Source organism: Ambystoma mexicanum, chromosome 4q (assembly GCF_040938575.1).
Source record: "Ambystoma mexicanum isolate Mex_15411 chromosome 4q, UKY_AmexF1_1, whole genome shotgun sequence".
Taxonomy (NCBI): Eukaryota; Metazoa; Chordata; class Amphibia; order Caudata; family Ambystomatidae; genus Ambystoma; species Ambystoma mexicanum.
This window is the reverse complement of record NC_090928.1, coordinates 353,052,076-353,340,433: the sequence shown is the minus strand read 5'-3', so window position 1 is coordinate 353,340,433 and position 288,358 is coordinate 353,052,076.

Here is a 288,358-nt window from a genome sequence, read left to right as displayed (position 1 = left end):
CTGGATTCATATTGGATCACACATAACAATAATACATTGCATTATTTCAGAATTCAGACCTATTTAGATAATGTGCGCGATAATTTGCGTGGTTGGTTTATTTGTGGCCCCAATATCCAACATCCCTTGTTTTTTATCTAGATTGTTCTTGATCACTAGAGAGACCTCAGGCCTACATTTTAGGGATACCACATTTTCAGTGTTAGTGTTGTGCGCCACCATGGACTATTGTGGTATTTTTGTGGTAATTTCCACTACCTTATATACGGTATGGAACTATGTCCAGAGAGTCTCTCTTCCCGTTGGCTCATGTACCTCCAACAAGCTATGCTACAAACAGTCACTCACAACTGTCCATACTGAATATAATCATGCACACATCTGTTTTAAAATGACAATTGCACTGTTTAAAAATCTACCCACGTTTAAACCTTTTCCCATGCAAAATGAAAGAGAGAAATAATACACACTAGCTATCTGTTTTCAGATATTTTTGTATTATAGAAATTTCCTTTAAACACAGTTTAACCCTTTTTTACAGAAATAAATGAAATGGTACAACATTATGTGTGATAAAATGAACAGAGAACTGCGAGAATATATTCAATTGGTAACATTACATATGCTGATAAGGGACTGGGACTCCCTCGAATACACTGACTGAACAGATTCGCACACTTTCGCACGGCTCCCAAACTTCTGTAATTACCTTATCTGTTCAGCATGAGTTTTCTCCGGCTATTCTCTTTCTGAATTTGGCTCCCTTGAAGATTAACCCCAGTGAAAACAAGCGTCTGTCGTTCTCAAACCGGGGTTATTGCCTGGAATTCTCAGCTTTTGCAGCAGGAATGCTTCAGCCAGGAAACAGGTCCTTCTCCCAGCTCTGCAAGATCTCGATTGTTCTCCCCCTCTCCTCAAGCTTCCCCAGCAAAACCCTAATCACTGCCTCTAGCATGATACTTGCTATGACGCTGCTCCAATCAGAATCAATCATGTCATCTCCTCCCTCACTACACAATGGCTCATTTCTACAGTAAAAATTTGTAACCAACTGATTTCCTGTTCCTTCGAGCTCTTTGCTTCCTGTAGTTATGTGGACAGAGCAGCAGAGAAAAAAAAATGAATGTGCGTTTAAAAGTTCACTTTCAGAGTAGGCCTAATTCTGCAGTGGAGACACATTTTTATTAGTGGGTTATGTTAAATGCAGTTTTATTAGTCAGGTTAGTTATTAATAAGGTTAGTTATTAACTTTCAAATGTGTCTCTTGCACCATAGGCATTTCAGGTGAAAAATAGTGTGCATTTTTGAATGTGCACATGTGCTTTTAACTGTAAAAATAGATTTGCATCTTATATGTAAAAATCGTTTTTGACTGAATAGCCTGTCTTTACTTATATGTCCATGTTACTCTGGCAACACATATAGCAATGCACCACACCCATGTGGTGGTGCTGCATCAAAAAAAAAATGCTACCTGTGCAGTAGTGCTGTACTCTGTGCTGTAACACGCCAAATATCCTTACATACCCTCCTTTTGTTTTTAGAACTTGGCTACGATCCAAGCCAATTCCTAAAAACAACTTGTTCTTTTTTTTCTTTTAAAATGCATGTGTATTGGGATATCTTTCTCTTCCTGACGTAGCTACTAAAATCAGTAACATTTTCATTTTTACTGATAGCACAATCAACCATCCACCCATGATTAGCACCAGGACAGCCAAAACCACTATTGAGCGTTCCCCCCAGGTTCCCCAATTAAATCTTTCCACTTCTATTATCCCCAGATTACTAATTGTAATATTGTTTCTTCTCAAATTCATTTTTATAACATGTCTTTCTTTGTGATTCAATAAATATTCCACATCCGGATCTATTGGAAAAATATCCCTTTGAAAAAAATCGATATTTTCCACTTGGCTTTCCCAAACATCATTTGTTACATGAAACAATGTTAACCCCCCATTTGACACAATTGTATCCTTTGGAACCTGTAAATAAAAAACATTATATTTCACCTGTTTAACCACGTATGTTCCATGGTTTAAATGTACTACCGTCATGTTCTTTAAACAGGTGCTGACCAACCATTTACCTCTGGCCATCTTAGCCTGTGCCATTTCTTCACTCCCCATATTGCTAATAATCACTTCACATCCTTCTTATATACTTGGGTCAGATTTCAAACCACAAATAGCATCTGTGGCATCAGGAACAAACGGTTTACCTGGACACATATAATTTTGTTCTTTAAATTTGACACATGTTTCCAGGTTTGGTATTAAATAAACTTCAGGTTCCCATGACTGAAATGCCACCACTTCTGGAGTCTTAATCTTAATAAATTTGTCCTCTTGCCAAAATCCCACGTTGTGTACCCACTTCGTTTGATAAATAAGTTCAGGGGCTACATATGGGATGCATAGCAAAAATCCGATCTCTAGTCTTTCCAAGTCCACATATAACGGCATTGCATTACCCATTTCGAATGCAATTTTTACCTGTATTATATCAATTTCCCTCCTGGTCAATCTTTCTATCATTTGACGAATAATATCCTGCGAAACAAAATACAAGGGGATATGTCCTTGAATCAATTGTGAAACTGCAGTTTGAACTTCTCTCATATAATTCGTTAATAGTCTATCAACAGGACTCATTATGTTCAATATTTCATTTAAAGTTCTGTCATGCTTAAGTATTATTTTAGTCGCCCGTTGCATTACATCCGCTTGTTCATTTAGGATGATTGCAGTTTCATTTATGAATCTTACTTGTTCATCCAGTCCCCCTCTAATTCCATCTAATGTTTTTTGTATTATTTCTAGGTCAATACTCAGTTGTTGCGCTTTAGTACTCAGTGTTCCTACCGAAATAGAATTGGCTGTTGATATTGGCCCTCATTACGACCCTGGCGGAAAGTGACTGACCGGACCGCCACAGCGTAAATAGCGTTTCCGCCATTGCACGATTGAGCAAAGTGCGGCTCATTCCGACCCATCGGGCACGAGCACCACGCCATGGCGGAAGTGCAAAGTCCGCGATGGCGGAAATGACCCCAAAACGGCCCACACCGCCGCCGTACGGCGCCCTAGGTGCAATACCGCCACCCATCTTAGCGGACACCGCAGTGAGCGCCAACCGGAAAGTACGGTGACCGTAAATATACGGAAACGGAAGTAAAAGCATGGTCCCGGAACGGGAAACATCACGCCGTACACCTATAAAACCACAAAATCCACACAACCATTAAAAATACTACCCTGAGACACATCCCAACCCGTCATCCACCCTAGTGAAACCAAGAAAAATGGGAAAAGTAGCGAAGAAAGCGTGCGACCGCAAGCGGCAGGTCCACTTCTCCCGTGAGGAACTCACCGTACTCACAGAGACCCTCCAGGAGAATGCAGCCGCCGTCTTCTCCACGCAAATGACCAGGACGGCACTTGCGAACAAGAAGGCCATATGGGCCCTGGTGGCACAGCGGGTAAGTGCGGTGGGGACCGCACCCCGCAACCCACAGCAATGCAGAAAGCAATGGGACGACCTGCGGATACGCGTCCGTAGCATACTTTCTGCCAACCGCAACATTGCCACAGCCACCGGGGGAGGATCGGAATCACCCATCAAGTTGACCCCCTGGGAAGAAATCTGTGCCTCCACCATAGGAATGGAGAGCATAGAGGGAGTCGGAGGGATGGAGAAAGGAGTGCAGACATCCGAAGAATCAGGTAGGTGGCCCAAATAAAACAATGCCAAAACCACAATGTCCAATCATGTGAAGTACCACGTGCCCACATAGTGCAACAGTAACACATGTCCAGGAGAACGTCCACATACATAGGCCTGATAGCACACTTCAAAACTCACATCAAATACATAAATAATTAAAAATCCTAAAAACACCCTCTACACGTGCAGCAGGCACACCCTAACTGCAGGCTGCCAAACAACTGCACCCTCACTCCACAAACAAATGAAACCACCTCCAAGGCCCCGACCCAAATCACCCTCAGGTACCACCCCAATGCATGTGATACATTGCCATTCCAATTCCCACAGACCCATTAATAACGCTCGCCCTCCTTTACTCCACCACAGGGTCCGATCCAAACGACGAGCTCCAGGACACCCCTACCAGCACACCTGCAAAGAGGGCCAAGACCAACGGCCAAAGACCCTCCACCTCAGCTGCACGCATCAAGACACGGCAGCAGCACAAATCAAGTGGCAGCACACAGGAGGGAACTCCAACAGGCACCCCAGCAGCCAGCATGCCCACACCACCACCACCACAGGTCCCCCCAATGGATGCCACAGTAGGCACTGCTTCTGGTGGCAGCAGCACCATAGGTGACACTGCATTAATGGCAGCATGCTCCAACACAGAAAACGGGGATGTCAAAGTCAGATCCATCCATGACCTGTCCCAATCCCCCTGTCTGTTCCATCCCGTACACCATGAGGATACCACGCAGGGGCACCCACAAGACGACGACTGGCCATCCCCCACAAGCCCTGTGGCAGGGCAACATGAGGCGAACAGCCACTCTGTGACACCACCGCAAATGGCCATGGCCCAGCAGAGGCAACAGTCCCTCGACCAGTTAATCGTGCAACAGCAGCAACTGGCCACGCTCCTCAAGGACCATGCCGATGAATGTGGGGGCACTAAGGCAGACATAGAAACATCAACTGAGACACTTAGGGCAGAAATGGAGAGAAGTACAGAGACACTAAGGGCACAAATGGAGAGTAGCACCGAGTGCCTGAGAGTCCAAATGGAGAGTAGCACCGAGAGCCTGAGAGTACAAATGGAGAGAAGCACCGAGAGCCTGAGGGGGGAACTGCATGCGACGTCCAAAGACGTATGTGCCGAACTTGCCGCAGTGCGCCGTGTGCTCACTGAGCTCTCACAAACCCTTAGGGACATGCATGGACGTGAGCAGGCAGAGACATCATCCGTTGCAAGTTCCGTCCAGGGCAGCCCCCAACGTAGATCTGGGAGGAACCTGCGCTCCACAGGCAGGGGTGCCCCTGATACCCGCAGAGGGGGCTTGCAATAGCGACTGCCCACTGACAATGAGCATCTTTGGACACTGGTGTTCGGGGGGGAGGTAGGAGGGTGGAGGGGGGGTGTTGGGCTCACTTGGGTGGCGGGTCAATAGGGTGGTTAACATGATATCACATATGCCATAAACAATGCACGATCAACCAATGAGATGTGTGGACATTGATCTTTGTGTACGAGGCCATTATAGGCGTACAGTCCATATTGTGCATGTACCTGACACACACAGTGCCACGAGTCCCGTGTCCATGTATCAGCCACCAGGCGTGAGTGCTAGAAGCATGCATCTATGAGATGCTGACGAATGTCACGGCCCTCCTGTGCCTCGCAGACTCCTTGAGGTGCTGCCACATCCCCACCCTCATCATGACCATCTTCAGGTGCTTGCAGTTCTGCGTCAGGGGGCATGGGCACATTTCTACGTACGCACATGTTGTGTAGCATGACACATGCCATAACCATCTTCGCAACCTTCACATGGCGGTACAGGAGTGCCCCGCCAGACCTGCTGAGGCACCGGAAACGAGTCTTCAGTAGGCCGAATGCCTGTTCTATGACTACACGGGTACGTGAGTGGGCATGGTTGTAGTCCTCCTCATGCTGGTCCCGTGGGTTCCGGACTGGTGTGAGGAGCCATCTCTTCAGTGGATATCCGGCATCACCTGTATGTGGACGATAAACGAATTATGTGGAATGCCATTGCTACGTACGCACCCCCCCCCTTCCTGCCAGGTCATTGCCGCATCACATACCCCACATCATCATGCATGAAATGAGACTCACCGAGTAGCCAGGATCTGTTCCCTGCGTGTCGCTCCATGTAGCGTGGTATTGTAGAGTTCCTCAAGACCATAGAATCATGGGTTGATCCAGGGAATCGGGCACAACAATGTATAATGATCCTGTTGGAGTCACACACCATTTGTACATTCAGAGAATGAAATTGTTTCCGGTTGCGGTACTGGGCCTCCATGGCATGTGGGACGACCAATTCCACATGGGTGCAGTCGATGGCACCAATGCAACCCGGTATGCCGGCAAGTGCATGGAATCCCACTTTTGTGTTGGTAATTTCCTGCTCCGAGCGTGGTAGAGAGATGTAGTCGTCTGCGTGCTGCAGGAGGGCATCGAGCACTTGCAATAGTGTCCGTGACAACAGTGGCTGTGAAATGCCATGCAACTGTCCGACTGTGTGCTGGTAGGTGCCTGTGGCCAGGAAGTGGAGTACAGACACCACCTTCAGTAGGGGTGGGATGGCGGTTGGGCTATCTATCATGCTGACAAGGTCAGCCTGTGTCATGTCCACAATGGCGGTTATGGTGTCCCGGTCCAAACGGTAGAGGGTGTGGATCTGCTCATCAGTGAGGTTGAACGGATGTGCTCGGAGGCGTGGGATTGCGGGCTGCCTGCGTGGTGGTAGTGGCTGTGCTGGCGGCCCATGCTGGCCCTGCCTTGCCCTCCTCCTCCTCCTACGTCTCCGCCGTGCGGCCGGTTGTAGTTGGTGTTCGTCTTCTTCTTGAAGTTGGAGTACTTGCAGTGCTATCAGGTCCCCCAGGGCCAACATAGCTAGTCCTGCCGGTAGCATTTCGGAGTGGGTGTGGTTGTGGGAGGAGACTGGGTGTGCAATTTATGTGTTTTCAGGCTGTATGGCCTCCACCTGTGGTGATTCATTCCACCTGTGCAAGCTGCTCTCCCCTTTGGGCGAGCACGTCCCGCACACAACGCTGCAATTCGACGAATGGCATCTTGCTATTACAATCATGTATTTGTACCCGATGGCAGTGTAACATTGGTTGATATGTTCATTCGGCTATGGTCCCATTGTTTCACATACTATCTTTGCAGTCGCGAACAGACTTGTGAAGGGTCAGTGGAACGTAGTACTCGAGTAACGGTGGACCCTCATGCATCACTGTACCGAGGTTCAACGACGGGCGGGGCGTCCCATTTGTGAGTGAAGGCAGTTGCCATTTTCACACACAGCCGCACTAGATGGATTAATTTGTGATTTCAAGCGGCCACAGATGACTTTTCGACGTGATGTTGCAAATGAGGAATTCGAAGGGCGGCGCTTTCGGTTTTCAGCTAGCGGCGAGGAGATGCCCACAGGTCTGACTGCAAATATAACGTTCTATTGTTCAATGTCCTTGGGACAGGGGCCATGGCGAGGATGCAATGATTGATATGAATAGTTTGGGATGCGCAATGGCGAAGTGGACGATGAGGCCGGACGTTCCCAAATACATGTTACTTCACAACACTGGAATTACGGGCTGGGGCACAGTGGATTTTGCAGGCTGCATAACGCACAGACTCAATGGAAATTTTGACATGTTATGTGAGTATGGAAACAGGCGTTTTCATTACGGGATGAGAGAATGATGAATGGATGCATGGACAGATGATTTGATACAGAGTTTGCCATGTACAGGGCTTCTTGGAATCTGTCCGCCTCCCCTGCGCTATGTGATGCAGGGCTGCCATAGTGGGACCATCGTCTATCTGGCCTTGTTGAGCCCTCCCTGTCTCGACGCGCCTTCAGACACTTGTGTCTATGCATGTTACCAATCCCATCTGATGGATTCTGTTTTAACAGACGCATGCACAGGTACACTCGTTTGTGATGGTGTTTTCACCTCGATATAGATAGTTATGATTCGCAAGTGGTTTTTGGGTGGTGATGATCCTTTGGAGTGGGCTAGCATGCATATGGCTGTGGATTTGGTGTGATCATTGAAGTGAGTAATTCAAATGTAGTTCTGATGGCCATACTATTCTTTTTCATTTCATTTGGTTGACAGGTATCTCCTCCCCTTTTGCCACTGCCATCTGTATGCCACTCCTGCAGATGGATTTTACTCCCGACACCTGCTGCTTCGTGTTAATCAGTGGTGCAGCATTACGATCTTATGGGACGATCGCCAATGGGCCACATGCCCTTACGCAGTACTAGTGGCTAGGAGCAACATTTCGGCCTTTCAGCTGGACTAGTGCCTCCCTATTGGGACGGCCCTGCGGTTCTAGGCGCTTCCATGTTGCCTTTTCGTACGAGAATGTAGCCCCTGTGTACCATGAAGGAACAGGGCGTCACACAAGAAGTAGCTGGTCATTTATTGCGGATGCAGCCCACAATGGTGAAATGTGTTTTGGAGTTCATGGCCTAATGGCTGTATGGGCTTGGTGAATTTGTTTTGCATTACATTTCTATTCTGATATGGACCGTGTAGCGTTCTTCTTTGCAAGTGATGTGGCATATTCCTATTTGGGGAGCGATGTATTGTGAGGAGATCTGCATTGGGTTCCAGCTTCGGAGTATAGTTGCGTGGTACTGTGCTGGGCGCGTTTGCCTACGAAGCCCAGTGAGGTCAGGGATAAGGGCTGCCAATATGACTGTTTTAATGATGTCATGCTCAGGGGCGGGGGATTAGCTTTTGTGTAACAGATGCCGGTCAGCCAGGTGGATTGGTGGGATGATGTGATTTTCGGAATATTGCTGGTCACAGGTGCCTGTGTTTGCGTGCGTTTCTTGGTGGGAGACTGAGGTCATGTCCATTGGGATAGCTTCTGTATTCGTGCCATCTGTGCCCTGCAGCTCCCATTGGCCCCTCTTGAGATTCATTTGTTCGTTGGCAGGCATGGATGACTAGTACATTTCACTGGTTGCATTGTTTGACTTCATTGCACCTACGGGGAGTTGTACAATGTGGCCAGGGAGCGGTGTACAGGCACTCAGTGGGGCCGTTTACGGTTGGTTCGCGATGCCGTACTTCTCACCATGGCGGAATGGTACTTTCCGCCGTGCTTGATGGCGTTAGGTGCATGTCCGCTAGGGTCAGAATTCGCGTACCGTTGCGCCATGGTGGTAATTACGGTTTGGCATGGCGCGCGCACGCGTACTTGGTGCAGTTAGCGTTGGCGTTCACTACGGTGTCGCTAATGGCATCGTACTTTGCGGTGACGGGTCATAATCGCACCGAGCGCTATTCGATGGCGGTATTGCATTTCCGCCATCGTTTTTCGATTTCCGTCAGGGTCGTAATGAGGCCCATTGTGGTACCTATTATGGCTCCAACTATAGACATTACCAATGATATCGCGAGCATCACCGCACCTCTCTTTCCTCTCCTCTTCTTAATGTCTGCTGAATTCACGAATGTTTTTTCCAATTGCATTAATATATCTCTTATTGACTGCTTAGTGTCCTCTTTTCTTATTTCCAGCCACTCTTTAGTCTGTTCAATCTTAATTCCGGTATTGTTCAAATGTTTTTCAATCAAAATCTCAGGATTCAATGGTATGTATATATTTTGGAAAATCATCCTTCTATCACTCATGATGAATCCTGGTGCCTCTTCCACCGCGATACCAGATGCTGGTCCAGGTTCAATGACAACCTGTGCTTCTGAATTCTTGAAGATCCCTCCAAATATCATCATCATTCACCATATCATCGGTATCATCTTCAATGCTGATCGCTTTGCAGCCTTGGTCTTCACCCCTCTTTGGGGCTTTCCCGGAATCCGTCCACGTGGGCTCCAGGACTCCATCGTCTCCCATGGGCTCTGATCCCGGAACCTCCGACCAAATAATGTTAATTTTCTAAATCAAATAGAAAATAAACAAATTAAGTACATAGCACAATACTAACTTCACCCTTTTGCCAAAAATAAAACATGCTTGGTAAAAATATTTCTTTTTTTTTTTCTGAAATTAAACACAAGTTAAAAAGAAAACAAGCACATATAAAACAGCATTCAATATTTAATACTTTTCTCTCTGCACACCAACCATGAGCTTCCATTATATATAATTATTTATTTATTTATTTTATATTATATATTTTTACATATATTACAGTGTTTATGTGCCATTATAACAATCAACTTTTTAACTTCTTTGTCACTGCCTCCTGATTGTACCCATTTATTTTCTCTTTTTGTGTTCAAGGGACTTTATCTGTTTCTACATGCTCAAGCTGCCTGATCTCATGTCTGGGATGGCATGGTTTGATTTGATTTACATGGACGAACTGCTCTATTGCCGTTTCACCTTCATTTTTCAAAATTTTATAAACTACAGGAGAGACCTTGGGCCTCATTAGGACCCTGGCGGAGAGGGTATTACGCCAGCGTAGTGCATGGCGTACCTCTCCGCCATACTACGAGTTCCCGTAGCGCCATGGAGGTTTTCTCCGCCTGGTTTTACCAGCCGGAGAAAACCATGGCGCTACGGGACCTCGTTGTTAATTACGCCACCGTATTTTACGGTGGCGTAATTAACTCCTTCCCCACTCCCATTATACCCTATGGGGCAAAAATGGGAATGGGGAAGGGCAGAATGGGGATTGGGGATTTACCGCTCCGCCGAGGTCGGAATGGGGCGGTAAATCCGCCAACCCCCATGGCGCTATCGGCGGCTTTCCGCCATGCTTCGCGGTGCATTTAGCACCGCGAAGTCCGCCTGGGTCGTAATGAGGCCCCTTATCTATAATTCGAAATGGCCCCTGCCAGGCTGCTAGAAATTTAGAATTTTTCTGTTTACTTTTTCCAAAATGAAACTTGTACACCTAATCCCCTAGACTGTATTCCTTTACTGATGTATTGTTGTCATAATAAGACTTTGCACTGTCAACAGCTCTTTCCAGATTTCTCTGCACAAAAGCAAATGCATGTTGCAAATGCCTCCTCAGTTCATCAATATATTCATGAACTGTGGATGCACTCACAAGTGTCTGCTCATGTGTTCTGTATAGTAGGTGTTGTGGTAACACCATTTTCCTACCTGTCAAGACCTCATGGGGGCTAACACCTGTTGCTTTGGCAGGAGTTGATCTGATTTCCATCAAAACCAACGGTAAACGTAAATCCCAGCTGGAACCTGCTTCTGCCACAAATTTCTTTAAAATATCCACAACAGACCTATTGCTTCTTTCAGGAACCTAACTGTACCTGAAGACGCTGCCCGATATGCGATATGTAGTTTCCTTTTCACACCTAGTATTTGCCATACCTTACTCATTAGAGTACTTGTGAAATGACTTCCTCTGTCTGACTCAATTCTTTGTGGCAACCCAAACCTTGAGAACACATGGTTCACCAGCAATGTGGCTGCTGTTTGCGCACTACAATCTGGTGCAGGAATGCATTCAATCCACTTCGACATCAAACATACCACACTTAAAATATAACGGTTTCCCCTGCTCGACCTTTTTAAAGGACCTACATAGTCTATTTGCAAATCTGACCATGGGAGAGTTAGGCCTCTTTTCATCAATGGTGCTCTATGCATTGGTGAAACAGGTTTAAATTGGGCGCATACTAGACATCCTCTAGTATATAATTCCACATCTTGGGACATATGTGGCCAGTAAGCATAATCTTTTAGTATTTCTAATGTTTTTTGTGAACCTCTATGGCCTGCAGTTATGGCATCATGTGCATGGTGTAGCATTAGCCCTCTGAATGAAAGGGGTACTACCCACTGTATTTGTCCTGTTATGGACTCTCTAATCATGAGTCCATCCTGTAATCTAATTCGTGTTTTGTTCTTTAATAGCACCCTCAACTCTTCTTTTCCCATACAATCATTTTCTGTTAAAGAATTTTGTTCAGGATCTATCAAATGATTATAATAGATTCCCAAAATTCGATCATTCTTTTGTGCCTCAATCAAATCTTGGTCTGGCGTGTCATGACTCCACTGCACCACCGGTTGATTTACCTCCTTTGGTGCTTTAGAAAATGTCACTGCATCAATTTTTATTTCACCCATTAAATAATCAATAGGTAGCAATTCTCCCATCACAGCCCCAATCTTAGCCAGGTGGTCTGCCTTATCATTTCCCTCCTTATCCTCTCCTGGTGTTTTTAAATGCCCACAAATTTTTCTCCAGTATATTGTTAAATTATTCTCTGACACCAATTTGTCTATGGCTTGTATCATTTTTCCATGTTTAAGTGGCTTTGTGTTGTATGTAACCATGTCTCTTGCTTTCCAACCAGGCAAATACTCCACAAAGCTATTCCGTGCATAATCAGAATCAGTCACCAGGACAATTTCTCTGAACTTTTTATCAACTGCAGTAGCAATTGCATTATAAATGGCTGCCAATTCGGCCACCTGACTGCTCCTATCTCCAATCCTCATCCCTATACTGGGGACACCTTCACATTTCAACCAGACATTTCCTATTCCTGCCACTAATTGTTTATTACTGTCATTTTCAATGTGAAAAGCCCAACCATCCACATATACAGTTGGCAAATCCTTGCATGTTTTTTCATCAAAAGCTTTGTGTGGTGATTGTTCAAATTCCTGCAAACTAGTTTCCACTTCCATTTCATTTGGTATTTGTTCAGCTGCGCAGTCATGTAAGTCAGCTAACCCTTGAGCAATTGGGTTCTTTTTATTTTGTCCATATCTCACTTCCACGGGAAATCTTGTAATGCCAGTGTCCATGAAGAGATTCTGGACTGCGCTAGATTACCTGATCTAATTCTTTTACTCTCTAAAATTGCAAAGGTTGATGATTTGTTTCAATAATCACCTTTTCTCCCTGATCAATGGGGCGGAAATGTTGTAGCACCCACACAGTGGTTAATAGGGCCTTTTCGCATTTATTAAATTTCATTTCAACTTGGGAAAATGCCTTACTTGCATAGGCAATGGTTTTGTGATTCAAATCGTGTTTTTGTGATAACACTGCTGACATACAATGTTCAGAAAAACCTATTTCTATAAAGAAATCCCTGTCCTTTATGGGGTATGCTAAACATGGTGCCTTTACAAGACATTCCTTTAATTTAGCCACTGCATCAGACTGCTCTTTTTCCCATTTCCGGGGAGTATTCAGTTTAAGCAGTTTAGTCAATGGTTGAGTGATTTCTGCATAATTTTCAATGAACTTTCTGTTATAGCCTGTCATCCCTAATACACTTTTTACTCCTTTCACATTTTTAGGATCTTTTAACCTTTGTATGGCCTCTATTTTCTTATTTTGTGGATTTAGCCCATGTTCAGTCACTTCATGCCCTAGAAAGTTCACTTTTTTCTTGCACCATTGTGCTTTTTGCAAAGATACTTTGGCGCCTGCTTTCTGCAATTGGCCAAGTACATGTCTTATTTCATCAAAATGGCTTTTCAGGCTTTCATTTTTTATCAGGACATCATCCACATAAACTATTGTTCCTCTTTCCGCTGCATCTGGCATGGCCTTTCTCAAAAATATGCCAAATTCACTCCCACTATTGATGTACCCGAACGGAGCTCTAAGCCAGGCATATTGAGTCCTGTCAAATGTAAAGGAAAATAAATGTTGTATCTCCTGTGCCAATGGCACGCACCAATATCCAGAGGTGAGATCTAATGTGGTAAATACATTTGAACCATGTACCTGAGCTAGGCCCTGATCAATGAATGGCAGTGGACATCTAGATACTGGTACTCTTTTATTTAACTCTCTCAAGTCTGCACATAGCCGCCATTGACCATTTGGCTTTAACACACCTAAAATAGGTGTATTGGATGTGCTATGAATGGGCCTGATGATTCCCCGCGATTCCAAATTTTTAATAATCTCTGCCAATGATTCTAAACATGCCAGCGGTAGTCTATACTGGCGTACAAACACTGGATTTCTGCTACACCCTTCTGGTAGTGTGGTCACATGTAAATCAGTTAAACTACAATCATAAGCATCTTTTGCAAATACATCCTTAAACTCCATAAATATCTCCCTCAGATTGTCCCTATCCTCATTGCTTTCACACGCATCCGCTAAGGAGATCTGCTCTTCTACCATTTTGGAAAATTCTGGAAAATCTTCTGGTAAGGGAATCTCGGCGCTTTCCTCTAACTGTGTGCTGTGTCTTTTTGTAAAACTGCCACTTTTAAATATTTTGGCATATCAGCTTCCACTTCAATGGGCTGATTTTCTGTTTCATTTTCATTTAAATTAAATATTATGCAATCCTCTTGATGGCAGCACACTGTCTCATTTGAATCATAAGGATACACAGAATGAATTTTAAATATTCCTTTGGGCTGAGAGTCCAGGTGTTCTGGGAACTCACCCTTGGCATACATACTTTTCAGGGATATTTCCAATCACCATGTTATTTAAATCTGCCGTATAATGTGATTTTTGTATGGCCATTCCTAATGGGAAGTTTTCCTCTAAATGAATATCCTGACAACCTTTATTATTTACCATAATTTTTACAGATCCTTCACCAATGTGTACCAATGGAATGTATTCATAATACAGGCCTTGCTGTTTTATGGATTCATTCAGGCATACAAATGCATCAGAGCCTTTCATCTGCTGTCCATTTTTGCATTTCAGTGTTATTGCAAACTGTTTTGTAAATGCAGGAATAATAGTATATTTCCTCATTTGTAATTCGATTGCATAAGGAACCAGTTGTGCACAATGATAAGCCCTTCTTTTGTCTTCAAATTCAGGTGCCGGACCACCTAGGCGTGACCATATTTTTTGATTAAGGAAATCTAACACCATACACATTCTGTGCATGATGTCATTGCCCATGTAAAATTCATTTTGTGCTTCACTCACTATCCATACATTATGGTAAATTGTTTTCTGCCCAATGCTAATTTTAAGCATGCATCTGCCTGCAATTCGGTTTTCAAAGTCTGGACTGACCAACCCAGAAACATATTGGTTTTTAATCCTAAATTTCGGGATTTCTTCCCTCTCCATTATTTTTTGCAACAATTTCTCATTAATGAAACTCTTTTCATGTCCAAGCGCTAAAGTGGCTTTTATTGTTTTAAAATAGTCATTTATACCAACATGAACCCATGGTTGCTCATCTTCCATGTGTATTTCTGCCAGAGTGGTAATGTGTTTTTCTGAATCTGTTTTAGGAGCAATATTCTGTTTGCATGTTTTCTCTTTTAAATAAAAACGTAATGTGTGCTCATCTATGGCAGTCTGCCAATTTTTCCTTGGGTCCAAGTATATTTGTACAGGTAGTTTTTCATTGTCGCTCTGTATTTTGTCTTGACACATTAATATAACAGTGACACTAGGTATGCAGCTATTCTGGAGATATACCTCCACAGCATCATTTGTTTTGGCAACAGTGTGACATTCATTTATATTGCTGTTTTGTGATTTTAGTTTCTTAGGCCTCAATGGTTTTTTGGTTAAGGACCACAGCACTCCATTCACCCCATCTATGAGAGGAGACAATCTTTTCAGGCAGGAATTTCACAAATAGATGTGATCAATACCTCTTGTTTCATTCTGTGCTTTCCTATTTTTATGTCAACCTCCGTTACACCTATGATGGGCACCTCCTCCCCATTAAAGTTGTGCACTGGACCTTGATTTTCCTTCACTGTGATCTGACTCTGTGGGGGTCTCCCTTCATTGATACTCTTTACCAGATCCTTGGACATAATTGTGGCCTGTGCGCCAGTGTCAATCATAGCAAAGGTGTGGCATTTTTCTTCTACAGTGATGGATGCATAATATCTGTCCTCAACTTCCTCTAATACACATAAGAAGTGTGAATTCTTACTGATTTCAGGGCTCACCTTTCTTAGGTCTTTTTCACTTTTGGCTAAGCACATTGGTAAATGGAAAGACATTTTTCCCTTCTTTTTTACCCATTTCTGCACGAGAGACTTTATTCATTTCTCCATGATCAGAGGTTTTTTGGAGTGTGGCCACTGTTCGCCCATCCATCTGGGTAACATCAGAGACCACATTACAACCTTCCAACTGAACATGTGTAACAACATCATTCAGCAATTTGTCATTTTTTAATTCTGTGCATTTGTGATCATTTAGTGTGATAGCAGCCCTTTCAGCCTCTTCAAAAATATGTGGCTCAAAGAATTCTTCAGGTGATTGACTTGTACCCTCCTTTTGAGTATTTCCTTTTTCTGTCTATGTTTGGTCATTGTTTTGCTTGCCCAGGGAAGGAGCTATAGCATCCCCACTTACTCCCTGGTCACTGGTATTCCCCATGCATGAGTCATTTTTCTTAAATCTGTCCCTTTGTTCTTTTGGAATTTCTAATGTTTCTTTTTCATTTGTACAAATCTTTACTGTTTTATTTAGCTCTAGGTTAAACCGTATCTCTTTTTTAGAAGTATTTGCACTTTCTGTCACAAGTTCATTTACTGGCACTTTCTTTTTTAATCCATTAGGCATCTCAGAGTCGTTATGCAAAATTATATCAGAGCAATCTGTCATTTTGGCACTGCAGTTATCATGAGTACTTAGTCACTTTTCGGAAGCCCCCTGGTCATTGCTATGGCCATCAGCCCCCTCTTTGGAAGGTTGTTTTTGCGCTGCATAGAGCTTTCCTATTTGCTCAGCTAACATTTTCACTTGGGCCTCAAGGCACTGGAACCTTTCCATCTCTCTAGGATCCTCTTTCTGTGGCCTAGGTCAATATTGGTTGTTTTCCCCTTGATTGGATCTATTCTGATACCTCTCAGGTGATTGATGTCGGTTGGGATGGTTTCTGAACTCTTGATTCATTCGTGGAGGGGAGCGGGTTGCACCCATCCTTTGATTATAGCCCCCTGGTGGGGAATCATTGTACTGACGTGGATTGTAGTTCATGTTTTGCCTCATGTCCTGTCTCTCAGATTGTGGGTACTGGCCCCTATGTTGATTTCCATTATCAGTAAATCGATCCACATATCGGGGTCTATCCTGATTACCATATATCATGGTGTTGGGATCAAATCTGCTCTGTGTCCCCAATGACTGGTAGGGACCATCATTTCTTTGATCTTGATTTTGTCTCTGGTTATTGTTCATACCTGCCATATCAGGCCGATATCCTACCCGGGGTCTGTCCCCTAAATACCTAGGGCTGATGTAGCTCTCTCTATTACTAGGATCATGTGATTGGAACATTGGTACAGGAAATGGCGATCTTTGTTGATTACCCCTTTGTTCAGGTGTCACATTATTTTTAATTTGGCTTTGAGCAGACTCAAGGGACATTTTGGCTGACCTGATTTCCATTACTGCGGCTGAGGGTTCTTTAGATTTAGTTCTAGTATCTTTCATTTTATCACTTTATCTACCCTGACAATAGAGTACCTCATATATTTTTGTGCTTTGATGTACAATCCATTCAAGGGACTTGTCACGGTCAAATTCACGGACCAATTGGGATATGATGTCTTTCTGTAGCCCATAGAAGTATGCAGTTTTAAACTCATTGGAATTTGAGTTAAAAGATACATCAAAGCGAGAAAATGCTCTTTTTAAGTCTTGTAAAAATTGGCGAGGGGATGTATTAGGTCCAGCAGTAATTGTCTAAGCGACTTTCTTTGCCTCCTGCAATGACTGAAAAGGAGAAAAATGACGCCTAATTTATTTTTCAAACTCCAACCAGGTCATATTCTGCTGTTCATTTAATCCCCTTATGATGCTGGCCGTCGGGGCATCTAAAGTTAAATGAAAATATTGTCTGTACTGTTCCTTAGGTATCTGGAGTGCTTTAAAAATGTCATGCACCGATTCTAAGTGATCCTCAATGCAGCATTCACCTCCCTTTTTAAATGGTTTGATCAGGGCTTTAATGGATTTCATTACTTTTATGGGGCTACTTGTTGCAATGCATGGAATTGCACTATTTTGTGATTCAATCCTGTTTTTAGTTGTATGAGATTGGTGGCTGCCCCCAATGGGAGTATCAAATCCCCCAAGGGCCCTGCAACCAAGTTCAGTCACCGGCCCAGTCACTGGAGCACTAGCTCTTTGGGCAGAGCTAGAATTCACCACCACTCCATTGAATGTGGTACCCTTCCGCCTCTCCTGGGACCTGGGAATGCACATTTGCTGTTCTAAGTCCTTACACTTTTTAAGGAGTCTGTTTGCTTCATTTTGCAAATAGTTGTTTTCATCACTCATCTTATTAATCACCTCCTGCATGTCGCACATTTGCATGTGGCATTCATTGAACTCTTTATTTCTCTTGTCTCTTTCTTGAATCATTTTAATCATTTCTTGTTCTGCACTCTGGAGATCACATTCTTTTTCACAATGTTCTTTTTGTAAAATCTGCATTTCTGAAACAACCTAATCTTTATCCTGTCTATTGTAGTCCACTAAGGCTTTTAAGTGTACCAATTCTTGCTCACTATCCTCAAATTGTTTCTTGCTTTTGGATAACTGAGCATCAAAGTCTCTGCATTTTAATTGCATGTCTTTTTGGAATACATCCAATTCTGCACTTAACATTTCCTGATTTTTACTTGCCCCATCTAATTCAGTCTTTAACCTGTTAATTAGCTGGGTATCATTCTCCTACATTCGCAGGGACTTATTCAAAATAAACCATATTTTGCCGCATAGCCGTATTAAACAGTCTTTCTCTGCCCTTTTATCGGCTGCCTTCAATAATCTTGTAAGGCAGACCTGAATTATGCTGCCTTCTGCAAAAATATTGTCTAGTTTTTCTTTCTGCACCTCACCCTGAATGCGGTCACGCCATTCTAAGGTGCCGTTCGACGACCACGTCCCATGTGCAAACAACTTTGCCTCTAAATATTGCACTAGGTCTGAATATGTGGTTTCCCTTTGTGACATTCTGAAATTCATTTTTAATGGCACACTGCTATTATAAAATGGGTTCCCTTTAATGTGCAAATGGCAGTGTGAGACACGCTTGCCACGCCCAGTAGGTACTCTATGATCACTTTCCCGGCCTGCAACGCACCATAAATATGTTGGGTATTTTGTGGATATTTGGGGCTTTGCGGTATTTTCTTCCCGCCAAAATACCTTTAGCAATAATCACTCTCTGTATTCATATTGGATCACACATAACAATAATACATTGCATTATTTCAGAATTCAGACCTATTTAGATAATGTGCGCGATAATTTGCGTGGTTGGTTTATTTGTGGCCCCAATATCCAACATCCCTTGTTTTTTATCTAGATTGTTCTTGATCACTAGAGAGACCTCAGGCCTACATTTTAGGGCTACCACATTTTCAGTGTTAGTGTTGTGCGCCACCATTGGCTATTGTGGTATTTTTGTGGTAATTTCCACTACCTTATATACGGTATGGAACTATGTCCAGAGAGTCTCTCTTCCTGTTGGCTCATGTACCTCCAACAAGCTATGCTACAAACAGTCACTCACAACTGTCCATACTGAATATAATCATGCACACATCTGTTTTAAAATGACAATTGCACTGTTTAAAAATCTACCCACGTTTAAACCGTTTCCCATGCAAAATGAAAGAGAGAAATAATACACACTAGCTATCTGTTTTCAGATATTTTTGTATTATAGAAATTTCCTTTAAACACAGTTTAACCCTTTTTTACAGAAATAAATGAAATGGTACAACATTATTTGTGATAAAATGAACATGCTGATAAGGGACTGGGACTCCCTCGAATACACTGACTGAACAGTTTCGCACACTTTCGCACAGCTCCCACACTTCTGTAATTACCTTATCTGTTCAGCATGAGTTTTCTCCGGCTATTCTCTTTCTGAATTTGGCTCCCTTGAAGATTAACCCCAGTGAAAACAAGTGTCTGTCGTTCTCAAACCGGGGTTATTGCCTGGAATTCTCAGCTTTTGCAGCAGGAATGCTTCAGCCAGGAAACAGGTCCTTCTCCCAGCTCTGCAAGATCTCGATTGTTCTCCCCCTCTCCTCAAGCTTCCCCAGCAAAACTCTAATTACTGCCTCTAGCATGATACTTGCTATGACGCTGCTCCAATCAGAATCAATCATGTCATCTCCTCCCTCACTACACAATGGCTCATTTCTACAGTAAAAATTTGTAACCAACTGATTTCCTGTTCCTTCGAGCTCTTTGCTTCCTGTAGTTATGTGGACAGAGCAGCAGAGAAAAAAAAATGAATGTGCGTTTAAAAGTTCACTTTCAGAGTAGGCCTAATTCTGCAGTGGAGACACATTTTTATTAGTGGGTTATGTTAAATGCAGTATTATTAGTCAGGTTAGTTATTAATAAGGTTAGTTATCAATTTTCAAATGTGTCTCTTCCACCATAGGCATTACAGGTGAAAAATAGTGTGCATTTTTGAATGTGCACATGTGCTTTTAACTGTAAAAATAGATTTGCATCTTATATGTAAAAATCGTTTTTGACTGAATAGCCTGTCTTTACTTATATATCCATGTTACTCTGGCAACACATATAGCAATGCACCACACCCATGTGGTGGTGCTGCATCAACAAAAAAAAATTGCTACCTGTGCAGTAGTGCTGTACTCTGTGCTGTAACACGCCAAATATCCTTACAGGTCGGGCTAATGAACCTGGGACGTTACACCTGTAGCCTGTTAAGGACTCACAGGTGTATAAAAGGTGGAGTTTACAAACAGAAAAGGGAGCAAAAGGCCTGTAGAGTGAGAGAGAAGCAGAAAGGCTAGAACAGCCCACAAGAAACCGGAGGGGAATGGAAGGCAGAGATGATGGAGAAAGGCACAACATAACAGAGTGTCACTGTGTGGCGAGGGAGCCGGTGTCTCCAAGGAGCTAGGGAGCACCAGAGAAGGGATCCATAGAAACAGCCGGTCCCTATGCTGTGGCAGAGATGTGCTTGTTCCCTGACAAAAGCAACAGACTAGGGGTGTCTGCTGGGCAGGCAGCGAGATCCTGATCGTACAAACCAAGAAACTGAGAAAGAACCGTTACGCAACCGGTGATGCCAATGAATGAGAGAAACCTGGTGCGCATTTCAATGGTAGTGAAGCTACATTGTATTGGAGTAGTCGCATGAGGCAGCACATTCTTGAAAGCCACAGATGAAAACCAAATGATGAAATGTACAAATGCAAAGCAAATAAATAACGATTTTTCAGAGTTTTCACATTAAGGAGCTATACGTGTTCAAAAGACTCTGAAGAGTTAAAGGTCAATTCTAAAGCAACCTGAGCTAATGCAACTATAAGAAAGAGTTTGCTGCAATTTCACAGCAGAGGGGAGCAGCAACATGTGAGTAAAATGTTGAATTGGAAGTTTAAGCTGCATTTAAATCTTTCAAAGTTTGAATAACCCAACAACCCTGAGTTACGGGGATAAAGTGCTTGGGCAAGGGCCACTGGTTGGGCAACTTCTAGTGGGTGGACGTTGTAGTCTGTCCACTGCGCCTAGACCAGGGAGCCCCAACAAATGAAAAGTAACTGTAAAAGTAACCTAGAAATCAGAGAGAGCAGAATAATCAAGACTACACGCTTGAGGAAAAAAGTCCTACGCTTCTTGGGAACATTATCTTTGGAACGTTGCTTGTTGTGTACTAGCACCTGCGGCTTGGGGAAGAGCCCTGAGCTCCTTTTGAACATTGTATTGTGAACCAGTGCATGAAGCTTGGGGAAGGGAATCCTGAGCTTCTAAGGAACACTACCTATTGAACATTGTGTTGCAAATACATGCTTAAATCTTGGGGAAGGGAACCCCAAGCTCTTCCAGAACTTTGTTTGGTGAGACAGTATCTGCAGCTTGGGGAAAGAGCCCCAAGCTCCTTTTGAGAACATTGTCTTTGGAACTATATCCTGACTTGGGGAAAGGGGCTAGAGATTTCCCCAGACTTTGATTTGGACACTATACTGAGTTAGACTATCCCTGCATTACATTTAGATATTAAACATGAGGGCAAGCATAGGTTTTGACACAGAAAGACATTTGCTTTGGGCTTCTTGGCATAGAGGTTCCTTGGTTTCATTAGGTGGGCAATCCCACCATAGTTACAGGGCAAGTTAGGCATTACACCCATCCTGATATTTTAATAAAGGTTTTCAAAACCGTTACATCTGTTGTCTGTTTCATCTCTTGACACCATGCCTGTCTCACAGCGGTCCTTCACCCAAGCATTAATGACAGCTACTAATCCTTCTCAGCATTTTCTTTTAATATTGTAGGAACATCCATCCACATAAACTATTGAAATTCCCTGACAGGTGTCCTCGTCATATGATGTATGAGGGGAGGTTATATATGCATACTTATAATTGGTTGTTCAAAATTCCACTTTAGCTATACATTTGTTTTGGACACAGTAAAGTAGATCGGCAAAACCTTGTGCCATGAGACTCTTTTTATTTTGACCATAACTGATATATACATGATAACCCTGCATTGAATGAATCCCGGTAGTATTCCTTAAACGAGACTAATTCCCTTTAATTTTTCTTTCAATCAGAAAATATTGCACAGGTTAATGGGACGTCTCAACTATTATAAGCTCACTTTGAATGCATGGATAATAATTATTCAAAGCCCATACTATTGCCAGTAGGGATTTATTTTGTTCATTACATTTTATCTCAATAGATGATAATGTTTTGCATGCATACAAGATTACTTTATTAAAATGGTCATATGTCTGATATATGCCCACAGTTAAACACATGTGGGGTAAATCAGGTTTCTCGAAAAACTTTGATGCGTAAGGATAAGCTTGGAATGGGGACTTGGATAGACTCCGTTTCAGTTGTTGCACAGCCTTTGTTTAAGAATCTCCCAATTTCCACTTTACCTTTCCCTTCAAAGATGGAGGGGAGTGATCTCTCTGCAATTCTTTTTAATTTATGACTTTAATTAATCAAACCTAGGAGACTTCATAATTCAAGAAGCTGCGTGGGATCCTTCAATTTCAGTAGAAACTTAACTTGATTTTTTCTGTCATAATTTCAAGGCCTAGATGATTTTGGTCCAACTGAAATTTCTGAAGGGATAACTTGGGACCTGGATTTCTCAGTTGAGTCAATACATAGCAGGTCTCCACAGGGGGTTCTTCCACCATTTTCTTTTAATAAACAGGTTATCTACATAGTCTAAATTCCCCCTTTCTACGAACTCAGGCATGGAATTATGTAGGGATTTTTTTAACACATTTCTGCTATTAATATACCGGAAGGAACTTTTGGTCCATGTGTATATGCCCTCACACATAAAGGCACATTTATATGTGGTGTTCACAGAGTACCAAAACCGTACAATACCCATTAGTTAAATAAAGGGCAGTATCTACTTTAGAACCCTGGATCTGTGCAAAACAGTGATCAATATATTAGATGGCCTGCATGTCAGAATTCTGAAGAATCAATTACTGTTGAACTCGTCGTGAAGAAGCGAGTTCTTCCTACCAATGTGATTCTCAGGGGTACAACAGGACAGACTGAGAAACCAATTGGTTGAAAGATGTTATGAATACACTGGAAACCTTGATGGTTGTAGGGAAAAAATGAGTGGTACCAGTTGTATCATACAGCATAAAACAGATACCAAAATTAGCCAAAATACCAACCTGAGGAAGAATGCAGAATAGGTCAAGAAGGTCAATGTCCAAAAATAAAATTCAGTGAAAGAAAGGAGGGAATGTAAGGGTGAGTAGTCTTAGCAGTGTGTGTAACAGGAGTTGTTACCGGAGTGTGCTTTGTCCGTGTAGTTTATAAGAAGGCAGAATCCAAGTCTGTGCAGTGGGGTTCCAGAAGAAGCCTCTCCCGCCGACACGAAGACGCCTAAAGTGCCAAGGCAGTCTCAAGTCCAGCACTATATCCTATACCCGCCGGCACCAGGACGCCTAACACACAATCCTGAGGTAAGCAGTTCTTTCCAGATGACAAGAGTGAAGATCTCCGTGAAGGGTTAGGAAGGAGTCTGAAGGCAGAGTCCAAGAATAGCCGGAAGACACAAAAGTAAGAGGAGTTCAAGGCAAGGAAGCGGTCAGTAATCCAGCCAAAGTCACGATCCCAAATCCAGGCAGAAAATACAAGAATCAATTTGCAAGCCAGTCCAAAACAGTCCGAGGTCGGTACACCAAAAGCAAGCAACAATGCAAGGGCAATCCGAGAGAATAATCAGGAAACAGGCCGTAGTCGAGAAACAAGAAAATCCAACCAGAAAAACGCTGCTGTCGAAATGAAGCAATCAGAAGCGCTGAGCGGAATTGGAGGAGGAGTTAAATACCGGTGTTGCAATATTGCGAACACGTGATCCGGAACGTGAAGAATCACATGGGATACGACGTGTTTGTTGCCCCAGTCACCATGGCAACCCCCAAAAACAGCGCTGGTAACGTTGGCCATGACATGAGCACCTGTACGCGCCGCCTCGAGGGTGAACCGAAGACCTCTGCAACACTCTGCCAGCTGATACTGTCTGCCGCAGCCTGGTGAGAGTCCCGATTGGGACACGTCATGAGTCGGATGCCGTGTTCTGACACTGCGGTAGCGGTCATGTAGTTATGTTTAAGTTGCTAAACCCATAAGAAGAACACTTTTTGGGCGGCTTATAACTTCGCTCCCCCTGGACGAATCCTCACCAAACTTTGCAAAACAAGTGTATGGCCCACTCTGAAATTTTTTGCAAGGGGGGGCACATTTATAGGGGGGTCCCAAAATTTCTTTTTTCCTATAGACTGAATGGAGAAAAACTTTACTCACGCCTACAGCCCAAACCGGTGGACGGATTTTCACAAGATTTTCGACAGGAGTGGTGGCTTGGCTCCGAAAGCGTGCTTTTGTAAATTTGGTGAAAATCCGTCAAGTAGTTTTATTTAAGACAACCAAAATGTAAGTCAAAAAATTAGTGATATCTATGTCCACTCCGCAGACACCTTTCCCTGTTCGCTCCACGGACACAACTCTGATTGGCTTAAAGGGCAATGTGGTGTCTGCGGACATCGGACGCACCCTCTGATTGGATGGAGAAAAGCGTGAAGTGCGTCAGATTTTTGGAAATGCCCGCCATCTTGGATTCGCGGACAGCGTTCAGTGTCCGCGGACATTGCAGTAAAAACATATTAAAAAACACAACATTGCACTTGTCAAATTTATCAAATAATCTCTGGGGAGCTGAGGGGTGATGAGGGTGGGATGGGATATGGCCACAAGAAGCAAAAAATTGGTGCTTTTTTGCTGCAAAAGTCCATGAACAGTTCAGATGTTCACGAACAGTCCTGTGAAGTTCACGGACACCTCTGCATTACAGGGTTGGTGAAACCCAGTTCTTGGATGGGATTAAAGGGGACATGTCCACCTGGGACCGGCTCAGTGGTAAAGTTGTTTGAAATTGTGATAGGTTTGAAAGGAAAGAAAAATGTGCTTGTAGTAATATGGTCTTGGGGTTTTCTCTTTGCCTTCTGCAGGCTGCCATGGAAAGCGAAGAGGGGCCCTGTATGGAACTCCAACTTCCCTTTACATTGTGGCCGTAGGCGTCCCGGTCTAGGAAGGAAAATCCTTTTTTATTGCACCCCAGGTTCCCGCTTTGGGAACCTAGGGTGCTGCCTTCATCCCTCATTACAGGGGCTGGAATGGGGGATCATAGTCCGAAGACCTCGTTATCCACCCTCGCTTGGCTTGGGCTGATAACTTGGTCTACTGGGCCGCTTTCTACCGTTCCAGTCCCTGAATGGGGGATGAACACCACAATATTCCCATTAGCATAACACAAAATGCAAATGGAAACGTTGGAAAATTGTATTGAGTCTATGTACTTTACTGAGAAATGTAAAGTAGATGGAGTCTATACGTGTTTTTTAGTTCTATTTCTTAACTGTGAACGTTGATTCCTAAAGGAACATTTCTTTTGTTGTTCTTGGATGTCATTTTATTTTTTTTTGGCAGCAGAGCTAAGAACGAAAGGTGTTGAGGGAAATGAGCGAAGAGGCACAAAACACAGGTTGACAGGGGAAAATGTTGTGAGTGTGTTATTTCTAAGGTAGGGGGCAGTGTTTCTTATGCTCTTCATTACAGCAGCGGTGGTGGCTCTTGGGGAGGACAGATGGCAATAGCTGATGCCATTTTAAGATAAATAGCAGTTTTGCTAATAGTATGTACTGTGTAGTAGATTGTTAATGGATAATGAGTAGGAATAGGTGTGCAAGGGACATTTTGAAGTTGAAAGTTCCTAGATCAGTAGAAAATGCATTCGGAACTGTCTACGAAGCACAGATCTTATTGTGAAGTGCGGATGGGTTCCCAGACACATCATAACGCTGCATGACAGCATATGGTCATGTGGCACTGTCCAGAAGATCCGCAATGAAGTCAGATGTTTGTAGGCGTCTACGGATGCAAAACTAGTTGAAATAATTGCAAAAAGTGTATAGAAGTGTTAAAAATTATTCTAGAAGGTGGCAAATGGCAGAGTTTTAAGGGGGCACTTTGTAAATTGGACACAAATATTGTTAAATGGGGTAAGAATGATTTAAGTAAGTTGTAGGAAAATAGCATGCACTGATAAAAACCCATAAAATGCAATGAACAAACTTTGTTAAGGGGACATTATGGTTAAGTTCCACTAATAAAAACCTATGAAATTCACGGAAAAATCTTTGTTAAATGGACGTTATGGTTAAGTTGGACTAATAAAAACCTATGAAATTCAATGCAAAAACGTTAAAGGGACGTTATGGTTAAGTTGGCTACTAATAACCTATGAAATTCAGTAGAAAAAGGTTGTTAAAAGGACGTTATGGTTACAAGTAAAATTGAAAAACCCCTGAGCAACCATAACTCGCGCCTCCACCGTGCACTGCTAAGACTAACACCCAGGACTTCAAAGATGACATCACAAATATCATTGATGACATCACTGATGGACACCATGGAAAAGGCCTAGGACTAGGGCACACATTGCTAGGGAGCAACATTTGCATTGACAACATATGCTTTTTTTGGACAAGGTCAATTTTTCCCCTAGTGCAAATTGCAATTGTGCTGCTGCATAGTTTCTGAAATACTGTGCTCCATTCTTGGCTACCAAAGACAAAGCAACCTTTCATTGGATTAAGTGCAATTTTCACTAGGGTAAAAGCTGCCCTACTGCCAAAATCATACTTTCAATGCATGCTTGCACCATGGCATTGTTTGCGGCAGTCGTAGTTCTTTGGCCTGGTGCAAACATATATTGTAAACATATGGTGTTAATTAGAGTAATTTTGCACCAGTGGAAGTGCAATTATCAAAAATTGCTCTAATAGAAAAACAAGTTCTTCCTATACAGTGTTGCAGAAGGGTAAACCTTTCCGTTGTGCCAACGAGCATTGAAAACAGGGACGTCATTTAGGGGTCGCCAGAGGTCACAACTGCGACCTCTGAGGTCTCCCTTGCGACCTCTGTGGTCTCCCTTGCGACCTCTGGGTAAAAAAAAAAATAATAATATTTTTTTTTTTTTGTTTGTTTGTAATGCAACCTCTTGAGCTGTGGCCAGGACCATGTGGCTCTTTACTTCTGGAGTGGCTGGCTTTCTTTTCCAGGCCCCTTAAAAAAAAGAAACATAAGAACAGGAGTGCCACAAGTCTAACACTTTCAGCACTGGCCCTAATTAAGAAAGAATAGGAATTTGGTCATGGACGTCTGCTTGCAGTCACAGTAATTTGGTAATATGGGCCTATACACACTGATCTTAACGATACATATGGCCATCTATTCTTCTATGAAATGTACATCACATTATAGTGATATCGTAACCATATTTTTCATAGTGTACAATGCTATGTGATGCCACTCCCTGTTTTGTCAACGGGTGAAAGGTCGTGTTCCATAGCTTCCCGCGATATCACTTCGGGGTTGGTCAAATTACATCACTTCCTGTGATGTCATCAGGGGCCAAGGGTTATGTGATGTCACTTCCGCTACCCCTGGCATTTTGGTGAAATGACGTCCCTGATTGAAAATAGATGTTTTTTGCACTTTGACAATGTTTTCCATATGGATAATTCCACTTCTCCTGGAAAATGTATTTGATAGGGCTCCCCATCTTATTCTGCTATCGTATTTGGGTATGACTTGTATTAAACTGCACGGATAACATTCTCTGTTTTATTTGCTTAATTTCCAGTTCATTTACCTTTCTTTTTATCTGAATAAACTTCCACTACTGTAATCTTTCACCCTTCATTCCTCTAATTCTTTGTTTATTATTTTCACAAACGTAAAACATGGTTCACAGCATTAAGATTAATTATCTTTTCACTGACTTTTTTATATTCTCACATTCCGTTTTTTTCCCCTGATCCTATCTCTGATTCTACGCTGTCTACCGACTTTTGCTCTGCATCATTTGGCTTCCAGCAGCTTGCTATTCCTCCCTCCCAACTAACCTGGCCTCTATAATTATACGTGTACCATGCTTCAAAGTCCTGTGGCCAGCACTCTGTGCTGTATTCTCCGGCTGCAATTCTATCCTGTCCCTTCTTTCTAAAGTTCATTACTTCAGAAATTGTAGTATTTTCCCTTATTCTGAAACAACCAATACGAGTAGTTCATTCACTCCTACCTACTATTTTTCCACACTTAAGATATGCTTGTTCTCAGGAAACATTCAGCGTCTTGACGCGCGCGCAAAAAAAATATGTTTTGTTCCTTTTTGGTGGTGCATTTAGCGCTCGCCTTTTGCAGATGCATAGGTGATCACCAAACACCTGCGACAAACAATAGTACTCAGCATTAAAATAATTTCTCAAAATAGATGTTTAATGAAATTGTCTTTCATACTAACCTGTTCGTGTGAAGGTATGACTAATTTGACTCTCTTCTAGGACTTTCAACATTTCATTGAGTCTTGTTCCTTCACATAAGAGTCCTCAAATGAAAGGGGTCATTTTAGACCCGAGAAACAGACAACTGTCTCTCTTTGCCATTAAATAGGACACATATATGTAGCTCATCCCAGTGATTGGCGTGGCAGGGAGGCAACCCACGATTCTGATTAGAGTTCACTTGAATGTTAAGTTATCAGTAAGTAATCAAACCGATATTTATACAATCAGAGAATTAATACCTATTACCTAAGGGCAATGGCTGTCGATAATTGCCACTTTGCCACTCTAATGTGTTGTATCCTTACATTACGAGGACAACCACATCAGCACCAATTCTTCTACCATCATCCTTTTACCAGGCAAACCCTGCTTCCATCAGACCACCCTGGAAATCAGCAAAGGATCATAGATCCGCATAAAAAAGCCAGCATAAAACAGAGTAAGCCAATGGGACGAGGTGCCACATTACCAGAAAATCAGATGCAAACAATTGTAGATGTGACTGCAAAAAACGGCAGGTCCCTTAACTCTAGCATCTTAGGAAACATATATTCAACAGGAAAACCAAAGGAAAATAAGAAACACCCACTTTCACCGGTGTTGCATACATGTCCGGAACTTAGATACACAAGACTTCCTTGACAAACGAGTCTGACACGAATCAACAGGGCAGATGAAGTGGCATCAACCCTGTGCTAAATTTGAAGAACTGGTTCGCTTGCCGTTTTCAAGGATGGGCCTCCTTCCATGATAATAGACTAAATAACAAAAGGTGCAATGGGCTATTGGCACTCCTGCCTTCTCTGAGAAGAGGAATAAACTGCTTGCCATTCCCGAATGCACTTGGCATAATGGGCCAGATAGGCCAGGATCCAGTGAGTGGTCTTTGCACAGAGGCCAGTACTCAGAGCATACATTAAGAAAAAAAAGTGGCATTTACAAAGTGGCAGATCCCTAACTGGGTGATGATTGTCATATAACTATATCTTCAGTAGATACAAAGATGCATGGCCATCCAATCCTGCAGCCATTATCAAAACAGTATAACAACTATAAAGCGCTGATGTGTCCTTTCATTATCATTTGGAATCTGGTCTCTACAGACCCTGCATGATTCAGTTAAATAAACGTGTTTCTGTCTTGCCATTAAACACGCATTTAACTAAAGAAAAAAAACGAGGAACGTATTTGCAACGTGCCACGCATAAAATATGCATGCAGTGTCTCGGAAAGCTGCACAATCAGATCTCCTCTTCCTCTGCATATTTGCAGCAATCAAAGGTATTGTGGGAACCTTAATTATCCATTGGCCATTAGGTTCATTAAACAGACGAACGGCTACCTATTTCATTCGTAGTCACGAGGAATGAACACATTTAACATACCCCAAACATGCTATAGTTTGAATTCAAACTCGTTTTCTAAAATCCTACCTATGTATGTTCTAAATCATATTTCATATTACCTACCGTAATGAACGATGGGAAATGAATGTCACGTGCAGCTGAGGACTCTGCCAGTTATCTGCCCATTACCAGAGTTACATTTCGGAGTCACAAAAGTGTCATCTGTAACTAGGCGAGGGATCATGGGCCTAAGGGAAATGATATAATGTATCTATATAGTGCTTCACACCATATTATTTTTGAATTTTATCAAATTTATCAAATGCAGAGTTTTCATGGGCTGAGCGGGCTTTCCTCGGTTGTATGCCATACTGCAGGTTGAAAACAGATGTCAGAGGACAGTGATTAGAGCAATCTCACCATCGTTGGGAGGTGTGCAGGAACAATAGCGGCTTTCCAGCGTAAGCCTATGTAGGCCCAAGTGAAGTAAGAGACTGGGTGAGGGCTCGGGGCTGAACCCTCCATGACAAAGGGATGACAAATATTTGTATCAGGGCTTCATCCGGGGTGTGAATAGTTTAAGGTTTATTTCTGCTGTACAGGAGGCGAGCTGTGCACTTCTTGTATGTGCCCAATAGCATATTGGGAGCAGAGCAGGGAGGAGAGCGGGCTGTTCCTGCTGCAAAGCATGTTTCTTTTGTTATGCTGCTAGAGTAGGGCTGGGCAGCAGAACACCTGGCAGCCCTTGAAGCCTTTCCACGTCGCAGAGCGAAGCAAGGACGAGCATGTGCTGTTCCTGCCGTTCCCGCTGTCCTGCCTGCAGGCTGTTTGTGTTCATCAGCAGTCTTCTTCTCCCCTTTTCTCTGCCGTTTGCTGCTTCCTCTGCCATTTGCCGTTGTTCTGAAACGCGGATCGGCCATAGTCTGAGGAGTCTGAACTGGTCGCATAGCCGCAACAAGGATTAAAGAATAAGGGCCTTGAGGAGACAGAGGAGATGGAGGGTGGCTGCTGCCTTTTCTGTTTTTCTGCCTTTCCTCAGACTGTGTGTATTCTGAAGTTTAGTGAATCTGGATGATTTTGTTCAAGGGGCTTACTAAGCCGGTACTGTCTGACAATGCCTGAGGCAACTTTTACTCCGTGTCAGTCTATTTAGTGAGTGCTGGCCTGGCCTGGAGCTGGTCCGGCCTTTTGTTGTACAGTAACTCTTAGTATGACATTCTCGTTCCACCCCCCGACCCCCACTAGTCTTGTCGTAATAGGGGAGCAGGCGAAGGAGCGAATTGCAAGGTGTAAACGAGGCACAAGCTCCAGCTTGATGTTTGGTGTTTTGATCATGCATCAAGATTATGAAAAGAAAAGCTGCATCTACTGTTTCACTAGTAGAAGGGAAAAGGAAGCTTTTAAAACGTTTTAAACCTATTAAGGATGTCAATAGACTGATAACTGAAATCCAAGATCTATTGGAGCACATCAACGGTATGTTTCTGCCGGTATTGATTCTATCAGCATTGATCTGGCTGCTTGCCCTGCCCTGGCTAAACGGTTGTTAGAACCTAGTGAGCCGGCAGGCCGGAAGAGAGCCAGAGTTAAAGCACACTGCATTGGGAGCCCAGGCTCCTCTAAGCAAACGGAGGCTATCAGCGTGGACATAGACCCTATTAAGAAAGCTCAGTTGAACAATATTAACTTTACCAAAGGCAAACATGTACCTGACCCGCGGGAGGCCTTTCTGGTGGCGAATGAGACAAATAAAGATGGGGGGGATTTATATGTTATTCCAGTGTCTGCACCGCACCAGCAGTGTGTCCATGTAGAGGAGCACTTGCATGTTATCCGCATCCCAGTTTAACCCAAGTGCCTGTTTGTGTGCAAGATGTGCAGGTATTCCAGTCTAAGGTGTTGTCCACCGCTTATCCACAGGATTTGGTTCAAGATAGTGGGAATGCAAAATGAGCTGTTTCTTTGTCCGGGGCTAAGGTGCCTGAACCCAATATTGAGGGATTGGTCTAGATATGGCCCAGGCAGTTTTGTACCAATATATGTGTGACTTGGTCCCTGTCGTTGATCTGGTCCCTGAAAAATATCAGGTGGTTATAGCACCTGATATCCAGCTAAGCAACTGATTTGGGCTATTGGGTGGGATGGTAAGTGAGGAGTATGGCGAGGAACATGGTATGAATCTCATGAACTGTAGAACAAACAGTGAGCAGATTGCTACAACATGTGTCCTCTTTTATTTCCAATAGGGGCTTGTTGACAGAGGACTAGGTACAGAAGGTGAACTAAGAGAAAGGACAACACGCTACCTTTAGATATCCCCACAGAAGGAAACAAAGATGAATCTCAAACCATATGTGTGTACAGGCACACCATCAATCTTTTAACAAATATAAAGAGGTGGAAGGTTCAATTTTAGCAGAAAATATCTCATATGTTTATTTTACATAACTCAATCATAAAACAGATAATCTGGTCTCATTTACAAATCTCAACAGTATTTAAAAATATCAAAGTTAAAAGGAAAAAGAAAAAACAAAAGAGAAGAAACAGTGAAACAACAATGTTGATATTCACATTCATTCACATAATAGTATGTGTCATAGGTTAACCAAATTGGGGGCTTACAATCTAAGCAATTACATATATGCTAGTGCCAAGTCACCCATGTGTTACTAACACCACCTGGGGTTTCTGTTGGTACTCTTGTTCAGAGGAGAATTGCCTAGCATTTCGGTACTGGACTGCCCCAGGCCAGGACAAAGACTGATATGTTTGGGATATTTTCCTCTCTGTGAAAGATAGTGAGCTAAAGACTCTGGGTAAGTCTCTCGTAACCAGGACTAATGTCTGGCAGAGGGACTCCCAGGACCCCCGTTGTTAATTTGCACATTTAAATAACTTTGGGTCTCACCCTAAGTTTTTAGGGGAATCCAGACGTGGACCCCTTGCTCACTATTCTTAGAGAGGCACAGATTCACGCTACTGAGGAGGTCCAACCAGACTGAAACACGTGTCTGGGGTTTCTGTTGGTACTCTTGTTCAGAGTAGAATTGGCTAGCATTTCGGTTGTGGACTGCCCCAGGGCAGGACAAAGACTGATATGTTTGGGATATTTCTTCTCTGTGAAAGATAGTGAGCTAAAGACTCTGGGTAAGTCTCTCGTAACCAGGACTAATGTCTGGCAGAGGAACTCCCAGGACCACCCTTGTTAATTTGCATATTTAAGTAACTTTGGGTCTCACCCTAAGTTACTAGGGGAATCCAGACGTGGACCCCTTGCTCACTATTCTTAGAGAGGCATAGATCCACCCTACTGATGAGGTCCAACCAGACCGAAACACTTGTCTGGGGTTTCTGTTGGTACTCTTGTTCAGAGGAGAATTGCGTAGCATTTCGGTGCTGGACTGCCCCAGGGCAGGACAAAGACTGATATGTTTGGGATATTTCTTCTCTGTGAAAGATAGTGAGCTAAAGACTCTTGGTAAGTCTCTCGTAACCAGGGCTAATGTCTGGCAAAGGGACTCCCAGTACCCCCCTTGTTAATTTGCATATTTAAGTAACTTTGGGTCTCACCCTAAGTTACTAGGGGAATCCAGACGTGGACCCCTTGTTCACTATTCTTAGAGAGGCACAGATCCACCCTACTGATGAGGTCCAACCAGACCGAAACACGTGTCTGGGGTTTCTGTTGGTACTCTTGTTCAGAGTAGAATTGCCTAGCATTTCGGTGCTGGACTGCCCCAGGGCAGGACAAAGACTGATATGTTTGGGATATTTCTTCTCTGTGAAAGATAGTGAGCTAAAGACTCTGGGTAAGTCTCTCGTAACCAGGACTAATGTCTGGCAGAGGGACTCCCAGGATCCCCCTTGTTAATTTGCCTAATGAGACAATACTGCTTTATATAGTGTTTGCCATGACTGTGAGCGTTAGCCGTCAAATTAGGAAAGTGAGTAGTAATATCATACTGCCTCGCACGTGCACTGATCCTTTCCAAATTGGATTACTGTGACATGCTTCTCATGGACACTTCAGCCGCTGATTTGACCAAACTTCAGCTATTACAAAAAATGCTCTGCAACCCGCCCCTGGTCTAATGCGATCGGACCATATCTCCGCTATAAGACTCAAGGTACACTGATTGCCAATAAAAGCAAAGATGGACTTTAAAACCCTGACTCTTGCCCACAAGTGCATCTACAAAGAGGCACCCACTTACCTCAATGACAGTCTATCCCTGAAATGTCTGGCACACTCACTAATGTCTGGACTGGTTATGTGGATACAATGTATCCCTGCAAGACTGCAGAACCACGCCCTGCATTTGGAGCGACCACTATCTGGTATCTGCCAATCTAAAACTGCCTATTTACGTACATCAGCACAATCCCCATATCCAAGTAGTTAATAGAAACTTCAAAAATCTAAACAGGGCACAGATTAAGTCATGCGCTGATGAAATACTGTGTTCCTTTCAGGATCTCGACTCATGCGCAATCCTCTTAGACAAATACAATAAGCACGTTCTTGAGCTGGTGGAGGCAGAGGCCCCTCTCAAATCTAAATTAGCCAGAAAAAACAACAACTGCCAAAAATGGTTTACTAAGGAGCTCCACACTTTAAAAAAGGAAAAACGTACACTGGAGAGGAAATGGATCCTAGAAAAATCAGTGGATAGTAAAAATAATTGGAAAACAAAGGACAAGGAATATAGAGACAAAATAAAGTCAGCTAAGGCTAACTTCTTTAATTCAGAGATTGAACTTGCTGACAACAAGACTAGTAAACTTTTCGACATACTAAAGAGCATTGAAAACCTGCTAGTCTCACACCCCCGTTTACGCCCACAGAGGAGGATTGTAATATTGTCTCTAAGGCTTTTCAAGCTAAAACTGATAAAGCACGACAAAACTTTATCAAGGCTAGAACCTCTGTGAACCAGGAGATACAATCTATAGAAGCAGAGATAACCACAAGAGAACAGATTTTCAAATTTGACCCCATCACTGTAGCAGATTTGTTAGAGGTACTGAACAATATGAAACCCACCACCTGTGCAGAAAATATTCTACCACCTAGCATTATTCTGCAACATAAAGACATTTTTGCCCCCATTCTCCTGAGAATAGTGAATGCCTCGTTCCAGGAGGGTGTAGTGCCAAAGGAACTTAAGAAGGTCACCATCACCCCTCTTGTCAAAAAAGCCGGCCTGGATCCAAAGGACCCTGCTAACCTGCGCCCAATTACAAATTCCAACTTTGTTCTTAAATTACTGGACAAGGTAGCAACGCAGCAACTACAGAAATTTGTAGAGAATCAGGAAGCCTTGCACCAGCAACAATCTGGCTTCAGAGCATCTCATAGCACTGAAACAGCCATGCTGGACCTACAGAATCAGATGTTGAGCTTGCTTGACAAAAATAAGTTAGGGATGCTGATGCTTCTTGATTTAAGCGCTGCCTTCGATCTGGTAGATCATCAACTCCTCATCAAGGCACTCATTGAGAACGTGGGCTGCTCCGAAGGAGCTATTGACTGGTTATTGTCATTTCTATCGAACCGCCAAGCCAGAGTCCACTGGGGCAGCAACTTTTCTGATCCCTGCGATATCCTCTTCGGAGTGCCCCAAGGGGCCAGTTTGTCACCAATGCTGTTCAACATATACATGCGCACTTTGTGCAGCATACTGGTGAATGCAGGCGTGTCGTTTACGAATTACGCAGATGACACTCAACTTATTTTGGAACTGGGGGGCAGCCAGCACGCCGCTGACAACGAAGTGATTGCAAGGGTTTATAAGACAATAGACGATTGGATGCAGGCTAACTGGATGTGCCTGAATGATTCAAAAACCGAACTGATGCTGTTTGGTTCCAGTCGTCAGTTGGCTAATCTAGGGGCAGAGTACAAATCCTTCCAAATTAAGAAAGCCATCATCTCGGTGGCCCCTAAAGTGAAAACCTTGGGCATGATGGTTAACTCTGCGGTAGATTCTCATGCCCAGACCAGCTATCTCCAAAAAAACACGGCTTATTATCTCAGGCTAATGAGATATATCAAGCCCTTCCTAAATGAATGTAACCTGGCGACCATTGCCAGAGCTATTATTTTATCACGGCTCGACTATGGCAATGCACTGCTGTTAGGGGCCTCGTCTAAGGACTTAGCGAGATGTCAGGTGATCCAGAACAGTGCGGTTAGGCTAGTAAAAAATCTGAAGAAGAAAGATCATGTCACCCCCGATAGGATTTCCCTTCATTGGCTAAGAGTAGAGGAACGTATAAAGTTTAAGGCTCTTTCTTTGGTCCACAAGTGCCTCTATGGTAAAGCACCAGAGTATTTGAAAAACAGCCTAGTCCTCTACACACCCAGGAGAAGACTACGATCGGAAGGAAAGTGCCTCATGGTCGTACCCAATTTCAAGTTGAAATCGGGGTTGGGTAGATCTTTTCTGGTACTGGCACCTAAATTGTGGAACAGCCTTCCCGATTCACTGAGGTCAGAAGCAAACCACCTTGTATTTAGGAAACGGATGAAGACACTCCTCTTCAGATAAGATCTCCAACGCTAGTGGCTGTCAGGTCTTCCATGCCAACTGTTTCGCGTCTCTTTATGCCTGCTTTCTTCTCTTCTATGTTGTAATGTTCAAGCGCCCTGATGCCCTCGGGCTACCGGCGCTTTATAAAAATATATACATACATACATACATACTAAGATCTATCACCAGTGTATCCTTGGTCACCCCTCACTACAGCAGCAAAATGGCAGTAAGTGCCAGGTTTGGGGTTACCGGACCATCTCTCTACAACACGCTCCCCACCAGCGTCAGAATTAAAAAATCGTACAGGGTTTTTAAACAACTGATAAAACTGTTGTTTCTTTCCTTGTTTTACTTTATCAAACGCTGTGATACCCCAAAGTTTGGACATTCTATAAATGTCATAAATAAGAACAAATAAATAAAAAATAATTTAGGGAAGAATTACCCCAATAGCTTTATGAAGGGGTCGACAAGTGAAGGCAGTTGGCAGAGGACCGCTGAATTACCAGTGGAAGTCTGTGTTTTCATTCTGCTACTTTGTGAATCTTACCTACGGCGTGGAATAAACAACAAGGTGTCCACTCCTTTAAAGCTGCAGGGGACGCTATGCGAGCGGATGTGCTCCACCCCCTAAGACCTGTTAAAACCACTTTCGCTCCTCAAAGTGGCCGCAAAGTGGTTGACAAGTGAAGGCAGTTGGCAGTTTGCTGTCAGCGGTAACGGCATCCGCAAGATAAGATCTTCCTCCGCTCCACTTACTTCAACGTGCAGGAGGTTTCAATACTAGGATATCCTAAAAACTCAAATAACTGTAAGTACATTGCCATGAGGGATAATGAAACTTTGATTTTTTCTTCCATAAAGGCATGAAGACTCCACCCAGATTGCTGTGGCCCGCAATACGGAAAATTGTACCTAACTAGCACCTTCATCGTCGGGTGAAACTGGGCACTGCTGGGAGACTGTGGGGGTCCACCCTTTGATCCCAGCACAGTGCTTGGAAGGGTGTCTTGCAGAACTTAGACTCTGTTGTGTATAGTACTGAGTTCAATCCTCTTCTCAGATTTCTTTGAAAATACACTGGGTGGAACTAGGTGCTGCTGGGAGCCTGTGGGGTTTTACCCCATGATCCCAGCAGTGAGTCTCGGTCCCCTCAAGGTAGAGATGTGTTATAGAACTCAGTCTCCAGGGTATGCCTAGTCACCACAGCCAAGCATTTTTTGTCGGCTGGAATTGTAGAGGGTGTGGGTTTCTGAACATAATCCCACGTAGTCACTGAGTAAGTGCATCTGAACTTAAAAGGGCTACTTGTGAATCAAGTTACGATCCTCCACTGACTTTGGGCGGGTGCAGAGGGAAAAGATCTTGTTGGCTGACCGAATGTCATGTTGCGCTCCTATAAACTGCACAGTACAGTCTTGGGGGACAAGCTCAATGCACCCGATTATGAAATTCCATCTAAGTGGGGGAATAATGATTAAAAGTCCTGGACATATCACTTTTTAAACCATATCCAGCAGAAGGGGAATGCGTTTTCCCTCCTGAAAGCCTCTTTGTGCAGGATAATCAAGTACTACTAACTGGATCTGGGTCTATTGACTGCAAAACCATTGAAATGAAGGCCCCACTCATGAGTGGGGTGCTGACCTATAATTTGGAATACTCACTGACGGCCACCACGCTTAAATAGCCTATTTCAGAATTCTTTACATCGAAAGAAAGAACTGTCCAGGATAACTGTGTAGTGATGCCAATTGGGAGCCCACTAAATCAAGCAAATAAGGGTGATTCCCCCAACACAACACAGCCTTTGGAATTGTAGCACAGGGCGGTGAAGAGGAAAACAGGGAGGTTCCCGTGCCCCAGACATCCCATGACTCCTCTTTTGATTTAAACACCATATCTGCACTCTGGGAAGTTTCTAAATTGGCGACTGAGACACATGATCTAACTAAAGGCAGGATTGACAGGCTCGCCACAGCCCATAAAATCACACATACAATCCATGTGCCAGCAGTTAAAGCCCCAACACTCATAGCTTTAAACTTTGTTTTGAGTTCACTGGTTAAAGTCGTTGAATCCCTGAAATCAGAGGTATATCAGCAATTGGGTATACTTCTGAAAATTACCAAAGATATGGAAATTAACAAATCATCTCTGGTAGCTTTAAAATCAGAGCGCAATGGCTATTTGGCAAAGACAGTGACAGAAATTCAAATTGAAACAAAAAATCAATCTGAAAAAATGGACCTCCTACAAAGGCATTGTGAGGGGGTCAAGGAGGAACTTGCCCATTTAACTGAAATCTGGCTAAAGATAGCAAAGATAGGAGGGGTCACTCGTGTGGCCAAGGGGAGATGCTCCCACACAGTAACCCTGATCCAAGAATCCAAAGTGATTCCGTTGGATGAAACACCTTTGTCGGCTTCTGCCTTGGAAGTGTTTGTGTGTCTAGCTCAGCTGGTCGACAAACCAGTCATAGCCGCTTTGAATGAAAGCTCTTCTGGTTTAAAGGCGTCATTGAATTTGAAAGAATCTAGTAAGAAACCCATAAAACTCAATGGCAAAGCTAAAAAGAAAAGGAAAAAGCGACTTCTGGAATCTGCCTTGGAGATTCAAGCTGGTCAAGTGGATAAAAAGAAAACAAAACTTCAGAAAAATAAGAAGAACAGGCGTACTGAAACAAATCATTTTATTAAAAAAATAAAATGAGTGGACCTGGATGTAGTGAGTGTATATCCCAAAAAATAAGGTGTCTGCCCCATTGTTGATCACTTGGAAAATATAGAAAAAGGCACTAACAGCTCAGCAAATAACTAAAGAAAGCATCAACATACTGCCTCCAAAAATGACAGTAGGGAGTCAAACTGAGACACAGCAGGAGCTTTTGAAGATTGTTCCAATATTCCTTAGAGGCAAACAAAGTGCAGAATCCCTAAAAGGGAGTGGAAGTGGAGTCTCTTTTGGCCAATGTAATGATCAAATCCCACCTACTCCAAATTCATGCAGCAAATTCCCACTATCTGCACAAGCCAATGGCAATACAAAGCACCTTAGGTGGGGGAAAGATCCCCGACGCCCATACGTTGAACACCCAGACTCAGGATAATAGAACAGATAAAAACTTCAAAATGGTGAGGAATGTGGACATACTCACTGCACCTGTATAGAGGGTCTCTCCGATAAACCAACTCGGACACCAGAAAAAAAACTGCAGGGTCCCATACAAAAGAAGAAATATAACATCTTCATTCTAAGGTCAGATGTGACGAATGTAAGAAGGAGTCCATTGAATAGGAGTACAATCTTATCAATTATGAAAGATATCTGTGACCTACAATTCTTCACCTCATCGGACATTGAATATATCTGATATCCCCACCTTCCCTCGACAGACATGGTAGAACTTGGCCTCAATTCCAGACTGGGTGGGGACATCATATGTAGAGCAGGAGTAGACCTAAAAAGGAGGGGCTATGAATTATCTTTGGACTTACCAGCTACACCAAAGTCAAGCTATGGTCTGGGCCCAAAAGCTGCCCTGGGGCAACCTAAATCCTCCCTTTCACAGAAAGTGGAACTTCCTCAAAACTTTGGGAACTGGTGCCGGGGATTGTTTCCCAAATATTTCTTAAGCTGGGTGTGGCCGAGAGGCAACTCTATTGAAATAGTCCATAGACCTGATAATTTGGAATATGAGGGGTTACAGATCATTTGGATTGGACGGTTTCTCAGACTTCCACCAACTAGAACTAGGTGAGGGGATGGGTCAGCCTTCAGGGGGTCTTTTTGTTGCTTGCAGACAAGATGTTTTTTGTTACATTGGGTTTTTATCGATCACAGAGATGGGCATCCTGGCTGTGAAGGCAGAATCAGGGTTGGCAAGGGGCGATCTGAAATGGTTTATAGTGAACATTTATTGAAATCCGAAGAAGGTGGGTATTTGGGCTTTCACCATCTTTTAGCAGACTTATTCCATCTCTGGACAGGTCTGTTCCCTTGTCATGAACTGTTGGTCATGGGGGATTTCAATTCACAATGCATAAAAAGCATCTCTATTGGGTCCTTGACTTACAAGTGTCCCTCAGATGAAATAGAGTGGTGGGTGGACTTTCTACTGGGCTGGAATCTCCTGATAGCAAATGGTACCATTGAGGGGGACACCACTCTGGCTCCTATCTGGAGGAGGGAGGAAAACTTTTTGATTATTGATCATTTATTTTTGTCTAGAACTTTGTTTGAAAGCTATAATCATTTAATCATAACTGACGGCCAGATGAATGATCATGATATCTTGGAGGCAGTGTTTGTTAAAAAGAAAAAAATACAGGCGGTGCCTGAATGTTTCCCCGTAGAACTGACCATCAATAAGGGGGGAACAGAGTGACATGGTTTAACAATAGCAGACAGGACTTTATGGATTGATTAGGGTGGGCTGTTAACTTTATGTGACAAACAGAATTACAGAAGGTTTGTAATCCCAATACCTTTGTGGATTTCTAATGGGATATCCACTCCGCATTGTGACTTCTCTCCCGATCCCGGTTAATTACTCGCATGATTTTGATACTGAGACCTAGGAGAAAAAAATGGAAATGAGAAGGCTCGTTAAAAAGCTCAACATGGGGTGAAAAGACATAAAGGAATATGGAAGGGAAGTGAAAAACACATATAGAAATTGGACTAGATCCAAACGTATCCAACGTGTCAACTGGAGGGGGAAGTCATGTTCAGGGCTATTTGCCAAAACTATTCTCATAATTTTTGGTCCACATTACCGGCTCGCTGGACAATCTGGCTCGCCTGGTCCAGGAAGGAGTTATCCAGGAGCATGTATGGATCGACCATTTTTTCTAAGATGCACAGTTCACCCTGCACAGATAATTTGAAGATCCAGAATGACACACAGTGGTCGTTGACATTCTCCGAAGAGGAAATAAAAAATCTGATAATGAAAAGTTCCAGATCTAGATCTCCCGGACCCAATGGTCTGAGTAATGCAACCTTAAATCAGATCCTGTCCTCTGGGCTAGAGTCATGGCAGCCTTGTTTAAGGGAATTATCGACTCTAAGAAATTACCCAACTCATGGAGAAGGGCAGTTATTATTCCTATTTTTGAGAGAGGGGATCGTACAGACCCTTCCAATTACCATCCGATTTCACTTTTAGATGCTGATGGGAACATCTTTGCCGTGCTAGTCTTGAGGGATCTTGAAAAATGGGCTAAAACCCAGGGAATTCTCTCTAAACATCAAATTGGGTTTCGTAGAGGCCTTTCCACATCTCTAAACAGTCTTGTCCTGAGTACTGTGTCTTTCGCTAAAGGCGGCCAACCTTTGTTTGGGGCATGGATCAACCTGTCCCAGACATTTGACTACCAGAAAACCTGTTGGCAATTCTGATCGAGCTTCATAAGAACCCAGAGTTCCAAGTTAAATTAAACAGAACTGGGAACTTCTCCAAAGCGATTGTCCCAAAAAGGGGGGGCAACAGGGGTGTCTGGTAGCACCTTTTTTGTGTAACGTTTATCTAGCCGATCTGGTGAAATGGATTCTGAAATCGACTTTGGCAAGCCCTAAATTGGGCAGTATAAAGATTAACTGGCTGGCCTACGCCGATGATGTTGTGCTGCTAGATCGCACCCAAAATCGTCCTGCACAAGCAGCTTTCACCATTACAGAAATATGTGGAGCTAAATGATTTGAAGATTAACCCCAATAAATCTAAAATTATTATCTTCAGACACCCACTGAGGGCCACTAGGTCCTTTAATTGGTGTTTGCATGGTCAATTGGTACCCATTGCTAAAGAGATCACGTATTTGGGATCCATGGTTAGATCTTTTCCAACCAAGGGTCTCACCACGGCCAACCTGGGTGCAAAAGTACTCCAATTGGGATCACAAATGAGAAAAATAAATAAGAAATGCTGTAAATTCTCTGTGATTCTAATTGTTAAGTACTATATTGGCAAAATAATACCAGCCTTAATATATGATTGCGACACAAACCCAAAGTCCCACTGTATAGACTGGCACCGACCTGAGGGTATTCTGTGGAGGAGAGTTTGAGTCTCCCGAACTGTCACCCCTTGCGAACCTGAGATATGAGCTAGGCTTACAATCTTTGAGAGCATGCTTAGAATGGAAATGGATCTCATTCTATATGCTGATATTGGCTCCTCCTCTGCTCTCTCTATATGAAGATGTCTTGGTCACTTTACGGGATGAAGCAAATTCATACCTGAACAATCTGAAAAAGGTCTCTATTAATATTCTAGTAGAATCGGATAGCTTGGAAGACACTCTGATCCAAAATCCTTTGAAAGTAAAAAGAACAAATGAAAAGGATGGATTGGATCAGAAACATAGCAACTATGAAAACATCCAAGATATGTCCTTCCCTGACACCGACTTATAGATCTAGAGGCACAATGCCCACCTATCTAAAGAAATTCCTGGACCCCACTATGAGAGGGGAATTTCTTCAATATTTTTTAAACCTATTGCCCACCCTAGAAATCAAGCACATTAGAGATGCTGTAAAGACACATGTTCCTATCTGCCAAAAATGTGACAGTTTAGAGATCCAAACCCTTAGACACCTGATGAATAAGAGTCATGGGACCATAGCACAAAGAGCACAAAGGCTAGCAAGATTTACACCAGATAGTTGGTGGGTGGAAACTGATTGTTTTTGGAAGAGCCTGGCATTAGGTAACACAGTTGTTCTCACATGCGAAGTGGTGAGGTTATTGAAAGAGTGGAATCTGCTGAGAGTGTATGAATAACTGAGAGATATCATAGGATTAACCACGAATAAGGTTTTTAGCTGGGTAAATCTAGCATTTAATGTAAATATGCAGGGAAATGTAATGTTGCTTTGATAATACAAATAACTTGTCTGTTTTTGTATTTTGTGTTTTCTTCTTTTAATCCTATTTTTAAGTGTAATTACCTATAAGCTGTTTCATTACGTGATGTGAGACTTTGTTTAAATGATTCTATGTAAATGTTCAATCTTTTTGTGAAATGTCGAATTTTAATTTGTTTTGACTAAATCACAATATAAGAATATATATAGCCTTACTGCACAGGTTATATAACATCTGTAGGCAGTATTAATTCAAACAAAGGTTAAAGAGTGCATATATCACCCCCTAGGATTTACACACATATTATTGAGAAGCAAGGTGTCTCACACCATGTTATATATATATATGATAATATATTTGATAAGAGAAAGTAAGCCAAGCCCACTCTGTCTTACATGTTTGCAATGTGAAAACTACAGATGGAGGAGGTGCCTCATGCTGTATTATATGATATGATTGGCTATTTATAACGCACTTAATACTGAGAGGTTTCTAAGTGTGGACCTGGGGATCGAACCTGTTTTGCTCCATGTTGTCTTGCTTCCAAGGCCAGCGTGTTGCCCTGGGCTACGCTCCCCAATTGCCTATCACTACCTCATGTCATTTGTGACAACTGCAGCAGCTGCACTTTGCTCACTCATCTTGTCTTGGAAGCGTTTTTAAAGCGTTACTGAATTCTAGTTTCCAGAGAGCAGGTAGGGAACAAGAGAGGGCCAGAAAACAGAAAATCCAAGTACAAAGGAAAGGTACAGCACAGGGCTCAGACACAGTTATTGGTACATGCAGACCAGTAAAAGTGCAAGCAGGGAGTAACAAGGAGATGCAATATACCTGCAAACATGGGACCCTACCAACGAAAGAAGTGCACAAGATGCAATGCTACTACCAATCTTATACATTCCATACAGGATCCTGCCACTTGAGGGCAGTAAGTGAGGTGGCATGGAATTTATAGGGACATTCAACTGATTTTACATGGCAAAGACACCCATTCAGGTAATTAATTTGATATAGATGCGGCAGGACCATTCTAAGCAAAGTAGTGAATATAAATATCTAAAATAGATCCCACAAAAGGCTAGGAGAGATCACAGGGGGAAAACAAGTAGTCTGGCAAGCAGCCAAAGAGCAAAGCACTTCAGCAGCTGGGTAAGGACTGAAGGCACATAGTTCAACACTTCTCCAAACACAGAAAGACCACATGGAATGTTTGGGGATGGAAGGCTGAAAATGTGTTCAGTCAGGAGGGTAATCTTGTGTGTCAATAAGTATTCATATGCTCTTCCTGGATATCTGAAGGCAATATGTCAAGATTAATATTACTTGTCCATTGGTTCTAGTGTGAGGCTCCTCCACATCTGATACTTGGGCTCTCTATGTCCTCTTTTACACTATTTGCACAATTTAACCAATAAAAGAAGAGGAATATATTCCTATAGATACTAGATTGTAAACTGCTGCCTCTAATTTCTTATACTGAAGGGATGTCTTTGGATGGAAATCATTACAGAGTGACATACATCAGTAGAACTTTCTTTATGGGGAAAATGCTGTTCACGTTTAAATACCCCTTTTTCTCCCATCCAATCTCACTTAATGGGCAACCACAATACTGAAACATACATATTCTGAACAATATCAGAGGGGAACCTGTAAACGTAGACTAACCCATCCTGCCCACCAGACCCATACTGTGAATAGGTGATTGGCCACCTCATTATGAATTGTTTGATAAAGTTTGGATTAGGACTTTTAGCATGCTCTTCCCACCTTCTGTATTAAACAAGGAGAGTATTCATCAAAGTGTCAGTCCTGCAACATATACACATAATCTATATGTAGATGCTGATATGACCATTGGGTCTAGGGATTTCTCCTCTCACTGTTCTCAAAGTGTGCCCTCCTGTTAATTTCTGGCACACAATGCAATTTACAATAAACTGTGCCATATATTCTAATACATTTGGTGAAAACTAATCTTCTGCAATTATAGCAGCAAGGCTCTCTCGAGTCGTATGCGTGGGGTAGAGAAGTTGTTCCAGCACCACCCTACTTAATGCTAGAGGCATAACTGGCCTTCCAGTACTGTCTTATCTCCATATTGCCTCAGGGTGGGATACAGAACATGCCAGCTTCCTGCATATGGCTTGCTCTTCTTGTGGGGATCGACTTTGTAACTCAATTAACTGGACAATAAATAACATATTAATACTCTCCTTTACCATCATACACTATCCTGACATCTGTTTAACACTTTTCACTTAAAAATCAGAAATATTTGGTAAATATGCTGCCTTTTTGGCTTCTAAGTCTGAGGCTTCATTTCCGTTAGCAATCTTGTCTTTTCTTTTTGTGTTCGCTGTGCATTTCATGACAGTGACAGCTGATGGAGTCTTAGGGCCTCATTACACGGACGGTGGTAAGGGTTAACGGTCACCGTTAATGGCAACGGTGACCGTTAACCCTTACCGCCGTACTACGAGGTCCCTTTGCGGGTTGGAGGATTTAACGCCTGCTTCTTGCAGGCGTTAATATCCAACCCGCTAAGGGACCTCGGAGCTAATTACGGCACCGCAAAATTGCGGTGCCGTAATTAGCGCCTTCCCCATTTCCATAGAGCCCTATGGGGCAGAAATGGGAATGGGGAAGGGCAATGGCGGAAAGGGGATTTACCGCCCCTCCAACCTTGGAATGGGGCGGTAAATCCCCTTTCCGCCAAGGCTGTGCCGGTATTTTACCGGCATGGACCAAGGTGCTAATAGCACCTTGGTCCACCGCCTACCGTGTAATGAGGCCCTTAATGTCTCAATAGGAAGGATGGTGTGGATGGAGTGGATGGAGTGGATGGAACGGATGGAGTGGATTGAACAGATGAAGTGGATGGAACGGAATGATGTGGATGGAATGGATGAAGTCGATGGAACGGATGAAGTGGATGGAACGGATGAATGGAATGTATTGGAGTGGATGGAAAAGATAGAATGGATGAAGGCTAGAGTGGATGAAGTGGATGGAAAGGATGGAGTGATGGAACGGATGGGATGGATGGAAAGGATGGAGTGAATGGAAAGGACTGACTGGATGGAATGGATGGAGTAGATGGAACCCATGGAGTGGATGGAACGGATGGAGTAGATGGAGTGGATGGAAAGGATGGAGTGGATGGAAAGGATGAAACGGATGGAACAGATGGAAAAGGTGGATGGAGTAGATGGAAAGGATAAAGTGAATATAGTGGATGGAAAGGACAGAGTAGATGGAGTGGATAGAGTGAATATATCTCTGTATATCCTATGTATGCTATGTATTTGCTATGTACCTGTATCCCCATGTTATCTGTATCACATGTTTACCCTATCCATCTTGCCGCTTTCTATACGTATGCCGCTATGTGCGCCCCCTGTCCTGCTCTCGTGCTTGGTCGCATGCGCTTTACTGATAACCACATCACTCTACGCTTACTCTCTCCTATACACCATCATTCAACTAGAACACAGCTATACTATGACACATTCGGCCTAGCTTTTCTCATACTAACATGACCCCACAAACACTTCATCATCTTAATAAAACACAGCTAGCTGAGCACATACCGCTAGCTTAGGTGTCTCCTCAGGCCTAACGCAGCCAGAACTCAGTCTGGGTGTCCACCCTCCAGACCAAACACATCCAACTGATTTCCACAGCACCACACCTACCGCTAAGAAGCAGCTATCATACAACAACCACACCAGCTGCACAAATATCTGTTGCGCCCACGCACCATACGACACTCTCTCTCTCTACTGACTTGATCTGCAGTTCCCGAGGGCGTTCAACCTACCCACGCTTTGAGGTCATACCAATGATACGTAAGGCGCTATAATAATGCCAAGTAACATAACATAACATAACATAACATGACATAGCATAACAATAAGATTATCCAATAGAGACGCATGTTGCACTGGTGTGCCGTCTGCGCAGAGGGTGCCCCTCCTTTTCCAGCGTGACAAACCTGCATGTACAGTTGACATCACATAGGCGGAGCCATCACTTCCTCATCCTCATATCTTTGAAGTTTGTCAAAAAGCACCACTAATTCTGCAGCCTGTGCCGACCAATTAGAAGGCAATCTCACACATGTTACTAGTTCAAATTCACCCTACCAGTTCAGCTTTACTACTGCTGATCCAGTATGCCTTTCGCCAGTTGTTTGGTCAATTTCTAAAGAACCATCAATAAACAGAATTCCCCCCTCCCCCCACCTCAGGAGCTTTTTCTCTAAAAGGCAATGTCATCATGAAACTCAGTATACATTATTGTGCAATCATGTACATAATCATCCTTCACTACTGGTTCTGCTATGAATGTTGCTGGGTTCACTATTCTACATCAAACAATTTGAATTGGAGCGTTGGAAATAATTACCTCATATCCTGATGCTCATTGTGTAGACACTGTACTTTTTGGTTTCTCTAGAATAGCAAATAATGCATGCTCAACAAATAATGTCACTGAATACCCCATTGTAATACTTGAAGCTTTTTTAATAGCAAATGGAGCAGCAGCTAACGCTTGTTTGCAGGGGTAATGCCCATTCATTACTGGATCTAAGATCCCACTGTAGTAAGCCAATGGTTTGTGTCCATGTTCTAATGTTGCTTTCTGTTTGATGACCGCTGTCATAACGTCTCCATTTGAATGGGAAAATAGGTAAATTTCTTCACGATAATTTGGAATTATTCGCACAGGGGCTGTACTGATCACCCTTTTTAATTCTTCAAATCCTTCAGTCATTCCATCTGTCCATATTATTTTACTATTGTCTACCTGTGCTACTTTAAGTCCTTGTAAAAGTGGTTGAATGTATGTGCTGTAATTGAAAACCTAGGGTCTGCAGTAGTTACATCGGCCTACACATTGTTTCATTTCCCTCACAGTCTTAGGTTCTGAAGTCTTCATAATTGCTTCTGCTCTTTCATGTGGCACTTGTCTCTCTCCTTGAGAGATTAACTGTCCTATATGCAGGAACTCTTCCTGACAATATTGTAATTTTTCTTTGTCTTCTTTGTATCCTTTCTCTGCTAGTATGGTCATGAGTCGAACTGAGTCTTCTCTACATCTTTCTTCCGTGTGACTTCATACTAATATGTCATCCACGTGTTGAATTATTGCACAACTTAATCTGTTTCCTGACATTGCTGCAATTAATAGGCAATTGTTTGACAATGTGCGGACCAATCACTAGTTTACTCTTGTGACTACGCCAAGAAATACGGCTATCAACTAGTTACTAGTGAAGCTCCTACAGCCAATGCACATCTTGTGACACTTACACCAATAGGCAAAGCCTTATGTATTAAATATGTGAGAAGACTGCATAGCCTGTCCATTTGATCCTCGGCGGGATAGACTAAGCACCCTCAATCATACAGACTGTGCCTCATGCACATACAGCCAAAGTTCAGAAAGTAAAAATGCAACGAGTCTGTGAGGTAAATCCATTTGATCCTCAGCTCAGCCTTAGCAGCAGAATATGAGAGGGAAAACCAATGATACACGTTGAGGAGCGACAATGTACCCTCTTTGCACAAACTATCCATGTAAATGGAGGCGAGTCAGCTAGCCTTCCAGGCAATCACGAAACAGGCAAAAAGGTCTATGTTTTTTCTTAAGCGGCCCCAAAGCTTTTCAGTGAAGCAATACAAGATGGCTGTGCTATTTCTGATCATACCCTTATCACAATAAACAATGCAAACACCTCTTTTTTTGATGCCTGTGTAAGCCTGGAAAATTAAATACACACAATTGAAAATCTATGAGACCGACTTAGTGTATCTCCAGATTTATTTAGAACTCAGGTTGACCTTAGTAATGAGATACCAGATGCATTACTTCCAGACTGTGACAGAATGAATCATTCTGTCACAACATAAGATTTTAGCTCTCTTCACTTTCAGGGAAACAAGGTAAAATTTAATGATCAATAGACGGAGCCTCAATATCCATAGCTGCCCTAAATCTGGTTCTGAAATCATTCATACAGTTATATGACACCATGGCCCATTAAGTAAGAATGAATACTCAGTCTCTGAAGAATATAAAGATATTGCCGGTGAATGGGGTACCATCAGAAGCACTGAACAGCAGCAGGAGCTCAGAGACTTTGGGCACATCTGTACCATCTCTGAAACTGACAGAACGAAAAGGAACAGTTCCTACTGAAGTAACTCCAAATCGGACATCAGATAAAACATAAGCAAAAACAGAGCCAAATTTAACGTCGTAGTAAGGGGGGAAAAACCCAAAACATGAAAGGTCGAGCAAACATTTCGAATAAGGTTCTCGTACGTTTCTGTACAATAGTGCATCTGTTGAAAAAGGATACATTGAAAGAAGACCTCACACACGATCATCTGCATATATGTCAAGAGTCAGACAACAGTGGCGGCAGGGGAGAGCAGAATAGGCAGCAAGGAACTGCCCAAAATTAAGGTTCATAAAACAATACAGAAAGAAGTGAATTTTCCCTTAGGTAAGATACAACAGGGACAAAGAACTCTTGACCCAAAGTCCTAAACACTGTTAGTGGATTTATCATGAACTCGATCAGAAGGAAAAATGAGATTTATAAGAACCATTAAAAATACAATGAGTATGAAAAAAACTAGACGTCTGTCACCTCAACAACCTCAAATCTTAGGCAACAGTTCTCAAGAAAGTGATCACTGTAATCACAACTTTGAAAACTACAGGGACGGACAAAGCAACCGAGCAGAATGCCTGATGTTAAATATCAGGCATCAAGTGGAAAACAACACAGGTCTGTTTCAAAAAGCAACTGAGTACTTTCTTATTTTTTAATCAATACGTGAAGTTGATCACAACATTCCTTTGAATAGAAGTAGACTGCTCACGGTGTTGACTTCCATTCCACAACTACAGACCACATCATCAGCAGACATCATGTATGTGCACCTATTCAATTACGACAATGTGGGGAAATGTCCGGCTCATTTACATAAAGACATGGTGGAGAAATTGATAATTGAACAACAGGAAGAAATCCTATTACAGGGCTACGAATGTTACTATGCACGTCAAGCTGAAAAGAGGGCACTTGATCAAGGGAAACCCAGGATTAAAGTAACCTGCCATTTCGACATGGACTACCAACAAGATACTATCGACAATCAGGAAGGGTTGAGTTGGGGTTAGCTTGCCTCCGCCCTGCCAGCCGCAACTCAAAGTAGACCCGTCTTGTTCTGAGACTTGGCATATCCTCAGTTGGAATTCAAGAGGGTATAACTTTTTCCTAAATGACAACATAAATGCAAAGTGGTAAAAAGTTAACATCATTCTTTTACAGGGATCATGGCTGAGGACAATGCCTTTGTGGGATGGTTTTTTGATTATACTAAAACCGGCTAAAAAGGGACCAAGAGGAAGACCAATGGGAGGCCTTTTAACAGTGATAAAGGCAAATAATACCCTGTCCGCAGCTGAAATCATCACACAGTCTGAAGCAATACTGGTCACAGGGATCACGGATATCCTGTGCATCCGCTGATCCTCGTGATCAATATCTACTTCAATCCACTGAACATCACTCATGAGGTGGTCATGAATGAAGTGGAAGATATTTTAGTTTCCTGTTTATCTGAGAACCTGCAAGGTTGCATTGTTATGGTGGGAGATTTTAACTGTCAAAGCTTAGTTGCAGACTTTGATTGGGATGATTGGTTGTATACGAATTGTTCGTTTTACAACTGTTCGAATTACAATTGACCGAATTGGGAAGGTCAATTGTAACATATATGTGGGGGGAAACCCCCCAAAACCCCTATATATATTTATATATATATATATATATATATATATATATATACGGTCAATTGTGAAAAGGTCAATTGTGACCCTTTAAATTCGGTCAATTGTTCATTCAAACAATTGTAAACAAACAATTTGGGTAATACCGGATGATCTACATGGGGACAGGATAATTTTTACTAACAACCCACATGGTAAGGAAAGCTAAATAAGGGAGGATTTGGTCTAGATTTCTCTCAACGTGGGGTTTTACACAAACTAACTTGCTAAACACAGGTCTTCTCAAAGACACACCAAAGTGGTTTATTGTTTTCGCTGCCTATGTTATCGATTTTATCTTTGTAAAAACACTTCGAGCTGGAGTAAATAGGTTGTATGGAAATCATTAAAACCAAAATGAGTGATCATGCAAAGTTGTAAATATCTCTGGTCATAGAGGGGCTTCAGATAGCCAGTGAGCCATTGTCAAATAAATCACTGGTGGTTTCTAACCTTAGAAATAGGGTAGCCCAACGCTGTTATAATCCAAAATAAGCACATTCAGAGCTATTGGAATGGTGGAGTACATTGGGTAGTGGAGAGAAATACAAACAATCTCTCCCCGAAAACTTTCACAAATTAATAGCTAGACTGAAAAAACCAAGAGTAAATAGACCACCTAATAAATTACATATTCCTCTCCACCCCAATAGAGAAAAACATGACAGGGAGATTCAGAAACAAAAACACACAATGTATAAAGATATCAGTAATCTGCTCAACTGTAGAGACCTGACCTGGGCAGAGAAGGCAGACAACAAAACAAAATCTAAAACAAAAACATAGAAATTGGTGCAAACTACATAACACACAAGAATATATTGGTAACAACCAGGAGCTCCTACACAAAAATGTTGACAAGAAAAACACATCACAAGTAACGGGGGTGAGTGAAGGGGTGTGGTTTGAGTTTTTCTCAAAAAATATGATGTTAACAGGGATGGTAAAGATCTATTGAATTTACCTAAATCAACCACCCCTTTTAAATTGATCGTCTTTGATCGAACAGACATTGAGATTGTAATCATTAAATAAAAGAATTCGAGAACCAGCGGTACTGACAGGGTAATGGACAGTTTCTTTAAGGATAATCCGGAACTTTGGGTGGATATTCTGTTTCACCTATTGACTCATGTAACCCAAAAGAACATTCATCCTTCCTCGTGGGCTGATTCAATTCTTGTTCCAATTTTAAAAAAGCAAAACAGAACTGAACCATCCAGTTACAGACCAATTTCATTACTGGATACACCATCAAAAGTCTTTGCAAATATAGTGCTTAAGAAAGTTACGACATGGGCAGAAGAAACTCACTGATTCAGACTGCTACAAATGGGCTGTAGACAGGGTGTGGGCACAATACAAAGTGGTCTTGCCTTGAAGGCATGTCTGTCTGATGTAGGATCGTATAAGCATACCTTATATTTTGTGGTGATTGATCTGTCCTCTGCATTTGATAACATTGACACTGCTAGGTTATGGGTAAAGCTGTCTGAGTGAGGGATATTCCCATCTCTTCTTAGTATGGTGCAGCTGCTATACTCTGACAATGCCAAAAAGGTAAGGCTAAACTTGCCCAGGAAGTTTACGTTGAAAAAATGAGTTTGACAGCAGTGCGTGTTGGCCCCCACCTTATTTAACTTGTACTTAGGAGATCTGTGGCACAGTAATGAGGAGTGGGGAGATTTTGTACAAACATGTGCAGGGCTGAAGCTGAGGTGTATCGCTTTCGCAGATGACATTTTGCTATGGATTACACCCCAGCAGGCCTTTAACAGCAACTTCTGGGGGTTGAAAATCACTCCAAAACAAAATCCCTAGAAATTAACACAGATAAATCATGTGCTATGGTCAGCACGACCAGAAGAAAGAGCAAAGAATACTCATGGAAGTTGAATAATGTTACAATGCAGCGAGTTGTCTCTATTTGCTACTTGGGGTTCGTGTAGGATCAAAGAAAACATCTTGTACTGCATATCAATGTTAAAAGTAACAAAATGTAAATTGTATTGTTCCATTGATTGAGTTCTATGGAGTCAAAGTTTCTCCAATTGTACTGTATGGGTTTAAATTGAAGAACATCAAAGACAGGAAGTACTTTGATGCACTTGAAGGAAACATTTTGAAATGGGTCTTGGGTTTCCCTAATTCTGTTCCAATAAGCATTATCAGATTAGAGTTGGGTCTTGTATCTTGGTGGTCCCAGTATATCAGTAGGAGTATATCCCTGGTTGATGGCTTAGATCGATCAGGCGCACATTCAATTGGGTTTGGTCTTCAGGCTCAAATGATGCAAAACACAAATCCCTTCTTGAACAAGCTGAAGAAAAGATGCGAGAATTTTTGCACCATGTTGGATCTAAATGGAACAGAATCTGAAATTGTCCTTAAGAACAAAATAAAAAAATGGGATAGAGGTACAGACCTGACCGATCTTGCATGACTAAACCTGCGCGCTTGAAAGGATTTACTGTACTTATCTTCAAATCAGCTATAACTGTACCTGGTAAAATGTAAAATGTACATGTCCAAAACATTGTGACTGGTACCTAAAATTCTGGTTAAACTGCCTCCCTACATTGGAAGTCGTAGACCCCAAACTAGGAGTTGTGCGGGAATTGAGTTCCTGTAGAATGTGTGGATCTGACACTAATGTGACATTGTTTTGTTTGGTAATGCTACGTCCTGCTTTTCTTGATCAAAGAGTTTGCAGCTTTGAGTGATTTATTCATTCAACATCAGCAGTCCTCACAGACGATTTGTGGCATAGATTTATGAGAAGTTCTAAACTGTCATTATTGTTAGCATTGGTCAAAATGGTAATTTACATTTACTCAGAAATAAACGAAGTGACGGAACTAGGAATCCGAGATTTAATGAAATTGTGTGAACTTTAATTTTAATTGATTTATTCTAAACAGAACTAAAGACTAAAGACTCAACTGTTAGGTCTAAATGTTAGGTGTATGTTACGTAAACTGTCATGTCTCTTATGTGTTCTTCTATCTCTCTCCTTTAATATGATGTGTGTTGTTTTAAATGAATTTTATGTAGAAACATTTTTCTATGTGATTTGATTAAATGTACTTTGTGTACAGTAAATATACATAATATATATATATATATATACATTCATCGCTGTACCTTTGAAAGGATTTCCTCCTATCCACACTCACACTCCCTATTTGAGGAGTGGGTGTTTGCGGAGCTCATGCTTTCATATTCCATGGCCTGTTGTTTCTGCATTTGCTGGGTCTGTATCTGTTGTATTTGCATAGGTACTTGCTGTGGTTGCCCTTGTGGCGGTTGCATTTGTAATGGAGCTTGGTGTGTTTGCTGTGTTTGCTGTGTTTACGGCACACATGTCTGATTCTGTGTGTGATCTTGGGCATAATACTCCTGTGGTTCTGAATTGTATTGTGGAACATAGTCCATCCTCCCCTATGGAGTTTGCCAGTTTTGATGCATGCCCCCTCTACTTCTTCATGTTCTGGCTATATGTCCCATCCTCTAACAATTCCAACATTTTCAACCAATTATATCATCCTCCTCCCTGAAGGTTTTGAAATCCACCTCGTCCTGGCCTAGGTCTGTTCCCTCTCTATCGTACCAAAAATGTTATCCACTTAATACACACGGTACACTACATTGCTTTGCTGCGCTGGTCTTTTCTCCTGTGTCGTCATACCTTCACCACTCGTCAATACCGCTCCCTCTATGGCTAATTTTAATTTTTTTCTGAACTACCTTCACCTTCTCCAACTTTCTACTCTCAGCTTTCTTCTTTTTTGACTACTGTTACAATCGACAGTGATGTACGATAGTCAACTATCTCTGGCCATGGCTTTGCTTTCATCCCAACCTGTTTATTCATCTGCCGTTGCACTGGCTCAGGCAGTCCCCTGACATAAACTGTGGTAAAATAATGCCACCATTTTATCCCACTGTTCTCTCATCTTGAGACGCCATAGCTCTTGAATATCTTGAATAAATGCAACAGGATATTCATACGCACCCATTTTCATAGACATATTCACACCCATGTCTGATGTATCAGGATATTGTGCTCTGAATACCCGCCATACATCTGCTTTGCAATTTTAAATGGAGTTCCAACGTGTGTCATGTTTTGAGCAGTCACACCCACATGCCCTGCTTGTTTCCATGTCTGCCAACAGGTTTTTGTATGTCACCTATTGCTAACCTCATTCCTGATGTCATTCTTTCTAACTCATTAATCAATTTTCCAGCACCTGAAGTCAAACTGGGTAATTTACATTTCAAAGTATCTTTGTCCATTATTGGCCTCAGTATATACTGTGGTGGTCCTCCTCTTTTCTCTAACAACAGGAATTGCATAAATCGTGATGTGTAATCATACCCACCAACACTTCATGTTTTCCAGGTGGGCTCGTCTCCCCTGTTTGTCTTCGTCCTGGCAGCTACCTGAATCTGCTTGCACAGGCCAGGGATCTATCCCCTGAACTGCATGATCATACTTGTGGTCCCTCAGTGTATGGTGTCGCTTCTGGAGTTTTTTCTTTAGGGTCCTCTAAGTCTGACCATTTTACCCCTTTTTCTACACTTGAGACTTTCGAAAAAGCTCATGTTCCCTCTCTTCACACTTTCTCATTTTCTTCCCTTTCATTGTCTGGCATCATTATGCCCCAGCTTGTATTGATAGATCAGCAAGGAATATCGAGGCTTAGTACCACCAAAAATTGAATCCGCCAGTCACAAAGTCAAAGTTATGAATATAACTTAATTCTGTACTGATTCAAATATCAAAGCAGATAGCTATCTGGCACCCTAGCGCCTTGCAGTGTGTACCAGCAGACACTGTGAGGGGAGTGAGTACTGGTCATCACAAAGCATGCAGTATTTATACACAGTCCTGGTCATAGCCCAGCCCTTCTCCAAACCAATAAGTTACAAATGTGGGTTTGTGCCCAGTTCACATAACCAATATAACAATATTAGTATACACTTTTGACATGTTGTCTATCCTTGAAGATTCAATGGTGATGTTGATTCTCCAGTTTAGGTTGATCCTAGTTTCAAGAAACAAATTCAATAGCTTATTGCTAGGGCACATAGTTTTAGTTTGTCTACCATCCAGTTCTGATGTGTGTATATGGCTGATGCTATTGATGCAGACAACACTATGAATTAAGGTTCACTGTAGCTCCAAGGTTCATTAAGGATACTGGGAAACTTTGTTGTATTCAGCTGTGTAGATCTTTCCTTGTTTCTCAAGCTTTAGGATAAGTCTTGTTCCAAGAAATGCACAAAGGATTTCTTCCAAAACTCACAGCATTAGTTACTTTGCATTGTAAGTCACTGTTTGAGGGAAGATGAGGCTGTAGACATAGATAACACTTAGAATGAGAGTTCATTCTGACTACAAGGTCTCATTGCACAGAACAAATAGTCTGCTTGTGGCAGCTCTAGTGTTGAAAGGTCAGTATGCTATGGCAGCTGAAAACATGGTTAATCATTTCTGAACAGAGAGCAAGAGTCAGAATCAAAATGAAGGATTTTTTCCAAAATGGTGTTGAAGTGTATTCTGTCTAGATGTAGTTAAGCATATGGCCCTCATTACGAGTTCGGCGGTAACCATGCCACTATTGGTGGCATGGCTGCCGCTGAAGTCTGAATGAGGACTTACCGGGCCAATCCGAGTTCGGAAGGCCCAGTAATTCCTCCCTCCGAAGACCCGGACACGATCCTTTCCCATTCCCATTTCAGCTCCCATTACGGGAACTCGTAATGCGGTGGTACGGAGTGAACGGCGCCGGCACCTTTTACGGCGCTGTTCACTCCGTACCGCCAGGGTCGTAATGAGGCCCTATATGTTTAATACTAATGCGAAATGGCTTAGGCCAATGTTTATAACCAGGCAGTATTTATGACAAATATGGTTAAACAAACTCTCCTTTTGGCGTAAGCCAAGAGCATAAGTCAAACATTCTGACCATACGATGACCATGTATCATAATCAGAACACTCTGAGTTGCTGGATTCAAAAACATCAATTGCCATTAACTCTTTAATAGTTATTTCCTGCATAACTAAGGCATTGGTTGTTTTTTTCAGGCATTTGTATGTTAGGTCATAGGTTACCTACTGCTTGTGCACAATATCCTCCTATCATGGAACATATGCCAGGGAGGCATTGTACACAACAACAACAGAACAGGAGTATACCAAGAATCACCATTAAGACTGCAAAGATCTTCCAACCCCATGATCATAACAAGACCCAGGACCAAGTACTAAGATTCCAGTTTCCCTCCAGGACACATACTTCAATACTCAAGGTATGTAGTTTTTGAATTGCCTTGAATATGTTAGGGGAGGAGTCGGGTACAAAAACACAGCATGCCGATCCTACCATTTTGCATACCCCACCAGGATCAGCTAGAATGACGTCTAACACCATTCTATTTTGAAGGACTACTAACCTAATCACCTTTTGCTCTAGTGTCATGTTGTACAAAATATCGGTGGTCCTATTGATGGTCTTTTACAGTACTCTTGCTAGTCTTCTGATATCCTCAGAATTCATTATTTGACCCCAGAATGGCACGATGGATTTTGCTACGTCACCCAAGACTTGTGAAGGTGTATCACCATTCTCAATCCACCTTGGACGAGCTCTAGAAACTTCAAAGGTGGTACCAACATATACTCCTGGCAATAAAATACTCAAGTAACAAGTACCCTGACAATCTCTAGGTAACCATGGGTAAGCCTCATTGCCACAAACAAAATAAACAGGATCTCCTACATACAAGGGTCTCTCCTCACTGGTTAAATTTGCAATGGTAGTACAACCCTCAAATGTACCCATTGGCTGGGAACCCTTTCTCTGTACGCAGAATGAGAAAGTTTCTGGACTATGGTTGATAGTATAAGAGGGAGGCGTGGCATCCAGGTTGCCTACGGGAGCCATTTTGAAAGAGATCAATGATTGAAAAGGTCTAAAAAGTCTATCAGAAGGCCTAATAGAAGCAATATTGAACATACTCCTATTTGCAAAGAGAGAACATCCTAAAGGTGTTAAGACTTGCTTTTCAAATTCATTGAGATTAGTTCCATCAAAATTCCCAGTAATACTATTGTTCCAACGACCAAAGAAGAGTGCTCTAAGTGAGGCATACCAGGCAGTGGTTAAGGGAAGAGGATGAATATACCAGCCCAACCCCTTTTCCCTGTGTTGTGGCAAGTGTGAAGACACCCAGTAATTTGTTCTGTTCAGAATCGCATGGGTCGCATTCATGATCATTTGGAGAGTTTTATTATGATACCCCTGTCTATGTTGTGAGTCTCACGGAGGAAGAGTGTGCAGATGCATGAAGGGTGGAGGCACAGTAGAGATATTTGTAATTGGTAATAAATTATCTAGTGGACACACTTCTTCAAGATACCAGAACCCAAAGGAAGACACACTGACTAAACTAATTGATATTGTGATGATCAAACATTTGGGCCTCAGGGACCATGACCCTTGATGGGTAGATTTGTTCTAAAAGGAGTGGCCACTATTCATCTTTGCACAAACGATTCTTAAAAATGCGGATTTTTTTCTCAGAGTCTGTTAAGAAGCCTCTCTGTTAGACTCTTTCAGTTCATCGGACGGAGGCCCCTGACCATGTGGCCTATTTTGATTGAAGGTAACTTTGCTGGTCCCCGCCTCTTATTTTTTTTTCAGCAGAATAGTGACAAGGGACTGGCTCAACAATGATCTCTCGTAGGCACAGCCAATGCCGTGATGTAAGTCCGGTGTCTCGGACGCAGATCGTACCTTAAGACTCCAGGTACGGTGTGATCTGCGAACAGAGTGTCATCGCTTCCTGAAGACAATGAAGACAATGGAGGAGCAGAAGCAAGATTGCTCAATGGTGAAAAAGAACTTGCAGAAGGAGCAACAATATCCCAAGACCCCACGGGCTCAGGAAGGGTTTCTGTTAACAAAACAGCAGTCTCTCCAGAGTTTCCAGGACACCCTCAGTGTCGGTTAGAGCAAGCTTGTTGTGAGCATCAAGGTCACCAGTTCCCCTCTCCTTGCCTCTGTTGTAAGCCAAAGTAAAGGGAATTCTCTTCACATGAGTCACGTGGATCCAGTTCTTCTTGTCGGTGACTCGGATGGCAGTCTGTGTGACCAAGAGGACTTGATGTGGTACTCTCCAGCAAGGTGCGAGACGGGAGGATCTTTTGAATGCTTTCACAAGCACCCAGTGTCCAGGTCAGAGACAATGACCTGGACCCTCATATTTTACTGGAAGAGTTTTTCACATCTGTTGATGAATAAAATACAAGTTCTGAGTTAACTGGTCACAATAGTCAGAAAGAAGTACATTTGCATTATCTGTTAGCAGTTTAGGTTTTGGTATCTTCCACACATTGGTTGGTCTCCCCATGATTATTTCATAAGGAGAGAGCCCTGTCCTTGATTGTGCTGTTGTCCACATAGATAACAAAACTATCAGTAAAGCGTCCGGCCATTTCAAATTATTATTTTTCAGTATGCGGTTATGGCGTTCTATAAATCCGGCACTCTGAGCGTGTCTGGCTAAATGGAACCGTTTATCGATTTGTAATCCCGCACATACTTGCAGGATAACAGCAGCGATAAAATGTGAACCATTATCTGACCATATGACTCTCAGGAAGCCAAACCTAGGAAAATATTCCTTAAGCATGACTTTTGCTGTCGACATTGCTGTGGCATCTTTTAGAGGAGAAAGTATTTCTTTTCTATCTAATCCCCAAAAATACCATTATTTATATACATATGTTTACAATACAGTACCTCCCCCTATATTCGCTTCTTTTGATGCTCTACTTACGTCCTTGACTCAGATCGAGTCCCTCAGCATAGACTCTTCCCCAATTGACCAGTTTGCCTTCAGTCACCTGCGGGACTGGACAGAAATTTCTTCAAAAGTGCACCTGTCGACCGATTCTTTTCACATGTGTGTATTGGACGCCGTTCTCTAAATGGCGCTCCATGATCTTCTGGCTAATGGTGAAAGAAGCCGTTAGTCCGAGAGTCTAGATCGGGGCACAGATCGACTGGACCAGAACCATCCACACCACAACTAAAATGTGCTCTAGCAACCTGAAGTATCTCATGTGCTCGATGGAATTACCAATATTGATCTCAGACCCAAATACTGGACAGACTCAAAGAATATGACTAAGTACTACTTTATTGTCAGCTCAAATAAAGCAGGGCAATCTGATGAAAAACAAACTGTAGTCTCTGTTCTCGGACATTCAACGATGTCAGACCTGTAGCCCAATCATGACTGGCGAAGACGCAGCACAAACACCGGCTTCCCAATGAGTCTTGGCACCTGGGAACTGAGCTTACCACACGCCACTGCAACCCACTGGGGAAAAAGTATTAGGGTCCATTGGTTGGATGAGTAGAGGGAGTTCATGATAAATGGAAACAGGTTTAGGGAGAGGTAGTGGATAGGTACGGGGGTTAGAATAACATGATCCTCGGCGCCTGCCACTGCAAGTGGTGCTGTGCATCTTCTACTCCTCCCTTTCCCTCATGCACACCACACTCTCTCAGTTTGCCCCAGTACTGTGTGGAAGCTTTTGTACTGGAGCGTCTAACCAGAGAAATGGGATTTAGCCCCTGAAATCCGCATTCTGCACTGACCTTGTTTGGTCCTCAAGCCGCTCTAAGGAGCACTGTGCCCCCTGAATTATGTCAATACAGAGATTACCAATCTTGTGCACTGACTGTGCACCCTTAATTAAGTATGCACCAGCTCCGATACTCATTGCCAACCCCATATTACTGCATGCAGATTTGCCCCCTAGAGCACAAACATAACATTGCCAAAGAACAATCAAAAGAACACTCTTAGCTGTGGGTTTCTCTTTTTCCCCACTGTCTTTCTGGGCAAGTTTGTGTCGAGCTGCACTGTTCTGAGTGTTCTGTGACACTGCTGGAAGATATCAAAACAATAATCAATGCATGGGGTGATAGCGACTACAGTTCTAAATGCTCCTACAGCATTTGTTAGTCTGCTTTTGTGCGATCACTCGATTCCGCTTCGGTGATCGCATTGCCTGTGGTTGCTTTACCTCGAGCACATATGCATTGCCCACATCAAAGCATGTGCGTATTGGGTTTTAGTACATCCGGATGCAAGTGTGTGAACATGCGGTTAGCTTCTGCCCCTCATTTGGAACACACTGTGACTCTGCAGTCCTGGCATCATATTAGGCATTCATGCTGCTTCAGCAGTCTCTGCCATTCACTCGCAGCGCAAATAGCAACATCCCCTTATCTTGCTTATGGGTGCGGGGCTTGGGAGATTACAGGCGGTAGCTTGTGCCCCGCGAAGGCATGCCTGCCGGAGCTCAGAAACACACGTCCTCTTCCTCTCCTGTCCGTAATTGTGAGCACCATCCCATGGGCGCTGCTCGCGCATGCACGGATGGTCAGGCGTGGCGTTCTTCCTTCCAGCAGGCCCGTGTGTCACACGGCCTGTTGGGAAGTGTAGTCTCTGGACAATTCTCTGTTCCTGAGCCCCTTTTCTGAAAAAGGGCTGGAGAATTCGCCTATAGTGCTGTGTTGTGGAACCATACTTAAGGTCAACCCTTTTACAATGCCCCACAACACTGATAACATGCCCAGTAACGTCCCCAGGCTTGACAAAGGGAGTGTAGGTACACCGTTATCTACACCTGGAGCTTAATGAATAGCCCTGGTTTACGACTTTTGAATCACGTGGGAGGAGACCACGATTTTGTCCATTTCAACCTTGTATTTACTGCTGTTTCATTTAATTGTGCTGGGTGTTTTGACCTAAGGATAATTGATCACTCCATCTGCATATGCTTTTCGCAACCTTTACTGTCCAATACTTGGCTCTTGCAGATGTTTTCTTCTTTTCTTAATCTTAGAGAAATATGTCTTACATACATAGTTTATCCTTTTCACCCCCTTTGTGCCTAGTAATTATTCCTTGATTTGGCATCCTTGATCCCAGGAAATTTACTCCTCTTTATTCTTCACTCGAAGCTGGTTTTCTAGTATCTCCTGACTCTGAATCCCTGGTCTGTCTCTGAGGTAGCTTGATTGGTAGCAATACAAGTCCAGAGTCCATCAATTTCTCATGGCCACCTTAGCCACGTTACATTGGCATCTGCGGCAAACTTCTATATGTCTCAGCTACCTTGCGTTTCTGCGTATGTATATTCACTGCATCTCTTCTCACTTATTCCTTTTGTGCATATGATTTCTTCATATTCAATTACATGTTTCTCTTATCATTCCAGTTACATCTTCATTATTTAAGTATTTACATATCGTTTCAGTGCAGCCTTATGTCTTTCATTCATGATGTCACTCTGCCCCATCCAATTCACATATAGCTCTTCGATGTCCAATGGTGTGTGCAGACATCATTCTAATCTTTCAGTGCAAAGGCACATTTGGTACATTTGTCTGACTGCATATCGTCTCTCATAGACTTTGTGCGGTATTGGGACACGTAGGGCTCTTCTCCACTGTTCCAATATGATGGACGTGAGGGGACAGGAGCTAGGGATGACATGTCCTTCTGCTCCTCTACACCTTGCTTGTTCCCAATCATCAGGAAATTCTCACTAAATTAGTGAAAAACTGCATTACCTGCCAAACACACAGTACTGGCTACAAAAATGTATTTGGTCCCATTGCTTAGGAAAGCACAGGTTAGGAACACTACAGAAGTTGTGAAATATATTTATTGTGTTTGGTTTCGGAGAAGGATGTTATCTCTTACCTTACTGACTTTCTGTGGCTTTTGTATGTATTTTAGTGGATTGCTAGTGGTGAAATTGTATGAATTGTACATTTTATTATGTATATGAATTCGACATTTGGTATCGAATCAATGTATTTAATATTGATGTTTTACTGTGTCTGCCACAGGTAAATTTGCTGAATAAAGCAATTATGGACTGACTGGGTACTCGCCACACCTTGAGAATGATACAAGGTTCATGGCCTTGCCCTACTGGGCCATTTTGGGAGTTCCACATTGATTACACTGACATAGGTACTTAATTGTTGTTGTATGTCCGTTTTCTTGGTGGGTTGAGACAGGTCCTTGTGCACATCCCGATGCTAAATGCACTGAGAAACATTTACTGAGAGACGTGTTTCCTCATTGGGGTGTTTGCGATGTGCTGCAGTCCAACAACAGGAGCCATTTATTTTAATGAACTTTATAAGGCGGTGACTGTGTTGCTAGGCAACAAGCATCAGATTTGCACAATTTGCCACCCCCAGGCCAACAGGGTTGAAGAGAGGAACAATGGATTACTGAAGTCCAAGCTCTCTAATATATGTGTTACCCTATAGAGAAACACAGTCTCCCCCTTGTGTTTCGCACACACAGAACTGTAAGGATCATCATTTATCTCCACTTGAGGTGGTAACAGGCAGGCAGATGAATATGCCTCCATCTCCTGTGAGAAAGGCCTCTGATGCACACATGTCAAGACTACCTAACTGCATTGACTAGATCCTTTACATTTATCTATCAACATATAGCACCACAGCGATCTGAAGAACCAATCAGCACTGCATCTACTTCAACATCTTCACAGCCTCTTCAATTGTCACCTGGTGACCGTGTGTTTATGAGGAACTTTGTGCGCAGATGGAGTGAACCAAGATATAACAGAACATTGTCTGTTGTCTATGCCACTCTGTTTGCGGTGAAGGTCTGTGAATTGTGATATTGGTTACACCTTTCTGGGATGGGTGCATGCATCATAATGGGGACAGCAACACAATGTGGGGAATTTATACTAACACATCAATACATGGGACTTTGATAACACAGAACATTGATATAAAAGCATTATCAGATGAAAGCATTTTAAAATGTTTCAATAGACAAACTAGAAAGAAATATGACACGTATAGAGGTTTAGGTTTTGATATGATAGAAGATATGTGCACCACACAGATATGAGTAACAGTTGGTATGCAGTCATGAGCTTGGTGGTAAAAGGGAATTGTTTTATTTGCTCCTTAATACCACACCAAAGGCATTGATATTGTAACGCTCACCTGGTTCCCATGGGGGTGCTGGTCTAGTCTGGATTGCTGTGGCCTCTTCTAGCGTGATGCGCAGGACTCGGAACACCGATTGGACAGGACCTCCAAAACGTGCTTACCTGGCCCATAGGAATATCTTTCTGCAGATGAGAAAGGGGATTAACAGTCTGCAGAATAGTGTGCTATCTCCCCCCTTTCCTCCTTCGTTCCTCTCTAACTTCCTCCAAACCCCGGTTTAAGCTCACCTTATGGTTTGGAAGGATGAACTCTCCATCCAGCTTCTGGTGCAGGGGCGCGCGTTTGTCCAGTTACTTCACTGGTTTTCAGAATGGCGCTGGCAAAATCCACTTGACTTTCCTGAGCGATGCGCCGTAAGTATGAAAGTTCAAAGTTCAAGTGAGGCCCCCTTTATGTTGTCTTTCTAACCTGTGATCTGTCCTTTATTTCAGGTGCAGAATGAAGGCGATGCGTCGAGGGGTTAAACTGCCGAGGTGAGTAGTGATGAGGGCGATCCCTCTAAATGTCCTTATCATTCCCCAGAAATGTCTCTTGTCCTTTATCCATAGGGGCTGGGGTACGGTACCCACCAACGGGGCTGCGCCGACCCGAAATGTGGAAGAAAAGCCGGTAAGTATTATGGCTGTTAATCAGGCTTTCCTTCTGTGTTCCTTCTGCTCACCTTTTGTTTCTTCCTCTCTCCCCTAGGTGCAGAGATTTGGCGTCCGATGCTGACAGCCGTGATGGAGGTGGGAGATGTCTCGAGGACAGGTGAGTGAAGCCTGGCGCTGCAGCGAGCAACGGGATGCTTTTAAATGGAAGTCTTTCTTCAGGGATCCTGGCGAGAAGATTCCGAATGCAGGTAAGAAGTTTGAAATAGTCCTTGGTTTTCACCTTTCTCTTCTCTTCCTTCCTTGCAGGTCTTCCAGGTTCGAGGCGGGCGTGGCTGGAGTCCAGGAGCAGGAGCAGACACGGTGAGCGTTAAGCTGCAGGAAGAAGAACAACGCGAAGCATGAGCTGCTGTCTGGGCGTGGCTTAAATAGCCTCCAAAGAAGTCCCAGGTATGTATCCTTCCCCAACTAGGTATGTATCCTTCCCTGGCCACGCCCGAGTGAAAAAATAGTCCCTATGAAAAAATAGTCCCTTTCAGGTCTCAGGGAGGCCTGAAGCGTGCAGCATGGTCTGCATCAGGTAAGTGCACAAAACACCTCCCTTTATGAGCCTGGCGCCTATGGCGCCAGGACTGATGTCCAACATGAGCCTGGTGCCAAAGGCGCCAGGACTGAGTCCAAAGAGCCCCTATAAGGGAGCGCTGGGCTTTTACCCGAGGGCATGATGCCTGCTTCCTGGGGTGCTGGGCCTGGCATGGTGCTCCGGGGGTAGGCATCATGACAGCACTCCCCCCCAAGGCCCCTCCCAAGGTCGTTTCTTCTGGAGGTTTTGGTTTGTTTGGGAAATTCCGATGGAACCTTTTACCAGCCGAGGTGCATGTACGTGATCACTGGGTTCCCAAGACCTTTCCTGAGGCCCGTACCCTTTCCAATCAATTAGATAGAAAAGTTTTGATTTTGAGATCTTAGAATCCAAAATGTTCTTCACCTCGAATTCAGGCTCCCCATCTATCTGAATCGGTTTTGGTGGCTTTGTTAATCTGGTTCCTGGGTGCACTGGTTTCAAAAGTGACACATGAAAAACGGGGTGAATCCGCATGTTAGCTGGTAGATCGAGCTTCACTGCCACTGGGTTGATTATAGCTTTGATCGAGTAAGGGCCTAAATACCTTGGATTAAAAGTTCGAGGCCCCTTGAGTGAGGTGTTTGGTAGCCAACCATACTTGATCCCCTATTTGGTATGGAGGCGCCTCTCTTCGATGCAGATCCGCATTCTTTTTGTATTTCCCTTTCGCATGTTGCAAATGTGTAGTTGCATCCTTGAAGGCTTGAGTAATCATAGAATGCAAATGGTCCACTGCGGGCATTTCAAGGCTCAGAGGTGAGTCCAAGTCTGAAGTATGAGGGTGATGTCCATATAGGGTATAAAAGGGGCTCTGACCAGTTCCAGAGTGTATCGAGTTATTGTATGCATATTCAGCCACCCATAAAATGTCCTTCCAATTACCCTCCGATTGGTGCAACATACATCGTAGATATTGTTCAAGGGTCTGGTTCGTTCTCTCCGTCTGACCATCGGTCTGTGGGTGGTGGCTGGTCGAGAGTCTTACGTCGATTTGTGCCAGTTGACAACACTTTTTCCAAAAATGAGAAATAAACTGGCTTCCCCGATCGGAGACTAGTATGGAAGGGAATCCAGGCAAACGGATGATATTTTCGAGGAATTCCTTGGCAAGAACAAAGGCTGAAGGTAATCCTTTCAACGGAATAAAGTGGGCCATTTTGGAAAATAAATCCACTACGACCAGAATAGTATTGTAACCATTACAAGAGGGCAGGTCCGTGATAAAATCTAGTGACAGGGTGTGCCAAGGTGCTGGTGGAATGTCTAAGGGCTGAAGAAGACCGGCGGGTCTTGTCTTTTGACCTTTGTTTTGGGCACAAACTCCACAGGACATCACAAAAGATTTAATATCCTTTCGCCAGGAAGGCCACCAGAATTGTCGTTTAACCTTTTCCTCTGTTTTGGCAATGCCAGGATGTCCTTCCATCAGGGTATCATGATGACGGGAAATAACCAGTTCTTGCAATTCCTTTTCTGGCAAAAATAAGCGTCCTTGGAAGTAAGGGAAGCCATCCTTGACTGAAAAGTTTGACCCCCTTTTGATCCAATCCTGCAAGGCTGAAGAGTCCAGGAATTGTTTCACTTGTGCTTGAATGTCTTCAAGGGTTTATAAAGTGGTTATCCCCAAAATTCTTTGTTCGGGAATTATCGGCACAGGTTCTGAGTTTGTGTCTATTTCTTCCATTCCAATTCGGGATAGAGCGTCCTCCTTACCATTCTTATAGCCGGGGCGGTAGGTGATTACAAAATCGAACTCAGCAAAGAACAAAGGCCATCGGAGCTGTCGAGACGATTGAGCCTTGGCAGTTTTTAAATATTGTAAATTTCGGTGATCAGTGATCACGGTGATGGTATGCCGGGCGCCGAGGAGATAATGCCGCCAAGCCTTAAAGGCGGACTTAATGGCTAATAGTTCCTTATCGGTGATCGCATAATTTATCTCCGGCGGCGAGAACTTTCTAGACCAAAATGCTACAGGGTGCAGTTGGTTGGTTTCAGGGTCTCTCTGAGACAGGACAGCTCCCATGGCTAAGCTGCACACGTCGGTTTCAACTATATATGGGAGATCGGGACGCGGGTGCTTCAAAATAGGTGCAGATGTGAACTTAGCTTTCAACTCCTGGAAGGCCTGTTCGGCTTCCTCGGTCCATTCAAAACGTTTATTTTTTCGCAAGAGTGCAGTGATGGGTTGCACCACACGTGAAAACTCCGGGATAAACCTGCGATACAAGTTGGCAAAACCAAGCATGATTTGGACACCTTTCACCGAACTAGGTGATGGCCATTTGAGGATGGCATCCACTTTCCGTGAACCCATTCGGACCCCTTTAGGTGTCAGGATGAATCCGAGAAACTCAACCTCGGTGGTATGGAAAACACATTTTTCCAGCTTGGCAAACAGTTTGTGCTGGCGCAGTTTCTCTAGGACGGCCCTGACCTGCTTGTTTGAAATCCTTGAAAATCACGAAGAATCGGGTCATCTTGAGTTACCAGTGGGACTGACCAATCGGCAGCACAGCCGCTGAGATATGACAACACAAAGGCTACCTTGGTCTGATCATTAGGGAAGGCCCCAGGTCTGCATAGGAAGTGCAAACGACACTGATTCATGAATATGGCGAATCGTTTGGGGTCCCCAGCAAAGCGTTCAGGTGGGGCCAGCGGCATGTTTCCAGGTAGATTAATCTGCACCGGGTTACTGGTAACCACAGGAGCAGGGTTCCCCCCGGAACCGGGTAAAGGAGTTTGTCCAGCTTGACCTTGCAAAAACTGTCTAGCCAGGTCATCAGCTCTATCCTTTATTACAATCACTTCCCTCCTGAGGGCACTAGTCTCTTGACGAGCGGCGTGTACTTCGGCCTGTATTTCCCCCAGAAATTGGTCCAACTGGTCAGTTTCGGAAGTTTCCATAGCGCCTGGGTGGGAATTTGTAGGAAGGCTTTGCGTTCTGTAACGCTCACCTGGTTCCCACGGGGGCGCTGCTCTAGTCTGGATTGCTGTGTCCTCGTCTAGCGTGATGCGCAGGACCCGGAACACCGATTGGACAGGACCTCCAAATCGTGCTTGCCTGGCCCGTAGGAATATCTTTCTGCAGATGAGAAAGGGGATTAACAGTCTGCAGAATAGTGTGCTAGCTCCCCCCTTTTTCCCTTCGTTCCTCTCTAACTTCCTCCAAACCCCGGTTTAGCTCACCTTATGGTTTGGAAGGATGAACTCTCCATCCTGCTTCTGGTGCAGGGGCGCGCGTTCGTCCAGTTACTTCACTGGTTTTCAGAATGGCGTTGGCAAAATCCACTTGACTTTCCTGAGCGATGCGCCGTAAGTATGAAAGTTCAAAGTTCAAGTGAGGCCCCCTTTATGTTGTCTTTCTAACCTGTGATCTGTCCTTTATTTCAGGTGCAGAATGAAGGCGATGCGTCGAGGGGTTAAACTGCCGAGGTGAGTAGTGATGAGGGCGATCCCTCTAAATGTCCTTATCATTCCCCAGAAATGTCTCTTGTCCTTTCCCCATAGGGGCTGGGGTACGGTACCTGCCAATGGGGCTGCGCCGACCCGAAATGTGGAAGAAAAGCCGGTAAGTATTATGGCTGTTAATCAGGCTTTCCTTCTGTGTTCCTTCTGCTCACCTTTTGTTTCTTCCTCTCTCCACTAGGTGCAGAGATGTGGCGTCCGATGCTGACAGCCGCGATGGAGCCGGGAGATGTCTCGGGGACAGGTGAGTGAAGCGTGGCGCTGCAGCGAGCAACGGGATGCTTTTAAATGGAAGTCTTTCTTCAGGGATGCTGGCGAGAAGATTCCAGATGCAGGTAAGAAGTTTGAAATAGTCCTTGGTTTTCATCTTTCTCTTCTCTTCATTCCTTGCAGGTCTTCCAGGTTCGAGGCGGGCGTGGCTGGAGTCCAGGAGCAGGAGCAGACACGGTGAGCGTTAAGCTGCAGGAAGAAGAACAACGCGAAGCATGAGCTGCTGTCTGGGCGTGGCTTAAATAGCCTCCAAAGAAGTCCCAGGTATGTATCCTTCCCCAACTAGGTATGTGTCCTTCCCTGGCCACGCCCGAGTGAAAAAATAGTCCCTATGAAAAAATAATCCCTTTCAGGTCTCAGGGAGGCCTGAAGCGTGCAGCATGGTCTGCATCAGGTAAGTGCACAAAACACCTCCCTTTATGAGCCTGGCGCCTATGGCGCCCGGACTGATGTCCAACATGAGCCTGGCGCCAAAGGCGCCACGACTAAGTCCAAAGAGCCCCTATAAGGGGCCGCTGGGCTTTTACCCGAGGGCATGATGCCTGCTTCCGGGGGTGCTGGGCCTGGCATGGTGCTCCGGGGGTAGGCATCATGACAGATATCACAAGAAGTTCCGTTTTTGGATGCCCAATGTCTTGTCCATCTAGCAATATGTAGATTATGGAGAACATTCCAAGCGTACAGCATACACCTTTTGATGATGGTCCAGATGAACAGCAGTGTGCCTGCAATGCTAGAAGTCTACAGTATTTTCAAAAGGCCAAACATGCAGCTAGAAGGAGTGAGGTTTGTGGCCAATCGGAGGGAATGAACTGTGCTGAGCTGTATGGTAGGAGGACTTAGAGGAGAGAAAGAAAAAAGCGATTCAGAGGGTGAACAAAACATGTACAAAATATTGGGGGAAGCATTTGAAAAAGCTAACATGGATCGAAACAAACGAGAATCCGGTGAAGGTGCAGAAACAGGAAGAATATCCACTGTGCTTCTATAATGCAGGAGATGTCTCTGTGTGTGCCAACAACAAGTGCAATGTGAGAATAAAGATTCCAGATCTCAAGAAAGGAACAGCCGCAGTGATGGACACCTACTGGGTTTTGCAGCCAGCAGCCGTTCCTGCACCTCCCACCATCATGGAGGGGCGTATGCTTGCTGACCATGCTGCACTCAGCTCGTCTCATGATCCCTGAAGCACACCTAATCATGAGACCGTGGGATTGGGTACCCCCATTCCACCACCAGGGCCTCCTGCCTCTTCATCACCACTACAGCCCCCCATTTTTCCGAAAGGTCTAATTTTCTTTTGCCAAATTCAACTCAGTTGCTCAAACAAATACCTGATGAATACAGACTGTACAATAAGGAAGAGACTTCTTTTGTTTCACTGTTATCCCAGGGATACAAGCAATGGCCGATGCTAAATGGCTTCAGAAAGTTAGGTGGGAACTGATACAGCTGGTGAATGATATTGAACAAGGCTTCAATGCAATCAAGGTCCAACTGAGAGGAATCCGGTTGATGACGTTGCAGAACCAGTATGTGCTTGATCTGCTTAAAGACATGGAGGGGGGGGGCATTTGCAAATAAAAATCGGAGAATCCTGCTGCATTTCTGTATAGGGTCACACCAAGCTACCTGGATTTGTAACCTATGTGATCTATGTCACTTATGACACTGTGTACCTTTAAAAGCAATTGCTCATTCTATTTTGATCAAAGTGCTCCGTGGCAGCAGATATCTTTACTGGCACGTACTTGTTTTTTTTAGATGAGACGTTGTTCTCCTTGCAAGAGGCGTGCTGGGCCTTTTTACCTAGTGGTTTGTATTTCTTCTGGTGTGAGCGTTTAGGTGTTACTCTACAAGATGCATGGTGCAAACCCATAGGATATAGGGAAAAACTCTCAAAGTGAGGGCAGCAAGCGAGAGTCCATGAACAGTATGTGTTATGGAGGAGTGGCCCTTGCAGACTTTTATTTTACTGGCGGCCTACAAAAATGCACGTGGTTACATCGTTCAACATGTTTGATAAGTCAAATGATCTGTCTAGCTATCTATTTATATAGCTGACCACCCATACACTCACCCATCCAGCAAACTAGCTTTCTATCAATCTTGAGATACAATTGCTATGAGGTCATGTAATTAAAATTGATCAAATTGCCAGCGGAATGGCAAACAATACTGGGAAGAACATCATTCAGCACATTAGGAAACATACTGATCACCAAGAAGAAACTGATTATTATTCGTTAATATTCCATACTGGTCTGTTGCAATATTTATTAAATAAGACTTCCTAAGGACCCACCTCCAGAACCTCCAGAAGCCACCAAAAGAGCCAAGAAGCAATTAAGTTATGCAGTCAGCACCCCACAAATATATAAACCCAATCGTACAAAACAACTAATGACCAGTGGTTGCTGCAGTTGAATGAACAGAATGCAAAGGCAGTCGGAAACACAAGATTAGGCCAAAGTACGTGTTTGGGTTTCTTTTCTAGCACTTGTGATTAACGCACACACCTTCATCAGCTCCCAAACTTACACAAAGCATAGCATTTCTGTACAATGCTGGAAGCTGGCTAATGAGATATGCCCTTTGCACCATTTGCCAAGGTATGAGTGCTGCCGAGTTTGCAGAACCTACAATGGGCAATGTGACTTGGCCATCATTTTTGAGAGGGTAAAATGTCAGCTTCTGTTTAAAAGTCGCCTCCATGAAAGTATTTTCAGATGCATTTCGGCATAGGTTTTCGAAGGATCACAATTTCTTTTTTTGTCTTTTTTTAATTGTGAGTTTATTACAAACCTTTTACACACGAATCATCTCATTTCGAAATTCCAACTAAAAACCTTTCTTCATCAGTCTTTGCTTCTTACAAAATGTTAAGCATTCAGTACTAGAGAGCACGCTATTCAATTAGTTGTCTGTGTCGCTTTGTTTAATATTTTATCTAAAAAATGCACTACTGTACAGACTACGGCTGGTCTTTCACCCCTAAGGAACAAGTTCCACCATTCACATGCTGGTAGGGCGCTTGCTTTCTTAACATGTTCCAGAAGAAATAACGACCTAAGCCGTTATAAGATGTTTGAAAGTTTCAGTATTCTCTGCCATTTTGCAAAATTGACACACCGCATCAGTAGTATCGTGTTGTTTCTGCGCACATCGCCGCTCTTTTGTTGAATAGAGATGTAATCCTATGCGCAAAAAATGACATTTAAGCTTGGCAACAATGGCACCCGGCTGCAGTCATCATGCTGACGGTGGTTATATAAATATCTGAATAGAAAGGAGATAAATGAAGGCTGAGTAATACAGCGAATTGACAAAGGAATCCACACGCTCGTCTATTATACATGTGCTTCTTTGCTAATGCGCCGTGCTCATATTAAAATGCCAGGAAAGAAAACACTGCACCTCTGATCATTGAGCAGAGTGTCTAAAATGAACAAGGCATTATAATGTGAGCACCTGGATGGATGCAATAATTCCACTGGCACAATAAATATATTCCGAGTCGTGAAATTACTACTCAGTTACAAGGCCCGTTGCAGTGCGAAAAAGCGTTGGGTTGGCAGATTATCTTTAATAATAAGTGGGGAAAAAAAAACATGTTTTTTGTACCACAAGATTTCAACTGTACAGGCAGATGAATAGATGTGTTGGAAGTTTAATGGCTTGATTTACAAAAAACACTTTTGAATGGGAAACCCCATTGAGAAAGGCTTTGCAATCAGGCCCTAAATATATTCCATTGATCAGTGTGTGTTTATGTGTGAGTTTTTATTTTTTTTGTCGGTGGCATGTTTTCAAGTACATCATAATCAATCTCACTTGCAAAGCATACATCTCCTACAATTTGTCAGCCTTGCTGCCAAAGGCATTTCCATTTGGAGCAATCTTCAGAGGGAAAACATTGCACATCTGGCTGTGCTGCTGTGCAACAACTTTTTGGTGCCACGGATTTGCACAGTAATCTATTGTACTTATTTGTATTTTCATTGCTCTTTTTGATGGACTAAATTACAACATTCGTGTTTCGAAGTGTATGAGTTGCGAAGTGGAGGGGCTACAGGAAGACATGATGAGGGTAGGGCAATGCACTAGAGCAATCATTGTAAAGTACGAGACACGACGCATTCTAAGTTAACAATATACGAGATCATTAATAACCATGCAGGTGGGAGGGAGAGTACCAGTCACGATCAGAAATACAACATCAGCTGATGTATGTTCTTGGTTTAACCCTGCAAAGTCCGGATAACACACATTTTGGGGATTCACTTAAGCAACGGCCTTTCGGGTTCATACATAAGCACTTTTGTCACAGCACTTGGCTCCATGACTAGCACAACCCACTATTATGGTCTCCCTAATGTTACAACCTAAGTAACAAGGTGTGAGCCCTAGTAACAAGCAGTAGTGTTACAGGATGAGGTAAGACATTTGAAAGGGCTCAAGGGTTTTCAGGGATGGATTCTTTTTAACATGAATATTTGTCAAGCATGAGTGTGGGTATTGATTGCTTCCATTATTGGTGATTGGGCAGTTCATTCCAACCTGTAGGAGAGCCTTTGTAAGTCTGTGCCAGTTTGAGTGAGCTAAAGGTTGAACTGGTCTTGTGTTATTAGAAATTAGCAATAGATGAATCACTTCCATGGTGTCACTTTAAGGCACATAGCTTGTAAGATTCATGACGTCATCACTATGTGGCCTAACAAAATTAATAACATATTCAATACCTCTGTTATTTAGGGACAGATTTATATTCCTAAAGTCCTAGTTGCAAGACAGTTTACGTCTAAACAAGATGTCCTAATACCATTTAAGCTGAAGTCAGTGTTGACACAAAAATGCTCACATTCATATTATGAAACCTCACGTGTGCCTTCTTCTGAATGATCCGTAGGAAAGAAAACCTATAATGATGAAATTTGAGCAATTGTGACTTTGTTTCCACTTGTCAAATATGACTGTTATGATTTAACGTAGTTGAATACAATAATAATCATAATAATCATTATTATTATTATCATTACCATTGTATACAAGCACTGGACTGTTGAAAGTACTAAACTTGAGATAACATAATGATGTAGCATCCTTTGGTAGGTCACGAACTGTGGTCAACATCATCTTTGCTGAAATAACCTTCACTGTCAGATATGATTAGTTTGGTGCAGTGTGAGAATCATTACCACATGCATAGTTTATTTTCTTCCAAACTCACACGTCAGTTATCTTCTAAATATTTACAGGTTGGTTGCATATGTGTTCGCATTCGAACTTCTTATCAACTGCAGAATCGATTCTGTGTCACCTGTCATTTCACTGGTAATTGGAGGTTTTTCTCCATCATCCATGTCCAACGGGTGATGCACTTGATGGTCATCGTGTTTCCAGACAATGACCTGGTAGTTTAGCCTTTTGATTGCAGGCATTCAACCTGTTCTTGTAGGTGGCAACTTTTGGAAGCATATCTGTTATTTAGAAACGATACGGCAGGGCAACTCTGCAAGTTTAGTTGGTCCTGTGCTGAGTCGACATGTCAGATGAATGCTTCACATGTATCCAGTTCCTCCTCAAGAAGTGTTCTTGAGTAACTAGGGAAGTAAGTGCCAGAAGGCAGCCTTTGGAGTCTGTAGTGGATGTTTTCCAGTATAAAATGTTGCCTTTCCCTTACAAAGTACGTGGGAAATCAGATGCAAGTTTTCAGGAAGCCTGGAATAAGCATATTGGTAGGAATATCGCTGTGATTGAAATGTTGTGTTTTGAAGGACGGTCAAAGTAAGACTCGGCTGGTAGGTTTGCCGACCTTCTTAAGGCAAGAATGAGTACATCTGTTTCCAATGCAGATGTATAGAGACGTAAAGCTCCATGTTTTGTGACATTTATATCATCTTTGGTTCTACCTCTTCTTGGGCACGACTAAGACAGCCCAAACAACAACATGCGCTGGCCAGTTTCGTAGACCACACCACTTCCATAGTATATGATGTTAACTTGGAATTGTTTAAGCTTTTTTGAGGTAGGTAAGCAGTTATTCATCTTCATTGTTAATCTGTGAAAGTATCTACTTCATAGTAAAAATAGCTGTTATTCCAAGTTAATTTTGTCAGGGGACTTTAACATCTGGTGTAATGATACTAATGATTCTGATTTTAAAAATCTTAAAGATACTCTTGATTCCCATCATCTCCATATCCCCTCTAATCTCCCCAGATACAGACATGGTCACTGTCTGGCTGCTGTATTTTTCAGAGGTCTCGGCCTATGCTATCTTGATAATATTCCAGTTAGCTGGAATGTTAGCATGGTTAACAATTATACTGTTGGGAAATCAAAAGTATAACTGTTCTAGAATTACATTGTCGAAAAAAAGATCTCAACCATATTTCTGATACTATATTACTCTTTGATGTATCGATATCATTAAAGGAATTAACCTGCATAAACTTATATACAAATCGAATGCAGCAACTACAAGCACATTGTGACACTATAGCCTCCTTTAAAAAAGTAAAAACATTGCAAAGAAGAAACAACCAATGGTTTAGTGAAAATTTGAAATCTTTTAAGGTTCTGTACCAGAGAACTAAGAAAAATGGCTTAGGACCAGAGCTGAAGCTAACCTTGTTATAGCTAAGCTTGCATTATAAATGTATAAGAGTGAGATCATATTGGCTAAATCTTTCTGCCTTCAAAAGCAGATAAATCTGGCTGATAATAGGCCAAAAGCCTTTTTTAGGGCGAGTAGTAATTTTTTTTAATCCTACTTGTCCAAATACTAGTCTATCGAAATGTCAAAACATGATTTTAATGTTTTTTCCTGGATAGATTCGGCCAGATTATATCCATTATGGATTCTAATACAGTAACTGGTTCTACTTAGGTCATTATTAGCCATGTGAGGGATGTAGGGGTGACTGCATCTGAATTGACCTTTTTAATGGTGACAAAAGAAAATATGGAGAAGCTTATTGCCAATCTTAAACCAACTAATTATCTCTACAACCCTATTCCAGCCTTTCTGGCCAAACAACATCCGCCAGTCTTCAGAAAACCCATTCAAGTTTTAGTGAATGCTTCACTGACTCAAGGTTTTGTACCACTGGAACTAAAGAACCCGTTCCTCATCCCACTGCTAAAAAAGCCCCCATTGAACCACACAATTCTTTCAAAATATCGGCCAATCGCTGGTCTTCTTTAGCCAGCCAACATTTCGGAGAAGGGTTTGACCTCACAGTTGCAGAGGCATTTGGAAAAAAGTAACATTCTGGATGGTTTCCAATCGGGGTTCATGCCTAGCCATGGCACTGAGACAGCCTTTTTGGCTGTCTGGTATGATATCCTCGAGGCTTCTGACGAAAGTAGAATCAGCATGCTCGTCATGCTGGACCTGTCATCAGCCTTTGATACAGTGGATTTTGCCATACTTGAATCCAGGTTGATGTCCCTGGTAAATGTATCCAAGGAAGCCATTGAATGGTTTGATTAATTTCTCACTGGCGATTTCAACAGGTTTGGATGCTCCCTTTTTTTATCAGAAGCATTACCAACTACCTGTGGAGTGCTGCAGGGGTCATCTCACATCTACTCTTTAATATTTACATCTGCTCACTGCTTAAAATGTTTACACAATTTGACTTACAGTATCATTCATATGTAGATGACACGCAGATCTACATTCGTCCAAAGCAGCCTTTGGAGGCAGTGGAACGATTTGTGAAGTGCACCGAACAGATACAACTATGGATGTTGGAAAATCGACTTCAGCTGAATCCCTCGAAAACCAAGATTACTGTCTTTGGCCCCAGGAAGAAGCAGCCCAGGGTGAAACCCTCAGTTCCTTGTCCTATCTTATATGGGACTGCAACCAATTATACACCGTCTTTAAACATTCTGCCCTGTATTTGGCAGTAAAGTCTATGTTGCAATTCACAAATTAATAATATTCTTAAATCTTTCTATTACCAATTGAAACTCCTAAAACCTGTGCTTCCAAAGATCTCTGCGAAGTACTGTCCCATTATAGAAGGTAACCTTACAAATTCTAAATTGGACTACTGCAATGCTCTGTTATCAGGAATACCAAAATATCAACTAGAGCACCTACAGGTGGGTCAAAATTCAGTAGTTTGTTTGATCTTTTCATTTCTACAGAAAACATCTATTTCAGAATATCATTGGCTACCTGTCCAACAGTGGATAGAGTTTAAAATCGTATGCCTTGTTATTAAGTGCATTCATGGGCTTGCTACCACCTATCTGACATCTAAAATTGTATCCTACTGTCCCACGGGCATGCTGCGTTCTAAAGAACATGGTCTATCGCCCCAGGTAGTTATTACTTTTTCGAGAACAACTACCCGGGGAGATAGACGGTTTGCTTATGCGGGCCCTCATGCCTGGAATTCCCTTCCAATATATTTGTGGCAAATGAAATCACTACCTATGTTCCGAAAGCAACTGAAAACGTATCTGTTTAAATGATTTCTGTGGCTAGTCTGTAGCAGATACCTTCTTTATTAATATTGATTTTCATCTGCGCCTAGATTCAGTTTGTTACCCGGTTCCCCTTTCGGACATGCGTTTTAGAAATATTAAAATCAAATCAGCTATATTAGTGTTTTCCATGATTTTGTAGAGGGTTGACCCAATTCCCTAGATCCCCTTCTGCTTTTCATACTCTTGATTGGGTTTTCATGAATGATTAAACAATGCCTGTGCATTTTAGAATGCCCTTTGACTTGTTCAAACTTGTACCTCTGCAATGCCATCGACAAGTCCAACAAATAAGATCATTTCATCAGAGTATTGGTAATTGCTGTTGTTGGGAGATGTGTATTTGATTTTTTTGCTTCTGCTTTGTACTGGTGGTGGTGGTAGTGGGATTGTCTTAAGGATTTCACTCAGCTTGTTTTTTTGCTGGCAAAGATCCATCACCATTAAACAGTGAGCAAAGTACAGAAAGGAATTCATAGAGCCCTCATTTCTCACATAAACTGCTTGATACTGAGATCTCCTTGTAACAAGCAGTCAGTCAAATAGTGATCTGTCTGCTCTTATCTCGGTAACAGTACCAGCCACTTATATTTGTATTGCTTCAACACAGGTTTGGTTTGTTCTTTGCAATACGATCACATACATTCATGGTGCTAGTTTGAGAGATGCGTCTCTGAGTTTTGAACTCATCATAAAATCTAATATCAAGAGCATGAAGTTGACCAACCTGTTCTATAACACTCTCACTAAACATTGCCTTGGTTAAAATGTTGAAAAGACAAACAAATTCTCTTGCATAATTTCAAAATAAAACTTTATAAAGGGATTATTTTGTCATCTCTGAGTTCTATACACCATTTAGGGTTAATTTAGACAAACAATAATTCAACATTCAATTTGTATAAGTTCATAACCAACATATATAACATAAAGTAAACTGTTTTTACAGTATATGGTACAAATAGTAACTGTTTTTTATAGTCCAGACAACCAAAATCTTCCATTTGTAATTCATGTGGCTTATAGTAGACAATTTGTACTTGATTTTAACTCATAGTCCAACGTTCACAAAAATATGTGATATGTTAGATGCGTCTTAGTAGACAGAGCCAAAGTCTTCAAAGTACAGTATGCTTTAGCGCGTTTCGGGGCGAATAGTGCCCCTTCTTCAGAAGATTTCTACTAGACTTGTTTTTTCTTCAGTTTATCTGCATCAACAGTAAAAAATATATTGTTATTTTAATCATCATGATATATCGTAATACCTGTCTGTCATGACTGGATATTTTCTTATATATAATCACCTGTTAGTGTCTTAGTATGCTCTCAATTTGAATGATCTCAATTTGAAATTCAAGTTCCATCCTGATTAGTATGTTCTTATCAATCCTAAAAAATAGTAAAAAAAGGGGCCATAAGTCCCTAGCGTAGTGAGAAGTAAGGGTATTAGATATAAACAACCACGTTAGTATTCTCAAACATGTCAATTAGAAAAAGGGTATTAGTAATTACCTGATCTGCAGGTCGTAGTCAGTATTTTGGATAATCTCCCACTTTATTTAAGCTCTCTAATCCTGTAGTGGGTCTTAGCAGCACAATCCCGAGTAACATGGGCCCTGTAGACGGAAAGCGGTTCCTCAGAGGTTATTCTTACCAGTTAGAAAAAACGCTATTGAATCATTCTATGTGGTGAGTATAAGGTTCTAACACAGCTTACCTGAAAAGGGGACGCCCTTGTGCATGTATCCTGTGGTGCTGCTCATACGAACGGCAACTGAGAAAAATGGGCGTCGTAATGTTTATATTGTGTAATGACGTCAATGCGTAACAACGTCGTGACATCACAATGTTTACTTTTGACGCGATATAATGTGCGGTATTTATAAACCAGGGTAGAGTCTAAAAGACTAAGTTGGAACCTCTATTTTTAAACATATCTAATGGTGGGTAATGTAGGTCTATTGAGCTGTTACATGGATCTAAAAAGCATGACATTTAAAATTATCACAGTCTCGTGATTAGAGGAAAAATCGAGCATGCTCACAGTCTATCTGTTGTTAAAAATAAATGTACATCCTCTGTCAATTAATTACAATCGGGCAGCATCTATATGGGTGTGTATATTTATTTCATCATTTCAAGTAGAAAATAGAAACTCAAGATCTATCAAGCATTGATAGTGTTGAGAACACAAACAATCTAATGACCTAGCTGTTTTTGCAACTTCAGTAACTATTCCTTAGATGGTAAAGGAGCAGTGAATGTATATTTTACTGTTAGATATTGTTGTACGTCAAATTAAAAATCTGTGTTAGTACAGCTAGTTATGCATACCTTAATCACAAAAAAAACAAAAAATTCAAAAGTCTAACAATAAGCTTATAGGGAGACTTATAAGAAAACACCCAAATTATATTCTCTGTTAATTCCATTGGGGGAAAGACTGTTTAGTTTTTCAATCCAGTATAATTCTCTCTGACCCATGCGTCTGCCATGGCCCCCCCCTCTAGGTAATTTTTTCACTTCCTCCAGAATAATCACGTTAAATTGGGCTATTGTATGTTTATTCTGAGAAAAGTGTCTAGCAACAGGAGATTTGATACTGTTGGTACGGATATTGCTCTTATGTTCATTCCATCTTTCTTTAGCTTTCCTGATAGTTTGACCCACGTAAAAGATACCGCAGGGGAAACTGAGACCGTAGATGACTGATTTGGTGTTGCATGTGGTGTAATGATTCAATCAAATTTTTTGACCACTGTTGGGGTGCCTTACATAGCTACCCTTCATCACATTGTTACAATTGCCACAATTTAAGCACGGGAATGTGCCTGTCTTTCTCTTCTTCAAAGTCTGTTGTCTGTTTTGTTTGATTTTTTCTGCTTTCACCAGTTCGTCGTTGAAATTTCTTCCCCTCTTGTATGCAATTAGGGGAGGTTTTGGGAATAGTCTGTCCAGTTGTGGATCCATTTTGATAATATTGTTCTTGATGATCCTAGTAATGTGATGACTTTGGGCAGAATATCTCAAAGTATGGAGAAATGGAATATCCTTAGATTTGTTCTTATTAATGAGGAGATCCTTTCTTTTGAGTCTATCGACTTTGTCTTTAGCCTTTTCGATGATGTCGCTAGGGTAACCTCTTTGTCTATATTTCTCAGACAGCAGTTGATTTTCTTGTTGTAGTGTTGTGGTGTCTGACGTTATTCTTTTAAGCCGTAAGAATTGGCTATAAGGTAAATTATTCCTTAAGTGGTCAGGATGATGGCTCAAGTAATGTAATGAGTTGTTCACATCTGTCGGTTTCTGATAAACATTTGTAATTATTCCTCCATCTGGTCCAATCCACAGTTCAGCGTCTAGAAAGTGTAGTTTGGGTTCTCCCACCTCTATTGTAAATTTAATCTGATTGTGAAGGTGATTAATGAAATCCAAAAAAGCTTGTAAATCATCTTTTGATCCTCTCCAGACGACAAAAATGTGGTCTATGTAACGTTTCCATTTTATTAGGTGCTGTTGCCATTGATGTACATTGAGTATATGTTTGCTCTCTAAATGAAACATGAACAAATTAGCATACGCCGGGACCATTGTGGAGTCCATAGACGTGCCTGATGCTTGTAGATAAAATTGTGATTTGTTTCTGAAATAATTATTGACCAATATAATCTTACTGAGTTCCAGAATGAAAGTTTTGTTGGCTTCACAAATATTATTCAGCAATGCCCACTCTAGTGCTTCCAATCCGTCCTGATGCGGAATTGATGTATAAAGACTTTGTACATCGAAGGAGACTAGTATGTCGTCCGCCTTGATGGTTGTGAGTGTAGCAAGATGGTTAAGAAAATCCGTAGTGTCCTTCAGATAGGTACTAGTACTCTGGACTATGGGTTGCAAGGCTTTATCCACATAGGTTGCAAGGGGGTTAAAAATGCTATTAGTTCCCGCTACAATGGGTCTCATTGGTGGAGACTGTAATACCTTATGTATTTTAGGGAGTCGGTAAAAGACAGGAGTGATTGGATGCTCATTAGTTAAACATTTTCTGGTTTTCTCTGAGATGCATTCATTTTCCAATGCTTGATCCAGTACAGTTTTCAACATAGCTGTGATGTCTTTAATAGGATCCTGGTCAATTTTAACGTATGTGTCTTGATCTGCCAATAGTTCGTTAATTTTAGTATCGTAGTAGGTGGTATCCATAATGACTATCGCACCTCCCTTGTCAGCCGGTTTTAGAGTCAGGCTACGATCATCTGCTAGTTCTTTAATGATTATACTTTGACGTCTCCTGATATTGTAGTACTTGGATTTTGTAAAGTTCACCCTTCTGAAGTCCTTTAACACTTGTTCTTCAAATATCTTGATGGTCAAGTTATTGATTTGTGGGTCAAAACAACTCTTTGGTTTGATTTCCAAATATTTATGTTCCTTCTGTGAATACTCCATTCCTGTCTGTGTATCGAAAAATACCTTAAGTCTCATTTTCCGTGCAAGTCTATGCAAATTATTTTTTTCTTCCAACAGATTCGAATTTTGAGTGGGTACAAAAGATAAACCAAGATTTAGTGTGTCTATTTGGTCGCTTGTCAGATTTTTCTTTGAAATATTGATGATTAGCTGTTCGTTTTTTGTCTTGGTCTTAGGTTTCTTGAGGCCTCTTCTCTTTGCCTTTTTTCTAAAAAAGGAATCGGTGGAGTGTTTGATGTAGTAGCTTCTTGAGATGTGTGTATTATAGTAGTAGTAGGTTGACTTGTTCTTGTGTTGGTGGTTTCCTCTCCACTGGTTGGTATCTCACTGCTGGGATCGCTTGTTCCTGGTTCGGACGGGAGTGTTCCACAAAGGCTGTGGACACCTGCTGTTTTCACATAGTTTGGTACAACCCAGTGTCAGGGTTGATATTCTCCCCTGCACCCCGCTAAGTATCTTAATACTTTTACTCAAATTTAAATAAAAGGTAGGCAAAATTGTTTTAGCTTGGTTAAAATGTTGACATTTTAAGTTTAATATTAAAATTTTATAGTGTAACCTATTTCAGCTCAATAAGCAATTTGTTTATGGCAATAGCGTCCCCTTTTCCTTTTGTTTGGCATTGTAATGAGGTTTTTGTAATTCAACTCCGCGTCCACTTCAATGCCTACTGGTTGTTCAGATATATGGTCCAATAATGGTGCTGTAAAAAAGAGCGTGCAAGTGCCCTAGGAGTCTGCATTATGCCTGCTAAACCTCCAGTAAACTTCAATGTTTTGTTTTGATGTTAAATGGTGGCATTGGTTTAAAGAGCGCAGAATAGTGTTATTTATCGTCACAACCGATTTATGTTTTTCAAACTTTTCCCATATTGCAAGCCCTGACTCCTTGAAAGCGCTCATCATTGCGTGATAGTATGTCATCATCCCAAAGTAAATATGAAAATGCAATGCAAATCAAAACCCAATGATTTTTTCAACTGATGAAATGTGTGCAATCCATTCACCACATATATAACAGACCTTGGTATTTGCAACAGCAACCCTATTATCTCCATGTAATTCCACATCATTTCACATGTTTGTTAAGGTTATACTTGAACATCATCATACTCCTTCATTTTTCTGACATACTATATTTCTCCATGGTTAATAGCAGGTCTTGACTGTTGCGGTCTTTGAAACATTTGGTTTGTAGTTTTTCTACCTTATTATGAATTTCTGCACATGGGTGATTTCTTAACAACTCTTCAAGATATCAAACATAAAGTGCAACACATTTGTGTTTGAATGCTTTTTTAGCATGTCCAATATGTTTGCCATGATGATTTGTTCTACAGCTCTCACTTTACCAGACAACCCATATACAAGGAATACCGAATGCATCAATAAATGAGCCAGTAGCATGAACTAGTGTGATGCACCTGCAGTTCACTGTGCAATGAGATCATTTGTTCACAAAAACACTGTTCACGCAATATTATTTAGTGCACAGGACAGAAGGGACCGCTTCTAATGCCACATTATGTTTTAATTCTATTCTGCATACATGTGTTGTTACATTATCCAGCTATGTCAAGATAGCCAACTGAATTTAACAATCGGTTGGGATAGCTGGTATAATTAGCAGACCACATGTACCTTATTTTCCATGTCACATTAAAACCTCATTAGCTAAATCTGTCTCAAGTTGAAGAACTTCATTATAGTAGATTGAGGAATGCAAGCCATTAATATGCTGTGTCAAGAATTTGCTGCACATTTTGAAATGTATTATGACAATAGCAGCCTGAATTGGAGTTCACAGGCGCAACTTAACTTTAGTGAAGTCAAGGTACCATAGGAGGCTTGATTTTCTGCAAGGCGCTCATACATATGTGTTTGTGACAAAATAGCACCCTTCTGTTTCAAATGTGCATTTGAAACCTGCAAGCTACCATACATTCTTGTGTAGTCTCTGTCCTATTTGAAGAAGTATGCCACTACTTGTGGTAATGAATGTATTTGCAACTTTGTTCTGCATGATGTGACCAGTGAATTTCCAGTAACCCTCTGCTAGGTAGTTTTCTGTAATAAATATGCATCCCTATAAAGAGCCTTCATATTTGAATGTGTGTTGGAAACACAGCATCATTAACTGACTGCAAATAAATACACTGTGATAGGTTCTTGGAGATGAGATTGCTGAATACTACATCCATGTCATAACATACATTTTGAAGAAGTGTTTTCAGGGATTTACTCAATATCAGTAACATATTACATTGTTGGGTTGCTCTGCATTTGTCTTTGTGTCAACTTTACCATCCAAAGTGCCTCTACTAACCAATCAGTACATTTTACTGAGCTTGTGCATTCTGACACATTTAGTGGTGTTGCCAGAGGTTTTTCTGCACTTGGCCATTTTTAGTATAGCTTTCCTTTTTTAATGTACTCTGCTATATGTTTGAGCATCAATTCGAGTGATGTACCCACTCATCTTTAGTTTCCATAGACCTTTGTCAATCAATTGAACAGAATCATGCATCCTCTGACCTGCATCATCCCTACAAACATCACACAATGAATGCCTACTAGGTGAGGGTCTATCACAATGGAAAAGGGCATTTGTCTTATTGCATTGAAATACTTTCGAATCGTGTACATGGAAGTGCCTTTGACAAAGTCAAAGTGCACACATCTCATTCCTTCCGTGATTCAACTGAGAGAAGGTCTGGCAGGATGAGTCTTGAAATACTCCCAAACCACACAAGAAATACACTTCTTTGAACATACCTGGTCCCAAATTAACAGGGTTTCTGGAGATGAATCTTTCAATATGCATCAGGTTTAGAGATGCAAACCCCGCAGCAGATTCCAGATTGTCTTTGTGGGATTCACTGAACAATGTGCTATGGGGAAACACTTGCACATCCAAAGAGACATATTAGTCAACATTTGTGGATTCATTAAGGTAAAACCCTAACTTCTGTCAAATCGCCACCCAACAGCAGTGTTATGAAGTAGAATGGTTGCAGCATTTACATAGAGAAATATGTCCTCTCCTATCCCCAAAGGAAAAACACATTTTGTACAGGCGGGACATTAGTCTCTTGTTAACATCAGAACACCAAAACAAACTTCTGAGCAGTGGGACAGCCAGTAGAAAAGGCAGGAACAGCTCACAACCACCTAGTGCACTCAACACCAACTGAATGAAATCCAAGATCTCAGAAAGCCTTCGAAAGTCCTCCTTCACCAGTAGATTTAATTTAAGGATGCTAAGACCAAAGGAGGGAACAATATGCATTTAAATGGCATCAAAGCACTGAAATGCCAAACACTCTCCCGATGAACCATCACTTTGATGAATTGGGAACTGCATAGTTTGAAAAAACGTTGTTTAATTGGTTATGTATTAGGTTGAATGGGAAACCACTTGGGGTAAACCAAAGGGCACCCACTTGGAGAAGTGGTAATCCAACTTTGATTTTAGATTACATCTTTGCATCCACCAATATTATAGAAAAGAAGAATATCCTTAAACTAGATCCAAATAAAGATAGTGTTCATTCTTTTATCAGCTGGCACTAAAACTCACAAATCCGGGAGACCATACATGTTTAAAGGTAAAATCTTCCCAGGGTAATAGGAAATTAAATAGATTAAGCTAGAAACCTCACAATATGAAGGACATTATGGTAATTATGTGAGTTAATGTTGGACAACATGATCATAGCAGGTATTGAAAAAATACCCTGGCAAGATCCAGCAATGTTTTCAGAGTGTGTGACTAAATTAACAAATACGTAACATAATAATGACCACTTGCGCCACAACCTTAGATTATATTCTATATTCTATTACAAAACATACTGATACGTTTTCAGTATTTATATTGTGTACCTATTGCCAGCACATGTTTTGACAGAATTGCTAATGTCTCCTTCATGGCTTCAATACCAATAAACACATACATATTTAAGCAAGACAATACAAAAATACATTTTTGTCATGAAACACAAAATATACGTTTTTACATATCCACAAAAATAAACAATAGACTTAGCTATATAAAACACAACATGAACCAGATTCGGGAACAAAGATGTGTTTTAAGGAAAGAAAAACAAATAAGCAAAGTATTTGTTACTATCATCCTGATATTAACAATTCATTAAACACTCATAAAGCACTTGAGATTCTAGTGCTCAAACGTTTAACACCATGCCCCTCTGAGGGTATTTGATTAATGAGAATGCAAATGTACAGGATTGCATGGTAGAAGTTGATGGAATGTAAGACTACATATTTTCAATAAAGCAGTTAGTGAAACACCAACACCGTTTTAGCATGCACCCACCAACAAGGTACTAGTGCAATTACGAAGCCAAATGTTGGACCCTTTAAATCAAGTATCATCTACTAGAACCATTAGTTATTTAAAAATGATGTAGGAAGAACTGTTTGTCCTACAGTGCTGTTCTATTAATTTGCCTTTCACTGGAGGCACTCTTATAAAAGGATCAAGTTTTATTCTAGGAGAAATACCTCAAAGGTGCATGTTAATGTCATTTTGCAATGGACAGCATTTTAGGGTTATTGAATGGAACATGATTATATTCATGATAATAAGAGCTATTGCAAGTAAATAGCGTAACGTTTATTTTTATCTTATCTATGTCCCGCAATACTGTGCGTGATCGGTTTGTTGTCATATGTAAATAGGCCATGATGACAAGGGCTCAGCATCTGATGTCATGACAAATATAAATATGGCAGAAAAACAAAGTTTCAGTGGATGTTGCCACACGGAAAGCTGTGTTTCACCTATTAAGTTTGAGGGGCCTAAGAAACCCTCTCGAATGGAAGACTAAACTGATCATCTTTATTAGAAGCAACTGAGAAAAAATTCATTTTCACCTGACGTTTTGGTATTCATGTCTGTGATCATTGAATTATTAATAACCCAGGAGAATTGAATTTGTAGTTCAACAGTAACAATTGATGCAATTGTTGACTACACCTTCATGTAGGAGCTAAGGAGTTTGCCCACTAGCACGGGTGATCTGGTGAAGGGCATTCATACTTTTTTGTTGAGGTTTTTGCACTTGAGCAGTTAAACATCTTTGTTTTTAGGTATTTTGTGAGCGGGGATTGAACCCTGAAGAATGGAAATTGTAAGATAAAAGCCACAATAAATACCACTATTGTATTATTTTTGGCTCTGTGTTGAAGGTATAGTGGTTTTACGTACCATCACATGGGATGTGGTGAATCACTTTTGTTGTGAAATGGAATGGAGAGCATGTATTTGTTTGCTTTTAGCGGTTCAAGTACTTTAGAAACCTCATTTGTTTTTTGAAGTAAACTAGTGGAGCGAGATAAACTGATTCATATCTTGGTTGACACGCAACCATTATGAGCAAATTCTAGTAAAACTGTAATTATCAATGTGTAATTGATTACCAATCATATATTTCTATCTCTAAACTACAGTAATAAACGTTTTTGAAACAGTGATTTGGTAGCAAACACCAAAGGGTGATTAACTATGGGCTTAATTTAATTACTTTGGGCCTGTGTCACTTCTTAGGACCAATGCTAGCCAGCTACCTATAACTACCATATTTAATTGTAAAGAGAATAACTTTCTAAGAATATGATAGATAGCTCAAAGAGGTATTAGCCCACATACCACATTTCTAAATTAACAAATACAATTAGAATTAAGAAGACTTATGTTGTCTTGTTGAAAGAGAGAAATAGGACCAAGTTCTCATATTCTGTTATGCAACAAGGAAAGACAACTAAGAGAATAGATTTAAGATGCCTGAAAGATCCTAAAGGCAAAGATTTTAACAATAACATTATCACAACTAAGTCAGTTAAACACAAATATAAAAGCTGAATCAAAATATACAAAATTATCTCTGCAGATAGAAGGGTTTTTTAAATATGGGAAATCAAGAAAAAAGATAACACATAATATTGCAACATGCTTGAGGGGGAGGAAGTTTCACAGAATCTGCTTCAAATTAACCCAGTAGCAGAAGAGGAGTGATGTTATTATGTTGTTCCTTGAAAACTAATAAAGAACATTTTAAGACTGATTCCTTGATTAGCTGGAGAGAAAACATAAAATATGCAATTGTGGACCTAATAATCACTATTAACCATTGAGGGTGCCTGGACTGGACGCCCTAGGAAATGTGTTCATAAAAGCAGACTCTGATTTTAGGAAATATCTTTTAAATACATCTTTTTGCAAAATGAGTAATTACATATTTGTTCCCCTGTTCATAGGACACTGTACACTTAGTACCTATTTATAAAAAAGGAAGTTGAACTAATCCTAAAAACTATCTTCCGTTGCACTCCCTGTAGTGGTGAGCAACGTCTTTGCAGTAGGGCTTACTATGCCAATTAGAGGATTGGGAGATGCAATCTGGACACATTACTAAATTCCCGACCAGTTTTTGAAATGGCATAGGGACACATATTAATGATAATGCTAAAGGAACTGACATTTAACCTTAGTCAGTCTTCAATATATGACACGTATACTAGTTTTTCAGCGACTATTGAAAAAGTCAACAGAAATCTTCTATGGTAAAATCCCTCATAAATGATGTATTGATCAGGCTCTCCTGTAATGAATCATGTATTTTCATCCAGGGTACACAGTTAAGGGAAGCCTTGATATGCAGGGACTTATTGCTAAGAACTTTCCAATTACAAAAGGTGTAAAACAGGTTTGCAAGCTAGCGGTGTGCCTTTTCAGTCTATACATCTCCATTATGAGAGAAGCTATATTGATGGAAAGACCTTTCCTCTTAAATTAGCACACTTAAGCTTGTTGTGCATTGCCTATGAAGATGATGTATTGCTATGTGATGTGATTCACCGGCCATCAGTGCTCACTAAATAAGTCAATAGGAGACACATGTCACAATGCTTTAGGCCTAAACATTGAAAAGACAAACATTATGACATTGTCCAATAAGAGAATCAATATCACTTTACAAGGAAATTTGGCAATTCTAATATGGAAGAGGTATCAGAAGTACATTTACTTGCCTAATAATGAATCTGTGATGAATTGAATGAATCTCCTGATGACCACTGCTATGGTATTAGTTGCTAAACTTAAAACAAACAATAATTTATATGGGTGCATTAGCATGTTACTATTCAGTTGGATATATATAGAGTAAATTGAGCACATGGTATTGCATGAGGTGAAAGTGAGAATTTAATATTACTGGAAACGTCTAGAGAAACTTGAAGGGTCCTCTTAGAGATTGCTGCTAAATTTACAGTGAAGCTCCCAGGAGAGAATTGGACTTACAAGCATCAGTGTAGGGAGTTACCTGCTATGATACTACTTAAACAATACTATTTTGAATGCTTTGTTCTCAAAAAAGGAAAAAGAGTGGTGGTAATTCTGTTACTGCCCATTCTTTGGGAGGTAATGGAATCGCCTCAATTTTTTCTGCAACAGCGAATCATAACTTTTGCGGTAAAGTGGAGGATTTACCTTCACCAAAAAGCTCTAGGGGAATTTTCCACTAGAAATTGGCTGATTTTTCAGCAGTAATTCTACCGTGGTAAAAGAACCAAAAATCTCCATGGAGTTCTATGGACTACAAAATGGGGAATTACAACCACTTTTAATCCTGTGGTAATATTGTGGTGTAATGTAATTTTAAATTCAAATTCCAAATGTACTAATTTTAAAGTTACAAAACCTTGTCTAACAGTCATTGGCTGATCGGATGAAAGAGACATCTGCTGATTGCATTCCTCTCTTCCAAACTGATAGGATATGTCTTTAGTCCCACCCAGGAAAAGTATGTCATGTCCAGCCTGAAGTAAGACTTTCACACTCCCAAATAGTGTGAGAGTCTAATTTGTAAAGGTGTCCTGAAACTGCAAATAGACCAATAATGCATCTTCAGCAGGATCTGGGAAGGCAAAATAACAAAAGGCAGAGTTTCTTTGTTCACTAGGAAGAAGTTAGTTTGCATAGTTTAGACAGCCACACAGAAATGAGCAAGGAATTATTCTTTCTGCATGTTTACTCTACCCCAAAACCCCACTATTACATAGGTATACCCTTAATTTGGAATTCATCATCGGTGAATTATAGGGGAGATCTTACAAATCATCACTATCCTGATAGATTGTTCTTCTATGAATGGAGTGGGAATGATGGATAACTGAATGAGCCCTTATGTCAGGGTAATCAAAGCAGATCAAAAATATTTGATTGCACTCTAAAGCTATGTCCTGAGGCTCAAAAAGAACACCAGCTGAAGTAGCATGAAGTAGCATGAAGCTTTCCTGCTTTAAGGACATTTTATTAAAGGACACCTAAGTACGCAGAGTGGAAACAGTTTTCCTGCAGATACATATTCACACTTCTTTGTGAAATGCAGTAAAGAGTTCCCGCTTCGTAGAATGTTCTTAATAGACCACCATCACTCTTTTTCATTCAGAGGTGTGCCATCTAGCATTGATAATTGACCGGAGCATAATATGAAGCATTCAAGACAATGTTGAGACACCAATTGTCTGCCAGTGTTCCAACATATGTGCCCCACACATTACACATTAAACTGTTTTCAGTGCACTGATCCCTGCTACATAACACCAATTCAGCCAGGAAAGCCAGTTGAGACATATGGTTCAAGGCTATCTGTGCCAACTGAGCCTCTTCAAGCAGACTCATTTCGTTAAAGTTCCTGGATGAAATGTTCCCTTCTTTTGACTGTGAGACACATGTCGAGACAATCCATTCATGCTTACTCAAACCCCCACCTTCTGCCCCTAAACATCCATTGAGCCATATTTATAAAGGGTTGTATTTGTAAATTATCTAACTTAATGAGTGATTTCATGAGTGGTGTGTCGAATGTCCTGTTGAGTAGCATGAAGTGATTGAGGATGCCGCACAGACCAGGAAGTCTATGGAAAGGGCAGATGTGGACAGTGATGAAGTGGTGGAGGGGGAAATGTATCAGCTAAAGTATGATGTTGGCACACCTGGAAGGAAGTGGACTTGGAGAACACAGAGAGCAATGGTTCTGTAGATGGATGTACATGAGTGGTGTATGGCATGTAACTTGACTTGGTTCACAATTTCTGGTGAAATGTCTTAGATAAATGCATGGGAATGCATAGGTAAGGAATGTGCATATCATGTACAGTTGGGGATGGTTCAATTATTAGGTATAATTACATATTTGCGGGCTTGCTAGGGTTTATGTTGCCAATGCAACATGGACATTTTGGACTTGGGTGCAGTGTGGACTTATAGGATCTAGGATATTTAACAATTGCCTGGAAGGCACTGTTGCATATAGTGCAATGTGTCATGATATTTAGCACGGTATGGGGTTGAGGGAGAGGATGGATTAAACACAATTGTCAGATGCCATTTTAGAATTGCACCTGCAACTATGCACTTTGTTAAAATATTAACATTTCTTAAACTGTGGGTCAGGGTGCATAATCTAAGGCACGTCCACATGTATGTGCGTGAGTGGAGTATGGATGTACAGATGCATGATTATTATGCCACATGAGTGTACATGCGCAAGAGGTATTGTATGTAATGACATATGGAGTAGTGAGCAGCACAAGTGCGTGTGCCCCCAACAAGTATTGGTTGTATTGATTTGTGGGTTATTGAGGCACTCTGTATGTCTGACAAGTGTGACAACATGAGTTGTTGAGGCACTGTGTGTGTCTAACAAGCATTGGATATATTGAAGAATGGGCAATAGAGGCATTGTGTGTGTGTAGAACAAGTTTGGATGTTTTCTTTAAAGTGGCACCACAAAGATGTGTATGGCAAGTTTGGATGTATTGCTTACAGTGGCTGCATGAAGACACACAGTGTATGCAGTGTTTGGATGTATTGCTTGAAGAGGCAGCACCGAGACACATAGTGTATGCCAAGTTATACACTGAGTTCTTTGTAGAAGGTCTTTATTGCTTAAAGAAGCAGAAGAGAGGTGTATATGCCAGGTGTTGATGTTTTGAGTGGCAGCACTCAAATGTGAATGCCAAGTTTGGATGTATTGCAAATAGTAGCAGCACAGAGATACGTAGTATAGTTGTTATGGAAGTATCATTAGAGTGGTATGGTAGTGCCAATTTGGGAAGCACATGTTATAGATGTATTTCTTAAGAGTTATGGTGTTGCCTGATGTATGTGTTATATGTTTTTTTGGTTGTGGCATGTAGCGGTGGTGTGTTATGCTCACATTGAAATAACAGAGGTTAATGTGTGATATCAAGAATGCTGTGTTGAATGCCCCGTTGAGTAGAATGAATCCCTCCCCTGCATTTCAGACTGTCAGTTGCAAGGCTGTAGCCTGGGTGGTGGGCACCAGTGGACATGTAACGTAAGAAGGTGTATATTAAACATACATTCATGGGAACTTACCTGCAGCCTCCTCAACATCACTTTATAAAATACAAACTTGCTTCAATGCTTGAATTCCAATTAGATATAAACTGTTAAACCCATCCCTGTAAAAACAGACAGTTAATGCAGGACAGGAATGTTAAAGCACTTTAGATACTTTGTCATGGAGGAAACAGGCAAGACATGCACCAGTGTTAATCAAAAGGATATGTCTTAGTGGAAACATGTACACAAGGGCGTACCGAGTCTCTAGGGCCCCAAAAGGTGGACCGGGGAACAGGGTAGCTTAAAAGTACCTGATTCCAATGTCAGGTTGTTCAACAATATTGATTGACCTCTCAGCAATGGGTTCATCTTGTGGTGCATGGAATTGGCCCTTACAAAATCAATGTTTACATTTCAGGACCAATTCTACTTACAAATCTAAGGCACTGCAATGGGGGCAGTATTGGCCCCCTATCTGGTCAATCTATTCATCAACATGTTTGAAAAACTTGTCATCAATGAGGCCTCTTATCCATATAAGTCAAATATTTGCCTTGGCAACTGTATATTGATGACATCTTGTTTGCATGGCCTGGATATATGGAATAGGCTTTGCATTGTGTGGAATCGATTAACACACAACATAGATATTTGAAATTCTCTCATATGATGAGTCCTTTTGAGGTAAACTTTTTAGATATCACCATTTACAGCATGGATGACACTCTTTTGGTTAGGCTGTTTTACACAATTACAACTAAGAATGCATTGTTCCACCATAAGAGTCACCACGCTGAACACATCAAAATGAATATCCCATGTGGATAATTCCTATAGCTGAGGAGAGACAGCAGTACCAGACGGTCCTACAGCTCTGAAGCACTGTATTTATCTGATAAGCTTGCCAGAGTACAGTACCCTAAGCGACTGGTAAAGGATTCTATGAAACAGGCATATAACAATAATCGTGAAGCTCTATTGGAAGAGAGCAGGCATAATTTGTGAGTTGAGGATGAATTGTTTTTTGTCAATACTTTCACTAATTTATTGTATACAATTAAGACCATAATCAAAGGAAATGGGAGAAGCTGCTTCAATAAATATTTGGCAGCACCAGATTTTGTGTTAAAAAAAAGGTTCCCGTATGAGGGACTTGAACATTCACACTGATATATAAAGTAGGGCTCTGGGCCCATGCACCATTCCAGCAATTGGGGGTTTGGAGCCTATTATTGGGCATCATCACTGTGGTTCTTGTGTTGTTTGTGATTCAACTTCCAGTACACTAACTGGGTTGGGGGTTTGGGTCTACCTAAACTTTGTCAACTGGAAGAGTTCACAAATTGCAACACCACCAACATTGTATATATGATTATGATTCCATGTGGACTTAGGTACATTAGGAAGACCAACCGCAATAGCAAGACCCATATCATCGAACTTAAAAGTTGTGTCAAGAATGGTATCAAAAATGCCCCATTAGTCAAACATTTCCAGAAGCCGGAAAACACTTTTATGGACATACAATTGGTTATTTTGATAAAGTCAAAGACACACGCCAAGAGGTGAACAATCGCAACCTGCTTTGGCAAGAACAGAAACTTATATTCATGACAAAGAGCAATCTAATTGGGCTGAATGAGAGAATTGAATGGCACGACACTCAGTAGACATATTCATCTGAGGGTTGAATTGAGTTTCCATCCACTTGATTCATTCTTTGGCATGTTTGAACTGTTGATTTAAAATAAATTTGCTCTATGGCTCCTTTGCATTTTAACAGCGCTTGGTTGGCTTTCCCATGAACTAACAGGACTAGGCATTGATTTCTATGGTTGTTGTGTATTCCCAGTTGTATGCCTTTTCTTGGCACTGCGAGGATGTGCCCGGTTGTTTTTTGGTAATAGTTATGCAACACAGTTCTAGGAGTGTTTCCAAGCAGCAAGCACAATGGAAGCAAGTTTAGTCCATTTATTGTCTAGACTTTTTGGTTTCATTTGTTTTTGGGCATTTTGCCTCTGTTTATAATGATTTAAAGGTATAGTGTCTCTGGTGAGACCTGCCTTCATGAGGCGCACATATCTATGCACATGATCACACAACACCATATGGCTGACAGTAACCTGCTATAAGGCCTGTAAGTTCGAGCCTGTTTACATTGGCGGTTATTCGAATCAGTGGAATTGGATTCGGAGGCATCAAGAACAAAGATGTCTCGCTTATTGGTGTGTTCCTTGTTGATGAGTTTTTTGCAATTTATTTGAGTGCAGGAGCTAATATTCATAGGTTTTGCCACCCTTGTAGCATCCAGAGTTTGTTTACACTGAGCTAAGTTGTTTTGCCCCCCAAGTACTTTTGGATAAGCAGAGGTTGTTGTGAATTCTAGACTTTGGAAACAAGGTGTTTAGTCGGCTTAATGGTTAAGCTGTGAATTGTGAGAAAAATTCAAGATAGAACAAAGGGATAGTCTCTTATTATCAGGTGTGTATTTCCTTGATTTAGATAGTGGGCCTCATTACGAATGTGGCAGAAAGGCAGGTTATTACCTCTCCACCAGATTACGAGTTCTGCTTGCTGGTGCCGTACTGCACGCATGGTCTGACCAGGCGTGCCGACCGGCACCCGCAAGCAGAACTCGTACATGTACATGTTTGCCTGTGTTGGTACCATTTGCAATGAAAGCTGGTTCTATGTGTGTTGTGTAGGTGTGTTCTAAAATTCAATGAATATGTGCCAGTGATTACAATTGCATCTGGGAGAGAGTTTTATTTGTTTTTAATATGTGTGTTTCATTGTTTGCCTCTTTAGATTCTATCTTTATATGTGGATGCTCTATTGAATATATCACTGTAATTTAATTCTTGAAGAGTGGTCCTGCTTGAGGCAACCAAATTTTGTGTTACTACAGAATTCATTCATACACCAACACGAAAACGTCCAGTTATGTGAGGGTTCCCTCTACCTGAAGTAGAAAAAAGCACAGCGCAATACATAAACCCCAGAGGAATGTCCATCCATTTATAGGCATGTGGACAGAAACATGTTGGGTGGGGGATAATATTGTGGTTATGCATAAAGTACTGATGGTATGTTTGTGCATTCAATATTAGTCAGATTAGACAGATGTCTCCACTGAAGTTAATTATGTTGAGTTTGCATTTGTTCTCCTGCTACTGATGTTTGGACACCTGCATTGTTGTGTCATTGCTAGGAGGATGTTTGTCTTTGTATATTTTATACTTTTTTAATGTGACTAATAAAATGTGATTTAGTCTTGTTTTTGCATATCTCGCCTTTCAAATGTTTCCCTTTTCATGTTGATGTAAACTATGTTGAATCAGGCTTTGAAGTACTGTAGCTGGGCATCAAACCAGGTTTGGGTAGGGCACGTTGTATTGGTCTAATGAGCATACTGGCATTGAATAAGGATGATGCTGGTACTCACTGCGGTTTGCAGGCATCATTTGTGCCAAGAAATATGAATGGATTACCAGGGTTTGTTTGAAGGTGGAGTCTGTTCAGGACATTGATAACCACTGATTCAGTTTAACAAGTGACGCAATGCTCCAACAGTTTGACGTGTGATCCATGGTTCAAAGCTGTGATTCTGATATCAGGTGTTATGTTCAAAGAGGCAATGGGATTTTGCAGCTGCAATTTAGTTGTTTGAATATAGCATGCAACATGCTCTGCTTAGTGTAAAGTAGCAGCATGCTGTTTGAAGGTGCAGTCACTGTGGTTCAGGTTTGAGTGAGAGCCAAAACCAGCACCAGCGTGTTTTGTTTGCTGGAAGGTGTTGAACATGGTTTGAAAATGGCTTGAATATGTTCAAAAGGGGAAACAAGGAATCTGGCTGTTCTGGCTCCCACAGTGCAGTGAAACCCACTTCAAGCGGCTCCAGGACAGGAAGAGTCTTGTACAGTTTCTGCTCTCCCCACCTCAGTATGTTTGCAAGCAGAGTAGTAGGTATTGGTCCTCAGCACGGGTCACCCCCAAAGTGCCCTTGGAATGGATAAGGGGCAGGGGTTGCTTCTGCCTTAGGGCAATCCTTCACCTCAATGACGTTTGAAAGATAATCTCTCCCAAATGAGGTCCAAATTAATTTGTTCTGATGTCCTTGACAGTCTATAGGTTAACCAGTGATGAAATGGGGACTACCCCCTCTTTTACAGGGAAACACCAACAGTGGTCCAATATCGGTCCTTGTGACATGTGCCCCTTGTCATCTGATGTCAGACACAGAGTGCCTTGTTTCAAGGGAATTGAAGGGAACAGGAAGAGGAGAAAATCCACAGAAAAGTAAAATGGAACAATCCATCTTCTAACCCAATTTTGCTCTCTGATTGTCCTAACACCACCGTTCTCAAGCCTAGAGCATGAATGGATCTCTGCGGTGCAATCCCCTAGTGTGAGGTAGATCCCTGTTATGGTATCTGCTCTTTGAAATCAGACTCTCTGTTTATCTGCAGCTGGGTCCCAGACTGACTCGGAGAGTCAACCGAGGCATGCTGTTCCATTTTCAGTATTGAAGACCGTAGTCGGCTAACAAATGGGGAAATTTCCCCGATCTAGAGATCCTATCATGAAATATAGCTGAACTAAAATCAAAACTTTCAGATCCAGAACGGAATTCTTTTTTGCATCAATTCCAGATAATATGCATTCAAGAAGCATGGTTGGTAGAACACATAATAAAACCAGAATTTCAAATGTTTTCAAACCAGCAGCCCCAGCTGATAGAGGTAGATCTTGTGGTGGTATGACAATATCAGTGAATACCTACTTGTCAAGTCCATATAGAAGAGGTGAACACTATCTGTAGAGATATGCAATGCCTTAAGTACACTTGTCCTGCCTCTACTCTCTATCGCTAATTAACATATATGTACACACTGGTAAGAATGGCAACGTGACTCTAGTTCTCAATGATATAGAAGATCTAATGTCCGAGTATGAATCACTGTGCCCCATGTATCACCTGATGCAGAACATTGTTTTGGGTGACATCAATAGTCAAATGGAACCAATATTAAACCTCGCTAGTCTGACTGATGAGGGCATCCCTGCCTTATACTGCCCACCATCCAAGTGTGCTTAGTATCAGGCTAAAGATATTGCTGCCACTCTTTTTACGGATGGTATGCAGACTTGTTATCGATGCTTGTTTGGCTACCGACTAGAAGCGCACACTTTCAGAAGAGGTCCCCAGTAAAGCTGTATTGATTACATTCTTGTGGATTTGAGGATTTGGAAGGTAGGGAAATCACTTCACATCATTACCCGAGTAGAGAGTGATCACAGCCCCCTTTGTTTGAAATTAGCGGGCGAGACATTTTATAACCACCCAGATACCTCAGAAGACCATAATAGTGATATCATACTCTGCAGTGGTCAAAGGTACATTAGATGAGCAGACTGTGACTACAAAAGCAATGCTTCATTGATTCTCGAAACTGCCCTACCTACCTTTGAATTAGTTTTAACTGGAGAGCACATAATGCCAAATATGGTTGAAGCATTTTAACCAACTGTAATAATTAAACTTTCTCCAATAGTTAACAAACTTGCCGCGTGATTAAGAATAGAATGCATTTGCATAATTGTATGACTCGGAGTGTCACCTGGCTAAAAGTAATTTACTTAAAGCAGTAAAAGCCAAGAGCCTCACTAACCAGATCCCTATATTAAGAAGATTGTATTGGCTAGCTGGGAACTCATAAAAAATGCACCCAAGAATAATTACACCCATTCCTTTTGTAATATTGTCGACATACTTACAGAATCCCAACACAAAGTTGAAGTAGAGTCCTATATTGCAACTGCTATCTGGTACCACCATTTTAGTTCCAGATTTGCCACCCACTCTAAGGTCACAAAGAAATGGTAAATCTGCTGAAGTTGATAGGATTTCTATCGACCTCTACAAATAAAATGAAAACATTTAGGTGCCTATTCCCAATGATCTATTCAACCTTCTGAATATGAAAGGGTGCGTTGTCTCTAGTTGGAACCAGGCATAGATAGGGCCAATATACAAAAAAAGGTGGCAGACAATTACTAGGGGATTGGCCTGATAAACAGTCTTTCTAAAGTCTGTGGACAAATTATACTCTTGCACTTTGAGAATAGGGTGACTGAATAGAACATCATCTTTGACCTTCAGGCATTACGCACGATAGAAAAGGCCTTTTATGTATACTCTTTCATCAGTAAATATGTTTTTTTATGAGGATAGTCTTTTTTAGTCTGTTGAATTTAAAGCAGCATTTGATTCCATTGGTCAAACTATTATATGGAATACCCTAGTAGATCTTGCAGTTCCTCCCATCTTATACGATATAATAATGTTTATGGTAACACCTTTGATACAGTTAAATGGGGGCAGGGTGGAGAACGAACAAATCCATTCCCTGTCACAAGCGGGGTACACCAGGGCTGCATGCTCTCCACCCCTGTGGTTTTTATTAAGTATGAATTAAGAATTAAAAACTCAAACTGCGATGTTCACAAATTGCCAAACTGAAAATAAGCTTTCTAATACATGCTGATGATATGGTTTTAAAATTAAAGACAGAAATTGGCATTATAAAAAAGCTTGCTCTTTTAATAGAGTTCTGCGAAGAAAGAAAACTTTTAATAAACTGTTCTAAAACCATGGTGATTGTATGCCATGTGTTATCCAAATTCTCTACTAACATTACTATTGAAGAAGAAGGACTTCAGCATATGATGTTCTATGACTACCTGTGTGTGAGATTTCACGGCATTACAAATTGGTCCCGCCAACTGAATGAAAGTGAGTTTATTCTTCACAGACAAACAGCTGTTATTCATACACTAAACACACAAAAACAGGATATAAACTACCATTAATCATCTTAGATGTCTACACAGCCCAGGCAGGGTCCGGTGCCTTGTATGCAGTGAAATCTGGGGACATGACGTTACCCCCTCCTTGTCTATTATAAAAACCACATTCATAAAGAAAACCCTTAACCTCCCGGACAGTACCCCTACCATATCACTAATGTTGGAAGATGGCTTCACAACAATTTGCTTTTTGACACTCTTGAGGCCCCTCCCTTTCTGGCTAGACCTAAATTCCTCAGCTAACCTGATTTTATGTAATGAGATGTTTACAGATGTAGTTGAATTGGTAAATTGTCAATTTTGGACATTTTAGACATCTGTATAATATACTGCAAAGTATAGGGATGCTGCACCACTTAATTGAAAATGGCTTTATCATGGAAGAGTGTAAAAGGTAATCTAAGCTTGAGATCTTGTGCCTGGAGACTTGGATTTTGAAATCTATCAATCTGACAAATTGCTTGTGCTCCTTGATATTTAAAACCAACCTGGACCAGGAACCATATCTCAAATCCATGTGCCCAAGCTCATATAGAACCCTGTACATCAAATTCAGACTTAACATCTTTTCCTTTTCAGCATTTAGCTATAAATGCAGGGGCTCTACTTTCCATTGCCCATTCTACACCATGGAAACTGAATCTGATATGCAATTCTTCCTAATTTTCCAGGCGTACGCTAACTTTAGACACCTTCTATTTTAGCCTCGTACACCTTATGCAAATCCACTACTACGAGGATGTTGTCTTTTCCGGGTTTACCTTTACGCATAGAGCCTGGTGCACCCAATCAAAATACATTCCGTGAATAATGGTTGGATGGGAGAGCTCTGTATGATTGTAGCTATGCAAAGAGATGTAACCTTAGAACCTGTTGCACATTGCGCTTATTTACACAATGTTTGTGCGTTATGTACTGCACTTTTTTAAAGAAAGAACATTTTGTTTTATAAGTAGTTATGTATGTATTGAATCTTTGCACACAAAAAATGTATCTTGTGTCACATTTGTGGTATTAGGTATGCATCATTTTATAGGCTTTGCCCAAAATAAAGTTGATTGATTGGTTGAATAAAGTCAGCAGGTGCTTGACCTCCACATTGCCTCCCATAGCTGTCTGAGCTCACAGAAATGGCAATGGCATGCTACAATCAGATGTGGCTCTAATAATTATCTGCACTACCAACCAAATATATATGGCTTGTATTTCAAGATTACTAAGTGGGTAGTTTGTCATAACTGTGATAGTTTTGGAACAGTGGTGGAGACTTAAATACAACCTTTGCATTATGTTGTCTTGGCTATCAAAGCAGCCGTCAAAGTACCAGTGATCTCTGAACCTACTCTCTGCTACTGGAGAGCAGCGGCTGCAGTTCAGGATAATTAGTAGTTGTATGCTTGTTTTATTTAATTAAAATATATATCTTAATTGGATCTTGATTGAACATTCTTTTATTTTTAAACGGCTGCATTATTGTTGTTTGTGTTGCTAATGTCTCACATTCTCACCCCTTCTAAGAGCATAGCCTTCCCATGACCCACGTTACCACAAAAGGGCAAGGAGTTGTCCCTTTTGCCCTATGCCTGTTTTACCTTTATGATTTGGATCAATGTTGGTTTGTGGAAGTGTGAGCGTTGTCTGGGGGCTCGAGTATCTATTCAACCCTGTACTCCTGCAGATCAGATGCCATTTCGTCGCAATGTACCCATTTTATTTGTATGTTATATGTATTCCAGAATTCTGTAGCAATTATGGAATCATATAAACCGACTTGGTATGCAATGGGTGCTATTAAATTAGGCCACAGCAGTGAATGTCATTACGATACATTTATTCCAACGGGTGTTTGTTAGTTGTCTCGACAGACATTTTTTAATTATCGAATGTTGGCCACCTATCTTACCTTATGTTGATTTTAGGTTATAAAGAACAGTGAATTTATCTTTGTTCCCATGCCAATGCTATCTGGTTAGCGAACCTGTCATATACAATGCACGTGCGATAAGTGACTGACACGTTAATGATCAAGTGAAGTAAAACAATGTCAAATATGACTAATGTGTCAAGATTATTGCTTTTGAAAACTCTCCTGTCACGCGCTCCAATGCCATCTTTCTCGAAAGTCTCCGGGGCCGGAGATTTGCTCTCTTGGCTGGCATATGCTATGCTTAGTCTGCATTTCTTATAGAGGTGCGGAGCACACAACTTTATTAGATCTTGAAAGTATTTTACGGGCTGGAACTGCGAGGTGATTTAAAAGCTGCTGTGAACATTTCATTGGTGCGTTTTGGTTCTCTTTTTCGAACAGCAATAAAATACAACACGATTGTTTAAACAGAGTTTTAAATATTAATATCTGTACTTTTTCCCACTTCGCTGAATATCACCATGTGTCGCTTTTTATTATTGCAAACTGAAGAAAAGTGCAATTCATGGACATGGAGGCGTCAGTGTGGGTATCACATCATAACGTCACTGTTGATGTGGGTTACAGACACTGGAGCATGAGCATCTTGTTTAGTGAAGGTGTAATGCATGTATTTGTTGGCAACTAATATCTTATTTATGTTACTATTTCAGCAATAATCCCCGAGGAGAGGGGGCATTACCACTTCAGGTAATGCCTCGGGGGCCCATAGTTTCAGGCCAGAGCAAAGCGAGGGCCTTATCGAAAGCCCTGGGGATTTACCTGAAATGGTAATGCCCCCCTGCTAGGGGCTTATTGCTTTAGCACCCTGGCCATAAGACCAGGGTACGTAACACATTTTTTTTTTTTCTGTTCCGAAACTCTCTGGCATTTCCGAACAGAAAACTAAAATGTAAAAAATGGCCCCCGGGAAAGGGAAAACAAAGTCTGTTTTCCCTTTCCATGGTGCACATTAAAAAAAAGTAAACAAAAAAAATGGCCACCATGGAAAGGAAGAAGGGTCTAAGTGTTTTCCCATCTTCCTTTCCATGACAACTTGTCGCACATCAGAAGCAGGCACGCAGGGGACAGAAGGGTTCCCAGCAAGTCCACTCCTGAAATGGACTTTAAAAGAAGGTAAGGATGGGGGGAGGAGGCAGGAGGAGGAGGACCACACTTACCTCGTTCCCCGATGGGGGAATATGGCAGCCTCCAGCCAGGAGGCGGCTTGGAGTGGGGGATTACTGCTGGTACTTCCCCCATTCTGATCCTTCTCATTGGCTGAGAGGCTGGCCCAACCCCCCTCTTGCAGGCTACTAATTCCTAGTGGTGTTTGGTGAAGTGCACCATTAATTTAACAATATTTGTATTTATTTAAAACAATGTTCATAAACATACTTTTGAAACAAAGAAACCCACCATGGTGGTCTTTGCAAACAGTTTCAGTCAAAAGTAACAGTGTGCTAACTTAACTTTTTTGTCTAGAAATGGAATATATTTGTTCAATATTTAACTATGTTTTGACATTGTTAGGAAGTCCAAAGCAAAGTGTTGGTAGTGGCAAGCCGTAAGAGAGGATGACTGACTTTGTGGAGATAAATTCTGCATTGTGTCCTATGTTTACGAGCTACATGATTCTCGTTCAAAGTTTTGCAATGGATTACGTAAAAGTCCACCAGCATTTGATGCTTAAACGGTATATGTCTAATTTGGGTTGGCCAAGAATTCCCCACCAATATACTTGTTAAAAAGGCATGACTTAACCTTCCAGATACCATAGAACCACTTCTCTAATAACCCCAGGGCCATGCAGAGAGACCCATGGGCAAGGCACATTTTTGAGACAAAAACTCTGTGCCGAACGAAAAAAGCAGTTGGAATATTTTAGAAGGATTATGCTTCTGAGATAACAGAAGTGAAGCACAAGTGATGAGGAGTTGCTGCACATCTTCCTTGCAATCACCACAGGTTTTTCCCGAGTAATGGTGCCACATGGTTTCAGTATCTGTAGTCGTCTTACTAAGAGTTATTTGAAGTGCAACTTTGGATCCAGCCCCTATTACCTTTCTTGTTCTATTCCTTCATTTGCTGGAGATGAAAGTCAATCACTAACCAGATCAATCACCTTGTGACAAAAAAGATGGCGTACTGTGGCCTACTCATCCTAATTTGTTGCCCAAGGTCACTCCAAATCAAAGTGTACAGTTATTTCAAACCAATGTATATTTATTTTTGTAGGTTTTGAAAACCTCTTGGAAGCTGACCTTGGAACTGATTTGAATGTTTTGAAAGACTAAGCATGGATTTTGGGAAGTTGGATTGTAGTGTATCGGAAGAGTGGCATTTTAAAGGGTTACATTTGTAAAGATATAGTGGTTTAGTTAAAGCCTTTTCATGTAGAGTCATTTTATCTCTATATTTGCATATCTATATCTATATTGATTACTCGTTAACATTGCATTATGATTTTATGTTGACATTTTCAAACGTTAGATGGTGTGTGATTTTCTTTATTATGCCATGTATTTGTTTCGCATTACCATTTGTGGAACTATTTTTATTTCTTCAAGTACTTTTTAAGGAGAGGTGGTTTTAACATTTGTAAGGCATTGTACATATACCAGGATATTTTGAAATGTGAACTTTAGTATGTGTTTGATGTTGATTTTGTTTGTGAATGCATTACAAATGGAGGGCAGTCTGTGAATTGTGGTTTTGAAACACTGAAACATATGTTACACCAGTTTCAACAGAAATAGGCTGAATGACATTTATTTGTAATTTTGAATGTCTTAGGTATATTTTTAATCATATTGATAGGCTAGATAAGGGAAGATGTTCATTGGGTCCCAGTGTCTTTTTTTTTTTTGCTAATACAAACTCCTTTCCTAGTTTCCTGTGAATAATTTATATGAACATGTTTTTGAAATATCCTTTCAAAGACAGATATGGTTCTTCAGTAGGAAAACAGAAGACAAAAGATCTCTGTGTAGCTAGATTATTGTTTGGTTAATGTGATTTTTATTAGCAGATATATCACATTGTATGCATTTTTGTACTTGTTTGATTTATTGTTATATTTGTTTTTACATAGTGTTCCTGAGACACACCTTAAGTGCTGGGCTAATTTCCATTCTGCTTTCAGTAGTAGAGCATTTCCATAAGAGCTTCTCTTGATAACTAAAGGTTGTTTATGAAGATTGCAGTGCACTTGGAGCAGCACTTTGAAAGAATTGTGGCACTTCTATATTTGGCATACGCATGGCAGATTAATGTAGTCTGAAGCAGCAGTGTGGCAATTATGCTGGTGAAGTGTGGTTGGATTTTATGAAGGGATAGGATTTTAATATGTTGAATGGACATATCAAAGGTGATTTCTCTGGCAATTTCACCAGGTGTATGCTGAATAAGCAAGCTACTTTGGGCAATTTTTTTGTCTCCCCCCAATTTCTACAGATATTGGTTGGTATAAGTGTGGAATGGAACAAGTGGAGTGACCACGCAACTGTGGAAATTATAATTAATAGTTCCTCTAGAGTCACTAAAGCTAACCTCGGAAAAATAGAAAGAAATCAGGCAGGGAATCAGATTGTTTGGTCTGCTTATAATATTGAGAACACGCCAAGAACCATTTATACTCATGGCCCATTTACTCTTGCTATATTTGGTAGTAATTATCTCGAGGAAATGGAGCAGTGGATTGTGGAGTTCTCAACTATACACACTACATCCAACATGCCATTGGTCGAACGTACAGGAAAACCCCAGCACTTTGATAGAAAGGTGCAGGACAGAAAGCGATGCCATAGGCAGGAGAGTAGACAGATTAATCGTGAAGTTACCAATGTTAAGGAACGCCTTATTCTGATTAGCGTGGCTAAAAATGCCTGTTGAAATTGGATTATGGATTGGAGACACTCAAAACAGATGGCAGAATGGCAGTGTATGATAGCATGTTACTTACACATAGGGACACTAGAAGTATTTGGCAGATTCTGGGTGAAGCAAAAGGTAGCAGTACCAGAGGAATGATTAACACCATACAGAAAGAAGTTTGGGTCAATAATTTGGGTGTGCGTAATAATCTAATGGAGGCCCAGAGATACCTTGGAACCCACAACAAGTTAGTAACCTAAATTCATCAATATGATGAAGTAGATATTAAATGTTGTATCCAAAGATTAACACCCTCAAGGGCTCCTGACCTTGATGGGCTTTCCAATGTGGTAATTAAGCAGGACCCGGATATTTGGGCGGCTGTATAGAAAATCATATCTATTAAAGTATTAAGTGAAGCACACATTCTTAGGTCCTGACAAACTTCTATTTTATCCCGGTTCTAAAAAAAGATTCACCCTTGGTACTGTCTAATTGTTAGATTCCATTGGAAAGATATTTTCATCCCTTGTTATGAAGGAGCTACAACTCTGGGCTGATACCCAGGGTTTGTTTGACAGGTTTCAAAGGGGCTTCCACCTGGGATATTCATCTTCCCATAGCCTTTGGGTTCTGGATTACCTAACATTGAGAGCGAACAAGCAGGGCGCACCTGGACTATATGCATTGTTCTTTGATTTTCTCAAAGCTTTTGATTTGGTATATAGGCACTTACTGGTGGCCAAAATGGAAAATAAGAACTGTGCCCCTAGGTTACTTTATTTTCTAAAGTTATTTCATTTGCAAAACACTGCAGTCATTCGGCTGAATGCCGATGGCATGGTTTCTAAGCCTATCAAAATAGGTAGAGTGGTTAAACAGGGTTGTTTGTTTGCTCCGTTTCTTTTCAGCTTCTACCTTTCTGACCTATCACAAACTGTCATCTGTTAACTGCATTCCTCCTCACCTGGGTAAAGCTCACTGGCAAGTCCTGGCACATGCAGACAATCTCGTTGTGTTGGATCACTCATTTGCTGGTTTAAAGCAGGCGGCACACAAATTATGTCAATAGGCTGGGGAAAACAGCTTGTGCATAAATAATAGTAAGACCAAGCTGATGCTATTTACTACCACGATAGTCTGTCGCCCTGAGTTAAGACCTGGTGGCAAGGCTATTGAATATGTGCCAGCATTCAAATACCTTCGAGTTGAGATCTCCAATAAAAAAAGGTTATGTACGATGCAAAGAGGCATGCATTAGGAGAGCAGCCCAATTTACTCCCTTGATATATAAGTTTGTGGTTTGCACAGGGGGCTTTACAGTAGAGGGAGCTAGACATCTCTACATTCAGAGCCTGGCTCCATCTATAATATATGGGCTGGAAAGCCTTTCCCTGCATGACCTCGGGGGCTCCAAATGATTGAGGGTAATCATTGAAGGAAGATTTGGGGCTCCCTCAATGCACTGCTATGGATATCATTAAGCTTGAAATGGGACTCCTCTAATAGGAAACAATCGTATTCAAGAACCGGGTGGTGCTGTATGTTTTTACTGAAACCTGTGTACAGTCGCATTTAATATATAACCTGAGATCCCCTTCTTCAGATGTGAAGAACAACCAGGTTTTCGAGCATTAACGTCTTGGTACTATTTGAGTTACTCAGTTGGTCTCCGGATTGGGGAAAGGGCTTGCGCGGTTTGGTCTAAGAAGTTCATAGGAAGATTGAACTTTCAGACTGGGGAGGAATTTTACCTACTCATTATCTACTTTGAGGTCCTATGGTTTTATAGCTGAAATACTGTATGCCTACAGGTGACCCCAAAGGTATCTTACTATCTGTCTTTCTAAGCATCTTGGTAGGTTCCTACTCCTACTGTGCCTGAACAGTTTACCAATTTTAGAGTCTTTGGGTATAACTTTGAACATACCTAGGGACCTACGTACCTGCCAACTATTTAAAAATCTTTTAGCCGTTGAAACACAAAAACATGTGCTAACAGATTGTCCAGTAATGGGTCCTGACTATATTAAGTACTTGGGGAGTACGTTTCTGAGCTCTACACCATTACTACGGATGGTTTCTGGAGAAGATGTTTCAATACACAAAACAAAAAGCTGTAGAATGATATTGACAGACTGTGGTTGATAGCTTGCAAGGTGCTATTAGTGGGATCGACTAGATGGGAAAGTTGAGTTCAAGCGGTATTGGTTGCATTGAGTCTTGTTGTTGAATGGTGTGATGGCATTGGAGAATTAGGAGTGAAAGCAGTATTTTACTAAATAAGTGATGTGTAATATCTGTTGGGACATTTCTTCTCCTGTGATTTTAGTGATTTTATGTATGTTTTGTTTTGTGGATAAATTTGATGTGATTATATGAAAGATTGTATATGATATGTGATATATTCTGATATTTTTGATATATTGAAATATTTTAATATATTTTGAACATTTTTGTGTAAGGTTTTACACTGAAACACTAAATAAATAAATAAATAAATAAATAAATAAATAAATAAATATGTTTGTCATTGTCAACGAAAAGTGGGCCTTACTTTCAGGAATAGTAAGTAAACTAACAATATACAGGTGGCAAATCATTTTTGCTGATCATGCCATACTTCATAAAGTATATGTGTTAAATAAGTGCACCAAAGCACTTTTCTTGTGGTTCTTAGATATGTTGTTTAATAGCAGGATTTGTAGCTTCTTTTTCATCTTGCTTATATAAAATAAAAATATACAGTAATTTTATGAAGGACATATGTCACATTTTGTTCCCTTTAATACGTATTCTGTGATGTTCACCACGCTTACTTGAAATAACTATTTCAGCAATATTAGCCAAATAGGGTGAGCATTACTGGGCCAGGTAAGGCACCGAGCCAGGCAGAAGCCTAAGCGAAGCCAGGGCTTTACCGTTTGCCTGGGCATTAACATTCTTGGTAATGAGCCCCAGCAAGGGTAATATTGATATTAATATCCCGGCACAATATACCGGATACTAATAGTTTTTTTTTAAATGTTTAAGTTGACAAAGGGCGCAGTCGTTTCTCAACATAAACACAAATGTCTGCCATGGGTCCAGTGAAGCAACTAGGTAGTCCCTTCTCCCTTTCCATGGTGGACATTGTCATGTCGGTGATGCTCCAGGAAAACTAGTGTCCCCAGCGAAGGAGAAGGACAGAGAAGCAAAAGTAAGTGGGTTGGGTGTAGGGGAGAGGAGACGTGGGAAAAGGGTGTGGGGGAAGTGAGGCGGGGGAGTGCACACTTAACGGTGATCCAGCGGAAGAAGATGGTGGCTGGGAGGCCTAAACCATGCCCCCCAATGCTTCTTAATATTTGAAATAACTGTATACAGTTATTGCATATCAGATATACAATATAATTAATCCCTTCTTAGAATGCTGCAATTTCTCGTGGTAAATTCTATCTCACCACATCTCCACATTCACTTCAATCAAAGCATTGTTATCCATTTGTGGACCTCTGGATTTTTGTACTATAAATTCATTGATTCATCAGCATTAATGATGCTGGGTAGAGAACATGGGAGGTGAAATTCTGAAGGGTCACATAATGAATACCTGTATCCCACAGCAATAGTATTCATGCTCTTTAGTCAATATAGCCACATATCCTGATACTCATTGTCAATTTGTAATCGTCCCATTGTTAGGGTTGATTGTGTGCATCTGTCCCAGTCAGTCAGCGTAGCGGAGTTAATGGTGTCAGTTTTTTGGTGTTATATATTATTTTTTAAGCCTACTTGGTTGTGGGCCGTGTGCTTAGGGGGTGATACACATTAAGGAAAATAAGCTGTGATGTGAATGGAAGGCATAAAATACTTTGGCAAGGATTTCACTTCTTCTATTTACGTTACAGGCTCATAGAACATGAGGTCCATAGTGTTTTTTAGGCATGTGGACAACATACAAAATGCATCCAGGCTGTACTTGTGGGGATTTCCTATTTGTAAAAGATCAAAAATGTGAAGCAAACTACTGTTGTGTCCATTTTAACAATGTGGTGGTTTGGGACATTAAAATGTCCATACACTCAAGAATGCAGCACCCACTTAGGTACAGCGCGGGTTACACACATAGGCATTCATGTAGGTATGTGTTCTGTGATGGTTGTAATTGAAGTGATGGTGGATGTATCAGTTGTCTAGGTGAGTTTTGCAGGGTGTGATGAACTCCATGGCCTGACACTTGGAACCGACAGTGGGGAAAAGAAAGCTTGAAAACGAAGTACCTTCGGCATGATCCTCGGCCTGGGCTGTGGTGTGGGTCAGTTGTCCTGGCATGGCTGAATATGACACAGTCATGTGGCAGATGCTGACCACAGGGAGCTTAAATATGGTGATCTCCATTAAAGGTTAAAAGCCAGGCATTTCATTAACCACAGTAATAGCAAATTGCCATCCTTTGTGGTTATGAACTATGAGAATCTAAACAGTAGTATTGTGAAGCCAAGTCACTATTATTATTATTATTATTATTATTATTATTATTATTATTATTATTATTATTATTATTATTATTAATTTCTTATATATCGCCACACGCCCATAGGCCTCAGGGTGCACACTCACCATTAAACAGAAACAGACATTACAGAAGAGATAGAGACAAGAATCTGGGGTAAAGCTGTCAATAGAATGCTAGTTTAACCTGGTTCAAATTTAACAGCTATGCTCCAGTCAGGCCCATTATCACATTGGTACAACTGTGCTTGCCGGATTGCCTGTAGGGCATGGTAGAATCATTGACAGCAAGTGTACCTACTGAAAAAGGACCCCAACCACGAGGACAGAAGACATATCTGTAGCTTAAAACTTGTGGCATCTTGCTCAACAAGAAAGAGTCTCATCCAGACGTGTTACTTCATATCCAACAGATGAAAGCGTGTTCTAAAATAACTGCTATGCCAATGTAAAGTCAAAAATAGCAGCCAAGCTTAGTAAAGTTTTGGGGCACGTTTTCACGCATTACACACATGTGAAGTGAACACATTTGAAATAACTGTCCTTTTAATATACACAAGTAGGTATTCACGCTCACAGGTGATTCCAGTCCCTGTTAGGCTGCCCCGTGGAAGGGAACAACTAAATATAAAAGTTGCTTATTCCAGGGTAGGAGGGATGGTGTTTGTAAACTGAGCAAATGCAGATTTGGAGATTGCTGAAGCTTAAGAAAGAGAGTGGAGGCAGGAGGCTATTGAGAGAAGAACAGAAAGTAAGAAAGGAGGTTGCAGAATGTGGCAACGATAAAGGAGTTTGTGGAAAGCAAGAAGTAAATGGAAAGTCAGGAAGAAATAGAGAATCAGTAGAGATGGCCGAGAAGAAGGATTAACAGAGGAGCACCAAAACTAGCAAGGTGGCAGTTGGGGAAGAGACAGAAGAAGAAGCAGGAAGGGATATGTTGAAACCAAATACAAAAGTATGAAAAACGGTGGGGAGAAGTAAAACGTGTAGGAGCAAGTTGATGCTTGGGGTTAGAGGAGGTACCAGAAGGGTGACAGAGAAGTATATTAAATATTTTGGAGATGGGAAGAAAGAGGAGGAATGAAATGGACAGCCATGAAAGTTTTTCATTAGAAGCAGGAAGAACAGGGACATTATATTCCTGACAGTGGAGAGTGAAGGATGGTTGAAAGTATACACAGATATTGCAACATTGCAAAAGCACAGGAGAAGTTGAAGTAAGAAATCCATAGAGGAGAGATGAACGGAGGAATAGCGATAATGTCCTTAGGCTTGATAACCTATTAAAGCATCAACAAGGTAGATATGCACGTTGCTATTGAGAGCTAGAGCTGGAACCCCACTGTGGATGTCCCTAAATGGCCAGACACCCATTGACAGTTTGTGGGCTTTGTGTAATGATTTGGACCTACTTACATCTGCAACCTATGCCTAGTGTGCAGGATATTCCTGAGCCCTGAAACCCATACAGAAGGGTCTCCCAGAAACCCAGTATGGAGAATCAGGCACCTGTCTTAACAAACCAAGCAAGAATTTTGGGACACTCAGGGGGTCATTACGAGGTTGGAAGTAAGTAACAGTCCTTATCGGTATGGGCAAATACTGTGTCTGTGTAGTAAAGAGCCCGCTAATAGAGGGCTATTAGCAGTTTGCGTGCACAAGCTTTGCGCCATGCCGGTAACAACATTACTGGCATGCTGCTAAAGTCCAAAAAAATGGCCCTTAGCGGAATCATGGAAATCGCAGACAGCACTACCGACATCAATGGATACGGCCTTAGCGGGCACCACTAACAGCGGTGACCGCTATTAGCGGTGCCCGTAAATAAGTGGAACCGGAAGTAGCGTCATCGCACAGGAACGGGAAAGAGCACGGCGGCCATCTTGAAAAACACAATCCATTGCCATCCTCACCACACAGGATCTGGATCCTTTTTCTGACTACAGAAATCAACCCACAGCACCAGCATCATGCCCAAGGCAGTAAAGAAAGGCGCTTCCCGGCAGCGCAAAGAGCTCTTCAATGAGGATGAGCTCACTATGCTGGCCGAGACACTTGCAGACAATGCAGAGGTTGTTTTGGCAAACAGCCTCAAGAGGGATGTACAAATAAAAAGAAAGAGATCTGGCAACTTGTTGCCCGGAAAGTCAGCACCGTAGGCAACACCCCCGCTCACCATCAAGGATGTCCACAAGCGCTGGGACGACCTGTGCCTGAGAGTGAGGAACATTCTGTCCGCCCATGGTTTCTGGTGGTGGTCCTAGCTCACCCATAAGGCTAAGCCGGTGGGAGGAGATCTGCGCCAGCAATATATACATAGAGGCCATAGAAGGTATGGGCGAGATGGATCGTGGTGCCGCCTCATCGGCGGAAGGAGGTGAGTGTCCTAAGAAAACACTGTGATGTTAAGTATGATGATAGTCCACCAATTTGTCTGTCCAAAGGGGCAATGCATGGCCCAATACATACACATTGACACATCCCTGCCTAGATGCCGTCCGCAGCACAGACAACACAAATATGAAAATGGCATAAATTACACTGCACGCAGCCCACAACAGAAATGCATGTCACATAGCATACGCCCGCCCTAACATGAGTGACCCCGACGGATGCCTGCATGCTCCACCCATATAGTAAGCAACGTGATCATCAAAACTCCACTGCCTAATCCCTTCTAATGTGTAGAAGAGCAATAATACAAATGTATGCATGATGCTTGTCAAACCATCACTCATGCCATCCCTCTCTTGGTCCCCCACAGGCTCAGATCCTGACAGCGAGGCCCAGGACTCACCCCCACAGGCGACTACACCCAGAAGAGGGCCAGACTTGACAGCAACAGGCCTTCCACTTCGAAAGGCGCAGACAAGCCACGACAGGCACTGAAGTCAAAAACAGCTCAGGATGCCATGGCACTGGTGCCGCTAAGGCCCATTACCTCAGTCCCCACAACACCTGTGACACCTGCACAGGAGACCGTGGTAGATGGGGCACAATCAGCAGAGAACAGCTCTGTTGGGGAGGCGGCAGCTACGGCACCCCAGACAGATGATGATGTGCAGGGCCAGGTGTGTGTACCTGTCGAGGACGACTCCTCAGACCGTCCTGCAACACCCAGTCCCGCCCCATCAACCCAGGTCACACCTGTCTACTCCTACCACAACACCACACCAGGGCAATCTGGAGGGGAGGACGTACAAGGGAGCATGAGTCCCACAGAGGACCCACATGGATTTGGGGATGTCACACATGCACCCTCTACCTCCACTAGTGTACAGGCGGGGGTGCAGTAGATAGGACACGCAGCACAGTGCCAGGAGGAGCTCACAGCCCTAGTGAGGAGTTTGTCGCAGACAGTGCCCAGGCAAGTCAGAAGGGGCGCAATAACACTGGTTCCCTGAGGCAGGCCATTGAGGCAAGCAACACTAGAATCTGTGAGAAGGTGTCTGCACTGAGGCAGGTACTCACCTGCATTGCGGATTGCATTGAGACTGAGCGTCCGGCCCCCAGACTGGAGCAAGCGGCCACACCTTCTTTATCAAGCTCCACCCAAACCAGCCCCCTACGCAGGTCAGCGCGCACCTTGCGCCGATCAGACATGCCGCCACCAGGTGCAGCATATGGAAGGATGTAGATGGGGAAGCCTGATGAAGGCAATGGACGCAGACACATGAAGCATTTTCTTGGACACCATGTGTGGGGGAGTTGTGGGGGCGAGGGGAAAGAGGGAGAGGGTGTGTGGGGGAGTTGTGAGGGAGGTGGAGGGGGTAGAGGGTGTGTGGGGGAGTTGTGGGGCGAGAGGGTGTGTGGGGGAGTTGTGGGGGGAGGTGGAAGGCGGAGAGGGTGTGTGTGTGAGGTGGAGGGTTTGAGCACTTAATTCTATTGGACATTTTAATACACCCGTTGTGTAAAAAAAATCTTGAGTGGGCATTCCTTATTGCATATGTGTCATTTATTGATATACAGTGCATAGTGTACATGTACTCCCACACCCAGTGCCCTCTGTCCCACTTTCATGTCACCCTCTGCACCCATGTGTGTTAGAAATATTGCGCAATCACTGACTGATGCACAGCACGACCCTCCTGTGCATCGGCACCTCGATGATGTGCGCCGACATCTTCTTCATCCCCTTCATTATCACCAGGTGGTTGCAGTTCAATGCCAGGGGGCAGGGGCACGTTCCGTCGGATACACATGTTGTGCAGCATGACCCATGCCATGATGATCTTGGCCACCTTCTCATGCCTGTAGAGGAGTGCCCCACCCAACCGGCTAAGGCAGCAAAACCGTGCCTTCAACAGGCCAAAGGTCTGCTCGATGACCACACGGGTACGGGTATGGGAACGATTGTAGTCCTCCTCGGGCCTGTACTGCGGATTTCGGACAGGGAAGAGGAGCCACGGCTTCATCGGATAGCCACTATCACCTGCATGAGAGGAAATAAAAGGTATATGTTAGTCGATTCATGATGGAAAGCTGTACTGTCACACATGCCTGTAGAGAATTGATGGTCACACGCACATGTCCCTGGTTGTATGTACACATTTCTCATGCCCTCAATGTGTTCTGTGCCATGGACATATGGTGTGGGTTGCATCTTCAAGATGATACACAGTGTACACTGCCTTGATGTTGCTCATGCATTATTTGCCATTCATTGCTGATTATTCCCAAGGTGACATGCTGCACTTCTGTGGTGTTGGCGGCCCTGTGACAGGCAGTGGATTCCCTTTGTGGTTTTGTTCAGTGCACCCCCATGGATGCTTGTCCTGTGTGGTGATTTGCTGAAGACAGCTACATAGTGAATATTCACAGCATGTTGATGGATTGTGTTACAGAGGGGGAGCTACGAGGGTGGTGGTGCACGTGTTGTGGGCTGTGGGGTGGTTTTAAGTTTGGCATGTTGTGATAGGTGTGCAGCTTACTTCATTGCTATGGGATTTGGTTGTCATGTTCAGTTTGGGATGGTTTGGGGTACAGTGTTTTGTGATGTGCACATCGTGCTGTCACAACAACAATGCTACCACAGTGGTGTGTGCATCTATCCCCCCATTTCACTGCCATGTGCCTGTCATGCAACTTAGCAAGCAGCCAGGCACGTCGTCCTGCATGTTGCTCCATATAGTGTGGTAGCCTGGAGTTCCTGCAGGACCATTGAGTCATGAGTAGATCTGGGATATCGGGCACAACAATGTGTGATGATCTTTCTGGCGTCACATACCATCTGCACATTGATGGCGTGGTATTGCTTGCGGTTGCGGTACACCACCTCCATGGCATGCGGGACCACCAACTCCATGTGGGTGCAGTTGTGGGCACCTATACAATTTGGCATGCCAGCCACTGCATGGAAGCCAACTTTTGTATCAAAAATCTCCTGAGGAGTCTGTGGTAGGGATATCTAGTCCCTTGTGTGCTTCAGGAGGGTATCCAGCACTTGGTTCAGCATGCGAGAAAATAAGGGTTGTGATATGCCATGCATGTGCCCCACTGTGTGCTGGTAGGTGCCTGTGGCAAGGAAGTGGAGCACCGACACTACTTTCAGTAGAGGGGGGGTGGTGGTGCATATTTCAATGAGGCCTACAATTTCGTTGTGTATCATGTCCACGATGCTGGTGATGGTGTCCCGGTCCAGACGGTACAGGGTGTGGATCTGCTCAGGGGTTAGGTTCATTAACTGGCTCTGATGTGAGGGATTGGGGGCTGCCTGCGTGGTACCACTGGCTGCACTGGTGGGGCAGGCTGGGCCTGTCTCACCCTCCTTCTCCTCCTGTGTCTCCTCTATGGTGCCTGCTGTTGTTGTTGTTGTTGCTGGTGTAGCAATGCAAGCATTTCCTCCAGCCCCTGTATTGCTACTACTAGTGGAATCATTTTGGTGTGGGAAGTGGTGTGGTGTGTGCTCTTTTTGTGCTGGTCCAGACTCCATTGCCTCCACCTGTGCTGATTGTGTGCACCTGTGGCAGTTGGGAACACTGCACATAACAGTTTACGGGTGCTTTGCGATGCTGGTATCCCCTATTAGCGCCTTCATGATGCCGGCCCTTGCTGCCGCCCTTAGCGGGCCCCGCTAAGGGACCAAGGAGCTAATAATGGGCCCGCTATTTTAGCTCACTACACCTTTTCACAGAAGAGACATGCCCATTTGGACATCAGTCTGGTCCCACCAAAAAGGACAGTCCAGCCCCAAAATGCTAGGCAATTCTCTGATGAACATGAGTACCAATAGCAACCCTAGATACATGTCAGCATTGTTGGGGCTCATCAGTGATGTGCAGATGTGCCTCTCTAAGGCACAGCGACCAAAAGCTCTACATCTGGATTACCCCTGGTGACTTAGGGTGAAACCCAAAGTATTACACAATTAACAGAAGTAAGGAGGTGGAGAGTGAGTAAAAGGATTAGTTTTTTTTTCTGTTTTTTGCTAAATGCATCTCCAAGAGTGTGTAATGCATCTCCAAGAGTGTGTACTGTTTCCAAACTGTTATGCATTCCCTGCTCTCTGTAGTTGTTATGTTCTTTTTTTTATAAAACTGCAATTCCACACTCGTATTCCAGTCAAACTGATCCTTCACTCAATGAAGTTTGAAATGTTCCTTTTTCATTCGTTTTGAAAATAATCTGTACTGTGGCTTTCTGTTACTAATCATTTCATTCTGCAACTTTGTTGACAAAGCAGCCTGCGGGAGTCAGAAAGCTAATGCTTTATTTCCATCTTTAAATAGAAATTTAAGTTAGTTCAGTAAAAAGTATCAACACCTTCATCTCCCATGAGAGAAGTCTTGTTAAACAAAATCCCCACAGTTAACAGATGCAGGCAGACAATTGCATTCAGAGTCTGTAAAAGAGTGTACAACACATATACCTTCTTCATGTGGTTAGCAAGATTTTTAGTACCCTCATCTAGGGAGAACCTAAACATGCCAGTGGGGATGCGGAGTTTGTGGCTAGAGTGTGTGTTTGATCACACACACACACGTTGATCTATGAATCAAGAATGCTAGGAGGAGTATGTGTAGTAAATTGAAAGCATCAATGTTGTGTTTTGCATCAACCACATCCACTGATGACTCTGAAAATAATGACAATGATGAGCAACATATGGATAAAACCAGGCAACAACACATCATTCTGGAAATCGGTCTTAACGGGGAGGAGGGAAATACCACAGCTGCAGACTTAGGTGAGGATTACAATTCTCATAATTATTCTTTCTACAGAGTCTTTCAAACACAGCCTTGCAGTTCTGAATAGGAAACATGTCTTCCCGCTACAACACATCCTCCCCAGGACCGCCTTTATCAGTGAATGAGCATAACATATGGTCCACAAGAAAATCCACACTGTGGAACTTCTTCATATAGGACAAAGCAAACCAACATCTCATAGTCTGCACTCTCTCCCTTTAAGGAAACTGTGTGTTCGTGAAAGTCTGTGACTTATTTGGAAACCACATGTTTGTGGTGTCACATGATGTAACACTATGCACATGATTGAGAGCAATCCAGACGTACTCTACTGTGGTTTTCTCCATAGCAGCCAAAACTGTCACCCCTTAAAATGGTTGTTGTTCCATATTTCTAATGATCCACTGCTGGTTACTGGAATTATATGAAATGCTATTAGGGTTTGTGCGACCACTGTTTTGCTCTTGAGGCCTACTTCTCTAATGCCAAAGGGTCAGGCAGGCAATGCAAAATTAGAGATTCCCCATTAAATGAGAGATACAAACATGAGACGTTGTTGTGGTTTTCTTTGTTGAATGAGAGCCGCAAACTTAAACAAGATCAAAAAGTCGGATTATTAGTTGGGTTTGCCCTGTTAAACAAGAGCCATCAACATGACCTTGTCGGACTTCTATCTTTAATAAGACTGGCCAACATGAGAGTTATTTCTGCATGCCCTGCTACAAGGTAAACCTGAAATATGCATGTTTGAGTGCCTGCCTAAGTTTGCATAGCACTGAAGCACCTATGATATTTAGGTTGAGCGCTTCCAAGCCTGTTATCAGAAAACTAGTCAGTCATATGTCGTTGGCGACATTATATCATTTTTAATTCACAGAGTTTCAACTGCAATTATTCGCCATCATGCATGTTCACGTTGTATTGCATAAACAGCTGCTTCACAAAACACACTGTCAGCTCCATCAATGACAAGATGGCACATTTGCAAAACGAACAAACATCATGTTCAAGTAGTCTTTAATGACTGTCTGGTGTTGTGATGATCCATTTTTGGATTTTCTAATTTAGCCCAGTTAATATCAGCAAAAGATTGAATGTCGTAAAACATTTCCTTAAGTAATCAATATTTGAAATACACATTATGCTTTATTCCATCCACAGCAGATGGATAAAACAAGCGCCTCTTTTATATCTGGCAGTGTTTTGCATGCCCTGGAAGAAAACTGCAAATATCAAGGAACAGGCAGCATGAGATCATCTGGATTTCTTTCTTGAGGGGGACATTATATCAGACAAACATAATACAGAGAATTGTGTTACAATACATTGGGCCCTATTACGAGGTGGGCAGTAAGGGTTAACAGGCACCGGTAAGGAGACCGGTGCCGTCAAACCCTTACCACTCTATTCCGAGGTCCCTTAGCGGGAGCCGCTAAGGGACCAGGGAGCTAATAACGGGCCTGCTAATAGCGGGCCCGTTATTAGCCCGTTATTCCCATTCGAGCCCTATGGCGGCTCGAATGGGAATGGGGAATGGTTCTCGGAATGGGGACTTACCGGGTCCTCCAAGGTTGGAATGACCGGGTAAGTCCCTATTTTGAGAACCCGGAATGCGGTAAGGGGGTAGCCATGGTGCTAATAGCACCATGGCAACCTCCTACCTCGTAATGAGGCCCATTGATTGTCTATGAATTATTTTTCAACTCTGCAAACAGATTTTCCACTAGTCGATTTAATTCTAAACAAATAGGTTGTGAAACACTTCTCTCCATTTGGGTACTATTCCCAATCAAGATTGGACAGCTGCGAAAGTAAAGTGTTGGTCTCTGATATGTGATCACAATGCACTTGTTAAGTGTGATTCCTTTGTAGGGCTGACATAGGGCCTCATTACACGGTAGGCGGTAAAAACGGAATTTACCGGCATGGCGCTATTAGCGTGTCCGCCCTCGCAGGCGACCTTAATAGCGCCCCATTCCGAGTACGCGGACACGCGCATAGTGCCATGCCTGTAAATGACACTACCGGCATGCCGCAAAAGTCCCCCAAGAGCACCTTACCGGCATTGACCAAAGTGCTGATAGCACCTCCGCCCTCACGCTACATGGAAATAGCGGTAACCGCTTATAGTGCTTACCGCCATTAGCGGTCACCGCTATTAGCGGTCACCGTAAAAAAGCGGAACCAGAAATAGCGTCATCGAACAGGAAAGAGCTTGGCGGCCATCTTTAAAAACACAATCCATTGCCATCCTCTGCACCCAGGTTCTGCAGCAACAACACAGCTGGAAAAACTTCTTCCCACGACATCAAAGAATGCCCAAGGCCCTAAAGAAAGGTGATGCGCGCCAGCGCAAATAACGCTTCTCCGACGAGGTGTTGACAATGCTAGCAGACACACTAGCTGAAAACGCAGATGTAGTGTTTGCAAGCGACATGCGCCATCCCGCACTGCTGAGAAAAAAGGAGATCTGGGCAGAGGTGGTGCGGAAAGTCAGTGCGGTGGGCACCACCCCCCGCACCGTAAAGGACGTGTGCAAGCGGTGGGACGATCTGCGCCTCCGTGTACGCAGTATACTATTGGCCAACAGGAGTCTGGCCATGGGCACAGGAGGCGGAGGAGGATCCCCGATGAAGATGCAGGAGTGGGAGGAGACATGTGCCAGCATCATTGGCATTGAATGCATCGAGGGAGTGGGCCAAATGGAGCGCGGTGTGGCAACAACGTCAGGTGGAGGTGAGTGTCCACGCAAAACACTGCAAAGCAAAGCATGAGGTCCTCCCCCAAATGTGACTTGGGAATTATCTAATGGATGGGGGCATCACACACACATGTATAGAACCCTGCACATATGCCGTGCACATCCCCACACAACCACATGCATGCAGCACCTCACATACGTGTCACCCTGACTCATGTCTGGATGACCCACCCATCTGGCCAACAACTGCATGTCCAAATCCATAGAACTGCAGCAACAACAACATATGCATGATGCACGTTGACCCATCACTGATGCTATCCCTGTCTTGCTCCCCCACAGGCTCACAATCTGACAGTGAGGAGCTGGACTCTGCAACGCAGGCCCCACCACCCAAAAAGCAGGCCAAGGGCAAGGATGCAGGCACCAGGCCTAGTACATCGAGGGGCACTGGGAAATCTGGCGTGGCCCAGCGGTCCAAAGCCACACACGCACTGACTACACCAAGGGTTGATATCACATCATACACTGTGGTAGCACCCACACCACCCACCCCCACCACTCAGGAGCCAGTGCCAGAAGGCACGCTGTCCGCAGCCAATAGCTCCGTCGGGGAAGCAGCTACCACGGCACCCATGAGTGATGTGGAGAACCCATGTCTGACACTGGAAGTGCAGCGTACACCCAGTCCCCAGCTGTCTTCACACCACAGCCCATGCAACACACCAAATGGCAGCATCCATGAGGTGTATGCCGGAGACTCACTGGCAGGGTTATTGAGTCCCGTGGCAAGCTCACCTGATGGCGGCCACATGCAGTAAGCTGCGCCGAGGAGAAACAGGGGCAGGGCCACAGACGAGAGCATAAGCCTAATACGACAGCGCCAGGAGGAACTCAATGCCCTGGTTGGCCGGCAAGTGAGCGAGGCTGCCTTGTCCAGGGAGGAGATTCGGGAGTTTTCGAGGGACATGAAAGCCGCCATGGACAGCAACACGACGCGCTTATGTAATGAGATGGCCGCTGTGAGGCAGGTCCTAACCCGCATTGCTGAGGCGATGGAGAGCATGCGTCACACACAGGGACCTGATCAACCAGGCACCTCCTCGTCTGCCAGCTCCGACCGAACAAGCACCCTGCACAGGTCCAGCCGGTCCTTGCGGCGGCCAGACTCACAACCCCCAATGGTGGTAGTGGAGGAGGGAAGTAGGGCCAGCCTGTCACTGTTGACACTTGCAGACTAATGCAGCACTGATGTGCACACCATGTTTGTGGGAGCTGTAGAGGAGGGGGGTGAGGGTTTTTGGGGGAGTTGTGGGGGGAAGGGGGGAGGGTGTTTGGGGGAGTTGTGGGGGGAGGGGGCGAGGGGGCAAGGGTGTTTGGGGGAGTTGTGGGGGGGGAGGGAGAGGATGTTTGGGGTGGAGGGTCCATGCACTTTTGAATCACATAATGCTCAATACACACGTTATGGCATGGATAATCACATGACTGGACATTGATTATTGTGTATGTGTGCTTTATTGGTGAAGGGTGCACAGTGTCAATCTCCTCCCAATACCCAGTTCCCTGAGCTCCACGTCAATTGCACCCTCCTAATCCATGTGTATCAGAAACAATGGTCTATCAGGTGCTGGCGCACAGCACGTCCCTCCTGGGCATCGCCACCTGCATGACCTGCAGCCCCCTAGCCTCCATCCTCATCCCCGTCATCATCCTCAGCAGGTGGTTGCAGTTCAATGTCAGGGGGCATTGGCACATTCCGTCTGATACACATATTGTGCAGCATGACACATGCCATGGTGATCTTGGCCACCTTCTCATGCCCGTACAGGAGAGCCCCGCCCGACCTGCTGAGGCACCGGAAGCGTGCCTTCAAAAGGTCAAATGTCTGCTCAATTACCACGCCATTACGCGGGTACTGGTATGTGCACGATTGTAGTCCTCTTCGTGCCTGTTCTGTGGGTTCCGTACAGGGGTAAGGAGCCACCTCTTCAGGGGATAACCGGCATCACCTGCATGGGTGCAACAATGGGTATGTGTAAGTGTTTACATCAAGTGGAACCTGTACATATCACACAAACAATCATAGCATTGTGAATGACATCCACTGATCCAAGCACGCATGGCAATCAGGGTAACTGCAATGTGGGAAGGTGAGGTAGTCCTTGTAAGTGGACATGCACCATGCATGCATACGGCAGAGATTGCCATGTCCTGGCTGAGTTTAAGTCATTCATTTTTCCCGGCCCTGGCAACGTTTGTACCACACTGCTACTATACTACCATTCCTCATTTGAAGTCACCATGCTGTTTAATGGCAATTCAGTAGTGTTGTACGGGTGTGGCTCACTTCAATCGCTACAGGAGATCCATTTGTATTCACTCATGGGCGCGGATCATTTCTGATGTTGTTCAGCGTACATTTCTGCTGTGATTTTTCCATGCATGTTGATGATTTGTGTTATGGGGCAAATGGTGTGTTGTGCGGTGTGCATGTGGTTGGAAATGGCATGTTTAGCGTAATGGATTGATATCTTTGTCCGGCAAATCACAACTTGCATGTGGTTTTGTGTCTGGTGCATTGTGGGCTGCCTCACTGGACAGTGATGCTAATATGTATGTCCATTCCTCTCCTGACACCAGTTCACACCCAGTTGGAGGATGCATCTCCCCCCCCCAATCACACCCAGTTGGAGTATGCAACCCTCCCCCCTCACACCCAGTTGGAGTATGCATCCCCCCCCCCCCAATCACACCCAGTTGGAGTATGCATCCCCCCCAATCACACCCAGTTGGATATGCATCTCCCCCCCCCAATCACACCCAGTTGGAGTATGCATCTCCCCCCCCAATCACACCCAGTTGGAGTATGCATCCCCCCCAATCACACCCAGTTGGATATGCATCTCCCCCCCAATCACACCCAGTTGGAGTATGCATCTCCCCCCCCAATCACACCCAGTTGGAGTATGCATCTCCCCCCCTCACACCCAGTTGGAGTATGCATCTCCCCCCCACTCACACCCAGTTGGAGTATGCACCCCCCCACACTCACAATCCACATCACACTGCCATGTGGTTGGCCTGCTACTCACCAAGTAGCCACGAACGTTGTCCAGCATGTCGCTCCATGTATCGTGGTATTGTCGAGTTCAGCAGGACCATTGAATCATGGGTTGATCCGGGATATCGGGCACAACAATGTGTGATGATCTTGTTGGAGTCACATACCATTTGGACGTTGATGGAGTGGTATTGCTTTCTGTTACGGTAGACTACCTCATTGGCATGTGGGACTACCAGTTCAACATGGGTACAGTCGATGGCCCCGATGCAACTTGGGATGCCTGCCAATGAATGGAAGCCAACTTTGGTGTTGGAGATCTCCTGGGCAGTCCGTGGCATGGCTATGCGTTGACTTGTGTGCTTTAGGAGGGCATCGAGCACCTGGTTCAGCGTGCGTGAGAATACTGGTTGTGATATGCCATGCCTCTGACCTACCGTATGCTGGTAGGTGCCTGTGGCCAAGAAGTGGAGCACAGTTACCACCTTCAGTAGAGGGGGGATGGCAGTACGGATGTCTATGAGACTCACAACGTCGTCGTATATCATGTCTACAATGGTGGTGATGGTATCCTGGTCCAGACGGTACAGGGTGTGTATCTGCTCAGGGGTTAGGTTGAATGGACTGGCTCTGATCCTGGGAATTGGTGGCTGCCTCTGTGGTATTACTGGGTACACTGGTGGTGCTTGCTGCGCCTGTCTTGCCCTCCTCCTCCTCCTCCGGCGTCTCCTCTGTGCTGCCTGTTGTTGTAGCTGCTGCACTGCAATCATGTCCACCAGCCCATGTAATGCTGCTAGTATTGCATCCATCTTGGTGTGGAAATGGGTGTGGGAAGGGGTGTGGTGTGCTTTTTTGTGCTGCCAGTCTCCATTGCCTCCACCTGTGCTGATTTTGTCAACCTGTGGCAGGTGGGAACACTGCTCAGGTCTTTTAACGGGTGGTTCGCGATGCCAGTATTAGCGCCTTGCCGGTAAGGGGTTTTTGGGTCTTCGCCATGCCAGTATTGCCATGTCCGCATGCCTTGTGATGGCGTGCTATTAGCGCTATGGCGCTATTTCCGGACTGAGGGGTCACGCGCCCACGAACTTGCCGCTAATAGTACCACCGTACTTAGCGGTGCCGCTAATAGCGGTTTGTTCGGGTCGTAATTGAGGAGGGGTTTTAACGATACCGGTAATCCCTTACCGGTACCGGTAAATCCCTACCGCCTACCGTGTTATGAGGCCCATAGACTTTCATCTTTCTGAGGCTAACCGATTTGCTATCATTAACGAGGTCAAAATAGTCATGTTATTATAATTCTTGGAAGTTTAATGGTTTTTGCATAAAGCACTGCATAAGGACACAACACTATTATTATTATTATCCCTCCAATTCCGAGAGTAGGCACTCTTCCTATTCCACTTATTTCTGATAATTCTGGCAAGAGGGTGAGATGGTTCTGGAGAATACGTCATTCATAGGCATTTTCTATGCTATGGGGCTCTGATCCCTCAGGCTTTTGGTTAACAGTAATTATGGGCAGTACTTGTCTGCATGCCAAACAGGCAGACCCTCAATGACTACCCAAATTGCACCATACCTGCAGTGCTATGCCACTCTAAAAAGCGGCTGTTGTGGAAGTGACAACAAAGTCATGTTGGTGGATGGTGTCCCTGTCAAAGCCTGTGCTTTGCCTTGTATAGTGTCAGACCAGGCCTACATGATGTAGGCACTGAGGGCTGTCTGTCCATTTTCCCCAAAAATAAGTAGGTGTATCCCACTGAGCGGAACCTGCAGATACTCCCTCTGTTGGATTACTATTTGGCAAGGATGTAGAAGACATGACTTTTTTTATTTCTATGAATTAATAAAATGATGCAGTAAATTCGATCTCTGAAAAGTTAATCAGCAGATCAGATTCCCCTTTCATATGCTCCATGCCAAAAGCATAGTGTACACTTGTGTACTGCTGCATCCAGTAGCCTTATTGGAGCACCTGACCTACAGTGGCATACAGCAGGTTCAGATCACAGGTGCCTTCTTGGCAGATGAAGTGACAGCTATAGTCACTGCAGCACAGTGACGCATGCTGACTCCTGCACTCCCAAACCAGGCTGGAGCACCCTTCCTTCAGGAACAGTACTCACAATAAACAGATATTACCTGCTGACCCAGCAGAGACTATGAATCCCCTGTCGCAATTAGGCGAATCACACATCATCCCTGAACCACGAGAGAAGAGAGGTTCTACCTCTTTTCTTGTGAACAGAGTCAATTTGTCTTTCACAGCAAAGTTAAATGTGTGGGTGGTGTCCCTTCAAATAGAGCTTTATGAATAATCCCGGAAACTGCAATATACTCACGGATGAAACAATTTTCCAGTTAACAGTTTGACGTGACCTAATGCACAGAAGAGCCTGAAAAGCAGAGACAAATCAATACTACTCCTTAAGCAATTTTGAACAAGTCACTGACATTCACCATTCCTGCATCTGCAGGAGGACAAGAAAACCACTCTTGGTTTGTACAAAAATAGAACTATTCTATTTACAAGCTTCACAAACCAGAAGCTCAATTGTTTTGAAGAATTCCCACCAAAACAGAACCCACTGAATGGATTTAGCACAATTCATCACATCATAAAATGATTCACAATATATGTATGCACTTCACCTATAGTCAATGACAATACCTTTAAAGAAACAAGCATTGCCTTGTATGTTTTTTATTTACATCTCAATGGTGTGTAAGGAGATTCACTTTGCTTCCAAAAGGTTCTAAATTATACTATACCAATTTAAGGCACCAGAATGGATCTGAATATAAGAAAGCAAGGCATAGAGCATAAAATCACACATCAATATATCCAAATCAACATCAGCATATAATATAACATACATTCAAAAACATGGCATTCAAAATAACATCAGAAGACCCTGGGCCTCATTACGACCCAGGCGGTCCGGAAATAACGGTGGCGGTAAACCTGCCGCCACCGTTGTTTCCAGACCGCCTGAGTCCGACCCCTGCAGGCGGGAGGTGATGTTCCCGCCAGGTCTGACCTGGCGGGTTTAACACCGCCCGCCTGCAGGCGGACGAGGAAACACCGGCAGCATTACGAGATGCTGCCGGTGTTTCCATGATCTCCATTCCCATCGAGTCCCATAGGACTCAATGGGAACGGGGATTAACACCATTCCGCCTCCGTGATTCCCAGAAAACCGGGGTTGTAATGCCCCGGTAATTCCGGGAATCACGGAGGCGGAATGGTAATACGAGTCCGGCGGTAACCAGGCGGTTTTACTACCGCGGTTACCGCCAGACTCGTAATGAGGCCCCCTGTCTCTCTCTGCATCCAGCATCCACACCAGGCCTTGGGAATGAATGTTTGTATAAGCTCTCAACCTGAAAAATGTCCTTCATACCTAACATCACATTAGGTCACCCATCTGACCAGACACGTCCCTCCTCACAGCTCAAAGTTCTGATTCGAGATTCCCCCAGCACTACTTCTCTATATATGTGTTGAGATGCACATACACCATCCCAGCAAGGAAAACAGGTTCAGGTTGAGGAAAACCTATTAGAGCGGACCACTTAGAGCAGAGTGAAGGGTGTGCCACAGACAACCTATACATTGTTTTAGTTAGGTCTGATACATTTAGCAAAAACAGAAATAACAACAAATGTAATAATGTTGCAGTTGCAGAAGTCATAGATATGGTAATATTATTGGCCCAGTGTTTAGTTGGTGTACTCTAGTGACTTTGGTACTGTAATGTGTGGGAAGGATGGAAATAAGGGGAAGATGGAAATCAGCAAGGTAGTGTGGTAACAGAGAGGCTTGTGTGTTAACTTGACAGAATTGATGCCATTTTAGAAGTTCAGGCCTGGTACATGATGAACAGAAGAGAACACAAGCCTTGGTTTGGAGCTGTGGTTCTATTAGTTCAGCTCCAAAGACAAATCTACTTTCCCATCCTCCAGGAGAGATTGCGAGGTCGGAGGCACCCAGGGTGTGCAGATAAGACCTAATTGTATCGAGCTGCAGGTCCTGAATGTGATGGAAATGGAATGCTAGTTGATAGAAGAGCAAGAAGAGATATGCCTTTGAAGGACACATTTATGAGACTAGGGCATGAGACTCTATGATGCCAATCAACCAGGCAAAGATTTAGAATGCTATTGCCCTCACCAAGGGTGGACACCCCATATGAATTACACCTATACACACAACTTAAGCAAACAAATACTCAAAATTCTTTACATCCTCCCTGGGCACCTGCAGTAGGGAGGAGATAACGAGGGAGCCATGTCTGGAACTTCTTGTGATTTGGGACAAGAGAAGCAGAGGTGATGCCAATAAATGTAGTACAGGTTTGGGGAAGCAGCAACACTGTGCCTAGGTTAATGAGAACGCCTATTGTCTCATCAAAAGCAGGGTTGGACTCTCCAAGGCTCTATGATCACATGAGGGTGCACATCACCTGAAGATCCCAAATTTATGAGCTTAACGAAACATACCCACCAATCACACAATTGAGTTTAGCAGTGATGATGTAGGGGACTTCGTGTCTAAGGGAATGGGGGCAGCATAGATGTGGCCAATCGGTCAAGGGACTATAAGGTGGGATTAGCATGATCTATACGTGGTAGCCAATGAGGGTGGTGGGATTACGGTGTGCTCGTTTTTATGCATAGTAATGTTAATTTGCTGCTCCTCTACTATAAAAAGGTGTAACATCTTGAGATAGGAGAAGCTCTGTATCAGGTTGGCTCTACTGAACCATCTGAGACCCTTCTTTGCAGGTAATAAACCATGTTTTCCATGCAAAAAGGTGCAGTGATTATTTTGGTCTTTTCGATTGATTTATTCTCTGGTTTTGGGTCTGCCATTCTTTCAATTTGGTGACCCTGATGTAATCCCAAACTCTGTGAGGTTGAGGCGTCCTGGCCACACATTTGAGGTGCTGCACCCATCTACAGTGACCAGTGTCCCATGCACAACATGAAGAGAGGTTTACAGGCACTGAGTTGCAGATGCCCTGACTGCTCTTTAGAATGGGGCACTGCTCCTAGACTGTGCAGACCATTGACCTGACCCAATATCGGATGAATTTGGGAGAACGTATAAATGTAAGTTCACCTCTGCGGGAGAAAACAATGAGGGCAGAGTGGGTATGCATGGAGGGATTTGGTGGTGAATGGATGGATATGAAATGTATGCACATTGCAGTACTAGGGTACTAAGCAGATGATGTTTGGGGAAATATTGGATATCCAGGGGTACAGATGGGTGATGAGAATCATGATGAAACACTTCTATGATTGTCAGGCTAGAGTATGGGCTGCTTTAAGAAATACATGTGCTGATACAATGGACATACATTTGATTATGGCATGCACTGTTAAGGATGATGAAGACCCGGCACATTACATGTTACAGATTCAGGAGATGTGGAGAGCAGAGACTGGAGAATCATGGGATAAAAAGATGGCATTCTTTTATCACATACTGAAGAAAAGACTCCCGAAAGAGGTGCACAAGGCTCTGGATAAAGTAGTAAGGATTGAGGAAAAAGATTGGGCAGAGATCGGGCAATTATAGTTCACTGTTGCAAATGGCAGCAGGAAAAGGAAAGGGACGCAGCAGATACAGCACAGAAGGCAGTAACAGTGGTGAAGTTAGTACAAAGGAAATTGGAAAAATTAAGTATAGATGTAGCAGTGATTACAGGTGCAGCCATACAGTAGGTAGAAGAGAGAGTGGCCCCAGTAGAAGGGATAATGGCACCAGAGTGGATTGAAAGAGGATACCAAGGGTATCTGTACAATAGAGGATATCAGAGCAGATATCAGGGTGGTTATTAAGGAGGTTACCCAGGAGATTTTCAGAAGGGAATTCAAGGGGTCCGGGGAGTTAGAGTAGGAGGATGTATTGGGATGGGGCCGAGATTTGGTGGGTTAGGCCTGTGTTGGTCATGTGGGAAGATGGGTCATTTTGAGTGAGTGCATAAGAGTAGACAAGCTTATGCATATAATCCTGGAGAATATCCTATTGGACCGGCAGCACCAGTTATATACCAGCAGCAGTATGTGCAATGCCTCGGAACATTCTGTATGGCGTGAGGTCAGTGTAAGTAGCTCAGCAGGTGCAACAGCCCCAGTATCAATATCAAGAACCTGTACCTCAGCAGATACAACCTCCAGCACCTAATAATGCACCAGAGTTTGCGCATCAGAAGACACAACAGCCAGCCCCTCAAGTTTCGGACAAAAATGTTTTGCCTCATGGCAAATTGACAACATACACATGAGCAAGTGTGTTGGGCGGTAACCCCTTCGTATTCCCAGGGTCGAACACATTTCCTGATTAGGACAGACCACAGAGAGCCTTGACATGCCCAGTCTTGTCAGTCACCGCTGACCCGGAAGAGGATCCCTTGGTAGGTGTTCCTTTTTATGGTTGACAGAGGTGCAACAAAATCAAGCATATAGATATGATATGATATTTTATTTGTATTGCGCTCGTAAACAAGTGTTTCAGAGCGCGAGGAAGGGCGCTTGCCCGTATCAAGTAAAGCCATCAACACACAGGGATTCTGTGGGGTAATTCCATTCACCGAAAATGTACACATCAAGGTAGGTAACCAAGAGATACCAGCTCCACTATTGTTCTCAAAGGTGACACCACTAAATCTGTTGGGAAGAGATTTGTTAAGCAAACTGAATATGACAATTTTGTTCTCAGAAGAAGGGGCAGTGTGTTCAAACCAGGAATGTATTATGTTGGGGTTTTGGTGATCAAAAGAGCATTGGTCAGTGATGCCACCACTAGGGGAGTACCAGTGCACCCAGATTCGTTAATGTGGAGTAACAGCATTGTTGAGTTGGGTGCCAGGAGTTCAAAGTAAGCCATGGAGGTGCAATCCAAATTTTGGTTTAGGCCAGCTATGCCCCAGGACGATGTCCCAGGTAATATCATCATGCTAGATCTGGAGTGGAGGGGTGTTCATTGTGGATCAAAGTGCTCATAGGGACAGATAAAGAGGGATGTGACTGGAAAACTGTTTTGTGTACTGACCCTGTTCGGGCCACTGAGTGGGGTAACGGATGGGCAGTTATTTGAATATGCTGAAGGTGTGGAGGTGAGGAGTGGTGTTACCCAAAGTGCAACAGTATTTATTGTCAAGGGAAGCAGATGAGGGAATACAAGAGACAATTGTTGCGTTGTGGGGCAGGGCATTATAGTACCCTCTGAACCCCCGTGTAACACGGTGATCTACCCTTTGAAAACAGGCAGAGTTCCCACTTGTACGAAACCCCACTACGATTCTCTGGAACATGGCCATGTAAACAAAACATTTTACTGCCATTGATTTTAAAGAATCCAATTCTTTGCTATCTAATTGCATCTTGATTCTTAATGCCTTATCACATTTATTTAGTATGGGCAGCAATTTCAAAACACCAGACTTTCACATGGGTACTGTGAGTCCCAGAGTATTTTTAACATTGTATTAAGCATGGGGTTGGGTAATATACATGTACCACCACAATCATTCAGTATGTAGTTGATCTTTTACTATGTAGCACCACGGAAGAGTTGTGCAGAGCAGACTTCATCACACTATTGACATTGCTTGCAGACTAAGCTTACAAGGTAGACAAGGAGAAAATACAATATTATCAGAAGGAAGTTTGGTTTTTGGGTCAAATAATATCCTCATCAGGGGAAAATTGACTCCTTAAAGAGCTGCAGCAGTGCAGAATACACCACAGCCTACTACAGTTAAAGAGATACAGCAATTCCTGGTTTGTGTAACTACTTTAGAGCTTGGATTTCTTACTATTCTAGTTACTCAAAACCTCTCTTGCATGGACTTAAAGAAGCCCTGAAAAGGAAGGGATCACTTGCATGGACAGGGGATATGATGATCTGTTTTGGAGAGTTGAAAAATGATATAAGTAATGCCCCAGTACTAGCCTGCCCGGATTACAAGAAGAAATGTTATCTATTTTCACATTCAAATGGACAATTGATGACCGTTGTATTGGCTCAACAATCATCCATGGGGCACAAGCCCCTAGCATATTACAGTGGTAATTTAGATTCAATAATGCAGGGTTAATTCCCTTGTGAACAGTAATTGGCCGCATCGGTATTTGCTATTGACAAAAGTTTGAACATAAATATATTATATATGATATTTTCTTTATATTGCGCCCACACACAAATGTTTCAAGGCACGACAAGGCACGGGAGGGGTACAAGGGAGGACAAAACAACAATCTTACTAGGCCCAGTGAGATTGACAATGCACAAGTGCAGGGGAGAGGTAAGGGGGAGAGTGCAGGGGACAGGGGAGGATTGATTGATATTTTATTTCTATCGTGCTTGTGCACAAGTGTTTCAGAGCGCGACAAGGCGAGGGAGGGGAACAGGGGAGAACAGTACAGCGATCTTACTAGGCCCAGTGACATTGAGAATGTGCAAGTGCATGAGAGAGGAGGAGGGGAAAAGTGCATGGAAGGGGAAGAGGTGGAAAGTGTGAAGCAGAGGAGAAAAAGATAAATTACAATAAATAAATAATAAAGGAGTAGAAAGTGCTGAACATGTGATCAAAACAACAACAGGAAATGTGGCCAGTAACTGGCAAGTGCAAGAATTAAGCGCAGAGAACAGGTTTCAATAAGTGCAGTTAAGGGGGGTGTAGGGTTGCAGATCCAGACCCAATTGCAAGGGTTGCCAAGAGGCAATGCAGGTATGCTGCTGGTTGAGCAGGGAGCTGGGCACGAAATCAGTGGCCAGGTGCCCAATACAGAAACAGACAGAGATCAGCAGGGGAGAGGAAGAGAGCAGGCAGAAGCAAAGAGGAAGGTCTTGGGGTGCTTACAGAACTGAAGATGGTTCTCCTCGAAGTTCAGAGAGGCAGGAAGGCTGTTCCAGAGGGAAGCCCCAGCCGAAGAAAGAGATCTAACACCAAAGTGTTGCTTGGAGAAGTGACTGAACCTGAGGTAGTTGGAGTTGGAGGAGCAGAGAGCTTGAGTAGGAAGGTATTTTTGAAGGGAGAATTGAAAGTATTGCGGACCCAGGCCTTAGAAGGCCTTGTGGACAGTGCAAAGGGTCATCCTTGCAACCACTGGTAGACAATGAAGAGATTTCAGGACTGGAGAGATACGATCCCTGGGTTTGAGGCCAAGGACAAGTCTTGCAGTCCTTTTCTGGATGAGTTGCAAAGGGTGGAGAGTAGGAGTAGGCAGATTTTGAAAGAGACTGTTGCAGTAGTCCAGCCTAGAGAGAACCAGAGCTGTAGAGACAGTGAGCTTCTGGGGGAAGGAGAGGAAAGGAAGAATACCTCTGAGGAGGTGCCGTTGGTAGTTTGACTTCTTAGAGACGTTGAAGTTGAAGATGACCCTGAGGTTCTTAGCCTCACAGGTGGGAGCAGGGAGAGAGCCAAGGGAGGCTAGCCAGAGAGTGACAGGAAATGAAGGTGCAGGAGAGCAGCTGAGGAGGATCTCTGTGTTACTGGCATTAAGGCAGAGGTCAGTGGCGGCATCCCACTCCTGGATTGCAGACATACAGTCAGAGATGAGAGAGGGAGAAGAGGTGGCAGAGGGGAGCCTTAAAACAAGCTGAGTGTCATACGCATAGCACTGAAAATTGGAGCAGAGAGCAGCAATACCGTGAGCGAGGGGTGCTAAGTATTCGTTGAAAAGCCAGGGACAGAGGTTAGACCCCTGGGGAACACCACAAGTGGAGAGTGAGATAGAGGAAAGGAAGGACCCAAGTTGGACCTGGGAGGGACGGTTGGAGAGGAAAGAGGTCAGCCAGGCCAAGGCCTGATCAGTGATACAGAGGTTATCACAGAGGCGTTATCACAGAGGCGGTTGAGCAGAATGGCATGGTTGACCGTGTTAAAGGCAGAAGAGAGATCGAGAAAGATGAGGACAGAGGGGAGATTAGACTCAAGGTCGGAGAGCAGGTCTTCACGGATGTTCAGGAGAGCAGTTTCCGTGCTTCTGGCTGCTCTGAAGCCAGACTGATGGTCATGGAGACAACCAACAGAATCAATGTGAATATTTAGCTGGGAGATGACTAGCTTTTCCATGAGTTTTACCAGGAAAGGAGTGATAGAGATTGGGTGAAAGTTAGCAGGGCAGGAGGGCCGGCTGTGGATTTCATAAGAAGAGGGTGCACAAGAGAGTGATTCAGAGGGGAGGGAAAGGCTCCAGTGGCAAAGGAGTGGTTGCAGAAGTAGGCCAGGGCAAGAGCAAAGGTGTCATATGGTCCTTGATGGTTTTGGATGAACAGGGAAGAACCTGTTTTGATGTGACTTTCATAGATTGGTCTAGAAATCTTGTCCAGGTAGAACAGAGGAAAGGAAGAGAAAGAGAGAGGAAAGGCGGCTGCACAGGGGCCAGCGGTAGCAGTGGGAGAAGCAGAAAGAGGAGGAGCGGACGAGAGAGTGGATAGGATGTCCTGAGTTTTAGAGATGAAATTAGAAGCCAGGGCAGAGGCCCTGGGAGGGGACAGGAGAAGTAGAATTGACTAGCTCCTTGCAGATTTTAAAGAGTTTCTGTCAAGTTGTTTAGTTGTTAGATGCTGCAGAGACATGGGTTCGGATTTGGGCTCTCTTCTTAGTGCAGACAAAGAGCTGGTACTGACTTTGGAGCAGGCAGCAGGCCAGTTTGTCAGAGGATGCACAAAATGCCCGCCATTTCCTCTGAGCCACCCTACACTTGCATTTAAGGGTGATGTGGTCAGAATCGTACCAAAAGTTGCAATTGGCTTTGGGCTTCAAGCAGATCCTCATGACAGCGGCAAGAACACCAAGAGTATCAGAGATAACATTTTGGAGCTTGGAAAGGGCAGTATCAGGATGAGAGTCAGCCAGAGGTGGACGAGGGGGAGAGAAAGTGGCAGCGAAAGCCTCAACTGGCACACACTTCATGGGCCGGATACCCGGGAAGGTAGGTGGCAGTGCTGGAGCTGGCTTGGCCTGTGGGGTATAGAGGCAAGGATGGGAGGAAAGGTGAAAGTGATTGCTCCATGATGAAGAGTGGTGAGAGGGTTAGTGTGTGGGAGGTCAGAGGAGATGAGAATATCAAAAGTGTGTCCTGCAGAATGAATCAGGCCAGAGAGAAGAATAAAAAGAGAGAGAGAGTCGCAGAGGTCGCAAAAGAGTCCAGAGGAGGGACAGGAAACATCCAGGTGGATGTTGAGGTCTCCAGGGAGGAGGAGTTGAGTAGTCAAGGCCAGGAGGGAGGAGGAGAGGTCAGCCCACTCAGAAATGAAAGAGGTAGTCTGATCAGGTGGCCGATAGATAGTAGAAATGGTGAGAGAGTGGCCAAGATAGAGAGAAAGTGTGAAGACAAGGCATTCAAAGGAGGCATAGGTCTGCATAGGAATCACAGAGGCAGTAATCCACTCCAGGAAGATCAAGGCTACTGCCCCACCAGGACAGTTAGATCTGGGCTCAGAGAGGATCTTGTAGCCATCAAGGAGGAGAGTGTCAAAACTCGTGACCGAGCTGACCGTGAACCATGTCTCGTGAGAACGAGGACATTTAGTTTGAGTTCTTCCAGGAGACGGCAGATGTCAAAGGAGTGTTTGACAGATGAGCAAGAGTTGTGAGTGGCAATATGTAGAATGTTGCCAACCCTGAAAGACTTCCGGGGAGAGGTACAGATCAGAGGTACACCCTGCGAAGGTGTAGAAGCAGCCAGAGTGGGGGCAGAAGAGAGAGAAAGGAGGAGAGGGCAAGGTAGCCAAGTATATTATATGATATGAAATTATATGATATGATATGGCATTTATAACGTGCCCATACACAAGTGTTTCAAGGCGCGATGAGGCAAGGGAGTGGAACAGAGGGAAGACAGAGACAACGATCTTACTAGGCCAGGTGACATTGAGGTTGCGCTAGTGCTGGGGATGGGGGAAGGGGAAAAGTGTGTGGGGGAAGAGGGAGGGGAAGTGCAGTACATAGGATAAACAGTAAATAAATAAGAACAATAATTATAAATAAGAAGTGCCACCAGCTGGTGGCAGGTGCAAGGGTAAGTGCAGGCCTCAGGGAACGCAAAAACGAAATGTGCAAAAAAAGCTATTTGGAGGAGGAAAAATGTTCAATGTACATAAGTCTAGAGGTGGGGATTTTGAAAGAGGACACGTTGTGAAGTTTAGGAGTTGGGGTGGTCTGGAGAGCCAGTTGCAGTTTGGAGGACATTTTCACATTATCAAGGAAATACCGGGGGATCTCATGAGATTACTGCGGTAACAACAGAAGACGTGCTTGGAAAAGAAAATGGGTCACACGAAGCAAAGATAGAAAGGGAGTAATGAGATGGGGCCAGGTAGATAAATGTCAACTGGGGTGGGTGCGGCGACATAGGAAAAAAAAAGGAGGTGCATGGAGAGCACATGTGAGGATTTCTTAATTTCTGAGAGTTACTGCAGTAATTTGCGCACAATTACTGCACTAATTATCAGGGGATTGGAAACTGAGGAAGCTCATAAATTGACATCTGTTGTGATGACATCACCATGTGGCGGTAACACTACTTCCGTTTGACAGTATTTTGGTGGTAATTCAGCCAAACTACCCCCAATCTCGGAATGAACCCTTATGTAGAGAAAATAGTCTTCGATGTGAAGGATTCAAATGTTGACCTCCTCACTCAGGAAGTAAACGTATCTATACTGACCATCGCCAAGTTGGCCTTTAATTCTAGATAGCTAGAAGATAAGGATGTCGTGAGTTGGTTTAGAAATGTCCGCTATTACATTTGTATTTTGTTCTGGCCTTCTTAAAGAATTTACACTTGATAGCTTGCCTGCTCTTTTAGTGGCCATCCATAGCTTAATTTTGTCCTAGCCCTTCAATAATGATGTGGATATAATTGTATTTAAAGGAGATATACATATGATTAATGCATTAGTATCCACTGCAACACAGATATTATTACAACAGTGACATATATCCTGCATGTGGCTATAGATGGGCACTGGAAAACAAAAGTCTTTTGGGCACATGTCAAGTTTCCTCTCATGTCATTGTTGTGTTCACTCGCATTACTGCACTACTCCATTTTAGATACTGGCAACTTATGAGAGGAGCCAGATCTGTGTTCCTGCCGCTGGTGTATGTCATATTAGTCCTGCTGAATTATTCAGCATAACGTTCCTTCATCAGGACAAATCCAACATATTACCAACATGGTGGTTCAGATTCACATCAATGTTCCCTAATTGATGTCTTTATATTCATCTGGTCACATTTCGCATCCATTGATGTAGAAGGCCACAACAAAGGTCATGTTCTCGATAGAAATCAGCAAAACAAATATGGTTACACGTGTCAGCAACTGCAAAATTATGTTCACCGATTTCAGTGGCAACACATGCCTTTTATAAATATAAAATATAAAATTAAAAATACTGACATAACATTCCCCAATTTCATTGGAAATGCAAGTCTTTAATATGTGTGTCCTTGCACATACTTAAATAACTATCTCCCGGTAGCCAGCTGGAAGCATTATTTCACGATTGATAAACGACATTGTTAGGTACAGCATTTATAATTTATCAGAGTAAATATGACAGTTTGAACCTTTGTCTTGCAAGAAAGTACAAACTGTACTTGAAGAACGTGAGAACACAACTCCAAAGAAACCTCCCTTTTGTGTGTAACATCAAGCCATGTTTTAGGCCAGCGATATGTGCCTCCTCTTTCACTTTCTATCCTTCTATGAACTCTCGACAAACCTACCAATTCCTTTATCTAAACACAGGCAAACATTGCTAAATTGTACACATCTTAATTTGTAAAGTATTGTAAATGCTCATATGCAGTGCTGTTTTATTTTTTATCCTAGTTTAATTACATAAAATCGTAAGCATTAAAAAACAAACAAAAAAAACGTTTGATTGGATGTTGCCGAGAAAAGATGAAACGAAATAAAAGAAAAATGTATTTGAAATACTTCAGCAAATACACTATACTATAACAGGAACAGGAAACGTTAAACCAAAGGCCGTCTTCATGACAGATTGCCTACTTGCAAGTTATAGCAGCTACGAGGCAGTTTAGAGACAAACTTTTTACACACTTCAGCACATATTCCAGCTTCAATGCCTACCACATGAATTATGCCATAATGGCACCTAGGGTAGCTATTTTTTTTTTTTAGCTGAAGGACTTAAAATGTTATATGGGTGCTTGTTGGCAGAACAGCAGAGCAGAAGAAATGTAAAAATGTTATGTGTGATATATTGGGCATTATGGCCTACGCTCCCAGAGCAGGAGGGAAGATTTAAAATGTGTAGGTACTTTAAAGGTGATTGAGTCCAATTTATGTTCATTTAAAGCCCCTTTTATTTTGTTCTTTGGAGTGGAAAGCCTTGACTCTCATACGTGCCTACTATTCGTATTGCTCTATGAATTATGCATTGCTGACTGATAACACACATACCCCATACATTTCCCGACTCCACCCTATTGTGGACAATTGATGTTGTGCTCGTTTTTAATGAATTTTGGAAAGCACAGAGCATCAAGAAATGACACTATTACCCTAAAAGAAGGCACAGAATGACAACTGGGAAGGATGATGAAGGGATGTGGCTGGCTAATTAAATAAAATATACAACTATCTAAAAGCAATCCATGGGAAGTAAGAATGGCAGTACACGGAGGGCCATTCATTTACGACGAGAATCCAGCACATTGCAAACTCTAGGATGCAGAAAAGGAAATTAGTGGCCTCGCAACAAAACATACATTTAAAAAAACATGTCTGGCAAGTTTCACTGGCTTCATTTGTAAGAACATAAGGGCCAGGGCCCAAATATTTTCTGGCCTCCTCGTGACACGGCGGGTGGGCAGTTCCCCACCATTGCTGCCACCGCCCACAGCTCCTCCCCACAGTGTCAACATATTCAGGGTTACACTGCAGCTCACACCTGTTCATTGGGGTTGATGGATGCTCTGGCTATCATCACTTTCTAATCAATACGAGGCTGAGCCCTGGGAAACACCCCCACAAATTAAGCACTGAGACACAGAAGTACAAGAACATAAAGCTCCTGTCTGTTGTTTAACAGCCATCAAAGCAACATAACATCCCCTCACTCCTATCCCACTGCACCGCCTGGCATTCCAGCATTCCTGCTGCTCTAGGAGTGGGGATAACACACCGCTCTGCCAGTTCACTTCAAGGAGCCTGTGAAAAAAACATCTTTCCCCCTGGCCTGCAGTGCCTCTGTTACCCTGGGGTTTGCACACAGCTCTGATGCTCTCCCCTCCTAAGGGCGGCAGGCAGTGATTTCAGAAGTGGAACCCATATCAGCTCTGTAAATGAATTATATTCCTTCCTGGCACACAGGGTTCACCTCTTTTCAGGCCCTAGTTCCTACAAAAGTCTGAAGCTCAATGCTGACTAGCAAGCCCTCCTATTCTAGCATTCTGGCCCATTCACAGGTCTGCCAGTGCAACTGCAACGTGCAGTGCCCATGGGTGTATTTTTAGGGGGGGACAGAGGTGTTGGCCCCCCCTACCCAACTTTCATGGCACACCATTTTGTCCCCATTCGTTTGACTGGGGCACCTTTTCTTCAGATGTCATGTCCCCCCAACATTTTCAGCAAAGTTACTCCACTGGCAGTGCCATGCATGGGACCTTAATACTGTAGTTCTGACGATGTTGTTATGCAACTCTTATGAAGCCCCCCATTTCATAGGCCAGATTCTAATTTTATTGTAGCAGCGATTGGGTATGCTTAACGATTCTGCATGCAGTCGTCTGTTTCAGTACCGGAGGTCATTGCAAACATTCTAACAAACTACCTGACCTCTTCATGTAGCATCCAAAACAATTCCATGACTACTTCCGCGATACATAAATGTTCAAATGACCTGATCCTTCATTATGCACTTAGTGAATCATGACACTTCCTCTTCCCAAGATATGATTATCAAGTGCACGTGTGTATGCCCCAAGGTTCTTTGATTCTAACATACACCACAGGACACACTATGGTTCTCCAAGGCGAACATAGCACATCTCTGAATGCATCTGTGCTTACAGCTCCCCCAAACCCATTCCAGACAAGCATGCTCAGACTTGTGAACCTCACTCCTGTATTCTTTGCAAACCATCTAAACTAAAATGCTGTGCCAGATGACCTCAGTCCTGGCCTGCAAAGTACAACTCTGTCAGTGTACACACTGCTCTTGATTAAGGGTAATACTTGTCAAACTAAAATGCTCAGCCAATGGATCTCAATCCTGATCTGCACAATATCTGACATGGGTCTCGGGAGGATAGCTCAGCGGCTACACGCTCGCCTTGGAAGCAATACGACACGGAGCAACACAGGTTTGATCCCCGGGTCCGCACTTAGAAACCTCTGGGTATTAAGCGTGTTATAAATAACAATCATATCATTTATTTATTTATTCACATTTGTTAAGCGCACAGCAGCCCGTAGGCATTGTGGCACTGGTTACAGTCGTGTTTAAATCTTAGTTACAGTAGACACGTAAACACATACAGCAGGAAGTGGCATTGGTTACAAAAGGTGCAGAAGGCAAGTAGTAAGCAAGTACAGACAATGAACTATCAGCTAATTGATAGGAAATATTGTCACTCATTTCGCTCTCACCTTGAGCCAAGTGACTAACTGACTGTCACTGCACCTCTGGGTAAGGAATCTGGTCTACAACTCCGAAAAGCATGCTGTTTTGAGGTACCGCTGGGCTGCATTTGGGATTGAGGCTGAAAGGAGGAATTGCAGCAGGAAACACAGACATTTTAAATGCAAGAACAAGAAAGTCACTGGAATCTTCTAAAACCAGTCCGCATTCCCGCGGTCCATTAAAGCCACAGACACTGGGCCTCATTACACGGAAGGCGGTAGGGGATTACCGGCACCGGTAAGGGCACCGGTGCCGGTAATCCCCACCGCCCTACTACGAGGTCCCTCAGCGGGTCCCGTCCTTAATGTGTGGTCAGACCACACGTTAAGGACAGGACCCGCTAAGGGACTTCAGTGCAAATAACGGTACCGCAAATTGCGGTACCGTTATTTGCTCCTTCCCCATTCCCCTTGAGCCCTATATTCTGTTTCTGCAAGGTTGTGGGTTGGGTTACTATGTCCATAACATCCTTTTAGGTTTGGCACTGCAGTCATTGCTGGTAGGTTCACCATACCAGGCACTAAATGAAGGCCATGTTCGAAATGCAGCGACTGGAGGACATGAGGGCTGAAGGCACACCATAGGCACAGTGCGCCTGCCCACTCAAGTGGGCTCACTGTGCCTGGTGCATGAGTGCCTTTGCCTATGGATGCTGCAGGTAGGTAAGAATGAGCAGGATGGTTTGGGCAAATTTCCACCCAGAAGAAAAACCAATGTGAATTTTGTAGGATTAGGAGGAAACTAAAACACACTGAAAGCCCCACATGCATTTACTAGGGGGATCAGGAGACCAAATCACCAAGATCCCCACATGCTTTTTCTGGACATAGGAACAGGCCAAAGTACCCTATGTGCATTTTTTAGGTGGAGTGATCCAAATAAATGAAAATCACAGTTGCATTTACTAGGCATAGATGAGCAAAGCACGATAAACTCATCTGCTTTTTGCAGTTGGAGGAGATTGTGAAAGCACGGAGAACCCTTTGTGAATTTACTAAACACTGGAGAAAGCCAAATCACTTAGAACCATACCTACATTTACTAAGGCTAGGGAAAGGCCAACACACATTTTGTAAGCATAGAAGAAGGCCAAAGAACATCAATCCCCATGCGATTTTGTAGGCCGAGGAGATGGTCAAAGCAAGAGAACCACACTGGCATTTAGCAGTTATAATATCAGGGCTCTGAGAACCCCACATACATTTACTAGGCACAGGTGAAGACCAAAACACTAAGAACCCCACATGCATTTACTAGGAAGAAGGCCAAATAACTAGTAAACCCACATGTATTTTGTAGGCATGGAAGAAAGCCAATGGACTGAGAAGCCAACATACTTTTTGTAGGCAGAGGAGAAGGCCAACACACTGCCAATGCCACATGCATTTCACAGGCATCAGAGTAGGCCAACACACTAAGATCCACTTAATAATAGCAAAGAGAAGCCCATATTCATTTTGCTTTGTAAAATCTTTAAAAGTTCATCCATAGTGAAAAGCCCAACATTTTACACATTTTAAATACATTGTGTCATCAAATGATGTACAGACTGTTAGGTAAGAATTGATGTAGTAACACTGTGTGAGACTACACATTACTTAACGGCTTTGTATTAGGTAACCCTCCTTTTGGTATAGCCATGTTCTACATAAGTTGGTAGTGTGACTGAGCAGCCAGGATTATCTCAAGAGTGGTAAATGTGATCCGTAGAGCTGTAGCAACTAAATTCACAAATACAAGTAGCCAAGTAACACTTACACTCAAGGTTTCAGTTATAGATAGTTATTTATTTATTAACATCAATTTTTAAATAAGTGTTCTTTAAAAAGGGCAAGATATGTAGCAATCACATATACTTTAAAATACTTTTCCAGAATCAGAACCAGTTTAGTGGATACTCCTTAGGGATGCTTTTTACACACTTTCTACACCCAGAGGTGACTTCATTCACAAGGACAGTAATGGCATTTACATATCACTAGTTATACTATGCAGATTCTGAGACTGCATAAAGGAAAGGTTAAAGGAAGGAAAAAGATTAAACAGGTTCTCAGGGCATGTGAGCACACTTAAATCTTCCAATGAAGTCTAGACAAGCTTTTCCCAGAAATAACAGTCTAAAACAAGTTGCCTCCTCTGAGGTATAGAAATATCAAAGTCAATGGAATAGAAGAGTTTGCAGGGAGCCAGGACAGCCAAAGTCAATTGGAGCACAGACTATGGAGCAGAGTCACTTCTTAGATAATAAAAGTCCTGCATACGTTAGAGTGTTTTGTAGAAATCACTTGTAGGGTCACAAGCAGTTACACTTGTGAAACGTAGAGTTGGAATCAACTGTAAGGTAAGCCAATGCAGGTCTCAAATGAGAAAGGTACAGCTCAGAAAGGCACTGAGGTAAGTTCCCCAAGTCTAAAGAGTACCTCTGGTTTGAAGAAGAGTGGTCCAGCTGTATTCTGTCCTGTTGCAGCGATGCAGATCCTGGGTACCTGAGCCTCAGCAATGGGGACAAGAGGGAGGATGTCTGGAGGACTCTTGCAGCAGCAATTCGGGGGCTGTCAACAGCTAAGGTCTCTTTTTGGATCAGCAATACTTTGTGGTTTCAGCACGCGGTAAACAGCATCTCTGCAGATCTTGGATAACGGTTGGGCTTCATTCACTCCTTAAGTCCTGCACTCTGGTGAGGGGTCTCGAGCTCTGGTTGTCCTTCTTCTGGAGGGTCCTTAGGAAACTCCTGAAGAGCCTGGGCAGATTGTAGACATTGCACTTGACTATGGATTTCTCAACCACTGGCACACGGTTTTTTCAGCAGCAAAGAAGTACAGCCAATCAGGGAAGATGGTCCAGTAGTTGGTCCAACTAACCTAAGGGAAGATGTCCTCCCTTCCAGAGCTTCTCTTGTCGATCAGAAAAAGGAGTTTCAGCACAGCAGCAGGGCTTCACCGGGCAATTCAAAGGTCCAGGAGGATACAGCAAGCTTTGTTCATGGTTTCTTCAGTGGGTGCTTCTCCTGGTGGTCGACTGACTCTAGTCCCAAAACCCTCGCCTTTTAAGCAGGTTTCTCCCATTCATGCACAGCCTAGGCTGTCACTCAAACAGCAGGGTGGCTGTTCCGAAAGGACAACCAGCCAGCCAATCAGGAATGGTTTCATCTGTGCATTCCTAGATACAAAGGACAAGGGAGTTTCGGGAACCTCTCTCACATCCTGCCTTTCCAGACATAACAGAGCCAGAGGTGGGTTTCAGGACTGTAACCAGCCAAAGGCAAAATGAACAAAGGACTCAAACCTGGCTTGGTGTGCAGAGTAAAACCCAAGTATGTAGCGGTTTTGCATTGTCATAAGTCTCAATTCACGCAACTCAACCTTGATCATGTTGAACCCATTCTCTGTGTCATTCACGAGCTGGACCAGCTCCCAGGGCAAAATCTGCAGCCATCATGCAAAAAATGATTCTGCTGAGCTGAAGAGTTGTTACTCCTGTGGTATTTCAGCAAGCAATGCAGAGGAGTCTTTGGATATGTAATTCAATCTTTTCTTCCTCTTTAGTTGTTGTAGCTGTTATTTTCCTGGTAGGATGCAGAGCTCTTGTGTGGGCAATGGATTCTTTTCTTCTTTTTCGAATGCGGGGGGGTGCCTAGTTGACTCCTCAGCAGGCTGTGCTCCCCCCTTCAGGCATTCTTCTGGGATTTCTAGTAGCACTGAGTGCAGGTGTCTAGCGAACAATAGCCCCTCTGTGATGGTGGAATGTGCAAGTAAGCTTGTTGGCCACATACGCAGTAGTAATCCATCACAGCTGCCATTCCCATCTTCATGTCTGGGATCAGGAGAATCTTATTGCAAATGTTTGTTCAAGCCGGCAAAGACCGTACGTACCCTTTCTGTGGAAACACAGTTTGAATGCTTCTTCCCTGTGCACTCACACCGGCTTTTACATTTTTGCAATCCATGTCAGCACTGTGATATGCTCTGTCCATAGCGGTGGACAGAAATTGTCCACCTGCGCTATCACTTCCTTGTCATATTTTACCAGTCCTTCAGCCAGGCAACGTAGTGTGGTGTCCTGGCATTTGTTATTGACATATCTATGCCCTTTCACCATCAAATAGGGTAGCTCCACACACTTGATGTTTTTTGGATTGTTGTTGCCCTTCACAAGATCTGGCCCACTATTTGCAGTTGCACACTGTGTGCCTGGAACGTTCATTTTATTCTGCATAGCACAAGATGAACTAGGCATCGTGCCTCTATAATGGGAATTGCTTGTGGTACTAATGCCTTGGGAGCTGCTGATGCATGTGGAATGAGTGAACACACATATCAGCTTTCATTCACAAGGTTTCTTCCCACGCGTCTCATGTCAGTATACCAACTGTAGGTAAACTCGAGCGGGGGGCGTATATCCTCAATCACATCCAAACCCAGCCCATGATATGTATCATACTTCTTGTGTACTTCCCTTTTCATTATTCTATACACAATCTCAGGGGTGCCGGCCTTAACATTGCTATCAAAAATGTCATCATATTGTTTTGAATTATTAAACAGTCCTTGAATTGCTGGAAACAAACTCTTTACTGTTACCATCATTGCCAATTGTGCTGGCATGCTTGATGCTGTGTTCTTCATGCTATAAACATCTCGAATACTTGCATCAACACTATTGCTACTCCTATATGTATTTCCATTTTCATTGTTAACATTCATGTTGCTACTAATATATGTAAATCCACTATTAGTATTAACATGTATATGTACTGTCCCATTTAAGTATACAGTCCCCTTCTCCCCTTTATATGAGCTCCCGTTATAACATACTCTCCCCAATAAAGCCCCAACAATCTCATCAATATCATAAAAGAAACCTGTAATAATGGTCATTCCACAGTAATAGGCATAGGAATGTATATTTAAAAAAAAAAAAAAAATCTTTCAAAATTGTTTTAGTTGGAGTACAGCTATCAACATACAACATCAAAATAAAACATGTCTACTTTAAACAATTCGTATTGATGAAAAATGTTAAATCACATAATAATCAAATCAATAATTTTTTCCTTCACACATTGAACTTTCAACATACAACGTGGTTGCATGACTCAAATCAATATATGAAACACATACGCAGTAGTAATCCATCACAGCTGCCATTCCCATCTTCATGTCTGGGATCAGGAGAGTCTTATTGCAAATGTTTGTTCAAGCCGGCAAAGACCGTACGTACCCTTTCTGTGGAAACTGGATGGAAAATCCTAGAGTGATACCGTGCTTAGCATAGCAGGATTTTTTGCACCAAGGTTTCTAAAGATCTACATTTTTCAGGTACCTTATAGTTGCTATGTTTAGTGATATTCCTTGAGCATTAAAGATTAATTCCCACATTGTCTGTTCTGATAATACACAATACTCAAAGAGTATTTTATAGAAATGGTCAAGTCTCTATTATTATTTTAAGCTAGGGCCTTCAACAAGAAGATGTTTCATAGTCACAATATGTTCAGAGGTTTTGCAGAATCTGCACGATTGAGTATATGCTGTTTTTCCCATTGAGGCTAGCACTGACCTTGTTGGCCATAAATTAAACCTCAATCTCATTATCTCTGATCTATACAGCAAATCCAGAAATGTTGTTAAGTATAATCGTATGGTGTTCAATGTTTTTAGTATGAAAGCTCCCATCTTGAAAATGTTATATTGTTGCCTTTTGGTCCATGTGTTTACTCAATCAGCAGTCCACCACTTCTGTTTAGCTTTTGTAGGGTTGGTTATTAACATGTCTATATCTATGCCTGCTTTGTTCATAGACTCCTGACAGGCAGCACTGCAAGATGCAAGAGATGTAGGGGGTAATTCATAGAATTTAGCGCACAAGAGGCGCACGCGGCTGGCACACAGTGTGCGCGTGCGAATATCTGCGCCAGCCGCGTGTGCTAAAATCCATTTCCGCGCACAGTGTATTCATGGATTTTAGCTACCAAAATCAGCCGTGGCGCACACTGGCGCAGCGACCCTGCAGCAGCGCCAGTTACGCCCCCAAGAACGCCCCTCATGCAGGGAAAAGCCATCAAAATCCCCAATCCAGTGCAAAGGGCTGCACTAACCCTGTACCAGTATACATGGCCGCCACACAACACAGAGCAAGCGGGGAACGTGTATTACTGGGGTGCGCGGGAAGTTTCACACGCGATTGGCCCTGTGCGAGTGGGGTACATGTATTACTGGGGTTTGCGGGAAGTTTCACACGCGATTGGTCATGTGCGAGTGGGGTACGTGTATTACTGGGGTTCGCGGGAAGTTTCATACGCGATTGGCCCTGTGCGAGTGGCGTACGTGTATTACTTGGGTTCGCAGGAAGTTTCACACGCGATAGGCCCTGTGCGAGTGGGGTGCGTGTATTACTGGGGTTCACGGGAAGTTTCACACGCGAAAGGGCCTGTGCGAGTGGGGTACGTGTATTACTGGGGTTCGCGGGAAGTTTCACATGCGATAGGCCCTGTGCGAGTGGGGTACGTGTATTACTGGGGTTCGTGGGAAGTTTCACACGCGAATGGGCCTGTGCGAGTGGGGTACGTGTATTACTGGGGTTCGTGGGAAGTTTCACACGCGATAGGCCCTGTGCGAGTGGGGTACGTGTATTAGTGGGGTTCGCAGGAAGTTTCACACGTGAAAGGGCCTGTGCGAGTGGGGTACGTGTATTACTGGGGTTCGCGGGAAGTTTCACACGCGATTGGCCCTGTGCGAGTGGGGTACGTGTATTACTGGGGTTCGCGGGAAGTTTCACACGCGATTGGCCCTGTGCGAGTGGGGTACATGTATTCCTGGGGTTCGCGGGAAGTTTCACATGCGATTGGCCCTGTGCGAGTGGGGTACATGTATTACTGGGGTTCGCGGGAAGTTTCACACGCGAAAGGGCCTGTGTGAGTGGGGTACGTGTATTACTGGGGTTCGCGGGAAGTTTCATACGCGAAAGGGCCTGTGCGAGTGGGGTACGTGTATTACCGGGATTCGCGGGAAGTTTCACATGCGATTGGCCCTGTACGAGTGGGGTACGTGTATTACTGGGGTTCGAGGGAAGTTTCACACGCGATTGGCCATGTGCGAGTGGGGTACGTGTATTACTGGGGTTCGCGGGAAGTTTCACATGCGATTTCACTGTCAGAGCGGGTACGTGCATCTAGTGGGGTGCACAGGGAGTCCCACGCGTGAATTGGCAGTGTGGGTCCTCCCTGGTGTGCCCTCCACCCCATCCACGGTCCCTGCAGGCAACCCACAACACAGGGGACTACCCTGCACCCCTGGGCATGCCCCCCAGCCATGCACACATGTCACCTTCCACTAGTGATCACCAACTCATGTCCCCATGCACCCCCACCCCCCAGCAGTGAGGGGCACCTTCCAGCAGACCCCCAATCATGTCCCACTCATGTCCCCCTGCACCCCCACCCCCCAGCAGTGAGGGGCACCTGCCAGCAGGCCCCCACTCATGTCCCACTCAGGTCCCCCTGCACCCCCACCCCCCAGCAGTGAGGGGCACCTGCCAGCAGGCTCCCACTCATGTCCCACTCATGTCCCCCTGCACCCCCACCCCCCAGCAGTGAGGGGCACCTGCCAGCAGGCCCCCACTCATGTCCCACTCATGTCCCCCTGGACCCCCACCCCCCAGCAGTGAGGGGCACCTGCCAGCAGGCCCCCACTCATGTCCCACTCTTGTCCCCCTGCACCCCTATCACCCAGCAGTAAGGGGCACCTGCCAGCAGGCCCCCACTCATGTCCCACTCATGTCCCCCTGCACCCCCACCCCCCAGCAGTGAGGGGCACCTGCCAGCAGGCCCCCACTCATGTCCCACTCATGTCCCCCTGGACCCCCACCCCCCAGCAGTGCGGGGCACATGCCATCAGACCCCCACTTATGTCCCCCCTACACAAAATAAAGAAGCACAATCATGGGCCACTTCTACACCAAAAAACCACATCACGCCACCCAATTCTTGAGACGCAATGATTTCCCAATCCACCGCACACTGACATGCCTATCTCAAGACACAAACCAAAAGTCAATTATGTACATCAACACATGTCCGTCACACAGATACACTAGTTGGCATTGATTGTGTAAACACACATTTTCAAATGCATCAACCCAATGAGCGAATCCCACACATGGAAATAAAATATGAATATGTATTATGTACAAAAATAAATAAATGAAATGAAATCATACAAAAATAGCAAACATGAAATTAAAAGCATGTGCAAAAGATGAGTGAATAAAATTATAAACAATCCAAATAAATTTGAAAGTAAAACAGTCCAAACTCTCCCTCCACCAATGCAAATCCAAAGGAAAGGTAAAAAAAAAAATCCATTGCTTCATGTTCATAATGAAAAAGAAAATTCAAATTATTCCATAGTCCAACTATTTACAATACATTGTCCCAAAAAAAAATCCATTGCTCCATGTCCATAATGAAAAAAAATATTCTAATTAATCCATGACCAAACTATTCACAATCAATTGTCCAAAAGAAAAATCCATGAATCCATGTGCAAAATCCAAAAAATAAATCAAATCAATCCATTGTCCAACTATGTAAAGGGTCCATGAGCCCAACCAAACAAATGAAACCTACCTAAGAAACTACATAAAAATAAAACTATATACAAATGTGTGTGGCATGGTCCATTGACCACAAATAAAAGGAAAAGGAAATCTAACTCTAAAAACTATTTACAATGGCAGCGGGCTAGTCCGACGGCTCACTTCCCGATTTCCCGGGCCAGGGCATCATCGAACTACTGCTCGATGTCCCAGTGGCAGTCCTCTCCCATGGCCCCGAGGGTTCGCAGGGACGATGACATGTGGACCTCCAGGTCCCTGCGAATTGCCTCGAGGCACTCGGCCCGCCTCAGAGCCCTACGCATGGAGTTCTCAGCCCTGACCATTGTGAGCCGTGCCTCATCTGCCCGCTGCCGCTCTGCATCTATAGCATGGCCTAACCGCTGCCACACGGTCCTGGGTCCTCCTGCCCTCTGGCCGATGCCTGCCCCACCGATGTTGAATGCCCTGAGCCATCATGGCTCCCACCTTGTTGCTGCTGCTGCTGTGCCTCTGCCTGTGCCCTGGCTTTTGCTGCCTGCACATCCTCCTCCGGCTGGGGTGCAGTTGTTGAGGTGGCTACCCCTGCTGGACGTCTGACTCCCGACTGTGGCAGGGATGTGTCCTCCACCAGCCTGCCCGCAGGGTCAGAGGCAGCTCTGGCACACATTCCGTCCCTGCCCCTGCACTGCACCACTAGCACCAGTGGAATCCCCACCCGTGTCTGTCCCTTGCACGGCTTCCTCCACCACCGAACGCCCCACCAACCTGGATGATTCCGTGCCATCTTCCTCCGTCGGACCCTGTGCGGTCTCAGCGGCCCCTTCTGCTGCCGAGGAGTCCAACTCTGACCTCCGCCTCTTGGACCTACCCTCGGCAGCTGCAGCCTGGGATGCAGCACCAGACTCCTCACTCCCTGACGAGATGACAACCTGGGAGGGGAGCCGGGCCTTGCGTCTCCAGCTGGCGGTGAGGGTCCTGGACCTGAAGTCCTCCCAGCGCTTCTTGACATGATATAAGTCGCGGACTGCCACCCCCTCCGCGTTGATGGCAGTCACAATGTCCATCCAGATCCTGGTCCGTTCTTCATTGTCGGCGTGCGAACTTCCAAAGAGGGCATCATACTGCCCCAGGACTTGCTCCACCAGGAAACCAACTTCCCTGGCACTGAAGCTTGTGGCCCTCTGCCTCTCTGGCTGGGGGTTGCAAGTGCTGCCAGATGGTGTTGTGCTGGACATGGCAACCCCAGAGGCAGGAGTGGGTGGGCAACTGGGTCCTGGAGCTGGGCTGTGGAGCGATGGAATACAATTCGGGAGTCTTCAGTTCCAGCAGGGGTGGTCACAGCAACTGCAACCCTGGCTGACATGCAGGCAGCAAATGGCAGGGCACGTGGGCAGCAGGCAGTCAGGCAGCAGCAGATTGCAGGTGGGATCTTCCGTGTGTTTTTGCGTGGCCAGCTTGATATGGAGTGATTTGGCACGTGAAAAAATTGCACGTCAGTGTGTAATTGGAGGAAAGCGCGTCAGCACACGTACGCGTTTTCATTGGACCAAAGGCCCTTAGCGTGTAAGCGCTTCTCTGACATTACGCGCGTGGGCGTTTCCTGGGCGTTTCCCTCATGACGTGGGCATAGTGGTTCAGCGCACGTGAAAAAACTGCATGTCCGCGTGTGAATGCGTGTAATCCAAGGAAAGGGCCTACGCGCGTAAGTGACGTGACGCGCGCAGGCGTTTCCCTCAGCACGGGTTAAAGGTGAGCGGGGCCAGCAGTTCACTGTAAGTGCCTTTCGTGGAGATCGACGTGTGTAGCTGCTTCGTGTTGTTTCGCACGCCATCACATCTTCACAGCGATCGAGGACGTATCTCTTCTTTTGGCGGGGGTATTGGCTACGTGTGTTTTTCATTATCACGCTAGTCAGACGGTGAGTCGGGCACCCGTTTTCGAGGTCATAGTAACCTGCGTGTCCCAAGTGTACGCGTTTTTTGTGTTACTGGGTGCCACCGCGTACTGCGGGAGGTTGATTACACGCACGTAGGCTGCAGGGTTGCGTGCATGGTTTTACTGCAGTTTTGGGGTGCCTGAGCGTAGTGTGACCCGTCACCACATCACTGGGGTCACATACAGCCTTGCAGGTGCAGGGGGGCTGTTAACATCTTGCATCCCATCCCCTTCACCCCAATTGCCCACGTCAATTGTGGTGTACACCTCCCATTAACACTACTCCATCTGTGCCGGCACTACTCCATCTGTGCCATGGTTGGGAGGCCACCAAAGGTGAGGGGTGCCTCAGCTGGGCGTACTCCTCGTGGCGGGATTGGTCAGGGACGTGGTCGGGGTGACCAGAGAGTCAGGGGTCTCCAAGGTGTCAAGGGTGGCCGCAGAGGGGGAAGAGGCAGGGGTGCGCCACTTGAGCATGATGTTGTGCCATGTGTCGGTGCAGTCATGCCACCACCCCCTGTGGTTCTGGGTGATGCAGCTTCTGCATCTGGCACTGGCGCCCGTGTGACCTGGCAGTCCGTTTCATTGACTGCCAAGGGCCCAAGGGTAGTGGTAGCTGCAGGTGCAGCTGTGGACACCACCACCCAGGCTCAGGGTCTGCCAGCGCAGGCAGCGTTGGCAATTGAAGAGCCCTTGGAAGATTTCCAACAGGACCACAGGGAAACCGTAGGGGTACGCAGGGCTTCCCTGACCAAGACACGTGTCCCTGGGGCAGTAATGTCATCTGCTGCCCCGAACAGCTGGGTGTTGGCAAGTGCAGGGGCAGATGCAGCCAGCAACACTCCGGTTGTGAGTCTGCCAACCAGGACAGTTGCGGTAAATGACCCTGCCACAGCGGATGTTGATGCGCAGGGTCCATTAGAGGGCACCCAGCTGCCACTGACACAAGTCAGACCTTTGGTCGTGCCTCCACCTGCCACTCCCTTGGCTCAATCCACCAGTCCCACTGGCCATAATGATCAGGGCGGCATCAGCCAGCCAGGGTCTGCGCCACAATCGAAGAGGAGGAAGGTTGCACCTGCAGCACAGGCTGGGACCCCACACACAGCCACGACCTCCTGCACGTCGAGGAAGAAGCCTTTCTGCAACCATGAACTGGACTTCATCGTGGGCTACTTGCAGAAACACAGCCGTGACATGCTAGTAGGTGCTAATTGTCAGACTACGGCTGCCCACCGTGCTAACCACTGGAAGCAAGTTGCGGAACATGTGAGTGCATTCGGCCATGAGTGCAAAAAGCGTTTGAATGACCTCAAACGCAGCGCTAAGGCTAAGCGTGCCTCAAATTACAACTTGACTCTGGTGACTGGCAGTGGGCCTGCACCGGAGGATGAAGACCTAACTCCGCATGAGTCACTCGTTGCAGAGTTCATACCATCTGAATTGGTCGAAGGAGTGGGAGAGATGCCGGACTTTGATGCCCAGTCCGATGAGTGTTGATGCGTGTTTGTCGAGGACGTGTGTGTTTTAATTGTGTGATGTGTTGTGCATGACTGCCACTACATGTCACGTGTACATGGTTATGATGTGTGAGTAATGCAATGCTTCCCTGATGCATGTCTACTCTGCTGGATGGTGGACATGTGGAGCAGACAGGGACTGTCCACATCACCACTTTTGCACCGTAGTCACATGCTGGTTACCAGTATGCCCCTCCGGTCCATGTTCCAGCTCACTGGCACTTCTGCATGTAGCGTGGGGTGAGCTTCCTCTCAGCACAGGAACTATGCATAGCATGACTGACGTGCATGTGTCCTCTGCCTGCAAGGGGGTAGGCAATGTAGGCATGCTCATTTGCCCCTCAACCCCCTGCTCTGCACCCCAATTCCATCTTAGCACTGGTCTGCTACAATATTGCCGTTGGTTACTTCCCTGGTCATGCCTCCTGTGTACATTCTAACATCCAGCGGCCAATCTGCCAGACATATCCATTGTGGTACATCCTTAGTACTTGATGCAGGGTGTCTCACTTGGACTGTGCAGAGGTCAGATGCCCCGCAGGGACATGAGTGCCCATTCATGCTCCATGTGCATTCCACGCATGCCCATATGTGTCCATGACTGGATGATCACTGTTACACAAGTCCATGATGACCCAAATTGCATGGCATTTCATCTGCCTTCCCGTGTCAACTGTGGCTCAGTACTGCGTTGCACACATGCCCACATGTTTAGGGTCTGACAATCTGTGAGGGTCACAGGCCTCAGCCTGTTTAATGGCCAATGACTCTGTCCAACAGGTGTAGTGTCTTCTTCACACGTGGGTGGACTCCAGAGGTTTCATCATGTGTCCTGCTTACTGTCCCATCATCATTTGCAGTGTTGTCACTTGACTCACATGAAGCTGTTGATGCTGGTCAACACTGTCTGTCAATACACAGGTCTATGGTCAGCCTTTTGATACCATGCTAGGCATCCCTGCTTTTGCACTTGGGTGGAGGGGTGCTTTGCTTGTAGATATGCTACCCATTGTATGCACATTGCACGTGATGCCTGAAGTTGACCTAGCACTGCCTTCACATTTTCTGACACACTCCATGGAGTCCTTGTACATGTAGGTAGTGAGTAACATACATATTTGCTGCACTGCATGGATCCACTTTAATGCAGACTGCCACCTTTCAACAGGTCTGATCACAGAAGCAATGCCAGGTTCTATTTTGTGTGTCACATGTCTGCCTGATGTGTTTGTTGTCGGTGTGTGTGTGTGTTGTGTGCTTCGAACATGTTTAGTGACCTTTTTTCTCTCTATTTTTCAGATGATAACGCAATGGAGCCGCAGGATGGTGTTGTTATGCCAGGCACAGGGTTGTTATCACTACATCAACCCAGCACAAGTGGGGGTAGTGGGGTGGTAGGCCACGAAAACCCCCAAGTGCTACAGTCCATCTTGTCTCTGGCTGCCTATGAGTCCAGCCCTGAAGAACACTCTGACGACCATGTCGAGTTGGATGAGCATCAGGTCCATATGTCAGGGGTGAGTGATTCTGATGTGGACACTCCTCTGTGTGCGACAACTGCACTGAGGGGTCAGACAGTCTTGGAACCTCCGCCCATGGTGGATCGGGATGCAGGGTCACCTTTACACCAGTCACTGATGTGCCTGGGACATCACGTCGACGGGGGCATGTAGTCGTGCAGCCGCGGGCGGTGCCAATACAACGAGGACACACGGTCCTTGGGTTCCGCAGGGGTCAAGCCTAGCAACGTCGTTGCCGCGCGCAGCCACAGTATACTAAGTGGGAGCAAGACGTGACTGCCAATTCTGAACGGCAGATGGCAGCAATGGAGAACATCGCTGAGAGCATGGAGCGTGTGGCCCAATCTGTGCTCCCCCCTGCTAGGCAGGTGCTTCTCCAGCAGCAGGCGGCACGGTCCACGGCCCGCTTGCTCAGGCTGGGCATGGCGGCCTCAGACACGGCACGCCAGGCTGAAATGTCTCTGCGTCAAGCAATTGCTGCTCACGCAGAGGCACACATGAAAGGCCCTGAGGGAGGAGCATGCTTCCCTCAGATCCACTCTGGGTGTCCTTCTGATGTCCCTGAGGGAACGGGCAGAGGAGAGGTTTGCACAGCTTGAGCGTACCATCTCGGCTGAGCTACATGCTTGCCGGGAGGTACAGCGGTTGTCCAGCCAGGCCTTGCAGGAAGAACTCTGCGTTACACCTGCTACCTTGGAAGAGGAAGCACGTGTATCACGGGAGGTTCTGCATGCAGACCTACATGTCATCGCCACACAGAACCAGGCTCACCCGTCCGGCAGACCTGCTGCCGACGAGGGGCAAGCTGCGGCTAGGCGTGGTCATGCTCCTGTGCCACGTCCTTCTTTCCAGGAAGAGCCAGACTCGGACGACAATCTATCTCCCAAATAGGTTGGGCTGTGCCCGCGTTGAGCCCATGGAGGTTTTTTTTTCCTCAGCATCATCGCATGTGGGTGTTGAGCAGCACCCTGTACCTCCCCCCTCCTGGGTGTCTCCCCCCCGGGTCGTATGTGGCCATTTTTGATTTTTCTTTTAGTTTAGTTAGTTAAGTTTCTGTTTGATAGTTAGTTTAAATAGGTAAAGTAGGTTTTTCATAGTTAGTGTAATTTGTTAATATAGTTTAAAATTGCTAGTCTATTGTGCTTTCATGTGACGGTGTGGTGCTTTGTGGCTTTTGAAAGCATCCACTGTCTGTTCCAGCGGGGCCCTTCAAGCTTGTCTTGTGTATGGGTTTGCTGCTTGGGGTCCTTGACTCACATATGCCACTCCTGCTTCCCTTATCCATGGGCTCGCAAGGATGGTTCGGTGCAACAGCCTATTACACAAGGGCAATGGATTGTCATATCTGTGGCATGTCTGCTGCTGTGGAACTTGTGTTAACACCCCTAGTGGGGATGATTGGGGTGTAATTGACCACTGTTCTTCTTTTGCTAGATGGGGTGTTTAATGATTCATGCGTACATTCATTGCTAGGCATTGTGTAGTATGTTTCTTATCTTTAATGAATATGTGCTTGTTGAAAATCATGCCGTAGATAGTGTGTTCCACACTGTTGCTGTGAAAGACGGACTGATGGTGTGATTTCTGATGTACGTCTCTGACATGGTCCACTCATGTAATGCCTGAAGAGACACACACAGATGTATATTAAGAATTAATCATGTGTTTCATGGACTTTCTGCAGGGGGATGAGCCTCAAGACCACCTTTGCCAGCAGACATGGGCCATTGGACGTCTGGAATATGGACACGTTTGGTGGTGCCGACATGCGCATGTGTGCGCAAGCAGAGGCACAGGGATTGCGATCATACATCCAATAAACGATGATGTGTTTCAAGGGACTCCAGGCAAGGTGAGCAGCACAGGGGGGTCACAACACAGCAAACCTTCCACCTGGCCAGTTGAACATGCATGCTTAGTAGCAGCACTGACGGTGAGCTTGGACAAATATTGCTGTTGAAGCGCACAATACAGCTCAGATGTGTTGGTGGACTGATGGCTATTTGATGGGAAAGCTGTCTTGGGCACCTGCATGGGCAGTGGCACATACCCTCCGTTCCACCATGGTCCATTGAGGCACTTGTATTAGCCATGTAGCATTGCAAGACATGGAATGAAGCAGCTCACAGGGACAGACAGCAAAGGACAGACTCAGGTGCAGTGCATTTCATTTCCAGGTAGAATTTGATACATGCACTGGCTACTTTATTTTGGTCATGGTGGTACAGGACTTGTTCTGAAGTCAGACCTTGCTATATGCGTCTGTCTGCTTACCCAGGTAACATTGCATGTTGTGTGAATCGTGACACATTGGTGTTCCATTTGCCACGCACCCACCGGTGCCTGACTTAATGCATTGACTGTGTATGAACCATCACAGGGGTAATGTTACGTATGGGTATGAAGCATCCACACAAGAGTGTCTGTTTGTAGAGTATTGTGTTACTTTGGGGCATATTTGGTGGTGTGTTTTGGACATGCAGAGATTATTAACTGTGGCTCTCTTTGCAGCATTGAACTGCTCCTGTTACCGGACCGGAGAGTGCGCAGGCAGGAGGCCAGCACTCACCCCAGAGATAAGTTTTTCTTTGACTTCCATTTGAGTAATTTGCTGCTATGTGTATGTGAACAAGTTTGGTCTATTTGTGTATGTGTTAATGTGTGTACTACATTTTGGTGCATTCCCTACTTTCCTGTGTCAATCATACTCCTCTCTCCTGCCCCTCATTCTGGCTATCCAGTATGCCAATGCCTGTGCCGACTGCATATCCCTGACCCTCCTTCCCCACTGGGTTTCAGAGGCCTGTGTGAGTTAGACCTTGCAGGCACCCAGACCACAGTGGTGGTGGTTGTTTTGTGCCACTCCTCCGCTGTACACGGGAGCTGTGACAGTAGACAACCGTTCGTGTTGCATCATTCTATGTTATGTACCACACATGGTTCAGATCCTGTTGTGACATTGTTTTACTGTGCTACCTTGGTTGTTAACATCATTGTGGTAGTACTTGGCCTTTGTGGCGTACTGCTACTTGAAGTCATCTACTGGAGGCTGTTCTGGTTTGTTTTACTGCCTGCAGGGTATTTGCTTGGTTTCTGTGTTGTCCTGCTTTGAGTTCTCTTGGATTTTGGGCTTTTGCAAATCTAGGTGGACTCTGAGGGTGCTGGCAACTTTTTACACACAAGGTGGGATATGGTGACAAAGGGGAAGGGTGATCCTGTGGCCAGGTGGAATTCAAGGTTGTCGAATGAATAACCCATATGCAGTTGTTCAGTGGGTCATGGTGATTTGTGAGGGAGGGGGGGGTGTTTTGTTGTTGATAGTTGCCTTGCCCTGCAGTGTGATGGGCACCCTGAAATTGTAATTGTGCTTTACTATGTACATGATGTATTCTGCTCATAAATGCCTTTTCATGTGTTGTGTTTACCTTTCAGGTGTGAGGGGATAGTTGTGGTTTGACATGCTGGGGTATACACATGGTGAATGTTCACATGTGATGTGTAGAGGACAGTGATGGTCACTTGATTTCACATGCATATGTTGAGTACATGTCCCTACTGACCCACACACTCGCACTATGATCCACTACATGTACACCCACCCTTACATGTCCACGTGTACACTCTGTTTGCCTTCTGGTGCCCACTGTGTCCCTGCAGCAAATGTTCTATGACCATTTGTGGATCCTGTACATGCCTAATTTTGTTATTTTATGTAGTTTGTCGCTTAGATGTGATGCTCAGGGTGTGCATCACACACAATGGCTGTTCACTGTGCTGTGCACTGAGCAGTGTGTTCCAAGAGGGGGACATGGCACACAGTAGCTGCAGTGTTAATTATGCAATGCACATTGTGCATGTGGACAGGCATTCATTGTTATCTTTCAAATACGACTTTTGGAATGCATTTGTGTATGACTTATTTTGGGTGGGAGGTTGTTGGTCAGTCATTTCATCTGATTCCATGTCAGGCATCATTGTCTGATGCCCATTTACATTTTTCACATGGCAATGTGTACCTTATTGATACTGTGTTGGTGTATGGCTATTGCTTGCCATGTCATGTTGTGGTTTGGGAGGGTTTGAGTGACATACCAGTGATAGTCATGGCCTGTTTTGCAGGTCTGTATGATTGACACCTTGCATGTGTGCCTTTTGGTCACACAGGATTGCTTGTGTTTAAGTAGCTAGGGATGCACACAATGTGGTAATTCCATGGCAACAATCTCAGGGTGGTAAGGTTGTGACAGTTGACTGTCTCTTTGTCATCATCGATTGTCACCTGGTATGTGCCAGGCCTGTGTGCACTCCGCAGGGTTGGGAGTTTAGGTGAAAAATCTGGCCACAAGCTGGGACAGGGCTTCCTCGCCACGTGCCCTATCCCCTCCCATGGGCAGCGCCTGTGCCTGTGGTTGGGGATGTGGGGGCACCACCATGTCCACCGGTACGCCCTGCCGTGTTGCAACATTGTGCAGGACACATGCTGCCACAATGATCCTGCACACTACTGGGGGTGCATAGATTAGCTGCCCACCAGAGCGGTCAAGGGAGCGGAAGCGTGACTTGAGCACTCCGAATGTGCGCTCCACTATGGCCCTGGTTGCAATATGGGCCGCGTTGTATCTTACCTGGGGTGGTGTGGTGGGGTTCCGGATTGGCGTCATCATGTGGTTGCTCAGAGGGTAGGCACTTTCCCCTGGAGAGGTGATAATGGTTGTGATTATTGGGGTTTGTGTATTTGTGTGTGTGTGACATGCATGCATGTGCACAGGCATTTGTACTCACCTAGGAGCCATGTGTCACCATGCTGCCCAGCTTCCAGGGCCTGGCTCAGGGCGGACATTCTGTATATGAAACTGTCATGGGTCGAGCCGGGGTAGTTTGCATAGACAGAGGTGATGATTCCCTTTGCATCGCATACCACCTGTACGTTGATGGAATGCCAGTGCTTGCGGTTTCGGTAGATGTGCTCAGTGGCCCTAGGTGGACGTAGGGCCACATGGGTGCAATCTATGGCACCAAGCGCTTTGGGGAAGTGTGCCACCCTGAAAAAGTCCTTTCTGCGGGTGTTCTGGACATGTATATGTGCCTGCGGACTGAGGGGCGCGCTGTCATGACTGCCAATACCTGGTGTAGGCAGTGTGACTGCGTGGCCTGTGAGAAAAAATGCGTACCCTGGCTATTCTCCTCCTCCTGCGGTGTCCCACGATCAGTGCTGCGACAAATGGGGCATTCATCGTAGATGTATATACGTGTTTGTTGTTTGCGTGCACTTTTATGCTGTGCGTAGGGACGCTTCCGCCTGCCTTCGTGTGGCGGACGCGTTGACGCCTGTGTGTGTCTTTTGCCGTGCGCGGGTTTCCCGTATTCAAATCCATGAATACGGGTTGTTTGCGTGCGTGTGGCTGGTCCGTGTAGTTCCCTGCAGTACTTTCCCAGTTACGCCTTCTTTTTCACACGTTGTTCCCCATTCTGCGTGTTACGCCCACTGTTCCGCCTACTTTTGTTGTGTGCGCTGCACTACGTGCGCTTTTGCTGTGCGCGAAGCGCATGCCGTTTGATGACGTGTGTGCCCGCGTGTGCCATGCACGGATTTGGCGCACAACCAGTGGGAAAGTAGCGCAGCGCCTTCCTTGAATTGCACGCGTGCGCGTGCACTTGCTTTCTCACGCTTGCGCCTTGTTGCGCCTTCTTGCGCCTGCTTGCGCTGGGATTTTCGGCGCACGTTTGTTCCATGAATCGGCCCCTTAGTTGGCTCCATGCAAGAGTCTATAGCCGTAAGTAAATAATCGGGTAGCACTCTTTAGATTTGCATTTTGCATATAGGGCCATGGTGTTCCAATCAACTATCGCCTTGAACGATTAAGGAGAGTAAGCCCAGTTCCTATCTCACTATCTGAATAGGTAAGGATTTTGGGATAGGCTATATCGCTTTCCAGAATAAACCTTCAAGTAAATTCCAGTCTGGTTGGCTCTCCGCCAGCCTCATATGTCCCCAATATGTCACCACAGGGACAACCTTTGCCTTCTAAAAATTCACCACAGGAACATATGAGAATTTCCTGTATCTCGATAGTATAATTCTAGCCTGTGAGTTCAGAAGCTGTATTTTGTGTCTTATATCGTTTCTGTAGGCAATTTCATTTTTAGCATCACAAACAACTATTCCCAAATACCTATACTCATGGATTATGACTACTTGCTTCCCACTTGCATTCAACTTGTATGATTGTCACAGATTGTTTCTGTTGCATTGCCATTTCATTACATTCGATTTGGTGACATTGATAGACAATTTGTTGGTTTCTGCATATTTTGTTAAATGTGACACTTGCCTCTGAAGGCCAATGGGAGTGCGGCCAATGATGACGAGGTTGTCCTCATAAAATAGGTAAGGTGTTATGCCTTTGCCTAATTTTGGCAGAAATGAGTATGACTTATGAACTAATGCGGTCACCTCTCTTATGTCTGTTCACCTCTCTGCATGGCCACTCTCGGCCCTCTTCCTGCTCCTACCTGTGAGGCTAAAAACCTCAGGGCATCTTCGGCTCCACACTCTCCTTCTCTCCTCACATCTCTGACGTCTCTAAGAAGTCACACTACGATCTGCACCTTTCCTCTCCTTCCTCCAGAAGCTCACTGTCTCCAGAGCTCTGGTTATCTCTAGGCTGGATTACTGCAACAGCCTCTTTCTAAATCTGCCTGCTTCTACTCTCTGTCCTCTACAACTCATCCAGAACAGGACTGCAAGACTTGTCCTTGGCCTCAAAACCAGGGATCGTATCTCTCCAGGACTGAAATCTCTTCACAGGCTCCCAGTGGCTGCCAGGATTAAGTTCAAAACCCTCTGCATTGTCCACAAGGCCTTCTGGGGCCTGGGGCCTCAATACGTTTAACTCTCTCCTCCTAAATATCTTCCTCCTCAAGCTCTTCACTCATCCGCCTCCAACTCCCTCAGGGTCAGTTGCTTCTCCAAGCAATGAGTTGGTGGTAGATCTCTCCCCTCGGATGAGGCCTCCTTCAGGAACAGCCTCCCTGTCTCCCTGAAACTTGAGGAGAACCATCTCCATTTCCGGAAGCACCTCAAAACATTCCTCTGCGCTTCTGCCTTCTCTCCTCCTCTCCTCCTCTCCTCTGCTGAATTCCTGGCTGAAATGTACTGGCTACCTGGCCACCCTCTGATCTCAGGCCCAGGTCGCCTCCCCTGCTAGTTACACTCCTGCACTGCCTCCTTGGCAACCCCTGCACGTGGGGACGGTTCTCTGTACCCCTACAGCCCCCCACTAGCATTTGACTCCTGATGTCTTCCACTTACCCTTGCACTTGCCACCAGTTGGCCCTACTTCTCATATTGTTATTTATTCTATTTTTCCCATCTACTGCACTGTCCCCACCCCCTCCCACTCTGCGCTTTTCCTCTCCCCCTTCCTCTGCACTTGCGGAATCTGAATGACATTTGGCCTAGTATGATTGTTGTCTCTGTCTTCCCTCTGTTCCCCCCTTCCTTGCCACATCACGCCTTGAAACACTTGTGTATAGGCGTGTTATAAATGCCTTATCATATCGTTATGCAGAAATTGAACAATGATGCAGTGAATAGGCAGCCTTGTTGCAGGCCGCCATAGGTGGCTATTGGTTGCGTGAGAAGACCTTGTTGTTTTTTTTTTACCTGGATTGTGGTGTCACAGTAGAACTGTTGGATTGTTTGCAGTATATCGGAAGGGAAACCAGCATTACTCAATTGTTTCCATAGAATTTTCCTAGACACCAAATCAAAGGCAACTTTAAAGTCTATAAATGCCAAATACAATAGATCGTTGTGTTGTTTTGCCTGATTTTTAAGATCAGACAAGATGGTTAAATTGATCGAAATTCCAAGACCAGGAACAAAGCCAGATTTGTGGGGATCTCTCATCTTTGTTTTAAGAGTCCACTTATTTAGGTTGCGTGAGATTAGTCTGATGTATAATTTCCCTGGTATGTCAAGTAAAGCAAGAGGTTGATCATTTGAAGGCAAACTTCTATCTCCTTTTTTGAAAATGGGGACTATTATTTCCAAATTTTAGGTATCCACCCAGTTCTTCTAATTCTGCTAAACATTAAGTGTAAAATGTTACTCCATGCATCTGGGTTTGCTTTTAAAGTTGTGTTTGATAAAACATTTGGTCCAGGGGCCCAAGAGGTACTTAGCTTGTTAATAAGTAACTTCATGTCCAAACGATCGAACTCTAAGGTGTTCCTATCATATCTTAGAGAGGTGGTAATGGCAATGTGTACATTATCAGCAACTATTTTCTGGTAGTATGATAACCAATCCGTTTCAGAAATTGAATTTAACATGCCGGTTTCATTGCTTTTTGCAGGAACGGAATTCAACATTTTCCAAATCATCTTGCTATATTTTGAAGCTAGTGCAGTTAGCAAACATTAATTCACTGCTTGAGATTTCAGCATCTTATGTTGGGCCACAACATTTTTGATAGCATGCTTTCTGACAATATTTGTGTTTTCTTTTTCAATTGTCTCTTTTCTTTTCAATTCATTTTTAGCTAAGTAGATAATGTGATCAGGAGCATGTTTGTTTTTGTACTGCATATGCATTTCTTTATTTGCCGTAACTGTAAATGTTTGGAGTACAAGTATAATCAAGTGTCTCTTTATTTAGGACACAAGTATCCTCTATATCCAGTATGTTTATGAGCGATACAAGTGAGGCAGCGGTCCATTTGAACCAAATGTGGCCTTGTTTCAGAGAAAGTTGAAGTCTGTAACACATGGAGGTAGGTAATGGCGCTTTATCCATAACAGTTTTAAGGATATTATGATCACTCGAAGCAGTATAGATTATTTCGAATTGTCTGACTTGGTTCATTGCTGATTCTGAAATGAATGCGTAACTGATTATCACAGACAAGTGCTCCCTATGCCACCTTGTATTAGCGGGAATATCAGAATAAAAATTGCCATCCAGCATTGATAAGTTATGCACCTCCATCAAGTCAAGCCATCTTTTGGTTTTTAATTTAATTTTGCCAATCTCATGCTCAAAACATGACATATTTAAGTCGCCAACAATAAGGATTGTATAGCATTCTTGTTCATTTGTGACCAAATCAAGTAGTTCAGTGACATAATTGAGGAATTCATTATTGCCATGGGACGTCCGCTTGCTTGCTTCATTGCCGAGACACAGGATATCTCGTAATTACGCCAAATCTGTGTGTTTTAATCCATGTTTCCTGTAATGCTAAAATGTCATATTTTGGTAAGTGATGCAAGTCCTTAATGTTCACGAGATGAGCATGTCCTCTCGTGTTCCACACGCAAGCGTGAGTGTGGAACCAAAGGAGGTCTGACCCCACTGGTGATTTATACCAGCTGGCTCTCTTAAGATTTTTCTGAGCCAGGCCCATGACGTCAATGCAGTGTTTTTAACGGGCCTGTCTTCTGAATTATGTGATTGGGCTATTGGGTGAGTTATACCAGTCACACTCCTTTTATTATGTGATTGATTTGGTCTATTACCTTTAAAGCTCACAGTTCTATGCGTTGTGCCTATTTCATGTAGCAACAGGAAATTGTTAGAGGGAAGGTGTGATACTGGCACGGACAATAAAACGCCCTTTTTGTCAAGTTCGAGTCTCTCATCCCATATTCATTCTCTTACTATCTGAGAAGGAGTTTTCAAAAGTACAGTGTCTATTTTTTTTTAACCAATCTATTGAATGACCTCAATATCCCCAGAGGCAACTTTCCTTCTTTAACCTGTGAATTTGTTTAAATACCGTAAGGATTGTGGCCCTACATGGGATATGGGTCATTTTGCTTCCTGTCTTCCATCTGCAATGAGAGATAAACATCTTTACCCATAGGATTCCTACTAATTGCAGGGAGATGAGGTAAGGCGACCTTCTTTGATGCTTTATTCTCGTGCATATTTCAAGAGACTTTAATGGGGGTTTTAAGAGAATTATCTACATGGGCTGGTCAGGGCTTCGGGGGTGAGGCTAAAACATTGTCAAGTTCAACCACTATATCAGGTTACATGGTTATAGGGTCACTTGGTTCCCATTTACCTTGATTACGTAGAATTAATCTTTTTTGTTCTAAAGAGCAAAACTCATCCTTATTTTTGAGGTCATGCTCCGTAGTTTTCAAGGGCAGGGCAACCTCAGAGCATTACTCCCTAGTGCTCAGTGACTCACTGCAATCATGTAATGACGTGACAGAATACATCAAACTCTAGACAATTTTTATGGTCAGACACTTCAAGAATTTCAGGAATTTTACCTGTGTCATCTTGTTGAGGCGAATGTTGTTCTAATATACAGGGTTCACTCAGAATGGTTGATTGTTTTTTAGTCATTTTCTTTTGTGATTTTGCGGAATTGGAGTGGTTAGCGCATTTATGAATGTTTTGGTGTGGGTTTTGGGTATTGGGTATTTTATCATGCAATTGTGGATTGCGAGATTTTTTCTTTTGGTTTTTAGTTCTTTTTGCTATTTTTAGTGCATTGGACTGTCTCGTTTTACCTTTTTTCCTCCTACTTATGTGTTGAAATACGTCAAAAACCTGGTCTTGGGTACAGTCATCTAATTTGGTAAGTAGCTTAGATGCAACAGATATGTCAGCAACAAGCACTGCATCCAAATCGTGGTTCACAACATTTAATCCATCGACCGGTACAATGTCATTCACATCCTTATTAAGTGAACCCACTCTAGGGTCATCCAATTACAATGCACGAGTTTAAATTAGAGGCACATTGAGTAGGATTTTTTTGAGTGGGGTTTTGTGCAGTTTCCAATAACTCATTCAGTTTTTCGTCTAATTTCCAAGACTTGTTTAAATCAAAAAGCAAGTCTAATTTATCTTCAATTTTTAATAAGCCATGTTGTTGGTTATCAACTTTTTTTTATTGCTTTGTGTAACATAATGAGTGTATATAGACTGTTGTTTAATGCAATGAGAATCGGCTCATGGGTTGGAATTTGAGGAGGAGAGAACCCAAAGAAAAGAAGAGGCAGGGTTTTACAAATGATAAGCTGTTTGCCACAGAAGAGTTTAAAATGGAGTTAGGGGATTCTGGGTATAATATGGGAGATTGGGACACATCCAAGTCGCGGGGTACCATGTCCTCACTTATTTGGGTCGCTTGTATTGTAAATATAGCTGAATGAGGCATTGGGACAGAGAACTTCTGCTGCTTAGCAGCTACGTCCACAATGCTCACAGGTTTGGGTATGGTGGCACATACAACACAGTCTTTTGGTAAACGTTCAACTAGTGGCCCAGCTAATTGTTTGCTGGAAGTGTTAGGATTTGAGCACCTGATCGCATAGTTTGAGATTTTACAGTTTGAGAATAAGGCTGTGGAATGTTCAGGGAGTCCACCCTATGGACTTACACAGACTGGTTTGCGGATAGATCATCACACTTCAACTTATCAGGTGCCGTTTCATCAGGTACTATCGTTCTGTCCATTTCTCCAGTAGGCGGAAGCTGGGGGGAGAAGATCGGCGTCCAATATGGAAGTGGCAATAACAGGCACATTTGAGTTGTGGTTGTGCGCACTTTGAGGTTTTGGTATCGATATTGATGTATTTAGGTTGCTTGATGCAGATAACGGTGCGTAGTACAAACAGATGTCAGGGCCAACATATTTGGAGCGGGTCAGCTTTTGTGAACAAGTAAACATTCCCTGTCTTCTATTCTGGTCGGACTGAGCAATACTTGACATTTTGTCTTTGGGGGCTACATACATAGTCGTAGGGATAGAGACAGGGATATCAAATTTCAACGTATACAATGCCATTAGCAAATAGACAGGAGATATCCAAGGCTTACCAGCAAACAACAGCAGTTAAGTACCTCAAAATTACAGGACAACAAACAGGAGGGAAGGTGTGCTGGCTGGCTGTTCAACTGGTCAGCGGTGCAGCCGAACAGCACTCCATGAATGCACTCACGTGAGTGCACACGTGATTGTGCACGGGTGACTGATCTTGTAGGCATGTTGTGAAGGGGGTGTGGCCAGCACCAGACAGGTTATTTTTGGGAGAAGGTTTGTGTGTGTTCCACACGTTACACAGATATCAGCTGAATAGTAGCAGGAGCAGTCAGACAGACAGCTGAACAGCACTCCACGAAAACACATATATTATAATTTGTGCATCTAAACTTTGGATCCCTACTTAACAAACATTGGTGAGGTTCATCATCTTCTCTCCTGAAATTGAAGCAAAATGCACAGAACTACAAAAAAAAGAGATGTACACAACATACCATTACAGAGAGAGAGAGAGAGAGAGAGAGAGAGAAAGAGAGACAGAGAGAGAGAGAGAGAGAAGCTCTCAAAAAAAGAAAAATACAGAGCAAGTAGCTGAGTTTTGGCCCATTAGAGGAGTGTGGCACTGCACACTTGCAATGCCTGCACAGGTCGGTGAGGTAGATAGGGTGCAGGGACTACTGCCACTTATTGAAGATAACTGAAGTGGCAACATGCTGTCTGGAGGTGCACTGCTGACATCCGGGAGGTGGAAAAACCACCTCGTAGGGTCCGTGGAATCGAGGATTGTTCCACCTATGCATGAAATTGTGAATGTACACAAGTTGACTAGGCAGCCATGGTGGTGTGGTCATGCACTCAGGATCTGTCATCATTGTGGTTGCTACGTCCAGTGTGTCTGCTGCCTCATTTCTGGGAGGTGCAATCTGTCGGGACACATTTAATTGCCCGCATTAGTGTGGTCAAATAATCTTTGAACTGATGACCTAACACTGCTGCTGCCCTATGTGCGTCTGAAGCTCTTTTTACAGGAGATATAGGGGTGTGCATACGCTGACCAGTGACCACCTTATGAGGTGACAAATGGTGGTCTTTGCTGGGCTGTGTGTGTACACTAAAGAGGGCCATGGGCAAGCAGTGTACCCAGTTATTTTTCAACATGGCACGCAGTTTGGACAGTTTGGTTTTTAGGAGCCTGTTGACCCTCTCCACAATGCTGTTGGCCTGTGGGCCGTAAATTGAACACGTCTGGTGCCTAATGCCAAGTAGTGCTGTGACATGCTGAAACAATGCATTGAAAAAATGCATGCCATTGTCTGACCTTAAAACCTTGTACACACCCCATTGAGGAAAAACCTTGCATACCAAGAATCTAGCAGCACATTTGGCATCTGAATAAGCACAAGGCCCTGCTTCCACCCACCTTGAAAAAGGACAAACCACTACTATGAGATACCTGGAGCCATTGCAACGCTCTTCCATGTCGGGATAATATATGTGTAATTGATGGCAATGTGCCCCGTAATGTCCCTAGTGTCATCCCTGTACTGAAACTTTGGCATGTGGTGCAATATACAACTATATCTGTGATGTTCTCCTGAATGTTTGGTATGAACCAGTCTTCCTGTATATGTGCGGTGATGTGCCGCTTCAAACTGTGGGATGGGTAGTGTAACTGTTTAAATGCTACTGCTAGCAGTTCCTGGGGCATTACTGTTTTCTCTGAGATCTCTTGTGTCCACAATAAGTCTGTTGGGGATTGTTTGCATCCCCTTCATAGTCCCATATATGTCTCCCTTTCTGGTGCCCTTCCCTGTGTCTCAATTGTCTTAGACATAGGCATTGTTGTATAAGGTACTGGACGTTCAGTTGCTGGTAGGGTAGTCATGATGTAGGCCGCAGGCATTTTATTTGGCAGATACACCACCATTGTGGCTGCCTCATCGGCGGCTGCATTCCCCATTGATATTTTGTCTGTCTCATTAGTGTGGGTGGCGCACTTGATGGCTACCACAACAGATGGCTGGGAGTTCTGTGACTTGTACAGAATAATGCATGGGAAATATTTTCATACCCACAATCTCGTACTCTCCTTCCTCATGTCATACTACTACTACCCCTGTATGTCTCTATCCACTCTCTTGGTCAATTGTGGATGACCCATCAACAATCAATACCTCACTGTTCATCTAATCACAATCTTTCACTGTGGGGATGTCATCCTCCTCCCCCTCATATATGGGTCAGTCGTGCAGTGGGCATATCTGTTAGGAAGGTGGCAAGATTCACTGTTTTGCATCTAATAACATGAATGTGGGGCTTTGAAATAATAATCTCATACACCAAACACCTTTGCATAGTCAGGGTGGATTTTGACCTTTCCAAGTTGGCAAATTGAGAGTGTTCCACATATAATGTAACTGGGCACCCCGTTACAATAGTAGAACTGTTTTATATTGAAAATGCAGCAGCTGCTAATGCCTGTCACACGCAAACTGCCCTTGCATCACTGAATCCAGTGGGCCGCTGTAATAGGCCAATGGTTTATGGCCCATAGTGCTCTTCTGTGTCAACAGTACGGTCATGAGCTGGCCATATGAATGAGATAACAAGTAAAATTCCTGTGTGTAGTCTGCGCTGGCCAGTACGGGTGCTGAACAAATAGCATCTTTTAGATCCTCAAACTGTTTGATCATATCTGCAGTCCACTGTAGATTATGATAAATTGTTTTTTGTGCTTCCTTAACGCCCTGAGGAAGTGGTCTTGTGTATGCTGCATAATCTAAAATCCATGCCCTACAGTAGTTGCACAGCCCCCAAAACCACTGTATTTCTTTAACTGAGGCACGTCTGGGGGTGGCGTGTACTGAAATTGCCCTATCTGGCAGTATTCTTGTACCATTCGCTGATATGAACTGCCCCAGATAGAGCACCTCCTGTTGCTAGTATTGCAACTTAGCCTTGCTGTCCTTGTACCCGTTATTGGTCAACAATTGTAGGAGTATAATGGAATCCCTTCGGCAGCGCTGCTCACTGTCACAACACACCAGCATATCGTCCACATACTGGATAATAGTGCTAGGTACCTGAATGTTCCCTAAATCAGCGTGCAGTATTGTGTTAAAGATGCTCAGGCTCTCACAGTACCCCTGAGGTAACCTAGTGTGTTTGAAATGCATTAGGCCCTATATACATGCCATAAAGTACCTTGACTCAGGATGGAGTGGAATCGAGAAAAATGCATTTTTCAAGTCCACTACAGTGAAGCATGTGGCTTTTTTGTGGATACTGCAGGATTGTGAAGGACCATAAATTCTTTCTGTACCACATCATTGAGGGGGTGTAAGTCCTGAATCATTTGCCAACTGCCCCCTGTAAATTGACAGGGTATATGGCTGTGTTACAAGGAGACGTGGATGGCATGGTGTTCCCCTAGTCCAGTAGGGCCGGTATTGTATTTCTGATACCCTCCTCTGCCTCCCTTGATAACAGATATTGTTTTACCCCGGGTAGCACAGGACCTGGCTTCAGTTTTATATGCACAGGGGTCATGCCTTTTAGTAGTCCCACATCGTGTGCATTTGTAGTCCACAAATGCGTAGGCACGTGTTGTAGGTCTTCATCAAGAAATATAGGTGGAGCTAGTATTGCCATCAGTGGCCACTGCACCCTTCGGTACTGTAACGTTTTGTTGCAGGGGATACAAATCTCTAATAGTATCTGCCCATTTTTGTCATTGTTCTCAAACAGCTTGTCATCCGTCACTTTCTTTAACTGTACTGTTGGATCTATACAGACCAGTGTGTGCCACTCACTACCATCCTTATCTATTCCAAGCACGGCAACCCTCTTATCAGAGACCAACAATCCCTGTAAATCCAGTGACAATATTGTCCCCGCCACCACCTCAGGTGACACAACTGATCGAAAGATGAAATCTGTGGGCACTTGCCAATACTGCTTATCAATCTGAGGCACCACCTCCAAGAGCACAGTAATACCGTAATTGAACATGTCCAGGTCCGCAGGGGTCCCGCAAACCACCAACTCACTTGTCATTGTGTGCATTATCAGCATCGCCCATATTGTGCATATCCCAGGTGTGGAGCAAACTATACAGTGATCTGTGAATTATATTGTCATGTTTAGTTTGCTGAGCAGATCCCTGACCTGCAAATTCACCGGGGAACTTTCATAATATGTTAAGGGAGCCCACACCACTTTCCCTCCCACCTTTACATCCAACTCTGCAGTGTATCGAACCGTGGAAATAGCCCCAGAGAATCCCTGCGCGGCAAGATAGTTGCCTGATAATGGGAAATTCCAATCCATGATGCATGATTTTGTTGAGTCCACCATAAATAAGAACTGCTCGTTTCTTATCTACTTCCCCACCAAGGGTTCCTCTTCAGGGTGGATGGTTGTTGACAAGACCGGACATGCAAGTGATCTCTGTGAGCTGTTCTAATCGCGATATGTGTTCATTCTGGAGAACGAGAAGGGGTTACCCCATCACTATTGCTCCTCCAAAGGGGGTGGTGGTCCCGTTCAGTATTCTATGGGCCGGGGCGACACCACCCTGCTGTTGCTGTGGCGGGTGCTGCACTTACATGTCAGATGCTTGAGACTGCTAGTTATATGTTTGGTGTTGCTTCTGTAGATACCCTTGATTCTGATACCCTTGACCTTGTTATAGATACCATAGCTCTTCGGCCCTTCGCCCTGCTGCTATGACCCATAATTATACCCCAGTACGGACCTGCTCCTGCATTCCCTTGCAAAATGCCCCACCTCAAACAATTCCAACATTGTGATGGTCCAAACCCACCCCCTCTGGGTACAAATCCCTTCCACTTGCTCCTTGAAAGCTGCCTAATCCTTGCTGCTGCGGTCCTCTTTGCTGCCACTGTGGGCCCAGATACTGTTGCCCCCCTCCCCTTGTCCTCCTTCAGATCAGAATGCAGCAATAGTGGCGATCACAACCTGTTGGCTGCCCACTGTCCCAAGATCGGAAGATCTATGGTGCTCTCACCTTGTACTTCTTTTTTGTGAAACTACTTGATTTGTAGTGGGTGAATGTGCAGAAGTTGCCTGAACCAGTGTGTTTCTTTGGAGGTTGTGGGAAAGCTCAAGGGCAGCCACACAAAATGGGCTGTCCAACTATATTCTAAACGCTGAGTCGAAACCTGGACTAAATTTCTATATCTTCTCATTATGAACATCATTGAGATGAGGCAATGCTGGAATTCCACCGTAATAATACCCATCCATAAAACAGGCGATCGAGTGGATCATAACTACCGCCCGATCACCCTCCTTGATACGGATAGTAAGATTTTTTCTGGCAAAGTCCTGCTTGAACTGGAAAGTTGGTCTGAGAGTAAGGTTATCCTCGACAAAGCCCAGATTGGTTTCAGGAGAGGAATGTCAACAACCCTAAATGGGCTAATAGTGAACGTGCTGAGGGATAACATGTGGCAGGCTGGTGACCCTCCCCCCTACGTCGCCTTAATAGACCTTAGTAAAGCCTTTGACACCATGAACAGAAATCGGCTTTGGGTAAAATTGAAGCCTGGGGTATCCCGCTGGGATTACTGGCAATCTTGATACAGTTGCTACAGAACACCAGTGTCCAGGTTAGGTTGGATGCACTAGGACACCTGACAAGGCCAACATGTACGGAGAGGTGAGTGAGGCAGGGATGAATACTTGCACCCTGCCTCTTTAATCTATAACTGGCTGATTTGAATGGTGCAATATGTAAACAAATAAACATGCATTTGCAAGCCCTAGAACTGGTATGCGTAAGATTAGTATGCAGTGATTTTAGCAAAGAAAATCTTATAGCGAAAAAAAATGGATTTTCTGTTTTAAATGCATATGGGGATGAGGTAAGGGGTTAAACGGGTGGGGAGGGGGTTGGGTTGGGTTTACAAGCATACCCCCAAAATAATATAAATAAAAATAATTCAATATTTTTAATTATAACATTTTCGTTATTACAGACTTTTCTGTAATTTATTTGTTGAAATCACATGTAACCGTTAGATCAGCTGAGTAGCTATGCTGATGACAACCTGCTCCTATATTTCACCCCCCCCCCAGGAATACAGCAACTGTTGGGGACGATAAATGAGAATGCTTCTGAAAATGAATTGGGGATTAACTCAGATTAGACCAATATAATTAGGTTTGGCACCAGGGAGAAAAAAACGTCCTGTGTCTAGGTGGTTTATGCAGTCTAAACCCATTGAATCAGTGTTGGAAGCCATCTATCTGGGCTTCAGACTGGCAGCATATCCTAATGTGAGGTTGGAGGACAGACTGAAAGTGAAGATAGATCAAATGGCTGCCCAGATGAAGAACAGAAAGGGCAACTTTTGCAGATTCTCGCTGATTCCTTTGATTAGGTTTTACAAGAGCTGAGTAATCCCTACTTTGACATATGGTATGGATATTGAATCACATTTTAATTGGTAAGACCTGGACGGGAGGCTATGGAAAAGGTTTTGGTTCTACCTCTGTCCTTACCAATAGCCTCACTCAATTACGAATTAGATCTAAGCTCACTTAGGGTAAGTATGGAGTGGAGACTGCTGAAATCATACAGCCAAATCAAGATACCTCAGGAATACTCCTTGTATGTGGACATCCATCTAGATGAAACAAGACAATCAAACCCTGCTATGAAGAATCTGATCAAGAATGTAACCACTATCCTTGTAAATATAACAAGAACGATGGAGGACTTATTGGAAAATCTGACTAATACTAAGAGTATGTTAAAATAGAGGGACTGTATTAGAACAATTGAAGCAATGCCACGGCTAAGGCTTCATGGTTACCTCTCAATTCTGGATAAACCCATCGGGGTCCTGCCTAAGTAACTGAATAGGTTGCCATATAGTGGAGGAAGAAATACACTACTGAGGTTTTGGTTAAACGTATTGCCTACAGTGGAAACTCTGTCCAGTAGGGGTGGGGTAGGGCCAGCAAGGGATTTGTGTCCTGTGTGTAAAATTGAAACTCGCTAGTGTTTGTGCCACATTATGATTGAGTGCCAAGGGAAACAAGAGATAATGACATCTTCATTTTGTCATTTTGTTAGTGAACAGAGGTGGCTGCAGACAACAGACATTTGGTATTGCCTGTCCTCAGGGCATGAGACTGTCTATCAATTGAACTTGTAATGGTATTGAAACTGCTTGATTTGTATAATGAATACCCCTGAGGACTGGCTGGTTGGACTTAGCGATTAATACATCTTTTGTTGCAAATGTGATATGTTTTTAGGATACAATTTGAAATTTCATGTATTTTGGAATATGTGAAAACTCAAATGATTGACTATGACACATTAATATAACAACATGCATGTGTAGGTTAAGCTGATTGTGGTCATAATTTGCAATTCAAAACTAAATTCACAAAAAATGTAAATGCAACTTACTATCATAAAATATTTGTAAACTGTACCTAATTCAGAAATCATGCACACCAATACCCAACATAGTGTTCAACAGAATGTAACTGGCACGGGGGTAACTTCCATGTCATGGCAACATTTGTTTTCACCACAAACAATTCTTACTGTTCACTTTGCACTTAATTATATATACTTGCAATCAATTTCACACCTCATAGACACTTCATAGACACTTAAGTTACAACTGAACTTTGCATGTGTAAACCTACAAAGTTCAGTTGTAATTTATGTATATTCAGAAAGGTTTTGAAGGCAAATGTAAAGTTTTGTGAATACCGAAAAATGTAGACTTGTGGGTGATTGTGTATCACCTTCCATTCAGAAACCATGTTGATGCACCCACAATGCTCTAACTACCCATGGGCAGCCACTTTTGTTGGTCTCTGAGTGAGCCAATAGAAACATTAAAACAAATAATAATAAAGACTGAGTTACTACTTTTTCCAAGAGAATGGCAAAATTGCTCTTCAAAACAGCGTTGGCACTCACCCCCTAAGTGTTTAAAGCGAGACTTAAGGCTCTTCAAGGTGAGTTATTGTTGCCTCAAAAAAAGATACCATCCCTAAAAGCAGAAAACTGGTTGCACAAAAAAGGAAATGCTGTACTGTTTCCTGGGCCATTCCATGCAACTACAGAGTATCATGAGCATCACACCATGCCCAGCTCCTGAAACTGCATTTAATGGAAGATTACCAAGGCAATATTAACATAAAGCAAGCAAATCTTTGGATACCGAATGTTGTCCAGATAGGAATCACGGAATCAATGGCCTTCACAGACTTTGTACTGGATTGGTTAATCTCTTTCCTTTTAAATCGACCCTCCCAAGTGCAACTTGGCCCTTTTCTCTCCTCTACCTCACTGTCTACTTGTGGAGTCCCAAAGGGCTCTATCCTCTTGCTGTTGTTTTTCAATATTTAGCTTGCCCCTCTCGCCTACTTGTTCTCCACTTGTCTCTCCTCATTTCCAGTGCTACGCTGATGACACACAGCTCTCTTTCAAGCTTCCTCTACCTCCTCTCCCAGGGATGTCATTTCACCAAAATGCCAGCGGTAGCAGAAGTGACATCACACAACCCTTGACCCCTGATGACATCTCAGGACGTGATGTCATTTGACCCCACCCCGAAGTGATATCGCGGGAAGCGATGGAACACAACCTTTCACCCATTGACAAAACAGGACGTGGCATCACATAGCATTGTACACTACGAAAAATATGGTTACGATATCACTATAATGTGATGTACATTTCATACAAGAATGGATCTCCATATGTATCGTTAAGATCAGTGTGTATAGGCCCATATTGCTAAATTACTGTGAATGCAAGCAGACGTCCATGACCAAATGATATTGATGTGTTACTTTGTAGCACTTACACTTAGTGGTTTACATAGAAAAAATATGCACCCAATTTCACCCAACTTGTGTAGGTACTAATTTATCCACCTCTGAAGGATGAAAGGCTGAGTTGAGGAGTTTAAGAACTGACTAAATCAGTGACTCACCCCCTGAAGTGTGCCTGAAATAAACCTTTAATGAGTCTAGCAATTATTGTATAGAATTCTAGAAAGATACATTATTTGGTATTCCTATTCTTTCTTATTTAGGGTCAGTGCTGAAAGTGTTACATTTGTGGCACTCCTGTTCTTATTTTTCTTCTTTTTTTTAAGGGGTCTAAACAAGAAAGCCAGCCACTCCAGAAGTAAAGAGCCACATGGTGCTGGCCACAGCCCAAGAGCCTGCAAACATTTTTATTTTTTATTTTTAGAGGTCACAGTTGCGACCTCCGGCGACCCCTGAATGATGTCCCTGTCCTCTCCTTCCTCTCTCATTGCTGACTATCTGACTGTTATTCAGGCATGGGGTGGTGCTAACAATCTCTGCCTTAAGACCATTAAGACTAAGATCCTTCTCATTTGGACTCCTACCTCATCCTTCTCCAGTACTCTCTGGCTGTCCTCCTTGGGCCCCCTCCCCTAACCCTTGTGTGAGGCAAAAAATGAGGGTGTCATATTTCACTCCTCTCTCTCCTTCTCTCCTCGCATCGCAGACCTTGCCAAGAAGGCCCACTTTCCGCTTCACCTCTTCAGAGGCATTCTCACTTTCCTCACTGTCCTCCAGATACTCAATGTCTCCAGAGCTCTGGTTCACTCCAGGTTGGATTACTGTAATAGCCTCTTTCTTAATCTGTCATTGTCCTCCTTCTTCCCTCTTCAACTAATCTAGAATAGGACTGCAAGATTTATCCTTGGCCTCAAGCCCAGAGACCACATCTCTCCAGCCCTAAAAGCTGTCCACTGGCTCCCAGTGGTTGCAAGGATCAAATATTCAAGTCCTCTTCATCATCCACAAGGCTTTCTGGCGCCTGAGACATCACTACATCCAATTGTCTCTCCCTAAATACTGCCATTCTAGAGTCATTTGGTACTCTATCTCCAACTCTCTTCAGATCAGATGTTTCTCCAAGCAGAGAGTGTGGGGTAGAGCTCTTTCTTTGGCAGGCACTTCCCTCTGGAATGGTCTCCTGCACCTCTCTGACTTGAGGCGGATCTCCTTAAGTCCCAGAAACATCTCACAACTTTCTGTTCCTCCTCCTCCTTCCCTCTCCCCCTCCCTTGCTAATCTCTAACTGCCACTGTGACTGGTTTCCTGTGTCCCTCATGCGTCTTACTGTGGTTAGGTCCACCTTCAAGAAGTCTTCCTCTGCACCCCTACCAGCACTTGCCTTTGGGCACCCTTCCTTTTCTAGCCTACTGAGTCTGGTCTACCCCCACCCTCACACTAGTTGACCCCTACCCATGTTCCCTTGGCACTTGCCCAGCCTCTGGATGCCCCTCCTCCTGAACTTATTCCTCTTCTCCCTATCCCATCCCTCCCTCCTGTATGCTCCCTCTCTCTGCATTTCTTGTTACTGAACTTGCAGGATCCGAATGTCACAAGGCTTAGTAGGAACTGTTGTTGTCTACTCTGAACCCTATTTGTCTTGTGGTGCATGGAAAGACTTTTTTATGTATAGGTGTCATACAAATGTTCAAGAAATAAAAATAAAAAGGGAATCCAAACATTACAACTCTTCAGATCATGATACATACTCAATTTCAGGCTAGGAGGTGCTAAGTCAGGTTTTGAAAAAATCACTGCCTACCCATATACTTCCTTGAAATCCTTAGTAAAAGACAGAGGGATTAATTCTGGGATTTCCCAAAAATTCGCTAAATTCAGCAAACTCAACAAACCTCTGACATGCTTCTACAGTGGAAGAGAAGTGACACTTCGCAGACCTGAAAAATCTCTAAGATTTTTTATACTTGCTGTGGGACATTTTGCAGCTGTAATTCTGAGCTCAAAATAGGGCTAATCTGAACTCCTTACTTAGCATTTTCAGGACAGGTTATTCATGAATTAGAATTTCAGGAGAATGCTTGAGAATATGCAAGAGATTTCCAACAAATGTTTTTCCGCAAATTATAGGGGAATAGTCTTTAGTATTTCCTCAGTCCTCTCTAGCATATAGAATGCTGGAAACAGGCTAGACTCTTTATTATGGTTTTATAAGCACTCAGAGTGGGCAATAAAATAAAGGGACACTCAAATCAGGTTGGAATCAGAAATAAGCATAATAAATCAGTCATGGAGTTAAGTCCACTGACACAAGTGGACAGTAGAAAGTCTTAAGTCAGAATGTTGGATTGTAATTGGTTATTTATAACACGCTTAATACCCAGAGGTTTCTAAGCAGGGACCCGGGGATTGCACCTGTGTTGCTCTGCTTCGTCTTGTTTCCAAGGCGAGCGTGTTGTCCCTGAGCTATACTCCTGAGACATGATGTCAATACCAGTTTACCCTGGATTCCTTTTCTAGATAATTAATTAGGCTTACATAAGATTCTCGCCCAGTTTTTTCAGGAACCTTAATGAATCTTTACAGTGGAAATAAGGGGTTCCTCCTTCACCTCTTGGGGTTTAACCTTCTATATTTGTAGGTGGTCTGCTGGGGATGGGATCCAGATGTAAAAAACGTTGATAAATCAGTTATTTCAACTTTCACAAGAAATGTATCTGGTTCAAATAGTCTCTGCCCAGGTCTGTCCTTGGTATCACTCACAGAATCTGGCACAAAGCATCTTTAGTGAAATCTGGTCCTGTTGGCCAAGTGACTTGTCATCATGTGTCAACGGTTGGGTAGTGCTGCTCAGATTTATCAGGTACAGTTTTTGCAGCTCTACGTTCCTCAGAAAAAGGTTCTTTAGAATCTTCCATGGGGAAGACAGGCCAAGGGGTTGAATAGGTACCTGTTTGGATGCTAGTTCACGCCCCTGCCTTAAGGTCCTCAACCTACAAGCTCCCAATCCAATTGTGCTCCCCTTCCCATGAAACAGGTCCTCACTAATGTCTATTCGGCTGACACAGTACGTCATTACTGGCCCTCAAGCTTCAAATCCATTGACATTCTGCCAAATGATTTTTTCTTCTCCCACTTCTCCCATCAACAAATAGGCTTGTGTTGTCCTACTCTCTGTCTGGTATATCCCGATGTCTCAGGACCTTCCACCTAACCCCCCTCACTCTTTCTTTCTCTTCTTTCTGCTCCCTTACAACTGCCAATCCTTTCTACTTCTCGTTGTTCCTCTCTTCTGGTAACTTTCTACTTTCGCCTTTTTTCACCTCCCCCAACCTCTTCTGCTTTCTTTTTTTCTCTTGCTCTTTAACTCCTTCACATTATCTTGTTGTTTCCTCTCCAGGTTCTCGAAAGCCTCTACACTTCAGACTTATCCTGCTCCTCCAACGCCTCCTGTTCCTCCATCTCCTTTTATACCCTCACTCCACCATCATGACTAATTCCTCCTGCACCACCAAAGCCTACTGCACCTCAAATTCCTTTGTTCCTCTACTGCACACCCAACAGCACTTTTATCACTAGTTGATTTTTTATTTCAGTTTCTTTCCTTCACATGGATGGGCTTTTGGTAACACTTGCAGTTGGGCATGGTAAAGATTGCTTATTCAGGGATTATGTTGGGCTGCCCGGGTTTCACATGCCCAGGTGTACCACATTTATATTCATCAGCTGTTTCCCTTAATGCCAAGTGTCCCTCAAAAAGGCCTTTTAACCATCCTGGTGTTGGCAGAATGCACACATTGGATTCCACGAGTGGAGGTGACATGACGCACATTTGCTCTGTAGCCTGCTTCTCCATCATAGCAGTGAGTGTAATGTGTTTTGCTTTGGTAAGCTTAGGGGTCATGTCAAACCTGGCCAAGCACCACATATCCAGTTTTCCAGGTCCAGGAGATTTCAATCCAATATTCAGAGTGTTTCTTAAATAGCAAATCATAGCAGCATGCATGAGGCATATGCTGGTTTCCCGTCCCAGGTGTTGTGGGAGAGGTTAGGGAATCTTCCTTATTCCGTTTCCCGTCCCAGGTGTTGTGGGAGAGGTTAGGGAATCTTCCTTATTCCACCCCCAGGCCCAACATCATGTAAAAGGTGATTGGGCCTGGCCTTCTGAGTCATTTCCACATACAGCTGAAATGCTGATTGGGAGATATTAACACAGGAGACAAGGGCCAGTGAGCTAGGTAGAATCTCTTGTGAAGAGACCTATTCAGTTCTCAAAACGTCCCTCTGATCTGTATACTAGTGGTGGAACAGAGCACTGTGATGCCTTAATTGCTGATGCCTTAGTTGAAGTTGTGTTTTTTGGAATCAATTATAAGATGACACTCCTGCAGTGTGGCCCTTGACCTGGACAACTGTAGAAAAATAATAGGTAATCATAGGTAATTATCTTGGAACAGTACTCAGGACAATGGAGAGGGATATTATCCCTTCACCCCTATTTGGATGGAGGGCTGTAATGACTCCAAGTTGGAGTGATCCAAACCATCCAGTCTTAGGCTTGAGAGCAGTCGCCCCATCATTCCCAATTAATCAAACTGGAATAAACCCAGGTAACAAGAGGAAACTCCATGTTCGTGAGACTGCAGACTACCAACATCTGGTTACCAGATTGATGTATTCTATGAATGTAAGGAATTCCCATCTGGCAAGGGTGTAGAAACGTTTGCTTTTTAAATTTGTTCTTAATAAATAAAATTAGGAGGTTACATTCATCCCCGAAAGGGTAATCTGCTGGCTGGATTCCCATTTCATCAGTTTTGAGCCGAACGCATAGTGTACACCTGGGCACTGCTGATTCAGTGTCCTGATTCCAGCACCTGCCCTACAGTGGCACAGAGCAGGTTTGGGCCCCAGGTGCCCTTTTGACAGCTTAAGTGACAGCCAAAATCAATACAGACAAGGGGTGGCATTTAAGATATGCACCGAGTTACAAATTGTTATGATTATGAGTAGCCTATGATGTTGGCAGGATACACTCTACATATAAGCCATGTCTGAGATAGGGCATGGTGCTGTGGAATGGTATGTATATTCTGTCAAGGCAGGCTGGCCCTGACAAGTGACAAGTTTCTGAATGGCCATGCCTAGTTTGTGTTATCTCTTTGTGAGGGTAGGTAAGACCCTCCCTTAGACATAACCACTCAACAGGAAGCCGGTTTAGGCCCAGGAATCAAAGGAACACATCCATTCAAAATATGTAGCCTCACGCCAGGGTGCTGCATACCAGAGAAGCGAAGGGGGCAACATTAGTGTAGACAGGAACATCTCATTACAGTAGGGGGAAGGTTCCACCATCTTGTTTCTCTCTGCTTCTGTTAGGCAGAATTCTATTCAGTACCCTTTGGGAACACCACAAACAATTAAGACTACAAGTGACAGTACAAATTCACCTTTGGTACAAGCCTGTTCTACACAGTAAAGTGGTAGCGATGGTTGGGCAGCCAGATTTATCTCAAGAGTAAGTGAGCAGTACCAATAGTTACACAAAGGACAGCAATTACGATGATTCAAACAAACACTGACTCAAGATTTCTGAGTAAAAGAATATACATTTATTTAGACATCAGTTATAAAACATTTCACTATTATCAAGCAGTTGAAAAATCACAATCTTAATACACTACACCACACCCAATAGATTCTGGAGAAGTTAGTCTCCGGTTCACCTGGTCCAAAGTCAATGGACCAAAGTCTTTGCAGATGATCTCACAGTTCAGGGTAGTTTAGCGGTTAAGTCTTTGCCAACGGTTCAGAATGAAGTTGGTCGGATGAAAAGTTACTTTAAAGAATAACGAAGGACAAGCCCTCGGATTGGCGAAAGATTTCACACATTTTCACTGTGGCTGGACAAAAGAAACAACCACGTTAGCACAGTACCTTTAGATTAGAATAATGCTGTAGCTGAGGCAGACGTTCCTGGCAGGTCCTGCAGGCTCACGGTTCCTGAAGCGACTGTCGGACTGACAGGAAGGAGGATGACTGGAGGGTCCTCACTGGCCAGGGAAGGAATCAGCAGCGGAGCAAAGCGACAAATAAAAGGTGCGCTCCTTAAAACCCTAGCAGGGTCCAATCCTCCTGGCTATCCGGTTCACTGTAGCTGTGCACAGCAAATTCGACCAGAGGAGGGAGGCTTGGCTTGCAGTTTGGCTTGCAGTTTGGCAAACTGGTTGTTCCCACCAGCTCAAGGGGAGAAGGTACCTTGCAGATCTACTCTGTCGTCGAAGTTTGGAGATTTGTACCCACAGCAGGGCTTCACCGGGAGGTTCAGTCATGGTAGCGGTCCTCTTCTGTCAGATTCTCTTCGGTTCACTCGATCCAGTGGCGACTCTGTCTTCTCAGTCCCAGAGACCTGCTTCTTATGCAGTTTTCCTCCGTTCACACAGCCTGGCTGTCAATCACACAGCAGGGTGGCTGTCCTGGCGAGATCGTCACCTAGCCAATCAAACAGGAGTGTGACTTGGGTTACCAAGGGTACCCATGGCAGGGGTCCTAAAACCCCTCCCTCACATCCTGCCTACCCAGACTTTCAGATGCCTAAGGAGGGCTTCTGTGCAGAAGCCAGCCAAAGGTTGGTGAACAAAGGGACCAAACCTGGTTTGGCACGCAGAGTAAAACACGAGAAAGACCTTTACAAAAAGAAATGGCGAATAACCCACAGCCGGAACTGTATAAAAGTAAATATGGTCCAGCGGGTTTAAGTTCGAGGCTACTAAGATAGCCTAAAACAATACCAAGGCTATATAAAATAACCGCGGTAGGAAAAATAGGGTAGTTAGCACTGCCACCAGACAAGTCTTAATAAAAAGGGAACGAAACAATGTTCCATGAGAAACAGACAATAAGGGATACGTATTAACCCTTTCCAGTACTGTATGTAAGATAGTATTTACTGGGTCTGTGGTTTTAAAAAGACTAATAAAGTCAATGGCAACTTTACGTGTTCTTGGAGACAGTAGTCAGTCCCAGAAAATGGAGTCTGAGTTTGGGAAGTCTAAAAAGGACAAGTAAATAGCTTGATGTCTAGATACAGCATGAATGGCAAATCCCCTAGAAATGCTACCTAGCTCACCAAAGCTGAGAAAACAGAACTAAAATACCTCTGGGATGACATATCATCTGACAAAACACTATCACAAAAATGGTACCGCTTCGGTTTAAAAAAGCTCTAAGGTAATGTGGGTGCTACAAAGCTGCAGACCATTTAACAGGTACAACCTTATATGGCAAATCTGAACACATCGTCTTGCTGAACCTTGGACAAGCTTCATCCTAAAAAAGAGTACTAAAATCCCACCCAAAGATTGGAAAAATAGCCACAAATGATCCCAACAGCCAGGATATTTTAAAAAATAATTTAATTGACACACACTACCCAAACAGAAATACTGCTTTGGAAAACATAGGTCTGCAGGACATTGCCCACAACTACACCTATAAAAAGGGAGCCTAGTGAAACTCACCAAACCCAGTCTAATTAATCATATAAAGTTATCATTTAAATCTTCACAACTTGGAGAACTGTATTGCATGACCCTACTCCAATTTGTTAAAGCTTTGAGAAAAGAAAATAGAATTTTTAGGTGACTATGACTCATTTGAAGCTGCATTCAAAGCAAATGAAAGCAGTACAACAAATGGCAATTATAAACAATACACACACATGTTGGACAATGAACACCAACAAGAGGGCAAAATGAAAGTTTAACTAGACAAAGACACTCCTGAGGGCAGTCAACCTTCCCTTACAGGAAGCCAATAACCACTTGGAGAACCAATGATTCTAAATGAAGCAGAAATAGTCATGAATGAGGTAGAAAATGCCATGTATAAATATAAACAATCTGAGGAAGACTTGTCAGTACTCGAATCATAGCTAAATGATGAAAAACTCACCATCTATCTAGAAGTCACTGAAGAAATTGAACATGGGTTTAAACATGAAACTAAAACCTGTAGCTGTAAAAATTATAAACTTCTGCCCCTGTATGTAAGTGGTGAAGATGGGTTTGGTAAAACATTCTTAATTAAAATAATCAGCACATTTCTGCAAAACTTAACAAACATCCTTTTGTCTGTAGGAACAGCCCCCGCAGGCTTAGCTGCCTACAATATAGGAGGTGTAACTTTACAGTGGCTACTGCTTCTACCGGTAGAACACCAAAACAAATTAGAATACTACTACAAATTATCAGCAGAAGCTGCAACTGAAGTATGCAGAATTCTAAAACAAATGGAAGTGCTTGCAATAGAAAAAGTAAGCATGGTTTCCTCTCAGAATGCAAGAATGCAAGAAGTCCTAAAAACAACTACGAGTAATTGTTTGGAGGAAAACATGTTATTGTTTTTGGAGACCTGCTACAGTCAACACCAGTGAAAGGTCAAACTATTTTGAAAACATTAGGACACAAACAATGCTGCAATATCATTAGCAGCATTGGAAATCTAAATCTCTGGCAACATATTCACTACAAAGAACTAACTCAAAACATGTGTCAGTCTGCAGACCTCACGTATGCTAACATTTTAAAAAGCATGAGAACGGGTCTACTTACTGTAAGGCAGGCATGGCATCACACGTACGACAGTGACACAAGAGGTACAATTTGTAAAACCTTTATTCAATTTTTGGTGATTGGAAGAACTCCTGTTTTTCCCTATAGCTATGATGGCAGTAGTCTCTACCATCAAATAATAAAGAAAACATAGACCTAGTCAGTCTATCTCAATTGAAAGATGGCCCATACTAACAACATCTAATGCCTGTCCCATCTCTTATACAAAAAGTGTGTAAAGGGGAATATGTATGCAAAGAAAAATCAGTGTTAGAACATAAAAAATCAATGTGGCTGAGTCAGCTTTTATCCCCATGTTGAACATCATGGAAAAAGGCAGCTCCTGTAACAGGATGACACACTCTGGCTCAGGTTCTGAAAACAAAATCAGTTCAAAACGTAGATCAAGGCCAGACTGGCCTTTCACGTTAAAGTCACATATTGCAGCTTTTAAAAGTATTTTCACAGTTCAAAAAAAGTTCGCACAAGCTTCCTCGGTCGGGCTTGGACCTCTCAAAGCAAAATGTTCATGCAGGTCTCCCTTGGTCGGGCTCGTACCTTTCAACTACAGCACTTGCAGGGGTTCCCTTACCCAAGCTTAATTCACATTCTTTATGTGTCCCTTCCCTAACTTATCACACTTCTGGTCTTCCTCAGTTGGGATGGGACCTTTCACGGATATCAAAGACTTTCGAATGTGCCAGGCATGTATCATACACCTCCTCAGGACCTCTTTGACTTTCCCTTCAGCTCACACTATTGTGATATTTGTCTACTGAGTGAGGAACTTCTTGAGTGGGGATCTCATAAGGTGTACTCTCGCGACCCGTATGTTAGTGCTATTAAGGTTGGCAATGGTTTTCTTATTTTATTATTTTATTCTTGTGTCGCAAGGATGTAGGTCAACACGGAGACATAGAGTCCCTCAGCTCCGTTTGTGAAGTAAGCAGTAGTTTGTTTTGTGCCTACACCTCTTTGCGCCAAATTTCTGATGTAAATGAATAAAAGCACGTAGTCAAGCTTCTTCAAGTATATTTTCTTAATTTATTTGATATATGTTCTGCCCATATGGATGACACGTGTTTCGGCGTTTCATTGGCGCCTTTTTCAAATCCGGGCCTTATTGAATGTAATGCGAATCTCCCTTTCCTTGTTTCCGGGAATTAGTTTTTAGTTGAAGTGTATCACGGTAGTTCCAGGGTTAAATCCCACCTACAAAATTCTCTTGCTCATGCCTCAAGCATCGGGGGTCCTGTTTTGGTTCTGGCAAATCCTTGTTCATAAAGAGTTGTGATATTTGCCCCAGTGTCTCACGGTCTGGGTAGTTGATGTCATCAATGACATTTGTGATGTCATCGTTGATGTCCTGGGTATAAGTCTTAGCAGTGCACAGAGGTGGCACAAGTTATGGTTGCTTAGTGTACCATAACTGGTGAATTTTGAGGATTTTTCGGTGTCACTTGTAACCACAATATCCCTATAGCAAAGTATTTTCACTGAATTGCATGGGTTTTTGTTTGTGCCCCTTTAGTCTACAACAATTTCCTAATATTATACACCGCCCCAATATGTCAGCTATGGAGTCTGCAGACAGTGCGGTAGTCCGCGGACGTCGGGCAGCATATATAAGGCTTGGAATTATAGGTGAGACCCAAAAAACATGTACCCATCAACCAACAAACAAAGATACATACAAAACAACTCATGTTTACAACATGCAAATATACATTTTTGTGCAAATACGTTAAAAAATGCTATTTGTTTTTATTTGGCACACATTACAATGGAATACACCAATCACAAACCATCACTGAACACTTCATATAATCTCCTCACTACAACTCTGCACACAGATTGAGAAACAGCAGGTGCTTATTGGACAACACATTCTCACTAAATAGTAAGTGCATTGTATGTATTTCTCTATTATTAGCTTTCATCATATAAACATCTGTAATAGGACAGAATCCCTTTTTTCTCACAGAAATGGCAAGCACACTTGAATGGTTAGAGAAGAACTTCCCAAAAGAAGAAATGAGCGACGATAACATATCCAATGGTATACAATAGATATTTTAAGGTTAACAAATAATGGTACCCTTTCAATTTCCTAAAGCACATTTCAGAATGTTGCATTTCACTGCAATCATAATACTGAAAAAATCCCAAAAATATTAAATAAATATATATAGGGTAGTGGGGTAAGGGGTTAAAATGGGTCGGGATGGAGTTGGGGTATGGTTACAAGGATAGGAAAACATGGTTTGGGGGACCCCCAAAATGAAAAATAAATAAAATTAAAATTTTATATTTTTTCAGTATTTTGGTTGTGGTGAAATGTACCACTCTGAAATTTGTTTCGATAATATCATATATAACCCAAATAATGTATTTTGTACACACCGTACTAAAATAATAATTTCTATTTTTCTTACAGTACATAGTTTTCATGAAGAAACCACACCCCAGTTTAATTATACACAATCCCAAGAATCAAAAACAAAAGCCCTAACACCGACTGTAAATAATCAACTCATTAATTTGTCCATCAAATTAGATGAACTTAGTAATGCTTTCAAAGAACTCCTACAGTATGTGAAAAAGCATGTGAATACAAATGTTCCCTATAACTGTCCTTCTTGCACCCCAGAAATCATCCCCAGCAAATTCTACATATTTTAATGAAAGATGCTTTGATGAAACCTCACTCCCTTCCTCCCCACATAATTATTGTACAACAGTTACTGATTCTCCCATTTATGTTTCCCATTCCTATACACCATCTCTTTCTTGAATAATTATATTTTGGTAGTATACATGTTGTGTTTATTTTTGTGAGATATTTCCTATTTTTTTAGTCTCCCATTATGAGTCTGCGGACACTATGACTTCCCGCAGCGTCTGCACTCAAAATGGAGGTGCTCCCGGACAAGAGCGAAGCCTGGACATGTCTGTTTTCGTGTGACACACTTTTAATTATTCCGTGGACACCTTGTCTGTCCTAAGGACATCCAGCGCATGTACTCTGAAATTCCCACCTGAAAGTGTCCGCGGACGGACATGAGGGTTGCATACGGCCATGGACATCATCATGTAACTACACCCGTGTGGCATGATGGTGATGTCAACGAACAGTGTCCGTGGCTGTGAAAAGTTTGAAAGTGCTTTTTCTTAGCAATGTAGGGTGTTACAGTCAGAAACATTACCCTTGTACAGCTCCCAGACACATTCTACATTGATCTAGCAACTTTTTAATACTTTTCAAGGCCTATTTCCGAATCGTTAGTCCACAGACAGTACGACTTTTTGCAGACGGTTCATCACAAGCAACCCACCCATTACTATTCCTCATTCTCACATTTCTTTTGCATTGTTGACCGTGGCATCTATTGTGGTCATTGCTTCTTCCAGCCACCCCTACCAACAACACCACCCCCATCATCATCTGGAGGGCCTGGAGAGGGGAACAAGTGCAGTGATACAGAAGAGGAGTATCAAGAAGAAGAAAAGGATGAATTGGAGGAAGTCCCTGTCACCAGTACCCAGAGTAAGTCCCGACTGTGACTTTTTTTTACAACCACTGGAAATGTCCCAAAGGCTCATGCAAGCAAGGTTTGATGCACTTAGTGCAAAGTTGTACTCAGTCACGGGGAAACCTGGCTTGTATTCCTACTGGACTATTTCCATGAGGCACCACACCAAATCGACCCATGCGACTGCTCTGAGAAAAGCGATACCTTTCTCAAGTAAGAGCAGGTTGTCTTCCTTCACTCCATCATCTTCATCTGCTCCAGTCACCACAAATGATACTTCTTTGGGGCAGAGGAGTCCAGCGGTACTTCACAGGTACTTCACAGGCTATACAGAACGCTGTTGACCCTTACTTTTCGATGGTCACCCTGCTAGGTAAGTACTGTGAAGCACAGATCTGTAGGGGGAGCAGTTTTGGCGTGTTTTTGAGGCTGCCGTGAAGGAGCATGAGCAACACTGCCACCTACCTTATTAAGGCCTTCCCAGTATCTTCCTCTCTCCACCTGCACTGTTGTCCCTGAGGTTTGTGCCCCTTCGCTCCCTTCCCTCCCCTACCTTGCCTCTCCTGGAAAAAAGGCAAAACATTTCAAAATTGAAAAAACACAAAGAAAAACATTCCTTAGGAGCCAACTTTTATAGTTAAAATAGAGAAGTGAGAAAAAAAGTAAAGTAAAGTAAAATAATTTCTTCCCACTTTCACAAAAAATGCTTCAAAGCATTTTTAAAGTTTTCCACAAAAATCTGATTACCCACATCAGTTAGATGGACTCTATCTCACTGAAAAAATGTTGGCCATATAAAATGTAATGTCATTATAAAATGATGTGATCCCAACATCTCAAACAAAAGCACACCCAGCTTTATTGTTGCTGTGCCTCGCTTTTTCCATTTGCGGACTAAATGATCTAGAAGGCATTCACATCTGTCTCTCGCCAAAGTGCACATTTTTTATTTTAACATTAGGGACTATTTCCTTCAACTTTCCCAATGTCTCCTACATTGCAAACTGCAATGTAATTCCAGTGACGTTCCACAAACTGTTCCCTCCACAATGAACAATAATAATGTCTGGATGTTTCAATTCAACCATACTTGAACACAATGGGAGCAAGTCCACCCACTTCATGGCTCGCACTCCATACCAGAACACTTCCAATTCAGGGAACCCAAGATGTTTGGCTATTCCACAATGCTCAGCATAGACCTTCAACGAATGAACCCAAGAGTCCCCCAAAATCCAAACTCTCTGCCTGCTGAAAGACATTGCCATGGTCATTTTCAATCCTATCACAACTCCTACTAACAGACCTCCCGCTACACTCTCTTCCTGTACACCACAACCAGGAAACCTGATTGGCTGATCCTCTGATGTTTGTGGATACCCATGACTTGTGCGTGGTCTCTGCAGTCCCCTTTCCATGCCAGGAAACATTAAAAGACCAGAATGTGCCATGTGACATCCGTAGACTACTGCGGTATCTGCAGTATTCCACGGACACCGCAGTCATTCAAAGGGGTGGGTGGGAAAATTAAACACAATTGAAGTTATTTAATCTTTAGAGGTGGCTCTGAAAATAACCTTTTTTGGGGGGTGTTTGGTAACAAACTCCTTTAGTTGCTTTTATGTACAGTAGTAATGTAAGCTCTACACCTTCCTTTACAAATTTCTTACAGAAACATTTTCAATGCATTCCTAACATTGTAAAGGAAAATAGTATTTCCGACATTTGTGAAGTGAACTCTATATTGCCATAATCAAAAGAAGACATTCATGTAGTACTGTCACACAACCAAGTCCCACAGCATTACATTCCACAGCATTCAAGCCCACAACACTACAATTCCCAGAATGCCCCACCAGTTCCTTCAACTACGCCCACCTGTATTTCATGTCCCGAACCCTCACATCAGCAGGGGGAGGTTCGCTGATGCTCCAGGGCGTTCCAGCAGGCCCAGAGTTGCAACAACCGGCTGCGCCCATTCCTTCATTGGCAGCTTCCATGGCGCATTTCACTGTGCACGAAACAGGGTAGCGTTGCCATGATACGACGCACCAATCCTTGTCACATGACACAGGGATTCAGATCAAGTGTCCGTATTTCCATGGCAACCCGCTTAAAACAGTGAGGATTACACCTTTCCCGTGCTTCACAGCTGTGTTTCTGGCGTGTCTGGTGTTCGGATTCACATTTGCCTTTTGAACTTTTTCCTTGACCTCAGATTACGTACTAGGACTGTCTTTGGATTGCCCTTGGTTTTGGTCTTTGCATTTCCCGGAATCTTTTGACCTCTGCTCTGCATTACGGACTTCTATTTGGATTACGTTTTGGTGACGACGACTTGGCTCACTTGGTTCAGCTCCAGAATTCACATCAATCTTCAAGATCAGTGTGGAACTCACTCAATAATCCACCAAGTGAACTGCTCAATTTGCCTTCTCCCAGGGGCTTCCAGTGAGAGTACTGTACCACCACCTCCCACTGCTTTCTCACTGAGGGTACAGTTTACGCTTTCAGGGGGAGTTATTCTTTCCTTACCATACACTACTCCCTTCCAGGATATTACTCTTAGGTAAGATTCCCGAATTTTGCCTCCCTGTACCAAATTGACCTGTACTGTCTGCCATTTGTCTGTTACTTACCTGCTTATTTCCTTTGCAGCTCTCGGGGTTTCCTACATTCCTGTACCTGCCACATCTGATCATAGAGACTGAACAGCAAGTTGCTTTACCTCTCTGTTCGGTACTTAGAGGCGGAGGTCCTATATTCTGCACAACGCTCAAGTCTTGATAAGTACATCAAAAAGCAGATACAACTTTATTGACACGCTGCATTGATTCTTCAAATTGTGGACTGAAAATGTTTGTTGGATATCTCCATGTTTGCCTCTGATTTATTTCAGGAAAAAAATATCTTAGCAGGAGGAAACAGTTGCATTAGGCATTTAAAGAAATACATCAGGGCAACCTGCAAAGACACTGCAGTAACAAACCCCAAACTGTCCCCTCCACAATGGACAATCACAATGTCTGGACATTTAAAGTGAGCCATACTCTCACAGAATGAAAACAAGCTTGCCCAGTTTAAGCCACAAATTGCATCACCATAAAACTTCCACTTCTGCCAATCCAATATTTCAAAGGATGCCATGATTATCAGTATACACTTTCAATGACGAATTAAAGAGTCCCCCAGAATCCACAGTGTCTGCCTTCTCAGACACATGGACATAGCCATTGTCAATGCTTTCACAACTCCTGCAAACACAACTCCTGCAACCCTCTCTTCCTGTACACCACAACCAGCAAACCTGATTGGCTAATCCCCACAGTCCCCTTCCCATGCCAGGCATCCACAATAGACCCAGATGTGGCACAAGCACAGTGTCCACAGATCCCGTAACACAGGGGCAGTCCTTTTACCCTTTCCACTTTAATGTTCTCAAGACTCCCTCATTGGCTGCTTTCAATCAGTCACACATCCATCCACCAATCACATCCAAACCCTCTACATTTAACACTGTCATCTCACTTCAACACTTCAGATATACCCTTGAACTCTCAGAGTGCATATCTCCTGTTAATGAAAGGCATTTGCATCAAAAACTACTGCAACTGTCCAAGATTTCTATTTCCAGATTCAGCAAGATCTGCATCTAACAAAACATAGTACAGATATGCTTATATTTAAAAAAATGTTTTCTTCAACTCTTTCACAAATATATATATATTCAATGAAAAAACTTTGTTAAAGGGACGTTATGGTTACAAGTAAAACTGAAAAACCTCAGACATTTGTTAGTTATGGTAAACTAAGCAACCATATCTCGTGCCACCACCGTGCACTGCTAAGACTAACACCCAAGACATCAAAGATGACATCACATTGATCACCCCCCACCAGTGTAACCCGCTGAATGAAGCTCAGAGTGGTGCTCGTTTCAGCGGCATCTCAGTATTATGGGCCCACTAAATCACAGAAAATCAGCAACCAGCAGACCTGCTTCAGAGTAGGTAATAGACAAAATACAATAAGTCAATTAGAGAAATGCACTTGTCAACAAATTCCAAAGTGTGAGGAATACATACAGTGTATCCACACTTCCTATTAAAGATAGGTACAAGATAACGACAAGCAGGCGATGCACAGTTAGTACCTATGATAGTACTCTAAACTAGTTGGAGAACTGTTCAAACGGTGAAGGGCTATAGTCTCTAAGGTGGAGGAGACTCCAAAGCCAATACAGGGCCATAAAAGGGAAAAAGGGAGGAAAACAAGATTAATCCCTACCGGCATAAAATAACAGTTGCAGGTGGAATCTAAAACTGGGGGAGAAACATAGTCATTGTCGGCAGCATGCACCATAGAGGTGCAATAATGAAATGTTTGCCATGTTGGATAGTAAAATGATGAATGCTTTAGTGTCAGAGATTTGCATACTGTGAAACGTGTAATAAGTAGCTAACAACGCACACAAATAAGCCCATATACAGGGAAAGTAAAGTAGGCAAAAATCTGCAATATTATGAGAAAGTGTTCATAACCTAACTGGTTATCTTCATGCCCACAAATGATTGCTGTGTTTCAGGCCCGCTTCTTCCTTTATGTATATGTATCATATGTATCATATGCTGTGACTGAACCCTTAGGAAAGTAGTGTAGGAACATATGAGAAGAGTAAGGTCTGCAAACATAGTACCTTTTCAATGTTTACTTCCTGACTGTCAATGAAGAAAACCACCTGCCCTACATATGGTAAGACAACATATTGGAAATGAAAGCAAGGCAGTACAAGCGGCAACCCTTCCACAACAGCATGCGGGCATAGGAAAGGAAAGAAACTCTGTGCATAGGGAAATGGACAGCATGGAATTCAAAGTGGAGAAATTGGTGAGCAATTGTGCCGCTTTAAAGCTTATGTACAAGGATATCATTTGGACAAAATAACACAGCACTGGCACACCTGCATGTGTACTCCTTCCCAATGTTGGAGCCCCATTCCCTCAAAAACTGTTTCATGGGAGACATTACAGTAATACATCAACCTCTTCCTCCCCTCACAACCAAATTGCGCAAATCCCCATTTCCCCACAATAAGTACTTCTGCTACCACTTCCTTTCCAAATGGGGTGTATGCATGTGTACAAGGAAACAATAATAATGACAATGTTGCTGACTGTTTGTTTGGTAATTTCTTTTGTACCTGAAATGGGGTTCTGACTCAGCGGCACACAGCCCTGGTTGCAATGACCACAAGTAGGAAAAAAGTAGCTGTCCTACGTACACTGCAGTTGTCCAGACAATGGAGGTATCTGTCCACCCATGTCCTACAAGTAGCTATGAAGATAAACATCCCACTTGCTGTACCTTATAAATACCCAGCATCTTCCTAAATTGTTGGTGCATGTGTGACACAGATTTAGTCAGTAGAGAAAAAGCAATGGTGTGCATAGGACACCCATGCACGTATGCACAACTTATTCTACCCAAAACGCGTGCAGCAGACAGCCGTCCCAAAGGAGAACTGTGGTGACATCACCAATGTACCGCACCCACTCTGGGCGTGAGCCCTTATTTTGGGGACAGGAGCCAGACCCTCGAACAGCAGGAAAGTGCAGGGTTGAGCAAACATATGGAGTGTTTTTCAGAAAGTACACACTTACAGACACACCACAATGAGCAGTTTCACATATATGTATGTTTGGAACAATGTAGGCCTGCTTTCAGGGTGAGACTTGTCCACGGAAACCCTACAAAAGGGCACACCCCAGAGGTGCTGAGCAATCAGTTTGCAGCTTTGCTGAACAAAGTAGCAGTCCACATAGGTTTGCCCTGTAAGTAATGCTGCACCAAATCCGATGTGCTACAGTGTGTCTGCAACTAATAACAACCATGTTAGTCCGGCTGAGTACGCACAGTAATGGACAAAATTATGAACGGATCTTGCTGTGCCACACGCAACCGCTGCTGCAATATTCCCCATTGTCTCAATTGCATGGGTAGCTAGCGGCAAAGAGGAGTAAACACTCCTGCGTTACCCAAGGACAGTGAGGGCTGTCTCCCAATGAAGCAGAAACATTCCTTCTTCCCTTTCCAGTTTCTTCCATAAATGTTATTGCGCAATCCCTGTTGCTCCACAATCCCATTTCCATTGCCGCCACACTGAAAATCCCCAGACGTCGCTTTCGTGCTGCATGCGATTGTGGGCGCACAACATGCAACCAGGGTAGGGGAAGTTTGTTATAAGGGGCGGCTTTTTAAAAATAGCTTTTTTTTAAAATGCTTCTAGAGGAACACCTTTTTTCATTTTTTATTTAATTTTGTGTTTTCTGTGCAGAAACTCTTCACGTATTTTGTAGACGGACAAACAAAACAGGATTACCAATGGGTGACAAAGAAATTCCATCTGGTTGGGAAAATTACGCATTTCCACAACTAATGAGGTCATTGTTGCAGAAGAACATCCCAGCAGCGGACAAAAAAGTATTCATGCTTCTGTTGATGAGACACCTTCCTGTATCTGGCTCGGAACGACATCCATTAGCAGTGGCCCACACTCTTTGTGGTGTTAAGGATGAGAACACCGCCTTGGCAGTGGGAAAAAGCCTCTTCAATAGATTTAGCAACCGCTTTGGTTGACGGAACAAGCCTAAACAAGACATGTAACCCATATGTATACCGCCCTAGTGGATGACGATAACATTTCCTCTAACGAAAGTGGCCAGGTCTTTGCAAAGTGCATCCATGTCAGCAAAACTGTGCTTGTAGACACCGTTCCACAATGCAACCACTCCCTCCAACCCGAAATTGCCATCAAAGTTTCTTTCAAGGGCATACTTGTGCAGATCGAGTAGAACGGCATAACCTATAGGCAACACAATGGGTTTCGCCATGTCAGCCAGCCTCACTATGCAGAGTATAATGTACAGAAGTTTGAACGCCCCTTCCTGTGAAACGCACCAACAGTACCTGATTGGATAATCCTGAAAGTACCATGTGCATTGGACAGCAATGTAAAAAGCGCAGCTTGTGGCATGTGCAGAGCCCAAAGTGCTGTGAGGGATGCACCCCAGTAAAGCAGAAGCAGTCCTTGTACCCTTTCCACTACCTTTCATTCTGCACCACCTCATTGGGTCCGGGTAAATGGGCACCCACAATTCCACCAATGCCATCCGAGACCTTACCATCTAACACTGTCTGTGCTGCACAACACTTCATAGGTACCGTTAGAAAATCAGCCTGCTAGTTTACTGTCACTTGCCAGCACATCCACTACAAATTTTAGTAATAGATTGCAAAATGTGTGCATCCACATTCATCCACTTCCGCACCCACTACCACAAATGTAAGGTACCAAAAGGTTTTCTGCACTGTGCATATTACTGTGTTATAAGTGCCTTTGTGCACGTTATCTGCCACTGAGCGGCCATTACTTTCTTTAAAAGCATACTGTTTTTTGCCCAATCTCCGACCATAAAGTGTCACGTTAGTGATATGTGCTTGCAACGTTCTCATTGACCGATATCATACAGTGTAAAATTGACACAGAAACTCCCTGCTTTCCTTCTGACAATGCTACAAAATGTTTTCCCCACTAACCCATCGCCTACATAAATTGGAAAAAATTGCATCAATAGCAGCATTGAATGTATAGTACCAAGGAAAAGCAACTTTTCAATAGATCATTCTCTGTACAGCTGTACTTCTGTGTAGGCTGCACTATTACAGCAGGCTCTTTTTAAATCTGCCCCCTTCTACTCTTTGCCTTCTGCAATGCATCCACAAGAGGAGTGCACGACTTGGGATGGTTTCTCTCCTGCACTGAAATGTCGCCAATAGCTCCCAGTGGCTGCGATGAATAAAGTGAGAAGACTCTGCATTATGCAGAAGGCCTTCTGGCCCCTCGGACCACAATACCTTCAAATCTAACTCCCTATATATATGCATGCGCAAGCTCTTCCCTCATCTGTCCCCAACTCCATCAGTGTCATGCGCTTCTGCAAAAAAACTGTTGCTGGTAGAAGTGCTTTTTCGCCTTGGGCCTCCATCTGCAACAGGCTCCCTACCTCCCTGACACTTTAGGGTAATCATTGCCGGTTCCGGAAGCACCTCCAAGTCTTTCTCTTCGCATCTGCTGTTTCTGCTCATCTCCCCGGGTAACTGCATGACATAAACTTAATCTGCACTACTTACCTGATGACTCTGTGATGTTGGACCCATGTCACCTCCCCCAGCCAGGCTAACACCTACACTAGCGTTCTAGCAAACCCTGCACTTGAGGACTGTTTCCTGTATGCCTAACAGTGCATCCGCCACCTCGTCTGTACACTTATCTGCGTACTTGGCACAATTGGCCTGCATTTTTACTTATTGTCATTTGTTCTTCTTCCCATGTACTGTAACTTCCCCTCCCTCCACCCATGCACTTGGGCGATCTAAGTCACACCTGGCCTACTAGGTTCTTTGTCTCTGTCTCCCCTCTGTTTGCCCTCCTTTGCCTTGTTGTGCTTTGCTAGACATGTGTGTAGGCACATTCCAAATGCCGTAGCATGCAATCGCACATCATATGATATCATACACACAATGCATGCAAAACAGTAGGATTCCTACCACTTAAGTGTACACTCCAAAGTTGTTTTTTGTTTTCTGCACTGCCCCACTTACTGCACACTTTTCAAAAAATGTAAAACAGGAAACAGTGGGTGTTAGGGAGAATTCTCTGTTTAGGCTGAATTTCCTAACCTAGTGAGTCCCCCAGCAGCTTTGCTGGATTTCTGGAGTTTGTTTTTTTTCCATCCTGCCAAGAGTGAGACTCTTTTCTCCCACTCTTGGACGTGTATGTGTGTAATTCCTTTGAAATGTCAATGTGTTCGATGGGCTATGGGGTCTTTTACTCCATAGGGTCTCATATGTTGTGCCGTAACACGGGGGCGTCCAAGCGGATCCCCCACCATAGACTCCATACCCGGGGACTGACTACTGTCTCCCCGGGCATGTAAAGTCACCATTGGCTTTACTAGACCTAAATTTACTAACAGAACTAGTACAAACCATCTTATTGTGGACGTACTAGTAGGGGTAATTCGATTACTCCTGGATCTGTTACTCGAGGGGGCACTGTCCCGCCCCCCCTCGTCGAGTTTTGGCTGGTGGCAGTGGAAACTACTTGTTATGTTCGTCCCCGAACATAACCCAATGGGATTCGTCCCATTGTTGGAGATTGATACTTTTTCTCATTAATCTCTAACGTACCACCGATCTACTTATCTTAAATAGGTTTATCGAGTGGTATTTTCTGCCAGAACTCGGTTTGTAAAATGGCGTCTGTGTTCGTCTCTGTGACTCCTAAACCAAAGGTCGAGCCCTTTGTTCCACTTTTGGTGGGCTCTGTACAGAGACCCTCCAAAGTGGTGCCATTCTGTCTGGGTTACCACAGGGGTGTTGGAGGGGGTTTAGGCACCCTGGACCGAGTTGCCTTGCCAACTCCGGTCGCACTCTGGAGTGATTGGCCCAGTGATTGAGCGGGAAGGCTCACCACCTAGCATGTGTTGATTGACAGCTAGGCTGAATGAATGGGGGTTTTCTGCATAAAAGCAGGGCTTTTGGGACTGGATCTTCAGAAGTCGCCACAGGACCTAAAAATCCGACGAGGGTAACGCTGAGCCGACCTGCACGACGACACCTCCGGTGGAGCCCTGCGGAACCGACTCACCACTTCCTGACAACAGAGGAGATCTCCCTGCCGGAGAGTCTCTTCCCCTGACTGGTTGGAACAACCAGTCCCCTTTGCTTTTTATTCGCCTCAGGATGCAGTGGTCGAATTGCCCGTGCAGAAACACCTCGGCAACCGGATAGCCACTACCCCTGAACCGCGACCAAAAGGTGGTGTCTTGTGACGGAGCACTCCGCGGCTGGTCTCTTCCCTGGTGGTGCACCGGACTTCATTTTCTTCGACGACGAGATCATCTCTACTCTTGGCAAAGAACCAACGTGCATCCACCACCAGGAACAATTGCCCCCGCCGGAGCTGCCCTCCACAACAAGGTACTGTGTCCGCCCGGCTTCCCTTTCGATCGGTTCGAGTGAGGTGTCTTAATCCTCTCCGTTCCGTAGGGTCGCCCCCAAGCTTTTCTCATTCGTTGTTCTGAACTGGTTCTATCCACCGATAACAATTTGCAATACAGACTTGAATGCATCTCCACTAGAAACTTTTTGGGACATCGCGCCTTGCCTCTCTCCGAGTGGGCCTGGCCTCTGAACTTTACGATCTATTGTGATTCTTGCCTTCCTGCCTTGCATTGTATCCGCTTGGATCGAACTGTGTTGATTACGTACCCTGCCTATCTTTTTCTCTCCCGTCCTAACTAATATTCGAGTGTCATCTGGGTTGAGGTATACACCTCTGTCTGAAAATAAGTGGTAGCAGTAGAACCTAGAGTTGTCGATATTGCTAGGGGGATTGATCGTCTACTTAGTAGAGTAATTGTGTTTGATTTGTTTGCCGTGATTTGCCTTAGTGTTTTTCATAGACATTTTGTTATAAATAAATACCTTAATATCTTTACACTAAGCCTCGTTGCGTGTTTGCTTGTCTTGCTGTGAAGAATTGCCCTATGTTGTATACTCCACATACTGCTCAACTTTTCTTGAGAGAAGTCTGACTGCTCAGCCACAGCTACCACGTGAATCTGTGTGGTGCAGACTGCTACCAAGTGGGTTCACCGCCAACGCCTGTAGTCCTAAATCTTTTGCAGTGGTCCCAGAGGGAACTGCACAGGTTTCCGCCTAACACTGGTGTACAGCGGTGGGATTTGTATCGAGTATACAGTTTAGAGTGCTTTTCGACACTGTAGGATAACTAACCACAAAACTTTGCACAAAAAGCAACGTTCAAAAAACATGTCTACGATGGAAACTTACAGTCAAGAGTCTTTGTCAAGTGAAAATACTGAGAGTCTGCGAGCTCTCTGTAGGCAAGAGAATCTTCCTGTAAGAGGCAAGAAGTTAGAACTAATCGAGAGATTGCTGGCGAACCAAAGTCTGGGTACTGGTTCAGAGGAACCAATCTCTCCAGCAACTATAGAAAACAGTAATGGTGTTGATCTGAATCGTGATTCTGATGATAGCGATGAAGAGGCTGACGAGGACGGAGAGGCTAACGAAACTGTCTCCCCTGCTCCTCTACCTGCCTTACCAGCTGTGCCTACGGGGCCCATACCAGGTCCCACAAGTAACCCTGCTTATTTTGAACTTGAAAAAATGAAGCTCGAACTAGAATATAAACGGTTCTTGGCTCAATCTGAACGAAACCAAGAGCTCGAGTTCAGATGGATGAATGCCCAGGCTGAGCAGAAGCAAGCTGAGTTAAGACTCAAGGAAATAGAACTTAATCACGAGTTAGAGATGAAAAAGTTGTCTATGGAAAATGCTTCTCTCTCCTCTGGTTCCTCTAGGAGCTCCAGTCCCAAAAGACCCCGGATGCCGAAGGAATTAGTGGGTATGTATGAACCGAGATTGGATGTGTTGGATTGGTTGAAACTGTTTGAATACAATCATGGGCTCCAGGACATCACAGGGAATGCTTTGCTCCCCTGGTTGTTCTCTAGGCTCCCTCCTGTTGCGACTGATGTGGTAATGGAGTTGGGGGAGGCGGATAAGACGGATTACGAAAGTGTGAAACTAGCTTTAATAGCTAGATTTGGGAAGACCCCTTCCCAGTATCTTAAGAGGTTTAGAACCCTCAAAAAGCATGATGGTACCCCTTGGGCTACCTGGGTGAGTGAAGGGTTGAAAAACTTAGAGGGATGGATTAAGGGTTACAAAGTGAACACTTATGAGGGTATGAGAAATCTTTTTATGTTGGAGTCTATTTATGATGCCTGTTCTCCTGAGCTCAGACAGCACTTGGCTGATTCGAAGGAATTGGATTCCAGGGAGCTAGCCAAGGCTGCTGACTTGTGGGTTGCCAACAGGGCTACTCATAAGGATTCTGGGGCAACTCAGAAAAAGGATGAGGGAAAACAGCCTAAACAAGACTCAAAAGAGAATTCGAATAACTCACATTCCAAAGAGGGCCCCAAACAAAACCAGAAGGGTAAGCCACCGGGAAAACCACAGCAGAATAGTGTGTCTTCTGGTGCCAAACCGGAAGGAGGTCAGAACAAGCCATCATTCCAGAAAGCATTCGGAAAATGCTTTGTTTGTGGCTCGACTCATCACGTGAAAGGAGATCCCAGATGTAAGGGTAAACCTTCAGGGGTCCAGCTTGTCTCCTCAGCCTTCGCTCCAGAGGAGGAAGTCCAAATGGCAAGTGGAAACTTTCTACTGCTAGCTGACGAACCCATTGGAGTCTCAGCCAGCGTTTCTTTAGTATCTCTGGGGTTGTGGGAACAACAGAATTTAGATGTCTATAATTCTATCCCCGATAATACTAAAGAGTATTATAAGGACAATGTCCAGGTGAATGGTCAGGAGACTCCTGCCATTAGGGACACTGGGGCCAGCATAACTGTGGTGGATAAATCGTTTTTTCAGGCTGAGGATGTTGCTAAGGCACCCAAACGCCTCACCAAGTTAGCTGGAGGGCCTGTGCAGATGCTTCCCCAATTACCAGTTCTCATCCAGTGTAACGACATGACTGTGAAGATACCTGTCTGCATACAGAGTGAGGTACCAGGACGCGTACTGTTGGGTAACGATTTGAAAACTCTCGGAGTTGTATCGCATACTCCCAGACCTCCTAGTAAAGGGTTACAGGAGCTAACCAGACCCGCAAGAGAGAGGACCATGCGCGGAACTCTCCAGGAGATGATGAAGAAAGATATCACTCCTGCGCCACTGGAATTGTCGGCCGCTGTCTCCAAGAAATCAGAAGCGAAAGGGAAACCTAAGACTTCTATCCCGAAACCAGCAGCCAGCATTCCAGTGCAGCCAATACGGACTTCCCCGCGGTTGTCCAAAGTTACACCCGTAACTCCACCTCCAGCCGAAGCTGAGAGGGAGGTACAACCCTGTGTGGTAGAATTAGACTCTGAGGAAGAGCTAATGGAAGGCCAGGAACTCATTGGAGATCTCGATCCTGTTGACCATCCTGAGCTGCAGTCTTTACTGGCAGAAGGTGGACCCAACAGGGCAGACTTCAGTAAGGGACAGAGAGAATGTCCAACTCTGGAAGGTCTTCGCCACCAGGCAGAAGCTCAGGCTGAAAGGCAAGAGCCTGGGAAATACAGGTTGCACTGGGAAGATGGCCTCTTCTACAGTGAACCGACCGAGTCTGCACCTGGAGACTACAAACGACTTGTAGTACCCCAAGAGAACAGACCACAGTTCTTGCAGTTAGCCCACAAGATTCTTTTGGCTGGTCACTTGAGTTTCAAGAAGACTAAGGAAAGGCTCTTGCTCTAATTCTATTGGCCAAAGATGGGGGCCGAAGTAGAAAAACACTGCAGGAGCTGCCACACCTGCCAGATCTCTGGTAAGGTTGGATCCAAGAATGTGGCACCGTTAGTGCCTCTCCCAGTTGTGGGAGTCCCATTTGAGAGAGTGGGGATTGACATTGTTGGTCCCCTTGATCCTCCAACTTCCTCAGGCAACAGGTTTATACTTGTTGTAGTAGACCATGCTACTAAGTATCCTGAGGCAATTCCTATGAGGACTGTTACAGCTCCGGCTGTGGCTAAGGCCCTCCTTGGTATTTTTACTAGGGTCGGATTTCCTAAGGAAGTAATCTCTGACAGGGGGTCAAACTTTATGTCCCACTACATGAAAGCCATGTGGAAAACCTGTGGAGTTACTTACAAGTTCTCAACAGCTTACCACCCACAAAACCAATGGGTTGGTAGAACGGTTCAACCGAACCATGAAGAGCATGATAGGTGCTTTAGAGGAACCCCTTAAGCGTAAGTAAGACCTTCTACTGCCATGCCTTCTCTTTGCTTATAGAGAAGTCCCTCAGGAAGGAGTAGGTTACTCTCCCTTCGAACTGCTCTATGGTCATCCCGTCAGAGGTCCATTGGCCCTGATTAAGGAGGGGTTGGAGAGTGCTTCTTCCCCCAAGCCAGTCAGAGTGACTGACTACGTGATAGGTCTCCGGAGGAGAATGTCGCACATGATGACGGAAGCAAGCGATAACTTGAAAGCTGGACAAGCATTGGTCAAGCACTGGCACGATCAAAAGGCTAACATGGTTGAGTTCGCTCAAGACCAGCTCGTTCTCGTTATGATCCCAACAAGGCAGAGGGCCTTGCAAGATAAGTGGATGGGACCCTACCGAGTAGTGGGTAAACTCGGAGAGGTTAACTATCTGGTGGACTTGGGCAATCCCAAGGAGGCTCCGACAGTCTTTCACACCAACCGACTTAAAGCGTATGTCTCGCGACCTGATGTAGGAGCATTGCTTCTAGCGTCATCCGAGGAAGAAGAAGAGAGTGAAGCTCTTCCGAATCTCCTCAGAGGCTTACCTTTAGATGAAAAAATTGAAGGAGTGAATCTCTCCTACAATCTGACACCCGAGCAACAAGAAGAGTGCAAATCTATGTTGAATCAGTTTGCCTCCCTGTTCTCGCTTTCACCAGGCTTGACCCCTTGGGGCCAGCACGACATACTCACTGGTGACTGTCTGCCAGTCAAAAGCAGAGGATACCGCATGTCAGACAACGTACGAACCCACATCAAAGGTGAGGTCAGCAAGATGCTCGATCTCGGGGTAATAGACCCCTCTACTAGTCCATGGTCTAGCTCAGTTGTGTTAGTACCAAGAGCCGGATCTAAAGAGCTTAGATTCTGCGTGGACTATAGAGCTCTGAATGCAGTCACCAAGACTGATGCCCACCCTTTGCCAAGAACAGATGAGTTGGTGGATAAACTTGGCGCCGCCAAGTTCCTCAGCACATTTGACTTGACGTCAGGCTATTGGCAAATAGCCCTGACAGACCATGCCAAGGAGAAAACTGCATTTTCTACCCCCGTTGGCTTATACCAGTTTAAGGTAATGCCTTTCGGACTGAAGAATGCACCTGCTACGTTTCAACGGATGGTAAACCAGGTTCTAAATGGGATGGAAGACTTCTGCATGGCATACTTTGATGACATCGCATTGTTCAGCAATTCCTGGGAAGAACATGTAACCCACCTGAGAGATGTTTTGCAGGCTCTTGGACGAGCCAAGCTGACCATAAAGGCAAGCAAATGCCAAATTGGACAGAGTAAGGTAGTCTATCTTGGGCATGAGGTAGGCGGTGGAGAAATAAGGCCTTTGCTCAGTAAGATTGAAGCTGTGCAAAATTGGACAACACCGACTACTCAAACCCAGGTGAGAGCCTTCCTAGGCCTCACAGGGTATTACAGGAATTTCATAGAGAACTATGGGACCATAGCTTCTCCACTGAATGTCATCTCCTCGCCCAAATTCCCTAAAAAGTTTAAATGGAACGAGGAGTGCAATCAGGCTTTTGAAAAAATGAGAAAGGCTCTTTGCCAAGCCCCAGTACTCAGAGCTCCTGATTACCGCCAACACTTCATTGTGCAGACAGATGCTTCAAATGTAGGAATAGGTGCCGTACTCAGTCAACTGGATGGAAAAGGTAGGGAGCACCCCGTTTGCTTCATCAGCCGCAAGCTGAACGATCCTGAAACAAGGTGGGCAACAATCGAAAGAGAGTGCTTTGCTATCGTGTGGGCTCTGAAGAAGTTTAGGTCGTACTTGTATGGTTCTACTTTCGTCATTCAGACTGACCACCAACCCTTGAGATGGTTCATGCAAATGAAAGGGGAAAACCCAAAACTACTGAGATGGTCGATCTGCCTGCAAGGGTTTGATTTCACCATTGAGCATAGGTCAGGGTGTCACCACCAAAATGCTGATGGTCTCTCTAGGATGTATGTCATCGACTAGAGGTATGAGATTCATCCAGGAGTGGATTAAATCCTCCTGTCCCTTAGTCTGGGGGGGGCGAGTGTTAGGGTGAATTCTCTGTTTAGGCTGAATTTCCTAACCTAGTGAGTCCCCCAGCAGCTTTGCTGGATTTCTGGAGTTTGTTTTTTTCCATCCTGCCAAGAGTGAGACTCTTTTCTCCCACTCTTGGACGTGTATGTGTGTAATTCCTTTGAAATGTCAATGTGTTCGATGGGCTATGGGGTCTTTTACTCCATAGGGTCTCATATGTTTTTCTATGTGTGTTACACCGCACCCTACGTGCCGTAACACGGGGCAGACTGCTACTGAATGCTGCTTGCAGAGTGGCAAACAAAACAGCATTACCTATGGAGTTGAAACAAATTCCATTTCCTTGGACCCACTGCAAATCTTGCTCCTTAATGCTGTCATAGTCGGTGCTGAACATCCCAGCATTGCACATAAAGGTACACATGCTTCTGTTTATAAAACATCTCCCGACCTCTGGCTGTGGGCAAATTACACCCTAATGTGCAACACGTGCAATTAACTACACCATGTGCTCGTGAATGCATTGCACCTCACTTTGGTTGTTCCACCAAGTGTAAAATACTCTCTGTACCCATTATTCAAAGGTCACCATCCTCGGAGAGAAACAGAGGCAACTCTAAATGGCTGCAGTATAGTGTGCTGCCTGTCGTCACGGGATAGGCTCTTGGGTGCATAACCAACGGTCTACGGCCCTTGGCCATGTACCCAATACTGTAGGCCTTACCTAAACCCAGCACAACATAATAGCCTCATGAAAGAGAACATTTCCCACATACCACAATCCACAAATGTAACACATGTTGGGTGGTGCAAAGGGCAACTAATGACAACCGCAAATAGTGCCATGTGGCTGCCCTAATGTCCAAGGTGGTGGCATAATGGGTACCATATGGTACCGGATGCATATCAGGTCACGTGTGCTGTTCAACCACATCTACAACGTCACCACCATCGGAAACAAGCACACTTAAAAATACATTTCTGCGTTATGGTGGCATGCTATTGAGCAGGCCTAGCCTCTTCGGTGACTGGCCTATGGACTACGGGCTTTTGCCATATACCCAAAGGTTTAGCCCTTGGCCACACCCAGCTCAAAATAACAGTTATGCAGGTGAACAAGTGGCCAGGTACATGCAGGTCACCCCTAGGCGCTTCTAAGCATCCTCTACTTCACCACTTCTCCCAGAGGACACACTGAAGAAGTTGTCGCTCCATCAGGTCCATGCATATACACAGTGTAAGAATTGCATCCAATACCCACAGCCATAAAAGCAAGATTGTAGCACACGCAACTCACCGTACTGCAGTGTACGTTGAAAGTTTAATGTGTTCTCCATTGTTCTCCCCTTCTGCCATTTCTCTACCACAGGGCCTCAGCACACACTGCAAACCCTAGTACAACCTATGTTTTACTTCTCATGTCATATGTAATTCAGGCCCCATCTGCAAATGCGCCTGCCAACTTTCACCCTGGTCACATATTTACATACATGGCTCAATTACATTGCATTGCCTGTGTAGAACGGTATGTGAGTGGCTGTGTACATTGCCCATATTGCAACTTTCTGATGCTGATGACTTCCTTTCTTGCCGCAATGTGGTAAAACACTTCCTCAAGCTAGGATCTTATGAAAGCCTACCCATAGCAAACGCACATGGTGACATGTGGCCCCCTATTGTGCAACAGGGGCAATGATGTACACCATATGGTAATGTACACATAGCAGCTCATGTCTGCTGTTCCACCAAGAGACAATGTCCTTCGCAACCATTGTGTGCTACTCACCAACTCTAAATGCATGCACAGTAACAACTGCATTGCTGCATTATATTGTGGAGGCTGTGATGAAGGCCTAGGTTGTTGGGTGCATGGCCTTCGGCCACACTCACCACAACATAACAGAGCCATGCTGGCGACCAGGTACGCATGTTCCAGAAATCACAAAGGCACCATACGCACCAGCACTTCCAGTGTACGTTGCAAGTTTCATGTGAACTCCAATTTACTCCCCTTCTGCCATTGCTCTACCATCACTGGCCGCTAGGGCCTCACCACTCACAGCAGACCCTAGTACAACCCATGTTTTACTTCTCATGTCAAATGTAATGCATGTCCCATCTGCAAGTGTGCCTGCCAAGTTTCACCCTGGCCACATCTTTGCATACAAGGCTTAACGACTTTGCATTGCCTGTGCTGAACGGTATATGAGTGGCTGTGTACATTGTCCAAATTGCAGCTTTCTGATGCTGATCACTTCCTTTCATGGTGCAAACACTTCCTCAAGCAAAGGTCTTATAAGGGCCAAACCATTGCAAACACACATGGTGACATGTGGCTCCCTATTGTGCAACAAGGGTAATTATGTGCACCATATGGGAATGAACGCATAGGAGCTCACTTCTGCTGTTCCACCATGTGCACCTCTTCCATATGTACACTATTCCGTTAATACACCCATTGGGGACACTGCATGACTGGTCAATGCACCATCTCCACACATACACTGACAGCTGTAGGTTGTTCCACCAATCACCACACACGTGCAACCACCATTGTGTGCACTGCAGCCAAATTGTACAAAATAAGCAACAATGTGGCACCTACTCCAGCCATTGGACATAGCTTTTCAACCAGTGCACATAATTATCTGTGCTAGGGCTGCAGCCATGCATCCAAAGGGCTACAGACTTACCTCACACAGCAATCCATAGTACACACTAGGTTTAAATCCTCATGTGTCCTGGAATGCAATCCGATTTTGCAAATGTGCCTGCCACCACTCATGACAGAAAGACATTGCTGCTGTAGCTCGCATGCCATAACGCAGGCTGCCTACAATGACCACGCCAGATAGTTGCCTGTTGAGGTATCCGCACATTGCCGTAGCATGCATGGATACGCTGGCAGACCTATGTCTTCTTGTATAATGATATATATTACGTGAAGATCTTCTCACTCACGCACAATTCCATCCCTTCTTCCCACCACCAGATGCCGTACACTATGTTTTTCAGATCCTTTTGCCACCGTATTGTCCTCTGTCCTACTGCCATCATGGTACATTTTTCACACATCCCGTCACCGCACACTGCAGTTCAATCAAAGTTTTGACCACGCTGCAAACACGGAAATGGGACGCCGGAGCAGAGCCAGATATCCCAACATAACCCAAGATAACCTATTCCAATCTTCAGCTGCTTATGTAGTCATACATTTTTCTCTACATTCTGTGATTTGTACTCCAACTTTCACAATGGGAAAGGTGGAACTACAAGTCCAAGAACGCAAACAAAAATCTAGGACTACTTAAACGCCTACAGATTAGAATGGATCATTTTGGCAAGTATGCATATACGCCTAACATATTAAACTTCCTCACACCAACTGCCATTTAAAAGTGTACTACAAATCTTTGCCAACAACTTTTCTTCTCTTTTAGAAAACATTACACAGCTTCTACAAATACACATATGCATCTCTTAACTTTCACCAAAACAAAATATTTTAACCGTTCAACCATTTTAGTGACAATTTTCCCTACTACTCCTCATTCCTTCATGAATATAAACCTTGTTTACTAAAAGTACTTCGCAATTACCACATATCCCCTCTAACTTTCTTTTACAATTACAGGAAAGATGCACATTACCGAAGACAACACCCAAAAAATGAATACCCTCTGAATCCAACTAAGTAACTACATTAATGCACCATGTAATTACAGCAGCACAGTTCCACTATATATTACCGCCGACTACGCTCTTTAAACCAACATTTCTTTCACTCTATCCCATTATATTCCACCATTCACACACTTACTATTCCAATCTACAAACCTCCATTCCAACACCCATGCAGTAGCTCAAAACAGCACAATCACCCTACAGACTTCACCACATCACCACTGCCTTACTCACTAACCCAACACCATCACACCTTTGCAGACTCTTAATCTTACAACTTTCCCAATCACACCTAATATACCATCGCACAATCAAACAGCAATCTATTAATCTCCACAATCACACCCACAAACCCATCAACCATACATGAATATACATCGCACAACTTTCCAATACAAAATTTCTCTTTTCCAAACAGACAAACAAAATGCCTACTAAAAAGCAACTCTGTAGAAAAGAAAAGAAAGTAGAGCATATAAGACTATACACCATATAGTCATCCACCTCTAAAACAATTCATAGAAAACATTAAAACAAAAGAGCCAGTAATCTCACAAAAAACTAAAAGTAAAGAATTATGTACAATGAAAAGGAGACCTACTAAAAAACCTAACGCTCTATGTACCAGTGTTCTTCACAATCTTATAAAAACAGCTAAAAAGTCACAATCTACCTTTAAATACTGCTGCAGGAGAGGAACACTGCAAGCTCAGATTGACAGTGCGTTTCTACTTAAGAGAAAATGGTTTGTATTGATTTTAAACAGAATGAAGCCACAAACTAAAATAATCCATACATTACAAAAACTACTTCTAAACATGTGCAGTGTCAATATACAAACCTTTTCAAACTTCTGTAATGGTGAATAGATTCACACAAGCAGCACAGAACCTTATTAGGCTGTAGGCCATTCACCCAAGACTCTAGGCCCTGGCCACAACCACCGCAGCATAACAGACCCATAGAATCAAACATCCATCAAATATCCACAAATCTACAGTTTGTGTACTGTTTGATTTGTATAGTTTGTATGTTAAGGTTTGGCTACGTCATGTAATTAAGATTGTAGAGTTTGGTAACAAGCACTGCAATATAACATATCTATGGAAGTAAACATTTTGAATTGTGGTGTATGTTAGATGTTTACTTCAATGGTTGTGTTATGGAGCAGTATTTGTGAGTTGAATTGTAATATACTTACTGTTTGATTTTTTTGTGATTGGATATATTTTTTCATGACTTGGGTAACTGGAGCAGATATTCTTTTTCAATTACTGTGATAAAAGAAAAGATCATGTTAGTGTAGGTAGTTTATAATGAGTTATTGCATTGCACAATAGACATTTTTGCATTATTCCGACCCTCATATTTAGTAGTTTACAAACCAGTGTACTGTGCAATTTGCTCAGTTTCTGTGTTTGTTTCTTAAATCATTGGGTCTGTGGGAAAAAAAAAATCCATGCTGGATTTGTTATGGTACAATACATTTCTTTCTTTCTTTTCAGTGTTTATTTGTTGTTTCTGGCTAATGTTCTATCTGTTGGCTTGTTGCAGATTGTTAGATACCTGTTGGCTTATTCTAACTGGTTATAGTTTTTTATTTATATTTTCAAATTGCTCATTTACTTGTTGGGTTGTTGAAGATTTTCGTGGCAGTAAGATACCTGTTGGCGTATTCTAACTGTTTATTTCTTCTTGATTTATCTGTTTGGTTGTTGCAGAATCGCAGGGCAGTTAGATATCTGTTGGCGTATTGTAATTGGTTATAGTTTTTTATTTATATTTTCAAGTTAGTTATCTATCTTTTGGGTCATTGTAGATTTTTGGGGCAGTTAGATACCTGTTGGCATATTCTGACTGTTTATTTCTTCTTATATTTTAGTGGTGTTGATTTATCTGTTTGGTTGTTGCAAAATCTTGGGGCCGTTTTATACCTGTTGGCATATTATAACTGTTTATTTCTTCTTATAATTTAGTGGTATTGATTTATCTGTTTGGTTGTTGCAGATTCTTGGGGCAATTAGATACCTGTTGGGGTATTCTAACTGTTTATAGTTTTCTAATTGAAGTTTCATTATTGTTTATATACAGATTAGTTATTACATTTTAGTTTTAAGAATATTAAATAAGCATTTATAAGATTTGCTGGTAATCTCTGCTTTAGAATAATGGTATTATCATTACATTCGAACCATCCACAATTCTTTTTTATATATGCAGTGTAGTGACCTGCATTGGTTGTGGCTCCTGTGTAGTAGATTATACCTATTGTTATGAAGGTTTTCTTACCAAGTGATACTTGACCATGTGTGAATCCAGTCAGCTTGCAGTTGTTTTTGGTACCATCTGCATTGTAACGTAGAAGCATTAATATAACGTATTTACTATGTGTTTGTACTTGTAATGTGGAGCGATTATCTGAATTGCAGGTAGTACATAATCTGCCATGGTTTACATTTTGTACAAGTTGATGAAATGGAACGGATTCACAGTTAGGTATGGATACATACATGAAGCGTTCATCAGGGATTTGTTCCTGTGCCATATTGCTGCAGAGTGTGCATGTATGTTGCCACATGTGTGCAATCTGGAAGATTTCATTTATAGGTATGTTTTTGTTTTCCAGTACTTGTAGTAAGTACATTAGAAATTATTGTGTATCTTCTTGTATGTTTATAGTTAATTTCACCATTCCAGCACAGTAGTCCAATTCTTGTCTTATTCCATGAACACTGTATGTGTTGTCAGGATTGTTGCTTGCATTTCTATGAAGGACTAACATTTGCAAACACAATTGGTCTGTATTGTGTAAGTAAATGTTGTCAACAATTGGTGGCAATTGGAATAGAATATTTATTGCTACATTTGCATAGCAATTTACACCAGTTTTATTGAAAATTTGAATGGACCAGATAGTTCTGTGTCCAAGTCATTTCTTCGGAGTGTGTGTTGCTTCTTTGAAGAAGTACCTTTGTTACTTTGTGTAGTAGTTTCTTCTTTGGTTGTGGTATTGATGAAGTATTAGCTTCTTTTACTCTCTTTGAAGGATTTGCAATGAGATCCTGTTGCATTTTCTGTTTGAAGACGTTTTCTTTTACAACATTTTGCTTTTTGTGGAACAGGATAGCTTTTTAGATGGGGAGTGTATAGTGAACGTAGTCTATTGTATTCTAAAATGCATGGAATATCAGCGTTTACTTTACTTGTATCAAAGTTGATTAGAACTAGACCGTTAAGCGTGATAGTGCTACGTAGCTCATGCCTTCTTTAAAGACTGTGTTCCCAATATCTTTCAATGCTTTATGTAGGGTAATACCTTGTGATTTATGAATGGTGACTGCGTATGCTAGAGTTAGAGAACATTTTCTCTGCGTACATACATGTCTTTGAAAAGAAGGAATCGAGCTGCTGAGCATCCTATCCTTTATACTTCTGATAGTTTGTCAAAGGATATATTGACAAACTGAATGTTGTTGTCACGTGGGTATGTTTGAAAGCCAACAACTGTACCAAGTGCTCCATTAACTAGTCCTTGCTCCACGTCAAGGTTACGTTTAAGCATTACTCTACAGTTTAAAGATAATTTGAATATTTTCTCCAAACCATCTGTGTTGGAGATAGAGTTTTCTAAGGTATTTAGGGGCTGATTCATGGAACAAATGTGCGCCGAAAATCCCAACGCAAGCTGGCGCAAGCATGAAAAAGCAATCGCGTGTGCGATTCAAGTAAGGGCCTGGGCGTGTTTTCCCCTGGATGTGTGCCAAATCCGTGCATGGCGCACACGGGCGCACACCTCATTGCAACATCCCGAACGCCATGCGCGACGTGCACAAGGAAAGTGCACAATGTTGGCACACACATCAAAAAGGGGGCGGGACACGGGGCGTAACACGCAGAATGGGGAACAACGCGTGATAAAGAAGGCGTAAATGGGGAAGTACTGCAGGGAAATAGACGGAACGTCCACACACATGCGAACAACGCGTATTCATGGAAGCGAATATGGGAAACACGCGCACACTAAAAAACGCGCACAGGCGTCAACACGTCCGCCACAGGAAGGCAGGCGTAAGCATCCCGGGGCACAGTATAAAAGTGCTTGCAAACAACAGACACGTATATACAGCTACGATGAATGCACCATTTGTCGCAGCACTGATCGTGGGACACCGCAGCAGGAGGAGAATAGCCAGGGCCTGCATTTTTTCCCCCTGGACCAGGCTTTTTGGGATGCCTGACGACCAGGTTTATGGCAGGTATAGGTTTCCATCACGTATCATCCTAGACCTGGTCAGGGAGTGGGAAGATGACCTTACATCCCCCACCCTGTGCTCCCAAGCATTGAGCCCCTTGGAGAAGGTGTTCAATGTCCTGCATTTTTTTGCCACTGGGTCATTTCAGCGGACTATTGCCATAGTGGGGGGGGGTCTCACAGGCCACGCAGTCACGCTGCCTACACCAGGTGTTGGCAATCATGACTTTGCGCCCCTCAGTCCGCAGGCACATATACATGCCGAGAACATCCGCAGAAAGGCAGGCCATGGTCCAGGACCTTTACAGGGTGGCACACTTCCCCAAAGTGCTCAGTGCCATAGATTGCACCCATGTGGCCCTACGTCCACGTAGGGCCATTGAGCAGATCTATTGAAACCACAAGCGCTGGCATTCCATCAATGTGCAGGTCGTATGCGATGCAAAGGGAATCATCACCTCTGTCTATGCAAACTACCCTGGCTCCACCAATGACAGTTTCACATGCAGAATGTCTGCCCTGAGCCGGGCCCTGGAAGCTGGGCAGCATGGTGACACATGGCTCCTAGGTGAGTACAAATGCCCGTGCACATGCATGCATGTCACACACAGACAAATACACAAACCCTAATAATCACAACCATTATCACCACCCCAGGGGACAGAGCCTACCCTCTGAGCAACCACATGATGACGCCAATCCAGAACCCCACCACACCACCCCAGGTAAGATACAACGATGCCCATATTGCAACCAGGGGCATAGTGGAGCGCACATTCAGAGTGCTCAAGTCACGTTTCCGCTCACTTGACCACTCTGGCAGCCAGCTACTATATGCGACCCCAGTAGTGTGCAGGATCATTGTGGCAGCATGTGTCCTGCACAATGTTGCAACACGGCAGGGTGTACCGGTGGACATGGTGGTGCCCCCACATCCCCAACCACAGGCACAGGCACTGCTCATGGGAGGGGATAGGGCACGTGGCGAGGCAGCCCGGACCCAGCTTGTGGCCACATTTTTCACCTAAACTCCCACCCCTGCGGAGTGCACACAGGCCTGGCCCATGCCAGGTGACAATCGATGATGACAAAGAGACAGTCAACTGTCACAACCTTAACACCCTGAGAATGTTGCCATGGAAGTGCTACATTGTGTGCATCCTCAGCTACTTAAACCTAAACAATCCTGTGTGACCAAAAGGAACACATGCAAGGTGTGTATCACACACCCCTGCAAAACAGCCCATGACAATCCCTGGTATGTCACCCAAACCCTCCCAACCCCCATCATCTTGTCTGCCACACCATGACATGGGAAGCAATACCAAAAGGCCAACACATGACCAATAAGATCCGAAGTGACATGTGATAAATGGAAAGTGGATCCAGACAATGACGCCTGACATGGAATCACATGTAATGACTGACCAACAACCTCCCACACATACCAAGTCACACACAAATGCATTTCACCAGTCGTAGCATGAACATAACACTGAATGCCTGTTCATATGCACATTGGGCAAAGCAAAATCCCTACTCCTGAACCCGTGTGATGTGTGTGTCTCCTGCAACACACTGCTCAGCACACAGCACAGTGAGCAGCCATTGTGTCTGAGATACACCTTGAGCATCACATGAAAAGGACAAGTTTATAAAAATAACCAATTGTTGCATGTACAGGATCCCCAAATGGCCATAGATCATGTGCTGCCGGGACACAGCGGGCCCCAGAAGGCAATCTGTGTGCACCAGTGGCCATGGAAGGGTGGTTGTACATGTGGTGGATCATCGTGTGACTGTGTGTGTCAATAAGGACATGCACTCAATACATGCATGTGAATTCAAGTGATCCTCAGTGTCCTGTACACATCACATGTTATCATTGCCCATGTGTACACCCCAGCATGTCAAGCACACCAATCCCCTCACACCTGAAAAGTAAAGACAACACAGGAACAGGCATTGACCAGAAGAAAACATCATGTACATGGTACCCCACAATTACAATGTCAGAGTGCCCAAAACACTGTAGCCGAAGCCAACTGTCCAACAACAAAAGGCCTTCCCTCCTTCACACATCACCATGACCTACTGAACAACTGTGTCTGGGGTATGTAGCCTTCTTCCTTCAAGTATACCTGGCCACAACATCACCCTACCCCTTGGTCTCCATGTTCCACCTTGTGTATAAATAGGGTCCAGCCCCCTCAGAGGCCCCCTTGACTGGCAAAAAAAACAAATTCCAGAGAACTCCAAGGAGCCAAACCCACACACCATGGAAAAAGCCTGTAGGCAACCAAAAACCCTGGAAAAGTCTCCAGTAGATGACTTGAAGTAGCAGAAAATGTCCAAGCACATGTCCAAGCACAATGATAAAACAACTAAGGTAGCACAGTTCAACAATGCCACAACAGGATGGGTACCATGTTCGGTACAAAATATACAATGATGATGCACCAACTGATGGGTAGTGTCAGAGCTCCGGTGTCCAGGCACAGGAGTGGTACAAACCAACCACCCACTCTGTGGTGTGGGCGCCTGCAAGGTCAAACTTACACAGGCCTCTGAGACCCCGGTGGGGAAGGAGGGTCAGGGATATGTTGTTTGGACAGGCATTGGTATTCAGGATAACCAGAAAGAGGGGCAGGAGAGGGGAGTAGGATTGTCAAGGGAAAGTAGGGAAAATACAAAAGACAGCTATTCACAATAACACATACTAAATCAGACAAAACATGTTCATCATGCACATTGTATCAAATGAGTCAAATGCAAGCCAAAGAGAGACTTATCTCTGAGGTGAGTGCTGGCCTTGCCTGCACACTCTCAGGTCTGGTAACAGGAGCAGTTCAATGCTGCAAAGAGAGTGTGAGTTACTAATCTGTGTGTGTCTACAACACACACACGCAACACCATAAATGCCCCCAAAGTAAGTAAGTGACTCCTCCACAAACAAACACTCTTGTCTGCTGCTTTGTACCCATACGTTAGCTTGCCCCTGTGACGGTCCATACACTGTCAATGCAGTAAAGCAGGTGCACGTGGGCGCACGGCAAATGGAAGACCAATGCGTCAAGAATCACACATCATACAATGGTCCATGGGTGAGCAGCTAGACGCGTATAGAGAGGTGCGACTCCAGTATAAGTTGTGTACTGGCATCCACAGATTAAAATAGGTAGTGCACGTGTCAATTAGCACACGTAAATGATATTCACTGCACACAAGTCTGTGCCTCGATGGGTGTCCCTGTGCACTGCTTCATTTACTGGCTAGGAACGCTACTGCGCCAATGACTCTGCTTCTATGGAGCAGGGTGGACCGGAGGATATGTGCGACAGCCCCTGCGTGTGCCTCTTACAACTTGGTAAGCAACTTGCCATTTGTCCCCCAACGCATTTTAGCTGTACTGTGTGCTTCAACAACAATATCTGTCCTAGCTCCCCATCAGTGGCAATACTTAGCATGCATGTGCAAGTGGCCTGGTGGAAGCTTGGCTATGGTCTGGCCCCCTTGTGATGCTCACCTTGCCTGGAGCTCCTGGAAACACGTCTGCTTCTGTTAGCCATCTGAACACAAGCCCTGTGGCACTGCTTGCGCACACATGTGCATGTCTGCCCCACCGAACGTGGCCAGCTGTATGTCATACAATGGCTCATGTCTGCTGGAAAAGGTGGTCTGGAGGATCATTGTCCTGCAGAAAGGGCACAAAACATATACTTAATGCAGGAAAGTTCCCTGAGTGTGTCTCTTCATGCTGGTTGTGACTGGGCCATGTCAGACACCTACATCAGAATTCCTCCCACCATCAGTGTGACTGACAGGCAAAGGGTGCCGGCCACTGTCTACAGCATGAAGTGCATGAAGCACATGTACAGGAAATAAAATAACATACAGCACAATGTATATCAATTAATGGACACATCAATCATGTACCCACCCAATTCTAATGCAGACATGCCGTGGATAAAACCCCCACAATCCCCACTTGGGGTGTTAACACAAGTAGTACAGCAGCAGACAGGCCACAGATATGACAGTCCAAAGCCCTTGTGTAAATGACTATAACACCGAACCATCCTTGCGAGCCCATGGATAAGGGAAGCAGGAGTGGCCTATGTGAGTCAGGACCCAAAGTTGCAAACACATAAACGAGACAAGCTTGAAGGGCCCAGCTGGAACAGACAGTGGATGCTTTCAAAAGCTACAATGCACCACACTGTTACATGAATGCACAATAGACAAGCAATTTTAAACTATATCAACTAATTACACTAACTATAAAAAAAAAACTACATTACCTAATTAAACTAACTATCAAAAACAATGTTAACTAACTAAACTAAAATGAAAAATCAAAAATGGCCACATATGACCCGGGGTGGGGGCCGAGGCACACAGGAGTGGGAGGTACAGGGTGCAGCTCAACACCCACATGCGATGATGTTGAGTAAAAAATAAAACCTCGATGGGCTCAATGCCTGCACAGCCCGGCCTGTGTGGGAGATATCTCGTCATCCGAGCCAGCCTCTTCCTGAAAAGGTAGACGTGGCACAGGAGCCTGACCACACCTAGGAGCAGCTTGCCCCTCGTCGGCAGCAAATCTGCCGGACGGGTGAGCCTGGTTCTGTGCGGCGATGACACGTAGGTCGGCATGCAGAACCTCTCGTGATACGCGTGCTTCCTCTTGCAAGGTAGCACCTTTAACATGGAGTTCTTCCTGCGTGGCCTGGCTGGACAACTGATGCACCTCCAGCACGTAGCTCAGCCGAGATGGTACACTCAAGCTGCGCAAACCTCTCCTCTGACCGCTCACTCTGGAACATCAAGAGGACACCCAGAGTGGATCTGAGGGATTCATACTCAGTCCTCAGGGCCTCCATGTGTGTTAGGGAGAATTCTCTGTTTAGGCTGAATTTCCTAACCTAGTGAGTCCCCCAGCAGCTTTGCTGGATTTTTTGTGGTTTATTTTTTTCTCCTGCCAAGAGTCAGACTCTTTTACCCTCACTCTTGGGCATGATTTGAGTGTGTTTCTTTGAATCTAGATGTGTTTAATGGGCTATGGGGTCTTTTACTCCATGGGGTTTCATGTGTTTTTGTGATGTGTGTTACACAGCACCCTCCGTGCAGTAACACAGGGGTGTCATAGTGACCCCCCAGTATAGACTCCATACCCTGGGACTGACTACTGTCTCCCAGGGCATGTAAAATCACCATTGACTTTACTAGTCTTAAATTCTGAACAGAACCAGTACAAACCATCATATTATGGACGTACTGGCTGGGGCAATTCGATTGCCCCAGGGTCTGTTAGTCGAGGGGGCACGTCTCCGTCCCCCCTGATCGAGTTTTGGCTGGTGGCAGTGGATACTACTTTTTATATTCAACCGCAAATATTTTCCTATGGGATTTCCCATTGTTTTAGGCTACTATCTTTATTTAATTATTTACGGTAGCCTCGAACATACCGCCGGTTTATTTAATTAATATTAATTCTCCGGTTGGTATTTTTTGCCAAAACTTGATTCTAAAATGGCGTTTGTGTTCTCTTCTGTGACTCCAACGCAAGTCGAGCCCTTTGTTCCACTTTTTGGCGGGCTTCTCCACAGAAGCCCTCCAAAGTGGTGCCACTATGTCTGGGGTACTTAGGAGGGGTGGAGGGGAATTTAGGCACCCTGGACTGAGTTGCCTAGGCAACTCAAGTCGCACTCCGTCCTGATTGGCCCAAGTGGTGAGCCGGCCGGCTCACCACTTAGCATGTTTGAGTGACAGCTAGGCTGAGTGAATCGGGGTTTGCTGCATAAAAGCAGGGCTTTGGGGACTGGAACTTGAGAAGTCACCACAGGACCTAAGAATCTGACGAGGGAGAAGCTGAGCCGACCTGCCACGACACCACGACCGGTGGAGCCCTGCTGGACCGTCTCACCACTTTTTCCCAACGACAGAGGAGATCTCCCGCCGGAGAGTCTTCTTCCTTTGACTGGTGGGGATAACCAGTTTCACCGTCTTTTCGTTTTCCCGACGTATCTCGTGGCCGCCTTGCCCGTGCCAAGCACCCCGGCAACCGGGATACCACGTTTTACCACGACCGCGAGACAAAGGTACCACCTTTAACCGGAAAACTCCGCGGCTGGTTTCTGCCCTGGTAGTGCAACGACCTTCATCTTTCCTCCAAGTCGAGATCTTCTCTTCCCCTGGACGACGACTCAACTTGCACCCACTACCAGGAACAACTGCAACCGCTGGAGGATCCTTCCCACTTAAGGTACCGTGTCCCGCCGGGCTTCCCTTGCAACCGACTGTACGGGGTAGATTTAGCCCCCGGCTTTCGAACCTGGGTTAGCCTGGGACACCCTGGCTAAACTTTTCTAAGCCTCTCTAAACTCTTTTCTGAACCCTCTGCAAGACTTTCTAAGCCTAGTATAACTGTGTGATCTTGGGCGCATTTGTGCTCTGCTCTCTCTAAGAGTGGGCCCAGCCTTTGGACTTTGGCTCACCAGTGACTTTTTGCTCTCTGCCTTGCTAATAGTGTTCCTGAATCGTAGAGTGGTGTAACCCTTCATATTCTGTCTTTTTCCCTCCCTTTTCCACAAACTTATTAGAGTGCAATCTAGTCAAGCGCTCACCTCTGTATGAAAATAAGTGGTGTTTTACTGTGATTTTTCTAATAGGGAAAAAGGGGTATATATTTCCTAATAGTAATTGGCCCTCATTACGACCCTTGCGGAAATCAACCGACCGGACCGCCATAGCGTAAATAGCGTTTCCGCCATTGCACGATGGAGCAAAGTGCGGCTCATTCCGACCCATCGGGCACGAGCACCACGCCATGGCGGAAGTGCAAAGTCTGCGATGGCGGAAATGACCCTAAAACGGCCCACACCGCCGCCGTACGGCGCCCTAGGTGCAATACCGCCACCCATCTCAGCGGACACCGCAGTGAGCGCCAACCGGAAAGTACGGTGACCGTAAATATACGGAAACGGAAGTAAAAGCATGGTCCCGGAACGGGAAACATCCCGCCATACACCTATAAAACCACAAATTCCACACAACCATCAAAAATACTACCCCGAGACACATCCCAACCCGTCATCCACCCTAGTGAAACCAAGAAAAATGGGAAAAGTAGCGAAGAAAGCGTGCGACCGCAAGCGGCAGGTCCACTTCTCCCGTGAGGAACTCACCGTGCTCACAGAGACCCTCCAGGAGAATGCTGCCGCCGTCTTCTCCACGCAAATGACCAGGACGGCACTTGCGAACAAGAAGGCCATATGGGCCCTGGTGGCACAGCGGGTAAGTGCGGTGGGGACCGCACCCCGCAACCCACAGCAATGCAGAAAGCGATGGGACGACCTGCGGATACGCGTCCGTAGCATACTTTCTGCCAACCGCAACATTGCCACAGCTACCGGGGGAGGATCGGAATCACCCATCAAGTTGACCCCCTGGGAAGAAATCTGTGCCTCCACCATTGGAATGGAGAGCATAGAGGGAGTCGGTGGGATGGAGAAAGGAGTGCAGACATCCGAAGATTCAGGTAGGTGTCCCAAATAAAACAATGCCAAAACCACAATGTCCAATCATGTGAAGTACCACGTGCCCACATAGTGCAACAGGAACACATGTCCAGGAGAACGTCCACATACATAGGCCTGATAGCACACTTTAAAACTCACATCAAATACATAAATAATTAAAAATCCTAAAAACACCCTCTACACGTGCAGCAGGCACACCCTAACTGCAGGCTGCCAAACAACTGCACCCTCACTCCACACACAAATGAAACCACCTCCAAGGCCCTGACCCAAATCACCCTCAGGTACCACCCCAATGCATGTGATACATTGCCATTCCAATTCCCACAGACCCATTAATAACGCTCGCCCTCCTTTACTCCACCACAGGGTCCGATCCAAACGACGAGCTCCAGGACACCCCTACCAGCACACCTGCAAAGAGGGCCAAGACCAACGGCCAAAGACCCTCCACCTCCGCTGCACGCATCAAGACACGGCAGCAGCACAAATCAAGTGGCAGCACAGAGGAGGGAACTCCAACAGGCACCCCAGCAGCCAGCATGCCCACAACAACACCACCACAGGTCCCCCCAATGGATGCCACAGTAGGCACTGCCTCTGGTGGCAGCAGCACCATAGGTGACACTGCATTAATGGCAGCATGCTCCGACACAGAAAACGGGGATGTCGAAGTTAGATCCATCCATGACCTGTCTCAATCCCCCTGTCTGTACCATCCCGTACACCATGAGGATACCACGCAGGGGCACCCACAAGACGACGACTGGCCATCCCCCACAAGCCCTGTGGCAAGGCAACATGAGGTGACCAGCCACTCTGTGACACCACCGCAAATGGCCATGGCCCAGCAGAGGCAACAGTCCCTCGACCAGGTAATCGTGCAACAGCAGCAACTGGCCACGCTCCTCAAGGACCATGCCGATGAATGTGGGGGCACTAAGGCAGACATAGAAACATCAACTGAGACACTTAGGGCAGAAATGGAGAGAAGTACAGAGACACTAAGGGCACAAATGGAGAGTAGCACCGAGAGCCTGAGAGTAGAAATGGAGAGAAGCACCGAGAGCCTGAGAGTACAAATGGAGAGAAGCACCGAGAGCCTGAGGGGGGAACTGCATGCGACGTCCAAAGACGTATGTGCCGAACTTGCCGCAGTGCGCCGTGTGCTCACTGAGCTCTCACAAACCCTTAGGGACATGCATGGACGTGAGCAGGCAGAGACATCATCCGTTGCAAGTTCCGTCCAGGGCAGCCCCCAACGTAGATCTGGGAGGAACCTGCGCTCCACAGGCAGGGGTGCCCCTGATACCCGCAGAGGGGGCTTGCAATAGCGACTGCCCACTGACAATGAGCATCTTTGGACACTGGTGTTCGGGGGGGAGGTAGGAGGGTGGAGGGGGTGTGTTGGGCTCACTTGGGTGGCGGGTCGATAGGGTGTTTAACATGATATCACATATGCCATAAACAATGCACGATCATCCAATGAGATGTGTGGACATTGATCTTTGTGTACGAGGCCATTATAGGCGTACAGTCCATATTGTGCATGTTCCAGACACACACAGTGCCACGAGTCCCGTGTCCATGTATCAGCCACCAGGCGTGAGTGCTAGAAGCATGCATCTATGAGATGCTGACGAATGTCACGGCCCTCCTGTGCCTCGCAGACTCCTTGAGGTGCTGCCACATCCCCACCCTCATCATGACCATCATCAGGTGCTTGCAGTTCTGCGTCAGGGGGCATGGGCACATTTCTACGTACGCACATGTTGTGGAGCATGACACATGCCATGACCATCTTTGCAACCTTCACATGGCGGTACAGGAGTGCCCCGCCAGACCTGCTGAGGCAGCGGAAACGAGTCTTCAGTAGGCCGAATGCCTGTTCTATGACTACACGGGTACGTGAGTGGGCATGGTTGTAGTCCTCCTCATGCTGGTCCCGTGGGTTCCGGACTGGTGTGAGGAGCCATCTCTTCAGTGGATACCCGGCATCACCTGTATGTGGACAATAAAGGAATTTTGAGGAATGCCATTGCTACGTACGCACCCCCCCCCTTCCTGCCAGGTCATTGCCGCATCACATACCCCACATCATCATGCATGAAATGAGACTCACCGAGTAGCCAGGATCTGTTCCCTGCGTGTCGCTCCATGTAGCGTGGTATTGTAGAGTTCCTCAAGACCATAGAATCATGGGTTGATCCAGGAAATCGGGCACAACAATGTGTAATGATCCTGTTGGAGTCACACACCATTTGTACATTCAGAGAATGAAATTGTTTTCGGTTGCGGTACTGGGCCTCCATGGCATGTGGGACGACCAATTCCACATGGGTGCAGTCGATGGCACCAATGCAACCCGGTATGCCGGCAAGTGCATGGAATCCCACTTTTGTGTTGGTAATTTCCTGCTCCGAGCGTGGTAGAGAGATGTAGTCGTCTGCGTGCTGCAGGAGGGCATCGAGCACTTGCAATAGTGTCCGTGAGAACAGTGGCTGTGATATGCCATGCAACTGTCCGACTGTGTGCTGGTAGGTGCCTGTGGCCAGGAAGTGGAGTACAGACACCACCTTCAGTAGGGGTGGGATGGCGGTTGGGCTATCTATCATGCTGACAAGGTCAGCCTGTGTCATGTCCACAATGGCGGTTATGGTGTCCCGGTCCAAACGGTAGAGGGTGTGGATCTGCTCATCAGTGAGGTTGAACGGATGTGCTCGGAGGCGTGGGATTGCAGGCTGCCTGCGTGGTGGTAGTGGCTGTGCTGGCGGCCCTTGCTGGCCCTGCCTTGCCCTCCTCCTCCTCCTGCGTCTCCGCCGTGCGGCCGGTTGTAGTTGGTGTTCGTCTTCTTCTTGAAGTTGGAGTACTTGCAGTGCTATCAGGTCCCCCAGGGCCAACATAGCTAGTCCTGCCGGTAGCATTTCGGAGTGGGTGTGGTTGTGGGAGGAGACTGGGTGTGCAATTTATGTGTTTTCAGGCTGTATGGCCTCCACCTGTGGTGATTCATTCCACCTGTGCAAGCTGCTCTCCCCTTTGGGCGAGCACGTCCCGCACACAACGCTGCAATTCGACGAATGGCATCTTGCTATTACAATCATGTATTTGTACCCGATGGCAGTGTAACATTGGTTGATATGTTCATTCGGCTATGGTCCCATTGTTTCACATGCTATCTTTGCAGTCTCGAACAGACTTGTGAAGGGTCAGTGGAACGTAGTACTCGAGTAACGGTGGACCCTCATGCAACACTGTACCGAGGTTCACCGACGGGCGGGGCGTCCCATTTGTGAGTGAAGGCAGTTGCCATTTTCACACACAGCCGCACTAGATGGATTAATTTGTGAATTCAAGCGGCCACAGATGCCTTTTCGACGTGATGTTGCAAATGAGGAATTCGAAGGGCGGCGCTTTCGGTTTTCAGCTAGCGGCGAGGAGATGCCCACAGGTCTGACTGCAAATATAACGTACTATTGTTCAATGTCCTTGGGACAGGGGCCATGGCGAGGATGCAATGATTGATATGAATAGTTTGGGATGCGCAATAGCGACGTGGGCGATGAGGCCGGACGTTCCCAAATACATGTTACTTCACAACACTGGAATTACGGGCTGGGGCACAGTGGATTTTGCAGGCTGCATAACGCACAGACTCAATGGAAATTTCACATGTTATGTGAGTATGGAAACAGGCGTTTTCATTACGGGATGAGGGAATGATGTATGGATGCATGGACAGATGATTTGATACAGAGTTTGCCATGTACAGGGCTTCTTGGAATCTATCCGCCTCCCCTGCGCTATGTGATGCAGGGCTGCCATAGTGGGACCATCGTCTATCTGGCCTTGTTGAGCCCTCCCTGTCTCGACGCGCCTTCAGACACTTGTGTCTATGCACGTTACCAATCCCATCTGATGGATTCTGTTTTGACAGACGCATGCACAGGTACACTCGTTTGTGATAGTGTTTTCACCTCGATATAGATAGTTATGATTCGCAAGTGGTTTTTGGGTGGTGATGATCCTTTGGAGTGGGCTAGCATGCATATGGCTGTGGATTTGGTGTGATCATTGAAGTGAGTAATTCAGATGTAGTTCTGATGGCCATACTATTCTTTTTCATTTCATTTGGTTGACAGGTATCTCCTCCCCTTTTGCCACTGCCATCTGTATGCCACTCCTGCAGATGGATTTTACTCCCGACACCTGCTGCTTCGTGTTAATCAGTGGAGCAGCATTACGATCTTATGGGACGATCGCCAATGGGCCACATGCCCTTACGCAGTACTAGTGGCTAGGAACAACATTTCGGCCTTTCAGCTGGACTAGTGCCTCCCTATTGGGACGGCCCTGCGGTTCTAGGCGCTTCCATGTTGCCTTTTCGTACGAGAATGTAGCCCCTGTGTACCATGAAGGAACAGGGCGTCACACAAGAAGTAGCTGGTCATTTATTGCGGATGCAGCCCACAATGGTGAAATGTATTTTGGAGGTCATGGCCTAATGGCTGTATGGGCTTGGAGAATTTGTTGTGCATTAAATTTCTATTCTGATATGAACCGTGTAGCGTTCTTCTTTGCAAGTGATGTGGCATATTACTATTTGGGGAGCGATGTATTGTGAGGAGATCTGCATTGGGTTCCAGCTTCGGGGTATAGTTGCGTGGTACTGTGCTGGGCGCGTTTGCCTACGAAGCCCAGTGAGGTCAGGGATAAGGGCTGCCATTATGACTGTTTTGATGATGTCATGCTCAGGGGCGGGGGATTAGCTTTTGTGTGACAGATGCCGGTCAGCCAGTTGGATTGGTGGAATGATGTGATTATCGGAATATTGCTGGTCACAGGTGCCTGTGTTTGCGTGCGTTTCTTGGTGGGAGACTGGGGTCATGTCCATTTGTATAGCTTCTGTATTCGTGCCATCTGTGCCCTGCAGCTCCCATTGGGCCCTCTTGGAATTCATTTGTTCGTTGGCAGGCATGGATGACTAGTGCATTTCACTGGTTGCATTGTGTGACTTCATTGCACCTACGGGGGGTTGTACAATGTGGCCAGGGAGCGGTGTACAGGCACTCAGTAGGGCCGTTTACGGTTGGTTCGCGATGCCGTACTTCTCACCATGGCGGAATGGTACTTTCCGCCGTGCTTGATGGCGTTAGGTGCATGTCCGCTAGGGTCAGAATTCGCGTACCGTTGCGCCATGGTGGTAATTACGGTTTGGCATGGCGCGCGCGCACGTACTTGGTGCAGTTAGCGTTGGCGTTCACTACGGTGTCGCTAATGGCATCGTACTTTGCGGTGACGGGTCATGATCGCACCGAGCGCTATTCGATGGCGGTATTGCATTTCCGCCATCGTTTTTCGATTTCCGCCAGGGTCGTAATGAGGCCCATTGTGTTTAGAATATTTTACAATCAGAGTGCTGGAGTGTTTCAACTGTGTGTTTTTAAATAAATAATTATATACTTTGATACCAAAGCTCTGGTCAGTGTTTGCTTGTATTATTGTATCTGAGTGCCTATTGAGTATACTTTGCATACTGCCTAACTCTTCTTGAGGGAAGTCTGACTGCTCAGTCACAGCTACCAGGTAAATCTGGGTTGTACAGACTGCTACCAAGTGGGTTTACTGCCAACACCTGTAGTCTTAAATCTTTTGCAGTGGTCCCTAAGGGATCTGCACAGGTTTCTGCCTAACAATGTGTGCCTCTGCGTGAGCAGCAATTTCTTGACGCAAAGACAACATTTCAGCCTGGCGTGCCCTCTCTGAGGCCGCCATGCCCAGCCTCAGCGAGCGGGCCATGGACTGTGCCATCCCACTGCTGGAGAAGCATCTGCTTAGCAGGGGGGAGCACGGATTGGCCACACGCTCCATGCTCACAGCGATGTTTTCTATAGCTACCCCCTGGCATTCTGAATCGGCAGTCATGCCTTGCTCTTACTCAGTATACCTCGGTGGCGTGCGGCCACCGCGTTGCTGGGCTTGACACCTGCAGGTCCCAAGGCACCGCCCGTGGCTGCAGGACTACAGGCCCCCGTCGACTTGATGTCCCAGGCACATCAGTGACTGGTGTGGAGGGTGACCCTGCGTCCCGATCCACCACAGGCGGAGGTCCCACCACCGTCTGGCTCCTCAGTGCAGGTGTCGCGGACAGAGGAGCGTCCACCCTAGAATCACTCACCCCAGACGAATGGACCCGAAAACACATCCAACTCGACATTGCGTCAGAGTGATCGTCCGGGCGTGACTCTTTGCCTGCCACAGACAAGATGGTCTGTAACACATGTGGGTTTTCGTGGTCTACCACCCCATGACCCCCACTTGTGCAGGGTTGCTGGTGTGATAGCAAACCTGTGTCTGACATGACAACACCATCCTCTGGCTCCATTGCGTCATCATCTGGAAAGTGGAGAAAATTTACATTAGTACACATGTCAGAAGCACATAACACACACACAGACATCACACAGACTGACAACACATGACACACACATGTCACACACAAATGTGAACCTGGCATACATGCAATGCCACTTTGACATAGCATAAGGGACTGGGCATGTAGAACGGTGTAACAAAGCTCAGAAGTGGGTTGATGCAGTGCATGACATGTGTATGTTATCCACTATCTACATGAACACAAGTACATCATGATGTGTATCAATTGACTTGAAGGCAGTGCAAGGGCAAGTCCAGGCATCATGTGCAATGTGCATGCAATGTGTTGCATGGCTACGAGCAAACCCCCCCTCCAAGTGAAAATTTAGGGATGCATTGCATGGCAATGAAAGGGTGACCAGAGACCTGTGCATTGGCAGACAGTGCTGTTTCACATCAATTGCATCATCTGAGTCAAATGACAACACAGCAGATGCTGATGGGACAGAAAGCAGGACATATGATGACCCCTCAGTAGTACAGACATGTGTGCAGAAGCCCCTACACCAGTTGAACAAAGTCAGTGGGCCTGAAACGGGGGGAGACCTGTGCCCTGCACAAACTGTGACACCTTAAACATGTGTGTGGTGCAGGACTGAGCCAGAGTGGGCATGGAATGGATGATCAAAAGCAAAGAAATGTAGGTCATCGTGGACACGTACTACAATGATCATCCAGTCAAGGACACATAGGGGCATGCATGGAAGACACATGGAGCATGAATGGGAACTCATGTCCCTGCAGAGCATCTGCCATCTGCACAGTCCAAGTGAGACAACCTGCATGAAGTGCAGAGGATGTATACCACTGCATGTGTCTGGCAGGTTGGCTGGTGGAAGTTTGCATGTACACAGGAGTCTTGAACAGGCCATTGCAGTACGCCAACGTGATGCACACCTGTGCAATGTTGAGATTGGGGCGCAGGGTTGGTGGAGGGGCAAGGGAGCATGCCTACGTGGAGTACGCAAATGCATGCAGAGGACACATGCACGTCAGTCATGCAATGACATTGTTCCAGTGCTGAGAGGAAACACACCCCAGGCTACATGCAGAAGGGCCATTGAACTGGAAAATGGACTGTAGCGGCAGCTGACTGACTAGCATGTGATTAGGGTGCAAGTGTGGTGGTGAGGACAGTCCCCGTCTTCTCTATATGTCCAGTATCCTGCACAGCAGGCACGTATCATAGAAGCATTGCATTACTTGCACATGAGAACCATGTACACCTGACATGCTGTGGCAGTTAAGCACAACACATCACACTAGCAAAACACACATGTCGCCGACCAACAGGCAACAACACTCACTGGACGGGGCATCAAAGTCTGGCATCTTTCCCACTCCTTCGACCAATTCTGTTGGTATAAACTCCGCAACGAGTGTCTCGTGCGGAGTGAGGTCTTCCTCCTTAGGTGCTGGCCCACCGCCAGTCACCAAAGTCATGTTGTAATTTGAGGCACGCTTTGCCTTAGTGCTGCATTTGAGGTCATTCCAACGCTTTTTGCACTCTTGCGCTTTGCGCACCTCATGGCTGAATGCACTCACATCATCCGCAACTTGCTTCTAGTGGGTATTACGATGGGCAGCCGTAGTTTGACAATTCGGCGCCACTAGCATGTCACGGTTGTGTTCCTGCATGTAGTCCACGAGGAAGTCCAGTTCCTGCTTGCAGAAAGGCTTCTTCCTCGACATGCTGGAGGCCGTAGCTATGTCTGGGGTCACAGCCTCTACTGCTGGTGCAACCTTCCTCCTCTTGGATGCTGGTCCGGACCCTGGCTGGCAAATGCCACCCTGATCAGTATGTGCAGTGGCGCTGGTGGAATGAGCCGAGGGAGTGGCAGGTGGAACGTAGAGTGAACCCCTGACTTGCGTCAGTGGCTGCTGGGTGCCCTGGAATGGACCCTGCGCAGCAACATCCGCTGTGCCAGGGTCATTGACCGGGACTGTCCTGGTTGGTAGACTCACAACCGGGGCCGTGTCGGCTGCATCTGCCACTGCACTTGCCAACACCCGGCTGGTTGGGGCAGCAGATGACATTGCGGCCCCAGGGATACGTGCCTCGGTCAGGGCAGCCCTGTGTGCACCTACGGTGTGCCTCCTGACCACCTGGGATTCTTCCATGGACTATGCGCTGGCAGACCCTGAGCCTGGGTGGCGGTGTCCACAGCTGCACCTGCAGCTACCACTACCCTTAGGCCTGTGGCAGTCGATGAAACAGACTGCTGGGTCATATGGGCGCCAGTGTCAGATGCAAGAAATGCATCTTGTGGAGCCGCAGGGGGTGGTGGCATGACTGCACCAACATGTGGCACAACATTATGCCGAGCTGCCGCACCCCTGCCTTTTCCCCCTCTGCAGCCACCCTGGACACCCTGGAGTCCCCCTACTCCCTGGTCACCCCGGCCACGTCCCTCACCATGCCTACCACGTGGAGTATGCCCAGCTGAGGCACCCCTCACCTTACATGGCCTCCCAACCATGGCACAGATGGAGTAGTGCCGGCACAGATGGAGTAGTGCCAATGGGAGGTGTACACGACAATTGTCCTGGGCAATTGGGGTGAAGGGGGTGGGATACAAGATGTTAACAGCACCCCTGCACCTGCAAGGCTGTATGTGACCCCGGTGATGAAGTGACGGGTCACGCAATGCTCAGGCACCCCAAAACTGCTGTAAAACCGTGCATGCAACCCCCGGTAGCCCACGTGTATGGCATTAACCTACCGCAGTACATAGTGGCACCCAGGGACACGAAAAACACATACGCGTATGACCTCAAAAACAGGTACGCGATACACAGGGGCACCCACAGTGGGAAAAATAGCATGCGTGACTCACTGTCAGACTAGCGTGATAATGAAAATCACGCGTAGCCAATACCCCCGCCAAAAGAATAGATATGTCCTTGATCCACTGTGAAGTTGTGATGGTGCGTGAAACAACACGAAGTAGCAACACACACGTCGGTCTCCACGAAAGGCATGTAGAGCGAACTGCTGGGACATGCTCACCTTTAACCCGTGCTGAGGGACACACGCGCGTGTCACTTCTCTTAAGCGCTTAGGCCCATTCGTCAGATCACACTCATTCACACGCGGACGTGTCTTTTTTTCATGTGCTGATTCACTACGCACCCGCAGAATGCCCACGTGCGTAACATCACAAGGGCCTTTCCTCGAATTACACGCTGACGTGCAGTTTTTTCACGTGCCAAATCACTCCGTATCAAGCTGTCCACGCGACAAAACATGGAAGACCACGCTCCTGCCCAGAAGGCCATTTTCCTGCCCCCCAGATCCCCGAGCAGCCTCCCACGAGCCATCTGCTGCTGCCTGCCTGCCTGCTGCCACCATGCCCTGCCATTTGGTGCCTGCACATCTGCCATCTGCAGGGGTCCAGTTGCAGTGACCACCCCTGCTGGAACAGAAGACTACTGACTGGTGTTCCATCACTCCACAGCCCAGCCCCAGGACCCAGTTGCCCACCTGCACCTGCCTCGGGGGTTGCCATGACTGACACAACACCTTCTGGCACCAGTGGCAACCCCCAGCCAGAGAGGCAGAGGGCTGCCAGCTTCACTTCTGAAGAAGTTGGCATCCTGGTGGAGCAAGTCCTGGGGCAGTATGATGCCCTCTTCATACCATTGCACGCCGACAAGGAAGGACAGAGGTGGATCTGGATGGGCATAGTGGGTGCCATCAACGCAGAGGGTGTGGAACCCCATGACCTGAAACACGTCCAGATGCGCTGGGAGGACTACAAGTCCAGGACCCTCAAGAAAGCCCAGCGCCTCTTCGAGGCAGAGGATGCAGTGGGGCGCCGGGGCCAGCATACCAACCAGCAGATGAGGGTCCTGGAGTGCATTCACCCAGTGGTTCGCACCAGATCCTCAGGATGCATGCCCGTCTGGAGTCGAGCGGTAAGTGGCCATGCATTTCTGTGTGAAACAGGGCATGTTGCAGTGTGCTGGTAGTCAGCTACTTGCCTGGTTGTGTGACATTGGCCATGTATGGATGTGTGTGTGCAGCGACATCATGGTGCTGCATGTGAGACCAGTCATGCGTGAACCACATGGATGGTGCATGTGTCAGAATTCTACATGCGGGGGAACATGCAGAATGCACACATGAATGCATTCCTGTCTCTGTTGTTGGACATGGATGGGGTGTGAGAGATGGGTGCTGCTGTCAAGGACATGTATGGTGTACATGCCTATGTGTCTGAGTAGCGTGTGTGTGACTTGTAAACGCCATGGATGCATGACACATGTCCATGACTATGTTGCGATTCACTGAGGCAGCCTAGTCATCCTTGTCTCCACTGTTTCTGGGGTGTACGAGGCCAGATGGATGAAACTACGGTGATGTGTGTGCATGTGATCAGTATGAGCCATGATGCATGTGAGTTTCGAACCATCATCGTATGTTTCAACAGTTCTTTGGACATGAATGCAAATGTTCTTTGCATGTGCCATGCCTGTTACTGCATATGTGTTGCTTGCACTGAACCATGTGTTGCGGAGGTACATGATGGAAGTGACGTTTGACAGTGCCACTCATGTGCTATTGCTTCCTGTCTAGGGGACTATTGTACAGTACCCTGATGCTTATGTTCTATGTCTCCCTCTACACAGCGGCGAGTGAGGAAGAGGGCGGAGATGGCGCTGTGGAGCAAAGCGGCAGGGATGCCTCAACCAGCCGGCGACGCAAGGCCCAGTCACCTTCCCAGGAATTACCATCATCCGGGAGCAAGGGGACTGGTGTCGTGTCTGCCACTACGGCTGCAGCGGAAGGGGTGGGTGAGTCCCCACAGGGGCTTGCGACGGTGGAAGACAGTGTGGAGCCATCCAGGTTGGTGGTTTCCACAGAGAAGGAGGAGGCTGCTACTGAGCCGCACATGGGGCCTGGTCGGGGTGGTACCACTGGTGCAAGTGGTGCAGTCAGGGGCAGGGGTAGGAGGCAGCACAGGTCACCGTGGAGGCGCCTGTTCATGTCACTGTCCCTGACACTGTGACTGCACCACCATGCACCAGCAGGGATGGCCCATCTAAGGCCCGTCTGGAGGTAGGTGGGAGGTCCACGTCATCTGACACTCCTCTACCTGCGGACGAGGGGACCCGTGACCGTATGCAGAACATCCTGATTGGTGTCGCGTTGCGCACGTGTGACATTCGTGATGACGTGCGTGCTTCGTGGAGGGAGCACACACGTCATCAAGAAGAGCTGCGTGACAACGTGGCCCAGTTGGAGGGTCCTTGGTCGGGGGTTTCATACGTGTGTCAAGCACTCTGGTGGCCCTCTCCTCCTCTGTGGAGACTATGCGCCAGTCGTTCTCCTGCCATCTTCAGGCCCAGATGCCACCAGGGCCCCCTGTGGACCTGACCTGACCAACGCAGCCAGCTCGTTGGAGATCCCATCCCTGCCACAGTCGCGAGTCCGAGGTCCAGCAGGGGTGGGCACCCCAGCAACTGGACCCCAGCAGTTGGAGGATGTGCCGGGAGCATCGGGCAGGGCACGTGTACGACGGCATCAGTGAATTCCATCAGCCTAGATGCCGTCGTGCTGGCAGAGGCAGTTGTGTCGGAGGCCGCCGCAGGTTCAACGTAGGAGGCATCATGGCTCGGGGCCAACAACATCAGAAGGGCAGGCATCGGCCGGAGGGCAGGAGGACCCTGGAATGGGAGTGTCTTCCGTGTGGCAGCGGTTGGGCCAGCGGATAGATGCGGAGCAGCAGTGAGCGCAGGAGGCACAGCTCACTATGTTCAGGGTGAAGAACTCCAAGCGCAGGGTGCTGAGGCGGGCTGAGCACCTCGAGGGAATTCGCAGGGAGTTGGGGGATGGACATGGCGTTATCCCTGCGAGACATCAGGGCCAGGGAACAGGCCCACCTCCAGGACGTTGAACAGGAGTTCGATGATGCCCTGGTCCGGGAAATCAACTAGTGAGCTGTAGAACTTGCCCGACGCCATTGTATATAGTTAGTTAGTGTTAGGTTTCATTTATGTTTTTCTTTCATTTGGGGCGCTTGGACTTTGTCCCACCTTCTTGTAGATTGTTCTTTAATAGGTAGTCTTTTTGGTAGGTTTCATTTCAATAGTTGGGCTCATGGACCCTGGATTTGTTATTTGTATATAGTTGAACATTGTATTTATCATAATTTTTTGTTTTATTTCACCATGGAGCAATGGATTTTACTTATTTCTTTCCCTTTGAATTTGCTTTGTTGGATGGAGACTTTGGACACATTTTCATTTGGATTTATTTGGATTCTGATTTCATATATTTTTTTCATTTTGGGACATGCTGCATTTTAATTCTTATTTCCATTATTGTGTGTTTTCACTTAATTCCCTTCATTTTGTGTTCAATGCATTTTTGTTTCATACTTCAATGCGTAGTATTCCCTCATTGGTTTCATGCGTGTCATGATGTGGGTTTTCACATTCACTGGCACCCATTGTGTGAGTGTGAAGGACATGTGTTGATGTACATACTTGCCATTTGGGTTGTATCATGTAATGGGCATTTCAATGTGGGGTGGATGTAATACTTGGTTGGTTCTTTCGGCAGGGGTGGCGTGCGGTGGGATTTGGGTGCCATAAGGGCCATGATTGTGGATCATGATGATGTGTTGGGAGGGCATGAGTCAAGGCCTGCTAGCAGGTGCCTGTCACTGTTGGGTGGGAGGGGATTCAGGGGGACATGAGCCGGGGGCCTGCTGGCAGGTGCCCGTCACTGCTGGGTGGGTGGGGTTGCAGGGGGACATGAGTCGGTGCTCACTGTGGTGACATGTGGGCTGGCTGGGGGCCATGCCCAGGGTGGATGGGCTACCTACGGGGCATGGCCAGGGTGGATGGGCTGCCTGCGGGGCATGGCCAGTGGTGCAGGGTAGTCCCCTGTGGTGTGGGCTGCCTGCAGGGCATGGGGAGTGGGGAGAGGGCACACCTGGGAGGACCCACACCTCCAATTCACGTGTGAAACTCCCAGCGCACCCCTCAGAATACACATATCCCGCTCGCCCAGCGAAATTGCATGTGAAACTCCCTGCACACACCCAGAAATACACGTACCCCGCTCGCCCAGTGAAATTACGTGTGAAACTCCCCCCGAACCCCCAGAAGTAAACGTACCCCACTCGCCCAGCAAATTCATGTGTGCAACTCCCAGCTCACCCCCAGAAATAAACGTACCCTGTTTGCCCAGCAAAACCGCGTGTGAAACTCCCCGTGCACCCCCAGAAATACATGTGCCCCACTCGCCCAGCAAAATCGCGTGTGAAACTTCATGCACACACCCAGAAATAAACGTACCCCACTCGCCCAGCGAATTCACGTGTGAAACTCCCCGCTCACCCCCAGAAATAAACGTACCCTGTTCGCCCAGCAAAACCGCTTGTGAAACTCCCCGTGCACCCCCAGAAATACATGTGCCCCACTCGCCCAGCAAAATCGCGTGTGAAACTCCATGCACACCCCTCAGAATACACGTACCCCATTCGCCCAGCAAAATCGAGTGTGAGACTCCCTGCGCACCCCCAGAAATACACATACCCCACTCGCCCAGCGAAATAGCGTGTGAAACTCCCAGCGCACCCCCAGAAATACATGTGCCCCGCTCGCCCAGCAAAATCGCGTGTGATACTCCCCGTGCACCCCCAGAAATACACGTACCCCGCTCACCCAGCGAAATCTCGTGTGAAACTCCCCGCGCACCCCTAGAAATACACGTACCACGCTCGGCCAGCGAAATTGCGTGTGAAACTCCCCGCGCAACCCCAGAAATACACATACCCTGCTCGCCCAGTGAAATTGCGTGTGAAACTCTGTTAGGCAGAAACCTGTGCAGTTCCCTCTGGGACCACTGCAAAAGATTTAGGACTACAGGTGTTTGACAGTAAACCCACTTGGTAGCAGTCTGTACCACAAAGATTCACTTGGTAGCTGTGGCTGAGCAGTCAGACTTCCCTCAAGAAGAGATAGGCAGTATACAGAGTATTCACAATAGGTCAAGAGCACACAATAGAACAAGTAAACACTGACCAGGGCTTGGTGTAAAAGAGATATAATTATTTATTTAAAACCACATCTAGAAAAACACACAGGCACTAATAATAAGCAATTCAGAAACACGGTCACTAAAAGATATACACTCCCTTAAAAAGAATATTAGACAAGTCTTAAGTAAAGCCCCACTTATTTTCAGACAGCGGTGAGCGCTTAACGTAGATGGCACTCTAATAGTTCATTTTAAAAAGTGAGAGAAAAGCAGAGAACAAATTGAAACAGATCCCAACACTTTTTCAAGAACACAACAAGGGAGAAAGGCAAAGTAAAACCGTGTAGTTAGAGTTCAAGAAGCCGGATCCACCTTCGGAGGATCGAAACGAAATGTGTCCAAGGTCACATGGTTGCAGTGCACAAATGTCTTGTAAAGGTTCAAAAAGGAGTTGGACAGCAGAAATGGACCAGTTAGAGCAGTAGTCTTCAAACTTTTTTGGCCAGGGCCCCCCTGAGCAAAATTTGGGCAGGTCGGGACCCCCCAGAAATGCCAAATGGACAGTATATATTGCGCGCCGTCACCTGCTCCCATCAAACTCGCTGGGCTCCCTCATCCCACTCCTACCCAGTCGCTGGTCTCTCCCCACCCCATCACACACCCAGGGCTCTCCCCACTCTGCTCCCATCACTATCCCATGGTTCCCGCCCATTGTGCTCCCACCATAGTCCCTCGGTTCCCCCATCCCGTTCCCAACACAGTCTGAGGGCCAGTGGCGGCTGGTGAATCTTTTTTAAGTGGAGGGGCATTAAGGGGAGGTTCGGGGGGGTTTCCCCCTGTGAATTTTTTTTTAAATAATAGGTTAATATGTTGCATTGTAGAGCATACTTTTAACAAAAAATGGGTAAATAGCCAAACAGTTTGCAATTGTTGCTGGGAGTCCAGGGGGCAGGCATTGATATTTTATTTCTATCGCGCTCGTACACAAGTGTTTCAGAGCGTGACAAGGCAAGGGAGGGGAACAGAGGAGAATAAAACAGCGATCTTACTAGGCCCAGTGACATTGAGAACGCGCAAGTGTGAGGGGAAAAGTGCATGGAAGGGGGGAGAAGTGGAAAGTGCGAAGCAGAGGAGAAACAGATAAATAACAATAAATAAATAATAAAGGCAACAAACAGTGGTAGTGCAGCCAGCAATTTGCAAGTGCTACGTTTAAGGCAGCAGACAGGGTAGGTCTGATAAGTGCAGGAAGAAAGATGGTTCTCCTCAAGTTTTAGAGTGGCAGGGCGCTGTTCCAGAGGGAGGCCCCAGCCGAAGACGGAGATCTACCCCCAGCTCGTTTCTTTGATAAACGACTGACCCTGAGGGAGTTGGAGGTAGAGGAGTGAAGAGCTCGAGAGGGGAGGTATTTGCGGAGGAATAGCTGAAGGTATTTTGGACCGAGGCCCCAGAAAGCCTTGTGGACAAGGCAGAGGGTTTTGAATGATAGATGTCCGGTAAAAAGATACCATCCCTGTCCCCTGGGCCCCACTGGTCCTAACACAATGAACATGATTATGTGTATATGCAAGGCGCTGCACATTCATACAGCAATCACTCTATCATTCACATGAGCATCCATCACCATACACTCACTCATAACGCATCCATACACATGTTTAAATAAAAACAATGAACATAAACGTACCTTCTGCATTGGCCTGTGTGTGGGTGCTGCTCCAGCTGCTCTGTCCGTATGTGCGAGGAGGCGCAGGAGCTCCCCCTCGGACATACAGACATGCAGTGCCCCAGCCAGCATTTCCAATGAGCTATGCAATGCTGGCGAAGCAAAACGCCCCAGCACTTGCATGGCTCAGTGAGCATGTGCGGCTGGGGAACTAAACTGAACTGTCAAAGGGAAACAGTGTTTCCCTTTGACAGTTCAGCCAGCCCAGGAGCACTCCATTAGCTGGATAAAGCAGCTGAGGGAGTGCTCACTGTTTCACTGGGCTGGCTCCTTAGCTCCTCCATAATGGGTGAGGGGCCACTATGCAGTTAGTAATGTTGACCATTGTTGCTGAATATATCACAATTTACTTACATTTTAACACAAAGCACCCCTTTGGGTACTATTGAAACAGTGGGCTTCATAACTACTCTGGCGGTAGCTGTGCCGGTAAAACCGGCACGGCTGCCACTGGAGTTGCATCCGGGTCTGGCACCCGCGAATGGGCAATTACTAGGTCATGCCGAGTTAGGCGGACATGATAATTGCCCTTTCGAAGGTGCCGGTAGATCCCCATTCCCATTTGAGCCCCATATGGCTCAAATGGGAAGGGGGAGCTCGGATGCACCGGCACCGTTAATAACGGTGCCGGTGCATCCGACGAGCTGAGGTCAGACCTGGCGGGGGCTGTCAAGCACCCACGAGCACAACTCTTACTATGGCGGAACGGTAGCAACGGTGCCGGTAGCTTACCAGCACCGTTGTTACTGGTCCGCCATAGTAGTAATGAGGCCCAGTCTGTGACTAAAGGAATGAATATCCATTTACAACTGTGGGCCACTTTTTCATTGTTGCCTGAGACAGTTTCATGCTTCAGCCCGCCCATGTGGGCCACCCCTGCCCATTTCTTCCAATCTAAAAAAAAAAAAAAAAAAAAAAAAAAAATATTTTTTCATGCTGAGCTCTCAGGGCCCCCCTGGGATGCACCCGCGGACCCCTAGGGGGTCGCGACCCACAGTTTGAATACCACTGAGTTAGAGGGTCAAGACAGCCAGCCCATTCCAGAAGGTTGAGTTATTATTACCTTGTAGCAATCTTTAGAAAGGGAGGCCTGGCGGACACGGTACCTTAAAGTGGTGAGAGCGCTCCAGCGGGGGCAGTTGTTCCTGGCAGCGGGTGCAAGTCGGTGCTTCGTCCGGGGGAGGAGAGGATCTCATCGTGGAGGAAGACAGGAGTCCATTGCACTGCCAGGGAAGAAACCAGCCGCAGAGTTTCTCAGGTATAAGGTGCGGTCCGGTGATTTGCGGTTCAGTGGTGAGTGGCTATCCGGCTGCCAGGGTGCTTGGCACGGGCAGTTCGACCACAAACCGGGCTGGGGTGCGAAGAAAGAAAGGAAATCTGTTTGTGCCCACCAGTCAGGGGAAGACGCCTCTCCAGCCGGGAGATCTTCTCTGTCGTCGAGAAGTGGTGAGTCGGTTCTGCAGGGCTCCACCGGTGGTTTCGTTGTGGTAGGTCGGCTCAGCTTCTCCCTCATCAGATTCTCAGGTCCTGTGGCGACTTCTGAAGTTCCAGTCCCCAAAGCCCTGCTTTTATGCAGAAAACCCCCATTCACTCAGCCTAGCTGTCACTCAAACATGCTAAGTGGTGAGCCGGCCGGCTCACCACTTGGGCCAATCACACAAGAGTGCGATTTAGGTTACCAAGGTAACTCAGTCCAGGGTGCCTAAACCCCCTCCCACACCCCCTGTGGTACCCAGACAGAGTGGCACCACTTTTGGAGGGTTCTGTGGAGAAGCCCGCCAAAAAGTGGAACAAAGGTCTTGACTTGGGTTGGAGTCACAGAAGAGAAAACAAACGCCATTTTAGAATCGAGTCTTGGCAAAAAATACCAATCCGACAATTAATATGAATTAAATAAACCAGCGGTATGTTCGAGGCTGTGAGAATTAAACAATTAAATTTGGTACCCTCGAACAATGGGAAAATCCCATAGGAAAATATTCGTGGTCGAATATAAAAAGTAGTTTCCACTACCACCAGCCAAAACTCGATCAGGGGGGACGGAGATGTGCCCCCTCGACTAACAGACCCGGGGCAATCGAATTGCCCCGACCAGTACGTCCACAATATGATGGTTTGTACAGGTTTCTGTTAATAATTTGGGACTAGTAAAGCCAATGGTGACTTTACATGCCCTGGGAGACAGTAGTCAGTCTCAGGGTATGGAGTCTATGGTAGGGGGTCACTATGACACCCCTGTGTTACTGCACGGAGGGTGCTGTGTAACACACATAGTAAAAACACATGAGACCCTATGGAGTAAAGGACCCCATAGCCCATAAAACACATACGCAGTCAAAGAAACACCATAAATCATGTCCAAGAGTGGGAGAAAAAGAGTCTCACTCTTGGCAGGAGGAAAAATCAAACTCCAGAAATCCAGCAAAGCTGCTGGGGGACTCACTAGGTTAGGAAATTCAGCCTAAAGAGAGAATTCTCCCTAACACTCGCCCCCCCCATGCTAAGGGACAGGAGGATTTAATCCACCCTGGATGAACCTCATACCTCTAGTCAATGACATACACCCTAGAGAGTCCATCAGCATTTTGATGGTGACACCATGACCTCTGCTCAATGGCGAAATCAAACCCTTGAAGGCAGATTGACCATCTCAATAGTTTTGGATTTTCCCCTTTCATTTGCATTAACCATCTCAAGGATTGGTGGTCAGTCTGAATGACAAAAGTAGACCCATACAAGTATGGTCTAAACTTCTTCAGTGCCCATACAATAGCAAAGCATTCTCTTTCGATTGTTGCCCACCTTGTCTCAGGATCCTTCAGCTTTCGGCTGATGAAGCAAATGGGATGCTCCCTATCTTTCCCATCCAGTTGACTGAGGACTGCACCTATTCCTACATTTGAAGCATCTGTTTGCACAATGAAAATTTGGTGGTAGTCAGGAGCTCTGAGTACTGGGGCTTGGCAAAGAGCCTTTTTCATGGTTTCAAAGGCCTGATTGCATTCCTCATTCCATCTAACCTTTTTAGGGAATTTAGGAGAGGAGATGACATTCAGTGGAGAAGCTATGGACCCATAGTTCTCAATGAAATTCCTGTAATACCCAGTGAGACCTAAGAAGGCTCTCACTTGGGTCTGAGTAGTAGGTGTTGTCCAATTTTGCACAGCTTCAATCGTACTGGGCAAAGGCCTTATTTCTCCACCTCCTACCTCATGTCCAAGGTAGACCACTTTACTCTGTCCAATCTGGCATTTACTTGCCTTTATGGTCAGATTGGCCTTTCCAAGAGCCTGCAAAACATATCTTAGATGGTCCACGTGTTCCTCCCAGGAATTGCTGAACACTGCTATATCATCCAAGTATGCCATGCAGAAGTCCTCCATCCCATTCAGAACCTGGTTTAACATCCTTTGAAATGTAGCAGGTGCATTTTTCAATCCAAAAGGCATAACCTTAAATTGGTATAAGCCAACTGGGGTAGAAAATGCAGTTTTCTCCTTGGCATGGTCTGTCAGGGCTATTTGCCAATAGCCTGACGTCAAGTCAAATGTGCTGAGGAACTTGGCTGCACCAAGTCTATCCACCAACTCATCTGTCCTTGGCAAAGGGTGGGCATCAGTCTTGGTGACTGCATTAAGAGCTCTGTAGTCCACATAGAATCTAAGTTCTTTAGATCCTGCCTTTGGTACTAACACAACTGGGCTAGACCATGGACTACTAGAGGGCTCTATTACCCCGAGATCAAGCATCTTGTTGACCTCACCTTTGATGTGGGTTCTTACATTTTCTGACATCCGATATCCTCTGATTTTGACTGGCAGACAGTCACCAGTGAGTATGTCATGCTGTCCCCAAGGGGTCAAGCCTGGTGAAAGTGAGAACAGGGAGGCAAACTGATTCAACATAGATTTGCACTCTTCCTGTTGCTCAGGTGTCAGATTTGAAGAGAGATTTACTCCTTCATTTTTTTTGTCCAAAGGTAAGCCTCTGAGGAGATCAGGAAGAGCTTCACTCTCTTCTTCTTCCTCTGATGATGCTAGAAGCAAAGCTCGTACATCAGGTCTGGAGACATATGCTTTTAGTCTGTTGGTGTGGAAGACTGTTGGAGCCTCCTTGGGGTTGCCCAAGTCCACCAGATAGTTGACCTCTCCAAGTTTACCCACAACTTTGAAGGGTCCCATCCATTTGTCTTGCAAGGCCCTCTGCCTGTGGGAATCGTAACGAGAACTAGCTGGTCTTGAGTAAACTCAACCATGTTAGCCTTTTGGTCATGCCAGTGCTTGACCAATGCTTGTCCAGCTTTCAAGTTATAACTTGCTTCTGCCATCATTTGTGACATTCTCCTGCTGAGACCTATCACATAGTCAGTCACTCGGACTGGCTTGGGGGAAGGAGCACTCTCCAGCCCCTCCTTGATCAGGGCCAATGGACCTCTGACCAGATGACCATAGAGAAGTTCAAAGGGAGAATAACCTACTCCCTCCTGAGGGACTTCCCTATAAGCAAAGAGAAGGCATGGCAGTAGGAGGTCCCACTTTCTTTTAAGGGGGTCCTCTAAAGCACCTATCATGCTCTTCATGGTTCTGTTGAACCTTTCAACCAGCCCATTTGTCTGAGGGTGGTATGCGGTTGAGAATTTGTCAGTAACTCCGCAGGTTTTCCACATGGCTTTCATGTAGTGGGACATAAAATTGGATCCCCTGTCAGAGATTACTTCCTTAGGAAACCCAACCCTGGTAAAAATACCAAGGAGGGCCTTAGCCACAACCGGGGCTGTAACAGTCCTCATAGGAATTGCCTCAGGGTACCTAGTAGCATGGTTTACTACAACAAGTATAAACCTGTTGCCTGACTGAGGAAGTTGGAGGATCAAGGGGACCAACAATGTCAATCCCTACTCTCTCAAATGGGACTCCCACAACTGGGAGAGGCACTAAAGGTACCACATTCTTGGAGCCAACCTTACCAGAAGTCTGGCAGGTGTGGCAGCTCCTGCAGTATTTATCTACTTTGGCCCCCATCTTTGGCCAATAGAAGTCGAGTGAGAGCCTTTCCTTGGTCTTCTTGAAACCCAAGTGACCGCCAAAGGAATCTCATGGGCTAACTGCAAGAACTGTGGTCTGTTCTCTTGGGGTACTACACGTTGTTTGTGGTCCCCAGGTGCAGACTCGGTTGGTTCACCTGTAGAAGAGGCCATCTTCCCAGTGTAACCTATATTTTCCAGGCTCTTGCCCTTCAGCCTGAGCATCTGCCTGGTGGCAAAGACCTTCCAGAGTTGGACATTCTCTCTGTCCCTTACTGAAGTCTGCCCTGTTGGGTCCACCTTCTGCCAGTAAAGACTGCAGCTCAGGATGGTCAACAGGATCCAGATCTCCAATGAGTTCCTGGCCTTCCACTAGCTCTTCTTCAGAGTCTAGTTCAACCACACAGGGTTGTACCTCCCTCTCAGCCTCAGCTGGAGGGGGAGTTGCGGGTGTAACTTTGGACAACGTTAGGGGAAGTCCTTGTTGGCTGCACTGGAGTGCTGACTGCTGGTTTCTGGTTAGAAGTCTTATGTTTCCCCTTTGCTTCTAGTTTCTTAGAGACAGCAGCTGACATCTCTAGTGGAGCAGGAGTGATCTCTTTCTTCATCATCTCCTTGGGAGTACCTCTCATGGGTCTCTCCCTTGCAGGTCTGGTGAGTTCCTGTAACCTTTTACTAGGAGGTCTGGGGGTATGTGACACTACTCCAAGAGTTTTCAAGTTATTACCCAGCAGAACCCTTCCTGGCACCTCACTTTGTATGCTGACAAGTATCTTCACAGTCATGCCATTACACTGGATGAGAACTGGTAATTGGGGAAGCATCTGCACAGGCCCTCCAGCTAACTTGGTGAGGCGTTTGGGTGCCTTAGCAACATCGTCAGCCTGAAAAAACGATTTGTCCACCACAGTTATGCTGGCCCCAGTGTCCCTGATGGCAGGAGTCTCCTGACCATTCACCTGGACACTGTCCTTATAATACTCTTTAGTATTATCTGGGATAGAATTGTAGACATCTAAGTTCTGTTGTTCCCACAGGCCCAGAGACACTAAAGAAACACTGGCTGATTCTCCAATGGGTTCATCAGCCAGTAATAGAAAGTTTCCACTTGCCATTTGGACTTCCTTCTCTGGAGTGAAGGCTAAGGAGACAAGCTGGACCCCTGAAAGTTTACCCTTACATCTGGGATCTCCTTTCACATGGTCAGTAGAGCCACAAACAAAGCATTTACCAAATGCTTTCTGGAATGGTGTCTTGTTCTGACCTCCTTCTGTTTTGGCACCAGGAGGTACGCTAGCCTGATTTGGTTTTCCTGGTGGCATCCCCTTTTGGTTCTGTTTGGGGCCCTCTTTGGAATTGGAATTATTGGAATTCATGTTGGAGTCTTTTTCGGCTGATTCCCCTCATCCTTTTTCGGAGTAGCCCCAGAATCCTTGTGAGTGGCCCTGTTGGCATCCCTCAAGTCAGCAGCCTTAGCTAACTTCCTGGATTCTAATTCCTTTGAATCAGCCAAGTGCTGTCTGAGCTCAGGAGAGCAGGCATCATAAATTGACTCCAACATTACAAGATTCTTCATTCCTTCATAAGTGTTAACTTTGTAAGCCTTAATCCATCCCTCTAAGTTTTTCAAACTTTCACTCACCCGGGTAGCCCAAGGGGTACCATCATGCTTTTTGAGGATCCTAAACCTCTTAAGGTACTGGGAAGGGGTCTTCCCAAATCTAGCTATCAAAGCTAGCTTCACACATTCATAATCCTTCTTATCCACCTCCCCCAACTCCATTACCACATCAGTTGCAACAGGGGGAAGCCTAGAGAACAACCAGGGAAGTAACTCATTCCCTGTGATGTCCTGGAGCCCATGATTATACTCAAACATTTTCAACCAATCCAACACATCCAATCTAGGTTCATACATACCCACTAATTTCTTAGGCATCCAGGGTCTTTTGGGACTGGAACTCCTAGAAGAACCAGAGGAGAGAGAAGCATTTTCCACAGGCAACATTTTCATTTCTAACTCATGATTAAGCTCTATTTCTCTGAGTCTTAACTCAGCTTGCTTCTGCTCAGCCTGGGCATTCATTCTTCTGAACTCTAGCTCTTGGTTTCTTTCATATTGAGCTAAAAAACGTGTGTACTCTAATTCAAGCTTCGTTTTTTCAAGTTCAAAATAAGCAGGGTTACATGTGGGACCTGGTACAGTAGGTAAGGCAGACAGAGGCTCAGAGTGGCTAACTTCATTAGGTTCACTTTCTTCTTCTGACTCATTCTCAAGACTTTGATTCAGATCAATACCATCACTGTTTTCTACATTTGCTGGGTGGGTAGATTCCTCTGTACCACCCAGACTTTGGTTTTTTTAACAATCTTTCTATAAATTCCATTTTCTTGCCCTTCTCAGAGAGATTCTTATGTCTACACAATACTTTTAAGCAATCAGCAGTTTTGGCAGACAATGATTCTAGGGTATAACTCTCCATAGCAGACATAGTTAGAAAATCAGCTTCTTAGTGCTAAACTCTGTGGTTAGTTGTCCTAAAGTGTTCAACAAGCACTCTAAAGTGTATACTCAATACAAATCCCACCACTGTACACCAGTGTTAGGCAGAAACCTGTGCAGTTCCTTCTGGGACCACTGCAAAAGATTTAGGACTACAGGTGTTTGCCAGTAAACCCACTTGGTAGCAGTCTGTACCACACATATTCACTTGGTAGCTGTGAGTGAGCAGTCAGACTTCCCTCAGGAAGAGTTAGGCAGTATACAGAGTATTCACAATAGGTCAAGAGCACACAATAGAACAAGTAAACATTGACCAGGGTTTGGTGTAAAAGAGATATAATTATTTATTTAAAACCACATCTAGAAAAACACACAGGCACTAATAATAAGCAATTCAGAAACACGGTCACTAAAAGATATACACTCCCTTAAAATAATATTAGACAAGTCTTAAGTAAAGCCCCACTTATTTTCAGACAGCGGTGAGCGCTGAACGTAGATGGCACTCTAATAGTTCGTTTTAAAAAGGGAGAGAAAAGCAGAGAACAAATTGAAACAGATTCCAACACTTTTTCAAGAACACAACAAGGGAGAAAGGCAAAGTAAAACCAGGTAGTTAGAGTTCAAGAAGCCGGATCCACCTTCGGAGGATCCAAACGAAATATGTCCAAGGTCACACGGTTGCAGTGCACAAAGGTCTTGTAAAGGTTCAAAAAGGAGTTGGACCACAGAAAGGGACCAGTTAGAGGGTCAAGGCGGCCAGCCCAGTCCAGAAGGTTAAGGAGTTATTATTACCTTGTAGCAATCTTTAGAAAGGGAGGCCTGGCGGACACGGTACCTTAAAGTGGTGAGAGCGCTCCAGCGGGGGCAGTTGTTCCTTGCAGCGGGTGCAAGTCGGTGCTTCGTCCAGGGGAGGAGAGGATCTCGTCGTGGAGGAAGACAGGAGTCCGTTGCACTGCCAGGGAAAAAAACAGCCGCAGAGTTTCTCAGGTATAAGGCGCGGTCCGGTGATTCGCGGTTCAGTGGTGAGTGGCTATCCGGCTGCCGGAGTGCTTGGCATGGGCAGTTCAACCACAAACCGGGCTGGGGTGCAAAGAAAGAAAGGAAAACTGTTTGTGCCCACCAGTCAGGGGAAGAAGCCTCTCCAGCCGGGAGATCTTCTCTGTCGTCGGGAAGTGGTAAGTCGGTTCTGCAGGGCTCCACCGGTGGAGTCCTCGTGGTAGGTTGGCTCAGCTTCTCGCTCATCGGATTCTCAGGTCCTGTGGCGACTTCTGAAGTTCCAGTCCCCAAAGCCCTGCTTTTATGCAGAAAACCCCCATTCACTCAGCCTAGCTGTCACTCAAACATGCTAAGTGGTGAGCTGGCCGGCTCACCACTTGGGCCAATCACACAAGAGTGCGACTTGAGTTACCAAGGTAACTCAGCCCAGGGTGCCTAGACCCCCTCCCACACCCCCTGTGGTACCCAGACAGAGTGACACCACTTTTGGAGGCTTCTGTGGAGAAGCCCGCCAAAAAGTGGAACAAAGGGCTTGACTTGGGTTGGAGTCACAGAAGAGAACACAAACGCCATTTTAGAATTTAGTCTTGGCAAAAAATACCAACCAGAGAATTAATAGTAATTAAATAAACCGGCGGTATGTTTGAAGCTATGAGAATTAAATAATTACATTTGGTAACCTCGAACAATGGGAAAATCCCATAGGAAAATATTTGCGGTCGAATATAAAAAGTAGTTTCCACTGCCACCAGCCAAAACTCAATCAGGGGGGACGGAGACGTGCCCCTTCGACTAACATACCCCGGGGCAATCGAATTGCCCGACCAGTACGTCCACAATATGATGGTTTGTACAGGTTTCTGTTAATAATTTGGGACTAGTAAAGCCAATGGTGACTTTACATGCCCTGGGAGACAGTAGTCAGTTCCAGGGTATGTAGTCTATGGTGGGGGGGTCACTATGACAACCCTGTGTTACTGCACAGAGGGTGCTGTGTAACACACATAGTAAAAACACGTGAGACCCTATGGAGTAAAGGACCCCATAGCCCATAAAACACATAAGCAGTCAAAGGAACACCATAAATCATGTCCAAGAGTGGGAGAAAAAGAGTCTCACTCTTGGCAGGAGGAAAAAACAAACTCCAGAAATCAAGCAAAGCTGCTGGGGGACTCACTAGGTTAGGAAATTCAGCCTAAAGAGAGAATTCTCCCTAACAAACTCCCCGCGCACCCCAGGAATGCACGCATGCAGCCCATCCACCCTCAACATTCCCCACAGGCAGCCCATCACCCCAGTGCATGCCCCACTGGCTGCCCACACCACAGGGTGGAGTTTTACAAGTGATTTCACTAACGCGCACAGAGTTTTACACGCGATTTCGTTAGTGCGAGAGGGGTATGTGTATTCTGAGGGGTGCGCTGGGAGTTTGCCACGCGTTTTTGTGGTTGGGGGGCTGTATGCTGGTCCACTGGCCTTTGCGCCATGTACTGGATTTGTGATCTATTCATGGTGCACGGGGCGGGGTTGGGGGCGTAACTGGCGTGGCTGCAGGGTTGCTGCGCCACTCTGTGCCACGGCTGGTTTTGGATGTTAAAATCCATGAATTCGCTGTGCGCTGAAATGGGTTTTGGCGCACGCGGCTAGCGCAGACTTTCTCACGCGCACACTGTGCGCCAGCCGTGTGTGCCACTTGTGCACCGAATTCTATGAATTACACCCTAAGTCTTGTTGTGGCTGTTGACACATGGGTAGTGTCATATTATGCACATCCAGTTTGTCTGTGGAGCAAATTTCAGTTATTAGTTGCATTTCTTTTTTCAACATTGTTTCATTAAATTTGGAACAGCTTGCAAGAGTTGGCATCAAGAACATACAAGACATACAATTGACATTATGTGTGCTAATTGTTCCATGACATCAGTAGCACATGAGTTATGGCCATAGAGTGCATGGATGTACCAGGTTTTTAATATTGCTTGTGATTCTTGAGATAGGACACCAACTCTAATACTTTTTAAAATGCTGGCGTATGTGAGGTCTGCAGACTGGCACATGTTTTCTGTTAATTCTCTGTATTGGAAATGTTTTCAAAGGTTGATATTTCCTATGCTGCCAACAGTTTTATGGCAGAGTTTGTGTCCTAAGGTTTTAAAAATAGGTTCACCTTTCACTGGTGTCAATTAAAGAAGATCGCCAAAAACAATAATGTGTTTTCCTCCAAAGAGCTCTTCTTAGTTTGTTTTGAGTACTTCTTGTAATCTGAGGTGAATCAAAGCCAACATTAGGCTGGAGACCATGCTCACTTCATCTATTAGTAGCATTTCCATTTGTTTTAACACTCTGCGTAGTTCCATTGCAGCTTCTGTAGAAAGTTTGTAATATTCTAATTTGTTCCGATGTTCTACTTGAAGGAGTAGTAATCGGTGTAAAGTGACAATAGCTATGTTGTAGGCAGCTAAACCTGTGGGGCAGTTACAACAGCTGACAGTTTGTTGTTTGTCAATTTTTGAAGGAACTTGCTGATGATTTTGATTAAGAAAGTTTTGCCTGAACCAGCTTCACCACTGACGTATAGCAGTATAAGTTTGTAATTTTGACAGGTACATTCTTTATTTACATGTTGTACAGCATGTGCAATTTCTTGTGTTACTTCTTGAAAAAAACTACGCTGATCATTGTTCAGTTTTGATTGCAGTACACTTAAGTCTTCTGTATATTCTTCATAGTAACACATGGGGCCTCATTACAGGGATGGCGGTAAGGGTTTACCGGTACCGGTTTTTACCGGTACCAGTAAATCCTTACCGCCTTACTACGAGGTCCCTTTGCGGGTTGTGGAATTTAACGCCTGCTTTTTGCAGGCATTAAAAACCAACCCGCAAAGGGACCCAGGGAGCTAATTACGGTACCGCAATTTGCGGTACCGTAATTAGCGCCTTCCCCATTCTCATTATGCCCTATGGGGCAAAAATGGGAATGGGGAAGGGCAATGGTGGAAGGGGAAATTACCGCCCCGCCAACCTTGGAATGGGGCGGTAATTCCCCTTTCCGCCAAGGCGGTGCCGGTATTTTACCGGCATGAACCATGGCGCTAATAGCGCCATGGTTCTCCGCCATCCGTGTAATGAGGCCCATGGTGTTTTCTACTTCTGTCATAGCTAATTCTGCCTCATTTGCTATTAGTGGCTGTCCCAGTGGTTCTTGGCTTCCTGTTACAGAAGGTTGACTACTGTCGGGAGTGTCCTTATCTAGTTGGGCCTGGAGTTCTTCGTGTTGCTGTTCATTGTGCAACATTGTTTTGTACTGTATAAAGTTTATATCAGTTATAGTGCTTTCATTTGCTTTGAAAGCGTCTTCATAGGAGTCATAGACATCTAGTAACTCTTCTTCTTTTCTCCATGGTTTAAAAAGTTGTACCAGGGACATGTGATATAGTTCTTTATGTTGAGGTGTTTTTAAAGACAATTTAATATGATTAATTAAGATTTGTTTGGTAAGTTTCACTAAACTGCCTTCACAATTTGTCACTCTGTATCTACCTTTGTTTTCATCTGGTTTTATATTATTTTTGTATGCAAAGTTTTGGGCTTTGTGGTATAGACACATGGGGCCTCATTACACGGAAGGCGGTAAGGGTTAACGGTCACCGGTAATGTTACCGGTAACCGTTAACCCTTACCGCCTTACTACGAGGTCCCTTTGCGGGTAGGTATTTTAACGCCTGCTGTTTAGCAGGAGTTAAAAACCAACCCGCAAAGGGACCAGGGTGCTAATTACGGTACCGCAATTTGCGGCACCGTAATTAGTGCCTTCCCCATTCCCATAGAGCCCTATGGGGCAAAAATGGGAATGGGGAAGGGCAATGGGGGAAGGGGGAATTACCGCCCCACCAACCTTGGAAAAGGGTGGTAATTCCCCTTTCCACCAAGGCGGTGCCGGTATTTTACCGGCATGGACCAAGGTGCTAATAGCACCTTGGTCCCCCGCCTACCGTGTAATGAGGCCCAAGGTTTCCAAAGTGATACTCCTGTTTGGGTAGTATGTGTCTAGTAAATTGTTTCTCAACATGTCTTGGCTGTTGGGATCATTTTTAGCTATTGTTTCTATGTCCTCATATGATTTTAGAACTCTTTTTTCTAGATTTAGCAGGACCAAGACTTAGCCATACTTTATTTTCAGATTTTCCATACAAAGCAGTAAAGGTTAACCCGCCTGCAGCTTCATAGGAGCCACATTCGCTATGAGAGAGCATGTTTATGCATAAGCTGTACAATTTCTGAGATAGTGTTTTGTCTGATGATAGGTCATCCCAGAGGTCTAGAAGCTCTTTTTTTTCTGCTTTGGTTAAGTAGGCTGTAACATATCGTGCAACTGCAGTGGAATTGTCTGCAATGTACTGCACATCTATGTTTGCATTCCATAAGAAGGCAATGATTTCATTGTAATCATTGATAGATTTTGCTTCTTCTGCTCTTTTTATGTAATATGTGTTCTTAGGTGATTTACCTTTAACACTATGGGCCTCATTACATGGATGGCGGTAAGGATTTACTGGTACCGGTATTTTACCGGTACCGGTAAATCCTTACCGCCTTACTACGAGGTCCCTTTGCGGGTTGGGGAATTTAACGCCTGCTTTTTGCAGGTGTTAAAAACCAACCCGCAAAGGGACCCAGGGAGCTAATTACGGTACCGCAATTTGCGGTACCGTAATTAGCGCCTTCCCCATTCACATTATGCCCTATGGGGCAAAAATGGGAATGGGGAAGGGCAATGGTGGAAGGGGGAATTAACGCCCCGCCAACCTTGGAATGGGGCGGTAATTCCCCTTTCCGCCAAGGCGGTGCCGGTATTTTACCGGCATGAACCATGGCGCTAATAGCGCCATGGTTCTCCGCCATCCGTGTAAGGAGGCCCTATGTCTAACTGAAGACATGAAGTTGTTTACTTGACATGTTGCTGTAACTGGTCTAGGGAAACCAAAGCGGCATTTGGTGTAGTATTTCCCTTTGCTTTTGTATTTGCGATAACAATATTTCCCACATTTGTGTCTTTGAAATTGTAAAATTTGTACATGAAGATCACTATTTGTTGCTTCTGATGGAATTAAACAAGTGACATATTTTTTGATAAACTGTAAAACAGTGGCATCACTGTCTTGACCAAATTCAGGAGCATCTTTAATGCATAAAAGCATGTGGATATGTGGTGCTCCTCTGGCTTGGTATTCCTTTCTCCAAAAGAAGTGTTGCACCTCTCTGAGGGGAGGAACAGTTTTATTACAAATAAAGTGTAGCATAGCAATGAAGTGAAGATGGAAATATCTTGAAACATTAAGAGGATCGAGAGAGAAAAGTTCTCCAGGTGTTAGTATATCTATGTTTGTTTTGTTTTTGTTTGATATGCGTAGGAAATCATGTAAATCTTCCCATGCATATTCTGCACAACTTAATATAACAAACAAAGTCGGTGGCCCAAGGTTTCTTATCATACAACGTACATCTACGTGACGTCGGAACCAGTACTCTTTAGTACCACGCATGTTTGCTAACAGATTTGTAATGCTTGATTGTAAAAGCTCATCTTTTTCTTGCACTTTTTGTATTAATTGCATAGCTGGCATATTTTGAAAATGGGTACCTGATTTCAATGTGTGTGCAACTCCGTAGCATAGAGTTGCTAGTTCACTTTCAAAGAGTAGGTGGAATATGTATTCCACATTTTGTCTAAATCTGGGATCTTCAGAATAAATTCATAACAAGCGGTATTATGATGCTGATATCTGATTGGGTCTATCATTGTACCTTCCTCCTTTCCCAGTAGGAAAGAGTAGAGGAAAAACACGTGCTTCTATATTTTTTCCCATATGCTGATTGGTCATCCTTTAGTTTGTCGCATTTGGTACGTTTCTAGTGCATCATCTATGGTGTCTTTAGAGTATAATGGATGAATTGTATAATAGTCTAAAATATTGGATACTGTAGCAGGATCTAGAAGTTCAAATTGACCAGTTTCTGGTGACTCTTGAATTATTTCAGTGGTTTCCCTCAGGTTTTCTTCAATATTATTTTATTTGTAGTATTCATTATTGTCTTTTAGATATTGTAAGGCTTGTCTAACTTTATGTAAGTCTACAAGTTGTTGCCAAATTCTTTTGTCTTTTGTAGGTACACCATTTACTAAGACAATTAAAGATTGCTCTATTGGACATTGCACTCCTAGAGTGTGTACATGTTCTTTTAGATCTAATGGTAAATACACTACTATGCCATAAATGCCTTTCACTAATTCTGAGGGAGGTAATTTTGCTGTTTTTGGTTGAAAGCGTATTATTGCTTGAAATGGATGCACTGTTTGAATTATGATGGTCTCATATACATTGAGGTGTTACAAGGGTTTTGGTAGTGGGAATACTTCCAAGTTATTTGTGATAGCATGTGAAGGAGTTTGGTTGTTGTCAAGTTGTGTAGTGCAGTAACTGCAAAGTATTAAAGGGTCATTTATTTCGTATTTGTTTTCTGCTATAAGGTAGAGAGTTAATTCAAACCATTTGGAATCTTCATTGTCTTCCATTTTGGATGTTATATCTACAGTTTTTGTGCTACTTTCATAAAAAGTTCTGCGGCAACACACACACACATGGTTTGGTACTTCAGCGGATGTACTTTTACATTTTAGTATTTCTTTTTTGTATGTGTGTAGTGGAAGGTTTCCATTTGTAGAATTGTTCCTAGTCTGTAGTAAAGCTATTGCATTTTGTAAGCAGCTTTCAGTTCCAAAATATTTTCTCTGGATATGCTCTATTTCTTTGAGTAGGTCTTTGGCTGTACCATGTAGAAGATTGTTATTTAAATTGTCTAAGGCTAAAGCTGGACTTTTAGCATACTACAGTTTATGGACTAGATTTCTTATAGTTGAATGATGTGTTGATATCATTTTGATATGATGGAAGGTGTTTTTGCAATTAGGTCCTGAAATGCAGGCTAATGAATGTTCTTGTCGTCCTGTGTGTTTACTCACTGGACTGGTATCCATATTTTGTAGAAGTTTCATCTTGAATTTGTCTTTGCCTTTTACATATTGATTGAGGAACTGGTGTAAAGATTTGTACAATTTCTTGTCAATGTTAGACATTGACGTGCACGGCCATTTGTACAGTGGAGTTGTGGTTCAGTCTGATGGAGAGGTGATACTGAATTTTCTGGGGATATTTTTGTGAGCAGCGTTTCTTGTTCCATAATGGTATTATTAAGGTTTTCATCCCCTCGTCTGCTGCTTTGTATGGCAATTGTGTTTGTTTGCTTTTGTTTGTATGCTTATTCATTGAAATATGGTTATGTGCTCGTGGTGTGACTCCATTCACCTCCACAGATATTTAAGAAGTTATTTTTGTTGACATTCCGTTTATTGAGTAGTGTTTTTAGTAATTTGGTAGTTAGTTTTGTAAGTGGTTTCATTCTGTTTAACACTAAAAGTAATAACTTCCTTTTGAGACGGATAGCACTGTCTATGAGAGCTTCTAAGATTAATTTTCTACGGTAGGTTTTAAGGGTTGTGCATGATTTCTCTCCTGTTTTTATAAGATTCTGAAGGACTCTGTGGCGGAACATTTTTTGTAAAATGCTTTTTTTGGTATGGTTAATTGCTGAATTCTTAATAATCACTTTCTGTTTTGTTTTACATTTTTTAAGAGGAGGCAAAGATTTTGTACTAGAAGGTTGTTTTGTTTCGTTTAATGACTCGATTAGATCTTTTGTTTGAACTTTTTGTACAAATTCTGCTAGAGATAGATGCTTATTTTGGACACTTTTATTTAAATTTGCTCTACTCTGTGTTGCTTTCTACGGACTTGCTTTTTGGTAGGCATTTTGGGGTCTGTTGAAAAAAAAGAAGGTATGGGTTGGACTGTTCTGCTACGTATGTGTGCTGTGTGCATTAGTGTCTGAGTGTGATGGTAAGGATATGTGGTGGTGAGTGATTGTGCATTGGGCAGTTACAACTAGTTGGGAAGTGTACTATAAAATATAGCGCCTTGAAGTTTATAGCACCTCACTGAATTTGATCGCATTCTGTCGCCAGCAATAATGTGGCACACATATATAGTCATCTTTATGTTGGCAGTATAACAAGTGAATATGTGGCTGGAGGCATGCAAGGTATGGAATTCATAATGCAGCCAAAGCCCAATATAAAACTACAGAGAGTAAATGTGCATCATTTTTCTTTCTTTCTACAGAGAGTAAAGGTGCATCATTTTTTTTCCTTTCTCTGGATTCCCTTATGCATAGAGGACTACATTATTGAATATTATTTATATAACTGACTAATTTAATTAACAAGTACTAATCAATAATGCTAACTCATTAACATTATAATGTAGTCCCATGTACAAAGTGAGGTGAAAATACATATTTTGAAATTCGTTTTAAATATGCACTGGATTTTTCTCTCTTCTATTTCTCTTGCTGTGTTGAATGCAGAAAGCAGGAAGGCAGCAGGAAATCGAAAAAGATACAGTTATTATAATCTGAAGCTACTATTGTTTGGGACATGAGGGTGTTAACAAAATACATGTTCTGCTACTATGATTGGAAGGAAGTGTATCTGCAGTTATGCCACGTAGGTAGAATGGGACAGTGCAGAGTTTTGCTGGGGAAAGTATGACAGAAAAAGTTCAGATCGCTTTTGCTGGGCTCCAGAAACGGATGATCATGGTGTCTTAACATTGGCTTGAGAACCCTATGTTCTCGGCACACACACTTTAGACACTGAGATTATGAAGGCAACCCCTGCCGACCGGGCCGCTCTTCTGAAGGAAATCACCTGGGGAGAAAACCACAAATCTTTTGGTAAGCAGCCAAGTTCGAAGTATGGTTATTTGTATGCGATTGCTTGGCAAATGTGTTCTAAAAATGCTAGGCAGTTAGGATAGCAAAGCAAAAGAAATCCCATGCATTTAATTTGTCATATGATAATGTTGCAAAGTGAATGTTGCTCTGATTTTGTTTTGTTTCTTTTCTTGTTTTTTTTTTATTACAGAGAACAACACGATGTAATTGGTGAGATGTTATTTTCAATTGCAATTGTTTCTAATACACACAATATAAAAGCAGAACGTGTAGAGAGTTTTTGTTTTTCTCTTGTCTTGGTGCCTTCGGAATAACATTTTATGACACTGGGAAGATTTTTAGGTATTACATTTGTCATGTTTCCCATGCAGATGGAATAATTGAATTAGCGGTTATAAATAGATGTATGCATGTGTTCACCCAGTGCTTGGTGTCTGGGTGAAATCTAATACAAAATATAGATTACTGGGGATCTATGAACGAGTAATGAATCAGTAATGAGGCCTATGGAAGCATAATTCACTGATGTAGATAAATCAGTGATAACACCACAGGTTATTGATGACGCTCTATGTGTAATTGTCGTGTTTCTGAATGTAGGTAAAAGGCTCTCTATAGATCACAAGAATATTATAAGAATAAGGAAGGTTTTGTGTATGTTGGGGCCATAAATAGAACAGGAAAGTTATGCTCACCACTAGAAATTACCACCAATAGTGTATATTACTAAAGTATCTAATATAGTGTAACAAGACATGGTCTCTGAAAAGAGGTAAGGCCAAACCCAATCTAAATGCAAAGATAAGTCATCACCAAATTACTATATATTTTTTTTTGGCGGTAAGAAAATACCGCAAGACCCCAAATCTACACAAAATATCCTACATATAAATCGTGCATTGCAGGATGGGAAAGTGATCATAGAGCACCTACTGGGCGTGGCAAGTGTGTCTCACACTACCGTCCGTGCATTAGAGGGAACCCATTTCATAATAGCAGTGTGACACTTAAAGTGAATTTCAGAATGTCTCAAACAGAAGCCACATTCTCAGAACTAGTGCAATATCTGGAGGCAAAGTTATATGCACACGGGACATGATCATCAAATAATGCCATAGAATGACATGACCGCATTTATGGTGAAGTACAGAAAGAACCATTTGACAGCATTTTTGCAGAAGGCAGCATAATTCAGGTCTGCCTTCTGATATTATTAAATGCAGCTGATAAACATGCAGAGAAAGATTGTCTGATACGGCTATGCGCCAAGACATGGTTTATTTTGAATAGGTCCCTGCGAATGCAAGAAAATGATACTAAGATGATAAACAGGTTAAAAGCTGATCTAGATGGGGCAAGTAAGAATGAGGACATGTTAAGAGCAGAATTGGAGCTATGTCAAAAAAACATGCAGTTAAAATGTAGGGATCTTGATACTCAATTGTCTAAAAGCAGGAAACAGTTTGAGGATAGTGAACAAGAACTGGTACATTTAAAAGCGTCGGTAGACCATATTAGACAAGACAAAGATTAGGTTGTTTTGGAAATACAGATTTTACAAAAAGAACATTATGAAAAAGAAAGTGATCTTCAAAATGTTGAACATGAAATTGTTAAAGTATTTCAAGAAAGAGACAAGAGAAACAAAGAATTCAATGAATGCCAAATGCAAATGTGCGATATGCAGGAGGTAATTAATAAAATGAGTGATGAAAACAACTATTTGAAAAAAGAGGCAGACATGCTCCTTAAGAAGTGTAAGGATTTGGAACAGCAAATGTGCATTTCCAGGTCCCAGGATAGACAGCAGGGCACCACATTCAATGGAATTGAGGTGAATCCTATTTCTACCCAAAGAGCTGGTGCCCCAGTGAGTTGGTCGGTGACTGAACTTGGTTGCAGCGCCCTTGGGGGATTTGATACACCCATTGGGGGCCGCCACCAATCCCATACACTTGAAACCAGGGTTGAATCACCAAGTAGTGCAATTCCGTGCATTGCGACGAGTAGCCCCATAAAGATAATGAAATCCATCAAAGCTCTGATCAAACCATTTAAAAAGGGAGGGGAGTGCTGGATAGAGAATCACTTAGAAGTGGTGCATGACATATTTAAAGCCCTCCAGATACCTAAGGAACAATACAGACAGTATTTTCATTTAAGTCTAGATACTCCCACAGCCAGTATCATAAGGGGATTAAATGAACAGCAGAATATGACATGGGCTGAGTTTGAAAAAGAGATTAGATGTCATTTGTCTCCTTTCCAGTTATTACAGGAGGCAAAGAAAGTTGCTTGCACGATTACTGCTGGGCCTAATACATCACCTCGCCAATTTTTACAAGACTTAAAAAGAGCTTTTTCTCGCTTTGATGTATCTTTTGACTCAAATTCCAATGAGTTTAAAACTGCATACTTCTATGGGCTACAGAAAGACATCATATACCAATTGGTCCGTGAATTTGACCGTGACAAGTCCCTTGAATGGATTGTACATCAAAGCACAAAAATATATGAGGTACTCTATTGTCAGGGTAGAGAAAGTGATAAAATGAAAGATACTAGACCTAAATCTAAAGAACCCTCAGCCACAGTAATGGAAATCAGGTCAGCCAAAATGTCCCTTGAGTCTGCTCAATGCCAAGGTAAAAATAATGTGACACCTGAACAAAGGGGTAATCAACAAAGATCGCCATTTCCTGTACCAATGTTCCAATCACATGATCCTAGTAATAGAGAGAGCTACATCAGCCCTAGGTATTTAGGGGAGAGACCCCGGGTAGGATATCGGCCTGATATGGCAGGTATGAACAATAACCAGAGACAAAATCAAGATCAAAGAAATGATGGTCCCTACCAGTCATTGGGGACACAGAGCAGATTTTATCCCAACACCATGATATATGGTAATCATCAGGATAGACCCCAATATGTGGATTGATATACTGATAATGGGAATCAACATAGAGGTCAGTACCCACAACATGAGAGACAGGACATGAGGCAGAATATGAATTACGCTCCACGTCAATACAATGATTCACCACCACCAGGGGACTACAACCAAAGGATGGGAGCATCTCACTCCCCTCCACATATGAATCAAGAGTTCAGAAGCAATCCCAATAGAAATCATTCTCCTGAGAGATATCAGAATATATTCAATCAGGGGTAAAACAATCAATATCGACCTAGGCCACAAAGAGAGGATTTTAAAGAAATGGAAGGATTCCAGTGTCTCAAGGCCCAAGTGGAAAAGTTGGCTGAGCAAATAGAAAGCTCTGTACAGCACAAAAAGAGTCATCAAAGGAGGGGGCAGAAGGCCATACCACTGACTGGGTGGTTTCTGATAAGTGACTAAGTATTAATGATACCTGCAATGCCGAGAAATCAGATTGCCCTGACGTGATTTTGCATCATGACACTCGGATGTCTGAAGATTCAAAGGTAAAGATACTGGTAAATTAACATGTGACAGAAAGTGCAAATACTTTTATGAAATAATTTAACCTAGAGCTAAATCAAATGTGGGAGATTTGTACAAATGAAACAGGAAAACCTGAAATTCCAAAAGAACAAAGAGACAGATTTAAGAAAAATGACTCATGTATGGGGAATACCAGTGAACGGGGAGTAAGTGGGGATGCTATAACTCCTTCCCTGGGCAATCAAAACAATAACCAAACACGGGCAGAAAAAATAAATGCTCAAAAGGAAGGTACAGTTCAATCACCCGAAGAATTCTTTGAACCACATATTTTTGAAGAAGTTAAAAGGACTGGTACCATACTAAATGATTACAAATGCACAGGGTTAGACAATAATAAATTGCCAAGTGATGTTGTTACACATGTTCAGTTGGAGGATTGTAATGTGACCTCTGATGATCCCTGGATGGATGGGCGAACGGTGGCCACACTCCAAAAAACCTTTGAACATGGGGAAATTAACAAAGTCATTCAGAAATGGACAGAAAGGAGAAAAAATGTCTTTCCATTTACCAATGTGCTTAGCCAAAAGTGAAAAAGGCCTGAGAAAGGTGAATCCTGAAATCAGTAAGAATATGCACTTCTTATGTGTGTTATTGGAAGTTGAAGACAGTTATTATGCTCCCATCACTGTAGAAGAGAAATGCAATACGTTTGCAATGATTGACACTGGCGCACAGGCCACAATAATGTCCAAAGAATTGGTAAAAAGTATTGATAAGGGGAGATCTCCACAGAATCAGATCACAGTGAGGCAAAATGAAGGTCCTGTGCATAATCTTAACAGGGAGGAGGTGCCTATTATAGATGTTACAGAGGTTGACATAAAGATAGGAAAACACAGAATGAAACAGGAGGTATTGATCACATCTATTTGTGAAATTCCCTTTCTGATGGGGACAGATTGCCTGACAAGATTGTCTCCTCTCATAGATGGGGTGAATGGAGTACTGTGGTCATTAACAAAAAAAAAACGTTAAGGCCTAAGAAACTAAAATCACAAAACAGCAATATAAATGAATGTCACACCTTTGCCAAAACAAATGTTGCAGTGGAGGTATACCTCCGGAATAGCTGTATACCTAGCGTTACTGTCATTTTGATGTGCCAAGATAAAATGCAATGTGAAAGTGAGAAACAATCTGTACAAATATATTTAGAACCTAGGAAAAAATGGCAAACTGCAATATATGAGCACACATTACGTTTTTATTTAAAAGAGAAGACATGCAAACAGAATACTACTCCTAAAACAGACACAGAAAAACACATCATCACTCTTGCTGAAATACACATGGAAGATGAGCAACCATGGGTTCACATTGTTATAAATGACTATTCTAAAATAATAAAAGCCACCTTAGCGCTTGAACAGGAAAGAAGCTTTATTAATGAGAAAATGTTGCAAAAAATAATGGAGAGGGAGGAGATCCCAAAATTTAGAATTAAAAACTAATATGTCTCTGGTTTGGACAGTCCAGACTTTGGAAACCAAATTGCGGGCAGATGCATGCTGAAGATTAGTATTGTACAGAAAACAATTCACCATAATGTCTGTATAGTGAGTGGGACGCAAAATGACTTTTACATGGGCAATGATATCATGCACAGAATCTGTATAGTGTTAGATTTCCTTAATCAAAAAATATGACCACGCCTAGGTGGGCCTGCACCTGAATTTGAAGACAAAAGAAGGGCTTATCATTGCGCACAACTGGTCCCATGTGCAATTGAATAACAGCTGAGGAAGGATACTATTATCCCTGCATTCACCAAGCAGTTTGCAATAACGCAAACATGGACAGCATATGGAAGATTCTGATGCATTTGTGTGCTTGAATGAATCCATAAAACAGCAAGGCCTGGATTATGAATACATTCCATTGGTAGATGTTGGTGAAGGGTCTGTAAAAATGATGGTGAATAATAGAGGATGTCAAGATATTCATTTAGAGGAAAATTCTTCATTAGGAATGGCCATACAAAAATCACATTGTACTGCAGATCTTAATAACATGGTGATTGGAAATATCCCTGAAAGGTATGTGGATGCGAGGTGTGTGTTGCCAGAATACCTAGATTCTCAGCCCAAAGGAATCTTTAAAATTCAATCTGTGTACCCTTATGATTCAAATGAGCGTTGTCATCAAAAGGATTATATGACATTTGACTTAAATGAAAAGTGGAAGCTGATATACAAAAATATTTAAAAGTGGCAACTTTACAGAGAGACACAGACACACAGTTGGAAGAAAGCAGAGATTCCTCCACTGGAAGATTTCTTGAAATTTTCAAAAATGGTAGAGGAGCAGATTTTATCAGCAGATGCATGCGATAGCGATGAAGATAAAAATGAATTGAGAAAAATATTTATGGAGTTTAAAGATGTCTTTGCTAAAGATGCTTATGATCGCAGCCTGACTAATATACATGTTACCACAGTACCGGAAGGGTGTAGTAGAAGCCCAGTATTTGTGCGCCAGTATAGATTACCACTGGCATGTTTAGAGTCACTAGCAGAAATAATTAGAATTTAGAGTCTCAGGGAATTATCAGACCTATTCAAAGCACATCCAACACACCTAGTTTAGGTGTGTTAAAGCCAAATGGTCAATGGCGTCTATGTGCAGATTTGAGAGAATTAAATAAAAGAGTGCCAGTGTCCAATGGCCACTACCATTCATTGATCAAGGCCTGGCTCAGGTGCATGGCTCAAAAGTGTTTACTACATTAGATCTCACATCTGGATATTGGTGCGTGCCATTGGCAGAGGAGATTCAGAATTTATTTTCATTTTCATTTGATAAGACCCAATACGCATGGGTTAGAGTTCCATTCGGGTACGTCAATATTGGGAGTGAATTTGGAATATTTTTAAGAAAGGCCATGCCTGATGCAGTGGAAAGAGGAACCATAGGTTACGTGGATGATGTCCTGATATAAAATGAAAGCTTGAAAAGCCATTTTGATTAAATAAGACATGTTCTTGGACAATTGCAAAAGGCAGGTGCCAAAGTATCTTTACAAAAAGCACAATGGTGCAAGAAAAAAGTGAATTTTCTAGGCCATGAAGTGACTGAACATGGACTAAACCCCAAAATAAAGAAGGTAGAGACCATACAAAAGCTAAAAGATCCTAAAAGTGTGAAAGGGTTAAAAAGTTTATTAGGGGCTATAACAGAAAGTTTATTGAAAATTATGCTGAAATTACTCAACCATTGACTAAACTACTAAAGTTGAATACACCCTGCAAATGGGAAAAAGAACAGTCTGAGGCAGTGGCTAAATTAAAGGAATGTCTTGTAAAGGCACAATGTTTAGAATACCCCATAAAGGATAGGGATTTCTTTATAGAAATAAGTTTATCTGAACATTGTATGTCAGCAGTGTTATCACAGAAACATGATTTGAATCACAAAACCATTGCTTATGCAGGTAAGGCATTTTCCCAAGTTGAAATTAAATTCAGTGAATGTGAAAAGGCCCTTTTGACCACTTTGTGGGTGCTACCGCATTTCCGCCCCATTGTTCAGGGAGAAAAGGTAATTATTGAGACAAATCATCATCCTTTGCAGTTTTTAGAGAGTAAAAGAATTAGGTCAGGTAACCTAGCACATTCCAGAATCACTTCATGGACACTGGCATTGCAAGGCTTTCCTGTAGAAGTGAGATATGGCCAAAATAAAAAGAGCCCAGTCGTTCAAGGTTTGGCAGATCTACACGACTGTGCAGCTGAACATGTATCAAATGAAGAAGAAGTGGAATCTAGTTTACAGGAGTTTGGGCAACCACCGCACAAAGCTTTTGATGAAAAGACATGCAAGGATTTGCCAACTGTATATGTTGACGGTTGTGCTTTTCACATTGAAAATGACAGTAATAAACAATTGGTGTCAGGAATAGGTTGAAATGTGAAGGCATTGCCAGTATAGGGATGAAAATTGGGGCTAGGAGCAGTCAAGTAGCGGAATTGGCAACCATTTATAAAGCAATTACTACTGCAGTTGATAATAAATTTAGTGAAATTGTCCTGGTGACTGATTCCGATTATGCACAAAATAGCTTTGTGGAATATTTGCCTGGCTGGAAGGTAAGAGGCATGATTATGTACAATAAAAAGCCCCTTAAACATGGAAAAATGATACAAGCCATAGACAAATTGGTGCCAGAGAATGATTTGACAATATACTGGAGGAAAATACGTGGACATTTAAAAGCTCCAGGAGAGCTCGAATGTATTTATTTATTTTATTTGTTTATTTATTTGTATTTGATGAAATTGAACAATACTACCCATGCTGAACACTAAAAAAGAAACATTATTTGGTGGGAACAAAGTCTCAAGGCCCATCACAAACGGCATCATACTTTAAGTAGATTTAAATTTTTGACAATGAAAACAAAGGAACATTAATATCATACATGTTGTGCTATTTGTTAATATAGATATCTTTTACTTATCCCACTGAGTACTGCATCCTTGTTTGCAACACCAATTCTGTGTAACAATGAGGGTTAATGGCTGGAAGGTTATGAATTAATAAAAATGGGCAATTGCTCCATGTGACAACCCAGACATCACATCACTTTTCAGCCTGAACGCCAATTACAGAAAGAGGAAGATGTTGTGCAAATCAGGCTTAGTTCTATCCAAAAGGGACAGTCCAGCCCACACTGCTAGGCTAGGTCATATCCCCTCTGTACGGGACTGCAAGCAACCCCAGATATGTTGGGGTCTCATCGGGCATCATTGGCAGGGTGTAGTTTGAGTCCCTAGGCACAGCATGCTCGCGCATATACCGACTCCACTTGGCGTGTCAAATGCATGGCTGAAGGTTTTTCAAGTCTATCATATTTAGCGTTCAAGGGGGGGTGATTAAGATATGACATAGAAGGCAAAGTCACAGGTTAATATATCAATTGTTGGCCATCACATCTTCCAAGGAACCTCCATGTTTTAAAACGTATCTATTTCTATTTTTAAATATCGCCACAGTAACTCTGCATCCCTGTTTTTGTTACAGCTGGTAATCAAAAATTGCTCGACTGAATTGATATGGCACGCATACGTAAACAGCCCCAGCTCAATTGCTTTTCTTATTCCAGACAGACTTATACGTTTCAACAATAGAGTGGGGTTAAAGACAAATTGCCCAAAGCCGTGACTGTCCTACAATGCTCTATTGATGCAGGAGCCAGCATTATTTAGGCAGATTTGTAAGAGATGCAAGTGGTGCAAATTTCATATAGGCCAGGAATTTCACCAACAACTCAGACTCCTGTAGAAAGTAGATGTCAGTGTGCAATTAACGCTGTTGTGTACTTCAGCATGGGCATATACCTTAGCAATGATGTGAGACAATGATGAGAATTCGTACAAACCAAAGAAAGGATAGCTTGATATGGTTACATAGCATTACATAGCATAGCATAGGCATAGTGTAGATGTAGTATAAGAGATTAACACATTAACACTAAGTGCTAACCTACTATACATTAACCTCGAACCCACTAATATAAGTAATCATTAGAAATCGTGCAAACTGAGGGTGCAAACTTAAGTTGCAAACTCTGTGATGTAAATTTTACTGCAGGCACAGACTCTGCAATGTTGTTTAAAAATAAAATGCAGAAATTAAAACTGCTTTTGTGATGGGGACATGCGCTGAGGAATTTGAAGAATCATTCTACCCAAAGCAGCCATTGTTTATGCTGCTAACGCAGGAAGCCAGAATTAAAATGTTACTTGTCGATTCCGGGCCCATTGAACCAATGGTGTATGACTGATGGGATGACAATCACTGCCAGGAGATGGAAGATCATCAACCCGTCTGTAGGAAGATATAGCTTAAATGGGTTGGCAGAGAGTGTTTTTAAAAAGGTGCAGCTCGAAAAGGAGGAGCAGAGTGAGAAAAGAAAAAATGAAATCTAGAGAGCCTTTCACTTGGGGTACTATTCTGAGCCAAACTGCCTGTGTGCATAGCTATGAGTAAGGGAGAGCTTCAGTGATTCACTAGGCAGATGGAAGAGAGGGAGTGAGAGAGAGCTTGTGTGCTTCCAGGAGAGGTTGCTGTCAGTCGGCAAAAGCAAAGGGCTTCTAAAATGTATGGTAGGCAGGAAGTGACAAATGAAGAGAATTCTCCATACTGTAGATACATTTGAACTGATTAGCAGAAAGCCAAATATTAGACTTCAGGAAAGCCCCTTTCTTCTTCAATCATTGGAGTACAAATGTGCTTTCCTATGCAAAACTAGCTGCCTGAAGAAAAGAAGCAAGTTACTGCTTGCAAAACTGTAAGAGCAACATTTATATTTCAAGGTATTTATTATAATTTAAAAAAAAAACTGTGTACTGCACCAATTGTAGAAGGATGCTATACGTTGCTGAGTGTGGAGGAGGAATATTCACTTTGGGTGAGAAAAGTCAGGAACTGGCTCTGAAACTGCTATGGGCATAAATGTGTTGCATCATTTCTGACAGATTGTGAAACCAGCAAGTTCATATTAATGGCAATGTATTTCTTTTTTCTCAGCTCGCCTTTAATGTTACAATGATTGCACATCATGCTGTGTGTTTTTATTCTGATCTGCAGAAAATCGATAAAGTGCCTTATAAAAAAATAAAGGCTGTGCATGACTGATTTAAGTTTGGCATATCTATTTGGTAATGTGTAGATAAATTAATTTGGTACAACCATAACTGCAAAAACAGGATGAGAGTTAGAGTGCCCTACATAACACTAGGCCTGGTGCTGTCCCTTCATCACTACCGCGAATAAGAGATACATTATGCAGTGAGCTGAGCTCCACGTTAGGAATTGGAGAAAGACATAAGGCAGTGCGTGAAACTGAGGGCTAGAGATAAAATATCTGACAGATTAAAAGAAAAATGTGACCATTCTGCTTTTGACCTTTGTAAACCACCCATTCAAAACACAAGCCAGAAAAATGTAAGACATGGTTTTGGGTATCAGCTTTACCCAGGTGAGCTGCAGTAATAAGGGCTAAGTCCATTAACGTAGGCAAAACATTTCTGGGAACCATTAATTAGAGACATGGTTTGCCATCCAGCTTTTTTGGGATCTAATTGATCAAAAAGTTTTTGTTTTTCAATGAACAACACCCTATTTTACATCATGACTTTTTCAAAGGTTTTACACTGGTTGAATGCATGCTTAAGGAGGTCTTCTTATGGAGCCATAGCAAAGGCAGGAAAGGCGGGAAAGGTGGGAAAGAGTTCTTTTTTGGTTGACTTCTCCATCACCGGGCTTTAATTTGTTGTCATGATGTGTACATTGCTACCATATGGAGTACCATATTTACTTACATTATAATTGTTCCACATTCAAATTAGCACGTGGAGATGGTTATTGATCTCCTTGTTCCCAATCTGGGGCCAGATCATGAAATATTTGCACATGTGCAAAAACCGTGGAGCAAATTCATTTATCATCAATGTTGCTGCTCTGATATAAGTGAATGGAGCAAATAGGTTTAGCCTCAAATGGTATTATCAACAAAAAAAAAATCCACTGGAGGAAAATTTAAGCAAGCTTATTTATTTACTATATTTGCTGGGAAACATGAAAAGAAATGTAGTAGACTCTTTTTGTTGTATGTTATGCAGCAAATACAGTGCACAGTCTAATTATTGGGTTCCATAGTGCAAGGTTTTTAGATGGAGTGTGACAAAATCTGTTTGCCCCATTTTTCATTAACAACGCAAACGCATTTACTAACTTTCTAGCACCAGTGCAATGATATATAATCTGGGCCTAGCTTAATTTATGAGAACAACTTTTTATTTTTTGTAATTTTTCAAAATAAAACCACATCGGATTTACTAACCTAGTTGCGTATTTACTTTACCCAGCATTAAAGTAAAATGATTTACTTCACTGCCAGAGCTCCAAAAGATGCATTGCTACTACCAGTATCTGCTATTTGCTGCATAGACCCCAGCAGGGGCAATTATTGCTTTGGTTAATGACTCCTCACCTCACCTCAGTCGGTATTGGCCGAGTCATCAAGAATGCCATTAAGACCTATATTGAAACGAGCAATATATCCCCAAAAACAACGAATAAAGACATGCAAAAGTACTGTAATAACCTCTACTGATAATACAAGATCCATTTGAATGCATAGCCATTGCTGTTCTGTTATGTTACAACGTTTATTCTTCATGGCAGTAATCTCAGAGTACCTAATATTTCCCAAAGGTTGTTGTATGTTGCAATGTGAACTAGTTTCTGGTAGAAAAGCCTCTGCAGGAGATTAGACAGATATCGAACATTGGATATTGGCATGACCTAGCATGAATGGTTTGGCTCATAAATGCATATTTAAGAAGAGGTTGGATGAAAGATAATTTGGAAGCTGGCAATATGGTTCCTTGATCTATGGAGATGTTGTGATGATAGCTGTGTTGATGTTATGCAGGCAGGTGCCTTCGAGGAAGCTTTCTTTGGTATGATATCTGAACAATGTCTAGCATTCTGGTTTTGATGAGGCAGAAAGTAAAAATGGTGTAGGTGCTGCCATGGCCTGTGGATTAGAAATATGTGTCTCTGCTCCTGCAACATAGTGCTTGTCTCAGTGCATTACCGGGGAGGCCTGATGCAGCAATGGAGGCTATCAGGGAGCAGCAATTAAAATGCATTCAAAATAGTGCAAAGGAATTAAGGTGAAAGGGCCCGGAGTGAGTTCTTTAAGGCTCTGACTATCATGGTACTTTACGTTCTTCAATGGAAGCCAGGGAGGCATTGGACCTGCCTTTGGGGAAGCCTCTGCAAACTTTGGACACTCAGGACATCATCACAATGCATAGGCACTGAACCCAGATGTCACTAGTGGCATCACTGGAAGAAACTGGCAACACAAAAGACTGCTTTGCAAATGTATAATACCTGCTTCAAAGTGTCCCTCTGGGGCACTTAACTGGTCCTTGTCAGCGTGCTTTCTCTTTTCCTCTCATTTTCGATCAGCTCGTCTTTTTGTACCAGTGTATATTATTGTCAAATGTCCTTCTATCAGCCTTGTCCCCTTTTGGGCGCATTCTACCACAGTCCAGTTAAATCTCCATCTTGAATGGAACTCCAAAGACTTTTCTTTCCACAACATCACCTTCTCTAGTCCCAGCCCGCAGTTGTCAGTAGCTTTAGGATTATGTTTCAAGCATGCCAACCTCTTGTTCTCTTTCTTAGTGTCCCCCTCAGTCCTAATCTCCACAGATCCATCCTTTGGGGCAACCAAGTGAGCCATCACCCTTACTGGTTGAAAGAGACTTTGATATCATGCTTTCCAGCTGAAAGTGTTTTGCATCCAAGCACTCGCAAATCAATGGTACTTTGTTAGTAAAGCACGTAGTTATGTTGTCAAAGAGTAAATGTAAACTTGTCGCTTTTTTTAATACAGGTCAACAGGTTCCTAACCTCCTTTGTTGGCTTAACCATTTTCTTTGTGGGCGCGCTGTACTTTCTGTGCAATCGATCTAGGGGGCTCACTTAGCATTCACAATCTATGACCTGTAAATCCCTATTCATTTTTTTTAAAATATATTTAATTATGAATAATCGTGTTTAAGTGGACTTTAATGTGCATGTTGCATATATTCTAAGCATTCATTCATAGCACGTTAACAAAATCTACCTTCTGTAAGAAGGTGGAGGCTCCTATCTCATCGTTTAAGTGCCACTGAAAGCAGCAGACTAGCAATCATACATCCATTAAGTCACCGCATTCACTGCCATAGATGCCAGTCCTAATGATTACACTTCATTTAAAAAACAATATTAGATGGATTACAGTGTGTCAAATATATGTTCCATATATATTCACTAGCATTGACTTTTCTCTTACATTTTACAATGATAGACATTAATGCATATAATATGATCTGAAACAATAACCCGATCAGCCACAAAACACTACATGTCAATTTTTAAAATGCTGTTACTAAAATAAAAAATAAAAACACGCAGTGTGAGTTTCAGTTCATCCATTACATCAGACGATGGGCAGAAGCTGTGCGCATTTATTTTTCTCTTACCGGATGAAATATGGGGTTGTCATTTACATGAACATCTACATGAGTATTGGATTAAGAAGATCTTTTTCGAAGTAAACGGTGAAAGGCAGAGTTAATTGATGTGTAGGTATTGTTAATGTGTCAGGTTTTCTAACGTAAATGAATCATGCACATTGATATGTTGACAAGGCGAACGCACTTTCTTAGAAATGTCTTAAGCAAAGACGGTGACAACAAAATACATGATGTTGCAACACAGCATATCAAGATTTTCAACTAAAACATCGATATTGACCTTTTTAGGAAATGTACTGTACTTTGCGCCTGGCAATTGTTTGCGTTAAGTTCCCTTTGTAAAGTGCATGCACTGAATACACGTGTATTTGTCAGTATACACATGAGGGTGGTTTCAGGGCCGATTCTAGAAGTTGCAGGCCCTGTGCATTAAACAACCTGCATGATACGCCTTTTTTGATGATTTGTTGACATTACAGAAAAGTATATCGGAGGGGAAGGCAACCGTCTTTGATACCCCGGGGGACAGGTATCAGGTAATAACATTGCGGCAAAAATGTTGCTGGTTAATAAAATTGCGGCAAAAATGCTGTGGTTTGACCCGGTAAAGGTGTACCCCATTATACCATTTAAGGAGAGCGGGGGTTGCAGGCGTGTCCCCCACATCCTTCACATAATTTTGGCGCAAAAAAAACACTGCATTTTTGCCGCAATACTTTGTAATCACGGCCATTTCTGCCGCCATTTTATGACATGAAACCGGGGGACCATGATAAGTTATATTACAAGAAGCTGGCATAAGTAAACCCAGAGATACACCACGTTGTGATGAGCACTACATGAATGCTCACTGTGATTACTAGTATTGTTATTAGTACAATAAATACGACACTGCAGTAATTGCGTAAATATCCTTATAGCACACAGTTGGGGTACTTTATCACATATATTATAAAATATGGAACAATGCCATTAGTAAGACTCGTTTAAATAGTGTAGATTGTCAATTTAACCACCTGAAGGTACTTTTCATTTTTGCAGATAATGCATAGTGGGCCTCATTCCAAGTTTGGAGGTGTGGGAAAAATCAGCCATGATGCAGTGATAATTCTGAAACCACTGTATTACCACACCATCAAATTACTGATTTGGCAGTGAGTTGGAGGAAAAACCTCCAGCAAAATGCAGGAGGAAATTCTGCCACCTTACTGCCAAAATGCACCCATTTTGGTGGTATTACCGCCAGTGGTAATACCTCTGGTGGTAGTACCACCAAAATACTCATGGAGACCTATGGACTCCATCAACACGGACTAACACTGCCAAACTGCCATTTGTGATGTGACAGAAATATCGCTGGTGGTGATCGCACCATTGGTAACACCGCTGGACTAAGTGGTGGTAATGGTAATACCATTTGGTGGAATTACTGTTATATTACTGCTGAGATAGCACCAAACTCACAGTTAGGCTGAGCGAATTAACAGGCCGATTCATGTAATTCCTCTCAAAAGTGTCGCACGCGGCTGGCGCACAGCGTGCCCGTGCGAATATCTGCGCCAGCCGCGTGCGATAAAATCAATTTCCGCGCTCAGCATATTCATGGATTCTCACCTCCAAAAGCAGACGTGGCGCAGAGTGGCGCAGCGAACCTGCAGCAGCGCCAGTTAAGCCCCCAAGAACGCCCTTGCGCAAGGAAAAGCCATCAAGATCGCAAAACCATCGCAAAGGGCTGCGCCAACCCTGTACCAGTTTACCGGACTGGCAAACAGCAAACGCAAAGCGGGGAACGCGTACTACTCGTGTTGGGAACACGCGTGCGCGAGAAGTTTCACACGCGATCTGGCCTGGGGGAGCGTGTGCGTGTATTTCAGGGGTGCGCGAGAAGTATTACACGCGAATGGCCTGGGTGCGTGTATTTCAGGGGTGCGCGAGAAGTTCCACACGCGAATGGCCTGGGTGCGTGTATTTCAGGGGTGCGTGAGAAGTTCCACACGCGAATGGCCTGGGCATGTGTATTTCAGGGGTGCGCGAGAAGTTCTACACGCGAATGGCCTGGGTGCGTGTATTTCAGGGATGCGCGAGAAATTCCACACGCGATTGGCCTGGGCGCGTGTATTTCAGGGGTGCGCGAGAAGTTCCACACGCGAGTGGCCTGGGCGCTTGTATTTCAGAGGTGCGCGAGAAGTTCCACACGCGATTGGCCTGGGCGCGTGTATTTCAGGGGTGCGCGAGAAGTTCCACATGCGATGGGCCAGGGTGCGTGTATTTCAGAGGTGCGCGAAAAGTTCCACACGCGATTGCCCTGGGCGCGTGTATTTCAGGGGTGCGCAGGAAGTTCCACACGCGATTGCCCTGGGCGCGTGTATTTCAGGGGTGCACGGGAAGTTTCACACGCGATTGCCCTGGGCGCGTGTATTTCAGGGGTGCGCAGGAAGTTTCACACGCGATTGGGCTGCGTGCGGGTATTTCAGGGGTGCGCGGGAAGTTCCACACGCGATCTGGCCTGGGGGAGCGTGTGCGTGTATTCCAGGGGTGCGCGGAAAGTTTTACATGCGATTTCAGCAGGGTATGTGTATTCCAGGGGTGCCGGGGAGTCCTACATGTGATTTGGCAGTGTGGGTCCTCCCAGGTGTTCCCTGTACACCCTCCACGGCCCCTGCAGGCAGCCCACACCACAGGGGACTACCCTGCATCCCTGGTCATGTCCCGCACGCAGCCCACCCAACATGGGCATGCCCCCCAGCAAGGGCACATGTCTCCTTGCACTAATGATCACCAACTCATGTCCCCTTGCACCCCCACCCCCAGAATTGCGGGGCACCTTCCAGCAGGCCCCCACTCATGTCCCACTCATGTCCCCTTGCACCCCCACCCCCAGCATTGCGGGGCACCTGCCAGCAGGCCCCCACTCATGTCCCACTCATGTCCCCCTGAACCCCCATCCCCCAGCACTGTAAGGCACCTGCCAGCAGGCCCCCACCCATGTCCAACTCATGTTCCCCACCACCCCCACCCCCCAGCACTGTGGGGCACCTGCGAGCAGGCCCCCACCCATGTCCAACTCATGTTCCCCACCACCCCCACCCCCCAGCAGTGCAGGGGCACCCTCCACCAGGCCCCCACCCATGTCTCCCACCACCCCCACCCACCAGCAGTGCAGGGGCACCCTCCACCAGGCCCCCACCCATGTCTCCCACCACCCCCACCCCCCAGCAGTGCAGGGGCACCCTCCACCAGGCCCCCACCCATGTCTCCCACCACCCCCACCCCCCAGCACTGTGGGGCACCTGCCAGCAGGCCCCAACTCATGTTCCCCAGCCAACATGTCATCACAATCTAGATCCCTGGTCCCTATGGTCAGCCTCCAAATGCAAAACACCCACCCGAGTATTGCATCCACCCACTCAGAAATGGCAATTACATGACAGAACACCAATTGCAAGTTTCAAAACAAACACATGTCCCTCACATACACCCAATGGGTGTCAGTGAATCTCAAAACCCATATCATGATATGCATGAAACCAATGAGATGATACTACACATTGAAGTTCGATAAAAAAATATGTATTAAAGGAAACATAAATAGATTCAAAAATAAAGAAACAGAAATGGGAATGTACAAAAATGGAAAGAAGCATGTCCGTGAAAAAAAGCAAAACCAAAAATCATAATCCAAAGTAATGGTGTCCAAAGTCACTGTCCACAAAAGCAAATCCAATGGGAAATAATTATTGAAAGCCATTGCTCCATGGGTAAATTTTGAAAGAAAAATTGAATCCAACAGTGAACTATGTACAGACGAACAAGTCAGGGTCCATTATCCCAACTAAAGAAATGAAACCTATCTAACAACACTAACTGATAAAATAAACTATATACAAAAATGTGGCCAATGTCCAAAAGGTCCAAAATAAATAAAAAAACAAAGGAAACCTAACACTACCTACATAACTATGTACAAGGGCAGCGGGCTAGTCTGACGGCTCACTTTTGGATGTCCCGGCCCAGGGCTTCATCGAACTCCTGCTCAATGTCCCGGAGGCGGTCCTCCTCCATGGCCCTGATGGTCCGCAGGGCCGTCGACGTGTCCACCTCCAACCCCCTGCGGATTGCCTCGAGGCACTCGGCCCGCCTCAGGGCCCTCCGCATGGAGTTCTCTGCCCTGACCATTGTGAGCCGTGCCTCTTCCGCCCGCTGCCGCTCCGCATCTGTGGCGTGGCCCAACCGCTGCCACATGGAAGACACTCTCTGTCCTGGGTCCTCCCGCCCTCCGGCCGATGCCTGCCCCTCTGAGGTTGAAGGCCCCGAGCCTTCATGGCTCCCACCACGTTGCTGCTGCTGCTGTGCCTCTGCCCGTGCACTGCCTCCTGCTGCCTGCACATCCTCCGCCGGCTGGGGTGCAGTCGTTGATGTGGCCACCCCTGCTGGACGTCCGACTCCCGACTGTGGCAGGGATGCCTCCTCCACCAGCCTGGCCGCACCGTCAGAGGCAGCTCCACAGGGCACCCAGGTGACTGATGGTTGGGAAGATGGCACGGAGGACGACTGGCGCGTAGGGGGTTCAGTTGAGGAGGGGGTCGTAGCAAGCCCCATCAAACGGAGGAATCCGGCCTGGGTGACCTGTCCCAGCAGGCTGACGTGGTCAACGAGCCATTCGAGATGACGTGCAGTCTTCTCATGAAAAGACTGCAGGTCACCTCGCATGGCCCGTTGACGCAACCCCACACCAGTCAGGACAGGCTCAACCCAGACCCGGATAGCCACGTCCGCAGGCAGAGGAAGGCCAGTTGTCGTTTGCGCATCCCCTGCCTGAAAACGGGTCTGGACGTAGGCATCCCTGCTGGTGCAAGATGATGCAGGAACAGGATCAGGGACAGGATTGCACACAGGCACCTCCGCGGCGGCCTGTGCTGCCTCCTGTCCCTGGTCCTGCACTGCACCACTAGCACCAGTGGGATCCCCACCTCCAGACCCCGTTTCTGTTGCTTGCATGGCCTCCTCCTCCACCAAACCCCCCACCAACCTGGATGACTCCGTGCCATCTTCCCCTGTTGGGCCCTGTGGGGTCCCAGCTGCCCCTTCTGCTGCCGAGGAGTCCAACTCCAACCTCCGCCTCTTGGACCTCCCCCCGGCAGCTGCGGCCTGGGACGCGGCACCGGACTCCTCACTCCCCGACGAGATGGCAACATGGGAGGGGAGCCGGGCCTTGCGTCTCCGGCTGGCGGTGGGATCCCCGTGCAAACTGAGGGTGCAAACTTAAGTTGCAAACTCTGTGATGTAAATGTTACTGCAGGCACAGACTCAGCTCCACAGCACCTTTTCCGCCCTCTTCCTCAGTTGACGCTGCAGACAGGGAGAAATAAAACACAGGCATCAGGGCACTGTACAATGGACACATACACACATGACAGTTGTACATGAGTGGCATTGGCAAACCTCAGACATGCCATCACAATCCCCAACACACATGTCATTTCAACTCGCACAAATGAGCGATATCACAGCCATATCGCAACTGCCAGCACCATCCATACCCATACAACAGCATGAGCAGGCAAAGCTGAGCCAGACATCACATGCAACACAGGAAGTGCACCACACATGTACACACACCACCACACTTGCATGCATGTGTACACCTCTGTCAAGTGTCGCAGTGTTCAGATGGGCATCCATGTCACATCTGCCAATCAGGCTTCCACATCCCGCTGTCACATGCATCCATGTTGCATCACTGTTGCACCCTTGTCAAGTACACACAAATGCACATGTACACAGTGCTGATACATGCAGCTGAAAACAACATACATGTGTGACATCACGGACATATCTACTTACATACACATTCATCCAAACATGTGTGCCCACACAACTGCATTTGGCATGCAAGCCTACACACACAAGCACCATCCATGTCTCACACATTACAGCCCTCGCATGTACATACGGCCCTGTACACCCCCACCCATACTCGACCCCATACAAACAGATGTGCAAACTGCACACTACTGAAATATCACCACACGCACAGCTCACAATCAGGATGCATGTACACTTACCGCTCGACTCCAGACGGGTCTGCCTCTCAAGGACCTGGACGTGGAGCGCTGGGGATATGTGTTCCAGGACCCTCATCTGATCTTCTGACAAATGGCCCCAGCGCCCCTTGGCATCCGCTGCCTTCAAGAGGCGCCGGGCCTTGTTCAGGGTCCTGGACCTGAAGTCCTCCCAGTGCTTCTTGACATGTTGGAAGTCGCGGACTGCCACCCCCTCCGCGTTGATGGCAGTCACGTTGTCAGTCCAGATCCGAGTCCGTCCTTCCTTGTCGGCGCGGGAACTTCCGAAGAGGGCATCATACTGCCCCAGGACTTGCTCCACCAGGACACCAACTTCGGTGGCACTGAAGCTGGTGCCCCTCTGCCTCTCTGGCCGGGGGTTGTCAGTGGTGCCAGATGTTGCAGTGCCTGACATGACAACCCCAGAGGCAGGAGTGGGTGGGCAACTGGGTCCTGGGGCTGGGCTGTGGAGCGATGGAATCCCAGTCGGGAGTCTTCGGTTCCAGCAGGGGTGGTCACAGCAACAGCACCCCTGGCTGATGTGCAGGCAGCAAATGGCAGGGCACGTGGGCAGCAGGCAGTCAGGCAGCAGCAGATGGCAGGTGGGAGCCTGCTCAGGGCTCTGGGGGGCAGTAGTTCGGCCTTCTGGGCAGGAGCGTGGTCTTCCGTGTGCTTACGCGTGGCCAGCTTGATACGGAGTGATTTGGCACGTGAAAATTCTGCACCTTTGGTGTATGTGTCTTGGAGAATCCAAAAGTCTGATATCTGATGCAGGCTCTTGATAATAACACATCTATAACATACATTCATCCAGGAATGTCTGGAATGCTTATAGCAAGATGAACAGACATCAGTCAGAGCCAAAGACCAATGTATGTGGTCATGAGCCCTTTCCATTAGCATACACACATTAGGCAAATGATTCAATGCAAATATATTGTCATTCAAGATGGTGATTGCATGGTCATTCATGTTCCTGTTGACAATGCGATAATTGACTCGTGCCAACTTTGCAATGGGGTGATGTATGTATCTGTAGAAAAGTTGGCTAGTGAGTCACTATGGCTGCATAGTATCTTGCAATTTGATATATGTATACATTACTGTGTGTCAGCATGTACATCTCATGACTTAATTTCCTGTCCATTTCATTGCCACAGGCACCTAAAGTGGGACCTGCACCTGAGGAAGGGCAAGACCTTGAGACATGCCAAGTGTCACATAACCAAAAAGATGGCATGTGCATGGGGCAGTGGTGTCCTCCTCGGGCACTGCCAGAGGAAGAGGAGCAGGGTGAGGTAATTGTGGTGGACACCTGAGAAGAAGTGTGACAGGGAAGTACATCTTCTTGAGACCAGGTGGAGGCATGTCTAGGAAACCCTTCAAACATCCATGGAAGCCTGGCTTTGCTAGGCCACATTGGAGAAGAAGTTGGTCTTGACCCAGACATTGGCGGTAATCAAGGATGCAATAGACCCATTACTCCTGTGCACATTATTGTGGGTTTTTCAAATTAGTTGTGAGGGGTAAATTTAGGTTTATTTTTGCATGTTGATATTTATTTGTGTACATATTTTCATCCTGTGTTTACACACAGTTAAGTGATGTCTAGTATAATGTGCAATTGATACATTGGCACCATAGCCAAAGAGAGCAGCAAACAGAGTTTACTCTTGGGGCCATAACCCATCGCATGATGGTTGTCCACAAACCAGACATACAGGGGTTGACAGAGTATTACAATGCCATGGTATGTTTCATTATGTTGTGGATCCACATGCAATGAGTCGTCAACTAAACAAATGACTGGCTATGTGTTAGGGAGAATTCTCATTCTATAGCTAATTTCCCTCACCTAGTGAGTACCCCAGCAGCTTTGTTGGATTTCTGGAGTCTATTTTTCCACTTGGTAAGAGTGTACGCCTTTTTCCCACTCTTACATGTGTTTTGCCATGTGTATTTCTACTGTTTGTGTGATCTTGGGCTCTGGAGTACACCACTCCATGAGCCCCACTTTTTGTATGTGTTACGCAGCACCATCAGTGCAGTAACACAGTGTTGTCTTTTGAGGCTTCCCTCTGACCCCATTTTTCTGGGGCTGACTACTGTCCCCCACAAACAGGTAAAGTTGCCATTCACTTTATGTAGTCATTTTTAAACCTACAGACCCAGTGCACCCCATCTTACATGGAGTATTGGAAAGGGTTAATTCCAACCCATTTTGCCTCTGCCTTTATGAGCTTTGTTTTGCTCTTTTAACATTTAGACTTGGCTAGTGGCAGTGGTATCTTCCCTAACTTTTCTACCAGGATTATACCGCATAAACATGGTATTGTTCCAGGCTATTGTGGTAGCCTCAAACTTAAACCCGCTTGCCCAAATACTTTTTATTTCAGCTCCAGTCGGGTTTAGTCGCCATTTCTTTTAGTTAAAGTCCTTCTTGTTGTTGTCCGGGCCGGACAACCCCCTTGCTGTGTGATTGACAGCCAGGCTGTGTGAATGGGGGGTTTTCGCATAAAAGGCAGGACTCTTGGGCTGGAAGTCAGAGTCGTGACTGGAACTGCAAGGAACTAAATAGAAGCAGAGAAGAAGACGGCTGCTGCAACCCCCCGATCACGGTGAAGCCCTGCTGCATTCCTGAGCTATCTACCCTTCAACGACCAGAGAAGATCCAGTCTGGAGTCTGGTGAGGTCAACCAGCTCATCTTCCACAGCCAGAGGACCCTCTTCGTAGTCGAACTCGGTGAAAACTGCTGTAGTGGTACGGATAGCCATCTGAACAGCCTCTCCTGTTTTAAAGGAGCGCACCTTTTATTCACCGTCGCTGCTGCTGGCCTCATCCGTGGGTAGTGCAGATCACTCCAGACGTCCTCCTTCTTGTCCCCATGACTGAAGCTCCAGGAACCGTGAGTCTGCAGGAAACTACCAGGAACAACTGCCGTGGTACCAGCTTCTTCAAAGAATAAGGTACTGTGTCCGACTTTAAGGAACTAGGGTGAACCCCTTTTCTCCTCACTAAAGGCTTGCCCTTTTCTTCCTTCCATCTTATAACTTTTGCCTCCTCATCTGGCAATATCCAAGTACTCCCGGCAACCTTGAATCGTGAACTGTCTGACTGTGAGATCCTCGACAACAGGAACCCTGTTCCACTTGACACTGGCGCAGGCTTATTGACTTTTATCTTCTTGTTAGAAAGTGTTCTATGATTCTGTATGCCTTGACAAAAGTATTGCCTATCATTTTTATCCCCAACTCTCTTGTGTTAACTCAGGTGCTAAGTGTGTTTTAACTCCGGTAACATTTCTTCCCACGGGAATGCGTATCTTTAGTAAAACAGAACTGTCATTACTGTCAAAAAGTGATCGCAAATGTTTTCCTGGTAACGTCTTTGTTTCATAACACGGGTCTGTCAAATCCTAAGGTACTTACCTTGAGTTGGTCTGCACAAGGGGAATTGGTTGTGTGTAATGTATTTGAAGTGTGGTTTTATTTTTCTAGAAGTTAAGTGTTTTGTGAACAGATGGTTTAAAAATGAATGTACTTATATTTTTAAGCAGAAACCTTGAGTCAGTGTTTGCTTGAGTCACAATAATTGTAGTCCTTTGTGTAATCTCTACTACTGCTCATTTTCTCTTGAGATAAGTCTGGCTGCTCTGATACTGCTACCACTTTAACAGTGTAGTACAGGCTTGTACCAAAGGTGAACTTGTATTACCACTTGTAGTCTTAATTGTGTGTAGTGGTCCCTAAGGGCACTGCACAGGATTCTGCCTAACACTATGTTCAGTGACAGGGGAATTGTCTTTCCTGCATCTATACTCCTGGCTCTTCCACCTGCAGGAGTTGCTCCTTAGCTGGCAATCAGCAATAGCACCCTCAGTCATGACACCTTCAACTCACTACAAACGCCTGGGAAGAGCTTGCTTGACAAGAGTTAATGCCTTGTGGCTCATTGAGTACTACCCCAAAGTGCTATTCTAGGATTCCTCCTTGAGGACCCAGTAGGCACAAATGTGCCTCAACGATTGTGGTCTGACTACATCTTTCTCTGTAAGCAATGTTGCCTTAGAGCCAAGTGGTGAACAAGCACTATTACATTGAGAAATTGTTTGGCCTGTTTGTGATGTAATTGGCTTTTGTATCATAGTGCTGTATATTGAAGTGTCTCACACTTGCCAGTGCATCTTACAGGTGTACCTGATGTTTTTATGTTGAGCACATGCATGATAGGCCCACTCACAGACTGTCTTTAGCTGGTGCTTGGGAGCGTGGACAGCTATTGCCCCTGCATCCCTCTTGCTTATCACTGTACCTGTGCATTCTGCCATCCGACAGTGACCATTAAACAAAGATCTCATATTAGAATTTATATTGTTCATCTTCCCATATAAGAAGACAGTACAAGAACAATCTCCTGATCCTCCAGTTTTGCATTCTGTCCTTCAGGACAGTGAATCCTGGAGAGGCTAGTTCACTTTTTTTCTTGTTTTAGAAAATGTTTGGTCACACTTCAGGCCTTTGTGACTCTATGTATGCGATTTACAAGTCCCACCACAATCCCTACTGGGCTTGGACTTCAAGAGGGGTAGGGCAGCCCCAGCCTTGGTGAGTCTGGGGTATCCCTGGACTTTCAGCTGACCTGAGAATCAAGGGTGTGCAGACTTGTGAGAGGCTGCCTTTGGAGATACATAGGCCTGCAAAGAGCAGCGCACTGGGAGTGAGAAACACAAGGCAGCTGTAATGGAGGTCAGTGGTCACCATGCTTCAGATATGACTTGACTTGAGGAAGGAGCCCTGAAGTTAGTGTTGCCAGTCCCCCTCCATAAACATGGTCTGCCTTAATTTTTAATTTTCTGTTACACACAGTTACCGTTTTCTAATTTGTAGTTTATTTGGTGGACCACTGGACATCTTAAGGGCCACCTAAGGGAGACAGCCACACACATTGTATACTACTGTCCTACCATCTGCCTGCTGAAGGCATCTATTCAGCTATTGCTGTATGGTAGTGTGTCATGTTTGGTGCATTGGAGAATGCTGAACCCCTGTCTTGCTAAATTGTTTATCCGGTCTCTGGGAGTTGGGCTGTAGCCTATGGCTGCTTCCTGTCCCAGTTTATGCCTGTGGCTTTTGTGCTTCTCTGGGGGTGTCTGGGTTTGGACTGTCCCAACAGGATCGGAACCATTCACAGGTCAACCTGATCACTGGGAAACTTCAGGCATAAACTGCTGAGAATTGAAAAACACTGCTTAAGGTGTCTGCAAGGATGTTCTCCACCCATGGATGTATGATGATTTAAGAGACCACAGATTGACGCCTGTTATTCCATTATCTTGACTGCAACCTGTTGGGCAGAGTGGGTAATGGCACCCTCACAGTTTATGCATTCCTTGGCCACCTGCTTGTTTGTGCGTATCTGGACCACTTTCCCCAACTAATGAGTGGGAAAAGCACATAGAGGCCTCCAAAGGGCTGTTACTTCCCTCTCATTTGAGGACCTGTCTCGCTCCCATCTGGACCATTTCTCCAGAGGGTCAGTGTAGATCCCCACATCTTCTGACTGGCATCCATCTTGAGGATAAGTGACTGAAGGGGAATACCTAAAGCAGATGATTCCCCTCGAGCCACTAGGCCAAATTCTTCTTGATAATGGGAGAGATTGATACCTGCCTAGTGTAGTCCATGGAAAAGGCACCCCAATTGGCCAACAAAATGCCTTTGGACCCAGAGGTTGGTTCCATTCCCCTGGTTTCAGAAATGGGATAGCAATGTCTCTTTTACTAACCATTCCTTTGTGGCTCTCATTGATTCACAATGTTCCTATTAGGCCACAAGATCTTAACAGTTCCTTTTATGTGCCACCTTGATTCAGAATATTTCTGTTAGGCAACAAGTTATGTAACAGTCTTTCTTTAACACAAGGTTCTCCTTTGTCTAGCAAACACTGTCCTTCTTTCATATTTCTCTTGTGATTTCACTTGCCTGGTATATCTCCCTGCCAGGACCTTTCTTGCTTTTTATTGCCCGGTATTCTTCTCTTGCCAGGACTTTGTATGTGTTTCAATTGCCTGGTATCCTTCTCTTGCCATGACTTCTTATGTGTTTTAGAGTTCCTCTGTGCCTCCAAGACCACATATATTGTTCTTAACTTGGTATATCTGTCTGCAGTAATGTTCATTCAAACTTTGCCCCAATCTTGCATCTCTTTCATCCATATCTTATTGGGGCATACTGTTTCCTGCATTGAAGCAATATTCTTGTAGTTTCCATATTAGCAATCTCATAACATTCACTAGAACGCCCCGGGGTCCCCACTTGCCATGGGTTGACTCATTGGTTGTCTCCAGCATGTTCAGTCCTGTTCATGCTTCTGCAGCATGGTGCTACCACTTGCTTCCCACTCTGAATTGTGCAGATATCCTTCTGGCTTCCTTCGTGGCTCCCCAGTCACACGCCTGCTTCCCTTCTGGTCCCAGTTGTTTTGCATCTCCCTAACTGCTATTACAGAATACCAGTAACACAAGCTCTAATATACTCACTAGTGCCAGCATTGCAATGTCGGCCATGGGCGCATCTACACAATAGACACAGGAAAAAATGGCGACCCGCATTTCTGACGTGGAAGGTCCGCCCTCATGACTCGTCCTTCTTCACTCTCTAGGCTGCCATGATGCGGTGTCCCTGCCACGCACAGCACTCGCAAACAAAGAAAAGCAAAAGAATAGATGTCACAGGTTTTGACACGCTGCCAGATCACATGCTGCAGTAAGGGAGATGCAAAACAACCACCCTGGTGAGTTAGCCCCTTTCTAATATACTGATTAACACACTGATGAATATATGACGCTACAGGACAAGTGCTGGTCCTTAGCAGCATATCCATGGACTTGATGATGATGATTTTGTTAAAAAGAGGGAACATCATCTTCCTATTGATAAACAAGTGGGCACACCACTGTAACAGAGTAATAGAGAGATCCCGCTGAGGAACATCTTTTAACAGAAGCTTTTTTATTGCCAGTGTAAGTGTTACCAGCTCCTGTTACTTGTAAGTATGCCTGGTTGGCATTAATAACCACTTGTTGGAGTAAACTAAATATGTGTGATACGATTTGTATTGCATTGCTAAGGGTTCACTGTCCTGGGAGGATAGCTCAGAAGCAACGTGCTTGCCTTGGAAACAAGACGAAACAAAGCAATACAGATTTGATCCCAGGGTCCACGCTTAGAAACCTCTGAGTGTTAAGCGCATTATAAATACGCAACTATGACATATTCCTGTAACAGCGCCTCGATGCCCCAGGGCTGTGTGAGCTCTTTAAAAATGCAAATAAATAACATAAATGTATACACACTCTGCTGTGAAATTTGATGAGTGTTTTGAGTGCTTGTATATCGCTTGACTAGGTGCAGAGAGCAAGCCCATCCAAAGGTCACGTGTGGACCAGACCCTGGCTAGCAAGAATACATACATGTTTTTGATGAATGGAAAACAACAAAATGAGAATTATTTGTGCTAAATGTGACAACACAGGGTCCTGAGGAAGGTATCCAGTACCTTTGTAGGCTAATGAAACTGGTCAACTTTTATACAATCAGAAAGAGGGACATAATAAGGGCCCAGCCTGATATTTCGTAACACCAAGAGCAGTGCCACAATACAGCACTCTTTGGATAGTACAGACTCTTGAATCACTGCTACATAGATCTAATTGACATCTTCACAGCTTGATTTTAAGTAATCTCTTTTAGATTGAGACACCATAGGTCCTAGAAGAATATCTTAGAATCTTGTAGACCACGATTGCACATTTTAAGTTTTGTGGTATGTATGTTACTTGTGATTTAAAAATATATTAACATCTCATAAACATTGGTACGAGTGAGTTATGAGAGGGTTGAGTGGCAGACTGTGCTAACCAGAAGAGTAAATGAGCTGACTTTTAACCTAGTCTATCCATTTCATAGATAGGCGTCACACCACTGTGTTCTAGTTACAGCGGGTAGGTCTAATAGTGACAGCTAGAAGTGTGTACTGTCCCTGTTTGTGGTCTTTACACACCACCTCAATCCTGTCTAGTATTGGATACGAGTGTAGGAAGTTCAGTGTATGATACAATTTGTATTGAATGGCTAAGGGTTCACTGTCTCATGTGAAATAAACCATTTGTTAATGTCAGACCCCTGGAAAATAGTGTTGTATGACCCACTTTTGTGTTGTGTACTCCTTCTGACAGCGCGCAGATGCTGTGGGCCCACATCCATTATTTGCTAGTGGAGGCTAGTAATCAGGTGATATTGACCTGGGAAACCACATTGTGTTTTCCTTTAGTAACACACTGGCACAAAAGCTGTTTTTCCCAAATATCATTCATACAATACCAATATGTCCAACCTATGCTTTATCTACTATCCCATTTAGGAGGTGGAGTATATGCTTAGACTACAGATGGAAGACCAAAGTTCTTAGCATTTGCTGAAGAGCTGGTTGAAGGCATTCTTGCAACCCTGTCCATTTTTGGTACTATTCCGATTATGTCAGGAGTCTGGCCGGGCAGCACCGGGCAAAGGCTGTATCTCAAAGTATGCACTGTAGATTAGAGGAGATTCATGAGTCAAAGATAATATACACAGGGTACATGCCAAGCTGATCTGAGTTGAAACAGGTATTCACAGGAACTGCAGGGGCAGAATCTGACTGTAAGAAAAGAGACAGAGTGAAGGTAAAGACAAGCAAATATACTGGGCAACATGTATTAATCCGAAGAAAGGTTGTACTGGAATATGATAAGGGGTTTCCATGGATTAGGGAAAGCCCTTGGGGTCGGTAACAGCAGATGACTCATAACAATTGTCATACAGCAGCATCACGAGTTACACTATTGTACTCAGTGCAAGGGTACATCTGGAAACCATATACTGAGGCAGGTAAGACTCCAATGGACTACGTGAAGGCAACAGAAGTCATTCCCTTATCTGATCTGAACGGAGACCAACCCAGGGGTCACACTGTAAAAGGATACAGAGCGAGGTACAACAGTGGACCTGTTACGCTCACCTGGTCTCTGAAGGGACGTTGGGGCACGGTTGGAGCCCTCCCTGGATTCAGCTCCCCGGGATCGGTTCTCACCCCCAGCTGCTGCCAAGTACACTTTTCTGGATGTTGCTACGGCCCCTGCGGGAACACGACAGGCTATGAGAAGGGTGTGGAGGTATTGTGACTATCCTCAGACCTTTCGGGCCAAAATGAGGTAAGTAAGCGTTTACCCATATAGGCTCACCTGATACATAGTTAGGGCGAGCTCTCGGTCCTGCTTCTCATTAACAGGGGCCCTTCAAGATGATCCAGTTGCTTCACTGGTCCATAGATGTGGTGGCCCAGGCCGGCTGTGACCGAACCACTTTGAAGGTTGGAGTTTTTGTGATGATTATTGTTCATATAAGTATTAATGTCGTATCACATGATTTAAGTTTGTACTCTTAATAATGTCTCTTTCTCCCTTATAGGTCATGGCGGCCCAGCGGAGCTGTTGCACCGGTGGAGGACTTTGAAGTGTTCCCAAGAAGATGACTAGTTGGAATCCAAAGGTAAGTGCTTGATGTGATGACGCGCGACCTCAGCAAATGTGTCTATTAGGTTTCTAACCTTATTTGTTCTTTCCTCCTGCAGATATAGTCTGGCGGGAAGTGGAGAAGAGTTGCAGTGCGCGGACCTGGTGGCAGATGAAGGATGCCTGTGACTGCGATGAAGCTGGCCATGTAGAACTTCTGACTTGGTGTCCGAGCTGAAGGTCATGTAAGGCGTGCAGTCGGTGGTTGTATTCCACGAGCCAGGTAAGTGCGCACAGGTTGATTGCAGATGGAGTCACTGCGAGCAGGTAAGAGGTGCTTCAGCGATGATTCAGCTGGTTCCGATGGAGAAAACGGGTAAGTTGCGCCTCCGCAATAGTTTGGCTGGCTATGCAGGTAAGATGCTTCTCTGCGATGGTTTCACTGGACAACAGGTAAGAAGCTTCTCCAAGATGGTTTTGCTGGAGAAGAGGTAAGTTGCTTCTCCGAGATGGTTTGCTGGGAGACAGGTAAGAGGCTTCTCCGAGATGGTTGCACTGGAAAACAGGTAAGATGCTTCTCAGGCGGCAGTCAGCGTTACGCAGCTTAGGCAGAATAATGCGAAGCCTAGGCCTGTGGGCGGGACAGACTTAAATAACCTGGTCCCGGACACACCCCCTTGCTCTGCTAGATGGTTCCACCCTGCCACTCACAAATTATGCTGCATGTGCAGCTTCATTGATTCCTATGGCCATGCCTGGCCCATATACACGTGGTTGACTGATATGAGATGGAATGACACGTACCCAAGGGAAAACGTGTGTAGAGCACACTTTCTTATGAGCCTGGAGCCAAAGGCGCCAGGACTGGGTCCAACTGGACCCTTCAGGGGATGTGAACTGAGGTTCCTGTCCTGTGGACATGACAGCACTCCCCCTCAAGGCCCCTCTCACGATTGCTCCCCCTCCTGGCCTTGGTATGGTGGGGTCATTATGATGAAATTGGCTAACTAGCCGTGGGGCATGGACAAATTCACTGGGCTCCCAAGTTCGATCTTGCATTCCGTAGCCTTTCTAATCAATTAAGTAGTACAGCTTGGATCGTACTTCCTTAGAATCCAAAATGGCTTTGACTTCGTATTCCGGTTTCCCTTCTATGACAGCTGGTTCCGGTGGTGTTTCAATCCGAGTGTCTGGCTTCATTGGTTTCAAGAGGGAGACATGGAATACCGGATGGATCCGCATGTTAGTTGGTAAATCTAACTTCATGGCTGCAGGATTAATAATAGCCTTGATGGGATAGGGTCCCACGTACCTGGGTCGGAAGGCCCAGGGTCCTTTCACTAGGATGTTCTTGGAGGCCAACCAAACTTTATCCCCAACTTGGTAATATGGAGCTTCCTTTCGGTGTCTATCTGCAAACTTTTTCTGTTGTTCTTTAGCCCTGGTTAGGGTCTCTGTAGCCCTTTTTAGAGTTTGTGAGATAGTTTTGTGTAAGGTTTTGACATCTGGCATTTCCAAATCGTCAGGAGAGTTAAAGACGGATGTTCGAGGGTGGCGACCTTGGACTGTATAAAATGGGGTTTGTCCAGTGCTAGTGTGGACTGAGTTGTTGTAGGCAAATTCCGTTAACCAGAGAAGGTTTTTCCAAGGTTCCTCAGTTTGTTGCAGCATGCACCAGAGGTATTGCTCTAATGTCTGGCTGGTCCTTTCGGTCTGGCCATCAGTTTGGGGATGGTGACTCGTGGATAGCCGCAGGTCAATCTTGGCTATTTTGCAGCATCTCCTCCAGAGAGCAGAAACAAATATGGCCTTGGATACATCTAGCAAACAACTTTTCCATTTCTTTTTGGATATCCCCAAAGTTTTGGAGCAGAGGATCATCCTGGTTCACTAATGGTATTGACCAGTCTGCTGCGCTTCCTCCTAAATAGGAAAGGACTGTGACTGAACCACTTTGAAGGTAGGAGTTTTTGGGGTGATTATAGTTCATAGTATTAATGTCTTGTCACATGATTTAAGTTTCATACTTTTAATAATGTTTCTTTCTCCCTTATAGGTGATGGTGGCCCAGCGGAGCTGTTGCACCGGTGGAGGACTTCGAAGTGTTCCCAAGAATATGACTACTTGGAATCCAAAGGTAAGTGCTAGATGTGATGGCACGCGACCTTAGCAAATGTCTCTATTAGGTTTCTAACCTTATTTATTCTTTCCTCCTGCAGGTATAGTCTCGCGGCGCGTGGAGAAGAATTGCGGTGCATGGACCTGCCGGAGGGTGAAGGATGCCTGCGACCGCAATAAAGCTGGCCGTGTAGAACTTCTGAGTTGGTGTCCGAGCTGAAGGTCAGGTAAGGCTTGCAGTCGGTGGTTGTATTCCACAAGCCAGGTAAGTGCACTCTGGTCGATCGGGGATGGAGACACTGCGAGCAGGTAAGAGACGCTTCAGCGATGTTTCAGCTGGTTCCGATGGACAAAACGGGTAAGTTGCGCCTCCGCAATCGTTTGGCTGGCTATGCAGATAAGATGCGTCTCCTCGATGGCTTCACTGGACAACAGGTAAGAAGCTTCTCCAAGATGATTTTGCTGGAGAATAGGTAAGATGCTTCTCCGAGATGGTTTGCTGTTAGACAGGTAAGAGGCTTCTCCGAGATGGTTGCACTGGAAAACAGGTAAGATGCTTCTCAGGCAGCGGTGAGCGTTACGCTGCTTAGACCGAATAATGCGAAGCCTAGGCCTGTGGGCAGGGCAGACTTAAATAGCCTGGTCCTAGCCATGCCCCCTTGCTCTGCTAGATGGTTCCACCATGCCACTCCCAAATGATGCTTCCAAAGGCGCCAGGACTGGGTCCAACTGGACCCTTTAGGGGATGTGAACTGGGGTTCCTGTCCAGTGGCCATGACAGGACCAAGATGTAATACAGGTGGAAAGCAGTGTTGAAAGAAGAAACCAGGTACAGGACAGGGCAGAGAAACAAAGTACAAAACCGAGACTGGAATCTCAGAATACACAAGGCAAAGGACTCAGAACAGATAGGTTGCTGCCAATTCAGCAAAATCGAGGGATTCAGGAAACTCAGAGCACTAAGAGCAGGCACTAGAACTATGTACTGAAGTCTGGTAATATCACAGCAAGGAACAAACAAGAGAAAACAATGGGCAGAAACAGGACAAGTCTGTGAAGCAGAAATTATTGCAGAAAACAGGGCATTTACAGAAAGTCAGAAAGCCAGAAAAGATATCAGTAATGGACTGAGGGGGTAATTCATAGAATTTAGCGCACAAGTGGCGCACGCGGCTGGCGCACAGTGTGCGCGTGCGAATCCCTGCGCCAGCCGCGTGCGCTAAAATCCATTTCCGCGCACAGCGTATTCATGGATTCCAGCCACCAAAACCAGCCGTGGCGCACAGTGGCGCAGCGACCCTGCAGCAGCGACAGTTATGCCCCTAAGAACGCCTCCCGCGCAGGGAAAAGCCATCAAAATCCCCAATCCAGCGCAAAGGGCTGCGCTAACCCTGTACCAGCACGGCAAGTGGGCTACGTGTATCACTGGGGTGCGCGGGAAGTACCTCACGCGATTGGCCCTGTGCGAGCAGGGTACGTGTATTTCAGGGGTGCGTGGGAAGATCCACACGGGATTGCCGCAGGGTATGTGTATTTCAGGGGTGCGCGGGAAGTTCCACACGCGATTCCAGCAGGGTACGTGTATTTCGGGGTGCGTGGGAAGTTTCACACGCGACATCAGCAGGGTATGTGTATTTCAGGGGTGTGCGGGAAGTTCCACACGCGATTGGCCCCATGCGAGCAGGGTACGCGTATTTCAGAGGTGCGCGGGAAGTTCCACACGCGATTCCAGCAGGGTACGTGTATTTCAGGGGTGCGCGGGAAGTTCCTCACGCGATTTCAGCTGGGTACGCATATTTCAGGGGTGCGCGGGAAGTTCCACACGCGATTTCAGAAGGGTACATGTATTTCGGGGTGTGGGGGAAGGTTCACACGCGACATCAGCAGGGTACGTGTATTTCAGGGCTGCGCGGGAAGTTCCACACGCGATTGGCCCCGTGCGAGCAGGGTACGTGTATTTCAGGGGTGCGCAGGAAGTTCCACACGCGATTCCAGCAGGGTACGTGTATTTCAGGGGTGCGCGGGAAGTTCCACACGCGATTTCAGCAGGGTACGTGTATTTCGGGTTGCGGGGGAAGTTTCACACGCGACATCAGCAGGGTACGTGTATTTCAGGGGTGCGCGGGAAGTTCCACATGCGATTGGCCCCATGCGAGCAGGGTACGCGTATTTCAGGGGTACGCGGGACGTTCCACACGCGATTCCAGCAGGGTATGTGTATTTCAGGGGTGCGCGGGAAGTTCCACACGCGATTTCAGAAGGGTACGTGTATTTCGGGGTGTGGGGGAAGGTTCACACGCGACATCAGCAGGGTACGTGTCTTTCAGGGCTGCGCGGGAAGTTCCACACGCGATTGGCCCCGTGCGAGCAGGGTACGTGTATTTCAGGGGTGCGCAGGAAGTTCCACACGCGATTCCAGCAGGGTACGTGTATTTCAGGGGTGCGCGGGAAGTTCCACACGCGATTTCAGCAGGGTACGTGTATTTCAGGGTGCGGGGGAAGTTTCACACGCGACATCAGCAGGGTACGTGTATTTCAGGGGTGCGCAGGAAGTTCCACATGCGATTGGCCCCGTGCGAGCAGGGTACGCGTATTTCAGTGGTGCGCGGGACGTTCCACACGCGATTCCAGCAGGGTACGTGTATTTCAGGGGTGCGCGGGAAGTTCCACACGCGATTGGCCCCGTGCGAGCAGGGTACGCGTATTTCAGGGTGCACGGGAAGTTCCACATGCGATCTCATCAGGGTACGTGTACTTCGGGGTGCGGGGAAGTATCACACGCAACATCAGCTGGGTACGTCTATTTTAGTGGTGTGCAGGAAGTTCCACACGCGATTCCATCAGGGTACGTGTATTACAGGGGTGCGCGGGGAGCACCACACGTGAATTGCACGTGTGGGTCCTCCCAGGTGTTCCCTCTACACCCTCCATGGCCCCTGCAGGTGGCTCACACCACAGGGGCCTACCCTGCACATGTCCTGCAGGCACCCCATCCACCATGGACATGCCCCCCAGCCAACTCACATGTCAACTTGCAATCTGCCCACCAACGCATGTCCCCCTGCACCCCCAGCCACCAGGGGCTCCCTCCACCAGGCCCCCACCCATGTCTCCCACTCCCCCCACCCCCCAGCACTGTGGGGCACCTGCCAGCAGGCCCCCACCCATGTCCAACTCATGTTCCCCACCCCCCACCCCCCAGCAGTGCAGGGGCACCCTCCACCAGGCCCCCACCCATGTCTCCCACCACCCCCAGCAGTGCAGGGGCACCCACCACCAGGCCCCCACCCATGTCCAACTCATGTTCCCCACCACCCCCACCCCCCAGCACTGTGGGGCACCTGCCAGCAGGCCCCCACCCATGTCCAACTCATGTTCCCCACCCCCCCACCCCCCAGCACTGTGGGGCACCTGCCAGCAGGCCCCCACCCATGTCTCCCACCCCCGCACCCCCCAGCAGTGCAGGGGCACCCACCACCAGGCCCCACCCATGTCCAACTCAGGTTCCCCACCCCCCCAACCCCCCAGCACTGTGGGGCACCTGCCAGCAGGCCCCCACCCATGTCTCCCACCCCCCCAGCCCCCAGCAGTGCAGGGGCACCCGCCACCAGGCCCCCTCCCATGTCTAACTCATGTTCCCCACCCCCCCCACCCCCCAGCACTGTGGGCACCTGCCAGCAGGCCCCCACCCATGTCTCCCACCCCCCCACCCCCCAGCAGTGCAGGGGCACCCGCCACCAGGCCCCCACCCATGTCGACCACCCCCCAGCAGTGCACGGGCACCCTCCACCAGGCCCCCACCCATGTCTCCCACACTCCCACACCCCAGCAGTGCAGGGGCACCCTCCACCAGGCCCCCACCCCCCAGCACTGTGGGGCACCTGCCAGCAGGCCTCCACCCATGTCCAACTCATGTTCTCCACCACCCCCACCCCCCAGCAGTGCAGGGGCACCCTCCACCAGGCCCCCACCCATGTCTCCCACCACCCCCACCCCCCAGCAGTGCAGGGGCACCCGCCACCAGGCCCCCACCCATGTCCAACTCATGTTCCCCACCCCCCCACCCCCCAGCATTGTGGGGCACCTGCCAGCAGGCCCCCACCCATGTCTCCCGCCCCCCCAACCCCCAGCAGTGCAGGGGCACCCACCACCAGGCCCTCACCCATGTCCAACTCATGTTCCATAGCAAACATGTCATCAAAATCTAGATCCATGGTCCCTATGGTCAGCCTCCAAATGCAAAACACCCACCAGAGTATTGCATCCACCCACTCACAATTTGCAATTAGATGACAGAACACCAATTGCAAGTTCCGAAACAAACACATTTCCCTCACATACACCCAATGGGTGTCAGTGAATCTCAAAACCCATATCATGATATGCATGGAACCAATGAGATGATACTACACATTGAAGTTCGATAAAAGAATATGTATTAAAGGAAACATAAATAGAATCAAAAATAAAGAAACATAAATGGGAATGTACAAAAATGAAAAGAAGCATGTCCGTGAAAAAAAGCAAAACCAAAAATCAAAATCCAAAGTAATTGTGTCCAAAGTCACTGTCCACAAAACAAAATCCAATGGGAAATAAAAAAGAAAGCCATTGCTCCATGGTTAAAATGTGAAAGAAAAATACAATCCAACAGTAAACTATGTACATACGAACAAGCCAGGGTCTATTATCCCAACAAAAGAAAGGAAACCTATCTAACTACACTAAATAATAAAATAAACTATACACAAAAATGTGGCCAATGTCCAAAAGGTCCAAAATAAATCCCCCCAAAAAAATGAAACCTAACACTACCTACATAACTTTGTACAAGGGCAGCGGGCTAGTTTGACGGCTCACTTTTGGATGTCCCGGGCCAGGGCATCATCGAACTCCTGCTCAATGTCCCGGAGGCGGTCCTCCTCCGTGGCCCCGAGGGTCCGCAGGGCCGTCGACGTGTCCACCTCCAAACCCCTGCGGATTGCCTCGAGGCACTCGGCCCGCCTCAGGGCCCTCCGCATGGAGTTCTCCGCCCTGACCATTGTGAGCCGTGCCTCTTCCGCCCGCTGCCGCTCTGCATTTTTGGCGTGGCCCAACCACTGCCACACGGAAGACACTCTCTGTCCTGGGTCCTCCTGCCCTCCGGCCGATGCCTGCCCCTCCGATGATGAAGGCCCCGAGCCTTCATGGCTCCCACCACGTTGCTGCTGCTGCTTTGCCTCTGCCCGTGCACTGCCTCCTGCTGCATGCACATCCTCCGCCGGCTGGGGTGCAGTCGTTGATGTGGCCACCCCTGCTGGACGTCCGACTCCCGACTGTGGCAGGGATGCCTCCTCCACCATCCTGGCCGCACCGTCAGAGGCAGCTCTACAGGGCACCCAGGTGACTGATGGGTGGGAAGATGGCACGGAGGACGACTGGCGCGTAGGGGGTTCAGTTGAGGAGGGGGTCTTAGAAGGCCCCATCATACAGAGGAATCTGGCCTGGGTGACCTGTTCCAGCAGGCTGACGTGGTCAACGAGCCATTCGAGATGACGTGCAGTCTCCTCATGAAAAGACTGCAGGTCACCTCGCATGGCCCGTTGACGCAACGCCACACCACTCAGAACAGGCTCAACCCGGACCCGGATAGCCACGTCCGCAGGCAGAGAAAGGCCAGTTGTCGTGAGCTCATCCCCTGCCTGAAAACGGGTCTGGACGTAGGCATCCCTGCTGGTGCAAGATGATGCAGGGACAGGATCAGGGATCAGGATTGCACACAGGCACCTCCGCGGCGGCCTGTGCTGCCTCCTGTCCCTGGTCCTGCACTGCACCACTAGCACCAGTGGGATCCCCAACTCCAGACCCCGTCTCTGTTGCTTGCACGGCCTCCTCCTCCACCAAACCCCCCACCAACCTTGATGACTCCGTGCCATCTTCCCCCGTTGGGCCCTGTGGGGTCCCAGCTGCCCCTTCTGCTGCCAAGGAGTCCAACTCCAACCTCCGCCTCTTGGACCTCCCCCCGGCAGCTGCGGCCTGGGACGCGGCACCAGACTCCTCACTCCCCAACGAGATGACAACATGGGAGGGGAGCCGGGCCTTGCGTCTCCGGCTGGCGGTGGGATCCCCGCCGCTGTGCTCCACAGCACCTTCTCCGCCCTCTTCAAATTATTGGCAGACAGTGTATGCAACAACAACATGTTAGGAAGATTCCGAGGACTGTTGCTAAAATTGCAATTCGTTTCCATCCCCATGAGCGTAGTAACTCCCAAAACCAGGAACTTATATTCAGTTCCCATTCACCTGTTGGGGGGTGAAGGTCAGAGCTCAGAACGTGTAACTTCTTTATTGCCTCGAAAATCGTAGGGGAAGAATCACTTACAAATACGCAGTATGCTGACCCCACGAT